The sequence below is a fragment of the Erythranthe guttata genome, chromosome 4 (assembly GCF_056151865.1).
Source record: "Erythranthe guttata isolate IM_541 chromosome 4, IM_541, whole genome shotgun sequence".
Taxonomy (NCBI): Eukaryota; Viridiplantae; Streptophyta; class Magnoliopsida; order Lamiales; family Phrymaceae; genus Erythranthe; species Erythranthe guttata.
In genome coordinates this window covers 4,629,707-4,867,006 of record NC_142536.1, presented here as the reverse complement: position 1 = coordinate 4,867,006, position 237,300 = coordinate 4,629,707, and the positions used below count along the sequence as shown (strand labels likewise).

Below are 237,300 nucleotides of genomic sequence, written 5' to 3'. Positions count from 1 at the left end.
GTACTTAAAAACCGATTTTTGTAGTATAAGTCGGCATGACAATACCGATAATACAAAAACAAATCGGTGTTGTCATGCCGATTTGTACTACAAAAATCGGTTTTTAAGTACCGATTTTCTATTAAAAAATCGGAATGTGGTTACCGACTTTAGTAACAAAAATCGGTATTTGCAGACCGATTTTTTGTATCGTCGAATTTTTTTCCCAAAAAAAATATCGACCCAAAAGCAAAAATAAACGGTTAAAACATATTTCATTGTGTTCTCCATCCTTGTAAACCACCATATCATTGTTTTCTGGTTCCATCGTGAATGTTTGGTATGTATATGATAATTTTGGTGTGTAGAATCTCTTGGTGGGTTTGTGAAAAATAAGGAGGAGGAGATTTTTAAGTCGTGAAATAATGAAGAGGTGTTCCTAGATTTATGTATTTTATTTGGTCTTGCATAAATGAAATGATTTTTTTTTTTTTTTGAATATTTTGTGTTTTTTATTTGATTTTAAAATTCATTAAGGGTAAATTAGTATTTTTATGTTGAAAGTCTTGAACTAATAAAAAAATGGGCTTGCATATAACCGTCGCCTAAAATATAACAGTTTTTATTTTTTTAATACAACTTATTAGATGTAAGGGTTTATTATTTAAAATAAGTTTAGCCAAATGAGTATTGTGAGAGTGTAAATCGGACGGATCGGATCGGAATTAGCCTTTTCGGAAAAATTCTGATTTTCTTTTTGAAGAGGAAACCTAGTTTCAATTTCGTTCCGAAAAAAATCGGAATGAAAAATTGGAAAAATTCGGATCGAAATCGGCGGAATTCAGAATTTTTCAATATTTGCTCACCTTAAGTAAAAATCAGAATTATTTTCGAACTTTAATCGAATCGAAAATCGGAATCCTCATATATATTCCAATAACGATCCAAATAGTTTAGAAAAAAATAGAAGTCAATTATTCCAAAATCAAAAAAATTCGAATCAAAATCGGCGAAAATCGAAATTTTCGTTTCAATTTCAATGTGGGCCAATAAGTTATAAGTCCCATAGCCCATGGTATTTCAATGTGCCACAATTTACTCCTCTTTGGACTATTTGGAGTTCAAATTATATTGGGCCAAACAATATTTCGTATCATATTCTTTAAAAGTGTAATATTCATAAATAATTCAACTTTATTTCAATCTTACAAAAAGAAATTGTGTTTATTTTTACCTCTCCCAATTATTCGTTGCTATTCGAATTTTTGTTCTTCATATTGTTTGTCACCTTAAAATTCCAATGACGCATTAAACACAAATTTTCTCCATCTGTTATACTAAATCTCAAATACTATTCAATTATTCCTCTTTAACGATAAAAGTTATTTTAGTTTTTGTTATAATTTTTCTAAGATTAAAGTCGTGCACCGAATAACTTTTCTAATATCGTATATAAAACGTTAATCGGAGGGAATATTGTTCAATTATTTTTTTAGGCTTTATCAAAATATTCATGTATATACTCATTAAGCACAAAACACCTACATAATTTCATAATTGTAGGATAAAACTCAAATTAATAATTAAAAAAGAAAATTGAGATAAACAATTAAAGAAAAATAGAAATATGAAGGGGCCCCACAAGATAAGGTTTAGTAGATATTGGGTAATGATGAACAATAATGCAATGAAAAAGTAGTAGGCCATGGGAGCTCGTGGGAAAGAAACTTACCCACATCTTTTATATAAATAAATATAAAATATACCTTATGATTTTGTTCCAACTATTTAGGGGAAAGACCTAATTTTGCATTTCCTCTTTTTGGACCACCAAAAATTTGCCCATGTGGATATATAGTAAAAGATGGAATTTTTAACAATATATATATAAAATGTGTGTATTTGTGTTGCATGTTTCTAAATTTTAGAGGAAGTAGCAAATTGACTTGTCGATCATCAATTAACATAAGAAAACAACAATTGAAAAAATTGACTAGTCGATATGGTACGTTGGCAACCAAAAATAATATGGCAGGCAAAATTAAATTAGCAATTGTTAATTTTATTGTAAGGAACTTGAGTCAAATTTTCCCTAATAACAAACATGCATCAACGTATCAATGTGTATGAAAAAGCATGCGTATCTGGCGTTTGGAGCGAGTGAACATGTGTCAAATGATCAGGTTTAAATTTTATTATCAACGGTCGCTAGGTGAAACTTGTCGCACGTGGTTAGTCTCATTGTCAACGGTCGTTAGGTGAAACTTGTCGCACGTGGTTAGTCTAGTGTAATTTACGTCTCTTGTATAGTTTGCAAGTTGTTATACAAGAGCGTATACTTACTCAGTGCACCTATGAAGTTAGGCTTCATATTCCTTCGTTAAAAAAAAGGGATCCATTCATTTCATTTATTAGAATTCTCATGGATAAAATAAATAAATAAAACTATTTTTTGCATTCAATTAAAACATTCCGCAGTATATTTATTTCCTGGATTCCAAAGGGAAGTTTATTTATTTTAAAACCGATATTTATTTTTCTATTTAAATAGGGAGCATTGGACCACCAAAATATGGCCCATGGTTTTAGGAACAAATAAAGCCATATAGCTTCATTAAATAATCAACTACTAACAACTATACCCCACTAGGCCCAATGACAATGAAATTAGGATATTATTTTTATTTTATTATTTTTATTATTTTTATTTTTATTTTTATTTTTGGGATAATAAAATGAAATTAGGACTTCTTTTGCACTTCCAATCCCCATTAATGTTAAAAATCCACAAAAAGAAAAAAAATAAAAAAAATTACTATTTTCGAGTCGAATCAATTAAATAACCGTCACTTTAAGTATTAGTTTCGTTTCGTATCATCCGTCACTTTCGAAATACAAATATTACATTAATTACCCCTTTATTTTTAATTGATCAATGTAAAATGTTGTAACAATACATGCACTAAAAAGTAAAAAGAATCAAACCCCTTATTTGTCTCTAAAAAAAATTGATTTATTTATTAACTTGACTTCTTAATTAGTGAATAGAAAATTAGTACTATGATCGTACCTAATTAATCAAATTGCGTACCTAATCAGCACGTTTAATCTCGTCTTGTTCGGTAATCTCAAATTTTGTCGCACTTAATGACAAAAAGTAGATCGTGTCACGTACAAGCAATTAAACAACTTAATTAAAAAAAATATATTAATTTATTCAAAAGCCCCTCGATTTCATAAAATTATAATTCCTGATGTTCGAAAGCAGCAGCGTACTACGCCGAGCGACCGTTAAATCAGGCTAACTGTGTGGCGTCGTTGGCTTGCAGACGGAAAACGTTTGCATGGGAGCTAATTTACAAGAATGCCATTGTCTTCTTATTTATCTTTAGCTAGTGGTGGAAATCAACAAATATTAGATCATAATTAAAATTTTCATTAAAAAAATCCAAATGAAGTGAAAAATTAGTTACAAATAAATTGATGATCAGAATTTCGAAAACTAGAATGAAAAACTTGTTCCATAATTGAATTTTTTTTAATTGAAAATGGCGGAATCGGAAGTCTTAAATTTTTTATTCGCCTGTACATAATTCAAAAATTATTTTCCAAATTTCACCCCTATATTGTTTTTAGTCTAAACAATCCACCAATTTTTTTGTATACATATATAAAAACATTAGTTTTTTTTTTTTTTTTTTTTTTGTAAAATAATTTAAAAGAAATATTAATTATAAAGTCATAGAATGCATAAAAGATGGGGACAAAATAAATATATTGCAGGTGCATAGAAGGTAGGGCTGTCACCTTAAATTTATACAGTGTTAGTGGTTTGATTTGAATGCCTGCCCATATTGTTGTTGCCTTCATTAAATGCCCATTTTCATATTTATTATTTATTTTTTATTATTAACATAAATATATAGGGCATTATGGGTAAATATTTCCCATTCACTCTTTAAATCCTTTTATTTTATCATTTATGTCAATTTGGCTCTTCAACTTTACAAGATTGACATTTTTGTACTTCATCTTTGTATAGGAACTGATTATTTTTTAAAATATTTTTGGTCCATATTATTTGTTACTCTATATTTTTTGTACTGCCTTATTCATTTTTTTTATTATCCTAAGTTTTAACCTTAACAATTAAACTCAAGTATCTTATCACATCGGTAAATGATCAGGGTTATTTCAGTTTTTTTAATGTATTTTCTTTTCTCTCCATAAATTAAGATAGGTTTATTGGCATTTTTAATACTTATACAAAACTAAAAACAATAATTAATTAGAAACACATAGAGTATGTTTTGTGAAAAAGAAATATATTTTGGAGAAATCAAAACAATACTAAAACATTGTCTTTTCTAATTTAATTCCACAAATCTTATTAAAGACCAAACATACTGAAATTCATGACAGCATTCCCACAGAGATGTAATAATAAGTTGCAACTTCCCTAAAAAGACAAGATTAAATAATTAATGCCAAAAAGTAAGTGTGGTAGGGACACTAATTATTAATGCAAAAAATTAATTCGGATTAACTTATAATAATTCCATTAATTTTCAATTGACTAGCTAATTACTTGGTTAGTAAAATCTTCAACTCATTGTTTTAGATCATCAATTTTAAAACAGTTAAAATTTGGTATCAAATGTGATATTTGTAAAAAGAATGCGAGGCTCTCGTTCTCTGGTCTCACGAGTATTTGATGGAACAATGTAAATTACGGTGACGCAATAGCTCGTTAGGGTAGCGAACATTGTTCTGGTGTCGATTATTGGAGTTGAAATTTCTACACTGCGACTTCCAATACTCGATCTGAGGATATTACACTAATTTACCACCCTGTAACCAGTTGAGCTATACATATACCGGCTGTATAATTTTTCAAGTATTTACTAATTTTGACTTTCCTCGGAGAAAACAAGGATTTAAAGAGGACTGTAATAGTTAAGTAAATGCAGGGGGAAGTAAATTAACCTTAATTAAATGAGAAAGAAAAACCATGAAGACGACCTTGTCTGTAAAAATTCAGAGAGAGAGAGAGACACAGAACTGAAACCAATTTACACCCCATTTCTCTCTCCACAAATGTAAGTCCATTTTTTTGCTCTTACTTCCACACACACACACACACAGTCACCACACTGTTCTTTTTTTTCAAGAATCACCATAACCATAAAGAAGTGATTCTTTTTTTTTCTTATATAATTTTGATCTGGGTTTTTTTTCTCTTTCTTCTGTAATGTTAATCTCATATCTCATAAGCATGTGACATCTCTTTCACACACACACACACACACACACACACACAGAGAGAGAAACAGTGAGCCCCCCTGTAAAAAAAGTGCTTATCTTTATTTCTTGGGTGTCATCTTCTTGTTATGATTGTCATTGTTGTTTAGCTGTTCTGATGTGAAACAAGGGACCAAAAAAAGACACAAAGACAGCAAAAATAAACCCCCCCATTACTCTTTCCCAATCTTACTTGCATTTTTTTTTTCTTTCTGAGTACACATATTTGCAGTGGATTAGTGTGTGTGTGTGTGTGCTGATTGGGTTGTTTGGGGGTTTTCTATTTTTGGTAAAGATTTTGACTTTGTGAAGAAACTTCAACTCTAGCATCATCTCAATGATTTTCTTGATCAGTTCTTGATTTTCTTTAGTGTGGGAAAAAAAATAGAAAACCAATCTTGATTTTAGGAAGGAATCTCAATTCCACTTTTCCCAGCATTCCAATTATTGGAATTAGCAACCAAAAAAACAAAAAGGGTAGAGAGAGAGAGAGAGAGAGAGAGAGAGAGAGAGAGAGAGAGAGAGAGATATGATTTTGGATCTGTTAAAAAGAAGAACAAAAGCTAGTGCTTGAAGAGGAGAGTGGGTATTTTATTCATTTTTTTATTTATTTTATTTTTATTTTTACTTTTGCTTTTCGAGGGAAGATATAATGAGTAGAGAATCGAAGAAAATGGTAAAACCGGACAAGGGTTGTGATGGAGCTGAGAAGGTTGTTGTGGCTGTTAAGGCAGCAAAGGAGATTCCTAAGACTGCTTTGATTTGGGCACTAACTCATGTCGTCCAGCCTGGCGATTGCATTACCCTTCTCGTGGTCGTCTCTTCACACACCTCCGGTAAGCTTCGTTTCTTAGCCGTTTGTTCGAACTTTCATCGAGCTTTCGTACTTGTGTTTTAGTTTAGTGTGGTAAACAATCAAAACAGAGCTTTATTTCAGCCTAGTTTCATAGCTTATCGAACGAACAATCTTGAATCGAGTATCGAGTAAATTTTGTTTATTTTTTTATTCAGGTAGAAAATTTTGGGGATTTCCGAGATTTGCGGGAGATTGTGCAAGCGGACATAGGAGGTCACAATCTGGTACGAGTGCGGATCAGAAATTCGACATAACAGATTATTGCTCTCAGATGATTCTTCAGCTTCACGAGGTTTACGATCCTAATAAAGTGAGTACATACATACATACATACATACATACATTCTTGTTAAAATTTTAGACTCAACACAAAAAAATGCCGATCTTACGGTTTTTTCGTAATATTTTTCAGATCAACGTGAAGATAAAAATCGTGTCGGGGACCCCACCTGGATCCGTTGCTGCCGAGGCGAAGAAAAATCGAGCCAGTTGGGTCGTTTTGGACAAGTAATTATCTCGTTTGTTTGTCACTAAATTAAAATTACTCTGAGATGGAGGCCTAATTGTATATTTAAAAAATATCATGCAGACATCTTAAACCCGAGGAAAAGCGGTGCATGGAAGAGCTGCAATGCAACGTCGTCGTTATGAAGCGCTCTCAACCTAAAGTTCTCCGATTAAATTTAGTTGGGTCGCCCAAAACCGAACCGGATTCGACGAATTCCGATAATAATAATAAAAATAATGATCAGACGAAAAAACAAGAACTCGGAAAAGCTGATAGTTCTTCGAATCCATCATCAACGCGGGCCCCACTAGTGACCCCGTCGAGCAGCCCCGAGGCATTCACCGCAACAGAAGCCGGAACCTCGTCTGTCTCGAGCTCCGATCCCGGAACTTCACCTTTCTTCATCACACAAGCAACAAATACTAATAGCAACAACGTTTTCAAGAAAGCCGAAAATTTAGCGACGAAATTACAAAATCGAGGCATTGACCATCATCACGAAGAATCCAGTTCCGACAGTGACACGGAAACGAACTTGTCGTCTCTCTCTTCGAGCTTTAGATCTAATCTTGATTTCACGGGCGATTTGAGAGAGGCAATTTCTCTCTCTAGAGCAGGGGGGCCACCGCCGCTGGGTCCACCTCCTTTGTGCTCGATATGCCAGCACAAAGCGCCCGTGTTTGGGAAGCCGCCTAGGTGGTTCGCTTACGCTGAGCTGGCGCTAGCGACGGATGGGTTTTCAGAGGCAAACTTTTTGGCCGAGGGCGGGTTCGGTTGTGTGCACCGTGGGGCCCTCCCGGACGGGCGGGCGATTGCCGTGAAGCAGCACAAGCTAGCGAGCTCGCAAGGCGATCGGGAATTTTGCTCGGAAGTCGAGGTTTTGAGCTGCGCTCAGCACCGTAATGTTGTTATGTTGATCGGTTTTTGCATCGAGGATGGTAGGAGGTTGTTGGTGTATGAGTACATATGCAACGGAAGTCTCGATTCACATCTCTACGGTATGATCAAGCTGCGGCCCCCCACAGCTCCATTCCGTAATAACTGTCATTTAAATCTTTTTTGCGCACGTGTTGAGAAAGTTTTTAAATATGGTCGAATTTTTGGGGAAAAAATGCGTTAAAAAGACTGAAATAGCCTTTACTATTTAATGAGGTTATAAGAGAGAGAATCTTTAATAGAGCTCGGTTAATAAGGGTAAACCAGTAAAAAGAAATGCATTTGAATTTTGGATCATTATTGGAACTCTAGAATGACAGATAATATGGAGCAAAATAGATTCTCTAATGGTTCATCTTATAATTTACAGGGCGAAATCCGGATATACTATATTGGGGGGCAAGGCAAAAAATAGCGGTTGGGGCGGCACGAGGATTGAGGTATCTTCACGAAGAATGCAGAGTCGGTTGCATTGTGCATCGAGACATGCGCCCCAACAACATTCTCATCACCCACGATTTCGAACCCTTGGTACAAATTAATCATCTACATTATATTTTTCAAATATTAAAAGAGTCAATACTATATATGTTTTCTTTATGATAATAATTGCTTTATTTGTTTCTTTTTTGTTTTGGCAAGGTGGGAGACTTTGGTCTAGCTCGGTGGCAACCCGATGGAGAAACCGGAGTCGAGACCCGAGTTATCGGAACGTTCGGGTAAATTTCCACTCACCTCACCCAACACTAAAAATTCAATAACAAAAAAAAATAAAAATTAAAAACTACAATGTTTCGTTTAGGTATTTAGCACCCGAGTACGCGCAAAGCGGCCAGGTCACAGAAAAAGCCGACGTTTACTCGTTTGGAGTTGTGCTTGTGGAGCTATTTACGGGACGAAAAGCGGTGGATCTCAATAGGCCTAAGGGGCAGCAGTGTCTTACAGAATGGGTATAAATCAATCTCGAAATGCTAAGAATTATTATGTTTAATTAATTACCAGAGCTAGGGGCAGTATAGTAAAATCGTTTTTCGTGATTTTTTTTTTTTTTTTGGATATAGGCTCGGCCATTGTTGGAAGCTTATGCGATTGATGAACTGGTTGATCCACGATTGAGAAGTAACTACTCGGAGAACGAAGCTTATTGCATGGTGCATGCCGCTTCTTTGTGCTTACGTAGGGATCCTCAGACGAGGCCTCGTATGTCTCAGGTAAGAAAATTATTTAATTAATTAATTAATTAAAATGTTGCATTATTAATGTAAGATTGATTATAATAAGTTTATATCTGCAATTTTGTGTTGCTATAATTAATATCAATAGGTTCTTAGAATACTAGAAGGCGACGTGGTGGATTCCGGTCAAATGTCGACGCCTGAGGTTGATGTGGGAAGCCGGAGTGGAAGAATCCGGTCAGATCATCAGCTACAAAAAGGCGGCTCCACCATCGGAAGTGAGTCGTTCCGGCGGTTTAGGTCGAAGCTTTCGCTGTACTCGAGATAAATTTCAGGGATGTAGATTTTGCTCTGCTTTTTGTGGGCCTTATAAAACTCGGTCCAGAAATTCGAAGCTGGACAGAAAATATTTTAAACCCGGCCTAAGTTACTTTACGTTGTACAAAATTAGTGGTTGATTAAGTTTTTCTAATTACTTAATTATTTAATGAAATATAATTATTTGGTTAAAATTTAGTGAAAAAGGAAAAAAAGTTCAACTAATAATTTTAAAATTCATTAATTTATTCTAATGATGTTTAAATCATTTTAATTTGAACCATATTTTAAATTATTATTATTATGGATTAAAAAAATTTACTTAATTAAAAAGAATTTGATGAAAAGAGGAGATTTACAATTATGATATGATGTACTACTACCAAAATTTAATTATCATTCAATTATAATCAACTTTCAAAGCATTTGCCAAACTCACCTAATTTTCAAAGTTGTAATTAAATCGATTTTAGGGGTAAAATCGTAATTTAGAATCATATTTTCAACTTTTCAATTTCCCACACTTTTTTCCCGCAGAAGAATCTTCAGAAAGAAAGCTGCATTTCCAAAAAAAAAAAACAATACTAAATAATAAAATGCATCTGAAAAGAGATTTTAATAAAAATATTATTAATTAAATTTAAATATACTTTATTTTATTCAAAGGAAAAACAGAGAAAAAAAAATTAGTATGAAGATCGAGAGGAAGAAGATGGACCAGCAGCCTCCTCGTCAATGGACAAATCGTCGGTCTTCCTCATTGCGCCGTGGATCAGAACCGCCGCTACTCCGGTGAGCATCGCCCCGACGATGTTGCTGACGGCGTTAGTGAGCATCAGGACGGCGATGGTCGCCGCCGCCAGCGCGGCCAGGACCACACTATCGGAAACCGTCCGGCCGAAGAGCGCCAGCGGCTTGTCGCGGAGGAAGTAGAGGAACAGCCACGCCGCCATCATCGCGGCGAGGACGACGAGCGAGATCGGGTGCCACAGGAGGCTGAGGAACAGGATCGCGAGGACGCCGACGGCGTAGTTCATGCGGAAGTAGGCGGCGTTCGTCCCCACGCGCGCCGCCGCGTCGGCGAGGGACGTCGGGATGCCGAAGCGGTGGGAATCGAACATCTCCCGCCATGGGCGGCAGGTGCCGAGGCCGGCCGTGATGGTCTCCCTGGCGCGTGAGATGTACTCGAGATTCACGGCGGGGGTGCCGGAGGCGGGGAATGATGACGTGGGGATAGTGCCGTAAGTAGTCATTTTTTTTTGGTCAGGCCACCGGAATTCGAAACGGCGGCTGATTGTTTTGTGATTGGTGGCGGTGCGAAATTGGGAATGGGAAATCTGCAACTGTTGTAGGGTTCTGGAATTTGGGTGTTTATTTAATATATATTATTATATTATTATTATTATTATATTATATATGCGCAGGAGAAGAAGTTGAGGGACGGTGTTAATGGAGAACGTGAAGTCTAGTATCTGGATTAAACGAATGTGTATATATAAATACTATGCTTAAAAAATATGATAAAAAATCTAGGCTTAAAAAATAATAATAGCGCTTTTAATTATGCATGATTTATTGCGTTTCGAAGGTGCGAAGTGATGTTAATTTGTTTTGATAGTTCAAAGTACCAAAATGGTATATTTCAAGAATGCAAAGTGGGATTACACAGATAAAAAACTACTAAAAATAATCCTACATAGTTAACAAGCTCATTTAATATATTAAGCCTTGTTTGACTGTCAATAATTCAGTGTTACTAACTAAATCCAAGAACTAACTAACACATTCTGAAGCCCGCATTCAAATGGTATCATCTAATTAAATTAGAAGTTACACTATCCTCCAACTAATTTATATAATTCCTCCGTTCCATAATATCTGTCACTTTTAAGAATTTTTTTTGTTCCATATTATTTGTTACTTTAGAATTCCAACAGTGCATTAATTACATATTTTTCAATTATGTCTTTATTAACTCTTCAACACTCTCTCTGCATTAATCAATAAATAAGGGTATTTTGATATAACAATATATATTTTCCTAAAATCAATACATATTTATTGAGTTTCTTAAGATTTGTGCAAATGTGAAAAACGACTATTATTTAGGAATGGAGGGAATATACAGTTACTAAAAGAGACGATTATATCCCTATAATGAAATGGTATAAATAAATATCACATCTGCATGGGTTAGCAATTTCGCAAAAATATTCACCGGAATCAAAAAGAATTCGTGAAAAATCACACCGTAAGGAAGTCAGCGTAAAACGGAAACCGTCAAAATTTTTTTGATAATTACAGATGGGTGGGGATGGTTTCATAATTTAGCCTAACTTCAGGAAGTTTTCGTAATTTAGCCTCGCACATAACTATTGTTATTTTTTTATAAAAAGAAAATAAATATTGTTAAATTAGAGAACTTTAAGAAACAACATAATGCAACAACTGGAGAAACCTTTCTATCACGTGGGCACGCTAAAGACTGTCAAATGCACAACTACCTAATAATTAGATTTAGATACCTTTCTTAATTCCAAGTGAAAAATGAAAATATCATAAATGTTTACAGCAAGTTAATACATAAACTCATAAACATTCACAATATAGCATATGAATATTAAACCACCTAAATATTAATTATTTCTAAAATAAAATTTTAACACATAAACAAATAACTTAGAATTGGATCATCACTAAGTAGTATAACAGAAATATTTAAAAATTATCACAAAGTTAATATCTTGTATTTATATATAAAAAGAATATCATCTACACACAATATTTCGAAAAGATAAATCATAGAACAAACAGCATTATGCGGAACTGCCGGAGAACAACACGGCTTCAAAGAGACATCACTCAATAATATAATTAAGAAAGAACATATATAACTTGCAATAGACAAATTCATAAACGAGAACGTGAAATGAACACGAAAATCATAATCAAATTACCAATTAGATGTTGCTCTAAATAGTAAACACTTAGGGTTCCTCGTTTCATATATCATTACGTTAAGTTCGAACTCTTGTAAATGACATGCCTCATTGTTTTCAGGTGTCAATTATAAGTGAATATGACCCTATATATATCTAGAATATGTGAATATGTTATGTTAAGTAGAATATGTTATGAGTTATGACGCATGTCGATTTTTAAATCAGTGATGTGTGTAGTTAATTTCAAATCGAAGAAAAGAAAGAAAGAAAAAACCCACCGGCGAAACTGATCACTTACCTTTCTGGAAGATTTTCGTATAAGCAGGAACTCCCAATCTGCAAAGAATTAAAAATTGCTTTATTAGAACAACAAAAAGAAAAACGATAAGATTTTAAACCAAAATTAAATAAACCCCGAGTTGTAGAAACATTCAATATGACCCGAAAAGCACTAGCAATTTCACCAAATTAATAACATAGCATGAAAAACTTGACGATCCTAAATACTACTCGTCGTCTTCTCCTGTATAACTGTCGATTTACTGAAAAAAATTCACCCAACCGGACCATGTATGTAATCCTAGAAACCCCATCACACATCCACTTAAACCCCAACGAATCTATTAATTCGTGTACAAATCATTCGAAAACTATTGAATTAATCACAGTCCAGCTTCTCCCCTGACTATGCCAAAATTGAAGGTATCTATCGACCGAGTATTTCAAATACATATTCTACATGCTAACCCTAAGAAAAAGTCTATACTATCGCTCTCTCATTACTAAACCCATAAAACCTCAAGCGATATATCCTCGAAAACCTCAACAGGAGATGCTGACATGAAACCAGTGTTAGTTGATCGTAAAACCTATCATCTTCATATTCAAACAGATACTACTCTGGTTTGATTGCATCAGCGTAATAAATTAAACTACAATATTTACTACCAAACAAGATACACGAGGCAAGAAAGTATTATCTAAAGAAAAGATTTTCTTCCTTTACACATTTCCTTCTCTCAACTCTCACTATATCTCGTACCTAGCTGAGACATTCTTCTTACTTAACATAAAACGAAATTCTGAAGCACTATCTCCATTGATCGCCTCATCTCCATTCATCTCGTTTATGTTACTTGACGATCTTAGTCTTCAAAATAATATGCAGGGGAAGTAACCAATTACCATACGGAAACCTCAAAATTCACATCCATCTCAACTACATTCAGCGTATCGACTAAAGCTAAGCATGAATATAGACCAGATTAAATGAACCAACTTATGTATGAGTGACCAACAGAAACAGAGAGATAAATTTACAAACTAGTCACGACAGCATACCTAGAGAACCGGGGGATACTTGCCTGTGGAGTGAAATGAAGTCGGCCTTCGTGATACATCAGGGCACCCTTCATGCTTCTCTCGGTACTTCCCAGAATAATGTTGACGCGTAGAGCACAAACTACTTTATGTATTATTAGAAGTATAAAAGGGTTTTTGGGTTTCGGGTTTAGGTTTTCGGGTTTGGGTTTTGGGGTTTCGGGTTTCGGTTTCGGTGGAAGCCTAAAAAGGTTTTATCACGTGACTGTTAGGTGATGCTAAAACCAATCTACGAAAAGGTTAAACTAGTCACAGAAAAAAAAAAAAAAAAAAAAAAAGGGCATGAAAAGTTAATCGATTAAGTATTCTTAAAAGTAAACTCCACACTTGCATCTGTAGGAGAAATTTGAGGACGGGGAGAATTTATCTGAGCCCTGAAGAAACTGCAGCAACCTTTCTGTAATCCGTCAACATACAGAAAGTAATTGGCAGATTTTGTTTCCCAGCTTCCCAAAAGTCAGTAAATCATACCTTTTTTTCCAAATAATTCCTATAAAAACATCTATTTGGATTGTTGTAGCAATGCAACTCATACAGACAACTTCTGCAATTTCACTAGACGAAAATTCGTTACCTTTTAGAGTTTTCAATTATTGCACCATACTAGCAAAACCCCAAAATAATCAAATCCTAAATAGCAAACTTTTACGTAATAGTAAGACCAGCAAAGACATGCAATATTCCAGTAAATTGCAACTCTTCAATCCACCTCCATCTTCAAGACACAGGAAATCAACAAGGAGACGCCCTCACAGGTGCTGACAACAATTCCAATTCTTTTGTGCTAACTGCTAAGTGAGCAAATCCAAGCAAGAATGCACGATAGAACACAGTCAACAGTGAATACTTGTCAATAATTTAAACTCAACCGATTTGATCTTTGCTAGATCGTTTAGAATGCATAATGCAAGGGCAATAATCTATAGAGGTATTCGAGAAACTTTTGCCCATAAAAAAATGGACCAAGATCTACTAAAGTCTAAAGTCTGCTCAAATCATATGATTCACGACAATTAGCCTTCCATGGAGAAAGGAAGTCTTTAACAGCTTCAAAACTACCACACTCGTTAAGATTTCCATCAATAACCAAACTCACTTCTAAAATGTGGTTCGTAAAAATTGACGGATGAAATCACCATCTAAAGTATGTGAAGCATTTACTTCAACAGACAGCTCTTTTGACTACTCCTTCCATAAAAATAAATAAATAAAGCTACATCTCTTGCACCAATTGCTCCCTTTGGCAAACAAAAGCCACCCTGCAACTCAACTGATTGTACCTATCCTAAATATATGATCTAGATCGAACCACCTAATTCTAGAGATGATTTCAAGATGTGCCAGTAAATCTATACACAACAAAGTGATTGCAACAATGAGTATAGTGAGATATGAAAAACATACTGAAAGTACCATCCATCAGATATGACATGAAGTTATGGTTATGTAAGAAGGAGGACTAACAAAAACCCATAGTTAAAAGATAGAAGCCTTAATCACCTATATAGGTTTGTAAAAAAGAAAAGCAATTATAAAAGTTGAACTCCAGGTATAATACGCACAAGTTCTCGGCATCACTCTTCCTTGCCCTTATTCTATGGGTAGCACATAAACAAGACTAGCGAGGTGTGATCCTACTAGGTTTATCGCTTATCCGTCCAAACTCATCTGCGATTCATCCGTGGTTTTTCAGGGCCTCCCCATGGAGCAGAAGTTGAACCGTATGGAGTGGAGTTGTCTATAGCACCCTGGAAGAAAAGGTTAACCCAATATAAGAACTCCTCAACAGAATGGTCTGGTGATATATAAATAAATGTCTGAAGTGTCTTATTATCAGCATCCACACCTGACGAATCCCAAGTCCATCACCATAAGGTGCAGGAAAACTGGCAGCGGGATTGCTGAACTTCATCCCATAAGGTCCACCTTGGCAACCAGGTAGATGAAGTCAAAAATACAAGCATAAAATCCAAAAGTAAACCGAGATTAGCAATAACGACACAGGCTAGTAAAGAGGTAAACTTTTTCAACAAAGCCCAACTGGACGTATTTCGCACCAGAGGACTCTTCAATGACAGAGACCCAGAACCAAACTGAAGAAACATACGTAATTCAAAGACATGAGCATAATTTCCCAAACGTCTGCGGACTGTAGGTGCTTGGAGAACAAGAATGATAGCAAACACACTCAGTTCTGTGCTCCTTGATTGTACATAGGACTTCTCTAATGCATTTCAATAACCAACTCCTAATTTGCACCAACCACTAGACAGCTTGAATATGAAGCTTAGATAATAGTTAGTAACCTAGTTTGGTGATAAAAGAATTGGGTGAATCATATGAATAGGAAGAGCAGGAACGACTATGAAATAAGAAGACGAGCCAGAAATAAGAAGACGAGACAGAAACAAGAAGACGAACCAGCAAACAAGAAAGTGTGGTAAGATATACTGATGATGGTGGAAAAGCATTCCTGGGAAGGAAAGGTGTTCTTAGGGCATCCTCAATGGATTCCGTAAGATGGGTCTCCGTATCTTGTTTTAGAGATCGGCCTTTACGTCAAAGTTTCTAAATAGAAAACTGCAGAGATGGGCTCTATAAAATTGAGTCTCTTAATGAATTGTTCAAAAGTCTCCAAAACAATCCTAAATTGAGTAAAAACCTTACAGTCTTTAGGGAAGACTCTAAAATCTCCATTGGAGATGAACTTTTGGGTAAAGTCTCAAAAATTTGCAAATTTATGAGATTTAGGATCTCGATTGAGGATGGCCCTTAAAGAATAACAAAGTGAAGCATGCTGATAAACAACAACTTCAATGTGTCAAGTCGAGGTTGATGGAGGAGGGAGTCTGAAGTGATAATTCATTTTTTTTCTGAAAACAGAAAGCCAATATTCTTGCTAATCACATAAACTCACGAACTTTAAAAATTGAGTGAGATTTATTATCAAATTAAATTTTTACAACAAGCAGCTAAAACTTACCAGGTTCAAAGAAAGTAGAAATCTTAAGATCTTCCTAAAAGCTAAAAGAATGTTACCCCTAATATTTTCATAAAGTGCAAGTTGCATTTATGCATACTTCCATTTCAATATATGACGTCAAAAGGGAGAAAGACGAGAATCCAATGTAATTGTTCTGCAAATCCATGTTATGCAATGGACAAGGGAAGGCTTAAAAAGAATATGAAACAAGAAGGTGAAACCTGAGCTCCACGGCCTAGAATTCGCAAGCTCAGAACGGAGCTTTTCAACTTCACGAGCCATCGTCACCATGTTCTTCTCCATTGCCTGTCTCTGTTCCATCAGCTCAATCTTTGCCCTCTTTTCATAATCAATGGCGTTTCTGCAAGTTGAAAATTCCTAGCTTAAGCATATCAGCAGGTCTTATGGCAGCCATACAGAAGTTATTAACTCTTCTGTTATTCACAGTGCACATATCAAAAAATGGCGAAAACAGACCTAGCACGCAACAGTTCCTGATGCAGTCCATCAATCTCAGCCCTTAAAACAGGAATGTGCTGGTTCTCAGCCTGCAGCTTTGCCAGGTCTCCAGTGAGGGCTTTGACCTGCCTAGATAGATCTTGTCTCATGGTATTCAGCCTTTGAGTTTCAGTTCGAAGCTGTGCAGCCTCGGTTTTAAGAGGCTCTGTTGCACGAAGGTCAGACTCCAGCTTACGACCCCTTTCGATAAGTTCCCGAGATTGGAGTTCTTGTTCAGCGCGAATATCGGCAATGGCAATATTCAAGCGACGTAACTCTTCGTGTGCAGCAGTTAGCTCTCGCTCCAAAGCAACTCGATCCCCCAATAGTCTATGGTTTTCCCCTAGAAGTCTGCGAAGTTCAACATGTCGAATTTCAAGTTCTTCCTCCAACAGAGCAGGATGAGGTGGCATGTGACGAACCAAAGAACCTCGAGGGGCAGGCCTCTCAGGGGGATAACCACGCCGGTGGTCAAAGGTTTCACGAGGAATGCGATTTCTTCCAGCCATTTCAACTTAATCTAAATAGAAAAATAGCCATCTTATAAAAATGAAACAAATACAAAAGCTATAGCTTATACTTTGAACTTCTAACGCAACTGTTTGGATTAGAACCCAATGGCTATACCTCAAACAAAATGTTGGGGGTAAGCTCATTTAACCTCTTATAAGCTCCTAACCTTCATAAGATATTTTTGAAGCTAATAAGACGCTATCTGTTTTTAGAATAAGCTCTTGAAAATAAGATCGTGAAATTATACCATGTTGATAACGACAAGTTTGTAATTAATAGGGTCTTCGTAAAGTAGATTGCTATGATTATAACCATAAATTAGGATATACTCACTTAACACGTTTTCTAAAATAGTTGAGATCCTAATATCTTATTTCGGGAGCTTATAGTGTTTTTTTTTTCGCAATTGCAGCATCAGAACAACAGAAGATGCTTAGCATGATATGATAGCATAAATATAACGTAACCCTAATACATGTTCTAAAATTCCTATTTTAGCTTGGGAAAAAACGACGAATTTGAAGTCAAACAATCCGCATTCAATTTCCACGTGTGGATACCGAAAACCACATGGACCAACTCACGTACAAGAGCATGCAACCATAAATATATTAACATGATATCTAGCGGAACATAATTACAAATAGGCACTGGTCAAAAAACTCGAGAAAACCAATTCAACAACATTTGAAACCAAAATCAAAACAAGAAATTGTTCAAGCTGGATCATGCTACAAAATCGAAAAATCCACGCAAATAAACCACATTCGTAGAACATCGAAACCAGGCAATAAAAATCTAAAACAGGAATTGGCTAATCCGATTATAATATAAGACCATCACCATGCTATATAACGCACATATTCCTATAAAATAAACTCTTAAAATAAAGATTTCAGCTAGAACAACAGCTTAATCCTTAAAAAAATGAAGGAAAATTAAAGGATCGGGTGATAAATATTAAACATCTAAATCATAGGTACGAAATTTGACCTAAGTACATAGAAATTGAACATAAAAACTATAATTATACCCGGACGAACACGAGACAACGAAGAACGAATTTGCTGTTCTTCGATGGATGAAAATAAAACTGAAGAATAATTAGGGTTTGAAGGAAAATTGAAATCAATAATAGTACAGAAACATTTATGAGTGAGGATGAGTTGCTTACGACGCCGTATCATCCAGCAGGAGTAAAGGAGTGGATTTGGCCTTTGGGAGAAATGGTTAGTTCAATTTGCCTTCAATTACAAGCTATTTGCTTGAATGAGTCAAATAGTATTTCAAATATAGATTAATCTTTCTTAAAATTTTATACATTTATTCCCAATTTGTACTAACAGGAAAATATATTATTTGAGCTATAATTTATTTTATGAACCAATTATAATCAAGCTTGAATAATTTGTTACTAATATTTAATTTTCTTGTGAGTTCGCGCGCGCGCACAGACACATATTTATGGCTCGTTTTATAACTACTATTAGGTTATATTGACAAAATATGACTAATAAGACATTCGGCTAACAAGAATCGTAATTACCAAAAATTATTGCACGCAGTTAAATGCTACTAATTCATTAAATTAGTAATGCTCCTGAAATTATTATTGTAGGGGATGACAAAACTAGTTAAAACTAATTTACCCTTAAAAATATATGCTAATCTGGTTAGATAAGAGGTTTTATAGACACACACATATAACATCAAAAATTTTACAGATTCAATACGAATTCAATGTAAGGAATCCGAACATCTTACTAACTAAATAATTAATTGGCCAGAATGGAATTAATCGAATCTCTCTCGTGTATTCCAAACTAATCTAATATATGTTAAATGTTGAATTTTACAGTGAATTTTAAACCTCAAATCTTGTTTTAAATGTATAGTATTGAATCAATGCAGGGCATAACTGTAACTTTACATTTTTGGAGACGACGACCCATTTTTATCTAGTTCTACACATTTCAAATGGTTGGGTTGCATATCAACCCAACCCATTTTCTCCAAAATAGTATCGGGCCATATGTAACCAACGGGCCTGATAAAATAGCCCACCATCTTTTATATTTATTTATTTATTTATGTTTATAAAAAATCATGTAAACATTAATAAAAAAAAAATGGAGCATCAATGGAATGAATTCAAACACATGATTAAATTGATATATTTTGGTTTTAAAATTTTCAAATACTAATATTTAATGTATATAGTTGATAGTTCGATGTTAACCTATAATCAAGTTGAAATCAGTGACGAAGTCAGAATTTTATAACTGCAGATGCCAAATAATACGATAAACAATTTCTTAAGGAGCGCGGTAATGCTACTATATGCGAAAAGTAATAAATTTCTATATCCAATACTAGCGATCTCATAAACATTTGGAGGTCATGCCCCCTACCCTATATTGATTTCTCCACTAGTCAAAACAAATAGGTTACACCCTCTGATGGGTAATTAGATGCTAGACTGGTTATTTACATCGGGTTATTGTTAACTATATGCATAATTACACGCACATCTATGCATATGTGCGCTTTAACAACATCTACAAGCGATAATCATCTGATGTAAATAACCCAATGTGGCGCCGAATTCTTCGGAAATATATGATATTGCTATTTCGAGCCATAAATATATATATCATTATCTATATATAAATATATAATATAATATAACCAAAAAAAAAATCCTAGTAGATTGTATGGTATTTAAAACTCCACAACCTAACAATTGATGTATCTTGATATCAAAAAAAGAGAAACCCTACAAACAAGCCATCCAAAAAGGAACACACAAATTGCAATATTCAATTGGATAAATGGGTCCCACATTGAAAGCCCTAATAGTTTGTGGATATGGCTTTTGTGAAGATCTATACTTCATTATGTGGCATATTTATCCATTATTATCTAATTATTATCAACATATCAACCATGATAATTTGACAACCATAGTTCACTACGTGGCATTTTTATCATCCGTTATCAAATTTGATAACCAAGGTGTTGGATATAATTTCGAACTGGACCGGTGGAAATTGGAACGGAATTTTTGTACTTTCTCTGACATTTCAATCCTTAAAATTTTGGTTTTCGATTTTTTGGATTTTTTTTTAACTAATATTGGCATAGTATAAGAAATTCGAAAGTTTTTTTTATCCAATTTTGATTTCGACTTCTTTTTTTCAAAATTACAATCTTAATATAAATATAATTAGTTATATATTTTTATAAATAAATAGAAAATTTAAATTTTGTGGATTTCGGTCCGATAATTTGTAATTTTTAACCAAAATTTCGAAAATTTCTGTTTTTTTTTTTTAAGTTTTTTGATTTCTTTTATTTATTTTAATGAATTTGGACATGTTTTATTACTTAGTTAAAAAAAAAAGGATTATTTTGCAAAATGTTTATTCGAATTCCACTTGTGAAATGACTAGGATGATAAGATCAAAATTTAACGATCACAAATATTGATATTTATGCATAACATATTAAATATATTTATATATATATGATACAAATATAAATACGTGGCAAAATGCTTATGTGTCATGCTCATCTAATATCGAATTACACTATTGTTGATTGATGTTAAATTTGGGTTTGTAATTGGATTATACTTTATCATAATATACGAATTTAATGTTTATCTGAAATTAAATTCAGAAAAAAGGGAACAAAATAGCTTTCAAAAAGTGCAAATAAAATATAGAATAGAAGAGAAAGCTCAATTTCTTTCACAATGGATAAGGACAATACAAATCATGAGTTGAGGCCATATAATTTTAGGTTAAATAACAACCACCTCCCTGAAGTAAAGTTTATTTACGAAAAGATCCCTTATTTTTTTGGAAACTACATTCACTCCCTACAATTTATAAAGTTCTTACATCAACCCTCCTACAAAAGGGTGTTAATGTTGGAAATTTGCCAATTACAAGGGAATGAATGTAGTTATAAAAAAATGAGGGACTTGTTTTGTAAATATATATTACTTCAAGGGGTGGTTTTAATTCACCCATTTATTTATTACAGCAGCCCACCCCAGATGTCATAAAGTTCAATTGGTTGGGCCCTTTTCAGCCCAACATCTGGATAATATCCTACTCATCAAAATATGGTGTGGTAGGGGTAATCATTTGGACGGAATTTCCGAACTCCGTTAATTTCGATACGATAATTTCAGATTACGAATTAAAAAAAATCATTTCGAATTCCAAAAAATCCAATTCCAATTTATCTGAATTATAATATGTTGAGATTCCCGAGTGTTTCGATTTTAATTTTAGAAAATAATTCGAAAACAAATCCGCCAATCCCAATCTGAAAAAAAATCGGTTTTGTAGCATAATTTTCCATTCCAAATTATGAAAATCTAATTTTCATTTCTTTGGATCGAATACAAATTTTCACTTTCAGAAAAGAAAAAAAAAATCGAAAATCGAAAGTAATTTCCATCCCTCCTAAATAGGGGTGGTGGTGGCCGGTGGGGGCTATATTCTTTGGGGGGTTAAATTTTGTTTAATTTCCCCATAGAAGCTAGCTGTATAGGATGTTTTTTAAGAACATGGGTTTTGGTCCCATCTCAATTCTCAACCAACACAACAAATTAGGGTTGATGTGAAAAAATGTGACAATGCGTAATTAAATGCATACTTGAAAATAAACTCATAGTAGCGTTCGTGTTTGTTTCGAATAAAAATTCGACAATAATCGAAGTTGTAAGTAATTTTCGCTAAAACCAATATTACAATCTAATTTCTTCAACCATATTTAGTGCATTCGATAATTTTTTACGAATATATAGACTGTTTAATTTGCATTGAAATAAAGTGGGAAATTGGAAGTTGTCCTCATATTTAAAAAAAAAAAATTACAATAGATGGGAGAAAGTAGGGTAGGTAATTCACCAAATGCTTGTGTTGATTTGCCAAACATCATTAAAAAAGTTTTAGTGAAAACTAAGAAACAAGGCACGTAGAGAAATTATGTCTTTTTTTTTTTTCTTTGTTGAAAATTAGTTAGGCATGTTAATTATTGACTTTGAAACAAGGTGGATAGTTAAGATTGGAAATGAATTTATTTAATTAATAATTATGCTATTTTAGAAAGAAAAAAAAATATAGTCATTTTTTTTCATATTATACTTTCTTTCTTATATTAGTGCATGTGTATGTGTACACTAGCGAAACCAGGATTTTTTTTATATTTATATAAATTAATAGGGATTTGAGAAATGTTGAGGGGGGCAGGACCTCCTCTGACCTTATGCTGGCTCCGCCACTGTATGTGTATCACTAAGAAGTAAAAATTGTTCCTCTAATCACTTATAAAATTAAAGGTAACTTATAAAATTAAGGAAAAATATTCTTTAAAAAATTAAAAAAAAAATTTAATTATAAAGTAGGAAAAGGATAGGGTTGAAGCATCTAATCTTGATGACAAATGAAATGTGGATCATTTGCATCATCTAGTCTATTTCAATGGTGTAATGATAAAGACCCTTCATTTACTCTTTCTAAACAAGTTATTATTTTGGAAAGATTAGTGCACCTAATTTTCAAGCTATTTTTTGTACTTTTCTAAGCATTTGATTTTTTATTTTTTATTTATTTATTGTACTTATGCTCCAATTTATGGTTTGTTTTATGTTCTATCCGATTGGCTTTATTGGGTCATATCCTATTATATATGTGTATAATTTTACTCATATTTATACGCTTATAACATATATATGTATAAGTGTGCCGTAAATTAAACGAGTGAAAAAATCAATTGATTATATGGAGTATTGAAATAAATGTGTTAGTATATTATTTGTATTTAGCTGAAGATGAAAGAGTAAGTTTAACAAACTATATTCGACATAAAAATAATACTAAAAATGGTGTTTTGTTCTATCTCATATTTTGTTTCATAATATATTATATATTAATAATATTATTAAAAATATGACGTGCATTAGTAAAATAAAAAAATTACTTTAAAAAAATAAAATTGATCAAGAAAAAGCCCAACAAAAGGCCCAATTCAAGAAATAAACGAATAATAATGGGTCCTCAAAATTGACAGTAATTGATCAACAATGGCCCACCAAATTCATAAACCAAACGACGTAGTATGTCATTTTATTTTCTTTTTTTTCTTCTTAAATTTGGTATTTTTGGAATATTCAATTTTTTGTTTTTAATTTTTTTTTTTGGAAACTTGAATTGCCATGATTTATGAGCAAAATGGTTTTTTGTCTTTGCTTTATTTGGGCCCACCCTTTTGTGCTGACGTGTCGTGTTAGTCTTATTGCTTTAATTAAGCTGACGTGTAATTCTAATCTTATTAATCCAATAAATTTTAAATGGGTCAACACTAATCTTACTATTATTGATGCTTATTTTTGTTAAATGAAAATGGTATTTGTGAATTGTGCATGATGTTTGAAGAAATATTAATTAGGACTATTAAGGGCACCACATATAATTAGCTGATAATCAAAAAATATATATAATTTAATAATTAAATAATTAAATTAAAATTAAAGGGGAAAGTTTGCTATTAAAAATTGCTACAATAAACATTAATGGTTTTTGTGTCCCATTGCCTCAATTATTTGTTGGAAAAAAGAACAGCTTACATCCAGCTAGCTAAAATTAATTATGCCATTGTATTCTAATTAAGATTAAAATAAAAACTAATAAGTATAAATGACTATTACTAGTTCATTCTTTATAATTTGTATAAATAATTGAAATTGATTAGTACCATTTTAGTTGTATAACTATCTGTTGACCCTTTATTGTTATCGAGTTGTATATAAAACAAATTTGAAAAAAAAAAAATCAGAAATATAAAAAGGCAAAGTTTTAAAAATTTGAGTAAAAGATTATTCCAAATTCAATAGTATGTGCGATGCACGGGGTTAGTTACAATCTCACTTAACAAACAATATAAATTAAATTTAATTTAAGCACCGAATAAAACAAATTAAATATTAAAATTAAAATTTGTGATATAAAAATTATTTTTCTATCAGATCTCCAATAATGTTTGGCGTGACACAATCATGTGTTATGTGTATATATATACAATTATTAATAATAATAATTATATGAGCAAGTTCAAGTCTTAGTCTCGAACAGCTAATGTGTTGACTTTTATTTCATCATGCATCAACGTTGTTGCATGGACGGAAAATATAATAATTTATATTATTAATTATTGGTAACCATATCCATAAATAAATATAATAAAACAATCATTCTATACGTGCGAGATTTATTTTTATTTTATTTTGCACTTATTATTAATGTAAAGTTGCATAATAATACGAGGGTAATTTTGTACTTTTTCTATTAAAACTAAAGCTATTTATTATGATTCTTAATTGTGTGCAAGATATATAGACAACAATCTTTGTATATAAAAAGAAGGGGTAAATTACAAACACCCCCCCGAGGTATGACCAAATTACAAAAACACCCCTCTTGTTTGGATAATTACAACCACCCCCCTCAACTCATCAAATTTAGTGGAATCTTCGAGATTATATGGAATATTATCACTTTTGTACCCGTTTTATCCCATTCAAACTCTACATTATGAAGCAAGATGACCATAATATGTGACTTTTAGCTTGTATATGTCAGTTTGTGGTGCATCGGAAACTGTATTTTTTACACAAAGAGTACAAACTATAGCACATTTCACGGAATCTAGATGACTATGTTGAATTTGGCACCATAAAGGTAAGAAAAAATCATAGTTGAGGGGGTAGATGTAATTATCCAAACAAGAGGGTTTTTTTTGTAATTTGACCATACCTCAGGGGGGTGTTTGTAATTTACCCTAAAAAGAAGTGTTCGGGTAATCTAAGAAACCACTAATATTATGTTTGTAATTTTACTTTTCATTTATTATTTTTTAGTGTTTTTTTTTTTTTTTTTTTTTTTTTTTTTTTTTTCATTGCAAGTCAGATTTACAAATCGACTAGCAAAATCCTAATCTCATCGAATAGTTATTTTGTTATTTTTTGTAAATCTCTCTCTCTTACACACACCCATGTGATTTTTTATTTTATTTTAATTATTGGATGAGTAAAACAAAATATCTCTAGCTCACGCATACACCAATGCAGATTTTTTATATAAATATCTCCCTAATTTAATTTCATGATGTTATTATGGTAATTTAAATTTTACAACTAATTATTTTAATGTTGTGTACTTTTTTTTTTTAATACAATTTAATTATCACATGGGGAGAATTGCTAGTTAAAAAAAATAAAAAGAAAGGGGCAATAAATACATGGAGTATGAATTACTTTATGATGATTAGGGTTGATCATGATTGATATGAAGCTTACTTTATTTGAAAAAAAATATCAGATGATTAAGGTTCAATTTTCATTAATTAAGTTGTTAAAACTTATAATCACTATCAGATAATTATTAATTACTGAGAGAATGATGGGCTGATTAGGTGTGCATGCAAATATTCATATTATTGCAAGCCCAGTTACTTTGCTTGTATGAATTTCCAACATCATTGTAAATAACCGTCCCATTGTCAATTTTGTTATCCATATCAAATTTATTTTATTTTTAAATGTTTTTAACTTTATTATATATATAAGAAATTCAATAAATTAGTAACCTCGTTAAAATAATATTTTTTTCCACACTCAAGTCGCTAAATTAGTATAATTTGTTAAATTTAATAATTTTTTTAGTCTCAGCTCTATTAATTTATAGCGGTTTGACTGTATATGTAATGTTTCAATAATCGGAACTCTTAAAACACTAAATTAAATTTAAATTAGTGTTCATGATGAAATCAAGATTGTGACTTTCAAACTAACTAGATTCCTTCCCACTAATTTTCTATCCTACTTCAAAACAAATCATATAATTAATAAATATATTTTCAAACATGAAAACGAAAGAAGGGTAAAATGGTTAAAATTATTCCCAAACAAAGACATGATTTCAAATAATTCAAAAAAGTGATTATTAAAGTAATCTTTTACTAAAACAAAAATTGAAAAACCATCATTGGAAAACCTGTTCGAATTTTCGTAAATGTTGATTTTGCTTTTGCTTCTCTTAAAATAAGATGTTTTAAGCCGTAATATGAAGAATACTACTGCAAAAACTTTTCTCGACTCTTGTGATTAAAGTCGTGCCTTATTATTATTACTTTTTTTCAAAAAATTGTATATAAAAGTTTGTTTTGCAAAGTCATCAACTAATAACTAACAACTTTAACTGATTTTGTCATGACATTATTTAGGTAATTTATATTTTTTAAATGAGGAAATTGAAAATAAGAAAAGACTAGATGAATTTATTACATATAGTTGGGATAGAAGGCGAAAGTGGGGCCTACATCCATTTTCAAACTTGCCAAATCTTAGCCTTTAAAAGCAGCTCCAAAACCACCTAATTTTTTCAAGAATCAATATTCACTACAAAACACACACACACACACACTGTGATAATAATACACACACAAACACCTTCACTGCGTCTGCAGATTCTCCATCACTTGTTGTTATTACCAAGAAAAAACAACTCCAAATTATTAAAAAAAAAAACTCAAAGGAATGGACAAATTGCTGTCTGCCTTACTTTCTTGACTGTGTGTTCTAAATAAAAATTGAGTCTTTTTGCTTCATATTTCTTAAAAGTGTTCACATTTCTTTGTAAAGTTTCAATCTTGAAGATATTATTTTTTTCTGGGGATTATGAGTTTGAAAATTGCAATGTGGGATGCATTTATAATTGGGGTGTTGGTTTCTTTGAGCTGGTTTGTTTCTTGTTCAGAAGCCTCTGTTTCTTATGACCGTACTGCCATTTCTATCAATGGGCAGAGGAAAATTCTTATTTCTGGATCCATTCACTATCCAAGAAGCACCCCTGAGGTATCTTTATGCATACTGTTCTTCCTTTCTTGATTTCTCTCTCTCTCTCTCTCTCTCTCTCTCTCTCTCTCTCTCTCTCTCTCTAAAGTATGTTTCTTGGGGTGTTAACAGATGTGGCCAGATCTTATTCGGAAGGCAAAAGAAGGTGGTTTGGATGTAATTGAGACTTATGTTTTCTGGAATGGGCATGAGCCTGAAGCTGGAAAGGTTAGTCCTATTCTTGAAAATATTTTCTGGAATGATTTTTTAATTTTATAAAAAAAAATACAAAGTTAATTATCAGTAATATAATTTTGATTGTAAATGTTGAAATGCAGTATTATTTTGAGGGAAGATATGACTTGGTGAAATTTATCAAGCTGGTGCAACAAGCAGGCCTTTTTGTCAATCTCAGAATTGGCCCCTATGTTTGTGCTGAATGGAACTTTGGGTAATATATATATATATATATATATATATATATATATATATATATATATATATATATATATATATATATATATTAATAAAGATGATATTTTGACATGTTTGATGAAAAAATACTTTCTTGTCTGAATTTCAGAGGTTTTCCAGTGTGGCTAAAGTATGTTCCAGGCATTAGTTTCAGGACAAACAATGGACCTTTTAAGGTCAGACAAGAATTCCTTTTTCGTATACTCTCTCTTTATTTTTATTATTATTATTTATTTATTATTATTATTATTATTATTATTACCACCATTTGATTTCAAATTTCAATCAATAATCTTTTAATGTTTTGATATGCTGCTGCTAGGCTGCAATGCAAAAATTCACAACCAAGATTGTGAATATGATGAAAGCCGAAAGGTTGTACCAAACTCAAGGTGGTCCAATCATATTATCCCAGGTATAGCCCAAATCCCCTCATCGAAAATCTCGAAAAAATAAAATAAAAATTCAATCTTTTTTCTTACAAATGTGTGAATCGTCAAAATTGAAAGTGTTGATTTTCGGTCAATTTTGATAGATTGAGAATGAATACGGGCCGATGGAATACGAGCTCGGCGCACCTGGTCGGGCCTACACCGAATGGGCGGCTAAGATGGCTTTGGATCTTGGCACAGGTGTTCCATGGATCATGTGCAAACAAGATGATGCCCCTGATCCAATTGTAATATTACTATTATTTACTCTTTTATCCAATTTTCGATTTTTATTTTTCCCCCCATTTTTGTGTTCCCCTGTTTTAGTAGTTTGGTTCTTTATTTTATAGTGTCCATCAAGACACGATAACTCGTATTTTCTTGCAGTTATTATATGTTATATTCGATTTTTTCTAACGAAGAAATTTTAACGTGTATCATGCAGATTAATACATGCAATGGTTTCTACTGCGATTACTTCTCTCCAAACAAGGCGTATAAGCCCAAGATGTGGACTGAAGCGTGGACTGGCTGGTAAATATCGAAACTCTGTCGTCTAACGAAAATAATATATATAATTCATTTTATAGGAAAATAATATTTTACTAAAATATTTTACAGGTTTACTGAATTTGGTGGTCCGGTTCCTTATCGACCGGCAGAGGATTTGGCGTTTTCCGTTGCAAAATTCATCCAAAAGGGTGGCTCGTTCATCAACTATTACATGGTAATTAAATTGAAATTGGACAAAATTTGATGAATTGATCATAAGAGTTAGCTAAATATTTTTTATTTCATTTTTTCAGTACCACGGTGGAACGAACTTCGGCAGGACAGCTGGCGGTCCGTTTATCGCAACTAGCTACGACTACGACGCGCCTCTCGACGAATATGGTATGTTGAGACAACCTAAGTGGGGTCATTTGAAAGATTTGCACAGAGCGATAAAACTATGCGAGCCAGCTCTGATATCCGGAGATCCCGTTGTTACACCGCTCGGAAAATCTCAGGAGGTTTGAATAATGAATTAATATATATATATATATATATATATATATATATATATATATATATATATATATATATATATATATATATATATATAGTTTCTGTAATATAATGCATATTAATCTTTGGTTACAATTATTAATTAATGATTTATCTATTTTTTTTGTAGGCACATGTTTTCAAATCGAGAAGTGGTGCATGTGCAGCTTTTCTTGCAAACTACGATCAACACTCGTTCGCGAGAGTCTCGTTTGCGAATATGCACTACGATTTGCCTCCTTGGTCTATAAGCATTCTTCCCGATTGCAAGAACACTGTTTACAATACAGCAAGGGTAATTTTGTCTCTTTATATATTTATAACCGTTCGCTTTCAAGAATGTAAGAAAATATTAAATTAAATTAAATTAAATCATGTGTCTGAAGATTGGTGCTCAAAGTGCGAAAATGAAGATGACACCTGTCAGCAGAGGATTTTCGTGGCAATCGTACAACGAAGAAACTGCTTCGTCTTACGACGACAATTCGTTTACAGTCGTTGGATTGAGGGAGCAGATTAATACCACGAGAGATAGCACCGATTATTTGTGGTACACAACAGAGTAAGTGTGAATGCAATGAATGTTTTTAGTGATCGTTTTCTATTTTCATTTATTCATGTACTTATTATTATTTTATTTTATTTTCGTATTATTAGTGTGAGGATTGACTCGAGAGAAGGATTTCTACGAGGTGGCAAATGGCCGGTTCTTACAGTCTCGTCAGCTGGACATGCTTTGCATGTCTTCATCAATGGCCAATTATCAGGTGTGCCATAATTTTCAAAATTTCGACATTTAATTTAACATTTGGTTTCGAAAATTCAAGAAATTAGCGATCGTATTCGTATATAATGTATGTAATTTTCTTGCAGGAACTGCTTACGGAAGTCTGGATAAACCAAAACTGTTTTTCAACCAAGGAGTGAATCTTCGAGCAGGAGTCAACAAAATTTCTTTGCTGAGCATTTCAGTTGGTCTCCCGGTTAGTCGTCTTTTTTTACTTGGAATTTATATCGTGTATAATACGATGAGATTCGCTCTAAATGTATTTTTTTCCTTTGTGCATGAAATCAGAACGTGGGCCCGCATTTCGAAACATGGAATGCTGGCGTTCTTGGTCCGATTTCGCTCACTGGTCTTAATGAAGGCAAAAGAGACTTAACATGGCAAAAATGGTCTTACAAGGTACTTTCATTGTTTTTTCTAATTTTTAATATTTTTTATTTTATATTTATTTATTTTGTTTTTCTTATCAAATTTATTACTTTGTTACTGAAAGGTTGGTCTGAAGGGAGAATCACTGAGTCTTCATTCACTGAGTGGAAGTTCATCTGTTGAATGGGTTGAAGGTTCTTACATAGCTGAAAGACAACCTTTGACTTGGTACAAGGTACAAAATATATTTTTGGTCAATTTTTTTATTTTTTTTATTTATTGAAAAGAAAAGATATTGAATACAAATATTTGAGATTAATACTATTTGAATTGTTGAGCAAAAACTAGGTAACAATGCTCATTTAACTTCAAGAATTGACAAAATTACTATCTTGATATTTTCGACAATTTTGATTTTCAGACAATATTTAATGCTCCGTCGGGGAATGAACCTTTGGCTTTAGACATGAACACGATGAGTAAAGGGCAGGTTTGGATAAACGGTCAAAACATCGGAAGATATTGGAATCAGTACAAAGCATCCGGCAACTGTGGGGCCTGCAATTATGCTGGTTGGTTCAACGAGAAGAAATGCCTAACCAATTGCGGTGAAGCTTCTCAAAGATGGTAATAGTCGGAAAAAAAATCCGATCTTCGGTCATAGATGAAATAGGTTTTACTGGTAATATATATTTATATATAAAAAAAAATATTCCTTTTCAGGTATCATATTCCTCGATCATGGCTATACCCAACCGGAAATCTACTGGTAGTGTTCGAAGAATGGGGAGGAAATCCTTACGGAATCTCTCTAGTGAAACGAGAAGTAGCGAGCGTGTGTGCAGATATTTACGAATGGCAGCCGACTTTAGTCAACTGGCAGCTTCAATCATCGGGAAAAGTCAACAAACCGTTGAGGCCGAAAGCTCATCTCTCGTGTGATGCCGGTCAGAAAATCTCATCGATCAAATTCGCCAGCTTTGGAACTCCACAGGGATCTTGCGGTAATTTCCGCGAAGGAAATTGCCATGCATTCCATTCTTACGACGTTTTCGAGAAGGTATCGTGTTTTACAGATTTCTTTGCCTTTAATCTCTAATAATATTATTAGCATTTGCCTTATATTTCTTTTTTCTTTTTTTTTTTTTTTAAATAGTATTGTGTTGGGCAAGAATCTTGTACCGTACCGGTAACACCGGAGATATTTGGAGGCGATCCGTGTCCGAGTGTGATGAAGAAACTATCTGTCGAGGCCATATGCAGTTAATTTATGACAGACAACATACGCGTGTGCCTACGAATAAAATATCTTCTATTATATATCTATATATATATTATTATTTTTTACGAAAAATCGAATGGATCATAGTTATATTCTTCGGGCTTTGCTGGGGTGAAGTTGTACATAATATACAACACACCATCGAGTCCAAGGCCTTATAAATATATTTAAAGATGATCACTTTGTATATAGTGATATGATTCATAGTTCTTTTCTTTCTTTTTTTTTCTTTTTTTTTGTTTTGCAACTCTGTGTAATAGGATTCGAATGCGCGTTGAGACGAAGGAAAACGAGTCCATGTGTATTCGTTTCTGGCTTTGAATATTTGGGGTTTGTATATTTCGTTTCATGTAATGAAAGCAATCTTTTCATTGCTTCATCCTTGTAAATGGAGAAAAAAATGCTGTGAAAATGTACTCAGTGATATATGAAGATTATATTGTATCACAAAGTGAGTACCCAACAATTCTATATCAAAGAGACTCAGAAACTCTAGATTTAGTCTAGCTTGTCACTGAGTTGACTCATCGACACATGCCCGGCCAACTAGGTAGAGTTTCAATCACTCACCAAACCCTTAACTCAAAAATATTCAATCTACTCACAAAGTACGAAGATTGAAGTCAAAAGAGAGTTTGAATTTGAGAAGAGTGTGTTATCCCTCTCTCTCTAACATCTCTCTGTCTCTCTAACAACAATTGTCTGTAGCATTAAATGTGATATAGAGTCAAAGTCACCCATTGTCGGCGAGGACTATAAAGATGTCGTCGGAAAAAGACAACGGATACTGCAGAAAGAGTGAGAAAAGAGGAGAGAAGCGGTGGAAGAAACGAGAGAGATTATCACAAGAAATGGTGCTACGTCTTACCGAAGACCCTTTCAATCAATAAGCCAGCACCTATTACCGAACAAAATGAGTAGACATACAAAAGAAAGAAAGCAAGATGATGAAAAAAGATTATGAATGAAAACATAATTCGAAATTAAAAAAATAGTATATATATAAGACTAGAACCAGAATCCGTTAAGCTACTACAATTGGACCGGTGCCAACAATTAAACCATCAAACACAACTATCACCTCTGCCTTCTATCCCATAAATTCGTCTACATCTCATGTTCCAGCAAATCGACATTAGTGTAATACCCAAAAATAAAAATTGAAAAAAGAGCAAAAAATACAGTTTTGCAGGTGCGGAAAATTTTATAGCTCTCATCCTGCAGAGTTGGCAGTACCTGATTCAACTTTCTCTTCTATATTATTGCTTTAATTTCCATCTTTTCAAATCAATCGATCTTCACTGACGAATAGATCTTCCTAACAAACCAGAAGCAAGCGTAGAAGCCAATGGTTCCGGTCAAAACGAAGAAAGCATACGAAGCAATCAACATATACCCAAAGTACAAAATGCCAGAAACGAGCTTCGTGATCTCCAATTTGGTGAAGAAGTAGAAAATGGAGTAGAGGAAAAGGTACAGAGCTGAAGAACCAGCAGTGAGATAAGCCCTCCACCACCAATTGTAGTCTTCACTGCACAACTGAAAATAGCACAGAACAATAGTGATCTCTGCACACGTAATCATCAATATTACAAAGACTATGAAGAGGAAACCGAAGATGTAATAGAATTGGTTCAGCCAGATGGAAGTCAAGATGAAGAACAGTTCGATGAAAACAGCACCGAATGGAAGAATGCCTCCGATAAGTATCGAGAACATCGGCTTCATGTACCAGGCCTGTTCAGGTATCTGTCTCGGAATCTTATTTGTCTTCACGGGATCATCAATAACGGGCTTTTTGAAGCCCAAATAGCTGCCCACAAATACCAATGGTACTGAAATTCCAAACCACAAGCACACAAGAGCAAACATTGTTCCGAAGGGTACAGCTCCAGACGATTTTTCTCCCCAAATCAGAGCATTCAGCACAAAGAAGACTGCGAAAAGAATACCTGGAAACATGAAAGCTGTTTTTAAGGTATTCCTCTTCCACTCTGTACCTTTGAACATTTTGTACAAACGGGCGGATGAGTAGCCGCCGAATAATCCCATAAAAACCCATAACAGAACCATGGCAGTCATAAGTCCACCACGGTTGGAAGGCGAAAGGAAACCTAGTAATGCAAAGATCATTGTCACAAGTGCCATTCCAAAGAGCTGAATCCCAGTTCCTAGGTAAACACAGAGCAACCCGTAATTTACGGGTGCCCTAAATGCATCTCCATGAACAAGTTTCCATCCTGTTTCTTCTTGAGCTTCGTCTTGGGTTTCCAATTGGTTATAGTTTGCAATATCTCTGTACAGAGTTCTCATCATTATCATGGCAACCATACCAGATAGGAAGAGAACAATCATCAACGAGTTAATGATTGAAAACCAGTGAATTTGATCGTCATTCATGAGGAGGTAGGTATCCCACCGTGACGCCCACTTAATATCACTTTCCTGGCAAAAAAAAAAAGGATTGTTGTGTATTCTATAATTGGGGGTAAAAAACCTCCAACAAAAGGTAAGAACAAACTAGGTTATAGAAAGAGTACCATGAAAGTAACATCATACGTAAATATGAGCTCTTTGTCTGTATCAACTTCCTGTGGAACAGCTCCACCCTGAATTATGTTTTTAGTGTTTTTGTTGCATGTTGACACCTTTGGATCTTTCTCATCCCATTCCTTGTATTCATGATTAATGCTGCAAATTGAATTTAGGTGACAGCACAATCGAAGTCAGAAAATATTTACTCCTCTACAAGTAAAAAATCTTCAGCATTCATATATATTTTAAATATCCGAATGCATCAACTTAAATTCAAGTGAAAATGTGAAGCATAAAACCTGATTGGAGAAACTTCAAATCCAACAATTCGGGCAGAATCAGTTTCTGGGTCTTTATGATACATTACTCGGAAACTTAAGTGGTTATGAATGAAATATTTCTCCTCTTTGCTCTGCAAAAGAGAGCAATCCATTTAACAATTAAAAGGAGCATCTAAACCTTCTGGAAAAGCATGTTAAGACACTAACCCCAGCATAATTCCCCTTGAATCCAACACGAAAACCATGCTCATAAGTTGTTAATGAACTTCCATCTCGCCTTTGCCTAAGTACAGCTACTGGTAGGTTATCTAAAATCCTGCATGAAGTATCAGTTGCCAACACTTTCTTACATATCAGAAGAATCATTTACACTTTCTTACATGTCAGAAGAATCAATGACACTTTCTATCACATAGAAATAGTGATAGCAGAACAAGCATGTCAATACAAGGTAGAAGGTATACTGAAGTAATACAAGAAAAATAACAAGTTGATCAGGCGCGCTTACATATTGACTCTGTACTCATCATCAATTTTTTCTTTGAAATCCTTTGCTGCTTGAGCATCAAGCTTAACTTTGCACGCCACTGTACAGGATTGCTCATCCCTCATATGGAACTAGTATAAACCCATCAAAAAGACTCATATTAGGGAAGACGCACTAAGAAATAATAAAATATTTGAGCTGCATCGAGTTGATAAACTAATCATAGATGCTTACAGTATAAACTGAATTCTCTATACGGTCGCCCCTAAGGACTTCCCCCAAGTTTTCAGCGACATTGCTGACTTTTGTGGGCTTGCAGTATTTCAAGTAATAGAAGTCATATGGAAGTTGTGTCTTGGTAGATGATAGCTTGTTCACTTTGACTTGAAGTTCATCCTCCTGTAAAGAATGCAAAGACAGTAATTATAAGTTTATCAAAACGTGAAAAAGTGCAAAGCCAAATAAGATCTTTATAATGTAATATCTAAATATATGTATATTTAACATAACAATATGAAATTAAAAAGAAAAGACCATGTTGAAGCACTTATTCATTCCCCAACTAAAATATAACTGGCCAAAATCATTTTCTACATAAAGAGCAGGCATTTTCATACCAATAGCTGTACTTAAGTTATGCATTATTTACATTTTCTAATGGTTATGGTTTCATATAACCATAAGAAAGTTCCGATAATGGTTGCATTTTCTGCCAACATTTTCGTTACAAGCAGCTTTATGGCATCAATATTCAAATAGTTGCATATACAAATCTCTCACATCAGTCCTACATAACTATCACTGACTACCATCCGAGATCATACAGACAGAAGATACACGCAAAAAAGTCAAAGCAGTCATCACCAAACTACAAAATTCGTATTTTTCATTTTTGCCCGGAAGTTCTGTAGTGATTAATTTACAGAACATAATAACAAGAGAAACATGAATTGGTATTACAGAAAGTCAAATGTCAGTATCGATCATCACCATAATAAAATAAAATAAAGGTGGAGAAATTCACACGCTGACTCAAACTAATAGTCTTCAATAACTCCTTCAAATGCATACCAACACGATCCAATTCCAATCAATTCAATAAATACCACAAACAAAATTTTCCAAAACAACTTATGAATAAATCAAAGACTCAAATGCTGAGAAAATGAATCAATCGAATTCCAACCGATCACCAATTGGATCAACGCACAAAACCCTAGAATTTCATCAAAATGACCGAAACCAAAAAAAAAATCACAATCGAGAGTAGAGAAAAACAACCCTTGCGATATCGGGCACACACTACTCACAGATCTACTGATCAAAACGATAACTAGATTAATCTCCAAACGGAAAAAAAAAATGTGAATCGAGGTAGCAAGAAGAAAAAAAAAACGTACTCTTTGAAAATCGCGAGGCGCAACGCCGGGGAGATAGAAGGAGTGCGCCGATGAGATCAGAAGAAGAAACCATAGGGCAGCGGCGGAGACCCGACCCGTGGTCCGACGATCCATAATTTAATTTAGTTTCTCGATCAGAATTCTCCACACTTGGCAGTAGAAGAAAACGAGAGGAGCTTGCCGAAACAGATTTCTTCTATTTGACCGGCGATAGAAAATTATTATTTGTTCCAGTTTAACATTTTTAAAGTCGCTGTTTCTATTTTGAAAACGCGACTTTCTATTTACGATCATTTTGTCTCTTTGGCAATATAAATATTTTAAGTGTAAATTACAACCACCTCCTTGATGTAAAGTCAATCCACGAAAAATCCCCTCATGTTTTAGAAATTACATCCAGACCCCTGTAGTCAAGCCAAAAGTGTGCTAATGTAAGAAATTTGCAAATTTGAAGGGGTGGATGTAATTATAATATAAGGGGTTTTTTTGTAAATAGATCTTATCTTAAGAGAACGATTGTAATTTACCCATATTTTAAAACATAATTTAATAATAATATATGGATACAATAAATATTGTTATGATATTTGACGATTAACTTTTCTCTTTCATTTAATGGCAATTTAGATTATTCCGATTATTAGTTTTTTTTTTATATAACTTAGACATAATTTAAAGAATTATTGGAGCAATATTGAGTGTATCAAGAGATTGTGTTAAATATGTGTTGAGCTTAAACTATGTTTGATGTTGTCAAAAATCAATACTATTTTCTTCGAGCTAGATTGATACTCCTTCACGTTGAACGCAAATCAGTATACGCGTCGCAATTGTGTCTTTAATTATGATGATTAAGTGGTGAGAGTTTCAGTTTTAACAATATCGTTTCAACTTCATTTGACCATTTTTCAGTCTGAATTAAACAAAACACAAAATTTGTAGATCTTCGAATTAGCCAGTTAGGGGTCTAATCCAACTTGAATCACCAAGATTGAATATCGAATGAAAAAGTTATTCGTGTATCAATTACACTTCCCACAAATTTGATAATTTGAGTTATCCAAAATTTAAGCCGTAACTCAGTCATGCATAACTTTATCATCCGACACCCAAATGAGCTGACACAAATTGAATTAGAAAGGCCACAAAAAGCTACAATTTCTGCATTTTATATTTTGCCAGCATCATACTAGAAAATGGTCAAAACCCCATTCTAAGACAAAACGGCATGAGTAAAATGCAAACATCATTTAACATTTCAATTAAGTGGTATTTAATATTTATACTTAAAAGAGTTCAGACATACTAATTAAATTTAGATCAATAATATTGGGTTTGAGCTTAAAATTTAGGGCTTAGGGCCCCCCCATCAATGTAGAACATAGATAAGCTTTTTTGGACGACAAAATCAAAAGATCGTGTAAAAGCTAATATTTGTCGTCAATGGACAAAAGGCACAAAGGGTTTTTGCTAAAGTAACATACAACAGCACAGCTGACAGCACCCCCCACAATGTGAAACTATCAAGAAGAACCAGAACATGTCAGCAGATGAGATTTGAACTTATCCAACTCCTCTATCACCTCCTCTTCCGACCGGTAAATCAGGTCAATCATTCGCCATATCTGCACACGATAATGCAATGCGTGGTTATGGATTTATGATTACGTAAACATTGTATTGGATAGATATTCTTCGATTAAAACTTGGGCAAAATTATACATACGACTCCATTTGTGTATTAGGGAAATTTAGAGGATCAAAAAGCAAAAAAAGAAGAAATTGTTATTACCTGTAGTGTGCCTCCTCCACCGGTCTTCTCTCCGTCTTCAGACACACTAACAATAGTCCAAGGATCGGCTGAATTCCAGTGAAAGTCAACCACTTTATCCCTGTAATAACATTCAGCACAACCGTTATAATTTCAATGTCTGCAAGTTATGGAAGATTATATATATATATATATATATATATATATACACAGTCGGTACCTGTGCCCAGCGTGTCGGAAAAATAAGCCTGGTGGGTAATTAGAATTTTCTGCTCCAGCACCGTTCTCCTCCTTGCCGATCTGGATCATCAACAATTTGGTTAAAGCAAAATTGAAGTTACATTTCAAGTGAATAATTATGTACACTTTTTTTAAGGGGGTAGCTAATAAAATAACACGGGGAGTTTTCTAATGGAGTTTTATAGCAATTAGAGCAAGCATAGGGTGTTGAATGCAAGAAACCCCAATTAATTTAGATAACACAACTTTTTCACACTGTAGAGGCAAAAGTAAGTCGGACAGAAATAGGTCGAGATTTCACCTTCCCGTGATCCCAGATATTCAAGACACCATCCTCTGCCGCACTGCCAAAGACAGAAGCCTTAGCCGGAGACCACTGCAATATAATTTGTCAGTATGTTTGTCCTGATTAAAACAAATATATGTTATATACATATACATAAATAAAACCCAAGCGGCTGTAATACCTGGACACATAAGACAGCAGCAGAATGGCCTTCAAATATGTGAACAGGGGATCCAACTCCCCCGGAAGTAAGATTTCGACGGTCATACATTCGAACGGTATTATCAGCAGATCTAAAAGAAACAGAAGATGTTCAGTCCTTGCTCTACATCTAATGATCTAAAACAATTTTCTTTAACCGTTTAAATAAATAAAAAGGGAAGAAGAAGAAGTAAAAGTACCCTGTCAAAATAAGATTTACATCGTTTGGATTCCAATCAACACAATGAAGATCGGCATCGTGAGCCTTCTCAACCTGTGAGAAAAATGGCCAAAATCAAAATAAAATATGAAATTTCAGGTGACTATTCTTTGCACGAAGATTCCTTTGACTGGTCTCACTTATTCAATATTCCCAATATAAGATGTTATTTCAGTACGTAAAAATATGTGTTGTGCCAATGGCTTGTTAAATAGACCAAAAATTTCCGTTTTATCATCACTTTACATTTCTATATATTTCAATACATAAAAAATTTGCTATCTTATTGCATTGAAACAAAACAACTGGCTGCTGGCAAAATCTAATAGAACATACATGCAAAAATCAAAACAACGTCCTAAAATTGACGGAAAGTTTTAAGGTAGAAATTAACCTTAACAGCAGGAGAAGAGCCGGTTCTTGCATCCCACAGCATAAGACAAGAATCATCACCAACACTACAGAACTCCTGTGCACTGTATCACAATTAAATAAGCTAATGTTAATACTTCATGCCACAGAAAGCTTTATAAATGAGAGGAATATTTTAACAAGAAGAAAAGATTCTTCCGTATTTTAGATAGACATTTTACATTTGATTTTAGACTATTATATTCAGACGTAATTGATGTTCATATCGCATGAGATATACCTCGATGGGTTAAACTGGACATCCTCGACAGTATCTTCATGCCCTTGGAAAATCCCTCTTGCTTGAACAGTTGAGCCGTTTCCAGATTTACCATTGGATCCTGGAGATTTTTGAGTTCCCGAATCTGTAGCCAAAGATGATATATGGTCGTGGATGCTCCACAAAACCACAGACTTATCCTTACCTGCCACAAATGTACCATGTTTAACACGACGAACTACGAAACACTCGCATAAGTTGGCAAAAAAAAAAGGTTAAAGACAATCTAGTGGAGATGGAATATGGTTACGGAAACTCATAAAATTACCAACACCACTTCAATAGCAAGCAAACAAATTCAACCAATAATTTCCAAAAAAAATTACATGCTGAATACTAGCTTATTTATGTTGATAATAGATTTGTTTTTCTTCATTTGAGTAGACTCGCTGTATCGATCAACTAGAATCATCTTTTGGAACCGCACGTTGATTATTGCATCCATCTCACACAGTTAATACGATTAAGCAAATTCAACTTAGTAAAAAAATAGAAGATATGCCCATCGTATACTTTGAAAATATGATTAACTTATCGTACAACTTTGACGATATATGCAAGTACACACACGGAGAAGATGGAGATTTTTACCTCCAGAGAGCACAAAGGGTTCTGTGGGAGACATTGCTAGTGCAAATTCAGCATTATCTTGATGTCCAGTCAGTATCTGCCAGATAATGAGTACCAAGATATCAAACACCTACTCAAGAAGTAATAATTAAGCAGGAAAATGCTAATATTAGGCAAAACCACTGGGTGATTTAAAGAATTTACGATTACGATATGTAATTAACCCTCTCAGAACAATAATACTTCCAAGATAATGAAAACTTAAGAGTCTAACCCTCTCTGAACGGTAAGTCTTCAAGATAAATCCATAGTTCAGAAGTAAAAACATAATAAAATCACAAAATTACGATCAGTGCTTCTTTAGGGAAATACCAGATCAGGACGAGATGGTGTAGCACCCAAAACAGGTTGACGATTAGTTTGATTCTCCACATCCCAAATGAGAACCTAACCCCAACAAAAAAAGTTTAATCCATAAGAAAATGAGAGCTAAAGTTTAATGCCAAACCAAGTGATCGAAGATATAAAAGGTCCGCGGAAATGGAAGCTAGACACAAAATTAAAGGCTTACATCGGGACTGTCAGTGTGAGTCGCCACAATGTTGCTATTCTGTGGCAGTTCCCTTATCCGGTTCACCTGCAATATAACACACGTATGTCAATTGACACTCGATTGTCCCGTTTCAACTTTTAGGCATTTCTTCTTTCTTTTGAATATTGCATGCTCTCGTGCAGATCCATTTCTTGGGGTATGGTGAGTGCATTTGAATATACACGAGTGCAAAGAAGATAATATATACACTATGATGTCCATATGTTATGCATAAATCTCGAAAAGAAAGAAACGAAAACCAGAACAAACATAAGTTGTATAGCTAAGACCAGCGAGAGAGAGAGGACGGGAAAAAAAGTACATCTAAATTAGTGAAAGATGTTACAAACTGACACGATAACCACTCTATCAGTAATTGTATTGGAAACCAATAGTGAGGAAACAAATTGAAACTCGGAGTCTGCCAAATCAAACCAAGTCAAAGGGAAACAGACACAGAATTTGGGTTCGCCCTGCATACGAATGTTTGTGAGACAAGTGACAACATCTATGACCATTTATTTCAGGACAATCCAACAAAATATGTGGAAGGTACCTCGCCTGGATGAATGATGGTCTTGTACTTCTTCACGAAAGGTGAACGTGATTCTTCGTTGAACTGAAATATTGACAAGCAAAAGAATAAGGAAGAAAATCGATGGTTGCAGGTGGCAATTAAGCCGGCAATTTCTTGCAGATAAATCATCACACAAATACAAAAATACAATTGACATGTCCGTACGCCAACTTTAATATAGATACGTCACCTGTGATATGTGCTCCGCCGCTGCAACCCTAGCTTTTACAACTTCAACATTTGCTATGACGAGTGTATTTGGAACACTACCATCCGTCTACATGCAGAAAGGAGAAGGACGAAAAGGCAAATTAGTGAAAATCAAGAATTGAAAATAGATATCCATGAATAGCTTATGCACGTTGCACACACATTCGGTTTGTTCAAAATGAAATGCAACACATTACGCTGCGGTTATTAGTTGATAATAAGATGGGGAAAGGCAACGAAGAGGAATATAACGCAACAAACGTACACGTAGATACAATCGCTTCTTTTTATATTTTCAATAAGCCGTGAAATTTCAACTCACTGAATAACAGAATTCGTCCTGAATGTATTTACCTGTTCGGAAAGGTATAGACGCTGACGATTTTTGTAAGTAGCTTGTTCCACTTGAGGCCCCCATCTGCGATAGTAAAAGATGCAACTGTAATTTTGTAATGCAATAATGTCGAATTGTAGATAAAAAAGAAATAAAACAATTTATTTTCGTTTTCTTCTCTGCGGAGTCTTCCCAACCAAAAATTGGATCGATTTTATTATACTGTCATTTGCCACAACTATTTCGTAGGTTAAATTGCATATGAAGGTGGAATAAATTGCAGCATTTCGAAGGTGAAAGTACAACAGAATCTAGGTGATGTCATACCAGCAACAAAAGTTAACCAAACTACGGACGAAGAATAACCATTGTTTAAAAAGAGCAAACGAAAATCTAGAGCATCACGCATTTCTAGGAAACAGAAAAACAAAAACAAAAAAAAAAAAAAAAAAGTCCCATGCATTTCACAATTTTCAGTAACAATGCCAATAAATACCACGAATTCGTTCACAAGTGCGAAATCGGAACCGTAAATGAACATAAACGGTACAACACAACCCATCAACTAAGAGCACGCCCGAAAAACCCCAGAATTCCTGCTACATTTTCACAAATTTCAACAACAATGCCGCCAATTCAAACCACAACACCAAAAAATAGTACAAATAAAGACAAATCCAAAAAAACAAACAGAACCAGAACACACACACACAGCAAAAACAAAACCCTAGAGTTAAACAAAAATAAATAAAAAATAAATAAATAATTCGGACCGGCAAGAGAGGGAAGGCCAAACGAGGTTGTGATTAGCCAGCCAATCGTAGAGAACGGGAACTAGGGATTTCCACTGTGTGTACCGATCCTCCACCGAACGATCCGCTGCTTTGTCCTTCATTTTTTTTTCTTTTTTTTTGATTTTTCTGTAGTAATTACAGTCTAGAGTGTGTGTTGTGTGTGTGGGGTTTTGCCGCTGAGTTGAGTTGAGTTGGGTTGGGGTTTTTGTCTGTGCTACCTCGGGTGACGTGTCCTATCTGTATATGTACATTTTTGGTGTACAGAAAAAAGGAAACAATTTTTACCGTGAATTATTACACTCGTTTTGAAAAAATGTGAAAATTACTGCTGTAAGAAATGACCAATATAATTTTTATTTTAAACTTGTTTATTTATTTATTTACTTATTTCTTATTAAATTTTATAAGCGGAAAATAGAGTTCTTTTTTTTTGACATTATATATCTTACACATAATGTAAAAATTGAAAAGGAGTTCCATCTTGGAGTATTTATTTGTGATTTACGGGTGCGAATTGGAACGGGGTTTTTGAATTCCGTACATTTTTATCCAATTTCTTACTCTTTTTTTTTTTGTTGTTTTGGAGGATTTTCACTACGGATTCTGAAATTCCGTTTGATTTTTTTTCGAAATAAATTTTGATCATGGTAGGATTCAATTTTAATTTCGAAAAATCCTTAATATTGTTGTATATTTTATATCATGAATTAAAAAAATCAATTTTCGATTTTCATTCCAATTTCCATTTTTTTCTTCTTGTTTTAATGGGAATATAATTAATTTTTCAGTTTCGAAAAATATGGAATTAGCCCAAAAATATTAATTTCATTTCCATTCGCATGATTTTTACTTTGACCCGAAAGTGAAAATTTGTTTTAAACAACTGATAAAGTTCTGATAAGTTGTTTTAAGAATTAATAAACTTTTGCTTCTTATTTTTTGTACCATGTTTAAAGTATTTGGATAAACTATTTTTACTCATTATAAGATTTTAAATAAAAGGATGTTTAAGAAAATCTTATGTGCTCCCCACTAACTTGTTTTTTGAATTTTTAAAATATTTAAAAAAAAACTACCAAAATAGTTTAAAAGAACTTATAAGCTCTTAAGCATCTTATAAGTTTTTTAATGAATTGTTTGGTGGATCATTTAAATTGGGTTGGTAAACTTTTACTACTGGGTCATTACTTTATTTAATTGGACAATAATTCACCTGATGAAACTAAACGCCTCGTGTAATATTATTTGGGCTATGTTTGGCGCATTTCTAATATTATTTCCTCAAAATAAAATTTTGTTAGCTTTACTTAATAAAACTAAAACACAAATATAATATTACTATTTTTTCTCAAATTTCTCTACCAAAATATGATACGAGTTTTTTTTATTAAATAAAGTATTATATGTATTATATAAAAGAAAATGCTATTTGCGGTCACAAAATTGCTATTCGCGGTTTCTAACAAAACCCCCAAAAACTTTTAAAAATATCAAAAAAACCCCCAAAACTGCAAATAGCAAAAAAAAAGAAAAAAAAATTCGAAAATTCGAAATCAAGCTTGAAGAAGGGTTAAGCTTCGATTTTTTGATGTAATTTCGACTCTTTTATGTGTAATATGCATTGGGTAGGTCGATTACGGAACCAATTTCATGTTAAAAAGCCCTACAAATCGAAGTGTAGGGCTTTTTCTTTTCGCAAAAAAATGGTCGAACGCCCGTTCCGATTTTTTCATAAAGTGTTTTTTGGGGGGATTTTGTCAAAAACTGCAAATAGCAATTTTCAAACCGCAAAAAGCAATTCCCTATATAAATCTATGAAAGTCACAGCACATCAGAAGTTATTTAATTAAACCAAATTTAGTATTTAAATCCCTTCAAATAGATTGATCTAATATTTGCGTGGAAGTCACATGGGGAACTGTGATGTACATAACTTTTGATTTTGGACTCTTCTTTTTGCTATTAAATAATCATTGGATCCCACCCCATCCCAAAAGAAATTATAATTTTATTCAAAAAATAAATAAATAATAATAGTAATAATAATTAATAAACAATTAAGTGAAAAAAAAAGGCAGATGACAAAATTGTGGCGTTTTCTTTTGTGAATTGTGAAAAAAGATAAAAGTCGGTTTGGTGGGGCACCACCACTCCTTCGGTCGGTGCTGGCACTCCGCCGCCGTACTCACTCGGATCGCCGCCGTGTCATCATTACTCACTTTATGTTCTTCCTCACCAACTTTGACGATTTTGAATTTTGACCCATATATAGGCATTAAATAAGTTTGTTGAAGTTGTGAATTACTGACTTGTGTGTGTAACTACTAAAAATAAATAAAAATATATAAATAATATTTTTCACATAATCAAATAGGTTTTTGTTTTTTGTTTTTTTGTTTTTTTGTTTTTGCATTACTAATTAATTAGTCATTGCATTTTAATTGGGACATGGGTGGCTTATTAGCATTACTCAATAATAAAGTCCTCAATTGTCAATTTATGTAGACAATTTCTTCGACAGCCCTCAATTGTCGAATATTCTACTTTAAAGGTTATATAGGGGCACGTATGTGATTAAATTAAAATTGAGGGCAACAATTAATATTAATCATTTAAAATACATCAATACTTTAGCAAAAAAAAAAAAATATATTTGTCCTATAATACTAGGTTGACCTAATAGTTGGAGCAAGTGGACGTGTTTTAATTAACTCAGATTCGAATTATCTTGACAACAATTTGTAATATATGATTAGCTTGTCACAAACTCGAGACCCAACAACCGTTGACAATTGGATTGTTATACAGTAAAACTTCACTAAATGAATACTCAATAAATTAATAACTCGGTTTAAATAATAATTTCTTGTGGTTCTAACTCAGTAAAAACTTACTAAAATATTAATTCGATAATTTAATATTTCGCTAAATGAATAAAATTTTACTAGTCTCGACTGTATTAATTTATAAAGTTTAATTGTATATATACTTGTTAGGGTGGATTATAAGTTACAATCATTTATTGGATCTCCATTTCATAGTAATTAATGCTACCAAACAAATGGCTATTCTTGAATATTATTAGTAACATCACACCCTATTAACTTGATTAATTATCAAAAAGAATTGTTTGATTGTGTCGATATTGGATATTAAATCATTGGCCGATACTACTAATTTAAAAAAATGATGCAAGTCAAACCTATAAAATGTGGCACATCAATATAGTTTTTCTAAAAAAATTAAATATAAATATTCAAAACAACTTTTAATTATTTACAAAAGTGTCAATCAACAAAAGTTGCCCCACAGTAGTAAAAGAAAAGCAAGTTATTTTTCCAAGCACCCTAAAATAAATTAGGGTGTTACTATTGCCACCCCTGAGGTAAGATTTGATTACGAGAATCCCCTCATGTTTAGATAATAAGTACAACCATCTATTAACTATGAATTTTATTGCACGTCCATTTTTATGGGGGTCAAATTCAACAAAATCTTCTAGATTATGTGGTATGTTCTCTATTTTGTATTCGTTTTGTGCAAAAATCAGTTTTTGATAGATCATAAGTTGATATTTACAAGCCAAGAGATACATTTTTTATGATAATTTTGTTTCGAAATGTGAAGCTCGAATAAGGTAAAATGGGTACAAACTGGAGAATATTCCACATAATGTAGAAGATTCCACTAAATTTGACATTCGAAGGACAAACATGTAAGAAAATTAATAGTTGGAACTTGGGTAGTAATTACACAAAACAAGAGGGATTTTTCGTAATTTAACCTTACCATAAGGAGGTGACCGTAATTTACCGTAAGTAATATTATTATGCTAAATCTTTTATGAAATTTTAATTTAATTATAATAATTATTTGAAGAAAAAAATATTATTCTCCTTTATCTTTTTATTTAGTCCTCGTCGAACAGCGGGACGGAGAGCATATAAATATATATATATACACACAGTCTAATATACATGTATGAGTCTACTTTTGCTTAACCCCCACCCCATTTGAGATCCTCTGCTCCGGTTCTCTATCTTCTCCTTTTTCCTCCGATCCATTAACTTCTCCGGTTAATCGCCGCCGCCGATCGAAGTTTTTCCGTTTCTCACAGATATGGGTACGTCTCCGATCCAGTTCGATTTGAGCCTATTACTTAGTTTTTATGTGAATTGGAACCCTCAATTGAATGATCTGTTCTTAATTCTTATTGGTTATCAATGATTGGCTAGGATTAGACAATCAATACATCTTGGGGTTGAATTTTAGGTGTTTAGCTGCTTCCAAATTATATTACTGGCTTAAAAATAGGTCAAAATTATATACTCTATTTTTGGTTTCGTTTATTGATTGGTGATGTTTTAGTAAATGAACTTGATATTGTTTCTGAACAGTAGGGTTTTGTTTTGCTGTTTTTTAGAAAGACTTTAATTGAGTTAATGTTCTATATCATGTATTAAGGAATGTCACAATTGACTACTGTTCTCTTTGGTTTTGTCTTGGTTGGAGCTCACTCATGATGTTCAATTAGATTTGAATCTCGACTATCTTAGAATGTTTTCACATAGATATGTGCATACTGAAATGCAAGAAATGGTGGAAAGAGGTGGATGTTTGGAATATCATTTGTTCAATCAAGTTTCTGCTTGGCACGGATTAGTTTTTCTTTTTCTATGTCCGGCGTATTTCGGGATAAAGTATTTCAGCACGTCATCACTAATTTTTTTCATCTGATTATGATGACTTATATTTGTACAAATTGTTGTCCAATATAAATGTCGAGATTAAAATTATATTGCCATTCATTATTTTTATAGAAATTCAGTGCACATGTCAAAAATGTTAACAGCTACCCCTAAGAATATTATTTTCTATGTTTTTTTTTCTTTTCGTTTGGACTGTTCGACTGTTCTTACGTATATTTGGTTTTGGAAACTTAGTTGTCGTTTGTGTATGGCACCTCATGATGACCCATAACTGCTGTATAGGTGAACTTTGATAAATGACTAGATTTGCAGAATTCTAAAGTAGCGGATTTTGCAGAAGTTACCCCTGTGTTTCATGCTAATACAATTGCTATTTTATTTTCCAGGTGAAAGAGACCATTGTTGTTCAACTCACCTCATTGATGGGGATGGTACTTTTAATGTTACTGGAATTGATAGCTTCATGAAGGAAGTTAAACTTTCTGATTGTGGACTTTCTTATGCTGTTGTAGCCATTATGGGCCCTCAGAGTAGCGGTACAAATGTGATCCTACTCTTTCATTTTTGTTTGAGCAGCTTCATAGATGATGGATATTTCCCTGCTTGACTAGTTTTTTTACACCTATTTTAACCTTTTTTATTTTGTACTTTCGGCAACTCAAGATGCCTGCAGGATCTTATGGACTACCTTATTCATTATGTGCTAGCTAGTGTGTCGACTGACCATCGTTTAATTTATTATACATTGTTGACAGGGAAAAGTACATTGTTGAATCACCTGTTTGGAACTAATTTCAGAGAAATGGATGCTTTCAAAGGGAGGCATGTACTTCTTGACTGTGCTATAACCTTTTTTAATTCCTTATTCCATTGAAAGAATACTGAGCACCTGAATCTCATCAGGTCTCAGACCACAAAAGGCATATGGATGGCACATTGTGTTGGTATTGAACCTTGCACGATCGTGATGGATTTAGAGGGTACTGATGGAAGAGAAAGAGGAGAGGTGCAATAGAATCTCTACTTACTGACTAGATACTTCTATGTTGATTTTGCATGCCCTGTTTACCCTCTGCATTCTAGTGTATGTCAGTCAGGCCTCATTTTCTTTCGTCCTGCTACTTATCTGTCATTTTCTTGTGCGATATTTATTCCATGGAGCTTAAACTAAACCACCGTCACTGTCTACGCACAAATCTAGATTTATGAAAGATAATCTTGCTTTTAGCACTTGACTTGTCTATCATTCCCTCAATCTTTTTGAAGCCTCGGCTACATGATCTGCAACCTATGCATTGCCTATTAATTTGCATCAATAGACAACCGACCTTTGATAAGAATGCTTATTTCATATTTCTTGTGCAGGATGATACCGCCTTCGAGAAGCAGAGTGCTCTTTTTGCGCTTGCTGTTTCTGACATAGTGCTCATAAACATGTGAGAATGTCGCATTCTTATCATTTAAATGATCTAGTTGTTACATTTTAGTTATTATAACTATCCTACTATTCTCTCTTGGAACAAAATTATTATGTTCAGGTGGTGTCATGATATTGGACGCGAGCAGGCTGCAAATAAACCCCTCTTAAAAACTGTATTTCAGGTAACCTATTGGCATCCTCTGTGGTCATTTGCCTTAAAGGGCCAATAATTTGCTGATTTATCTTTATGATGACAGGTCATGATGAGATTATTTAGTCCTCGTAAGACAACTTTAATGTTTGTTATTCGTGATAAAACTAGGGTAAGTTCTCCTTGGTTATCATTTGGTGCTGCTTTTTGATACTGAAAAAATAAGATATTCGTTGCATGGTATATTTATTGTGTCTACGTATGCATTGGTGCAGACACCTTTAGAAAACTTGGAGCCAGTTTTGAGGGAAGACATTCAGAAGGTACATCACAGGCACCTTTTGGTATGTTTTTTATGGATCTTATTGCAGTTGGTTTCTAATCCTTTTCAATTCTCCCTTTTATGCCTCCTCTTTGGAAGATATGGGATTCTGTTCCTAAGCCACAAGCTCACAAGGAAACTCCATTAAGTGAATTCTTCAATGTAAGTGATGACAAGTTGATCAATTCTATGCTGTCTTTGTGACTGTTCAAAAACTTAATTTTCTTTTTTTGTTGAATGATTGAATTGCAGGTTGAAGTGGTCGCTCTGTCTAGTTTTGAAGAGAAGGAGGAACATTTTAAAGAGCAGGTTCGCGCTCTTCTTTCAACTATTCAAAATTGTGCTTGTTTATTTCAAATATCTATCCTCAAAGAATTTGGTTTTCATTCTTTGAATGTATATGAAGTTTCGGGTTTCTTTTGGAGAAAGAGGAGTGCAGATAGGAATCTTATATTTGGCTATTATTACGTGTTTCCCTTGTAGGTGGCAAATTTAAGACAGCGATTTTTCCAGTCAATTGCACCTGGTGGGCTTGCTGGCGATAGGCGCGGTGTAGTTCCTGCTTCAGGCTTTTCATTCAGTGCACAACAGATATGGAAGGTCATTAAGGAGAACAAGGACCTTGACCTGCCCGCTCACAAGGTTCTGAACTACATTCTATTTCAAATCAACTTGTAAAAATTGTGGAGCAAGTTTTGTCATTGGTATATCTTATCATCTATTTGCAGGTCATGGTGGCCACTGTACGCTGTGAAGAGATTGCAAATGAAAAGTTTTCTTCTTTTATTGCAAATGAGGTACTATTTCTATGTTACTGAGGTATGATTTTATATTCGTGAGAGCATTTTTAATGTGTTTGTTTGGAACATACGTTTGCAGGAATGGCGTCAATTAGAGGAGACAGTACAATCTCATGCAGTACCTGGGTTTGGGAGGAAACTCACCTCAATTCTTGAAGTTTGCTTATCTGAGTAAGTAAAAGGCTTATCTGCATTTATATTTTGCTGGTAACAGAATGACAGCTATATTCAAATATGCGTCTGTTGAAGAATTTTTCCAATTTTCCAGAGTGACTTTGATGGGAGTTTGTCCCTGAAGATATTTTGTAGAAGATGATTTAGTTTGAAACTTTTTGTGCTGTATGCGAGAACCACTTCGTTGGAATCTCTATGAATTTCATAAACTTAGGTCGGTAGAATTTCTGAAATATTGGCTTTGACCACTGTGATATTAGCTGGAGAACTCTAGACCCCTTTTGGCCCTGTGCTATGATGGTATATTTATACGGTTGATGGGTCCATTTGTATACAATCTGATGTACCATCATCACGGCTGTTACTGTTTAGAGATTATGGGGAATGTGGAAAATAAGCTGGAGAACGACCAAACGTTGTGACACAAATTTAAGATACTTCTGGCTTAGCCTAATTCGGGTGAATGTGTAACAAAAGTTATGTTTATTAAGTAGATGCTTCCGGTCGAATGTCAGGTCTATCATGTTTGTTTGGTGACAGACATACATATTGTTAATAAAACAAACTTTTTTGGGTAACTGAATAAGTCATTTGATTATGACAAGCAAAGGGGAACAATAACAGGAAAAAGAGAAACCGGGAAAGTTTGTACCTCCACCTTGGGTTTACTTATTTGATGAATGGGAATGGTTAGTTTTGTATTTATAAAAAAAAGACGAGAAGTGCATCTGTTTGTTCATCTTAAAAGTTCCTGCTTATTGAGATTGTGTTGAAATAAATTTTTAGCAGAATAAATATATTTCACGGTGCTTGGGTACAGAAATTGACTCAAGTTTCTGAGACATTTAATTGTATCTTGTATTTTCTTTCCTATAACAGGTATGATTTTGAGGCCACATATTTTGATGAAAGTGTTAGATCTTCCAAGCGGAAACAGTTGGAAGATAAACTTTTGCAAGTAATTCTTCTTAAGCTTTATGACTAATTTTACCTTTGTGCATGGATAAATATGATGTTTAGACTTCTGGATACATCATCTTTTGTGATCACGGTATGCTTTAAAAAGATATTAATTATGCGATTATTTTCTGAAAAAGATGTGGATGATTTGATAGAAATCATGTATGTTGGGGACAAACATCGCTAGTAAGAATCATGTGCGGTTATTCTTGTTCAAAAAAACATTTGGTCAAGTGGAATATACATGACAAATACTGCAACTGAAGTTCCGAACTTGTTGATTCTTGTTTTGCTGCTTAAAAAGTGTGGAAAGCAAGGATCTAAACAAAGCCCATATTGAGTGTCTGAAATGAGGGAGCATTCCCTCTGTATTTTGTTTAGTGATTTCTTCTAATGGTAATTGAAACATGCTTTTAGAATATGGACATTCTAAACACTCAAAATGCAGTTGCCTTTATTTCTATCGTGCTCAATGGTGAAACTTTATTTAGTATAATGAAACGTATTAGGTCATACATATAGTTCTTTTTATATTTTCTTCGATGTATCCGTACTTCAGATATTAGTTTCATGTCATTAGCCTGACATTGGTAGCTGTTTCAAGCAAGAGTTAATGATGTGGGGGATGGTGGTGGGTGCATTTGTGGTTGTTGACACATCATACATATAATTATTCTGAGGCATTTTTCCGTTCATTTTCCTCTCTGTTCTTTTTCATTACAATCCTTACATTTGTTTTGGTTTTGTTACTTTAGCTTGTCCAACCAGCATATCAATTTATGTTGGGACATATACGCTCTGGAACCTTCGATAGATTCAAAGAAGCATTTCAAAATTCTCTGAACGAGGGTAAAGGATTTGCTGTGGCTGCACGTGACTGCACGGAGTATTCTATGTCACAGTTTGATGAAGCATCTGCAGGTACAATTGTATACATCTCTATTTTGGTCTGGGTGTAGAATATTTTACTGGCAACCCTTTATCAGATGAGGTTGATATTCTCTCTTAAAACCATAGATAAATGAGCTGATTCTTTATGTTCAGTAGCTGATTGATAGAATAGAGCGGGAGTGGTGACAATGGAGAGTATCTCGGGATTGATCTTTACTATATTATTTGTAGATGTGGACATTGACCAAGCAAATTGGGACTCTTCTAGAGTAAGAGATAAGCTCAGGCGTGATATCGATGCACATATTGAAGAAGTTCGTGCTGCCAAGTTGTCTGAACTTACAACTATGTATGAGGTATGAAATAATGCCTAATCCAATCTATCTAGACTCTTCTGATACTATTATGATCATTACATTACTGCTTCTTGGCCTCTTAAGCATGAAAAAAGTAATATTACGGCAATATATATCAAGAAAAAAAAATGATATCTTAGCTTATTCAAAGATAATTTAGTTTATCTGATTAATTATCAAAATTTGGGGTGATCTAATAGTTGTTAATTCATCGGCAGAAAATAGTTGGCAATGTAAATTGGGTATTTGTTTTCACGTTATGACGACCAAAAAGTTTGATGAGCGTTAATATACACTGTTTATGTAATTCTTCTTCTGACAATTTTCTTTTGCAGACGAAGTTGAATGAAGCATTATCTGGACCTGTTGAGGCTTTGTTAGATGGAGCCAGCGATGATACATGGCCAGCAATAAGAAAACTTCTCCGTCGTGAGACTGAAACAGCTGTCCGAGGGTTTTCCAATGCACTTTCTGGTTTTGAAATAGACGAGGTAACAAAGGAGAAAATGCTCTTAAGGCTGGAGGATCATGCAAGAGGAGTAGTAGAAGCAAAGGCGAAAGAAGAAGCAGGAAGGGTTGTGATCCGTATGAAAGACAGGTATTTGTTGTCTGTTATATATTAATATCTCGACCTTTAACATAACTGTGAACTTATTTTGCATGCTTCTACAAATGGGGAGCTCACCAAAGTATTGTTCGCAGGTTTTCTACATTATTTAGCCATGACTCTGACTCAATGCCTCGTGTCTGGACTGGAAAGGAAGATATTCGAGCAATCACCAAAACTGCCCGCTCTGCTGTATGTTATGCTTTGCTGATATTTATGGTGCGATTCTTGGTTTCTTATTTCAGAATATTGACATTTTCTATAAAAATTTGTTTTTGGGCCTAGTCTTTGAAGCTACTTTCTGTTATGGCTGCTGTTCGTTTGGATGATAATGCTGATTCTATTGAGAACACATTGGCCCTCGCTCTCATTGATCCCAAAAGTGGTGCTGCTGCCAATAGGGGCATTTCAATCGACGCGCTTGCCTCAAGCAGTTGGGAAGAGGTAGTTAGCTATAGTTTTTGATACTTCTGACTTATTTCAATAACGTATATTTGGTGGTGTTTGTTTTGATTTATAAGAATCTGTTGGCAACTTGGCCAATTAAGGTAAAGATGAGACTAGAAGTTGACTTAATTTGTACCTAGGTGTCTGATAGTTGGACCCATAGTTGATTATGTAATTGTAGAGCCTTGGCCAGTTTCATTTCACCTTTCTTAGTTATATTAATTTAAGAAATTCATAGTTTTTTTTGTATAATTGTAGAGTAGTGCCAGGTTAAACTTTGGTTTCATCATCCTTGAATGTGGGTATTAGCAATCCGAAATAACTGAAAACTGCTATCCATAATAACTAGTAACTTCTTCCTAAATGATGAGTTTTTTTTTCCCAAAACATAGAATATAAAAATCTCGTGTCTTCTCGTATATGAATGGTATGTTGTGGGCAAATTCTGAAGTTCCTTTCCATGTAATAGGAATTTCTAGATATGTTATAGACTTGTAGCATTTATTATTTTAAATGACCCATTCAAATTTTTGGTGGGTGTGTGTGTGTGTGTTTTGAGAAATTGAATAGACATTGATGTCTAGTATTGCTATAGTATTAGCTGAGAGTTCCAAATAATTACTGTGTGTTTAATTACTATGTGTTGCACATGCAGAGTGGATGTGAAAATAGTTAGTTTAAGTTCAATAAGTTCATATGCTGACATTTTGTTTTAGTGGAAGAAGGATCTAACACTTTATATCTGTCAAACCTTGTGCTCTTTATACATCAACGTTTATTGTTTGCATCAACCTTGGTCATTTGTATTTACAGTTATTTTGGGTGCTGATCTGAACCTTTTAAGCAAATTTGTGGACATACTTGTCTGTTCTATATTGACTAGACACTCATACTCGACTTGTGGATGAATTTTGTACTTAGGTTCCATCATCGAAAACCTTGCTAACACCAGTTCAGTGTAAATCTTTGTGGAGGCAATTTAAAGTCGAGACAGAGTATACTGTCAGTCAAGCCATTGCTGCTCAGGTAATACTTCGGAAATTTTCAGTTCATTATAAAGTTTGTGTTATATAGGTTCATTTTTTTCTCTGCATCTGCATTTATTAGTTCACGTGGATCCAAGTATTTGCTGGCGCTTTATAGAGAATACCTGATTTTTTGCTCTCCACTTTCAGGAGGCCAGCAAGCGAAGTAACAACTGGTTACCACCACCGTGGGCAATAGTTGCATTAGTTGTTTTGGGTTTTAATGAATTTATGACCCTTTTGAGGTACTTTTTTTGTTTTTTAATTCTTAATTTTTAATTTTTTTTATACTAATTTTTTTTTGGAAGGGGTGTGATTTTTGTTCGGAAGGGGTATGATTTTTATTACTTCACATGTTGCAATCTGTTTGTGATGTGATCTTAATGGGTTTCTGCCTATTTTATATTCGTTTTCTTCTTCGGGATGCTCTATGTGTTATTATGCGGTCGTTTCTCAACCTCGTATAGATTTGACGACTCACACTATGGTTTCTTTTGACAGAAATCCTTTGTATTTGGGCGTCATTTTCGTTGCTTTTCTGCTTATGAAAGCCCTGTGGGTGCAATTAGACATATCCGGTGAATTCCGAAACGGAGCTGTAAGCAAACTATTATTCTCTCTCTTCTATACAAACTACATATATACATCCACTTCATATTTTATTTTTCAACGTCTAAAAATAATTAATGGACGCGGATTTTTTGCATAGAGCATAAAATTTCTTCCTTGGACATTTGAACTGCTATTCATTTTATTTCCTTATAAATGGATCAAATATTCCTATCCTTTCCTTTATGCACTTGGCCTTTTCTCACCAGAAGCTCCGACTAATTCTTCTTATCGATTCTGATCTTTCTTTTTTCTTATCTACAGCTACCTGGAATTCTCTCAATATCCACGAAGTTTCTCCCCACTGTTATGAACCTTCTTAGAAAACTAGCTGAGGAGGGCCAGAGCCCTGGTAATGCCAACCCTCAGCGTAACCCTCCAGTTCCAGCAAAGACTGTAACAAGTGGTCCAAGTAATGATAATGGCGGTTTCTCTTCAAGCGCTTCGTCTGAAATAACTTCTGAAAACGGCACAGAATACTCTAGTCCCGGCCCCCGCCAAAAGGTCCAGTAGCTGCTTCGTACACTTTGTTTATCCGAGGATTCCGACCATATTTATTTGAAGCATAAATGCAGCACACGGCTTTCGGGATTAATTAAATGTCTTAAAAAAGAAACGAACAGATGTTGGAGATATTTATTTTGCGTGTGTGTATCACATTAAGTGGATGTGTCGTGAAAATTGGCCCACCATGAACGCCCGTTTTACTGGCCTGGCCTTGATTGTGATTGTTCTGCTTTACCTTCAGTTTTGTATCATTAGAAGTTAAAATTCTAAATATGCACTTAAATCATTATACTGGGAATTCTTTTTGACCCGTTTTGTATTTAGAGAGATCAATGTAATTTTTCTGTTGTGACTTTATGTGCATTTTTACGAGTTTGGTTCGACTTTCGGACGGTTTTTGTGAAACAAATAACAAGGAATCGTTTCATGGGAGAAGAATACGATGCTGTATTATCGCAATCAATATACTTTCGACTATACGTTACATTTCCCGACATAATATGATGAATTAAAGGACTTATTTCAAATGGAAAAAAAAAGAAAAAAATAAAAGGACTTGGATTTAGATTAAAAAAATAAAAAATCTCGAATTTAAACATTTTTAACTTCAAATTAATATTTGTTGTTGGAGTAAGATACGTTCTATCGAACGTAGTAGCAGGCTAGCAGCAACGGAAAAGTATCTAACTAGGGGCTTGGAGTGAACCACACAGGCGCTGGTCGAATCTTGTGGATGCTTTCGTAATCACGGGAATAATATCACGACGAAAACGTACCATCTTCGTAGTTATAAATGCCTACATCATGCTCACCACAGTTGAAAATATTCATTGGTGCATGATCTCCCGTACACGTAAAATAAATCGAACCAGGTTTCAATCCCGGGTATTCATCCGCCCGCAACGCAAACCCGTGGTTGGCACCGACGAACAACGCGCAACCGTCCAACGAGGAGCCGCCACCTGTGTTGTACTTGAACGCTCTAATCTCCGGATCATATTCATGAATATCATCGCAGCTCGGTCGGCGTACTTGAAGATGACGGTGCATCTGTTTTCCGAGAAATGGAATGGATGCCACGGCAACCAAAAAGATTAGGAAACGGTTTCAAAGAAATCCGGCGGCGGCGGCGGCGGCATATCCTTTGCGATAAATTAGACAGAGTAAGGAGGTGGAAGACATACTAATGAGGAAATAGTCAACTTTGTTCAGTCAGTAAGTACTCGGTAGTCAATTTTTAATAGTTATATAATATAATATTATATGACCTAGATTTCAAGTTTACTTGATGATGGGGTTACCTTTTGGAATAATAATTCAGTTATTTTGCTTTTATTAGCGATAGAATGTCATTGGCTATTATTAAGCTCGAACTTTACTCACATAGATATTTAATTATTAACTTATTCGGGTTTTATCCAGGTTGAGACATTATAAGCTCAAATTCAGCTCATAGTTTAATCGAGTTTTAATAAAAAACTCAAACTCGCTCATCTCATTATTAGCTTTTAAAAATATTTTGCAACGACACCACCTATGCATAAACGTAGTACTACTCGAGAGAAAACAACATCGAATAAAATAAACGAAAAAGATCTAAATTAAAGCGCGGCGGCGTCGGGGCTTGGAGTGAACCATATCGGCGTCGGTCGAATATGTCGAATGCTTCCATAATCACGTGGATAATAGCACGACGAAAACGTGCCGTCTTCGTAGTTGAAAATGCCTACATCATGCTCACCATAATTGAAGTTATTCACCGGTGCATTCTTTCCCGTACACGTAAAATAAATCGAATTAGGTTTCAGTCCCGGGTATTCGTCCGCCCTTAGAGCAAACCCGTGATTGGCACCGATGAAGAAAGCGAGACCTTCCAACGAGGAGCCGCCACCGCCACCGCCACCACCACCACCGCCACCACCACCACCACCGCCACCGTACTTCAAAGCTTTAATCTCGGGGTCATACTTATGGGGCGGCCCACCACGGGTCGGGTCAATGTACTTGAAAACCCTACCCACCGGATCGTACTTATGAACATCGAAACCAACGGTCCTATCAGGGACATCGTCGTCATCATCGGAAAAAGCCGTGAGAGGAACAACGGGCAAACCGTCGGGCCCCATTCGTTCCATGATGTATTGACTGACGGCGAAAAGGTCATCGGAATATTCCGTGGTGACCAAGAACTGACGCATCCATATCTTGGCCACGTCAAACTCTTTGGAAGCCGAATAGGCCTTCCCATCGACATCGATGTAGAGCTTTCGTTTGGCGGCGTAAACCGAATGCTTCGGGTCGATGAGATGCCAAGCCTCGACTTCTTGATCGTCCTCGTTGAGGGCGAAGAAGAGCTTTTGTTTGGCGGAGTAAACAAATGATTCGTAAGTTAGGCCGCTGAGTCGGGTCCACTTGGAGCTCCGACCCGGAACGCAGTAGGCAAGTACTCCATCTCCGCAACCCATCACGGCGCGGCAGTGGTGTTGGTCGTCGTTGCCGTCGGGGGAGGATGACGAGATGATGACGTTGCTCACTTTGTTTTTTTTGGGGATGGGTGGTGGTAAGGTGTGGAGGGAAGGAAGCTTTACGTGGCGGCCGGAGATGGGGTTGGTTAGGAACATGTTCTTGTCGGATCTGTTGACGTAAATCAGCCACCCGTGCGAAGATCCCACCAGATAGGCGTTGTCGTCTGGGCCGCCGCCGCCGCCGCCGCGGCGCTTGTTGAAGCTGAGGACTTTTTCGTCGGCGAGGCTGTAGAACTTGTAGATCATGTCTCCGGCGACGAACTGCGGCGGCAGCATCAGCCATGGCGAGGAGGTGGTTCTTGTTCTTGCATGTGGTGGTGGTGGTGGTGGAGATTCGCCGGAAATGCTCTTGGTATGTATCCCAGCACAATGGCTAGAAACATAACTAGGAGAAATTGAAGAAGACGGTGCATCTGTTTTCCGGTGAATGAAATGATTATTGAGAGACGCTGTCAAAGAAACCAGGATCCGAGATCTGCCGCCGGCGGCGGCGGCGGCGGGGTATACTCTAGAAGAAAACAGACCCATTAAGGAGGAAGGCATAACTAACAATACTAATTCACTCTTTCACTACGTTAATTTTCTTGAGGTGAGTTTTTTTTAGTTAAATAATAGATTGATAATAGTAATAATAATTTATATTTGACCTAGATTTCCATGTTTACTTGATAAACAAGCCATCGAGACTTAGAGTCAATCACATTCACAATTCCATTTCTTTTTACCGATAACTATTAGGGCAAATTATAGTCAACTCTCTCGGATGAGATTAATTTACAAAATACCTCTTTTTTTATCGATTAACTAGCAACTTTTCCCCATAAATATTACTCAAAAGTAAAAAAAAAATTAGGGGTGTTAAGATATAAGTCCCTGGTGACAAACCTTATTAGAACTAAATGACAGTCCTAATTAAAATTTGCTTCACATCCTTTATCAAAATTCATTCCAGAAATGCCCTTCCATTCACAAATTCGAAAATTAAGGGAGATTATAAATATGTCCTATAGTATTATTTAACATTTTTAATTTGCATCTAGAACTTTTGTTATCTTTTTTTTTTACGTAGAATACGTCTATTTTTTTTTCCTCATTAAGAATTTTTTTTATTTTTTTTTGTATATAATATTGAAAGTTATGATTTTTTTTAATTTTTTTTCCAGCCGTAGTCATTGTAGACACCCATAGAAAATCGTAGTAATCCGTAGTCATTCACAGACATCTTGAAACCCTAAATCCTTGTTTGAAACTCTAAGTCCTCCTTTGAATCCTAGCCGCCAACCGTCAGACACTCATAGAAACTCACAGACATCTATAGATATCAAAATCGAAAAAACTTAGATTCGCCCTACCAAACCCTAAATCCGCCCCCACCAACCCTAGATCTGCCCCAATACCGCCGCCGCACAGCCCCTGCAAACCTCCGTCGCACAGCCCCCGCCTCCACCACGACCCCGACCCACCCACCGCCGAACAGCCCCTGCAGCTCGCGCCTCCACCACGACCCCGGCCTACCCACCGCCGCACAACCCTTGCCATCGCGCCTCCACCACCGTTGCTGGTCCCTCTCCTGCCGCCGCCGGCGACGGCCTTCGATTCGTGTTTCTACTGGAGAAAAAGAGAGATCTAAAGAGATGAGAGAAAGGGAGAACGTGAGAGAGAAGATGGAGAGGGAGAGAGAACATGAAAGAGAAGATGGAGAGAGAACGTGAGAGATAAAAAATAAAAAGAAGAAAAATAAATCTGAACTAAAGAAACGTGTATATATAAGATATGATTTAGGGTATAAGGGCAAGATATGAATAATAAAAAAATTAAGTATGTGGCTCATATATTATTTCAAATTAGGGATTTAATTAAAAGATTTAATTTGAACTTGTTATTTAGTTCAAATTAAGTTCCGTTTGAGGGGCTCCTGGCATATTACCGAAAAAAATAATCAATTTAATACATAATAAGAAAATATAGTATACTAACATAGTAAAAAATAATAATGCAGTATTATTCATATTTTATATAACATTAATTTTAACAAATTGAATTTCTATTTATATCTCTTAAGATTTGAGATATATTGATGAAAAATAGAAGAATGCTAATTGTTGAAAATTATAGTTAGAAAATTAGTAGACAAGAAATATTAAAAGTAAATACCTACAGAAGTACCATTAGGTGGGATTTTTCACGGTTTAGTTTCAATATAATTTTAAAATTGTTAAAAATTATAATTAGGAATTAGTAGAGAAAAAAATATTAAAAATAAATAATTAGGAATTAGGATTTTTTAGGGTTGCCAAACATTGTTTTGTTTTGTATATAAGATTACTTAAAAAAGTAACAACCGTAGTAAACGAGCTCGAACCAAGTGTCATAGGATCTGTTTCCAAGTTTGGTTATCATTGTTAAAGAACCAAACTCAGTTGAACTTTTAATGAACGATCTCGAACAAAAATGAGTACTCCAAACAAATAATTGACATTTTTTTCCCAAAAGAGATCCTTATTATTGGGGAGGCGTCTAATTGAAAATTTAATCATGATTATCATACTAATTAGGTGAGATTATCTAAAGAACTTCAATTGGCCCATTAACGCTAGCCCCACCGACTAATTGACGGATCGAGTATTATTTGTCAAATTTGAATTGTAGGAAATCTTCAAATCTCACTAAAAAAATGTCTTCTTACTTTATTTTCTCAACACTACATACTTCGAACTAATATAAAAATCAATGTTTAATTCTAGATTAGGTCATTAAATTACAAAAAATAAAATAAAAATCAATTATTTTGTCTTGTCACCCACCACACAATATAAAAGATTTGAGACAATAGATGAGCAGGTAACATCCCTTTTGGTTCAATTAATTAAAACATTCCTATAAGTCGTACACACGTTACAATTTTTATTTATTTATTTTATTTTTATATTGCTATATTAGTATTTTCTTTTATAAAAATAAACAATGTCAAACAGCGTAATTTGTGTTACGTGTGTTAATAAGAAAGTGGTGGCTTAATTTCACTTTGCACCCTTTAAATGCACAATTTTGGCATTTGCACCCCAAAAATAATAAATGGTATTTTGCACCCTCAAAACACGTTTAATCGTTCAAAGTGCACCCTAGTATATTTTTCGGCTCTAATTTTCCGTCATTAACTTATTTCTTGATCGTCAACATGGTCATTTTTGTCTATTCAAATGATTTTTTCTTTAGGGTGCAGAGTGCTAATGTATTTTCGAGCAAAAATAACTCGGTTGACAGTCAGAAAATAGGTCAACAATGGAAATTCGGAATGGAAAATAAACTAGGGTGCAATTTGAACAATTAAACATGTTTCCGAGGGTGCAAAGTACCATAAATTATTTTTGATGGTGCAAAGTCCCAAAATGATACGATTCAAGGGTGCAAAGTGAAATTAACCGAAATTGATATTATATTTTTTTTAAAATTGCTAATTTTGATCCATCAATCCGATTTCAAATCCTAATTAACCTAATTTTTAATTTTAAGGTACGGGCACTGTTTAAGCAGTTAATCTCTCTCTCTCTCTCTCTCTCTCTCTCTCTCTCTCTCTCTCATGATTTTACGCTTCATATATTCTTCTAAACCCTTCCTTCTCCTCTTGTCTTTCTCTCTCTAAAATTTACTCACTTTTTCTCTCACTACAGACAGATGACAGACAGAGAGAGAGTGTACCCATCACGCCTCAAAGGCGGTGCTGCTCCGGGGGCTGCGAACGGCGGCCCCAGTCTGGCAGTCCCTCCGAACAAAGCGCATCCATACAACGCCGCGCGTCCAGTCTACCGGCCGAAGGCTCCGCCGCGGCGGAGCCACCGCAGAGGCTGCTGTTGCTCGTGCTGCCTCTGCACAACTCTCTTCATCTTCATCATCCTCCTACTCGCCGCCATCGCCGGCGCCGTTTTCTACGCCCTCTACCGCCCCCACCGCCCTTCCTTCAACGTCGCATCCCTCAGCCTCTCCGAATTCAACCTCACCGACACCGCCGTGACCTCCGCCTTCAACGTCACTATCACCGCCCGCAACACCAACAGCGAGATCGCCTTCTTCTACGACCAGATCTCCGTCAAAATTATCTCCGGCGAGATCGGCATAGGCGACGGAATTTTCCCCGGTTTCACACTGAGTAAGAAGAACGCCACCAATTTGAGAGCCATCGTCTCGACCGCGAATTATGTGTTTCCCGACGGAACCGATATCTCGCCGCTGAAATCGAGCTTCAACAGCAGGAATTTACCGGTGAAGATTCAGATGGAGACGAAGGTGAAGACGAAAATTGGGAAAATCGAGACTACGAAGCTGAAAATTAGGGTTTATTGCAACGGAATTAATATTGGAATCCCCAATGGCGAAACGGCGTCGGTTGCAGCAATTTCCAACTTGAAGTGCAAGGTTGATCCCAGAATTAAGATCTTCAAATGGACTATTTAAGGAGAAAAAAAAAATTATCATGCAAAATGTGTGAGATTATATATTTTTGAAATTAAACGAATTTATTTCATTTTGTTTTTGGTGTGATCTGATTATTATTTTGGTATATGATTGTTATTAATTAGAAAGTCATTTCGAGTTTATTAATTAATTTTCACAAACATACATATTTTGTGTGTTTAATTACACGTTTACTTAAATGGAGTTGCTTTCATCTTTGAATTATATATTAATGTACAAATTTGGTTTGATTGAAAATTTCATCATATTGTTGTAAGAATTTGAATAACAATCTCATAAATTTTAGTACTTGATACTAAAAAAATAATTTGAATTTTATCGCAAGAAGTGGTCATATATTCGAAAAGGTTAAATATGAAAAACCGGTTTCGTACGGGATGATCTAACTATTGGAGCAAGTGTGTTTGTGTCAATTGACCAAGTTCGAATTATGTTGCTAACGGTCGCCGAGTCGATCTTGTTACACATGGTTAGCGTAATATGATTTACGTCTCTCAATTTATAAATTATTATACGAAAGTTTAGGTTTATTCAATACACTTATATAGTTGGTTGTGGATTACTTCATTACAAAAAAATATGTACGTGAAAAACTGGAAAATAAAACAATTTGAATGAATATGGATGATGGAAAGTGGTTTAACTAGACAAAAAATAATTGAATTGGGTAAACCAAAATGTTATTGTTTAACAACGTGAAATTTCACTTTGCTATTTTATATAAACTTTACAATAGATGGTTAATAAAATTAAATTTGATTCTTTAAGTTGATGTTTAAATATTAAATTGTTCTTTAATTTGAATATATATTTACATGATGCTCAATCCAAAATGATATACATAAAAAGTCTTCTAAAAAGATTAAAAAAAAAAATTATATACAGAAAAGGTAAAAATAAAATAGTTGAACCGGTCCAAGCATTACCGACTTGGCTATGGTACCCAATTTGGAAAAGAGTACTAATTAGAACTAACTTTAAATTAGCCAATTCCATATTTAAAGTACTTCATATTTTGTGTAATGATTTAATTAAATATTCGATTGAAGAAAAAAACAATTATCATCCACTTACACAATTTTTTTTTTAAATAATCATTTTGTATAATTCTAGATATGTGTATGGTTATGTGTAGATCGAGCTACGATTAATTCAAATCTATTCAGTATAAATAACCAGATGTAACATCTAATTTTCCCGGTTAAGGGGCCGTCGATCACCGTTATACGAAACTTTATCGTCTGAAAAATTAATATTTACATCTAAAAAAAGTAAAAATAATTTACACATTTAAGATTTACTTATATCTCTAGCTACTAAAATATAAATCATGTGTTATTTGTTAATTCAAATATCACAGTTTGTGAGGGTGAAAAATGTAGCAGCAGCTTTTAAATCATGCTGATCTTGAATATTGTATGAAAATGATCCATCTTCTTCTTCCTGATCAAATATCGCGTTTTCTTCTGTCAAAGTGCCATTGTTGCTGCAGTTCATTATATCAAGTTATTAATAATAATATAAAAACTCAAATCAAACTGAATAAATTAAGCAATGAAAAAGGGTATTATTTTTTTCATATAATTCCTGCATATTTATAAATTAATTAATTAAGATATATGCAACAATATCCAAATCGATAAATATTTCGACACGAAGGGATCGTATTAAACAAGAACGAAGCCCATGCGCCCGATACAATGTTAAATCGTCCATCTCCAAAAAAATATTTTCTCTTAAAATTAAAGAATTTTACCTTCTAATTTTTTTAAAAAATAAAATAAATAACAAATTTTGTTATTGTTCTTGAGAAAAAAAGAAGAAGAAGAAATTGAATACAAATTAGGGTATATACATAGGAATCAAACCTCGGAATGATGTTTCCATGGGAATCAAAATTGAAGTCGTCGCGTGCGTCGTCATCATCACCGGACAAATGATCAAGAATTGTCTTCATATCATGGCATTCCTCTAATGAAAGGTTACTCATGTGATGGTGATGATTATTATGGTATGGGAATGATGATGACGTGGATTCTGCATGGGAATTCCCATTCCCATTCCAGTTGTCATTCCCATTCCCATTCCCATTGTCATTCCCATGCATGCAGCTCCAAGAATTCAAATCATCTATAACCACCACCTCGTCCTCCTCCGGGTATTCATCAACCCTCCATTTGTCCTGACCGTCGACAATCGAATCTCCGCAGTTGGCCGCCTGATCGGGAATCTCCGCCGCCTGGTGGTGGTGGTGGTGGCGGGCGGCGCGGCAGAGGGCGAGGTGGTGGAGGACGATCTCCAGCTCCGCCTTGGCGATGCTTATCTGCTGCTCGAGGTCGCGTATGATCCTGTAGCAGCCGCCGACGGGGTCGGCGGCGCGGGCGTCGGACTGGAAGATGATGGTCCGCATGGCGTGGTCCTTGGCCGGCGGGTCGAGGTGGCGGACGATCTTGACGATGTTGCTCACGCCGAAGAGGCGGTGGGCGTTGAGGAACTGGCGCTGCCGGTCGTGGGGGAAGTAGGGCGCTAGGATGCAGTCGGAGGCGCACTTCCGCCGCTGGTACTTGCAGGCCGCGCAGGCTTGGATGGTGGAGCCGTGGCTGCGTTGGTGGTGTGCAGCGGCGGATGTGCTGTTATTCGTATTAATATTGGTATTAGTATTCGTATTATTATTGCGAGTGTAATTGATTGTGGGATTAATGGTGGTGGCGGTGGTGTTTTTGTTGTTGTGCATGGCTAATTATTATATGGTGGGGTTTGTTTATTGTGTCTAGTGTGTGTAATGTGTGTGTGAGATATCGGTGGCGGGTGCGTCTCCGGCGGGGGTGGGGGATGAAGAGCTATGGGGGTGGGGAATGTTTCTTTTATTTTATGTTTCTTGATTGAATTAAGGCTTTCTTTTTGCTTTTTTTTTTTTTTTGTCTTTTGGGTGTTTCTCCTTTTTTTTCTCCTACGACATGCATCCAAAGTCAAAGGTTGAACTGCAAAGAAATGGATTTTTTTTCTTCACATTACTACTTCTAGATTTATATTTTATTTTTAATTCCAATGTGTTTTAATAGTATTTGTAATTACAATTACAAAAATAATATTTTTTAGCCGATTTAGTAGACATTATAATGTTTCCGTCTAAAATATAAACGGCTAATTAGATGCGCTACACTTGGTTATTTACAACTGATGGATTTCAATCATAGATCTATACATAATCACAACCATGTGTATGTGTGTTTAATGTGCGGATACTTAATCAAATGTACGGTTGAAACTCACATAGTGTAAATAATCATATGTATCATCTAATTTTCCAATATAAACAACAAACAATATTTTGTAAGTTCTTCCAGCAAAATATATTTCCCAAAATATAATGAAGATAAGCTCCAAAACGCTTTCAAACAGTCTTACCATTTCACGATATATAGGCCATACTATTATATTATTCCTTTTACTTTGTAATTATATACATAGGTAGGGCTATAAATGAATCAAATGAAGTCGAACAAATATTCGACTCGCGCGTTTGGATCTATCGAACTTTAAAACTTATGTTTGAGCTTCGTTTGATAGACAATTGAGTCGACCTCGAACGATGTTTACCTAAAACAAACATGGATCGACTCGAGTAATTTGAGTTATTTGATACATATTGCTTAATAATCTAATCGAGCTTGAGTCCAGCTTTATATATCGAATATAAAATATGTGGTTAAGTTTGATTTGTTCTGAAGGGCATAGATTAGAAGTAAGTTGGGCTATTGACACATAAGACTAAGGTGGTGTTTGCAAATGCTTTTTGAAAGTGATTATGCGGTTTTTTTTGCTCATAATCTGTTTTTAGGTGTTTGCAAAATCAACTTTTGCTTTTGCTTCTCTTAAAATAATCTGCTTTAAGCTATTTTTTTAAAAGCACCTCTAACCCTGCTTTTTCAATTTTAGTTCATTTTCTGAAATATTTGCAAACACCCCCAACTTTTAGAAATAAGCACTTAAAACTAACTTAAATCACAATCACTAACTTCTACTTTTAAATAATCATTTGCAAACACCACCTTAAATAATCATTTGCAAACACCACCTAAGAGAGAGCCCAATTGTCCGGATCCGGTAGTTCTTCATTTAGGCCTCGCTTGGAAGACCGAACCCATACGACGTCGTATTGCCGTCAACGGCTTCAAGCCCTCGACAAACTATTTTCAACTCGATTTTTAGGAAGAAAAATAATCATTAATAAAAAAACTGAAAAAAGGAGAAAACGCAGAAGAAGAAACTAAGGTTCAATTTCTACTTTTTATTTTTATTGCATTTGGAATTCATTTGCTATATCGTGAATATGTGATATATCCATGGTGCGGTGGTGTTGAATCGCGAGTGGTAATTTATCTCAAGTTTTCAATACGAGAATTTGATATTTGATTTCTTGATTTGGGTTAATTTGTTGATTTGCGAATTCATATGCATTAGGGCTAACTTTCATATTTTTTCTGTGAAAAGATTCCATTTTTTTTTTTTGGTGAAGCTGATTTATGAAATATTACTTGATAGGTTATTGATGTTTTAGGTATAATTTTTTCAGTTTGAATTCAATCACACTTCGATTACCGAAATTCTGGATAACCGGCGCATGATTTCGGTTTTGTCAGTGTTAGAAATCGAATGTCTCTGCTCAGAGCAGTAACGAGCGATGCAGGATTTTTCCTAGTTTCCTGTCTGTGCATAAACATAGCATTCATTAGATGGATTTATTCGGATTTCGGAACTTAAATTTCATCGAAATTAGGACAAATTCTATTATTTGAAGTTATTGTATCTGGAAATTTAGTTTGCTAAACAAATTCCCCTGTCGTAGAATACATAACTAGTCCGCTTGGTTTCTTTAGCCTCAATTTTTATCAATTTTGGCAAATCATGCGGAGCTTGAGCTTCGTTAGATACTCGATGCATCTCTTATCTTTCCGTCTTTGAACTTTGTCGTTGAAATATCTAATTTTTCATTTTGAATTGAAACACAAAATGTCATTTCTGATAAAAGTTTATTACATCCTTTGAGAAAAAAAAAAAACAAATATCTGATGAATATCCTCGCCTGATCCATACTTGCAAGAGCTTGAGAAGTTGGGTTTATTGCATTTAGCACCCCTGTGTTTACTTCAATTGTCAAAAAAGTACCCCATGTTATAGATATTAGCAAAATCCTCCTTATGGTTCAATTTTATTAGCAAACTACCCACTAAAAACGCAGCATCTAGGGGGTTTGTGTGCTAGAAAAAATGCATCGTAGAGAGTTTTTTTTCTTCAAATATTTATAACACGAGGAGTTTTTTAGCAATTTGATACAACACATAGGTGCTAAATGCAGTAAACTCGTTCTAAATCTTATGTATGATCAAGAATGGATCTCTACTATGAAGTATGAACCAAGACATCTTGCTTTGAAAACAGTCGCCACGGGGGGCCATGGCCCCCCACTGCTTCTCAAAAGCTCTAGTATTTTATATAGAGATTTCTTATTTTTCGACTAGTATACTAACAGCCCCTCTAGAGAACTTTTAGTGTATATTTCACCCCGTAGCGTTGTGTTAATCTTTTTACTTTGTTCAAAACTTATATTCAACCTGCAATGAATTGTTTGATTTTATTGGAATATCTTGATACAACAAAGCTGATATTAAAAGGGGTATTGTAGGTAATAATGTCGATAAAACCAACAGTGGCATTAAGAGCTCTGTTTGTGGGAGGAATTGCGGCATTTGCTAAAATCGGAACCGTAATGAAAGCAGCTGGCGGAGTGAAGATCGGAGCAGCAGCTGCTGCTATGACTGCTGCTGCAACTGCCGCCGTTTCGGGATCGAAACAGGATCCGAAGAACCCTCCAAAATAAAATCTCCAAGCTGCAAACATTTTTTTCTTATTATTTTTTTTTTCGATTTTGGATATGGTGAAATGTGCATTTTTATTTAAATAAAATGGTGTAACAATTTATTAGTGAAGAAGTTTGTAGCTGACAAGTCTTTGCCAGTCATTCATTATTAAATAATAGGGTAAATTACAAACACCCCCCTGAGGTATGGTCAAATTACAAAAATCCCCTCTTGTTTGGATAATTACATCTACCCCCTCAACTATGATAATTTCTTACACCTCCACCCTTATTGTGCCAAATTCAATATAATCATCTAGATTCCGTGGAATGTGCTCTAGTTTGTATTCATTTTGTGTAAAAATACAGTTTCCGATGCACCACAAACTGATATACACAAGCTAAAAATCACATATTATGATCATCTTACTTCATAACGGGTACAAAAGTGATAATGTTTCATATAATCTCGAAGATTCCACTAAATTTGAAGAGCTGAGGGGGTGGTTGTAATTATCCAAACAAGAAGGGTGTTTTTGTAATTTGATTATACCTCAGGGGGTATTTGTAATTTACCCTAAATAATATTATTTGCCACGTCAGCATGTCATACCAATTTGGAGACAACAAACAAAATAAAGGCAAAAACGTGCTGCACACAAATGCGTTTTTAGTAATGTTTTTTTTAATTGACTTTTCTCGGAGTTTCTTCTTGGAAACGAAGATCTCCTTCAATGGAAGTTGTAAGCGTAGCAGACGGTGGGTCGGCGATTCAAGTCAAACCGGGTCAAACCCGGGAGCTCGGAAGAGGCAACGGCCTCAATTCCTCAGATACAACCGTTTCCCGACGCCAAGTTTCGTTCTTCGTGCCACGAGTTACAAACAATGAAGAAATCCTCCTCCGCTTCGAAGTTCTTGGTAGAAACCCCATTTACGTGAGCCGAGATGGCAAATTCAAGGTTTTTAGGAGGTTCGAGAGAGGCGAAATGGGAAATGGTGATATGTTCTGCGTGTCGGCGAAGAATCCCGTTTGGTATACTTTGAGAAAAATCGAAAATTGCGGCGAAGGTGTTCGACGAAATGACTCAGAGAGTGAGTTGGCTGTGAATTTGGAGAGTGGTGTTGAGTTAGAAAGTGCTGAAGATTTCCAGGAAGAGGGTGTCGATATTTCGGATATAGACCCAATTAAAGGTCAGTTTTTTTTTTTTGGTAACTTAATTTTAAGTGTTCTTGAATCAGGGGTATCAGTATTAGCTGCAATCTGTGATGTTCAGGTATGTATATTACTATTGTTTTGTCATTTAGACTGTGAAGTACGTTGGTTGAATTGTAGAATGTCGATTTTATGCTGTAATTGACTAAATGATTCGGGTTTTTTTTTTATCACGGATTCGAAATTTTTAGTTCCAAATACTCTAATTTTCAAATGCAATCTTAGTGAGTAAGATCTAACTCCACTTACTTTTATTGCAGAATTCGGGTTTTTGGTTATAGGGCATGAATTTGATTCCTACCCTACGAAAATGATTCGGGATATCAAGAATTGGGATTGGTTTCTTGAGGAAGCAAGGAAAGATAGCGATGATGATGAGGATGACAATGAGGGGAAGAAAGGAAAGAGGAGTGTTAAAAGGAAGAGAAAGAAAGGTGTAGAAAACGAAGATGAAGAGTGGATGGGGGAGAGTGAAGACGAAAAGGTGTTGGTTAATAAATCGAAGGGTCAAAAGGGTAAATATATAACAAGGTCGAAGGATCGTGGTAAAATGAGTGAAGTTACGAGCAAGAGTAAAAGCCCCATAGGGAATAGAATAGGAGAAGTGGACGATGAAGATGAGGAAGAAGATGATGACGATGAAGTTGATGAAACGTTGGGGGGCTTTATCGTCGGTGATGAAAACTTGGAGGATGAGGAAGAAATTGACGATGAAGATGAAGATGAAGATGAAGAAGAATTTGCAGATGAAGAAGAAGATGAATGAGGATCCAATCATGGATTGCAAACTTAGGATTTTGTAGGCATATTATCACTTGTTTGTATGCTTTGTAGGCGTATTACTCGTTTTCTTTTTCTTTTCTTTTTACTTTAACAAACGAACACGTATCTATATATGTACATCGGATAAATATCGCTCTTGTACTGAAGTCCATAAACCACACTAGTGTAAATCATTGGGCAAATATTGTGCAGCGAGCTCGATCTAGAAAATGTGTGCATAAATGATCAAACAACCTCATATCCTTTCACAAAAAAAGTAGGAGAGATTTCGTACACGAAAAACAAAACACCATTGGTGCATTTGATTAGATGATTTGAGGCAGGGATTTAAAAAAAAAATAATAATAAATTCATTGAATTTGTTTGGATTGAATCAGTAGTCAGTTTTAAATTGGCACTTCTCATTTTTAGTTGTTTTTTTGAAAGCTATTTTAATGGATTTCTTTTTAATTGTGTTTTATTTAGAGTCATTTCAAATCATTCTCGTTTGAATTCATTTCAAATCTTTCTACGCAACCGATGGGATTTTTTTTTTCTTCTTAACACGAGAACTATACAATTTTAATTTAGTTTTTTGAAACTCGAACTTCTTTATCTAATGTGTAATGACACTGGGAACGTTACAGATTAGTTACATACTCTCTCCATTTCATATTATATGTCATAAGTATAAAAATGCATGATTCTTTCATGTGAAAAATACTCTTAGGACTAAAATAATCTTTTTCTAATTATTTACCTCTAATAATTCTTTCTTCATTAATAAGGAAGATGAGGATAAAATTGAGAAAAATGTAATAAATGCATCATTGGAACTTTATAGTATTAGAATTATAAATTGGAACTTTATAGTATTAGAATTATAATTGACAAATAATATACAATGCAAAAAGAAATATGCAAGTTACGGCTACCCCTTGAGTTATGGTCAAATTCTGAAAACCCCCCTCATATTTGAGTAATTACAATCATTCTCCTTAACTATGTATTATTTTATGACAAAACTCCTTCAGTGGTAAATTTAATTGGTAAAATCGAATCGAAATTTCAGTACGCCAACATTTTATACTATTTACCGAACTCAATATACGATTTGGTTCAATAAATAACCGAATTACATTAATTTTATGTAAAAATATTTAAAATGAGGGAGTAGCTGTAATTATCCAAACAAAAGGGATTTTTCGTAATATGACCATACCTTAGGGGTGACCGTATGTTGCCCTAGTTAATTTTAAGGCTAAATTACAATCACCCCCTGAGGTAAGGTCTATTTACTAAAACCCCCCTCACTTTTTTCAATAATTACGCTCATCCCCTTACAATTTGTAAATTTCTTACATCAACACCCTTCTGTAGGGGGTGGATGTAAAGAAATTAGAAACTGCTGGGGCTGGGTGTAATTCCAAAAAAAAAATTTACAGAAAAAGTTCATCGAAGTGCGCACTTTTTTCCCACAAAATTTAACGTCTCTTGGCCCATATATATATAAATTTCAATCCCTTCCAAAATATACTGACAGACTACGCAGAAGATTTCAAAAAGGAATGGCCAAGATTCTAATGCTGAAGCCCAGCTGCAGCAGCAACCATTATCTAACCACTGCATCAATTCTCTCTCCACAAAACGCCGCCGTTTCACTAACAAAAGCCACCATGGCTATGTGCTCGAGCTTTTGCCCTCGAATAAATATCCAATTTCGAGCCAAACCCACTTCTCGTTTCTCCATTAAACCCCAATTCTCTGTTCAATTTAAGGCTTTTTCTTCCCAAGATTCCAATCCTCCCCCCAAAGGTATTTTCTTTCTTTTTAATATAATCCAAGAAACTGAAATGGTGCTTTGATTTAATGTGGGATTACTAATTTTAGTATCTGATTGGTGTGTGCTGCTTGCTTAATCATGTTTAATTTCTTATAATTAAGTGCCATTTTATTTGTAATCAAAATAGTTGAATGTTTGTTGAATTCCTGATAAAACAAGAAAGTTAGGCTGTGTTGAAATTTATAGACGGGATTTTGGTTTTACGCCTCGACATTCTCGATTGGGTTGTGTGTTTTCGAGTTTTTTTTTTCGTTTTGCTAATCCTTATCTAAATTAGTCAGAATTTATAACATTATGACTATTCATCACTGTTTTCGGTTAGTGAAGAGTGTTGTTCTTCGATGATTTCGTGTAGACTTGTTGAATGACCATCTCAACCAAAAGCTTAAGCTTTTAGTGAAATGTATCATTTAATATTAATATCTCCAATAAGAATTGATCGAAGTGACGGAAAACGAGATTTAGTAACTTCGATCTTTCCATCTAATTGAATATATTCACTCGGAGAGCTCAATATATATGAGGCCGTAAAAATGCTTGGATCGAAAATTATAACGAGCTTTACGTATGTAAAACAGATGAGGTGCCAGCTCGCATCGGCTTTTTGGGTCTCGGAATTATGGGTTCTCCGATGGCTCAAAATCTCATAAAAGCAGGGTATGAGATTTTAATTTATTATTAGGTAGTCGTAAATATATTCTCATTTCTTCTCATTTTTTCCGAAGAAAGTGAGTGATGATATTTTAATACTTTAAGCTCGATACATAATTTTAAAAGATATATTCTTCTGTTGTAGATGCGATGTTACTGTCTGGAATAGGACCAAAAGCAAATGTGATCCCCTTGTCTCATTGGGTGCTAAGTAAGTGCACGAGTTTTGCAAACGGGAAATTATGCTTAAATTAACTAAAAATATATTATCTCGCCCATCGATCTAACTAGCTTAATCGTTTTTCCCGTATGGTATCTTTTTTGCAATTTTGCTTAAAAACGTAATATCCGATGCAGATATAAGTCCTCTCCCGAGGAAGTAGCTGCCTCTTGTGATGTCACATTTGCCATGCTGGCTGATCCCGAAAGTGCAGTGAGTATAAAAAAATTAATTTTATAAATATATTATAGTTGCCTTATCATAGCAATATTCTCAGCTTATTAATTTTTTTTAGGCGGAAGTTGCGTACGGAAAGCATGGAGCTGCAAGTGGTATGAGTCCCGGAAAAGGGTATCTTCGGTTTTTATTTCCTGCAATTTTCTTACAGTGAAATTATAATTTTTTTTTATGGACTTAATACAGCCTTAAGTTAAAGTTTCTTACATGTTCTAACGCATATATCGTTTACAGTTACGTAGATGTTTCCACCGTCGATGGTCCCACCTCCAAATTGATCAGCACACACATCAAATCTTCCGGAGCACTATTTTTGGAGGTTACTTTATTTATTTATTTATTCATTTATTTTTTTTTTAAATCTATTTAAGAATGGAAAACACACTAAGACAGTAACCTAAGTAGGAACAAAAAACCACGTCGTATTTGTTTTTATCTGACAGGCACCGGTTTCGGGTTCGAAGAAGCCGGCTGAAGATGGACAGTTAATTTTTCTTACAGCAGGTTATATTCTTTTTTGAATATTTTTTGTATCCTCGTTTAAAGAGATGTTTGTTCCGATTTCTGTATTATGTTGTACTTGGAATTTCAAGATAAAAGTAGGCTTTGTCTGAAGTGAAACTACTCTGGCTGCTGCAAAATATTTTCAGGCGACAAATCCCTATACGAAACAGCTGCTCCGTTTTTAGATATCATGGGAAAGGTGATTCCTCCACCTCCCTTTCTTCTTCTTTTTTAGTCTTTACCGAAAATGATCTTATAATTTCTCGATCTCGTCTATTTCGCACATTTTTTTTATAGTCAAGATTTTACCTTGGAGATGTCGGAAATGGTGCTGCAATGAAACTCGTCGTCAATATGATTATGGGAAGGTTCTGCCTCTCTCTCTCTCTCTCTCTCTCTCTCTCTCTCTCTCTCTCTCTCTCTCTCTCTCTCTCTCTCTCTCTCTCTCTCTCTCTCTCTCTCTCTCTCTCTCTCTCTCGTGTTTTTACGATGATTTATAAATCCAACATTATTCGTTTCTTTGCATTCAGTATGATGGCATCATTTTCCGAAGGATTGCTTCTCAGTGAGAAAGTAGGCCTCGATCCAAAAGTGCTCGTCGAGGTATAATATCTTTTATTCCGAGTTTATAATAAATACACACACACACACACACACACACACAAGCATCATGCATCGATAAAATTGCAGGTTATCACCCAAGGTGCGATAAATGCACCAATGTACTCGATGAAAGGTCCTTCGATGGTTCAATCTCTATACCCCACCGCATTTCCGTTAAAGCATCAGCAGAAGGTATATATGCTTTTTCCGATCTTCCACCGCTTAAACGAAATGACTCGAGTTGAACCAATTAGGCCTCGTTTGGGAATCTTGAGAGAATCTCAGCTTGAGGTTTAGATCGGATTGAACAAAAATATATATGTCCATATTTAGTTGCTATGTTAACAAATCGATCTCGAATATACTTTTTAACTGACAGCTCCAACATATATAATTTATTTAATTTTTTTTTATAGGACCTTCGACTTGCTCTGGGATTGGCTGAATCGGTTTGTCAGCCAACTCCGATAGCGGCGGCTGCAAACGAGCTGTACAAAGTAGCCAAATCTCGTGGTTTAAGCGACGATGATTTCTCGGCTGTCATTGAAGCACTGAAAGGGAAACTGGATAAATTATCATAGAAGAATTCATTCAGCTTTATATTGAACTATAAAGCATGGAATTTATTTTTTTGTTTTTTTGGAAGAAAACGTGCCTCATTTTGCATTTTTTATGTTACCATTTTGCCCTTTACCATCTGTGGAAAATAGCAACAATTCAAATACATTTTATGTCTTCTACATTAAATTAGTGAATTAAGTCGTCGTTTGCTTATTTATATCGGATTAGACCAGATTAGATTAGATTAAATTAATTCTCTACTGGTTAATTAATTAATTAGTTAATAGTATGGTCGGTTATTTAAATTACATTTGTATTAAATTTGTTAGTTTATGTTATTATATGTGAATTGTTTGTACAGTCTTTTATTTAACAAAATCAAGTTATTATTTTAAGGATAAAATTGTAATTTTCTGCTTTAGTCACCCCTACAAAATTAATCACCTAAATTTTAATTGATTTAATGCTCCATAAATTGTTAAATTATTTATTTATCAACTACTTGCTGCTTATTTAGTTATTTCTATTTGCCTTCATTTAAAATTAGGGTAAATGAGAGATAACCCCCTAATTTTGAAAATATATAAGGATAAGTCCTATGATTTTTTCTGCTCTAGCCAAAAACCCAAATTCTAAACTTATTTTGTGAGACCCCCCTGAAGCCAAGTGATATGACCGTTTTACCCTTACTAGATAGTTTTGGGAAATAAGGCCAATGAATTCACGATCTCTGTCATTTGATTCTCTCTTCTCCACCGAAACCCTAACCTTCTCTCCACCCACCCACCCACAGCCTCTCCACCTCCAAGCGCCGTTTCCATACGTCTAACCCTGCTCCACCATCTTTTCTCAATCCTTCTCCTCCTACGGCGCCGCCGCAAGATCTGAAACCGTAGTCAGAGAAGGGAAAGCCGCCGCCGCCGCCGATCCACCATTCGCAAATCCACATGATTTCCGACCACGATCCGCCGCAAGCGCCGCTCCTCGTTCGACGGAGAAGATGAAGAACGATGTCGTATCAATGGTGTCGGACATGTTCAAACACCATAGATCCGTCCTCTTCCGGCAGATCCATTCGCCTTGGATCCCTCCAATCGTCGCCACTACAGTCGACAACGGATCCGCCTCCTTATATATTACCGATTGCTAGTTTATATCTATTTTCTGCTTTTTTAGATGTAGTTCAACACAAATTTTACTCAATCTAATATGTGTTCATGTCTAAGATATGGCGCATGAATAACAGTGGTACAACTATGTGGGCCCAGAAAACACAACTTGTTTGGATTAGGGGAGATAAATTGAGCAATGAACTTTCTGTTGAAGTACAGGTGAGTGATCTTTCTTGGCATTATTTCTATATAATTTCTAATGTACCTAATTTTGTTGGCTGATTTTGCTTCCTTAGATTTTTTATGCATAATATCTTGTCTTTGCTTACATCTGCATCTGATTGGTTCCATATTTTGGCATATTCCTGAAGATGGTTTGATGATGGATCAGGAGCTTGATGTTGTTGGTGATTTCATTTCCCCAGAGTTTCCAGGTCGATATGTTTCTTAGTGGAGAATGTCACTTTGTTTCATCCTAAATATCATTTTTTTGTTGGTTTGTTTTTAACTGGATGTGTGAATTCAGGCTCACTCAAGCAGACCGTGACTACCAATTTGTTTGCAGGTCGTGGCTTGTTTGGTTGCTCGAGAAAGGGATTGTGTTTGAACAACTCATATGCACTAAATGTTGAATTTGAAGCTAACTACAAACTGCACTATATATGACTATACATGTATAGTCACATGTGGTCATTTACATTGGGTCACATATAGTCACATGTAGTCCTATACATGTAGTCATATATAGTCACATGTTGTCATATACGTGTAGTCATATATAGTCACATGTTGTCATATACGTGTAGTCGTATATAGTAACGTTTAGTAACATTTAGTAATATACAGTTATATATAAGCTGTGTTTTTTCTCTAATGTTGACGATTGTGTTTTACATTATTTTGTTGGGTACTAATTGATTTATAATATCAAGGTTTAAATTGTGAATTTTGTTGTTGGTGTACATATAGTCATATATAGTCACATGTAGTCATATACATATAGTCATATATAGTCACATGTAGTTATATACATATAGTCATATATAGTCATATATAGTCACATGTAGTCATATACATATAGTCATATATAGTCACATGTAGTCATGTACATATAGTCATATATAGTCATGTGTAATAACATGTAGTAATATATAGTTATATATAAAGTATGTGTTTTTTCTGATGTATAATGACGTTGATGAATGTGTTTTTCCAATTTTTTGTTCGGTACTAATTGATGATGATGATTTGTTATTTGTTGAAGAACATATGCATTTGATTGTGTATTTCGACCTATATTTGTACAAGTTGATTTATAATATCAAGATTTAAATTGTGATTTTTGTCAGCGGTCGACTATATATAAATATTCATGAATATATATAACTCTGGGTGAAGAGAAGGTACAACACAATATATAAACTTTGGAATAAAAAGAAGGTACATGATTATATATAACTATACGTGACTATAGAACATGTACTATAATATAGTTAATTTCTGTATAGGGAACTTATTAAAAAAAATATTTAAAAAAAATTATAATTAAAATTAAAAAAAAAATTAAAAAGAATTTAAAAAAAAAAATTTTATTAAAAAAATCTGAAAAAATGATAAATGCAGATCAAAAAATGCTAAATGCAGTATATTATAGTCAATTTCTATACAGGAAACTTATTAAAAAAAATATTTAAAAAAAATTAAAATTAAAATTAAAAAAAAAATTAAAAATATATTTTTTTATTAAAAAATCTGAAAAAATGATAAATGCAGATCCAAAAATGCTAAATGCAGTTGGCTATTGTGCTGAATGTAGTTGGCAAAATGCTGAATGCAGTTGGGCAAAAATTACAAATAAGGGTACAATAGTATTTTTGCCTCTCCAGGGGTATCTCAAAGAAAGAATTTTAGGAGTGGACCTATCCCTATTTATTTTTCATTCTAGGGGTGTATCTCAAATGGACCCTTAAAATTATTTCCCAGATGCTTCTTCAAATCAAAATCTAATCATTTAATTACATACTTATTAATCAATTTTTAGAAGAATAAGAAAATATATTTTCCAAATAAAATATTATCAAATATTTTCTAATGTAGAAAATGATTTTTTTTTTAGACAAAATGAAAGCAAACAAACTCGAAGGCTACATCTTAGGGTTTTAGCAGTTTAATACTGAGGAGTGATCTCCCCCAATTTCCCCAAAAAATGGCGTCTTCCAAAACCCTAATCCGCCCCGGAGTTTCTCTGATGACCCGATTCCTCACCCGGACTGTGCTTCCCGACCCGAATCCCCTCACATCACGGACCCCCGAATTGATCTCTTCATCGAAATTCTTTCCCTCTTTGTTTGCTTCTCAGTCACACACGCCGCCGCCGCCGCCGCTGCTGCCGCCGCTGCATTTCCCGCAGAATCAAAACGACGCCGAATCGCTCAGGAAGATCTCATTCGAAGGTTTCCTCTACCCTTGTGGCATTCCTTCTCTCCCGTTCTTCCTGCCCGACGGTAAATTTTTAAATTCCTTCCGTTCAGATTCATTGTCGATTTTGCTTTTGAAAATTGGATTTTAGGCTAGTTAATTGAGCTCGTGTTTTTGCTGTACTTGTGGTTATTGACATTATTACTATTATCCAAACATCCGAGATCGTTGAATCCTACTACTGTAGCAGTCTTCTATGCTGTCTCGTTTGCAGCATTGTGTATCATCGCTTCAACTTTGCGCGATTGATGTCAATAATGCTGTAACGATCTTAGTAATGGAGAAAACTGTACCTTGAAGCTGGATTGACATGCTAGAATTCTATGATTTTTGCTCTGTTTGGAACTGATTGGATAGAGCTATAGTTAACCGACATAGTCGTCTAGTTTTGATCATTACTTTGGCGAATGCAGGTAACACAGCAAGTTTATAGGATAGATCTTTGTTAAGAGTCATAGTCAAATGTTTTATATGTATGATTTATTAACCCTTTGGTTTTTGATAGATTTGATGTTTATAGGTTTCCAAAATGCTTGATAGACGGATGGGACTTATGTTTAGATAATGTTAATTAAAAAGTGAATCATGTTATGGTCGTCCTGTTTCCAGCATGTATGCTGTTTGTATCACTAGACAAAAAAATTTAGCCTTGTAAAAGTGACAAATAGTGAACTGTGTTTCGTAAAAAAATATGTTAATGGAGCGACTTCTTACTATGAATATCTACTATTTCTGGACTTCCAGTCAAATCTTTGACTTTCTGGACACGTTTCCAGTCGTGGTTGGAAATTGATCAAAAGTTACTGCCTCGCTTGTGTCTGGTCTGAGAAATAATGCTAATGGTAAAAAAAGAAAACAGCTCCTAAAAGATTATGCCTTCATTTAGGAGGTTTTGTCAGGTCGCGTTTGTCCGGATCTTGTTGTTGAGGACAAAGGGTTCCTTTTTAAAGAAGTTGATTAAAGTAACTGGCCTTGCTTGTCTCTGGTCTAACGGATTACGTCAATGTTAAAAAAACTGGTCCGAAAAGATTATGTCTTTATTGAGGTGGTTTTGTCAGGTCGTGTTTGGCCGGATCTTGTTCTTGAGGACAAAGGGTTCCTTTTTAAAAGCCCGTAAATGCGGTGGGAAATGTGAGGTCATGAACACAATCTTGCATTGTCGTTTACGAAACTTTTTACGCACTTTTATAGCGGTCAGCATTTATATTCTACCAATCTTTTGTCAGTCGTGCTTCTCTATGTTTCAATTTGATAGGGCAACATATACGTCATTGATTCCCATTTAATTGTGAAGAACGGATGTTAAATTGGCGTTTCTTTATGTTTGTCGATTCTTACTTTCCGGAATTGATGTGTGATATATTCTTCTTCTTGCCTTCCCATAGGAGATGAGTCTTCGTCAAATGAGCCAATGATTTTATTACCAAAGAGGACCTATCAACCGAGCAACATCAGGCGCAAACGGACACATGGATTCTTTGCTAGGTCTCCTCTCTCTCTCTCTCACACTCACACACACAGACACACATATGCACACCCCAAGCGCATGTACGTACTGATGTTCATGCACGCGCTTGAGCAGAAATAGTGGTTGCTCAACCTGACGTCATATAGCTGCTGACTCCCTTTAATTTTCCATTCTTGCATGCCTTTCTTCGTTTGTTAATTCCAGTGCGAAAAAGGCTTTTGTCCTATCATTTATTAATCTCTTATTTTGCACAAATATCACGGCTATTAAATGCCCTGATTTTCTTGAAGCAGATATTTGCTCCAATTTTCCTATTTTAGGCTCTCGTACGAAAACCTGCATCCGTCACTTCCTATTTTATATGTGAAAATTTCACCTTCTTGTGAAGAACAACATGCTTTCGGATATTCCGTTTGATAACTGCACCAGCCATATACGAGGACAAAAATTTATTACAGCAGCTTGATTCTAGTATACCCCTTGTGTTAGTGATTAATACATATGTTTTTTCCATCGTGAACAGAAAAGCAACAAAGGGTGGCCGAAGAGTTATTGCTCGGAGAGTCGCAAAGGGCCGTTTTAGAATCACGGCGTGATGAAGCTTCTGGAAGCTTCCACCGAAGTCAAGTCCACATGCAAAGTTGATTTGGTCAGTAGCACAGACAATTGTGGAAATTTTGATTGACTATTTGGAGTTTACTGTGCAATAATAAGTGTACTGTAGGCTGTAGCTTTTTTTTTTTTTTAAGAAAATTAAATTTATGCATATTATGTTTTTCTTTGATTTACTGGTCTGATAATTGACATATTTCTTTCAGTATTACTGAATTAATTCACCTAATATTGGTGTGTGTGTGTGTTTTGTCTTATTTGTACATTCACAGGAAGAAAACGCCTACTACAAGAGATATAGATAGTAGGGCTGTGCATGGATCGGTTTTAACCACCAACCAACCCATTTTTGACCCATAATTTGTGATGGATAATCAACCATCAACCGACCCATTTAAGTTGGGTCGATAATATCAACCAACCCATGTATAGTTGGGTCGATAATGGTTTCTAATATGCTAAAAAGTTGGTTAGTCGGGTAATATCGGCCAACCAACTTTATTTATTAATTTATTATTTATTAATTTTAATTAAAATGTTTAATATTTTTAATTTCAAATTTCTATTTTATATCACATTTATTAAATTGTCTAATATTGACAAAATCCTAAAAGCAATAAATCTAACATAATTATCTAATTTGAACTATTTTAATTTTACAACATAGCCTAAATATTTGGACGATTATTATTTGTTGAAATATTTATGTTTAATTGCAATATATATGCCCGTAATGTTTTGAATCTTTTATTTTGAATATTGTTGAACTAGTCACATTTAATTTATAAAAGGTATAGCGTTGAAATAACTAATAAAATATTAAAAAAAATTAAAAAAAAAATTTAGATGGATGACCCATCAACCAAACCACCAACCGACCCACCAAATTGGTTCTCAACCATCACCCAACCCATGTAAAATGGGTCGATAACGGTTTCCAATATTTACTAAAGTTGGTTGGATGGGTTGGGTTGGTTTTCTGCCTGGTTTTTACCCAAACCAACCAACGCACAGCCCTAATAGATAGATACACTCACCAATTTTACACACACAAACACACATATACACACACTAACCTGTTTGCCAAATGCACACACACCGATGTGTGTGAGAGTTTATTCTATACACTTGTATCCTTAAAACAAGCACGTAGACACATGAAACATGAGTGTCTGACACATGCACATTTGGAATGGTGATTTGTCGATTTCTTTATTTTATTTTTTTCTTTTATATTTACATAGGCATACTCTAATTTTTTTATTTTTTATTTAATTTTAGAACTCTTAAATAAAACAACAAAACGAAAATAGATTGATTGTATTTCAAGAAATGATAAGAAAATTTTCCCTACTTGTCCGAAATTGAAATTGAGATTACACAAAGTTCCAATAATTTATAATTCTGCAATTATTTATTCAAATTATATCCCAAAAAATAATATTTAAATCTTCATATTGCACAACAATACAAAAGAATATCTAAATGTAATTTCTTCTTACACAAGCGCGTGCAGGCCGCGTGTGTGTCAGATAATTTTCTGACCTCTTTCCACATTTAAGTGTGGGAGAAATTCTTGCATCATAAATTACATTAAACTCACAGACAAAAGCTATGAACTGCAGTCATAAAACCAAATGTACAAAAACCCATCAACATCATTATATATATATATATATATATATATAAAATACATACAAGAATTATAATCAGAAATTATTTATTAATCAGTTCCAAAATGCAAGTACATATAATAATACATACAGATATTTGAAACTGAAGTTTCGAACTGAAAAACAAAAGGGGGGAATTAACAAATTAAGCTGACAAACTGAAAGATGCATACATATAGATATAGATATATATATATATATATATAGGCTTACATTACATGTATATATATTTCTGAGCAGAAAATACAAAACTAGAAAGTTTAAGGTTTACTGATAATTAACTTCTCATGTATCATCATCATAGCTCATCAGGACCCCAGATGGAGGAGAAGCTGCAGTCGTCGAGGTCGAAAGAGTCGCCGCCCCCACCGCCGCATGACGGCGGAGACAAGGCGGCGTAGTTGGCGGAGCCGCCGAATGACAAGGGGCTCGGCGGCACAGGGATGGAATCCAGGAAAGATTCGAAGTAGTCCATCGGGTTTGGAGAAGCTGGCAGCATATCGAGTCCATCAATCGCGGAGAGATCAAACCCTGGTGACGTAATCCCACCGAATTCGTCGAGATCAAGAGGCTCTTGCGAAGCAGCAGATGAAGAGTACTGCACGGCGGCCGCCATTGATGATGAACCCTGGTCGTCTTGAGCTTGGGTTTCTTGCACCGCCGCCGCCATTGACGAAGTCTCGTCGGGAATCGGTGGAGTATCGACGGGATGGTAATTAGCGTATTCCAACTCGAACCGGAACTCGAAATCGTCGTCGTCTTGATAATTGAGGTTAGGGTTTGTTTCGACGTTGTCCTGAAACTGTGGGTTGATGTAGTACTGATGAGGAGGATTGTTGTTGTTGTTGTTGTAAGGGATGAACGGAACGAAATGGGGCGCCGCCGCCGCAGGCGGCGGCGGCGGCGGCGGCGGCGGTGGTGGTGGTGCGAAATATGCATGGTGGTAATTGTTCATGACCTGGTTGAATCGAGCTTCGATAGGGTCGAAACCCTGGTAGGGTTTGGGGATGTAGATTTGGTCCATATGGAGGGGAATCATTCCGGCGGCGGCGGCGATAGGAAGATTGTTCGGGGAGATTAAGGTAGCCTTGGCGGCGGCGGCGGCGAGCTTCTTCTGATGGGCGGCGAGCTTTTTCTTGATAGTGGAGTTCCAGAAATTCTTCACCTCGTTATCTGTTCTTCCAGGGAGGTGCTTCGCTATCTGGGCCCACCTGCAGCCCAAAAATTTCAAATTTAATTAATTTGTTTTTTTTCTAAAAGAAAATTAATTTGTCATTTTGCATGCACATATATATATATTCGTTCTATGTATGTATATATTTATGTGTCTAACATGAAATGACAGAAGTGATTTAATTCATGAGGGTTACACACACACATATACATATAAAACATATATATATATAAATAATTAATTAAATAATAAAAGAAAATTTGGATTGGATTAAGGAAGAAAGGGTGGACCTGTTTCCGACTAGGGAGTGAAGATGGATGATGAGATGAGCTTCATGTTGAGAGAAGCTTCCTCTCTTTAGATCTGGCCTCAGATAATTTATCCATCTCAGCCTGCAGCTTTTTCCACACCTTTGCAACCCTAATTATTATTAATCAACAAAAACACACACACACAGTCACTGTCACTGTGTGTAAATGTGGAATGCATGCATATATATATATATATATATATATATATATATACATATGCTGAATCAAATCATGAATGCATGCACTATTTGTGAGATTTTAGTGTGTGTTTTGTAAGTATAAGCAAGCTTTTTTATGGTTTTCTTGAAAATCCAAACACACACACACACACGTGTGTGTGTGTGTGTTTTTTTCTTGCTTTCTTCAGGGACAAAAAATAAACCCATTCTCCAAAAAAAAACACACATTAAGAAAACAGATATACAGAGAAAGAAAAAAGGAAGAGAGACCAGCGAGCCTGGGAACAGTGCTCCAGCAGCCATGGCCGAAGGTGGAGATGAAGGTGACGAGCTTCTCGTCTTCTTCGGGAGACCAAAGCCCTCTCTTCACTTTCTGTTTGTTGCAACAGCTGTGGTGGTGGTTCTGCTGCTGCTGCTGCCCCATTTTTATTTGTTTCTCTCTGCAGATCTTCTTCTGACACATAAAATCAACCAACAACTCTGTTTCAAAATATCTGCAAAACAAAACACACACACACACACACACACCACTGTGTGAGAGAGAAAATAGAGAGAGGGGCCGGGGGCCTGCGAGGATATCAATGGAGATTGTGAAATTTAATGTGTAAGAGTTTGGTGGTACATACCATGACGGCTATCAGGGCCCTCTAGATCTCTCTCTCTCTCTCTCTCTCTCTCTCTCTCTCTCTCTCTCTCTCTCTCTCTCTCTCTCTCTCTCTCTCTCTCTCTCTCTCTCTCAATTCATGGTGCTAAAAAAGCTGCTGCACAATATACATACATATATGTGTATAGAACATGTACACTTTGATGTGTGTGTGTGTGTGGGGTGTGTGTGTGTTTTATAGCGAGGGTTTTCTTACTACAGCCAAGCAATGAGCAACCCGTATACATACCACGAGTCAGCCATGCAAAATTTGTGGGGCCCTTCTCCTTTTTTCTTTTTCTTTTTTATTTTTTATTATTTATTTATATTAATTATGTGAAATAATTATTTCTTATTTGCTTACAGCTAGTTTTCTTTTAAAAGCAATATTTATGATAAAATGAATTACGTAAAAACAAATGTGTAGGACTACAGATAATATGAGTAAACTGCAAAAACTACCCCTGTATAATCTCGAAATAGCAAAAACCCCCCTGTGATAAATAAACTAGCAAAAACCTCCCCTGTGAAATTATTTAAATAGCAAAAACCCCCCTATGGAACTATTTTTGGGTTGACTTGATATAAAAAGACACAAATACCCCTGGTGTCTTGCAATTAATAAATTCTTATATTTTATAAATATTTTATTTAAAAAATAATCAATTTAGTTGTTTACTATTTTTTTTAATTTCTAAACAAACAAATTAAAAAGAATAAATATACATATAATATGTATATATATAAATACATTTTGAGGGACAATTTTGTCATTTCAAGTCTAAAAAATCAGCTAGGGGGGATTCTGCCTTTGACTAAATTTCACAGGGGGGTTTTTGCTAGTTTGTTTATCACAGGGGGGTTTCTGCTATTTCGAGATAACACAGGGGTAGTATTTGCAGTTTACTCCAGATAATATATATGCAGTTTCTGTAGGGGGGCCCCAGCCCCCAACCCTTAATTTTAGGTGATATTTCCTAGAGAGACATTTGGATTATATATTTATAATAAGATGGATTTTTTGATTCATATGTTACCTCGTATTGAACATATATGTAATACACATGTAATAAATCAAGAATTGAATTAATTATCTGCCATGAAGAAGGGATTTAGGTTTGTCATCAAATTAAAGTATTTAATTTTGTATTTAATTAAAACTTGTAAAGATATGTCTACAGAAGGATATATTAATATAAGGATTTATTAGGGATAACCCCCTTGTTCATATTTTCTAATGAGGTAGATCCAATTTTTTTTCCCCTGTTTGAGATAGACCCAATTTTGCCAACTTGGCAAAATATATTATATAATTTGCCTTTAATACCCTTGTTTTATTTTTAAAAGGCATTTATTTCCTTTACTACGTGATTTGAGATTTGCTGATACGTTGCCTAAAATCACGGAATAAAATTACGTGAGATCATTGGCCGTTATATCAAATCGTGTACAATATTTTTCGAAGGTTCTCTTCAGCGTTCCAGAGGTTTTTTATCGTCTTTGAAGATTTCTGCACCGTCGTTGAAATAGGATCGAATTTGAGTGTTCGTTGTTGGACGTTGTTAACTGGGTATGAATGCGTTATTTGTTTTTATTTTTCGCTCAATGTCTAGGATTGTCGATTACGGTGGTTAGAAATTGTTAAGAGTTGTGTTGATACTTGATTCTATTAAGTAGAATGTTTTTTTAACAAAATTATTCCGTCATATATACATCGTTATTTTTTGGCGGATGATTTTTGTTTGGAAGAGGATTGACAGAGTTAGATGAGGATGGTTCACGTATATCGGACCAGAGTTGTTTTATATGAACATCGTAGTTGGTTTACGCATTAATTGAAATAATTGTCCGCCGTCGTGGAGTTCATGAGTCTGATCCCGGTCGATAGTTGGTTTATTTGTTTATAACATCCGATTTAAGTGTGCTGGGTAGTACATTAAAATATAGTTCGTAGTCTTTTTTAAATTAGCGTATGGATTTTGCATTTTAAGTTTATTTTTTATGATATTAATGTATTGTCATTCAAATGTATTTGCAGTCTATTTAATCATTTTTTAGTATTCTGCATTTTTAATTTTGTTTCATGATTATAGGTTTTTTCGATGGCGAATTTCGTACGGATGTTGTTGAGGTTTGGGAGGTTGGTTGCTATAAAGAGGTGTTTACGATGTAATGGCTCGGTAACTTCGGTTAAGTTTTAAACCGTTGTAATACAGTAGTATACTATTATGAATACCGTATGATACTACCATTATCATTTTATTATACTATTATGAGATTATTAATGTACTAGAGTTTTTTAACTCGACATATTGGTTTGATTGTGTTATGATGTGTTTTATGTATTTTATCAAAACCCTAGATTGAAATTATGAGATTATTAATGTACTATTTTATTGGTTATGTTGGAATACTTTACGTTGGTGTTGTTCTCAATGTTCTTGTCATTTCAGTGGTATATTGTTTGTAACACAATTCATATCACTACTATAACCGTAATATACTATCATAGCAGATCAATGTACTATATTGAAATTATTAATATACTATGTGGTTGAATAATACGGGATCCATAGTCGATTAACGAGATCCATAGTCGAATTAGATCAATAAGATAGTCTATTACATGATATAAGGAAAATTACCCTAATTGATTAGTATTCCAAACAAACATATTATTCAGTTTCCATATATATTATTATTTTTTCATATATATTATTATTTACCTTAATCGTTTTCATATAATAAGGAAAATGATTTCAAACAAACATATTATTCAGTTTCCATATATATTATTATTTTTCCAATAGTCAATTAACTAAACCCATAGTCGAATTAGGTACATGGGATAGTCTATTAAAAGATATGAGATAGTCTATTAATTTTAAAACACAAATCCGCCGCCGTCACTTCTCAAATCTAGGGTTTTGATGATTCTTCGGCCCATAGTCGATTAACGAGATCCATAGTAAAATTATACCAGTGGGATAGTCTTTTAAATGATATGGGATAGTATATTAATACAGATGTAATTCGACTATGCATCTCGTTAATCAACTATGGGCCGAAGAATTATCAAAACCCTAGATTTGAGTAATCCTAGATTTGAGTAACCCTAGATTGGAGCAGTGACGGCGACGGCGACGGCGGCGACCAAAGACGATATCACTTCTGGTGGATGTTCTGCCCATCAATTGTTGCAATATCACTGATTAAGTGCTCGAATTCGGTATGCGATTATAACAGATCTGCAATTACACAAACGTAATAGTCGATTTAGCCAAAACATATCAACAAATCGATGGATGATAGCGATTCAGCGAGTGGCGATGACGTACCTACGACAGCTTGCTCGGAGTGCACGAAAATCGTCGTTTCACGGCAGTGCAGACGTCTTCCCCTTTCAATCGGCCGTACCGGGAAGTTGTTCTGGGAGGTTTTGCAGTTTATTCGATAGTGGATTTGGGATGATAGTGATTTAACGGAAAAATAGGAAGGGATTTGATTAGGGATTTGATTTTATTTCAAAAGGTAAAGTAACGGGTTTTGTGGGATTTGATTGAGGGTAATTATGTAATTAGGAAAAATTTGGGCTGTTATCAAAATGGAAATATAAATTTGGGTCTACCCCTATTATTTGAATGTTTGAGGGGGTTATATCTAATAGACCCTTAATATAAAGATATATGTTTGTAACTTTCAGTTTCTAGATTTGTTTATTTTTCTGTAAAAGTAATATCGAAAATTATGATTAATTATTTTGTGTACTTCATGTTGCTCGATCCGCTACAAAAGAGCGCCGCGATGAATTACCTCTGTTTAAATTCCGATCAACAATGTCCGTTCGATCGGCCGATTATGCATCATTTCGGATGGCCGTGGCACTAATTAACTTTGATTATGTTAATTAATTGCATGCAAAAAATATTAAGGAAACAAACATGGCAACAACCGAATAAACAAATAAACATGAAAATACCAACAAGTGAAAAGGGTTTTGCTTTGTATACTACTTTCTTTGCCACAAAGAGAACAAAACAAGTGATGATCCTAATTTAGCAATCTCTCTCTCTCTCTCTCTCTCTCTCTCTCTCTCTCTCTCTCTCTCTCTCTCTCTCTCTCTCTCTCTCTCTCTCTCTCTCTCTCTCTCTCTCTCATTACGAAAGCCATTGCCGCCGACGTCAAAATTAAACGGTGGAGTCTTGTCTTTCTTGTATTTGATCCTTTCTGAGGTTGTTTCATCACCCCTTTGTCCAACATGAAAAAAATTGCCTGTTTCAGCTTCTTGTTTTTTTGTTTAGACCTAAGTGTGTGTGTGTGTGTGTGTGTTTTCTCTTGTAAGATGCAAATCATTTTGCAACATATGGTTCATTTTTTATTTTTTCCAAGTCATAATTATAAGATGCATGCAATTCCATTCTTTTGAGCATATATATATATATAATGCATTTATATATTATGAATGTGCATCTTCTTTGTTTTGATCAACTAATATTGAAATTAACTCAAAAATTTGGAAAAAAAAACAATTGACTAAAAAACCAGGTGCAACATTTAATTTCATTGATACCATGCACAGTAATAAGTAACAGATGAAGTTTATTAGGGTTTTCTGTATTTTATATATTTTCATACAAAATATTCAAAATAAAATTTACTATTGACTATCAATATGCAATTGATCATTGAATCATATAAATAATTAGGCAAGCAACAAAAATATTTAAAAATTTGCTATTCAAATGTATATCTAACTATTTAGAAGTTGCAAAATGGGCTATAAGATGTTTGACAAGTGTCCTCAATTTTCGGACACGAAACATTTCCGAAACACGAAGTTGAAGTTTTCGCGTTACATAGAGTGTGTATATATATAATTTTTTCTTCTTATAAAATGAGGTAGTCCATGAATGCAGTGTAAGAATTGGAACAATAAAATTATGTAGCGCATTGATGATAATTAGTGGAATCAATTTATGATGCATTAAATTTTTATTAGTTGGTAAAGGTTAAAGATGTGGACAACATTAAATAATAGTTTGATATATATATATATATATATATATATATATATATATATATATATATATATATATATATATATATATTATTAATTGTTTAAGAATAATATGTGTCCCTCCTAGTTTTTTTTTTCACACAAGAGATACGCTCAGCTAAATTGTGTAGATCATCATGTACAATATTGTGGCAAAAAAATATAGACTATATTCACATAATAGTAAATCATGAATTAACAAGATAGTGTGTAAATATATATAAATCTTAATCGTGCACACGATTAAACGTTTTCATTCTCATATATCGATATAAATAATTACTTAAACGATCGAAATTAATATGATCGTGATTTTTGTATCTTCGTTTTTCTTCTTCATGAAATTAAACCCTACATCGGCTTGTTTTCCACATTTAATTTACACAAACATATGTACGGTTGTCTGTAAAACACGTAATTATAAACGCGTATAATACAAAATATAATCTAACATAGGGAAGTTCAACGAGAGTAGCATAGAACAAACGCTTGATTACCTTATGGCAATATCTGATACATTCAATGAAATTCATCGTACGTAGCATTTAACTAATGAAACCTAATTGGGACTAACATGATTGAATTTAGGCCGAATAATCCTCATACAAAAATATTTTAATTAATCAGTCAAATATAAAAAAACATGTGTGTATATATATATATATATATATATATATATATATATATATATATATATATATATATATTAGAATTGACATCTTCAAAGTTTGCTGGATCACATGAAACTTGAAGAATTGTTATTTTTATTTTAATTTGACAGTTAAAATAATTTCGTCATCATCAGCCAAACATTAAATGCAAGAGATATCTCATCCAAGGACAATAATTAATCTCTATCAACCCATTATTTTCTCTTTGTTTTTTTAATATATATTTTTTTATATAATTATATTAAGAGAAAATCACATATTCAGTAATGAAAGGTCAAAATCAATGGTAAATTCTTGGCAAAGCAATACTTGTTTTGGTTTTGTAGCCAAACAGAAAAATATATGTTGATATATTTTGTGGTTGGTATAAGATAAATTACTTCAAAAACATATCTTGTGATCGAAGTTCATTTTTTTCTTTTTTAATATAATTAAAAATTATAGGGAAATTATTAAAAAAAAAAATTATAAAAAAAAAAAAAGAAAAAGAAAAAAAAGAATCTTGATTGCACATGCAAGAATTAATGGCAGCAGGCTCCATTGCTCTATATGATGAACCACAATGTGACATAAGCTTAGGTTCTGTTTTGTTTTATACCATTTTATGAGCACAAAGAAATATAGATAGATACATATACGGTATGTATGTATGTATATAGGTCAACTTCTAAAGTCAATTTTCCTTTTCAAGTAGTTTCTAAAATGAAATTCATGGGCCCAATGGGCTAAGACGTAGTCTTTTTCATTTTATTTTTTTTTATTTTTTTAAGAAAATAAATATGGTTTCATTTAAGGGTAGTAACGGAAGCCGGCTCGTGATATCGATGAGTTGGCTCGACAAAAGCTCGAACTTGAGTTTTTTGAGTTCTAGTTTTTTCTTAGTTGTTCATGAGCTCACACGCCGGCTCGCGCGCTTTATTCTTATTTTTATTTTTTTATTTTTTTTATTTTATTTTAAATTTAAATAATATAATAATATAAAAATACATATAAAAAATAAAAATAAAAATATTACTGTAATTGTTTGTTTTTTAATTATTAATTATAATATAAATAGGTTTAATTATAAAAAAATAATAATATAAATAAATTACTTAAAAAAAGTGAGCTCGAGGTTAAGAAAAAATACTCGATGAGCTCGTCAAAATGGACTCGAGCTCGAGCCTGCCAAACCAGTCGAGTTCGGCTTGTTCACACTCCTAGTTACATTTCCACTATTAAGTTTATTAATGTGACTAAATAAATTAGTTAGTTAATTAATTAGCAAGTGACAAATTTGGTTGTTTTGGAGATATTGTGGAGTCACACAAATTAAACAAGAAGAAGAAGAAGCAAACTATTTCATGATTTGCAGCTGCCTTTGTTTTCAAGACAAAACCCATTACAAGAAAGTCTTATAATACACTCAAAACCAATAACAACTTGTAACAATATTACCATATTACCATTTAGAATATTTTTCAAACAATTTAATGTAATTAATTTTACACAAAAAAAAAATGTATGTATGATAACACAAGCAAATCACTCACAAAATCCATTAGTACAGTTTGTTCTATACTATGTAAAATCAACCTTAACAATGTCAAACTAACAGTGAAACTTCAACCCACACCTAAAAAAAACACACACAACTGTCAAGGACAACAAGCTGTTGAACTCAAATTAATAATGCAAAACTAATTAACAAACCCTCGCTCGATTCACTTGTAATAATCTCGACCGCTAACCCCATCGAATCGAATCGGAGGGTAAAGATCCTTGCACAAATCCACCGAATAAAGATCCGCATCGGCACTTCTCCTTCCCTTCACCTTCGACAACGGACTAGGTTTCCTACGCAGCATTGGCAAATCCTCCACCGAGTGCCTATGGAACAATCCACCGTTGCTCGATATCGAGTTGTACGTACAAGGCCTCTGCTTAGCCTTGGTTGACCTGGTCAAACTCATGTAATTAGGCTTTGTGCCGTTGTTATTTTCGTTCGATCCTGGATTTTCGGAAGTCGTTGTCGACGAATTCGAAGTCATGCTCTCGTCGGAAAACGGGTCGGAGAGAATCTGACAGCTCATCGAAACTTTCGATGAGGGTGTTCTTGTCTTTGTAGGAGTTGGCGTTGTGATAATTTCGGAGGAATCGTTTGGCGAATATTCCTCTCTTAGCCTCCTCGTCTCCCATGGCTTGTTCGCCATCCAACGCTCCAACCAAGGGAGCTCTAGATTGTTGTTCTTGTTCGTTCTCGAAGGTGTTTTTCGGAATTGCTGCATTTTTTTTACAAGGTTCGAGATTAGTCGAACAAATCTTTCAAAAGTTTCGATTTTTTTTTAATTAATTAACTAATTAACTACCTGTTGAGAAAGAGCATATGCAATAGCTCTCTCCCTCTTGATTGCTCCTTCTTGCTTCATTTGCAACTTCGACATCACTTCTCCCACGGTCCCACGCCTATCGCACCACCCACTCTGCTATTTTCACCGCCAAAAAAAAAAAAATTTAATTTTCGGTTTCTAACATTAAAATGCCATCATATTTTAAAATAATCAAACCTCGGAAATTTTTAGGGGATCAACTAGGTTTGAATACTCGGGCGCGTCCCCGGCGCATGATTGGGTGCACTGAGCCCGAACCCTAGCTTGAACCCTAACTAGGGCTTGCATGCACCTTAGGGTTACGGCGGCTTGCTTTCTAACGAGCCGCCCTCGGACTATAGCTTGTAGTCGAACCAATGCTTTTAAAGCTCTCAATGCTCGCCGAGCCTTTCGATTTTATATTTAACAGAAAAAAAATGGCTTAATTAGACAAAGAAACTTGTTTTGACTACCACATTGGCTTACAAGATGACTCTCAGTAAATAAAAATTGAGTTTTGTAAATTAAATTTTGTAAAAAATAAAAATGTAGGAAAAAAACAGAGGATTTATTATTTATTACCAGAAAAGCACGAAAAATTGTCTGAATTCGGACAGCAGCCCACTCACGGCGGACGACCATGAAATCCTTGGGGGAAGCTTTGGCCAGAGCAGCGACGGCGGCCGCCATCTCGGAATCAAAAGCGTAGGAAGAAGCCTCTGATCCGTCGGTCTCCGCCGCATCGCCGCCGCCGCCTTTGCCGCCACCAGACCCAGTCCTCCATAGCTTCCACTTCCTGCCCTTACCACCCCCTTTCTCCTAAATCAAAACAATCCAAAAAAACCAGAAAATAAATTAGAAATTGGCTTTTTATTCAGCTGGCAATTTCTGCAGAAAATCGGAAGAAATAATTTCAAAGAACCTGGCTTACGGGTTCGTTAACGGAGGGTTTTTTGAGTCCGATCAGAGATTTGATCCACTTTCCAGAAGCACCCATTTTTGCAGAGAGAAATTCAGAAGAAGACAAAATAGAAGAAAGGAAAAGCAGATGGGGGTTTTGCAGAAACGATGGGAATTCTCGAAAATTGGAGCGATTTTTCTTAAATTTAATACTGGAGAGGAGAGGAGCGGAGTGCAATTTTTGAAATTTGAAATTTTGAAAGGAGAAAAAGAATATTAAAGATGGAAGCAAGGAAATGGAAAGTTCCAACGGATAGTATTTCTTCGAGGACTTTAAGGATTGCTTTTCTTCAGTTTGAAATTGATCAATACGACGTAGTTTCCCGGGTTAAGTGTATTTATTTTCCTTTTTTTTAGGTGGGCCATATTCATTCAAAGTATTGGGCCTTCATTTTCTAGAGAATGGGCCTATTTAAAAATGTTCACTAGATTTTGGGACAATTGTAGTTTTCACCCCTCACGTTTGTACTAATTTCACATTTCGTCATCCATGTTCAGAAAAAATACATTTGGTCCATCGTGTTTCAGTAATTGAACATTTTTGGTCATTTTCATGAACTAAACTTTAGTCCGTCAGTTAAGGGGCAGTAAGTAATGGGCACACGTTTTATTCCATAAGTTTTAACGGAAATGACCTGAAAGTTTTGAATTTTTGAAACTTAAGGGACTAAATATGTGTTTCATGAACATAGGGGAACGAATGTGAAATTAGTACAAACTTGAGGGGTGAAAACTATATTTTCCCCATAAATTTCATAAAAATAGGATCATTCTTGGCCCGTGATTATATTTAACAACAACAAAAATAAAAAAAAAACCCCTTAGTTTTAATTAATTACATAAATACCCCTACAGGTTGTAAATTTCTTACATTCAACCCCTTAAAAGGGTGTTAATGTACCTTACCTCGGGGTGCTGACAGATTATTGAACATCAGTCGGTTGCAAAAACCAGAAATTCCCAATGGCAGAACAAAAAGGAACCGAGTTCGCAGTTTCTCACTCTGGTACGAAATTTCGTTTTCATGTTTAGGTTTTACTAAATTCGCCCTTATTTTCACAATTTTTTTTTTTATTTTCATCTACACTTGATTTGGGGCTGTACTGTAATTTAGCTGTTTTAGCTGATTTTCTGCTTCAAGTCTTATGTATTGGGTGATTTTCAACTACTCGGTGTTGTTATAGAAGAAGAATTCTTACCAAAGATTCAATTTTTATTTTAAGGAAAACTTGTCAATGTTTGGATGCATTTTGGGGCTTATTTTAATTAGGTTTAGGGGAAATGTTTTTGGGGAAAAATTTGAGAATGAAGTAATCGTGAGATGAGCTTGTGAAAGCCAATTGGATTTAGAATTCACATTGTACTCTTCTATCGCTAATTTACAAATAGGATTAAGTAATAACCTTTTGTGTGTGTGTGTGTGTGTGTGTGTGTGTGTGTGTAATTGTATATATGTGTCCAATTCCATCGCAACGTCGCACGTATTTTGTAGCCGAAGCGGACAATTTTTTTTATAAATAAAATGCTAAAGTAATTTAGAATTCTTGAAAAAAAAAATATATTATTAATATTGGAATTGTAGAACAATAGTATGATGTAATGATACAACGTTTATGGTTATTACATAAACATGTGTTCGTCACTCCCATTATAGATTCGTTTAGAAATTTATGCTAGTTGTGTATCTCGTCGTTGTTGTTTGCTTGTTATGGAGATGAACTTATGTCAAATGGGGATATTAATAATTGACGTTATACACTTGTACGTCTAGTAGACGAAGGTGCAAGTTCGCAAAACGTAATCAAGAAGTCGAAAAATGAGAACGAGGCGGTGATTGATAGTGATAAATCGCCTCACCATCACGAAGAAACGCACGGGAAAAGTGACGACATTGATGAGAACACTGCGGTGGATGAAGTCAAGGGACCGAGTGTGTTTCAACGTGCAAAGGAAGAAGTTGAAGCTATAGTCGGATCAGTTCTGCCGAAGAAATAGTTTGTAAGTGGAGTTTTGCACGTTCTTTTGTTCGTTCTTTGTGATGTTAGATAAGTCGATAGTTGAATGTATGCTGTGTACTCGTTGAATGTCCTTCATATAAAATGTGCGAGTTTTTTTCCCGAATTTGATTGATTTTGTTTATATTATTACCAAATTATTGCATTATTGTTTACATGTTGGGGTTGGATCGAAATTAATATTTTAATAAAAAAAATTGCATTTTTCGGGTCTAAAAGATTTAAAACGGCAATTCAAAGTTTAAATCAATTAATAATCGACTATAATCATTCGATATATGATAGAAATCGCACGAATCGGTCAGTAACTAGTTGAAAACAAAATAGAAATTTCAGTTGTAAATAATAATGTAACTCTACAAAAAATATATATATATATATATAATTCCAAAGATTGAAAATTTCGGATCAAAATCGACGCCATTTGAAAATTATGTTATGAACTAAACCGGGAAAAAAAAAAGTTTAAATTCTTTTTTTATATATATATCTTGAAATAAGTGAGGGAAAAAAATTCAAAAGGTTGAATAAGAAAAGATGAGAGGGTACCATAAATGAAGAGAATCAGTGTGTAATCAAATCCATGAACAGTGAGTCACAGCTCAATCACTGAAAGACATTTCAGAGTTCTCTACCTATTTATTGACTGCTGTGTTTCATCAATTCCCCTCTCATTTCCATTAATTCTTTTATTTTTATGGATTAATATATTAATTAAAAAAAATAAAACATTCCAAATATATTATATAATAATAATCCCAGTAGGCTCAATGCAGAGAATCAGAAATCTGAAGCAGCATCGAAAAGGTGTCTATCTATATATCAGCTTTCTTCATTAGTTTGCCAGCTCTGTATGACTGTATCATATATATATATATATATATATATATACACGTTAAGTAGTGTACTAGTTTGGATCTGATTAACTAACTTATTACCCCATCTTTTCCCTTCTGGCTTCTGCTACTGACTGACTGAAAATGAATGAATGAATGAATGAATGTTTCAGACATTTATTGAAAATTAAAATTAGTTTTTTTTTTCCTTTTTTTTTTTGCAGCCTTTTTAATTTGAATTTTATTTATTTATACCAGTTTTGGAATGTAGTGTCAGAGAGAAAAGGGAGGCTATGCTATGAGGATCCCAACATTGGTATTGCTTGTGCAAATGAATCTACTAGTAAAATTTCAAGAAACTCCTTTTTCATCAGTTTATATAATTAATTAATTAATTAATTAATTAGATTCTCTTCTTTCTTAAGCAACACCTCTGTAGTCTCTACATACTACTCTGTATATGATCTCTGCCTATACTTATGCTACAGTATGTGTGTGTGTGTTAGAGAGAGAGAGAGAGAGATGTGTGTGATTTGGGGAAATGGGAAAATTTTGTTGTTATTTAGGAAAGAATTACGGCCCCTTGTTTATATTTAGCAATCTTGCATGCCCTCTTCCAGCAAGATCCAAGTCTTCTACTATACAAACTTCTCTCTCTCTCTCTCTCTCTCTCTCTCAATCTCTCTCTCCTCGTTTCTCTCTCATAAAATAGAATCATGAGGGCAACAAGCATATGTTGCTTTCTTGTATTGCTTCTGCACATTATCCTTTCTTTGCCTAATGGCGGTTCAACCGCCAGAATATTTCACTCTCCACATGCTTTTGCTGCTGCTGCTGGTAATAATATTCTAATTTTATATATGTATTTTTCTATTTTGGTAAATATTGTTTATCAAAAATATGTGATGAAAACATATATTCTTGATCAGCAGGCACACTCCTAAATACCAAGCCACTGCAAACAACTCATCAGACCTCACTCCAGGTATATACATATATATATATACACACATCATCTGTATACCATTTGTCTCAAATCATCATATCCATATATTAAAAAAAAAAATTAAATTAAATTATTATTATTTTATTTTCAATTATAATAATAATAAATTAAGAAGGGCATGATTATGAAGAAGAGAGTGGAATTAGTAGTGAGAGAGGGAGGGGCAAAAAGGGAAATGCAAAGAGCAGGGTCAAGCCCGCCGAGCTGCGAGCACAAGTGCTACGGTTGCATGCCGTGTGAAGCTATTCAGGTGCCCACCACCACGCTCCAGTACACCAATTACGAGCCCGAGGGCTGGAAATGCAAGTGTGGCCCCACCTTCTACACCCCCTAACTACTATTTTTATTATTTTGTAATATATTATTATTATTATTATTAGTTGTAGGAGAAATTTTGCCCTTTTTTTTTTTTTTTGCAATTATTTTAAGGATTTTTTTCTGCTGATTAAAACTTTGTTATGAATCTGTTCTGAAATGTGTGAAAAGGTGGGTTAACGCAAACTGTTAATACTAATTAGGGGTTTATTACTATAGAATTAAATATTAGGAGTTTTAATTGAATTGTAACCAGACATATATATCCATTATTGAGTACTATTGTACATAGGGTACCTAAATCGTACCATTATGAGAGAATATTACACAAATATCACGAACAATTGAACACCCAATTTATTGTCGTTCGACTCAATGAGAGCATACATTTACCAAACGATCCAAGAAAACAATAATTAATCGAGAGTATCAAATTTTACATCAACTCTAAGCAATTAAAATGCATCATATAACCGCTTTAACACAAGAGATTCCACAAGTTAGCTCCATATAACCCCGCCTTAACACTCTTCAGTCATTGGTTGTCTGAGCTGCTCCATTCTCCACCGTTTGATCTCCAGCTCCTCTTGATGTATCAATTATTCAACTTCCATAAGATTGAATCACAAATCAACAAACTTCTATCCATATTAAATACATAATATAAATGAATTAGACGATGCATTTGAATCTCTCAATGGTGAAAATATTTAATTTGTACTACTCCAAATACATTATATATACAAAATAAAACTTTAATTTTTCCATGAATTAACTTGGCCCGGCCCAAATAATCATATAAATTGGCGGCCCATCAAACAAAACATCAACAAACTGAGATCTTCAGAAAAATTAGAGCTTTGCTATATTCAAGAGTAACAAAAAAATTCCCAAATTTCCATTCTGCAAATTCGTTCGTTAGCAATGGCAACCTTCCTCAGTCAAGTAAGTTCCTTCTCGTGATTTTTCTGCTTCAATTGTTGTTTCTGGATTGTTGATCTCAACTTCCCGATTCGCAAGATCTGATATTTTCTGCATTTTTTTTCTCTCGCTCGTAGCTGATTTTAGATCTGAAATGTCAGCATTCCCCTGTTGATCTCCCTTTGATTCGTATAATTTGTGTGTTTTATATCCAATCCCTTTCAGAAATAATCGTTAATTTGTAAATTATATGTAGTTCCTTTGAAGAATCAAGCATTTTGATCGCTGCCCGGTGTGTGTGTGTGGAGATATTTATTGGCAAACAGAACCTTAAATTTGATATTTGGATGATTATGAGTGATAATTATTTTTTATTAGGAAATATATAATCAGGACTGTGTGCGTGCATTTTTTGTGTAAGCGTGTGAGATGCATTTTGGGATCACAATTCACACGTGTGCCCTGTATGTGTGAACAATATCAGTAATATGAATAGTGGATATACGAGTTCACTTTTATAATTATCGTAAAATGTGTGTGTGCGCGACTATGATCTGATAAATTTTGGTTTTTGGCGAATGATGAAGTGATCAGTAATGTAATTAGGAATTTTGATAATTAGTTAAGTAGGTGTTAACAATGATTTATGGCTGTAATTTTGATCACGCGAAAATGTAGGAGGCTTGCCCGACTATAAAGAACATTCTTTTGTTGGATTCCGAGGGGAAGCGTGTTGCTGTCAAGTACTATTCAGATGACTGGCCGACAAATAGTGCCAAACTCGCATTTGAAAAGTCCGTTTTTACCAAGACTCAAAAGACTAATGCGCGTAACGAAGGTACATTTAATCTTGAGCTCAATTTACGGGGAACGTCATAAATTTCTCGTTAAAACAAATCACATTTTTTTCTCTTTTCTTTTTGGGATATCTGAATTGCTTAATTTTGTGGTTTGAAGCGGAGATAACAATGCTGGAGAGCAACATTATCGTGTATAAGTTTGTTCAAGATCTGCACTTTTTCGTGACTGGGGGAGACGATGAAAATGAACTGATTTTAGCTACTGTCCTACAGGGCTTCTTTGATGCAGTCACTCTTCTCCTCAGGTTTTATATTAATGAACATGTTGGTGCCTATTATTTGTTTCTCGATGAACGATTCATTCTGATCGTGTATTGTTTGTTTAGGAACAATGTGGAACAAAGGGAGGCGCTCGAGAACTTGGATCTGATTCTTCTGTGCCTTGATGAGATTATCGATGGAGGGTAGGTTATGACCCTTGCGACTAATTTCAGATAAATAATTTAATTCTTGCTCCTATAAATTGGTTTAATACTATTAAGTTCAAATTATTTCTTTGTTCGAAATCCCAACATTCATCTGCTTTAGCATGATCAACCGCCGATATAAGTTTTTTTTTTAACGTGAATTTACCTTCCTTTACGTTTCATGTTCTCTAGAATTCTGCTTGACAAACTGATTAGATGAGATATTTGAAAATTAAAATGCTGATTCTCCTGAGCCGTAAAAAAAAACTTGATCATCCAAAATAGTGGAAGCTTTCTGCATTATCCACATTAACCATGTCTTCATTGTCTTTTCTCATATCACGAAGTAACGAACACTTCTGAAAAATGTATATATCTTCAGATACGTGTTAATATTTTATTAATTTGATTGTCTGGCTTGTTACATGAGACTGATATTTCCTTGCTTGGTTTCTCCCTCATCCTTTTAATCGGGACAAATCGTGATTACCAACATATTACACTTGTGTATTGCAGGATTGTTCTTGAAACAGATGGTAGTATTATTGCTGGAAAAGTAGCCACCCACAGTATGGATGATGGGGCACCACTCTCTGAGCAGGTGATGTTTTAATTATACAAAAAAAAAAATCGCTTTGTTTTATTTACGTTTTTTTGCCATGAAACTTGACGCATTTAGAGAAATGCCCTCGATAAAACAAAAAACAAATGTTTATAAGCCCGCATATATGCGAGGTTCGATGGATCAGTTCTTCGTTTTTTAATGTTGTCCTAATTTGGATCGTTATTTGCAGACGATATCTCAAGCTCTGGCCACCGCACGCGAACATTTGACAAGATCACTTCTAAGATGAAACCATCTCTTCTCAATTCTCATACAGTACATCTGAAAAAAGCATCGATTATTTGATGCTCCCCCTACCTAAATTGTAGTTCGTCTGTGCTCATTTTTCGTCGAGGTTCTATCTGTTCTAAATACTAAATCAGATTATGTCTGCAATTTTTTTGTGGTTTCTTTTTGTATTTCATTTTCAATAGATTTCTTGGACACTATATTTTTTTTGTGTGCCTAAAACATAGCTGCTTCATTTTCATTTATAAAATATTCGGACAAGCATATTTAAAATACTTTCATTCAAATACAAACAAATTTTGCCAAAATTTTCTTTCAAAATGGACTTATCGAACACATTTAAACATGAGTTGTTGGTACTGATTAATGTTTGGTTACGAAGAATAGTATCGTGATACCACATTTAGCACGAGATTACGAACAATTTTAATTAGTTTGTTACTAGGGATCTAGTACAATTTAATCTAATATAATTTAAGTTAATACGACCAAACAAGGCCTAAATTAATTATTTCTAAATAACTTTAATATTAAAAGAAAATGATAATAATATATGGTTTTCTGATGAATCTCAATAAGACAGAACTACTGCCCACCTTTAATCCTCCCAGCCTGGATTGTTTTGTTTCCAAATGGCAAAATTAATCCTTTTTTTTTTTGGCTTATTTGCTAACTTCGAATAATCCTCAGTTGAATTTTTTTATGAGAGAGAAAGCCAAAATAAGATAAGTTTTTTTTTGTTTTTATAAGAAAGAGAATAAGATAAGTCGTGGTCACGTTTTAAGCATCAATTGGGTTGGGACTAAAAATAGTATAAATAGCAGGCCAATACCTTTTCAATATATATATAAATATATATATTTTTAGTTTCAATAATTTTATTTCCAATTTATATAGTGTCCAGTGGCGAGGCCAGTATAGGTTCAAAAGGGGTCACAACCCCCAACAATTCTCGAATTCCTATGTTTTATGTAAATATTAAAAAAAAAATCATGTATAATTAGCATTATCAGCCCCCCTCATAAAAGTTTTAATGCATTCGACTCCGCGAACTTATAATTCTGACTCCGCTAGTAATAGTGTCTAAGCTAAGGAAAATTGATAATAATGAAATTGAAGAAATGACTTAGCATCTAAGTCTACGAAAAAATCCAAGAAGAAGAAAACTAAATAAATAATTGAGATAAGAATTAAAATAGTAGTGGAACTTTCTTTTTTACATGATTTTCCAAAGCAAGTTCCTCTCATTTGCCACCTTTTGACATTTTTCTGATATTGGGTCCAATAGTTTACAAAAGTCCAAATTACTAAACATTTCCCCTTTACGTATTTTTTGGGTGTTGGATTATCAATAATTTATTATAATAGCTTGAAATTATTTATAGTCCCTATTTTGTTTTTAAATATCTTTTTTTTTTCCCCTTACAAAAGTGTCTCAAATTAAAAGTTATTTTAAATTGGACAATTGAAGTTTTAAAACTCGTTATTTCGACTAATTATTTTCTTGAATTAGTCGGTTGGTTTTTATTCATGACGACCTAGCTACTTCGGGTACCAAAATAAAATTACGCAATCTTACAAGTACAAAATGGTATACGTGGATTAGAGGATGTCAAATTTCACATTCGCAGACCGCAAAGAAAATAAAATAAAATATATAAATCGTCGGTTAATCGAACGATAAAAAATATTTAATGAATTATAGTTTATTATTTACTAATTCCTTATTGATTTTTTTTAATCCCTCGTGGGACAATAAATACTACCCACTTTGTTGCCCAATTATAAATGCTTCCAATTCTCTTTTTGTGAATGACTACATACACAAATTTCCATTTCTTTATCATTTTGGAAAAAAATAATTTGCTTTATTAAAAAAAAAAATTATAATTTGATTTTTAACATTTAAAAAAAAAATATTGAAGTAAATTCAGAATTAAGAAACTTATTATATTTATTTCATATTTGACCAAAAATAGTTCATTTGCCAGGTTAAGCGACGTGGGACCCACTTAAACCAAGCAAACAATTAGACGCGCTGTCAAATGTGTTTTGACTAGTCTAACAAGATTTTATTGATTTTTAAAGTTTTAATCATATTTTTTTAGAGGTTATATACAATATAAAATTAAATATAAGTAATCATGATAATAATAATAGTTACTCATTTTTTGGTTAGTTTAATTAAAAATTGCAAGTACATAGAATTGATTATATAATATTAAGATCGTGCAAGTGTTAAATAGTAGGAATAAAATTATTTAAATTAATATAAAATGTAAAAGTCATCACCTCCATTTTCATTCATTATCCAAAAAATAAAATGTGTTTAGGTGTGATATTCCAACTAATTGGATCAAAATAGTATTTGAAACATTTATTTTTATAATAAATTGAATTCTTTCAAAAAATAAATAAAAGAAAAATCATACTACGGAATTCGAAAATTTGTATCCGTAGTTTTGATTTTCACCGATAATATTAAACACACAACATATAAAATAATATATATTTTTCGGAAAAAAATATATACTTTTAGAATTATTTTCAAAACTTCAGATTCAAAATCAAAATCTCAAAATACGATTTTGATTTCGGGGCAACTTTTTTAAATAATCGCAAATTTAAATTTGTTTTTAATATAAATTCATCCCTATTTTTCCACGAATCGTAAAATTCGCAGCCAATCAAATAATACAAATTACACATAATTAAGACTATTCTAATAAGTTATAGCAACAAGACTTGTCAAATGAAGAAAAAAAAAATTCAAGACTATACCAAGTCTTGGCAAATTTTGATTCTAATTCTTTAATTAATTATGATTTATTTATGGAAAATAGATTAATAAAATGTGGAAAAAAAATAAAAAAATAAAAAATGAAATGAAAATAAAGAAAGCGTGAAACGCTGGTATTGTTGTTTGAGTTCGATCAGAGAGAGAGAGAAGAGAGAGAGAGAGAGAGAGAGAGAGAGAGAGAGAGAGAGAGAAAACTCTTTCGTCACTGAACAAATCAATCTCTTCTTCCCTCCCATCCCCAATTTGAGGATTCGACCCACACACTTTTTCCCGTTAATTCTTTCATTTTTTTCTCTTCTCCAATGCGATCTCTCAGCTGAAATTCCACCTCGGCTTCTACCAAATTCCCCATTTCGCTGAAGAATTTCTCGGGTAAAACAATTAACAAATCATTTTTTTTTGTGTTTGAATCGTCTGTCTCTACGTTTCTGTGCGTGATTCGTGTTTTTTTGTCAATGTGGGTTTTGTTTAGCGGCAGTGAATTGAGTGAAATATTTGAATATTTCTTTTGTGTGTGTGTGTGTTTATTTGAGCTGCACTGGAGAAAATTTCAAATTTGAGCTGACATTGGGATGAATTTATGATGCATTTGTTGCATTTATTTTTTTCTTTAAAATTTCGGTTATTTGAATTTTTTTTTTTTTGTTTGTTACTGCGTTTTAGTGTTGAAGAAAATGATGAATTCTTTTGCTACAAATTTAAACTGAATCTTTGTTGTTGGTTAATTTTGAATTTGTTTAGGGTTATTCTTGGCTTTAACTGATCCTTAATTTGATTTTGGGATGTGATTCATCTGTTTTTTTTTTCATGGTTTAATTGACTTGACTTAGCTAAAGATCTTGAAATTAGTCAATATGTAGATGTTCACATGGATGAATATTGACTATCTTGATGAACTCGAATTGCATATAACAGATAAAGTACCATAAACCCCTCTTCGTTTAAATTCGTTTTCCAGGTGCTGCGAATTTCTGAAAATCGAGGTTTTCTCAAGGGTGTAGCTTTCATGTTAGCAAGTCAATCCATCCATGATGTAAGCAAGCCCTTTGCTTGCACAGTGGAGGAAAGTTTCAAAACTTTCTCATCATAATTCTTTCGACCTTAAAAAAACATTTAAAAAATGGCCGGTGGTAGAATAAGGGCAAGAATCCGCCGTAGCCATCTCTACACATTCGCATGTTACAGATCACCAACCACCCAAGAGGACGGCCCGCACGATTTCCAAGGGCCCGGTTTCTCAAGAATAGTGTACTGCAACCAGCCACAAATGCACGAGCAAAAGCCCCTCAAATACTGCACAAATTACATCTCCACCACAAAGTATAACGTGATCACCTTTCTCCCAAAGGCCATATTTGAACAATTCAGACGTGTGGCCAACTTGTACTTTCTTTTAGCTGCAGTACTATCTCTAACGCCCGTTTCGCCCTTCTCCCCCGTGAGTATGATCGCACCCCTCGTTTTTGTCGTCGGTTTAAGTATGGCGAAAGAAGCTCTAGAAGATTGGCGTAGGTTCATACAGGACATGAAGGTCAATTTACGAAAAGCCAACGTGCACAAAAAAGATGGTGTATTTGCTCTCAAGCCGTGGATGAAGCTTCATGTGGGGGATATAGTGAAGGTGGAGAAGGATAAATTCTTCCCCGCCGATTTGCTTCTCTTATCTTCGAGCTATGAAGATGGAATTTGTTACGTCGAAACTATGAACTTAGATGGGGAGACTAATCTGAAGGTGAAGCGATCTTTAGAGACTACTTTGCCCCTTGAAGACGATCAAACTTTCAAGGACTTTTCCGCAACTATAAGATGCGAAGATCCGAACCCGAATCTCTACACTTTCGTGGGCAACTTCGAATTCGACCGCCAGGTGTTCCCTCTCGATCCTAGTCAGATTCTCCTCCGTGATTCGAAGCTTCGAAACACTGCCTTTGTTTATGGAGTTGTGATATTCACCGGCCATGATAGTAAAGTGATGCAGAACGCTACAAAATCTCCTTCGAAACGGAGCAGGATCGAAAAACAAATGGACAGAATAATATACGTTCTATTCAGTTTACTAGTGTTCATTTCCTTCATAAGCTCTGTCGGTTTCATTGCAAAGACAAAAAGGGATTTGCCCAAGTGGTGGTACTTACAGGTTCCGGATGAAGACAGTTTATACAATCCAGGGAGGCCATTGACATCGGGTTTCTATCATTTAGTCACTGCTCTTATATTGTACGGTTATTTAATACCGATATCTTTATACGTGTCGATCGAGGTTGTAAAAGTTCTCCAAGCATTATTCATAAACCGTGATATTCACATGTACGATGAAGAAACAGGAACTCCCGCTCAGGCGAGAACCTCGAACTTGAACGAGGAGTTGGGACAGGTGGACACAATCTTGTCCGATAAAACAGGCACTTTGACTTGCAACCAAATGGACTTCCTCAAATGCTCGATCGCTGGCACACCGTATGGGATGCGTAGTAGTGAGGTGGAACTTGCTGCGGCGAAGCAAATGGCGTTGGATATTGACGGGCAGAGCCAGGCGAGCACGCCTCAGTCGTGGAGGAAGAGCAGCGGGGCATTTTCGGAAGTTGAATTAGAGACTGTGATTTCTTCGAAGGACGAACGGCCTGCTATAAAGGGGTTTAGTTTTGAGGATGTTCATCTCATGAATGGGAATTGGTTGAAGGAGCCGAATGCGGATAATGTATTGTTGTTTTTTAGGATACTTTCGATTTGCCACACGGCCATACCGGAGGAAAATGAGGAGACGGGGTCGTATACTTACGAGGCGGAGTCGCCGGACGAGGGTGCTTTTCTTATTGCTGCGAGAGAGTTCGGTTTTGAGTTCTGTAAGAGGACTCAGTCAAGTATATTTGTGAGAGAGAGATATCCTTCTTTTCAAGAACCTATTGAAAGGTAAGACCACGAACAAGTAATCTGAAATGTTAAATGTCATTTCAATCTTACTAATACAGTTTTGATTTCTAACGTGATTGTGACCCATTTATATTCTGATTTTGGCAAAATTCAAAACACGGAAACCGTAGTCATTGGAGTTAGCTTTCTAATCCAACTTGAAACAGCTAGATTGGATGTTAGGTGACGATGTTATGCATATCTTTCTCACCCGACATCCAATCGTTGTGATTCAAGTTGGATTAGAAAGCTAACTCAAAGAACTACAAATTCCATATTTTGGGTTTTCCCAATTCAGCCTCGAAAATGGTTAAAATCACGTTTGAAGTCGAAACGGTATTATTAAAACTGGAACAACATTTATCACATCATGTAAGTAGTTCTTGTTAGAAATACCTTTTATCTAGTGGAAAATAATTTTAGTTTTTAAAATATATAAATTCAGGGAGTACAAGGTTCTTAATTTGTTGGATTTCACTAGCAAAAGGAAGAGAATGTCGGTTATTGTTAGGGATGAAAACGGCCAAATTCTTCTCCTCTGCAAAGGAGCTGACAGGTTCTGCTACTAGTCATTTATGTTTAGCAATTTGAGATCAAATGATTTGCGCTCGAATTTATTCCATTTTTTTTTTCTATTACAGCATTATATTTGATAGACTAGCGAGAAATGGGAGAACGTACGAGGAAGCAACGACGAAGCATTTGAATGAATACGGGGAGACTGGATTGAGAACTTTGGCACTTGCTTACAAAAAACTAGACGAGGCTAAATATTCTGCATGGAACGAAGAGTTTATGAGAGCGAAAACCTCGATTGGAGGTGATAGAGAAGGAATGCTCGAGCGGATTTCTGATATGATGGAAAAGGATTTGATACTTGTTGGGGCTACTGCTGTGGAGGACAAATTACAGAACGGAGTATGTCGTATATCTTATGGATCTTTTTTGGAAATTCATAATGAATTATCTCTCTTAATATCTCCCTTTCTCTTAATTACTCTATGTAGGTGCCTCAGTGTATAGATAAACTAGCACAAGCTGGTTTAAAGATATGGGTTTTGACAGGCGACAAGATGGAAACCGCAATTAATATAGGGTCTGCTGACTTTTTTATTTTTTTCTTTATATTTTTTAAATTTGGCAAATCTATGATCGGATATATTTCTAGATGCTAAAGACTCAAACTTTGTTCTTGTGTAGATATGCGTGTAGTTTGCTTAGGCAGGGAATGAAGCATATATGTATAACAACGATGAACACCGATGCAATAGTCGAAGATCCGAATAAGGTAATTAATTGTCTATAAGAAATAATGTGGAATAATATTTTGTATTTTTCTTCTTCTTCTTATTCTTCTTTCTTGATGAAGGCTATAAAGGAGAATATCTTAATGCAAATTACGAACGCGACCCAAATGATCAAATTAGAGAAGGATCCACATGCTGCGTTTGCTTTGATAATTGACGGGAAAACGCTGACTTATACTCTTGAAGACGATATGAAGCTCCATTTCTTGAATTTGGCAGTTGGTTGCGCTTCTGTTATATGCTGTCGCGTTTCGCCAAAACAGAAAGCTTTGGTCGGGCCCTCTTTTTTATTTGATTGTCCTTTTAAATAATAATATAAATATAATATAATTCCAAGTTATCTTTTTCCTCACACTTACTTATTCGGTAATTAGGTAACGAGATTAGTAAAAGAAGGAACTGGGAAAACCACATTAGCAATTGGTGATGGTGCAAATGATGTTGGCATGATTCAAGAAGCTGATATTGGTGTCGGCATTAGTGGATGTGAAGGAATGCAGGTTGGTGAAAATATATATATATATATATATATATATATATATATATATATATATATATATATATATATATATATATATATATATATATATATATATATATTCTCTTATGTATCTATATGCATCTAAGAAATTATGGGTTTGTCCTTTTTAGACAATTGAAAAAAAAATATATACGTGCTCGTTGTTTTTCTCCCGATTCACCCTCATTTTTATATCATATAGCAGAATTTTTTTCACCTGCCCATTCAATAATATTTTTTATCGAACTAAAGAGAAAAGGGCTTTTTTCAAAAAAAAACAAAAAACAAAAAGACAAGTGTGTATTCTGTCAAATAGTGAAGCAGCTTCGTTTATTTTAACGAACCTCAAAAGTATAGGCTTTTCATTTTCTCAAGAAGTACTATATCCTCCCATTACAGCTCCCATTCTTGTTAACATATCTTTCTCGATTTTTAAATAACCAAGAAAAATAGTTCGTTATTGCATTAGTTTTTTTCGTACGATCCAAAAACTGGCTGACTTAATATCAGCTGTTTGCAGGCTGTGATGGCTAGTGACTTTGCGATTGCACAGTTTCAGTTCTTGGAGAGGCTTTTGGTCGTACACGGACATTGGTGTTACAAACGAATCGCTCAGATGGTAATTGACCATTTTATAAAAAGTAAAAAAAAAAAATTATTTTCACGGCATTTTTCCGCTAATTCTTGAATCTTTCTGATGAATGCAGATATGTTATTTCTTCTACAAAAACATTGCGTTTGGCCTTACAATATTCTATTTCGAGGCTTTCGCGGGATTTTCTGGGCAATCGGTGTATGTTGATTGGTATATGCTGTTATTCAATGTCGTCCTTACTTCGTTGCCTGTAATTTCGCTCGGAGTGTTTGAACAAGACGTCGATTCTGAAGTGTGCTTGCAGGTTAGTTCTCTTATGTGCCTTCTACTTTCTTTTTTCCCTCACACGATAAATTCCCCATATCCCCTTTTTCAATTACTCACATTTTATGCAAAATTTAAATAAAAACCTTGATAATTTAATACTCGATTAATTGATAAAATCGCTAAATTAATAAACCACTAAATTTATAAGATAATAAATATGCCCTGAATATGTTTATAGACCACCCCATTCAATATACAATTTCATAATACCTTAAAAGGAAGTAATAAATCTGTAATGTATTCTTACTCCTTTAATTAATTTATTAACTTTCAAAAAAATTGGCCAAATTGTAATTTTTTTCCCCAACCGATGTTACCTTGAATCTCACCTCTAGTTTGTTTTAACATAGTAAAAACTTTCGGTGGTGGTTTGGTCATTACATCAAATAATTTATCGAGTATTTCATTAACTATTTAATATATGGATTGACAGTTTCCAGCATTATACCAACAAGGCCCGAAGAATCTCTTCTTCGACTGGTACAGAATATTCGGTTGGATGGGCAACGGCCTCTACACCTCCCTTATAATATTCTTCCTCAACATAATCATCTTCTACGACCAGGCCTTCCGCCCGGGTGGCCAAACCGCCGACATGACCGCAGTCGGGACCACAATGTTCACCTGCATAATCTGGGCGGTGAATACCCAAATCGCCCTCACCATGAGCCACTTCACCTGGATACAGCACCTCTTCGTCTGGGGCAGCGTCGTCTTCTGGTACCTCTTCCTCTTCGTGTACGGTGAGTTGACCTACGCACTCGACGTCAACGCCTTCAGGGTCCTGTCGGAGATTCTGGGCCCCGCCCCTATCTACTGGTCAACCACTCTGCTGGTCACGGTGGCGTGTAATCTGCCGTATCTCGCCCACATCTCGTTCCAGCGGTCCTTCAATCCGCTGGACCACCATGTGATTCAGGAGATTAAGTACTATAAGAAGGATATCGAGGATAGGCATATGTGGAGAAACGAGAGGAGTAAGGCTAGGCAGAAGACCAAGATCGGGTTTTCGGCTAGGGTCGATGCCAAGATTCGGCAGTTGAAGGGGAGATTGCAGAAGAAGTACTCGTCGATGAGTAGCAATGGTGCGGTAGCACAACAAACATGATACTTTTTTTTGCAATGTAGAGTTTTTTTTTTTTTTTTTTTTTTTTTTTTGGGTTTCGGGTTTTCGATTTGGGATATTCTTGATTCATTCTTGGTGTAATTTGTGGCTAGTGTAGCTAGGGGGGGAATTTGTGAAGCTATAAGATGTAAGGCTTGTTTGTTTGTATGTAAAAAAAGAAATTGTAAAATCATCATATGATAAAAAAATTGTTAAGAGAGTAGGGTGTGCATGTTTTGCCTTGTTTCATTTTTCTTGTACTCTTATGTTCTTTGAATACTCAAATTTGAATATCTGTGTTCATATGTAGAGTTGGAAGCTAAATCAAAAACTATTTGATGTTCGATTTGAGATCGATTGTTAAGAGTTCGTTTGAGCTCGATTTGTTAACATAACAAATTAAGTTTGAATACATATTTTCGTTCGATAAGTTATGTGTTGGCACCAAATTTCGAGACATGAGATTAGGGGTGGGAACGAGCCGAGCTCGGGCTCATTTTTTTTTTATTATTATTTAATTTTTTATTAAAAAATATTTATAGGAAAATGAAAAAAAATATAAAATAAATAATAAACTCTAGTTATATATTTTTTTCTATAATTATTATAATATTTTATATTATTATGAATTATCTAAGTAATATAGATTTGTTTCTATTTAAATACTATAAATATTTATTATTATAGAGTATTTACTATTTAGTTAATAATAATAATAATAATAATAATAATAATTATTATTATTATTATAATAAGAATAAGAATAATATATATATATATATATATATATATATATATATGTAAAATAAAAATAAAAAAAAAAGACAGCTCGCGAGCTGGCGAATAACTAAATTTGGGCTCGAGCTCGAAAAACTCAAGCTCGAGTTCGAGCCTTTGTCGAGCCGGCTCGTTTACCACCCCTACATGAAATCTTGTTTATTAAGATTGACAATGATTTTATTTCAGGTAATTATTATGAAATTTATTATATAGTACGATTTTCAGAGATAGTTTTTTTAGTACTTTGTGCATTTCCTTGTAAATGTTTCAGATTAGGAAAAAATATTTATACTCATCTAAATTAGGCCGAAACTTATTTTTCGTGCCTACGTAAATTTTATACTTGTTGGATTTACTATTTTATGTAGTTTTATATGTTATTTATATCTTAAATATATAAAGTTTTATGTGTTCAAAATATTTTGATAATAATTAATTTAAAAATAAATAAATAGAAACAAAAGATGAAAGGAATTATATTTAAAAATTAAAAGTTGCCCATAGTCCTTTAGCTTGTTTGTTGGCGAATCGGTGGGGCGAAATACGACGTCGTATTACTGCTGAATGTTGATAGCTTAAAAACTAAAAGGAAAAAAGAAAAAGAAAAAGGAAAAGGGAATATCGAAAAAAATTAGTGGTATTTCTTTACATAAATAAATAACAATAATAATAATAAATAAATAAATAAATAATAAATAATTATTTATTGGTATTTGGTGCTGCTACCTATATGCTAAGGTGTAAAGCCAAAAAAACAATCTGCGTGTTATCGATTAGATCGAACACCACTGATTGAATTCCTCGGTGTTTCGTATGAAATGCCGATTCCTTCTTCTCTCTCTCTCTCTAGAATTCCGCACTTTTTCACCTTGATTTGATTTTTTTTTGTTTTTTTTTTTAATTTGACTTCGTTACGGAAGGATCGCGGCGGGGGGAATTAATCGTGAAATTGAATGGAGCCGCGCGTGGGTAATAAGTTTCGTTTGGGTCGGAAAATTGGGAGTGGCTCTTTTGGAGAGATCTATCTAGGTATGTTTTTTTTTTTTTTTTTTTTTTTGTAATCTTCTAATGTAATTAATTTGTATATTTTTGTTTTTTTTTTGTCTGATTTTTTTTTTGGTAATTGTTTGTGTTTTGCAGGTACTAATATTCAGACGAATGAGGAGGTTGCTATTAAGCTTGTAAGCAATTGAAATTCCTTATTTTGCCCCCTCTAATTTTGTTTTGTTTAGTAATTGTTTGCTTTTTCATTGAAGGGTTTGTGGGTAAATTTTTTTCCTTTTTTTCACATTGTGAACTGTTTTCAGTATTTATTGCAATTGATGTTCAGAAGATATATTTTCTTTCTGTTTACGGCGAAAATAAATTAGATATAATGGCATGAATTTGTGGTTGTATAAACATGGGGCTTTCTTTTTCTATTGGATATTGGTTCTTCTGACATTGGTTCTCTGAGATATGGACATTTCAAAAATGGTAAACATGTAGGTGTTAATATCGTGAAGACTACTCCCTGATCTTGTTATCGTGGGTTTTTTTCCTTGTAGAATTATGTAATTACATATAACGTGGAACTGATGATTAGTTTACCTGCCACTCACCGTTTTTTGTTTTAATTGAGCTTCATGTAGATAGTCTTTCGTGTAATGAAACTGCTGGGAAGTCCATCTTGTTTCGATTTCTCCAACAAATTTTACTGGAAACACTTGCCATGCTTTTGTCCCCGTTGTCTATGCACTTCCTTCATATAATTCCTTGAACAATATGCTCTCTACTCTTGTTTCCATGCATTAATATCTTTTACAATTGTTTGTTGCTCATTTACTTGGAAAACAATTCAACTATCTTCAGGAAAATGTCAAGACAAAACATCCTCAGTTGCTCTACGAGTCAAAGTTGTACAAACTACTCCAAGGAGGAAGTAATAATCTTTCTTTTTTTTCAAGTTTTAGTTGCTAGGTGTTCTTTTCGTTTTTTTTAAGGGTTCTAAATGTGGTAATTTCCAATTGTGGTAGCTGGAATTCCAAATGTCAGATGGTTTGGGGTTGAAGGAGACTATAATGTTCTCGTGATGGATTTATTGGGACCTAGTCTGGAAGACCTGTTTAACTTCTGTAGTAGTAAGCTGTCTCTAAAGACTGTTCTCATGCTTGCGGATCAGATGGTATGGTATTCTGTTTGCTTGTGCTTTTGGTCAAGATCTTGGTCAATTTCATGTTTCATAATGTACTGAAAATGTCAATTTTATTTTCAGATCAATCGGGTAGAATTTATTCACTCTAAATCTTTCCTGCATCGAGATATTAAGCCCGACAATTTTCTCATGGGTTTAGGGAAGCGTGCAAATCAGGTATCCACCCTTTTCCTTGTTTTGATTTTCCAAATTTTTGTGCTGTTTTGGTTTTAAAATATTTGTCGAATCAATGACTCTATCAATTTGACCGGTAGGTTTATGCCATTGATTTTGGACTTGCCAAGAAATATAGAGACTCCTCAACTCATCAGCATATCCCATATAGGTAAGCTGTCTTCAATAATGATACCTTCAAAACATGGATCTTCAGTATGTAGTTAGGCTCTCATTGTGACTTCTTTGTAAAATTTCTATGATATATTCAAATTCATATTGTATTTTGATCAGCATAATTCAGCTATATTATACTGTTGAATGCAGAGAAAATAAAAATTTGACTGGAACAGCCAGATATGCAAGCATGAATACGCATCTCGGCATTGGTATGCATGTGGTCTCACGACATATCACTTACTCTTTTGACATTTGAGATTAAAAAAAATGATATCTGACGAAGTGTTGCTTTCATTTCTGATTTTGCTCCACTGCTTTGACCAATCATAGAACAAAGTCGCAGGGATGATCTAGAATCACTTGGATATGTTCTCATGTACTTCTTAAGAGGAAGGTGTGTAGATTCTTCTGGCTTTTTAGCCTACTTTATTTCAGTTCTTGTGAAACCTCTACTCATCCCTCGAAAAAATATGTAGCCTTCCGTGGCAAGGACTGAAAGCTGGAAATAAGAAACAGAAGTATGAGAGAATTAGCGAGAAAAAAGTTTCAACTTCCATAGAGGTAATTGAAATTTTCACACTGCTCTTGGATTTCAGTATATTCAATCTTTCGCAAAAACTGATTCTGAAATTTAATATATTTCTCAGGCTTTATGTCGCGGCTATCCCACTGAATTCGCTTCTTACTTCCATTATTGCCGCTCACTTAGATTTGACGATAAGCCAGATTATGCTTATCTGAAGAGAATTTTCCGCGACCTTTTTATTCGCGAAGGTTTTCAGTTAGACCAAGTGTTTGATTGGACTATTTTGAGATACCAGCAGTCACAGCTAGCCAATCCTCCATCGCGTGCCCTTGTGAGTAACTTCAGTGTTTAGGCTTTTACCTGCTTTACTTCAAAAGAAGCAAACCTGATGAGTTTTATGACAGGGTACTGCAGCTGGGACAAGTTCTGGGATTCCACATGCTAATATTGACAGACTATCAGGTGAATTTCGAGCATTTATTCGAGTGCTTTTCTTTTAGCCTGGCTCACTCGCTATCACGTGTAGGCTGAATTAAATGATTTCTATAATTGTTATACAGGTGGCGATGAGGGTAAAGCCGCTGGTTGGGCTGCAACTCGTGGGAGAAACTTATATAATTCTGGAAATTTGTCTAGGCAGAAAGGTCCAGTTGCTACTGATTCTGCTTTGTCTAAAGACGTAAGAACACACTCCATCCCCACAAAACAAAATGCGTTCTTTATTTTAGTACGAGTTGGCCATGAATTATCATGTTATTATAGTCTAAATGGGGTTTTACGATAGTTAAATACCATGGCATGTGAGAGCAGACATTCTTATTACCATGAAATTATTTTACAAGGAAATGAATTATTCAAGAATCTTAGATAGGAGATGGTGAAAAATAAGCACCTTTCCTCTTTCTTACATACTGCCCTTACTTAAAATGACTTCAACTGACTGATTCTTGTTTTTCCCTCTTCAAATATTCATCCAATGTAATGATTTTTGCAGTTATCTAGTTCCAACATTTTCGGGCAGATCGGATCAGCAAGGCGGCCAGCTGTCTCCGGCAGTCGAGATCCAGACATTTCAGGTACTGATAACGACCTTCGACACGCTCGTGACACAGATGGGCCCCACCACAGAAATCTCAGCGATGCACAAAGAACTATGCCAGCATCTTCAAACGATAACAAGCGCTCATCCTCTTCCACCAGAAACCCCCCAAACGTAAAAAATTTCGAATCTACCCTCAAGGGTATGGAGAGCCTCAACTTTGGCAATGACGAGAGAACACATTACTAGCCTCGGATCATAAGATACCTCTTTCTCACTTATTCCCTGTGTAAATATATGCTATATATCTATTTAGCACTGTGGGGAATCTGTTGTTATGTTCAGCAAAGAAAATCTGTCCAAGGAAATTGGAAGAAAGGAAAAAAAAGCACATAGTAAAGAAAGAGAAAGATCATGAAGAATCAAGAAAGATCACTAAACTCGAGGAAACCAAAAAAAATTTCGAGATTGGTGATGTTATATCAGCAGTTTTAAGAAGACTTGGGTGTGGTTACTACCATCTACCACTTAAGATGATGCTTATTTATAATCTTTAGCCTTTTACCTCTTATTTGTTGTACCTCCAATTCTTTTAATTTGCCAATATGATGGCCTGTGTTTTATCAAGCTTTTTTACTCTATAAAGTGCTTATAATTTGATTTCAATTAAGTTTCAACTTTTATTCTAGAATGTCACTTGGCTGAGAAGTTGCATAAAATCATTTGAGATTTTTTGAGCTTTCGTTGGTTTGAAATTTTTGAGCTATTTGAGTTTGGTTTGATAAGCAATCAGAGTTGAGCTCGAGTAACTTGATTTTCTGTTTGTCATTTTCTTTAGTCAAGTTTAAGCTTGTGCATAATTTTATAGCTTATCGAAACGAAAATTTGCGTTCAAGCTTGGTTCGTTATATTAACAAATTAAGCTTAAATAAGCGTTTAACGAATAATCTCGACTCGAGTATTATATTGTGTAATTTGATTCGACTTTTAACCCTAATTTCTATTACCTAGAGCATTATATACCTATTGAAGGTACTTTTAATACTTTATGTAGAACTTTAACAAAGTGTTCGTATGTATCTTTCATTCAATTTTTTTTTTCAATTCAATTTTTTGCCTACTACTCTTATTTCTTCATAGTAGTAGGTAAGCAATTTTGTTAATAATCACAACAAACTTGGTCTAAATTGAATAGTACCCCATGCTGTGATTGACAAGTTGTTTGCATGGGGGGACCCACTAATCAGTCAAATGATTCAAATTGCAAAAGCACATGTTCACACACATTAAAAGTGGAAACTGTCCCATGCCTACCTTACTTGACCCTTAATTTATGCCCAATAACAACATGGAATTATTATCATCTTGTTTTTGTATCTACAAGATAACATGCACTCACTCGGGTAAATTTTATTTTCGTGCAATAGTTTGCAAATTGAATCAGAGTCGTAAAAAATACTGGGCTAATCATTTGTCAATGGCGTTCGAATCCAGACAAATGATTAACACACTCTTTTACTTCACCAACTAGGTCACTTTTCACGGGTCGATATCATATTGTTCCTTGTAGTCTAAGGCGTCGGTTCGTTCACATAATAAGATTGGATAAGATAAAGAGAGGTGGGTGTTTTTTGACTAAATTGCAGACAACTTGCCAACACTTATTAGAACGATCGATCACACTTGATTAACCTAATGTAGTTTGTAAGCTATTACACGAACACCGAACTGAAGTAATGTATTTCGTGTGACTGCATATTCTTTTGTCAATCAATTTTAGGAAAAAAAAATTAAGTATGCTTACATTTAATGCACATGTAATTAATACACAGCAAGCAAGAGAATAGAACTTATCTCATGTGTAATGTGGAAAATATGTTTATTGAGTCATAGTGTAATAGAGTAAGAGTTCTTGATCATCATCATCAAGAATCCCAAAAGATTTCAGACTCTCTAGAAATTTAGTTTCGCCGACGAACCGAAGCTACTGCCTTAAAGAGAGTACGAATTATAATCGATCGGGCACGTTTTCGTAAATATTTATTAATACTCAAAACGCCACAACACATTATTTTTCTTGATAATAATACATAGCATATATATTAATTATTCTCTCTTTGAGCAACTTCTCTCTCTAACTTCCGGTGCTGCAAGTGTTCGGAGGATCGTTCAAGCGACCGAGCATATACGATACTGCCGAGAATACCCTTTTGTAAAACCAAGCGAGATTCGATCGCTCAAAAGAATCCATGAACAACATGGTTGCAAGTATCCTTGATCCATTTGAAGCTTGTTCGAAACGAAGACTTCATTTTACCCTCGACGCCGTAAGCCTTGTAACCAGCAACCCTCTTTTTCCTCTGCAACTCAGGCTGGTCCATGTTTAAGTTCCAGTTCTTCGACGAAGAAGAAGACGAAGAAGCGCTGATGATTCTGCTCTTTTTCATCGTCGTCTTGTTCGAAGATTCCTTATTAAAGCTTTTGTAATAATCAAGATTATTATTATAATCTGAAGTAGTACTGTAACTCCTTAGATCATGCATGCTGCTTGGCTGTGCTTTCACACCTTCCCTACTTGACTTGGATCTTGAATATTTCTCCATCTCTATAATTCAACACAGAGAGAGAGAGAGAGAGAGAGAGAGAGAGAGAGAGAGAGAGAGAGAGAGAGAGAGAGAGAGAGAGAGAGAGAGAGAGAGAGAGAGAGAGAGAGAGAGAGAGATTTGCTTGAAGTTGTGATTGTTGTGGATTTTTGAGCTTTTTTTGTTGTATATGTTCTTCAAGGGAGGGGAGCTGTATATATATGTTCTTCTGGCCTCCTTATTTATTGAAGAAAAAAAATGAAAAACATTTTTATAGTTGAATTTATTTATGTAAATAATAATCAGAAATGCTATTTGCGGTCACAAAATTGCTATTCGCGGTTTATAACAAAACCCTCCAAAACTTTTAAAAATATCATAAAACCCCCCAAAACTGCAAATAACAAAAAAAAACAAAAAAGAAATTCGAAAATTCGAAATCAAGCTTGAAGAAGGGTTGGGCTTCGATTTTTGATGTAATTTCAACTATTTTATGTGTAATATGCAATGGGTAGGTCGATTACGGAACCAATTTCATATTAAAAAGCCCTACAAATCGATTTGTAGGCCTTTTTTTTCGCAAAAAAATGTTCGAACGCCCAAGATGGGCGCCCAAGGCATGTACGAACGCCCGGAAGGGCGTTCGAACATTAAAAAAAAAAAAAAAAAAAAAAAAAAAAATTTGCACTGGACGCCCAACTTGGGCGTGCACTGCATGAATGGACGCCCAAGTTGGGCTTTTACGCGTTTTGGGGGTGTTTTTGGATTTTTTTGAGAAATTTTGGGATTTTAGTGAAATAAAGTATTTTTTGGGGGATTTTGTTGGAAACAGCAAATAGCAATTTTCAAACCGCAAAAAGCAATTCCCATAATAATACACACAAAAAAAAAATAAAAAAATTATATCATATATGTATACTAATAAGTTGGCAGTTGGCACTATCAATTGTGATTTGTGGCACATAAATTTGGTCTGCCACATGTCAAAGTTTGACCATTAAAATTGAAGTACAAATTAAAGGTGAAGTATTTAAAACTTCAAAGTTTCCATGTGATGAACATAACAATGTGTCATCTCATTTTTTTAATAAAAATTAAAAAAAAAAAAAAAAAGATATAGAGAGTTTGTTTTGGGATTGAAGTTTATTTTGTTATATTCCTAATAAATTATCTAATAAAATCAGTTCACTGTCAAATCAATATTAGATAAATATCTTATAACCTAATTTTAGGTATATATTTTGTAACAAAATTAAGTAAATTTCTAACAAATATGCAATTCAATTATGAATTGATTGATCCATAGTGATAATAAACTAAATTTTAGTAGTATCTTGTTTTTCCATACAAGATGAAACTCGGGCTTTTACGTTCATGTACGTTTAAAGGGGAATTGTTTTTTGCGGTTTCAAAATTGCTATTTGCGGTTTCTAACAAAACCCCCCAAAAAAATATTTTATTTCACTAAAACCCCAAAACTTTTCAAAAAAATCCAAAAACACTCTCAAAACGCGTAAAAGCCCAACTTGGGCATCCATTCATGCAGTGCACGCCCAAGTTGGGCGTCCAGTGCAAAAAAAATTATTATTTTTTTTTTTTTTTAATTTTCGAACGCCCAAGATGGGCGTCCAAGGCGTGTAAGAACGCCCGGAACGGGTGTTCGTACACGCCTTGGGCGCCCATCTTGGGCGTTCGAACATTTTTTTGCGACAAAAAAAAGCCCTACAAATCAATTTGTAGGGCTGTTTAACATGAAATTGGTTCCGTAATCGACCTACCCAATGCATATTACACATAAAAGAGTTGAAATTACATCAAAAAATCGAAGCCCAACCCTTCTTCAAGCTTGATTTCGAATTTTCGATTTTTTTTTTTGCTATTTGCAGTTTTGGGGGGTTTTTTGATATTTTTAAAAGTTTTGGGGGGTTTTATTATAAACCGCGAATAGCAATTTTGTGACCGCAAATAGCATTTCTGGTTTAAAGCCATTCGAGTTCGAATCAATCACTATTTAAAATTTAATAAATTCACAACAAAAGGGGGACATAATTGATAGAATAAAAGCTAAAAATAAATATAAATAAGGTTTAATCAAAATTTGGGCCGAAAAAGAATAAAGCAAAGTTACAGAAACTCTCTACCTAAACAGACAATTTTGCATGGCTATCAGTACACTCACACACCAATACCCAAATGCAAACAAACAACCTTTTGCAAAACAGACAATAGGCAAAAAAACCACAAGGAAAAGCAGAATAATTAACTATCTCTAAATAATAAAATTAAAAAAGGGCCCTAACCTTCAACTCAGAAACAAAATCCAAAACCGAAAAAATAAAATAAAAAAAAAAGAACCGAAGCCACCTCACAGAAGATCAGCCACGTTCGATGGAAGCTCCTCAATCACAACATTGTAGAACTTCTGAATATCCCCGAGCATCTTCTCATCCTCAGTCGTCAGAAAATTAATCGAAACACCCTTCCTCCCAAACCGCCCGCTTCGTCCAATACGATGCAGATAGTTCTCAGGCTGAGTTGGCAGATCGTAGTTTATCACAAGCGACACTTGCTGCACATCAATACCACGGGCCAGCAAATCTGTGGTGATAAGAACACGAGACGAGCCGGATCGGAACTCGCGCATGATGATGTCACGGGTGTTCTGGTCCATGTCACCGTGTGTGGCCGAAACTGTGTGGTCGCGGCCCCTCATCTTGTCGGTTAGCCAGTCAACCTTTCGTCTGGTGTTGACGAATATGACGCTCTGGGTGATGGCTAGGGTTTCGTAGAGATCGCAGAGCGTCTCGAGTTTCCAGTCTTCCTTTTCTACGTTGACGTAGAATTGCTTGATACCCTCGAGTGTTAGCTCGTCACGCTTGACCAGGATTCGGACGGGCTTGTTCATGAACTTGCGGGTGATTTCTAGTGCCTCTGGGGGCATTGTGGCGGAGAAAACCCCGACTTGGACTTTGGATGGCAGCAATTGGAAGATGTCGTATATCTGAAAAATAAAAACCGCAAAGAATAATCATATTTCAAGAATTAGTAACATGGTGTTCCCTCCCTTTTTTTCTTTCCTGTTTTCTAGAGAAAGATTCAATTTTTCACCCGAATTACTTCACCTATCATTTTCGCAATTTAACTCAATATTTTCCTTAGAAGAGTTTCTTATTGCAGGATGTATAAACATTATCACATAATATAAACCATCATGGCTTATCAGATTTCAAGAATTAATTACCTAGGGTTCCCTCACTTTTTTTTCCTTTCTTTCCTGTTTTACTAGAAAAAGATTCAATTTTTCACTCGAATTACTGTACCTATCAAGAATTAACTACATCGGGTTCCTCACTTTTTTTTTCCTTTTTCTTGTTTTACTAGAAAAATATCCAATGTTCCACCCGAATTACTATCATTTTCGCAGTTTTACTCCATGTTTTTCTTAAAAGAGACTCTGATTGCAGGATATATAAATAATCTAGTAAATAATCTTAGCATAAAAGAATGTACCTGATCCTTGAAACCACGAGAGAGCATTTCATCAGCCTCATCCAATACGAATATCTTGATGTAGTCAGCGCGAAGTGACTGTCTTCGCAGCATGTCAAACACACGGCCAGGTGTACCGACAACAACGTGGACCCCAGCTGAGAGGATTCGCTGATCCTCACGAACACTGGTCCCACCTACACAAGCATGAACCTTGACACCGAGGTAGTCACCGAGGGCTCTCATAACCTTCTCAATCTGTTGGGCAAGTTCTCGAGTAGGTGCCAAAACCAAGGCCTGGCACTGTGTTAGACTGTAATCGAGCTGCTGCAAGATGCCAGAACAGAAGGTGGCGGTTTTTCCGGTTCCAGATTGAGCCTGTTGAATAACATCGAGTCCCTTGCAGAACGGAACAATGCCTCTTTGCTGGATAGCAGAAGGCTTCTCAAAACCTTTATGACAAAAAGAAAACGTTAATAAAAATTATTATTGAAATTGTTCGAAAACCAAAAAACAAGAGGTTATTGAGAACATACCATAGGCATAAATGCCTCTGAGAAGGTTCTCTTGAAGACCCATGGCGTCGAAACTTTCATGGACCTCATCGTAAGAGGTGAAGAATTCTTGTTGATCAGGTTGAAGTCTGCACCAGAAGATAAAATGAGTTAACTCATCTAAACTATTAAATTGGAAACCATCAATATTTCAATGAATAGTTGGGGGTAAAAACATTTATTGTGTAGAAAACTTACATCTCACTCATCCTTGAGTCATACTGACGAGTATCAAATTGCGATCCTTCTGCAGCCATAACTGCAGTTTTTTTTGGCAGGTCAGTAAAACTATATTGGACAAACTGAATATTCAGTGAAAAAACAGAACAGACAACTGAATACTTATGTCAATAGACTGCTAGTGCTTTATCAAAGCAAACATAAAAAAATATTCAACTGAAGAATATAAGTACACAAAAAATCGACAGTTTTCTAGCCAATGGGAGCAACAAATTTCTTCTTTTTGAAGAAAAATATACCAAAAGAGCCAAACTTGCAAGCCATTTGTTATGGATTACAAGCATTAAACTTCTGTTCTTTTATGTTAGGGGACGAATCGTAGGAGGAAAGGGCTATCATACAACAAGGAAAAGTTCCTAAACAGTAGCCCTTTACCTTCTCCCCAGAGATTCATCACAAGTAGTACCTACTTTATAAGGTTTTAGAACACATAAATAGCTGAATCGATCGAAACATGCTGGACAGAGCGGAAAGGGGTCAAATCTTTTAGGGCAAATAAGACAGAACAAATCTCTTCAATAAATAAGATAAAAAAATCAATCTTTTAACCAAAAAAAAAAATTAATTAAAAAATCCCAAACAATATACCCATCTGAAAAAACTTTCGTGAGATCTTATTCCGTGAGTAATCTAAACAATGTGCGTTCACTATCGTAGTAAGATTAAACATAATTAACTCTCTCACAAATCAAAACATCAAAAATCTACGATATCTAAACAAAGGATAGGAACCCTAAATCACACACAACTTCATACTAATTTTAAGATCCGAGAAAACAAAAGCAAAATCAAACAATATAAATAAAAAAAACACCCAAATCCCACCATTCGTATCACAAAAACACCAAATAGAAAAACAGATTTACGAAAAATACAAAAACAACACAACACAGAGACGTACGTTCCCAATAAATCGACGAACTAAAAAATCACTGCAAAAAAAAAAGGGGCAGCAAACAGTTGAAGAAGAACAGATCGAACCTTGGAATCAAAACGAAGAAGAGATTGAGAACGATTGCGTAGGTGATTGGTCAAATTGCAGAGCAACTCCTCGGATCTGCGCCGTGGAGTTTTTTGGAGAAGTATTTTTGTGAAAAGAATCGACCTTTGATGCTTCCCTATATATAGTGGGCTTGCCCTCGTCCTATTTTAATTCGTTTTTTTTCCTTTTTTTTGGTGTGTTCCCCTAATTCTATTTCAATTTGGATTGCCTCGATTTATTTATTTTTATTAATTAATCTTGAAATTTGATGATTAGAGATTTATTTATTTCTTTTTTTTTTCCTTTTTTTTTGGTGTGTTCCCCTAATTCTATTTCAATTTGGATTGCCTCGATTTATTTATTTTTATTAATTAATCTTGAAATTTGATGATTAGAGATTTATTTATTTCTTTTTTTTTTCCTTTTTTTTTTTGGTGTGTTCCCCTAATTCTATTTGAATTTGGATTGCCTCGATTTTTTTTTATTAATTAATCTTGAAATTTGATGATTAGAGATTTATTTATTTAATATACATGTAGGATTGTGAAAAAGGAACAAAAAAACAATTACTATTCATTATTTATTCTTTTATTATTATATAAGTATATTTTAATAATAATAATATAAAAAAATTAAAATGAGCTTCGGCTCGAGTTCGTCAAACTTGGAACATACTAAAGTATTATGAGCGTGCGATTTATATATTTTTCAAAATTACAGAACTAATAATTAAGTGCATTTTTTTTATTTTTTTAAAATATTTATTAATTTTCTTAATATACTTGTGCCGATTTATATGTTTTTCAAAATTACAGAACTAATAATTAAGTGCATTTTTTATTTTTCAAAAATATTTATTAATTTTCTTAATATACTTGTGCTGAAACCTTTAACGGCGTGGGTGGTAATAAAGTTATTAGGGTAAATTACAACCACCTCTGTGATGTAAATTCTATTTACGAGAAAAACCCTAATTTTGAGAAATTACATTCAACACATTACGGTTTGTAAATTTTTTACATCCACCTCTTACAAAAGTACAAAAGGGTGTTAGTATAAGAAATCTACAAGTTGAAGGGGTTGAATGTGATTATGGAAACACGAGGGGTTCTTTTGTAAATAGACCTTACCTTAAAGGGGCAGATGTAATTAATTTACCCAAGTTTTCCTTGAGTGATGGCTCTAATTTAACACACAACAATAGAGAAAACTTGTAGGACATTACTCACATTAGGCAAAATGCAAAGAAAATGTGGATCTCAAGAAAGAGAATGAATGAAGTCAAATATTTCAAGAATTGCCATCTAACCACCAAAATTTACACCGGTAAAAAAATCCTATAAGGTAAGCTAAAACGGAGAAGAAAAAAATGTACAACTCTCAACCGGTGCCTTGTTTTCCACTAAAAAAAATCGGATGAAATATGAAACGAATCTCGACCCTAGATATGAAACTTCGACTGAAAAGATTCATCGCTACATAAGCTCTAACCACCAGTTACCTACTAGCTAATCAAAATTAGTCTCCATCTATATCGAAGAATCGTTCTCTCTCGTTTTCCTTTTTTCAAAAAAAAAATATAGTATTTTCAATAAACGGAACTCTAAACCTTGATGGTAACTTCAGATGGCTAACCTGAAAAACCAAAAAAAACCAAAAACGAAAACAAAACATGAATAAAGGAAGCCATAATTGTTCACAAGTTATATATCCTATAAAAAAAAGGAAAATTCAATGCTTACTTTTAGAACTTTTGTTGTTTCCTTTATCATCCCCTGATATATAAGAACCAAATGAGCAAATTTTTCGACGGATCAAATTGCAATACAATACAAAAAAAAAAAAAAGGAAAAAAAAAGATGAAGACTTACATTCGTCCAAAATCTCTTTTAAACTCCTGAGCAGTACATCTGCATTGTCAGCTATTAGTGAGAGCTTTTCAGCCTCTTTAACTGCTTCAGCTGCCAAAAAAGATTTATATTCCGCCTCAGCAATTAAGTCGGCGGCTATTTTAGCTGCCTCTTCCACTGTATCAACTATGATTGTCGGTGTGGAATCTTGTAGTGGTCTTGATCTGACATCATGCTGCTGTGGCGTAGGTGTTTTGGTGCCCCTTTCTGCTTCTTTAATCTTGTACCCTTTTGGAACCTGTCCGATATTTATGCAAAAGCACCATACATCAATAAAAATTGGAAAAAAACAAACCTAAGTTCCTCAAGTGTTATGCTGATCCTAATCTAGTGTAATTATATACCACAACACAGGGTCATGCAAGAATAAACTCACTGATGCAAGGGACTAATTATTTTTAATTACTATTATATATATACACACACACACACACAGAAGTGCAACGTGGTGATTAGATTACTGTCTTTGACATGTTACCCAAGTAGATTGATTTTTAAAGAAATTCAGAGTGGAGATATAGAAGTATTTTAATTACATGGCAAGTAGCTGAGCATGGCATTTTAATTCACATACCCTCTCAATGGTACCTTGCAGAAGAAGTTTCCTCAGCTTTGAACTGATTAACCTTCTAGAGCTTTGTGGAATGTTGTACTTTATTCTGTCAATTATAAGTCTTTTCACAATCAAACATTGATATAGAATCTTGTTACTGGAGGATTAACCAGATTTTTTTTGCCTTAATCCAAAAAACCGAGAGAAGGCTAGATAAGAAAACAATTTGGTCTTCAGCAAGAAGCTGACTCGTTCCTAAAAAACCCGGAAAGATACTAAGAATCATTCATATGCATGCATATGAATGCCCAGCTGTAAACAACTCATTGCTCAGCATTAAATCTTTCGAGTTTTACTCACTTTCAAATGGATAAATCATTGCACTGAAAATCTATCCTTCCCCTTACCTTTAAAAACATGAGTGTTTACTTTTTGGTGATACCTATCATACCCCTATCAGTAAGTTAAAAGAAATGGATTAACTAGGTAAAGTGCGATTGATGATACATTCAAATACATTATAGTCTCCATATTCCTATTATCATGTCAACGTTGAAACTTTGCAATAATTTGTATTGTTTAAATTTTTAGTAAATATTTATTTATATTAAACATTATTAAATATTATAATAAACATTATACAAACCACGTGCAAATGCACAAGTGTCAATTGCTAGTGTACTACAAAGCACGGCCAATCAGTAGTAGCTACCAATTTATGCAAATACAGTGAAGATAGGACATTGAGGGATGAATAGAATATCAATCTAACCTCGACAAACCCCATGATTGCATCACAATCAGATCCATCACAGTCTTTCATTGATGAAAGTGCTTCGAGTACCATCTTGTCACTGAAATACAAGAAAGAAGAATCACATCTAATTGCAAGAGAAAAATCGTATGTATACGCAATCCTAATCAAGAAAAAACAACGTAATAGCAGAACAGAGTGTATCCTCCAACAATACACCATGTGCAAAAAGCAAACTGATAAGGAAAATGACGTAGATTAAAGAAGAACAACTGAAATATATGCACGGTCGTTTCACAAACCAAAGCAATGGCAGAGCAATGGGGTCTCAAGCAATACACCGTATGCTAAAAGCAAACTAGTGAGGAAAAATGATGTCGATAATGAAGAAGTGAAATGTATACACATGGTTTCACAAACACATTGTCGTAATCTAGGGTACTATTTCATCTACATCTGCATGAGGGAAACAACTGAAAAACATAGAGGCAAAACATACGTTAGGGCATTATCGACATTTGGAGGGCTGTGGGGAAGCCTGTCATTAACAGTTTCTTTCGAAACAAATACAGATGGTGAAATTTCAGTCATGGGTGTCACAACATTGGTTACAGTTGCCTTTCCTCTGGGAGTGACTGAACTAGCTCCAAAGCCACCGCTAACGCTCAGGTTCCGCCATTTGTCCTAGGAGAACGAGAAAAATTCCGATTAAATACACCAAACAAAAGTAAAAACAATTAGCAAAAAAGATCCACTAATCTCCAGTCTTCGAAATTCAAGCAACACACACACACACACACACACACGAATTTTATAACAAACAATTGAAGAATAATTTAGAGATACAACCAATACAATTCAAGGTGAAGAATCATATCAAAAAAACAGTGTTATAAATAGCATAAACGGCATAATATGATGATCACGTGCATAGAGGGAAAAACACCCCCACTGATATGGCCGTATAACACAAAGAGAAATAGAATAACTCGATCGATTTCAACATTTGACAGCCATTGTACATACAAAAATACAGTCAATTACACTATTAAAAAAAAAAAACAAAAACAAAAACAAAAACAACCAACGCAATTACGGTGAAGAGTGAAAAAAACGGCGTAAAATCACGTTACCTTGAGATCAACATTGGAACGATTAGAGAGTTTCTCCTTGAATTCCGGATCTAGGAGAATATTCTTCCACTTTCCGGTACCGTGCTTTCCCACCCCTGCCCTCAGCGTCTCCTCCTCCTCCGCCGTCCACTTGAGCTTTTGATTCCCCATCGTGCGCTTCCTTACCCCGCTAAAAAAATCACCGAAACGACTGAATGAAATCGCTGTAATTGCGGCGGCGGCGGCGGTATGACAGAGTGAACTCTGAATTTCTGAGGGCTTTACCACCGGTGAACCTCGATACGGACCCTTGTTTATATATATATATGACGAGAAGACGCGAGTGCTGTGATGATAATTTGATCTGAAATGCTAATTGTAGCGGGACTTTTACTGAAATAGGCTTATTTGCAGCGGTACCTTTTCATTTCAACTTTTCCAACTTTTTGAAATTCTCAAAACGCTCTCAACTAGCAAAAGTCCCGAATTAAGATTTTCGTGTTTTTTTCATAAATCGACTGCCCGACGACAACATATAACAATATGGCCGATCCTGACGAGTTTTACGAGGTAAATCGAAGAAACTCCCGGATTTTTTTGTTTTTTCGTCGGGTCTAACGTGCTGTGTAGCACGGGAATCCCAAAAATTAGGGTTTCCCGTGCTGTACAGCACGGGAGCACTTAAAAAAAAAAAAAAAAAAAAATCAAATGGACATCATGTAGGGTGATCGTCATCTCACCCCAAGGCATGTGGAAACTGTTCGTTTCCGGCTGCCACCTCTCTATAAATGCCCCCATGAGTCCCTTGTCTACATTTTTAATGTAGAAGTACTCGAGTGAGTCTAGGCCAGATGCCTCCAGTAGCTCTAACTCATCCTGCCCGTAAGGAGCCATGAGTTGCTTCAACTCATGTTTCCTAAAAGCATTAAGCGCAGTAATCCTTGACTCACATCGCCCCACGCTGCGCTCCTGTAGAATTTCTAATTTAATCAGACAAAATATATTAAAATAAATATATTTAAAATATATAAAAATAAATATATTTAAACTTACATGTCCTGCCCAAATGTAGTAGGCAATATGACTCTTAAAACTAGGAATCATCCTCCAATCAGTCGGTCCTCCTGGAGCCGGACCATGTAACTCAAGTGGGCCACTGAAAGTGTCAAACTCGTACCGAGACTTCCGTGCGCGCGCGGCCGGGACGGGAACATCATCATAATCGCTCTCAACATGGTCATGCTCCTCCTCGTGTCCCTCGTAGGGGATACCAGAATCTGCCCCTACAGATCGAATGCTACCCGCCATAGATCTAGAACTCTGATCTATGTGGGGAATCTCGTCCACGACCGGTAAACCAGTGTCGCGCTCCATAACTCTCCTACGACGATGAGATGCAGTCATACGAATGCGTTCCGCTTCCGCCTCGGCTTCAGTCGCGCCTTGCCCGCCATACCGAAATTTAATCTTCGGAATTTTATCCGAACTCGAAGAAGAACCCATAAGCCCTTTCCCCTTGTCCTGACGTGCCATCTGTAAAAGATTAAAAAACAAATTAAATAAAATAATTAAAAAATAAAAAAAAAATAAAAAAAAAAAATATTTTGAATTTCCCGTTCTGCAGAACACGGGAACTTGAAGAATTTTCAAGTTCCCGTGTTCTGCAGAACGGGAAACTCAAACAATTTCAATCGCCCGTTCTCCAGAACACGGGAAACACAAAAATAAATTTTTTTTTTTTCGAAAAATTTAAATTTCAAAAATAATTTGGAACTCCCGTTTTGTGGAGAACGGCCACTTGAAGCACCCGTTTTCTGGAGCACGGAGAACTCAAGAACGTTGAATTTCCCGTGCTCTGCAGAACGGAGACCTCAAGATTTCTTGAATTCTCCGTTCTGCAGAGCACGGGAACTTCAACGTTCTTGAGTTCTCCGTGCTGCAGAAAACGGGTGCTTCAATTTTTTTTATTTTTTTTTCCGAAATTTGCTAGATCTATTCTTAAACACGTGTTTTTACCTAAATTGGAATTGAAACTAATTAAAAGTAGTAGGAAATCGAAAACTTACCGGAATCGAGCCTCGTTTGTACGGTTTGAATGTCGAAAAAAATTTACGAAATTCAAATTTCTAGAGAGTGTTTGGGAGTAGGAGAGAGAATTTGCAAGTTGGAAAAATTAAAATGAAAAAGCTACCGCTGCAAATAAGCCAATTTCAGTAAAAGTGAAAACCCGAAACCCGAAAACCCGAAACCATTGAACGAAGGGTAACCGCTGCAAATAGTAACACCCTAATTTGATTTCTTCCAATCAGTTATATTTATTCGCAAAATTACCACAAAATCCTACTTATGATCTCATAAAACCCCGTGTTAATTCACTTAATTACAAAAGGGGACATCTACTTTTATTTTTAGTTTTACAAATAAGTCCCTCATTTACACATTCATTACTAATCAAGGCAACCTACTTTTTTGTAACAAAATTACCGCTAACTGGGCTGACAATTGGGCCATGTGAGCCGAGTTTGGGTCGCCTCAAGCTCATATGCCATCGGGTCTCATTTCTATAGGCTCAAACTCGGTTCACATATTTTTTTGCGTTTGAGATTATATCGAGCTTATATCGGATAATAAACAAATTACATATATTATAACTTTGAATTCGAACATGTTAAAAAAACATTGCAGCCAAAGAGCAAAATCTAGAATATTCATTAAAAATCAAAATGAGAAAAAAAAAACATAGTTTGTTCATTAAAACAAATGAAGTTTAATGTTGCCGATATTTAATTCTTAATTAATTATATGAAAAAATGCATTAAGTCAAATATGGAAAAAAAATAAAAATAGAAGCAATTCTAAATGTCCTTCTAACTCTTTTCGAAAATCTTGAGACCTGCAAAAAAAAAATACATATTATATATATATATATATATATATATATATATATATATATATATATATATAACATTTTATTATTAATTTAGTCGGACTTTATTCGGGCTCACCCATTGTAGGCTCAAACTCGGTCCAACTTACAATTAATCGGGATCAATTCAAACAAAATCGGGCTGAGCAATCGAGTTTCGTGTAGGCCCGACTCAATTGACGGTTTGTCAGTCCTATCACTAACCACTTAAACTAAGGGTGGAAATCGGAGTGGAATTTTTGAATTCTGCCAATTCCAATAAAAGAAAAATATCCACATTTAAAACTGCATTTTTTATTTTGATTTCCGAAGTTTCAAGTTCCGAATTTTTCAACCAAATGCATAAAAGACATTCAACCCGATGACGTGGATGAACATCCCCCGATACCAAGAGCTATCAAAAAAAGACATATTGAGTGGGGCAATTGGCTATGGAAGAGAGAACCGAAGACGAAGATGAACAACCGAATGTTGACCATCGCATCGATGATGAAGATCCAAATGCAATATAGATTTGTATTACTTTCATGACATCGACAATGAAGATCCAGTGTGTATATGTTCGAAACCATAGGCTCTCTGCCATACCAACACCAACCAGCCAGGAAAAATCGAAACATGTCATTATGTTGGTAAAACAATTAGACGAAGTAAACCTGGAGTTAGAGGCTGAAGAGAAACATAAAGAAAAACAAAATGAAGAATTGTCACGCCTAAAGTCCGAAAATTCGCACATGGAAGTTGGGGAGGGGCAAATATAAGTTGACTCAACTCGACAAAAGCTCGAGTTCGTCATTTTAATTGTTCATGAGCTCGCGAACATGCTATGCGAGCTTTTTTAAATTTTAATCCTATTTAATACACACACACACACACACACACACACACACACACACACACACACACACACATATATATATATATATATATATATATATATATATATATATATATATATATATATATATATATATATATATGGATAGTATAAATAATAATAATATAAGAAATAAAAAAATTTAAAACATTAAATTTCAGATCATTTTTCATTTTATAACTTTTTTTTACTAACATAAAAATAATTTATAATAATAATAAATAAATAAAAATATTAGTATAAAAATAAACATAATACAAAAAACAAAAAGAGCTTGAACTCGAGCTCATCAAATTTATCGAACTCGACTTATTTACACCTAATTTCTTGGCAATTTTAATTTATCCTAAACACTAACATAAATTTGTAAAAGTAAAACTAAATAGCCCCATCATTGGACCTAAGGGATCAATTTGATTAAATTAAGGGGTAATAATTAAAATTCTTTGAAATTGACCCGTATATATATATATTTTCAAGGTTTCAGCCCCTATTTTACACGCACATCACACAGTTACCCTCTGCACCTTTCTCTGCTGCCCAAAAGCCACCCAGAGAAATAAAGTACCCACAATCGATCAACCTAACCATTTCTGAAGAACAGCGGATTTTTCTTCATGACTTACGCCGCAAGGATTTTCCATCACTCTAAGAAGGTGATCCGCATGTTGTTATGATTTGTTAATTTTCGTTCTTTTGTGATGGATGCACGTGATTTTTTTTTTTTCCTGTTCAATTCCGTACTGAGTCTTCCATTTTGTACGATGAATTGGTTAAATTGATTTAGGGATTTTTAACGTTTTTTCACGAGATATGAAGGAGTTCTATCTGAAATGATTTAGGTCATTTCTTTGGGGATCTGATTTGCTCAATTTGAGCTGTATTCGTGTTTAGAAGTTTAAGCAGACAATGCGTTGTAAAAAAAAATATGGATCGGCAAGTTTGCTTAGTTTTTTTGCAAAAATATCCGACCTCTTATTGATTACTGCCGCTACTGCCAAAATTAAGTTCCGATCGAGCTTTCTATATGATAATTGATTAGCCCCAATGAGCCTATGTACGTGTGATGTTTTGATTTGTATGCTCTTTTCGATGAATATCATCTGCTGTTAGGTTGTAACATAAATATGCGAAATTGTTGAAATTCTTATGCGGACTCATGGTAAAAGGATTGTTGAAGTTATTTTTTTCTTTTGCTTATTAGTGGGGAACCGAGTTTGTTGGCAGCGTGTTATTTCGCTCCTGATGAAGGTTGACAATGTTGTATGTAATGTTTTGGTTGGATGGTAATTTATCTTAAATTAGAGAGCACAGATTTATTGATTATATGAATGGGTAATTGGCATTTTGCACCCTATAAATACCCATGATTGATAGAATGCATCGTTAAATTTCACTTTCGACATTTTATTTAATCTGGTAAATGGTTATGGAAGTTAAGGATGAATAAGAATGGAGGCAGATTACGAGGAAGTCTAGTTGGAGGAGCATTTCTTGGACCTAAGAGTCTTATAACTGAGACGGAGATGGATTTCATATCAGGTGGTTTCAGGAAGAGAAGTTTTGGAAATGAATTTCGGCTAGCGATGATTTTATTGATGCTCTGTAAATTACTGCAAACTGAGAATTTAGCTTAGTAAACCAAGGAAAAACTTTATGCTTTCCTTGGTGATTTATAATGAAGAATTTTATCTTCTCTTTAATGATTTATAATGAAGAATTTTATCTTCTCTTTAATGACATTTTTTTTTTTTTTTTTTTTTTTTTATGTTTTACTCACTCTACAGCTCAGACATATCCACTATGTCACACAAAAAGATCATGCAATTTTTGTACGCTGGTTCACCAATTATGCCAGGCCATCCGCTGATAAACTAGATGGTATGTGGCCGAGCAATCTTTTATCTTCATTTTTAGGGCAAGGGTTTCTTCTCCCATGAGTAGGCCTCCGGGTTACTTTGTTCTACTTTAAATTATGGCATGGAATTTGGGCCTAATCCAGTCATTCTTTGTTTATATATTCTGATTCTGTAAGTACTTCCATGAGTTAATCGTGTTTATAAAACCCAGATGTGTATGTATGTATGGGTTTGGTTGTGGGGGTTAGGGTCTTTGTGCTCGTGCGTGTGTGTTGGTATACATGCGTTTGCCTCTGAGTTGCATATTCAATGCATTTTCTGTTGTGTTTCAGATATTTCAAGGTCCAGCCAACATGGTTTTGGACCTGGAGGCAAGCATGGCATTTCAAAGTTATCCAGCGAGGGTTGTGTTAGTCCCAGTCACCTATCAGTGAATCCTCGAATGGTGATACTGAATTTACTCTTTAACTATTTACTTGCATGCATGATTTGAGAATTCATATTTAAAATGTTCAAATATTTGTGAAGATGTCAACTCTGAGAATGGATAAGAGAAATGCCTTTTGGAATGCCAGAGGGGTGCATTCTCCAGCAATAGGAATGGTGTATAAAAGGTTCTCATATATATGTATATATACACATTACATACCTAGCATCTCTTTGTTTGTGTAAAGTATATGTTGATTTACCGGTGCCCTGTTTATATATGTCTTTGTTTTCAGCCAACAGCAAACTTCGAGCAGAGGTTTTTCTACTTCAGGTTAGTATAACATTAAAATCCTTCCTGTAAAATCAATTAAGTCCAATGAGTCATACTTAAGACTGATGGTTTTGATGTGGAAGCTAAGAGTGGATCTGATCACTGCCTCGCCATATTTATAAGTTTCATTTTTTCATTGTTTCATTCCTCCATTACGTATTCAAAGATTAAGGTTTCTAGTAAAAGCCAGTCCTGCTGTTACCTATTGCTTTTAACCGAGGAAATTTATCTACGGCTAACTTCTTAGTTCTTACTTTCTTTCAGGGCTGCCACCACACCAAGAGATTGGGATGCCTTCTCTGTCACCTACAATGACTGAGGTATGAGTGTTTCTGAAGTTCTAATAATCTCCTAGTTATTTATCAGCTACTTCCTACTAATTTATTTTTGTTTTTTCGTTATGTAGGGAAATATTGCAAGGTGGTTGAAGAAAGAGGGCGATAAAGTCGCTCCTGGAGAAGTACTTTGTGAAGTGGAAACTGTAAGTCATTTTGATTGTCTTTGTGCCTTTTTACTGAAATATATATTCCGTATTGTAATGATTTCAAAGTTTTGCGCCCACTTGATGTTTTAAGGATAAAGCAACAGTTGAAATGGAATGCATGGAGGAAGGATATCTAGCAAAAATTGTGTGTGGTGATGGAGCAAGTGGGATTAAAGTTGGTGAGGTAATTAACTGATAGTCTGGTACAGTATCTCGACTAATTGGTATTCACACTATTTATTTTTTGTTTTGTAGTGCTTAAGGGCACCTTTATCGAATTTATGAACTTGCTTGAGATTCATTTTCCTATCAGTTCCTTCAGTTTTACATACTGCCAATATTATATCCTTATATGGTCTCATCAAGTCCTCATTTCGTTAGATAATTGTGCTATGCTACTTTCATATCCTTAACTTTGGTCATTTGATTTGTGTTGGTTTAAAGTGAAATTTCGTTTCTTGTAATAGACGAACCTTACCAAAATGAGAAAGTTTGGTTCTATAAATTGGATTTGGTTTCTCATTTGTCACGATATTCTACGTTCCTTGTTTCCAAGCTGTACCATATAGATTTGATGGCTAGCGAGTGCTGGCTATCGATTCATGTAAAAACTGAAATGAGAATATTACCACAACTGAATCATGGCAGCATTTACCTACCAAACACTAGAAACAATAGGTAGATTGCATACTAATTTTGAGTTTTGGAAACAAAAATAATTAGTTTTCGAACCATGGAAATGCCATCTGTTATTGATTTTGATGAATGATAAGAATATCATATGATTTTTTCTAGGTAATTGCCATAACTGTCGAAGAAGAGGAGGATGCCGTGAAGTTTAAGGACTACTCTCCTTCAACATCAGATGCTGCACCTTCAACTGAAGCGCCATCTGCTCCAACTCCACCAAAAAAAGAGGTCGCAGAAGTGCCTGCTTCTTCACCAGAGCCTAAAGTTTCCAAGCCCAGCCAACCATCTCCAGCTGGCGATCGCATTTTTGCTAGTCCTCTTGCCAGGAAGTTTGCCGAAGATCACAATGTAACTTAAATGCTCTAACTATAAGATTTACTCAATTATTTAACCTTGGATAATTGGATCTTGTTTCATTTCTCTCTAACGTGGTGTGCTTCATGCATGATTATAAATTCAGGTATCTCTTTCAAACATAAAAGGTACTGGTCCTGATGGCCGCATTGTGAAGGCTGATATTGAAGATTATCTTGGTATTTCTCTATCACTCTTTGTTCAAGTTGATTGATACACTTTAATGTATTTGTCACGTGGTTAATTTTCTAAACAATTTACTTAAACCTCTTTTCTGTTTCTGCAGCTTCAGGTGTTAAGGAAGTTTCACTACCTCAGAAAGTTGACACAACCACCTCTTCTGCTATAGATTACACCGACATTCCACACACGCAAATTAGAAAGGTATATTTTGGGCATGGATGTCACGTTCTCATTCTTGGCATTTCTCATCTTGCTGGTACAAATACCTTCAGTTTATAAGGTTTGGGGTTATTAATGGCGTTAGCTTGTTTGTATCCTAAGTTATACTGAAGTTCGATATTCCTCGCTTTAGGAAGGAAGTTGAGAATTTATTTTCAATTCTTCATGGAGTATAAGAAAGTATTGGAGGTGTGGTGTTGCTGATGTGAATTTTATGTGGATATTCAAGAAAAAATACTATCAACGAGTTGTTTATTGGTATCTTTTGAGTTGTGTTACAGCTAATGTATTACCATCAATGGCAGGTGACAGCATCTCGGTTATTGCAATCAAAACAAACCATTCCGCACTACTATCTAACTGTAGACACACGTGTGGACAAGCTTATGGAGTAAGTTTTGATCCCTCTGCTAATGAATACTCAAGCTCACAAAATTTGTCTTATTTACCTAAATTATACACTTTCTGCAGATTACGTGGGAAACTGAATTCACTGCAAGAAGCATCAGGTGGTAAAAGGATATCTGTCAATGATCTAGTGATTAAGGTATAAAACAACATACCTATATGTAAAAAACAAGATGGATGCTTTAGTTTGCTGTGAAAACAATCACTTGACAACTATTTTATTGCAGGCTGCTGCCTTGGCTCTTAAAAAAGTTCCTCAGTGTAACAGTTCATGGACAAATGATTCTATTCGCCAGTAAGTACGCATAACAATGCAATTAGTTGCTTAACCAGAACAGGGACTAAACTGCAACGTCTTCTGTTCAATGCAGGTATCACAATGTGAATATTAATGTTGCTGTGCAAACAGAAAACGGATTGTATGTGCCTGTTATTAAGGTGTCACATTTTTTTCAGTCAAATGCTAATATATCACATCCAATTTTCACCGTAAGTAAAACAACCTGAATACCTGATAACTACCTTTTGACATCTCTATATGCTAAAATTTGTAGGATGCCGACAAAAAAGGTTTATCGAAAATTGGGGATGAAGTTAAGCATTTAGCTCAAAAAGCAAAGGAAAACAGCTTGAAACCAGAAGATTACGAGGTATTTTTATTTCTTTTTAATTAAATAAGCTCTTGGAAGACTCAGTTGCTCCTGGTACAAGTTCTTAATGTCGTGTTTCCAGGGCGGTACGTTCACTGTATCCAACTTGGGAGGACCTTTTGGCATCAAGCAATTTTGTGCCATCATTAATCCACCCCAATCAGGCATTTTAGCTGTTGGCTCAGGTAATCAGATTTTTTCCTTTTTATTCCCACCTTTTACGAGTTATAATTTATTTTTAATACAAAATTTGTAATATTCACTGCTTAAACCCGTATGAGCAGCTGAAAGGAGGGTGATACCTGGTGCGGGCCCTGAACTGTATGATTTTGCTTCGTTCATGACCGTGACATTAAGTTGTGACCATCGTGTTATTGATGGTAAGTAGTGTATTATAAATGCAATATCAGATTAAGAAAAATAAAATAAAACGCAATACTAGTCGACTATCATGGAATTAATTACATACTGACCCTAATTTGATATTTCGTTCAGGTGCAATTGGAGCAGAGTGGCTGAAGGCCTTCAAAGGCTACATTGAGAATCCAGAGTCGATGTTGCTGTAAACTGGTTTTATTACGTTCCAAAGTTTGTCCAAATTCTTGCTGTTTTAACCACCAACTCACATGAAGATGGGATGCGATGAGTAGGTGTTTTCGAGTTTATCTATGCCTGTTTTTGTATCTATATTCTTCCTTTTTCTTCCGCCGCGGAAACTAGTCCTCGAGAATAGCAACATTTTTTTCCGAATAAATCTGTGCTCGTGTAGAGAGAGTCTAGAAGACCCCATCTTCTCAGCATGAAAAAAAGTTCTACATGCCCAACATTTTTCTCTGCCATTATAAAATAACACATTTGTTGAACCAAAAATCGGAAGTTGACTACATTAGCATCAAGTTATTTTCGATTTTTTTTTTTGGCTCAGCTAAATATGAATGTCGTCATCACAGTGTCCCCATACGGTTGAATTTAATTTATATTACAAATTGCAGCAATTGTATTCTTGATAATAAATTCTGAATTCGGTGGGTATTATTCTTTAGCTCTTGAAAATTTACAGTATAGATACTATTCGACATGTTAATCGAGATATATATAGTCACAATGTTATTTGTAAAAAACATGCTGTTTCAAGACTCCGAAGCAGTTTCATACCATGATAAATTGGCTTGAAATTAGATTTCACCCCTTAGTATCAAGAACAAGAAATCAATATGGCAAAAATGACAAAAAAAAAAAAAAACATTACGAAAACATGCATACTTGGCCATTTGAGCCGTCTTTCCTGCTTCACATATATACACAATTTGAACCAGATAAAGAGTATGATAACAAGAAGTAATTCTACTCATCAACCCTGGTCAAGATCAGATTATAATGTAAAAAATTCCCGATTGTGGCCACATGCGAATATCTTGCAATGGAAATGCATCACGAAAAATGAACACCTACTGAGTTGTAGACTAACAATGCCAAGTGGGAAACCGTTTAGACTGAACTCGACTAAACGGAACATGGAATGCACATTTATCGGAGTTGTTCTAGGGCAAAACCAGCAGGAAAGAACCTATTTCATGTTATCTACCGAACTAGTTGAAAATTGCTTTCCGATTTCGACCGGTTAACCAAGTAGAATATTGATGTTTGTAACAAACAAAGAACAAAATGCAAGAATCCTCCATTCATTAACACAATCGAAACTCAACGAATTTACAGTGGCAAGGGCAGGCAGCTAAAAACAACCATCAAAATAGCACCTCCAATGGACAAAAACACTGTAAATTCATTCATTAATGGATCACCAAAAACCAACCAAAGACAAAAAAAAGCACAGTCAAAATCATCACCCACAAAAAAAGAAAAAAGAAGTTAAAATTCAAATCGGCACATATCGTTTCAAGACTTGTTTCCCGGTGACGGCAAGCCCCGCAACCACCCCGCCGATCGCACCGGCGACCACGGCGGACCTGGGCCCCGCCGCCGCCTTGTACAGCACTCCGGTACCCAACCCCGCCACCACGCTGTTGATGCTGTCGTCCGTTTCCCTAAAAGCAACCATACCGCTCTCCAGACCAGCGAACATCAACCCTAATACGCCGCACCGGTTTCCCACCTGCCTGCCCGCGTGGCCCGACCCGTTCAGGATCCGATTAATTTTCAGCTTCAGGGTATCGGTCCGCTCGATTGACTTCACCCCGGTGCCCAAACCCTTGGCGGCGCCGGCGGTCGCGCCGGCGAGGTAGCCAATCCCCGTGTAGTAGGTCAAGTTCTCGCCCCAGGATCGCCGCTGCGCGATTGCCTCCTCCTGGAAGAGGAACTCCGGTGAGGTCGGCAGATTGTAAAGGGTTTTTGCGGGGAGGCGTAAATCTTGGTACGGGTTGTAGAGCCGGCGATTCGATTCGTTCTCGTCGCTTCCGCTGCTGTGATTCGGAGCTCGAGGTTGGTATGCCATGGCGGATTTCCGGATCCGGGTTCGACGGGTAACCCGAATAAGAAGTAGAAGCAGCTGAAAGAGGTGGTGGGGAGGGCTTCGTTAGGTTTCTTTTGGTTTCTTCTGCAGCTTGTTTGTGACTTTTGAATGAAGAAATAAAAAAATTAAAAATAAAAATCGGGCCTTTTTACTCAGGCGGTTCAATTGGCCCGGCCCGGCCCGATTCGAATTTCATTTACAAATGTGTATACTGTTCCGCACGTTTTAGGGTTACACAAAGTCTGACGTGGCACCGGAGAGATCTTTTACTTCCCCAACTTTGTTATTATTATTGTTAGTTGCCCCTCAACTTTTGATTAAATAGCTAATTAGTCCTTTTTTAATTAGCAGCTTAAAATTTGATTAAATAACTGAAAATAAAAGTTGTAAATGAATAAAATTTGATTAAATAAACAAAAAAATATATTAAATGCAACTGCAAAGAAAGACTGAAGTTATACATATAATTCCTGCCCCTCTCTACATGCCCCATCCATATTTGATCATCAAACTGTTGGAATACACACACTATGCAAGAAAATTATTTGCATGTACTGTCTGTATCTATATCTTAAATATACATACATTATACATTTTGATGTGGGAAATCATGTAAATTAAGAAAAAAAAAACCCATTTTAAGATTAGCTGACAAACAAAATAAGTAACCCCAAGTTGTCTCTGAGTGAAACAAAAACTTTGCAAAAACCACTCATCAACTTCAAACTCGCCGATTTTGCTATTAATAATATTCACGTAGTCTCGTTTCTGTCCCTCGTTGAACTATCTGTGTTTGTCGTGATCGTGCTGCTGTAGTTACCCGTCGGCGTTTCAGAATTGTTCCTAGTTTCCTGTTCGAACACGAAAAACGTTATTTCAACCTAGGGGTGAAAATCGGACCGATCGGATCTGGATTAGCAGTTTTGGAAAAATTCTAATTTTTTCGGAAGTGGAAATTCCAATTCCGTTATAAAAAAAACCCAGAATAAAAAACTGGAATCAAATTTTTTGTTCCAAAATCGGAATTTTCAGCTCAGAATCAGCAGAATTCGGAAATTCCAATTTTTTTGGTCATGTAAAATACAAAAATGCATAATAATAATATTGATTTTATAAGTCTAATACTCAGAAAAAAAATGAATAATTTTCGAAAGCTAAAATCGGATTTGACATTGGAATCTAATGCCTATTCCAATTCCATTCCAAAAAAGAAAAATCAGAAAATTTGGAAATCGGAATGAAAATGCTGTTCAGAATTGGAAATACTCGAACCGGAATCGGCGAGAATTTGGAACTCCCGTCCCAATTTCCACCCTAATTTCACCAAACATAGCATTTACAACAACAGTCAACAACAACTAACCTGGCTAGAGGAAGACGAGCATTCTTGAAAACTTTGCCCCTTCGAGTACATGTAATAAAACATCCCCTCGGGCTGAACCTGGAACCCCACATCCCTCAACCGCTCGAGCCGAGGCAGCACCACCGTGTCGAGGTCCGGCCGGTCCCGCCTCCTCAGCTCGCAGCACGACAGCGCCAGGCTAGCGAACGCCAGCGCCTCATCGACCGGCCAATCCCTCACCGCCGGATCAAGAACATCCGCGAACCGCCCCGTCTCAATCGCCCGCTCCACTAGGTGGGCCAGCCCCATGGGCGGCTTGGCTGTGATTATTTGCAAAAGGACCACACCCAAAGAATAAACGTCCGATTTGGTTCCCAACATTGCCGTCTGTTGGTACTCGGGGTCGATGTAGCAGAAAGTTCCAGCAGCGGCAGTCATCCGGTACTGGGTGACGGTGTCGGCGGCAGAGGGCGGCACCAGGCGGGAGAGGCCCACGTCGCCGATCTTGCTCACGTAATTCTTGTCTAGTAATATGTTGGCCGGTTTGAGGTCGCGGTGGACTAGCGGCTCGGGCCTTGTTTGGTGGAGGAAGTTTAGGGCGGTGGCGATTTCGGCGGCGATCTTGAAACGGGTGCTCCACGGCAAGGGCGGCGTGCCGTCCTTGCGGAATAGTCGGTCCTCTAAGCTGCCGTTCTCCATGTACTCGTAGACTAAGCAACCGTACTCGGGGCATGCTCCTAAGAGAATGACCATGTTTGGATGTCTCATTCGGCTCAACACCTCGATCTGCGAGAAAGGAAAAAATTAAAATTCGTGGAAATTATAGTCGGAAATACAAGATTCATGTCTTGAAAATGGTTTATTGCATCCATCATCCCCGTGTTTATTCTAATTGTCGAAAGACTCTCCGTGTTATAAATATTGGCAAAATTAATCCCTACGATTCAATCTTTTGGCAAACTACCCAAAGACGCACCACTTAGGGGATTGTATGCTTAAACATTGAGTTTATTGCATTTAGTATCCTTGTGTTATATCGAATTGATAAAAACACTCATTGTGTTATAAATATTAGCAAACCCCCCCCCCCCCCCCCCCTCATGGTGCATTTTTTAGCACACAACGGCACAACCCCCTAAATGATGAGTTTTTAGGGGTAGTTTACTCAAAAGAAATTGCATCAAAGTAGTGTTTGTTAATATTTATATCGCAAGGGGTTATTTAACAATTAAAATAAACACAAGGGTGCTGAATGCAATAAACCCTACAGAAAATACATCATAGGGATTTTTGTTTTGCTAAATCCATCTGAAAAAGAAAACGATAATACTATATAAGGACAAAATAGTTCAAAAGAAATTAAAGCGTACCTCGATATTGAATTGCTTAAGGCCTTCGGATATCTCCGACCGAAGAACCTTAACGGCGACCGGGGTGTGATCTATAGTAGCTCTATAAACGGGGCCGTAGCTCCCTTCCCCGATCATGTTAGAACTCGAGAAGTAATCCGTCGACACTTCGATTTCATCGATCGAGTACATTCTATACCGAACGATGGACCGCGCTAGTGCATCCATTGCCTTGTGCTTCTCTTCAGATTCTTTCTTGAACTTCCTCTCGGCGCGCTTTCGCTTCTCGGACTCGAGCTCGGCTAACCGTTGGGCCTTTTGTGCTATTCCCACCGCAGCTTTGCACTTTTGCTTCTCCTTGTCCACTATCGCCATTGCAGCTTCTTGTGCGTGCTTTGATTCCGCTAGCTTACTCGCCTCCTCCGATTTCCATTGGACAATGTCTCTTACCTAACGAAAATAAATAAATTCATAAAACGTTGATTCGTTTATTTGCCATAATACTAAAATCTCCGATTATTTATCATCGGAGAAGCAATTTACTCCATCATTCGGAATTTTTTCAAAGTTCGAAAATTGACCTTTTCTCTAGCAGTTACAGCTTCTTGACAAGCTGCATTGTACTTTTCAGTGATCTGCTTCAGCTCTAGTTTCATTCTCTTCAGCTCTTCCTCTAATTCCTGGATCATATATTGTTTGAATTTCATCAACGCAATAAATCATTAAAATTCACTTACAAATATTTTCCCCCAAAAAAATCAATTTAATTTGAAATTGTAAAACTTACAGCTGCAGAGGAGGTGGAGCTTCTAGAAGAATCCGAAATCCGGGGCTGATCCAGAAGATCGTACGACAGATCCGATTGAAAACTCTGCAACTCGGAATGTTCGCTGGAACCCGACGAATACTGCGAGAAGCTCTCCAGAGTTCTCCCCCGAAGATTCATGAAATTCACAGACTGCTGTAGGGCGTAGACCTTTCCTCCTTGAGGCCTCTTCGAATTCGAATTCGCCGCCGCCGCACCCTGCCCGAATTCGCCGTCCCCCGGCCGGGAATTGTCCTGCAGATCGAAGCTGCTGCCTCCGAACTGAGTCGACTCGGGGCTGACGCGGCGATTCTTCTCCCACGGGAACATGTGGTTGTGGAGCGATTCATTGCTGCTGACCGAGTTCGGAGGAGACGGCGTCGTATTGCCGACCGGAGAAAACGCGTTTTTGATTCCGTCGAGCGACCGCCTCGATGCGGTGAACCCTCCCTCGGAGGAGGATACCTCGCTTCTCCAACTCCCTTGTCTGTAAAATCTGACGCCAGCTTGTGAGGGTTTTTTTGCTAATGAGTTTTTTGCATTAAGCACCTTTATTTTATATTAAATTGCTAAAAACTCCCTACGTTATAAATTTTAGAAACAAAAAACCCATGATGCATTTTTTCAGCACACAAGCATTTTTAGGGGTAGTTTGTTAATAAAATTGAATCATAGGGGGGTTTTGCTAATAGTTATACCACATGTAGGGGTGAAAATTAGAACAAAATTTTGAAATTCCGCCGATTCAAATTTAAATATTGGAACAACATTTTTCATTCCGAATCTGGAAAGTTCCGAATTTGGAATACATATTAGATTATGATTTCAATGAACTTTTTAGTAATTTGATATCGCACAGAGGTGTTGAATGCAATTAGACATTTTGCTAAGTAACCATTGAGATGTAAAAACTATATGCGGAATATATACGAAGAAAATTAATATGCTATTATGATGGATTTACCGACGGAACTTTGGAGAATTTGTGGGGATACGATCGGGTGAGAATGGATTGTCGGGCACGTATATGGGAGTAACCGGTTCACTAGCGGATTTTATTTTGATTGCTTTTCCCTTTGAGACCGCGTAAACCGAACAAGAATCGGGCGCGTATTTTCCTACAGAAGTCGGAACATCTGCATTTCTGAATGCCCTGAAACAAAAAAAATTGAAGAACAAGAAAACATTGGATTAGCAAGGATTCAGTACTTAAACACACACACACACACACATATATATATATACCTAGCTATGGCGCTGCGGCTAGAAGCACCTAGGACTATTGTCTTGATCGAGTTGGCGCTAATATATTCAGACAATGCGTGCGCAATGTCGAGATCGTGGAGGATGACCTCCTCCGTGCGAATCTAATAAACGTACAACGATTAGGTTTTATGTCCACTTTGAGTTGAAGAATAAGTTCATTCTTACTTGATTCAAGAACAATGTGATGGTACATTCTTGCATGAGTGAGTGTGTGTGTGTTTTCGTGTTTCATGAGTTTAATAAATTGTGAAATTATCTTTTTACCCCTTTTCGAGCACAAAAGCCACGATAAGGAAGAAACATCTGTTGCATTTCAGCTTGAGTTGGCCCACGCGCCTCACCATCTTCTGCAACAACAACAAATTAGTACAAATTCTCATGCAACAACAACAAATTATTTATGGTACGTGCAAAGTCATAAATGTACGTACGAAACATAAAGAAACAAGATTTATAATTTTTTTCCTGAAATATTTTTTTTTTTTGAAATTTTTATTCTACGAAATTATTTAAATGGTACTAAATACTAATTAAATTAAATGATTCTTTTTTTTTTGTTGGAAATTAATATGAGGGTGCATGCATGCATGAAATAAAGAAAAGAAAAGAATACCTACGGGGATGCAAATTTTGTTGGGTGCAAACATGTACGAGGATGATTTTCTTATCCCTAAACCTTAAATTGTCAATGGCCCATCTGACGGCGTGTTGGCTGTTCTTGTCTCTGTCGATCGCCACCGCTGTCGGAACCATGCCTCCGCCGCCGCCGGACGACGATTCAGGCGAATGTCCCTCCATTTTTTTTCTTTCTTTTTGCGGCGGGACGACCACCCTGAAAGGTGGGGGCTGCTGCCGCGCTACCGTCGTAACTCCGCCATGCACCCCGCAGTTACGTACGTGGAAGCTAATTAGCCAGCTGCAGCGGCGGAGGAATTTTAGTGTAATTTGGTGGGGGATCGTTTGACGTTTTGACCATTTATTTTTTTTTCCTTTGGTCAACTTTTTTTGGCCCCCCTTTTTCTAGGGGGTTCCAATTTTAGAGGTGTCCCATTTTTTGCCTTCACTCCTAACACCCATTTTTTTTGGTTATCTTTTTATATATTAAAAAAAAAAATTAATATTAAAAGTTTAGTGATGCATACTATCTAATGTGTGCTATTAAATGAGTTTTATATATGTGTTGTTTGCTCTCACTAGCTATATAGTGTGAATATTTCAAGGTGGTCGGGGTTAATTTTGGTATATTGGGGCGAAACTCGTATAATGGATCAAGATGATCACGGTAAGTTCGACAAATTTCGGCTGAATTCATGTAATGGGCCGAATTCATATAATGGGCCAAGGTTGTTAACGTAATTAATTAATCAAGTTTGAAAACGATTTTCATTCGATAATTTATGAATGGAGCTCATCCTGGGCTCGAGCTCAATTAGAAAAAATAATAAAATATTAAATATGTAAAAAATCAAGTTACTTGAGTTCGATTCATATTCGACTTGAAATATCCATCGAGTTCCATTGGATTGCCTATCAAAACCAAATTCGAAACAAGTTTAAACGTTCGATAATAATTCCAACAACTCTAAACAAACATGCATTCATTTTGATTCGATCCGCTTACACCCTGGTTAAGATTATCAATAGTTACGACGAGATGATTTGAACCCATTAGATCTATCTAAATTCTAGAAATTTATTTCAGAAAAAATAATATTAGTAATTTTTCTACAAGATATTAAAAGTTTTTATTTTAAAATGATTTAAAATACCACTTTTTTACTTAGACTAATAATATGGCACCATCTATCAATTTCTTTAATTTCATAGAAATCAAATATAGTATATAAGTCAATATATCTCAAATATTGTGGTGGGTAGAGTGTGTTTGACATACTACCTATTATTTATTTATTTATTTTATTTATTGTTGGCAATCATGTGACCCACTAGCAAATGCATTCTTGTTAAATTCCTATTGGTACAAGTAACATCCAACTTTATGTCCCAACAATTTATAATATTGACTTACCAAATTTTCAATTGTAATATGCAACACGGCATTAATTAATTTTGGACTTATAAAGTCATTAGCCAATCCCATTGGGACACCTATCAATTTCATATCACACTCCCACTCAAATGCTTTCTTTCATCCCTCTCCAAGAAAAAAATAAATTAATTAATTAATAAAATAAAATAAAATGAGAAAAAAGTCATGTATGTCATCCAATGCCCATCTTCTCTATCTTATCCCCTTTTTTCAATCACAATTTATGTTACATTTTTTTTTACTAAATTTTTTATGTTACATTAACATTAGATCAAATTCATATCCAGTAAAGATTTACCATATTGATAGAATTAAATTTATGTTACAACTTACATTCATTTTACTTTGAATTATTAATTTATGATATTAATTTGACCATATGAAGTATAAATTGCTAATATTAATTTATATATTTCGTTCAGTGTACTACGTAATGTTTTGAAAATTAGACTGGACAAGCTACTGAATCACTGTTGGATCAGTTCAACCGGGAGCCAGCCGGTTTCTTCATTTTTTAATTTTAGAATTATTTATACATAATTTTTATAGTAAATAAAGCATATTTTCTTTCACATACATTAACTCGTTACTCATTTCCAATTAAAACGTAAATCAAACTTAATTTTCTTTTACACAAACAACATATCTAACACACACATATCTCACCTAATCATTTCAAATATTATAGAAACTATAATAAAAAAGATAACACGTCTTCCAATTTCATAAAAAGTAAAATTTATTTAATTTTTTTTTTCAACCGCGCGTGCAGTAAAAAGACGTCGTTTGGACTTGTTTATTTTTTTTGAAAAAAAAACCCCAATTTTAGGCACAAAAAAATCCCGATTTTCACTCGAGTTCCGATATTACGGTTCAGCCGATCAAACCGGACTGAACAAGGCAATGATTTCACAGTTTAACCAATTCAACCGACCAATTCGATCCGGGTTTCAATACAGTAACCTAAACGTGTAGTGATTTGAGTCCAACCATAAAATAACTATTTTATTAATCTCTCTATATTTTATTAATTATAGGTAACCTTCATATGTGAAGCAAGGACACGTAGTCTTCTTGAAAAATGTCTCATGAAAAGTCCATGATCTTATTCTATACATATATTTCTTCATTATATTTATTACAGTTAGATAATCGAATCTACACGTGTCCCGCGAAAATGTCCAGCAAATTAGTAAAGCCCTTTTCCACACCACCCCCAATTCTCTCTTTGTCTTGCACCACAGCTCAGAAACGAAGGCTGGGGAGAAGAAATAATCTACTGTGAGAGAGTGTTCCTTTGAGCCCCTTTTCCACAGTTGTGGTGTTGACTTTTTGGTAAGAACCCTTCATTTCTTTTGCTTGATCCACTGTGAAAAATTGGTTCTTTATTTGTTTTTTTTTTGTTGGTGTAATTGTTGTGGGTTTTTAGTATAGTTTCAAGAATTCGTTGTTGTTGTTGAAGAATGAATCTTGATGGTATTTTGGTAAAAGTTGTTGGGGCAAAAATTGTTTGATGTTAAAGAAACTCATCATATTTTCAAGAATCAAAAAGGATTTTTTTTTTTTTCTAATTTTTATTTAATTAGATCCATGAAATAAATTGTCCCAAATGTCAAAAGAATTAGTATGTGTAAAGGGTTTCCATGTGAATCTTGATTTTGTACTGGGGGGGTTTGATTTTGCCCCTTTGTCAATTCTTTCAAGTATAGAAGTGTTTGTTGGTAGGGATGAAATTTGGTATTCTTCAGTTAATTTTTTTTTTTTACATAGAATGGAATGGTTTACGGGCTCTAGGTAATCGAATCTTGCATTTCTTGAAACTTGTTTATTCGTCACCGAATTTGATATATTTTTCGATTTTGTTTTTCTTCATGAAGAATCTCCGAGGGTTATCTGAACTATGCTGCTAAGGATATGAATAACTGAACAAAAGATCGAAGCTTTTTGTGTTATTCTTTAAGAAAGACGTACGATGGAAGAGATTTCGCCTGCAGTTGACCTTACACTTATCTTAGCCAACCCCATGTCTGAAAATTCCCACATGGAAATCACACAGATCAAACTAATAACAGAAACATCAACCTTGCTAAAGACGAAACAGATAGCAGAAAACGGCCTATTAGTTCACGACATTCAAGAAAGTGAAAAGGACGATTGCGTCCTCTCAGTCGAGGAAGACCCCATCTTATTAAGTCGAGTCGAGTTTCTACCCTTGGATTCTACAACTGTGCCTCTAATTGCCGTCGAAATCGAGGGAACTGAAAACGGTCAAATTCTTGCAAAGGTAATTAGTGTGGAGGAGAGGAGCATAAGACGCAAATTATCCGGTGATGTCCTAGCTGTATTTTCTAAACCAAGCGGGGAATATTCCAACGGGCCTGTGGTGAAAGAATCTGCAGTTTCTTTTCAGTTATCCACTGAGAAAAAATCGAGCAAAGGTGCGGTTAAGAATGTTTTTGAATTGGACTGTGTGCCTCTTTGGGGTTCGGTTTCGATCTGTGGACATAGGTCGGAAATGGAGGATGCGGTTATGGTTGTACCTCATTTCATGAAAATTCCTATTGAGATGTTTACGGGTGATTTTGGGATTAACGGGATAAGTCAAACATTCAGTCAACTGTCTTCGCATTTTTTCGGGGTTTACGATGGTCATGGTGGATCTCAGGTATGTATTGTGTTCCGTATTATTTCTAATTAGGGCCTTAATTCTTGATTATATTGGTTTGTTATTATGTAAAAATTGATGAAGTTGGGCTTTCTTTAATTGATCGGTTTGTTGCCGTTTTATTTCTAATCAGGGACAAGTTTCCCTTAATTCTTCATTTTGTTGGTTTCCGATTAAGTCGAAAAATTATGAATTTGGGCTTTCTTGAATTGATCCGTATGTTAACATTTTATTTCTAATTACGGGCAAATTTCCCTTAATTATTGATTATGTTGGTTTTGGATTAAGTCGAACAATTATGAAGTTGGGCTTTCTTGAATCGATCCGTATCTTGATGTTTTATTTCTAATAATTACGGACAAATTTTCCTTAATTCTTAATTATGTTGGTTTCCCATTAAGTCGAAAAATTATGAAGTTTCGCTTTCTTGAATAGTATTGAATCCTCTAAATATTATCTAACAAATTCGCACTCGGGTTTTTGTAGGTTGCAAATTACTGCCGTGATAGAATCCATCTGGAGTTAATGGATGAGTTGAAAAATCGTAAAGAAAAAATACTGGAGGGGCCCACAAGGGACACTAGGCAGGTCCAATGGGAGAAGGTCTTCAATAGTTGCTTTTCAAAAATCGACGACGAAGTTGGAGGAAAGGCAAAAACGGGGCCCGTTGCACCGGAAACCGTGGGGTCCACAGCTGTGGTTGCAGTTGTTTCTTCGTCACATATTGTAGTTGCCAACTGTGGAGATTCGAGGGCCGTCCTTTATCGTGGGAAAGAAGCAATCCCGTTATCCGTCGATCATAAAGTAAGATGACCTATTATATTCTCTTTTATTTTGTTATTATTTATTTATTTATATTTTAATTTCCGAGTATTTTATTTTGTTAGCCAAATCGAGAGGATGAATACGCGAGGATCGAGGCGGCTGGAGGCAAGGTAATTCAGTGGAACGGTCATCGTGTTCTAGGTGTTCTTGCAATGTCGAGGTCTATCGGTGAGTATTCTTTTTCTTTCTTTCTTTTACTTTTTAATTTTTTTTTTTTTTGTAATCAAGAAATTAAATTAATTGATTTTCAGGTGATAGATACTTAAAGCCTTCGATAATACCCGAACCGGAGGTAATGTTTGTTCCTCGGGCTAGAGAAGACGAGTGCCTAGTTCTAGCAAGTGACGGTTTGTGGGATGTCATGACGAATGAGGAGGCGTGTGACGTGGCGAGAAGACGAATCCTAATTTGGCACAAAAAAAATGGGGCCCACCCGTTAGTGGACAGAGGGCAAGGTGTGGACCCCGCCGCCCAAGCGGCTGCGGAGTACCTCTGCAACCTTGCCCTCCAGGAAGGGAGTCAAGACAATATTTCGGTTATTGTCGTGGATTTGAAATCTCGAAGAAAATTCAAGAGCAAGTCTTGATGTAACTTCCTTTTTTTTTTTAATTTTAACAGTGCTTGGTTATGGTAATATATAGTTTTATTATACAAGCATAAGGTGTTCAATTGTTTCGCAAATCCATCCAAATTTTCTAATAGGAGAATAGTTTTTTCAGTATGTAATATGTATAGAAATATTTTTTGGCTTTGCACATATGTTTCATTATTCATAGAATTGAATCCCACTAGTAGTAAATAATAAAATCGATTGTTATACATGTTATCCGTTTAAATTTGTTTGAATTTCTATCGAGCTTTTAAAAATGTAATCGAACTTCATAAAAAAAATCGAACTTCATACATAATTTATGATATTTTAAGTTCAAATATGACCCCTAAGTTAACAAACCGAGCTCAAAACACAATCGATTTCCAATCGAAAATAGTTTGATTTGATTTTCCACCCTAACAATAGGCTATGATAATAACATAAAGACCAAAAGCAACCAACCATCAAAAAAAAAAAAAAAGAGCTTCAAAGTTTAATAATACAAAATAAAAATTAAAAAAAAAAAAAAGACTGCGCACCGATTATATTTCGTAAATTTCACTCAGCGTCCACGCTTCTTCCTTTTAATGATATCGAATTTCAAGGGGACTTTAAGAGTAGCCGTGACAACTGTTTTCTCGCGGGCTAACTTGCAACCCAAGTAAGTGTAATGAGTTCTCAGCGATAAAGGGTCCATCCGAAGATCCTTTGCTATATCCGAAGGGTCGGACTTAAAATCATCAATGAATAAACAGAGCACCAATATATAACTTATAAGCAGATTCTGTTTTTGCTCTGGAATTCTCTTTTTGCTCGAAATGTCAAACATGGAGCTGAATTTCTGCAATAAGATAGAGGGGAATTTGTGATTCTTTGACAACGACACACCGTCCATCGAGTGTTTATCCTTGAACTTTATGAGGTGTGTGATGTAGGACAATATGCCAGCTATCTTCCTTTTGTTCCAGTCGTCCTACACAAAAAAAAAATTAGAAACGAGCTTATAGGAAAACGGACAAGATTCAAACTAAACATGTCGAGGCAATCATATATCCAAATTCAAGATTCAAACTACACTGGATAGAGTCCTAGTATAAAATCGATTTCAGTTTCTAAGTCGTTTCTTTTTAAGTATTGAAATAGTACATACCTAAAATTTCTACACAACAAAAAACACCATCGATATATTACGGAAGTTATTATATCCGCATGTTCAGTATGATTATCTTGCTCACGACAATTGACTCATTCGAACATAAACAGCATACTTCGAATAGTCCCGAATCAACCCAAAATTGAATATGTTCAACTGATAATAATACGGAAGGACAAAGCAAGAGTTACGCAAGAATACCAAGTTGAAGGAAACTACAAAACTTAACAAAAAACAACAAAAGAAAAAATTTGGGCCTTAAAAAAATTTACAAAATTCTAACCTCGGCTTCTTCAAGTTTGTGAAATCTATTGCAAACAAAACGCGGGTAAGCATCGGGGGTCACTTTATGGCCAGCTTGCGCGAGCTCGAAGATATCGACAAGGTAATCCCACTCCCCGTTAAGAATTATCCCGTCAAGCGGATAAGCCATTTCCACAACAGTGGCTTCCATATTATACGGAGGGATATTTCGATCATTAGTACCAACGGGAGCAGATTCGATAGCCTCTGTGTTGACCTTGACTCCTTTCAGTTTCATGTCGGTGTCACCCTCCATTCCAGGCTCGTCTGTCTGGCGTAGTGTGTACAGAGTGTCCATTTTCTCATCCTGAAATTAAATTGGATTATAGATTCATAATTACATTACTTGGGAAATTATTTATATATAAATATAGAAAATGTGTTCTATTAAAGGCTTATTTCTTCCTTGGAATTCATAATACGGAAATCGACGATACATAAACACGGAAAGGCTGTACCTTTTTAATATTTTTCTTCGTTGAGTACATTTTAGTCGTTTGTTTGGCTCTATCAGATTTTGTAGCTTCCTCCGTCACTTCTTCCGGCAGTTCTTTATCAGACTGCTCGACCGACGCAATTCTCGGTACCAATTTGAATATCTGCAATTATAAAAAAGCAAAGAAGAGAATGCATTGAAAACTTGTCAACATAACTTATGAGCAAATTAGCAAAACCCATATCTGGGAAATTCATAAAATTCAATAAGAAATCAATACACACAGAAAATTCAATACTAAAAAATTACGAAAAATTACCCGATTACCAGCAATGGGAACTATCCTCAAAATCCGGGTCTCCTTATCCAACACGCCGAGACCGTATTGACATATCTGCGGCGTAGTGGCCTCGCCGGAATAATTTGTGCCGACAAAATTAACTTCGGAACCACCCGCCCCCACCACCACCTGCATCCTAGGATTTTTAGGGTTTCGCGCAGTGGTGCTCCTGTAGATCTTGACGCTCGAATTGGATTCGATTCCCGAATCGGGTTCGCCGGAATTCTTCAGCGGGTCGTACCCGGACGGGAAGTATCCGATTACTGGAGCGGTTTTTTGTTCTGGATTTTCGTCAATTACCTTGATTTTCACATCAATGGCATCCGATATCTCGCCCATATCGACTTCGCGGCCCATTTCTTCATCTTCTGGTGCTTTCCTCTTCTTCTTCTCTTTTGATTTAGCCATGGCTTACGGCAAAACGTCTGCGGGGTGAATGTGGGTTTTTGGAGCTTTGCGTTAAACCCTAATGGCTGTAATAGGGAAAAAGTTTGTTTTCATTTGACTCCTCCAATTTTATTCTAATATGAGACAACTCCCGCAATTATTGATGATATGTAAATCAGATTAATTAATTTTTTATTTGAGGTTTATTATTAATTAATATTAATTATAATAAACTCTATTTATATTGGGTATGGTTGGCTGCGGATTCTTTTTAATTTGAGATTTATCATTAATTAATATGAATAATTAAATGTTGATATTTTTCTCTTATATATGTGAAAATATCGTAATACTAGAAACACATTTTCTCTAATTTAATATTTTAATTCAACAAATCTTTAAATAACTCTCATTTAAATTAATGTTTGGAATAGCTGCATTTATCACTTTACTCATTCGCATTGGCGAAGCCATGTTTTTATACTCGAGGGGCGAATATACATAAAAAAAAATAAAAATTAATGACATTAATAATGATTGTTTTAACTGAAATGTTAAATGTCATTTCAATTTTACTAATGTCGTTTTGATTTCGAACCTGATTTTGACATATTTCTATTTGGATTTTGGCAAAATTCGAAATACAAAAATTGTAGTCCTTTGGGTTAGCTTTCTAATCCAACTTAAATCCGCTAGATTGGATGCCGTATGACAAAGTTATGCATGAATGAGTCACATTTTGAATTTTAGATACCTCAATACATCAAAATTGTGGGAAGTATCCATTGATTCATGTATATCTTTATCGTCCGACATCCAATTTTGGTGATTCAAGTTGGATTGAAAAACTAACTCAGAATACTACAAATTCTCTTTTTCGAGTTTTGCAAAATTTGAAATTAAAAATGATCAAAATCACGTTTGAAGTCGTAAGGGTATTATTAAAGCTCGAACGACATTTATCACATCCCTTGTTTTAACTTTTAAGAGTTATGAGTGTAAGATTTTGTTATAAGGTGCTTTTAATTTTTGGGGTTCAAAGCAGAGCCCCGAAAATATTAAAATTGTTTTTTTTTTTTTTTTTTCTGATAAATCAAAAGATAGGAAAATAAAATCTTCTAGAATTTTTTATTTTTTTGATTTAATTGAATTCTGGGAGGATCAAATTAGAAAAATTGGATGGACTGAATAAATATAAACATTTAATATAATGGAATGTATTTCGATTGAGAGTGGAGTTGCCCCGGTTCCGAGCGACAATTCATAACTTCACTACCTTACTTGTGACACTCATAAATAATTTTTGTTTGCTCTCTTTAATTAAAAATAATTAATTTATTTTGAAAATAAAACAAAATTATTAAAAATTATAACAAATTGATAAATTGTACATGCATATATAATAGTAAAGAAAATTAATTGAGTTGGGGCTATGGCGCCCGGCCCTACACTGGCTTCCCCACAGCTCTCGGGGACTGGAACACCATATATCATAAACTTAATATATATATATATATATATATATATATATATATATATATATATATATATATATATATATATATATATATATATATATATATATAATCTCTAGCAATGAGCTGGATGAGGGAGCTTGCACTTATCAGGAAGTTGAATGGCGAGATTGGGGTCGATTCCGAGGGAAGGCAAAAGCTTGGAGTTCTTAAAAGTGCAAAGGCACCGTATATCCGCGTGCGATAGAGCCGAGCAGCACCTTGCCGATGGCGGCGGCGGCTGAGGCGGAGTTGCCGACGGCTTGCATGCCATCAGATCCTCCCCTGACATATTGCACACACTTTGACCATAACACACATTTTTATTATTATCATTATTTATGCTGCCTATGATAATTGTCACCAATAATATTGCCTTCACTATTTTTGCTATCTTCTGGTGCAAAATAAAAACCTGCATTTTTTCTTCTTCTAGTGTGTGTGTGTTTTTATTGCTTTGAGAGATTTATTGTGGCTGTTATATATAGGCAAAATTACGGCCCACACCCTTGGGATAAGGTTAAATTACGAAAATACACATTTTGTTTGGATAATTACAATCAATCCCTCAACTATGTATTGTTTTACGAAAAAATCCCTCATTCAGTAGGTAAATTTGAAACCGTAAGAATGAACGTGTAAAACATAATTGAGGGATGGGTGTATTTATCCAAACAATAAGGGTTTTTTCGTAATTTAATCTTGCGGTGGCCGTAATTTACCCTAATATATAGAGAACTGTGTTTAGTATTTGTTGCGTTGTTGGAAATTTGCCTGTCACAAAGACTTGTAAGTCTTTGTGGGACATATATTTATTACATATTGCGTTTTTAGGTACATGTCCTTATTCCATTAGTAAATTTGCTTGACTTCAAGTCTTCCATTTTTTTTTTTTCTTCTTTTTTTTTTCTTTGAGAAGAATGATAGTAGTGATAGTTATATTTTGGAAATTGGAACGAAACTTCATATATATGTCTTGTATATGTACATCATATATATAAGGTGGAAATTGGAACGAAACTTCTGAATTTTGTTGATACCGATCCAATTTTTTCAATTTTCCCAAGTCTTTTCTATTTTGGAACAAGTCTTTTCATTCCAATTTTCAGTTTCCACTTTCCGATTTTTTTATTTTTCCTAGGTTTTTCGAAACAAATTTGGAATTAGTTTTTCACTTCATTAAAAAAATGGTTTTTAAGCTCTATTTCGACCTATCCGTCCGACTTTCACACTTATCATATATAGGGTGAAATAAACTTTTAGAGAGTTGTATCCATCTAGGTCTATGAGATGTTATACCTGATGAAAATATATCTGTACAAATAACCACCCAGTGTACACACATACACATGAATACGTGTGACTATGTGTAGATCTACAATTTAAAATGACAGAGTATATTTCATCGAGTGTAGAATCTACATAACCTTCAATCAATTACTACTTAAAGGTAAATTCAGAGTAACTTTTCCGAGGGTGTCACTTGTAGAGGAAATATACACACAAAATTACCATCAATTAATTCTAATAATCCAAACATTTGACAGAGTCTTCCTCATCTAAGTTTCCAATCTGTGGAATCATCTCCAGCACAATTTCCAATTTCCAATTTGCAGATTAGAAACAAAATCGAAATCCGAATCAAATCGAATCCAGACAGAAACCGATAAACATCACATCACCTGCCAGTAAAGAAAAAAAAAATGCAGCTAAAAAAGGAAGAAGCTACTTCCTCAGACGACGAAAAATTCAAAATCCTATTAAAAGAGTAAATAAAACACGATAATCCGACTAAAACAAGGGGGGGTCTACTTCTGAAACTAACAACAACAACAACAAACAACACTGTACCGCAAACAATAACGAGAATCCCCCCCTCCATTCACATGTTTACGATTTCGAACAAAAGGGTTCTAATTAAGCAAGATAATAATAGAGCAAGTCTAGATTTTTTTGGAGTTTAAATAAAACTCGAAAGATTTCTTTCACCTATGGGCGAGGTCTCTTGTTGTTGCTGCACGAAGGACACTTGTACTGCTTGATATGCTCAGCTTTAGCAGGAGTAATCTTCACACACTTACCGTGAAACCACTTTTCGCACAAGTCACAGCATATCCAGAATTCGTCCGATGCATAGTTATCTCCACATGCACCACATAATGTATCGCCATGCTCATCTTCTTCTTCATCATCTTCCTCTTCCTCTTCCTCTTCCTCTTCTTTCTTTTCTGCTTCCTCCTCATCTAACTCCTCTTCGTCGTCTTTCAGCTGTGGCTTCGAAATCTTTCCTTGAGTTTCGGGTGTTCGCTGTCAAAAAAGATAAGTAGCAATGTTATATGATCTCGTATAATTGAAATTTGAAGATTGAGAATACTTTTTAGCTGGCAGTAAAAGGAATATTTTTCAATGATAAGATGTACTAAGATAAGAGCTCAATTTTCCACAATCCGGCCCGAAAAGTTGTTGCAATAACTGAATATCAAACAAGACTGAATTATTTGATTAATCCTATGGCTTATCTTAACAACCAAACGACCGCTTAGTCAACTACGTCAGCATATAGATTATCAGGGAAAATGAAGATTGATTTGTACAGGGAAATTGATCACTATTAATTAAGTAAGAAGTAATTGGAGGATGGATAAAAGCACTGGCCCAGAATAAAATGAAGAATTAAGAAACCCTTTTTTTTCCTACCGATTTAGAGTTTGACTTGGGCTTGCTGCTACTATGATTAGAGACAGAAGATTTCTCCTTCTGCTGTTTCTTGGCTGCCCCTGTCACAACTTCAAATACAGTAGGGAGCTCATTAATCATGTTGAACAACCTTTTCCTGCACCAAGGACAAAAGATCGTTACGTAAGTTTAAGCAATCTACAGCAAACATGTCAGAAATCCAGAACAAAAGTACAGAAATATAAATGTAATTGCATATATAGCAAACACGTAGATTGCGTATAGGATTGGCATCACCTTTCTGCATTTTGAGTGTAAATATTTTATAATCGATTTTTTAATAGAAATAGCATTAAAACCAACCCCTCTCGAAAAAGAAAGAAAAATAAAGAACAGAACATTAAAACCGACCTGTCAGATTTATCGAATCTAAATCTAGCACCGAAATAGAAGGCGACAGAAAGAAGCCAGGTGTCACTGTGGACAGCAACTAGAGATAGCCAGTCTTTCTCTTGCATTCCGTCTCTAGCAAAGTTGATGCCCAATGCAGGCTCAGGGAGTTCAGGTGGTACCTCTTCAGCTGGGAAATTGACCTCCCATTGCTCACTAGGAAACCCATACAAGCACAAATTCTCTTTTTCTGCAACACAGAATTAATGTCATGCATGAGGATGGAACAAAATAACAAAAAGATGAATATAGCTTCAAACCATGAAGAAGTACACGAAGACAACGATTATCTGTCGTAGAACTAAACAAGTCGGGAAGAGGGAACATGCTTAGAAAAAAAACTGATAATTTACAGGTAACTATTAAATTTTGTCAACGAAAACAGTTCAATTTACAGTAGTTTAACACATGGCAATATGCCTTATAGGGGCACGTACGATGGTCTGCCAAAAACATGATTCTCAGAGAAAAAGCATCTTATTTAATTTTTTCAAGGACAAAGATCCATATAGAAGAGCAAATCACCAACAGTCATTGTTCAAACAATCAATGGCTCACATAGAAGATATGTCGAAGACACAACGGAAGTCACTGAATACTAGCATTACAGACCACATATGCAATTTAAAGATTCCAGTAAAACAGTAGAGACCATCACACTGTATCCACCATATATATTTTAGAAACTTATAAAGATATAAAGTACTGATGAACAGCAGCTAAAAAAATTCTTCTTCTCTTCATTTTTTTTTGAGTTACATACACAACACGACATCGTTTTGTCTAAAGTTTCAACACAAAGCGCTGATGGCATTTAATTCCCACTTTTTATTTATTGACCTAATTTATTGTCCAACCAAATGCAGGGTCCGTTTCCCTTAACGATCAGCAGCACTTAGTTGTTTTATTAACTTTTTTATTTCCAATTCAATGTAACAAGTTATGGAAAGCAAATATAAAAGTAGCAAAAATGGGGGCAACCTTAATCATATTGGAACAGCGAGCTTTGTATGTTAATCTTCGTTACTGATTCTATCAATTTCATGCAGGCATACTTGAAAATGCTATTAATATCTCTATTTCATGCAGTTAAAAGTTGAATTTGGGTACTTGCAGTGATTGCAACATGTGAATTTGTAAATATTCCCTTATAATTCTTCTGTTTTTCCGATTAACGATTACGGGACTTTATATTTGTAAGTAGTTGAATTAATAACTTTGTGGCTTCATAATATTCCTTATCTGCTTGAAATACAAATATCTCATGCACCGCTAGTTGACCTCTACAACTGAATTTTAAGGGTTTGATATGATATGACACGCGTCATAAGGTCGGAGATCTTACCAAAGATCGATTAAGACTTATGTACGATATAGAAGTAACTTGATTTGGAAATTTAATAATACAATTCACCGAAAGTCGAAATGAACTAATTTCGTAAAGATGATCATATATCAAGGTTAAATACACATTATGGTTATCAAATTTTGATGAGTGCATTTAATTAACTACGTATTCACTAAATGTATCATAACTCGTAAGTTAAGGAGTGCCTCGGAAACGAGGTGGTTGCTCCCAAACCATGGTGCTACTTAATATGCCATATTTTCATCTACCATGAACATCTTATAAAACTAGCATAAACAACTTGCTACCGACAAAGCAAAGAGATAACAGAATTAGATGCAAACATCAGAAGAACAAGTGAAACACATAATTGTTCATATCATGGGCTACCACTTTATACGTGAATTTTTTTAGCCTTCAAAATATTAATATCAATACTCGTATTCATATCAATACTCAAGCTATGGTGATTTCCTTTTACACACATATTATTATGATCAATAAGCTCAAAACCACATATGTGTCGACTGTCGGCACAGAAATGTAATTCTCATACAGGAAGCATTTACTCATGAATTAACTCAATAAATAATAAAACCACACAGAGAACTCAATGAACACAGAAACGCCATGGAAACCACATCGAGAAAATTACACACGTTAATTTAAAACTCACAAATCAAAATCCCAATTTAACCTAATTTCTCTCTAGATAATTCATGAAAATAGATACTTCTCCATAAGATTAAAGTAGGGCAAACATATTACCAGAATTCAGTCAAAATTGGAATGAGCTAAAAAAAATCCAAAAAATAACACAAGCAAAGAGAAACTACCTGGATCACACTGCTGGTAAAATTCTTCAACATCTGCAACGCAAAAACCTCTCGCATTAAGAAATTAACAAATACGAAAAAACGCTGACGCGCAGAAAATCAAGCCAAAAAAAATTATCATCGTACCTAAGCAAAATTGAGAAGAAAAAAATTCAAAACGAAAAAAGATGAAGAAGAAGACGAAAACCTGTCGTGAGGGCTTTGATAAGTCCAGTTCTTCTACCCTTGAAATCCTTGAAAACTTCTTCAACAGTTCTCGGATTGTACCCCGCCTCCATTTTTTGTTCCTTCTTTTTTGGTTCTCTCGAGCTCAAATTTACAAAACGGAAAAACAAAATTAAAAAAGTGAGAAATTCAGGAGAATTTTGGGGAGGTTTTACAGAAGGGGATATATATATATGTGTGTTTGTATATGTATATGTAGAGAGAGAGAGAGAGAAAGAAGAGAGAGAGAGTGCGGATTTGAATCTAATAAGGATGGACGGGTTTAACTATATTTGAGAATTCGCTGATGTGTCCGACGAACCCTGAATTAAATATTCCACTTTCCTTTTTTCTGTATATAATTTCATTATTTTATAATTTATTACTGATTTGGCATAAAATCTGTATCTCATTAAATTGAACATAATTAAAAAGTAATTCCTGAAATTGTATTTATTATTATTAGTATTTTTATAAAATCAGTATCTCATTAAATTGAACATAATTAAAAAATAATTCCTGAAATTGGATTTATTAAGGTTGGTTTCTTAATTAGCGTTTTTTTAAAACAAATTCAATTGTTTTTGTAAGTAAAAATCTAATTTCAATCCATCAGAAAAATCAGAAATCAGAAATTGAAATTTGGATAATTGGAACTAGAAAACTTGTCCCAAAACTTTCTCCGGGTCAAAGTTGATGGAAAGCGAAAATTTAATTTTTTACTCATCTATAATTTAAACACAAATAGTATTTGATATTGTAAATGTGATTTGCTGAAACAATTGAAATTTTCGGACATTAAAATAGGGTCAAAAGTTGGAAATTTTTGAAATTCGGAATGAAATTTTTTTCTCCAAAAGAATAGTTGAAATCCGAAAATCTAATTCCAATTTTCACCCCTACTCCAAGTTATACATACCATCAATTGTATTTCCATGCCTGTAATTAACACACACATGTATATCTAAATGTCTGTAAGATTCCATGCATCTACACACGAAAGATGTAATTCGAGGAGTAGGTGGAGTCGAAGATGTAGCACGAACAAAACAACTAGATGGAGTCGAACGCGAACTTGCTAACATCAATTATTTTTTGTTTTAATTATAATTTCATAGAGAAGACTGTTCATAATTCATGCACACCTAAATAAGTAATTAATTTACACTTTTTTCTCCTTTTGATAAATCATTCAATACGTACATGTATTTATACTATTCTTCTTGGTTATTTACTTAGTAATAGTATAATCAATAGTAGTTTTATGGATTGTATGATGTAATATGATGATAAATTTATTGATTTTAACTTGCAAAAGCACTAATAAAACGTGCAGCAAAAACAAATCAGAGCTGGGTGAGGGGGTGGGGGGTGAAGAGATGGGGGTGTTCTATTTACAAACCAAAACAAACTCAAAATCACTATAAAAATCAATAATTCCACATCGTAAAACCGAAAAGAGAAAAAAAACAAAAGAACGAAAAAAAAAAACCGGAAACCACAAAAAAAAAAAAAAAAAAAAAAAGAAAATGTAGCAATCTCCATGTTAGAACATCAAAGATACTACAGGAAATGGTCAGTGTACTAACTTCTAATATATGTTGACATATCCTTGAAAAAAGAAAAAGAAAAGAATAAATCCTATAGGGGCACAGGTCAACGGTCATCTCCGGGTCAACGCAATTTTCGCGTGCTTTGTCACCATTGATCAATACTCCCTTCCCTTGTACTGCATTTCCTACACAATTGAATTGTACAGAAAAAAATCCTTGTTATAGTAATTGTACTTCGAGTGAGTGTTACTCATTTTCCCACAACGATGCAAACGTAATAATACTAAAAACGCCTTGTTTGGCAATAGGATTGATAAGATTGATTGGATTAGTTAGGATTAAAATTGTCTATGGTAATACAATATAATATCAATACGTTGTTATCGTATGTCTAAAATTAGTGATTATACAATCCTTATATTGGGTAATATCTGGGGGTTGGGGGCACTAAATAAATCTGGGCCTACTTTTTATCAAGGGTTCAAAATTTTCAACCTCAAACATTTGGCAAACCTGGATTATATTATCTATAAAGCCCTATCACAATTAACAAACAAGGCTTCACAGTAACAGTCTTGTAGTAGAAATAACACCGTACGTACAGACAAACATAGGACAGTTAAATTATCTTACCTGCGGGTAGGCAGACATGTACAAGACTGGTGGTCGAGGCTGTCCAATCATCATCTGCTGCCCATACTGCATCGTGAATTTGAAAAATCCAATTAAACTTCTGTATTATAATACTACAACTTAGGCAAATTACTACAGGCAGAACCACATAGTAAAACAAACCTGCGGTCCATTTGGATGATAATATTGCTGTGGCATTTGTCCACCCTGTGGATTGAACATAAGAGGCTGCTGTGCAGCAAACGAAGGCCCCATCTGCAAAATACACGATTCCCCACGATAATTAAAGCCAGAATAGCAACAATAAATTACAAGAAATTATACTTTCTTAGCAGTAACAACTACAATGAATAAGAAAGTGTTCCGATAGATTATGATCCTTCTTCTCATTATTTCATTAACGGGTAAAAAAGGTCCGACATTCTACAACCTATCTTGCTTTTCCTCTTCATTTACTCTCTTTTTCTTATCTCATTATTCGATGGGTACCACAAATAATTTATTTTTACCAAACGGGAACTTGCATTATTTTCTATAACAAATATTAAGACCTATGAGTAATGTAGATATTTTATTTTCCATACTTTTCCGTTTTTTACAACTGCAATAGAAACTCCATACTTACCCCAATACCAACAGGCATTCCATGCATCTGAGACACAGGTGCCACATTAGCTGGATAGTAGAATGGACTATCAAGAGCTGGAGAAGAAGGTCTCAAAGATGCCTGAGTTGGGACAAAACTCTTTGCATTCGGATTGAATTTAAATTCCTGCCACGCAATCAAATGGCAAGAAAATAATTAATTTAAGCAGAAACATGGTTGAAAAATTAAATTTTCAATTTCTATGATCCCACCTTGGCATTCGGATTCAGGGACGACTTTTCTGAGGACAAGGAACTAACAGATGGACTGGGCGAAAATCCTCTGGTAGCGGAAGTTGAAACAGCGCCTCCACAGTCGGAACTGGATGATGCAGAACTACCGGGTCGGCCAAGATTAGTTGCGGACACTTGTATTTTGGAGGGTATTGGCTCCCCTGGCAGCTCATTAGAAGAATTCGCTTTTTCCTGACCTTTGGATGATCCAAGTGATGGATCGAATGCTGTAGCATTTGGAGACAATGCAACCTTATCAGAGCTTTCTTTCTTTAATCTCAATAATGAATCTGAATCAGTGAACACAACAGTATTAATGTTAACTGAATGAATGTAAGATGAAACAACGTGGCAGAATCAAACACCATCCATAACGAGCAAATCGAAGATGCATAACACAACGTAGTGATTCTATAAGACATTAAAAGACTCATGTCTAATTCCAGCTCACTGCACCTAATGTAGATCTTAAAAGATCAATCAGTTACATAAAACAAGATCTCGAAAGATTAAGGAATTCAATTTATTTTTTCCTGAACACAAATGATACCTAATGTTTGCACATTCACCACTGCAAAATTTTGGAATTTTTAAAAAATTGAAGATCTTGTCATCGGCAACCAAGAGTAAAAGAGTCACATTACGAATAGTACATGATTTGAACCACCAAACATATCAGATGGGCAAAGAAGATTTTCTTTTCCGCTCGTAAAAAATGACAGCTTATCAAACATTTCTAAAGACAAGAGAAATAGAACAACCACGGTCAATCAATAGAAAAATAACACTCTTACTTATCAGCCCTTTCACCTTAAAATTAGAAAATATAACTGAGAGAAAATGTCACATCCAGAAAAACAAACAGTACTATCAGGAACAGACGTAACCGCACAAATACGGCAATTTACTCACCCTCAGATTTTGATGATCGACTCTTATCAAGTACCTGCAGGATAAAAGAAATGATTGTGAGGAAGTAACTTTTAACAATGAAACCGGGCCAACCACAGAGCAGTAGAAGAAAACTAACCAATTGCTTTTCTTTATCCTCCTTAGAGTAACTACTTTCGGCATCTCCACTAAATTGGTTATCATGAACCCTGAGAGAGAAGATATAACCCATTTAGGTACTTGGGGGAACTTCTTGATTAAAAATAAGAAATATCATCATCTCAAAATTCATAGTTTTTATACGACTTTCTTATTTGGTTTGTTCATTAAATGATCCATAATACCAGACCACCATTATTAGATATTAGATGATAGGGGAAAACACCTGCTTGCATCAATCAAAGAGGACTGTTTATGAAGCTGTTCAGTTGGCAGCTGTGGACCATGATTAATAGAACCTGAATGATAGCTATCCCTGACCAAAGCAGTCAAAGAAGACTGCACGTCGCCCTACAACAAGAAAACAAATATTAATGATAACATATAGATTCAATATCCAACAATGAACAGCAACAAACTTAATAAAAAGCTTGATGCAAACAAGGGATAAAAGCAATTCAAAAAATTAAATACTGTAGATAGAATAGTGACATGGACAACTGGAAGAAAACCCTTCAATCATGCTGATTAGTTTCACAATAGAATACCTCACCAATCCCTTTCAATGCAAATCTGCTCACACTTAACTCAATAAACTGCTATTACGTTTACTTCTTTGGGAGGAAATCTCATCAAAGATCAAGAAGAAGCAACAGTATAGATGCATGCATTATCCTAAACACAAGAGTCACATGATAATTCTGGTATTGCAGTCTGAAAGTGCATTGGAACCAAATTATTAACGAAGATAAAAGAAATAGCGAATTAAAATTCAGAAACTCTGGTGGATTTTTAAACTAACTATTATGAACAGCTCCAACGATTCCAACCAACAAAAGGTCTATAGAATAAATCGTTTGCCGCACATAATAAACTATGCAACTTGAGTTGTCCTTCTCTTTAAACATTTAAAGCATCATTGAAAAATCAAGCAAAACAAGTGGTTAGGAAGTACCATAAGAAAAAAAAAAGAGAGAAACACCTAAAGCGGGCAAATATTATGATAACTATTGACTCTCTGCTTGACAATAAAGAAAAACTACCATTGATAGAAATCTGGAGGACGTTTGAGTTCCATCACTAGTTTTCCTGATACTCGTGTCTGTCAGAGGTTTGCCAATAACAGAACTGGAGACACCTCCAAATGTTTCATCATTTCGGGAATCTAACAAGATGTTCTCAATCTCGTCATATCCACTGTCATCAACTATTCCCCGGTACACTGAAGAAAATCGTGTTTCTTCATCAACTTCAAGATCTCCATCAAGTTGCATACCTCTCTCCTAAGATAACAATACAGTTAGAATGAAGGAAAGACAAGACAGAAGGCGAAAAATTGGTAGTAAGGTCTCAGTCTAACCTCTGCTAAATGAAGATCACGGGTTTCCTCGCCCTCAATCTCTCTAGCAATCCGCATAGCTTCTCTTTCCAATTCTCTCGTCTGAGGGCCTCTCTCGAGCTTTGTTGTGTAAAGTTCCTCGTTGAAGGTGCTCGTCACTCCAAACAAAGCCGCATTTGCTTCGAACTGATCCCAGCCTCTGATGCATAATTACAATAATTGTATGAGTCAACACGGTATCACATAAACAAGGATGTCAAATCACAATCATAGAACTTTGCCATGCGAGAAATGACTATTCAACAAGATGAACACAACAATAACTTATCCATGGAGTATAAAGAAGTTACAACACCAACTACTACATGGTTTACTCTAAAGGGAAATCTCTGGTGTTATCCTAATGATCATGTCGGCTAGAAACAATCATAAAATTTTATCTGAAATTCAGAGAACATATGTAATTCCCAACCTATTCCAAGGGTTGTTGAATATGTCATCCAATCCAGCACAACTAGGATCATTTTCATCAGGCATCCAAGGCTCCAATTCTCTCCCCGCATCTACATGACGGGACTGTGATATGTACGAATCTGTCATAATCTCTTGCTGCTTTTCATGTTGGAGCTCGTTTGTCAGGCCATCCCTAGTTACAGGCACTCCCTGTTCCAGTTCGACAAAGAAGCTAGTTAATTACACAACTTCCAATAAAACTATCATAGGAAACAGCAATTTCATAATGCTGATTCAGCGACCCAAATCTAACAGCAAAAGTAACAAAATAATTCAATGAAAGGACATAATAACACCTTTGCTATCACTTGTACAAGATCCTTAGCTGGTATGATAAAAGTTTTAGCAGGAGGCTTGCTAGGAAAGTCCAAAATACTTTTCTGTCCTCGAGAACCATCTTTAAGTAAGTGAGCCATTTTCAAAACAATTCCTGCAACACAAAAATGCATGTCAAAAGAATATATATATATTCTTTTATATATATATATATATATATATATATATATATATATATATATATATATATATATATATATATATATATATGATTCAAAACAAGGATATATCGAGCTATGGTACTCTTATCACAACATCACCAAAGAACAATATATCAGCATACCAAAATCCTCTGCATTTGTCGCGTGAAATATTCCAGAAAATATAGATCCATCCAGGACCTGGACTTCCACTTGATGCCCGATGAGACATGTAGTCAAATACATTAATCGGTCACGTGAAGGTGATTCAAGCCCCCCTAATTTACCAAAAATCAATTAAAATTCGGAATACAGAAAAGAAAATATTAGAGTTGTTACAGTTTAGAGGGGTGAACTCTTACCAAAATTAGTCCTGCTATAATTTGTTTTACCGCCCTGAGACTTATTATCGGACCTAGTCGCAGCATCTTTTTCAACTTTACGGCGGCCATATCCATTAGACGAAGAAGATGAAGAAGAGGAAGATCTGGGCTGCGCAACTTGCTGCATATTCATCTTCAAAAGATGAGATCAAGTGTATGCAGAATGCAGATGACTTAGGCGCTGCTGGTTCAGACAACTGTAAAGGTAGAAAAACTGTATACAGATTAAGTCTCTGATGAGGCACGTGGAAACTCGAATACAAATAACATAATATAAAACTCAAGGCATGCAACAGCTCTGTTTGACAATAACGAGAAATTTTATGTTGCTGGCAATTTACTGCAGATACTAAGCAACACAAACACGTGTATTCCCTTTTAGATCAGGCAAACAGCCCAACCCTCAACCAACTCTAGGGCGCAGAAACTAAAATAAAACTCGTTATCTTAACATACTTCCAAAACGATATGACAGCATCTACAAAATTGGCCAATGATAATAGTCCTCACCTAAATATATATATAACAACAATCCCTCAACCCAGGCAACTATGCGCACACCGTAGTATAATGATCAGAAATTTTCGAAGTGTTCTCTTGCAACCAAATGTTAGAAGAGAAAGCAATTTTCTATTGATCTGCCTTCAATGACACTAAGATTTCACGGCACTATGAAATATTCGAGTGGGGCACATTCATGCTCATTCAGACTGATTCAATATTCAATCAAAAATTATAGAATTTAAACTACTCGAATGAAAACCCAAAAATACTATAACTCAACAGAAAAAAGGTCTTACATCCAACATGCATCAACAGACAAATATCCCACATTCATCCACCTACTCCACTGAGAAAAACTATGCTATTTCAACTTCTTCAAAAAAAGGTCTACAAGTAACAATTAACTCCCACCATAAAAGAAACAAAACAACTTTAAAAAAAACGGAACAAGTAAAGCTAACCATTGTCAATAAGCAAAACGCAAACAACAAATCACAGATTACTCAACTATTCACATGGCCCAGTCACAAATGAACACATTACACGCAATTTCATCATGTTTATAATCAGTTACGGCATTGATTAAAGCTTAATCAAACGGTAGAACATAGAATCAACTACGCTTGACTTTAAACAAATCAATAAAGGGGAAAAAAACCCTAGAAAAATCCTCCTCGAATGCCCTATGATCCAAACGTTCAATAAACATACGGAATCTACATATTGCATTCAATAATGGGGAAAGAAGCTCACATCGAATACAGAGAGAACGAGAGAGGCGGCGATCTGAGAGAGGGGGCGAGGGGGCGCAATCGGTATTCGGTACGAAACGCTGTCGTTTAAGCTATTGTTTTCGGGGTTACCGCCAGACAAGAACAGCCGGACCAGAATCAGAAAAATGAGGAGCTAATGAAAATTATATTGTTTATATATCAGATTGACCCGATAACCCGACCCGTTTTTTAGATTTTTAAGGGTAAAGGTTTTGAAATATATAATATATTTTTAATATTTTCGTTTTTTTTTTAATCACTAAATAAATTATTTTATTGGAAGAAAACAACGCCATAATTGTCATTTTATATTCAATAATAGAGGCAAAAATATAAAATGATACAATTAATTTACACTTGAAATGTATTAATAATCTCAAATCTAAATAAAACACAATATGAGAGGAATTCTTGCACACGAGTTGAAATGTGACTACATTTTTAAATGTATAGGAAAAAAAACTGAATCAAAAGGAATATGTTGACAATTAAAATTGAAAATTAAATCAAACTTTTCGATGCTCAATTTTGAGATCGTTCGTTAAAAATTCATTTGAGCTCGACTCTATGATTGGATTTTTTTAAGGCCATCGACGCTTATTCACTAGTCAAATATCAAGTCAATGAAATATTTAGATTCCTCCTTCCAAAGGAAAAGGAAAAAAGTTCTTAGATCCTCACTTATGTGTTCCAATAATAGAATCTTCTTAATTCAAAATTATTTTATCTTATCACCTTAGTATGTGTAGGGATATAACATTTTTTAAATTATCAATATGTTAATATTTAATCATTGATGATATTTGAAAATTATATCAACTAGTAACTCACCCGTGCGATGCACGAGGTCAATTTTAAGTACAAATTTTTAATGACTAAAAGACGCCAATGAGGTAAATCAAACACATTTATGAATGAAAAGAGAATGTTAATGCGATGCATGGGGTAATATAAAAAATAAAAATATGAAATCGAACGAAAACTTTGAATAGTCAATAGTTGATACATAATACGATATCATCTAAAAAATTTAAAAACTATATCAATTCCATTTATTTAAGTACCAATATAAACAAAATAAATGATAAAAGAAAATATAAAAAATGAAAATTGTGATATATAAAATAAGATACATTATCTGATCCAAATGGTACAACTATGTCGTCCAATACACTCGGATCCTTAACAAAACTTAATTATCAAAGTAGTGTTTTACAGCACATCCATTGACATCTCCTATAACTCGCTTTGCGAGTAACATACACATTTTTCATTGCTCAAATGCAATCAGTGATACACATTACTGAAACATAATCACTTAAAGGTGTAAAAAATAAATACAATTTGTACTAAATCACATCGATTCTAGAAAAAAACAAATTCAATGGAGTAGACAATAAAATGTGCGTAAAGTGCAAATAAACTAAAATAAACTAACACGGTAAAATAATTATATATATATATATATATATACACACACAAATAACAGATGTGCATTCGATTCACAATATACAATTTTTATGATGTAAATTCATATTCCCTGAAAAAAATCCTTGTAGATAATATTGCAAGTAATATTAGTCGTCTATTCCGGCTTGATGATATCTTTATGTCACCTCTACTCTTAATTCTTCATAGTGTGACGTATAATAGTTCATGCCACCTCTACTCCTAACTTCCAAGTTGCAAAGTATAATAGTCCATGCTACTTCTAATACAATACTTAATATTAATACTAATACTAATACTAACATTATTATTAATAATACAAAAATCAATACTAATATTAATATCAATATTAAACCAATATCAGTACCAATATCAATACCCATATCAATACTAATATTTATACCAATACTAATACCAACATAAATACCAATACCAATACCAATACAAATACAAATACCAATACAAATATGAATATCAATACCAATATCAATAACAATACCAATACCAATAATCATACTAATACTAATGTTAAAACTAATATTCATACATATACTAATAATAATATTCATACCCATACTAATACTCATACACGTACACATACTAAGACTCATAATAATACCAACATTGATACTAATACTAATACTAATACTAATACTAATACTAATACTAATACTAATACTAATACTAATACTAATACTAATACTAATACTAATACTAATACTAATACTAATGCTAATACTAATACTAATACTAATACTAAATACTAATACTTAATACTAATACTAATACTAATACTAATACAAATACTAATACAAATACTAATACTAATACAAATACTAATACTAATACTAATACTAATACTAATACTAATACTAATACTAATACTAATACTAATACTAATACTAATACTAATACTAATACTAATACTAATACTAATATTAGTACTAATTAATACTAACTATTACTAATACTAATACTAATACTAATACTAATACTAATACTAATACTAATACTAATACTAATACTAATACTAATACTAATACTAATACTAATACTAATACTAATACTAATTCTAATGCTAATACTAATACTAAACTAATACTAATACTAATGTTAATGTTAATGTGCTGATGATGCTAAAGTATAGCTCACCTAGGATGATGTAGAAAACAAGCAGGGAGAGCAAAGCTGATCAATAGCTATTCAACTCGATGATCCTGAGGTCCCTACAAAATGAGCACACGTGAACTAAGCCGGGGGTTGATCCGGCGGAAACCCCTCCGACGCTCAAGTCAGATGTACGGATCGTAGAGAGAATAGAGAGAATAAACTCGTGGTGGATTATCAATAATGAGAACGTACCTTTACAAAATGAATAAAACTTCTATTTATATGTCGTTGATTAAGTTGGGCTTATTTTGTTGGGCCTAAGCCTTATTTTGAAGGAGCTTGGGCTTTCGTGTAATGGACCCACATGTATGTGATTGGGCTTTCTTGTAATGGGCCTAATTGGTAGATAAATTTGAGGGCCCATTGGGTCGGCCCATTTAGGTATATCATTAAGCCCCCCAACTCTCGATTCGAGACGGGGACGTGTGTAGAGGGATCCGGGTCGTGTCGAGAGTTAATTGCGGCGTTGATTGAATTGTTTCCGTTGGTGGTGAATTAATTCCTTAATTTAAATAAGGAATAATTGTATTTATTTGGCAGCGAGGTATATATTTAAGGGTTTTAAATAATATACCAGGGGCCAAATAAATATACTCCTTTTGTGTTGGAAAGAATTTAACTTCAACTCTTGCGTAATAGATATGGGTATGTATCTTTAACCTTAGGTCTTCTTCTGCTTTCTTTTCTTTTATTTTATATCGGTAGAGTAGAAATTTCTTGTTTCTTGATTATTTGTCGGGGAAAAAAATTTTCCCATGTCGAACTCGGGTAATTCGAAATCTCTGCGAATCAAACTTCGAGATCCGATGGAAGGGGGGAAGAAAACTTTTGGTACCGTAGGGTTGGAACGCGAGAAGGTAGTAATTTCGGATCCGAAAATCGGATCGTCGTCATGTAGTGCCCGGAACGAAAGTAGGAGTATGGTGGAGATCTGTGGCTCAGCAGAGGATGGCTTAGGGCAAGCCGTTTCCAATGGCGGCTTGTGTCTGGGTGGGACTTTCGAGGTGAGCCGTGGAGGAGAGAGGAAGAAGACGGCTTGCGTTTCTACCGAGGGGAGCCGTGGCTTGGCAGCTGTATGTGGAGAAGCTCACGCGCGCGCGTCAGGCACGGATGCCAAGGGACGCGCGCGCGCGTCTGCTAGTGGGGGGGTGTGTTCGCCACGTGAGTTGCGCACGGGGCTCGAGGCACGCGCGAGCGTGGCTGAAGCTAGGCAGGAGGTAGGGGCGCGCGCGTCGCCGACACTACCCAATGGTGCAGCGCGTTTGGGGCGACGTGCGCGCGCGTCTAGAGAGAGAGAGGGTGCGTTTGCAGGTGGGCGTGGAGAGCACACGCGCGCGCCAGACGTGGTGTTAGGTGGACGCGCGCGCGCGTCGGCAACACTGCCCAGTCTGGGCGCGAGTTCTGCGCGTTCCAGCGCACGCGCGCGCGCGTCCGATCACATTGAGGGCGCGTCCGGGGCGCGTGAAGAGGGTTTGAAGAGGATTTTGGCGTGCGGAATTATCCGGAGGCGTCGGGCGACGATGTGTTGGATGTTGTGCCTTTGGATCATGATTTTAGCGAGATGGTACGTGCTTGGAGTGACGATTTAGAGTCGAATATTAATATTTGCCCCACTATTGATGAAGCGGATTCTAGTAGACGTCGCCGTGTCGTGGATTTTGGGAGCGATAGTGATGATTCGCATCAAGTTCCTTTGGCGAGTGATCCGGCGGTGTCGAATAGTGAAGTTGAGCTGACAGATGAAGAGGAGGAGGAAGATGATATTCCGCCAGGTGATATTGAGATTGATAAGAGGAAGCAAAAGAGAATTAAGCCAATTAATTTGGACTTAGTTGATTTTGATAGTGTGTTGACGGAAGAGCATCTGCACTCTATTCGTCGTTTATCTGGAGCGCCAAGTAACGTTGAGTTGTTGTTGCCGCGGAAGGGTGACCGTTTGTATTCGCCACCCGATGGATTTCATACGGTGTTTTTAGGTTACTTGACGTGTACATCTCAGATTACACCGCATCCGACCTTGTTGAAGGTCTGTGAGGAATTCAAGATTGGGTATAGTCAGCTAACGCCCAGTGCTGTTCTGATTTTCCAGGCGTTTCATTTTAGGGTGGCTCGAGTAGGTCTGCCTGTGTCTGTGAGTTTATTTAAGGCGTTATTTACGTTACATCGGCCCAATAAGATGCCTTTCTTTTGTTTTCATCCTCGCGTTCATTACCAATTCGTGAAGAGTGTGAAGCTATCTTTGGGGAAATGGAAGACCTATTTTTTTTACGTGAGGGCTCCCACTTTTGACGTTCCCGTAGTTTGGAATCCTACGTGTGAGAGTTTCGCTATAACTGCAAATATGGCGAAGAGGATTGAGGAATCTGGGTTGTGCGATGTGGAATTTGATCCTAGGAGTTTGATACCGACGGTGGAGGGTCAGCATCGTATATCCTTTTGTTGCCTTGAGTTGCTTTTTTTTTTTTTTTTTTTTTTTTTTTTTTTTTGTAGTTCTTTGGTCATGTATACCTCATGTTTTTTATGTGTTTGTTATCTTTTGTAGATGGTGGTATCACTTTTGCGGCACTTCGAGCGAAGGCGAATGGGGCGTCGAAGAAGGCATCGAAGAAGGTTCCCTCTAAGTTGGGAGGTTCTTCGAATGGTTTGCCTCGCGAGGAGGTTCATGTAGAAAGTCCTCGAGTAGTAGCAGATGATCGTAGCAGTGCTGGCGTAGTGGAAGAGCGTCCACCGAAGAGGGATCGTGGCAAGGGAAAGAGGGTGGATACTGAGTATGTGGCTGTGCCTAAGCGTCCCCGGGTAGATCCAGAGGAGACTTATGCTTTCCATGGTGGAGGAGGGAAACAATTGTTTACCTATGGTGTGAATCGCGACGGTAAGGAGTCGTATTGGGATGTGTCGGACCATGATTTGCCTTTGTTGAGTACCGAGGGATTTGTTCGGGAGTATGATCGTGCTCGGATGTCTGGTAAGGGTCCTTCTCACATGTTGGAGTTAGCCGGTGGGGACATCTGTCGGGTGAGTCTTTGTTTACTTAAAACAAGATTAGGCATTACTCCCTCTCTTCCTTGTGTAAATTTTTTTTTTTTTTTTTTTTTTTTTTTTTTTTTTTTTAGTTGGTAGCGACTTGGAGATACCTCGTGGAGCACGGTAGGAATGCGGAAGCTAGTAAGGAAGAGGATCGGGCTCGAAGTCAAGCACGTGAGGATGAGCTTCTAAGTCAGTTGGAGGAAGCGCGGTCCGATCTCGCTCTACGCTCTGATGAGCTTGCGCGGAGGACAGAGGAGCTTGCTGAGAGGACGGAGGAGCTCGAGGTTATCCGGGGTGATGCGAAGGCTTATAAAGATGATGTTCATAAGTTGAACGAATGCTACGATCAGCTCAAAGAGAAATATGAAGCTGAGAAGGCGACGGGGAAGAGGTTCCTCGCGACATCCGGTGGTGCGGCTTATAAGGAGTCCATTGTGAAGGAGACTAAAGCTAGTTTCCGAGGTAGTGATGAGTGTGTTGCTATGATTGAGGAGCACGCATTGGCTGTGGTTTATAAGCCATTAGTGCGTGCTTGTCGCAAATATCTGCGCGATGCGGGTGGGATCAGCGAGGAAGTGATTCGTGGAATGGAAGCTGGCATATCCGATGAAGAGGAAGATGAAGTAGATGTTAATGGGACGGGCACAGAGGTCGTGAACGACATGGTTGCGGATGACTCCACCGTGGGTACGTCGTCCGCTCGCGGTAGGGGAGCTTAGACTTAGTTGCTGGGATTGTTATCCTTCTCCCCCCTTTGTTTTTATCACTATTATGGTTTTTTTTTTTTTTTATGGATTTCTTAGTTTGTTTTTATCGCTGATGTAGATGGGTATGTCCACTACTCTTTCATTTGATTTTCTGCCTTGTTTGACTTTGAAATTTAATATTTCGATTTATTTATTTTGACATTGTCAAGAATTATTGCGTTGCTTATATGTATTTACACTTAGCATTGTACGCGATGTACTTGAGGAGGGGATCAGTCTCCCAAGGTTTTTGTTAAGGGTCGTGCCCTTTGTTCGGACCGCTTGGGTCTTAAACATATTTGTCCGTGGCCACGTTTTAAAATGAATACCTCGTTAAACAAGTGAAGGGACTTAGATAATCCAGCTGGCCAGGCTATATGGATTATGTAAATCTCTCTAAGTGTTTATAGGGTGGTATTGAATTAGACTCATGATGAGAAGTAGTTCATATCGATGTAAAGGCACAAATAGTAAAACGAAAATTGTGATATATTTGATGATAGCAAAGGGGAATTGTTACATGCCTATGTGAGGCGAATGTAAGTAAATGACTAATGCGATGGGCCTTCGTGAGGCAAAGGTAAATAACTACTGGTGGAGCGAGAAAGAAAAAAGAAAAATTGACTTGATAAAAATTGTTCTAAGTGATTGTACTACACTTGTTCTTCTTCTTCCACGTCTTGGTTGTACTCGTTCGTTTTGCTGTGCTGATGGTAAAATGAATTCCTTTGGCGTTTCTATGCCTGTTAAATATAATTGAGAAAAAAGATTTTTGTCTAAGCATTTGTATTGAAGACTTAGTAATTGAAGCTGAGGGGATGTGCATTGCCGATCTACGTACCATATTACGGGGATGTTTTTTCTTCCTCGCACTTCGGGATATGAAATCAACTCGTGAGTTGCTGCGAGTTATTATGTGATCATGCCTGCTAGTGGAATTATTTTTTCACGTTAGTAGGAGTAAATAAGATCATCCGTGTGTTGAATGCTAGTGGAAGTATAGTTACCCTTGGCGATGTGGTTTGGAGTGTTCTCGCTCTTTGGGCCGTTGATTGAGTAATATGCATCCCCTCGTAATTGGCTCTCAATCTGTAATAAGATGGTGGGACGTAATTATGACTCGCTGATGTAAGTAAAAATTACTAGCCCCCCAGTTTAGGTGGGACGTTCACGTACCTCGTCGTGTGGTGGCAAATTTCCAACCATGTATAAGCAGCTTTACAAGACAATTGACGTGGAAGGTCGTGGAGCCTGCATGGGTGGCAATTCGTGAGTAATTTTCCTATAGAAGAAATATGGGTGATGATCTCAACTGATCTGAAGTAAGGTAGATGTATACCTTAGGCGTAGAACCGTTTGAGGTTCCCTATATTCCAAGTTCTGGGTATAGGGTGTCCGTCAGTGTTCTCGAGACGGTATGCTCCGGTGTTGACGACTTTGGTGATTTTATACGGTCCTTCCCACTTTGGGTCGAGCTTACCGATGGGGTGAGAGGCTTCAGCTTTTCGGAGAACTAAATCTCCAACTTGAAAGGAGCGAGGGCGGAGCTTTGAGTTATATGCCTTGGCCATGCGTGATTTATACATCTGTTGCCGGATGTATGCGACTTCACGTAATTCATCTACGAGGTCGAGGCTTCCCCGCATAGCCACCTCATTAGCTGTTGGATCATAGTTGGTGATTCGCCAAGATGGTTCTCCGATTTCGACGGGTGCGATAGCCTCTGTTCCGAAAGCTAGGTTGAAGGGCGATTCTCCGGTTGCTGCTCGTGGGGTTGTGCGATACGCCCATAGCGCGTTAGGCAATTCGTCCACCCACTTCCCTTTGGCACTTCCAAGCCTTGTCTTAAGGTGTTGGAGTATAGTGCGATTCGTGACCTCCGTCTGGCCGTTAGCTTGTGGATTTGCTACGGATGTGAAGAACTGCTTGATGTCTAGGCCGAGGCACCAATTTTTTACTTTGTCACCGCAGAATTGGGTTCCATTATCCGAGATGATGGAACGTGGGATTCCGAAGCGGCACACGATGTTTTTCCATAGAAATTGGATAACTTCTTCTTCTCGGATGCGTGCTAAGGGTTCAGCCTCCACCCATTTGGTGAAGTAGTCCACTGCTACAATGAGGTATTTGCGTCCTCCTGTGGCGGGTGGGAATGGTCCAACTAGATCCATCCCCCATTGGGCGAAAGGGATGGGACTGTCAATTGGTTGCATTAACGCCGCCGGCATGTGCGTGATATTGGCATGCTCTTGACAGGGCTTACACCTCCGGACGAATCTTTTCGCATCTTCATGCATCGTTGGCCAATAGTAGCCCTGCCTCAGTAGTTTGAGAGCTAAGGTTCTCCCGCTCAAGTGATTGCCGCAGATGCCTTCGTGTACTTCTCTAAGTACATAATCCGCTGTGGTCGGGTCGAGGCACTTGAGGTAGGGGAATGAGAACCCTCGTTTGTATAATTCTTCTCCCACTATGACGAAGCGGGCGGCTCTCGTCTTTAACTTTCGTGCTTCGGTGGGATCTGTTGGGAGTTCTCCGTCTTTGAGATACTTCAGGATTGAAGTGAACCAGCATGGTTCATCCTCTTCGGTGTACTGTACTTCAGTGGGTGAAGTTATCTCCGGCTGGAGTGAGGTGAGGAGCGTCACCTTCCGACTTCCAATGCTGGCCATGGAGCTGCCTAGCCTAGCTAATTTGTCTGCATGGACGTTATTGGCGCGAGGTACTTGTCTTATCTCATAGCTCTCGAATTTAGACAAGAGAGTGTGTGCGAGAGCTAAATATTTGGCCATGGTGTCTTCCTTGGCCTCGTACACTCCGAGTACTTGGTTAACGACGAGCTGAGAGTCGCTTTGGATTAGGAGCTTGCGCGCTCCGGCTGCTAGGGCGAGGCGGATTCCCGCTATCAGTGCTTCGTATTCAGCGACGTTATTTGAGGCTGTGAATTCGAATCGTTGAGCGTATTCAAACTCATCTCCATCAGGATTCGTTAGTACAATACCTGCTCCCCCTCCTGTGGTAGTGGAAGATCCGTCGACGTTGACAGACCAGGTAGGTAGAGAAGTGTTCTCTTCTATGGAAGTCATTTCGACTAGAAAATCTGCCAACACTTGCGCCTTGATAGCTGGGCGGGGTTTAAATTCCACTCCATATTCACTTAACTCTATTGCCCATTTTGCTAATCGTCCGGATGTTTCGGGACTTCTTAGTATTTGCTTCAGAGGGTAATTGGTGAGAACCACCACCTGATGTGACTGGAAGTAAGGTCGAAGCTTCCGTGCTACGTTGATGAGGGCGAGAGCGAGTTTCTCCATGTTGGTGTAACGTTGTTCGGCTCCTTGGAGGGCGCGACTTATGTAGTATATGGGTTGGTGACCCTTTTCTCCATTTCGGATGAGGACTGCGCTGACGGCATTAGCTGATGTAGCTAAGTATAGTAGGAGGGTGTCTCCGGGCTGAGGTTTTGTGAGCAGGGGTGGGGATGCTAAGTATGCCTTCAGCTCAACGAATGCCTTTTGACATGCCTCATCCCACTCGAACTTTTTTCCTCCCCTTAAAATTTTGAAAAAGGGGAGAGCCTTGTCCGCTGATCTTGAAATGAATCTGTTCAGGGATGCCAAACAGCCGTTGAGCTGTTGAACTTTCTTGATCGATGTTGGCGGAGCCATGGAGGTGATTGCTTCAATTTTCGCGGGGTTAGCTTCGATTCCTCGTTGTGAAATCATATATCCCAAAAATTTGCCTCCCTTCACTCCGAATGAACATTTGAGGGGGTTGAGCTTCATCTTATATTTTCGCAGGGTGGCGAAACACTGATCCAGATCAATTAGGTGGTCCGAGACCTTGACACTTTTGACGAGCATGTCGTCGATATACACCTCCATATTTTTCCCGATCTGATCTGCGAACATTTTGTTCACTAGACGCTGGTAGGTGGCTCCTGCGTTTTTTAACCCGAAGGGCATGACTTGATAGCAGTAGATGCCTTGGTCAGTGATGAAACTAGCCTTCTCTTGATCTTCTGGTGCAAGTAAGATCTGGTTATATCCTTGGTATGCATCGAGGAAGCTGAGGAGTTCGCACCCCGAGGTCGAATCGATGAGCTGATCGATTCTGGGTAGAGGAAATGGGTCCTTAGGACAGGCTTTGTTGAGGTCAGTGAAGTCTACGCATAATCTCCATTTTCCTCCGGGTTTAGGAACGAGCACCACGTTCGACAACCATTCAGGATACTGAACTGGTCGTATATGACCTGCCTCTAGAAGTTTAGCCACTTCTGCTTTGATATGCTTGTTGCGTTCGGGTCCAAACGTTCGTTTCCTCTGTTTGACTGGCTTCATCCTCTTGTCGACGTTAAGTCGATGTAGGGCTACCTGAGGGGGAATGCCCGACAAATCTTGGGCTTTCCATGCGAACACATCTCCATTGTGTCGTAGGAAGTTGATTAGCTGCTGCTCCGTCTCAGGATCTAAATCAGATCCGATGCGTAGGAGTTTGGAATCATCTCCAGGTGTGAGCTCTATGAGCTTAAGCTCTTCGACAGCTGCTAGCTTGATGCTATCGTCTGGTTCACTGATGAGGATTTCTTTATTGTCCTCAATGATTGCATTGACCCACTTCCGTTTGTCGGATTTTTGGGTATCGTCTCCCTTTCCGGGCGGTTTAGGCTTCTTTGAGGGTTCTCGTAGGGCCCTTGCATAGCATTCTCGAGCGAGACGTCTATCTCCAAGCACTTCTCCCATTCCATAGGGAGTAGGGAACTTCCATTTCTGATGGTAGGAGGAAGGTACTGACTTGAATGTGTGGATGGCTGGCCTCCCCAGAATGATGTTGTAGGGTGATGGCCTGTCGACGACGAGGAACTTGATTAGTTTCGTGATTCGACAGGGGTCTTCCCCTAAAGAAACAGGCAACTCCACTTCTCCCATTGACAAAATGCCTTCTCCTGTGAACCCTTTCAGGGGTGTGGAGATGGGACTAAAACGGGCATTATCTATGCCTAGCTGCTTAAAAGCATGGAGGTACATGATGTCAGCTGAGCTCCCACCATCCACTAATATTTTCTTGACCAAGAAGTTGGCCACCGTTGTTGTTACCACTAATGCGTCGACATGGTCTTCCTCTGGACCTTCAAGGTCGGAGGAGTTGAAGACTATGCTGTGATCAGGTCTTCGTATTTGATATACGCGTTCGGATGGAGAAGCGCGTTCTTGATTCATGCGCGCTGATCGAGCGAGTGTGCGTCTTGCATTATGTGAATCGCCTCCCGCCGGTCCTCCGGAGATGAAGGAGATGATTCCTCGGGTAGGCTGGTTATCATTGTTATCTAGGTCACGTCGGTGACCCCCATCTTCTCGTCTTTGTTGTTGATCTCGGTTGTTATCTCGGCGTGGAGGATCATCACGGCGTTTATTTCGCGGCTTATCGACGTATTCGCCTAAATGGCCCTGTTTGATCAGCCTCTCAATCGCCATTTTAAGTTGTGCACACTCTTCCGTAGTATGCCCTCTGTCCTTATGGAATCGACAATAACGATCCGATTTTTCTCGCTTTGCGTTTGGCTGCATAGGACGTGGAGGTTCTGCTAAACCTTTCTGCTCTATCACGTGAAGGATTTCCGTGAGGCGAGTGTTCAGCGGAGTGAACCTATTGTAGGAGGAAGAGGGTTGGCCTTGAGGTGGTAGTGGTGGACGTCGATCGTCACGCCTCCTATTGTCCTGACGGTCGTCTTCCCTTTTTCTTTTAGGAGGAGCATGGGTAGAGGCTTCCTCTATCCGGACGTATTTTTCGGCTCGATTCAGCAACTCCTCTAAGTTGCTTGGGGGTCTTCCGGCGATAGATTCTTTGAATCTACCAGGTTTCAAATTCTGCTGCATAATCCCGGACAGCATGTCTTGCCCCACACTGTGGACTTCGTGGACGGCCTCTACGAAACGCTTAATGTAGTTACGGAGCGTTTCGTTATCCCTCTGTACTACAGAGAAAAGATGAGCTGGGGTCTTGGCATATTGTTTGTTGATGGCGAACTGGTTGGTGAATCGGGTCGACAACCGAGCGAAGGTGTCAATGGACCCTATGGGTAGGGAGTTGAACCAATTCATTGCCCTCTTGGAGAGAGTGGTACGGAACATTTTGCACATCGCAGCGTCCGTCGGGCCATATAAATCCGCCATGGCACTGAATTTCTCTATATGTTCCTGTGGGTCGGTGGTCCCTTCAAATTGAGGTAACCCCGAAATCTTTACTCCCTGAGGTAATACCTCGTTGAGAATGTCCATGGTGAAGGGACTGCGTCTTGTTGGGAGAGGCATTCTCTCACCTATTTGATTATTTGGTTGGGAGAAAAGGTTTTGGCGTGACATTCGGCTGTTTACCTCGCCTTCTCCCTCATTGAAGAGAGGGACTCTCGGTGGTGATGCGTTCCCCCGTGGGGGTGAGTGTCGACGTTGCTGTCTGGGCAGTGCTCCTCGGTGGTTGGTAGATAACTGCACTCGGGATCGTGGATCCGAGGTAGAGGAGGAGACACTTATTTGATTCGCTATTGGCTGTGGGACCACGGGTGGCGCCACAGGTGGAGCTGGTGCTGGTATCGCATTGGGAGCGTTTGCTCCCATCGTGGCGATGTATTGAGTTACAGCTTCCGTGGCGGCGCGAGTAGAAGCTTCCGCTATCATACGTTGGAGCGCGTCCTCGGTTATTTGAACCGTTCGAGGAGCAGGGAGAGGTGGATCGGCGAGTGGTGGGTCCCGAAGGGGGATCACCTGAACCTCGCGAGGTGGATCTGCAGTACGTGGAGGAAGTTGCTCCGCGGCGCGTGGAGGAGGTGGGATGCCAGATCCTCCACGGGTGGGGAGGTTATTAGCTGTGTCGTTTTCTCTCCGAGCTGATGCCTCAGGAGGATCTTGTTGGCTACGTGATCTGGTTTGCATCGTTCCCACAGACGGCGCCAAAATGATGATGCTAAAGTATAGCTCACCTAGGATGATGTAGAAAACAAGCAGGGAGAGCAAAGCTGATCAATAGCTATTCAACTCGATGATCCTGAGGTCCCTACAAAATGAGCACACGTGAACTAAGCCGGGGGTTGATCCGGCGGAAACCCCTCCGACGCTCAAGTCAGATGTACGGATCGTAGAGAGAATAGAGAGAATAAACTCGTGGTGGATTATCAATAATGAGAACGTACCTTTACAAAATGAATAAAACTTCTATTTATATGTCGTTGATTAAGTTGGGCTTATTTTGTTGGGCCTAAGCCTTATTTTGAAGGAGCTTGGGCTTTCGTGTAATGGACCCACATGTATGTGATTGGGCTTTCTTGTAATGGGCCTAATTGGTAGATAAATTTGAGGGCCCATTGGGTCGGCCCATTTAGGTATATCATGTGCTAATACAAATACCAATATCAATACCAATATCAATATCAATACTAATAGCAATAGTATTAGTAATAGTAAGAGCATAGGAGATTCTAAATCTATAATAGCTAATGAATAGCGTTATACCACCTCAGATTTTACTATTCTACTCCAACCATAGCATTTAATAGTTAGCATTAATTGTATGATATTAATTTTCAACTATTTTATGAATTGATATTTGTAAATTGTATTTGTTATACATATTATATCTATAATATAACTATTTAAAATAACTATTTATTAGTTTATTAATAATAATATATATTTTTTTGAACAAAATTAATACTAATATATTTAAAACACTGAAAAAACTAACTAAACCTAGTATGTAAAATTAGATTTATGGTACATGGCTTTTATAAATAAACAAATTAAACCTAAGTGGAAAGAAATCTCTAGAACCAAAAGAAAAAAAATCAAATACATAAAAACTCATGTACAATAACTGGTATATATAGATATTGGAGGATTGATTTTAGTTGTCGAACAATAATTTATCACCTACGATGGAACATGTTTTTTTTTTTCTTCGCAAATGCTATATGACTGTGTTTTAGTTGAAGGGGGAATGTGTATGTAACCCATCATAATACTAATCCTTATGTTAATCCTAATTATAATTTAGAATACTAATCATAATCATATTCCAATTATAATGCTAATGGTAATTGTAATATTAATACTAATAGTAATCTTAATTCTAATCATAGTACTAATACTAATGTTGATACGAATATTAATCATAATCACAATCATAATCATAATTTTGATACTAATCCTAGAATTAACTATAATCTTAATACGAATACTAATAGTACAACGCTAATGTTAATGCTAAAGAATCATTGATGCTCAAATCATGAAATATATGCAAATACGCGTACAACTAATTATTGCGCGCATAAAATTAAATTAAATAATTTAGATAAAAAATCCGTAAAAAAATAAGAGAAAAAATTCGCATTTAACACATGGAGTGACATTGTTCAAATCATATCACATCTGCAAATAAATTTGTAAATATCCACCAAATTGTGTTTCTAAATTATTTAATTTAATTTTATGCGCGCAATAATTAGTTGTACGCATAAATTGTAATAAAAAAATTATATTTCAGAGCATGTATTTGGAATCCATCTATAAAGATAAATATATAATTTATATTTTAATTTTAGATATTGAATAATAAATTTTATTTGGCATCCATCTACAGTATAATCATATATTTATATTGTAAGCATGATACGGAAATACTTGTACAATAGCAGAAATATTACAAATGATCAATTATTATATAATAGCAAAAAGTCAAATTATTATTCAAAACAAAAAAGGGCAATATGGTATCGAATAAATATACAAAAAATATAGACATATTTTGTAAGAACAATACATAATTAAATGATTTGTTTCACTATAAATTGAAAATGACAGATTACAGTAAAATATAATGTTTAAAATGACAACTTCTAAAATATACTACATCATAATTATTTGAAAATTTTACTACGCGATCCCCCAATAAAAGACATAGGCAATACGGCACGTTTCACCGTTTTGGTTTGATTAGATTCGCCACTCAATGTTGCTTCTAATCAAACCAAAACGGTATATGTTGGCCTCTATACATTATATAGTTATACATTATAGATATATATATCAATTCAAATTTTATGTTTTAATGAATATATAAATTGACTGTCAAAATAAAATTATAAATTAAAATATTAAAATAAATGGAATAAAAAACGAAAAATACAAAAGATGGATAGTTTGGACTTTGGATCTAGCTTTCTTCATATTGTCCTGTTATTCACCATTCTTGACACATACAATACAAACATTGGCGAGGTTCTGCAAAAGAAAAATAAAAATGAAAAAAAAAACTATAACAATGAACAATGAACTGGATAATATAAAAACAAAAAATAAGAACAAATAATAGTGAATAACTATAAAAAAATAAGAAAAAATGGGATAACAAAAAACTAAAAACCACAATAAATAAATAAAAATGTTCCAATGAAAAAAAATAAAAATCAAGCAAATGAAAAAAAAGAACAACTAATAACAATGAAACATCAATAATAATATAAAAAATAACAAAAAAAAAATGAAAAACAAAAGAAAGATTTGAAATCTTCCATTTTAGTCATCCCACATACAATGCAAGATCCAGAGCGTGGAACGACTTTGATTGATTCCCTACATGAGACGCACATACATGGATCGAAATTAGGATCAAAATACGCGTTACAAAGAACACATTGTTTGGACTGAGCGCAAACAATTTTTTTGATCATCATAAAGTACGAACGACTTTATTTAATAAACTGCATGAAAACAATTAAAAAAGTATATTAAAATAAAAACCCAAAAGAAAGAAATACAAATAGTACTAATATGTATATATAAAAATAATTATGAATATAAAACTATGCATATATATACTTATAATAATCTATAAGAAATGATAGAAAAAATGTAATATGAAACTGTATAATACGAACATTGTGCACTTTGTAATCGAATGGTGGTAGATAAAAATGAAATGAACATTGAGGGGTTTATATAGTATTGAAAATGAACTTAATTCTATGGAAAATTTAAAAATTCAAAAGATTTATATATTAGTAAATGAAATCAAATCAAACAAATAAAGGAAACAACCCAAAAAAAAAAAAAAAACTTGTGGAAAACAATCTTGCAATATAAAAACATTAAATATGAAGATACAATTTTTATTTTTTACCATTCAATTTTGAATTAAAGTGTAAATTAAATCAATCAAAGATGATATGAAGGATCTTGGAATATTAAAGATTCCTTTGTATTGGTGATTTGATATTTTATTTGAAATAGTAATTGACAAATATAATGCATAATCCGGTTTATAGTTCGAAACATATTATATATTAAATAGTGTTTTCGAAATATACTGATAAACTACTGCATTTAGAAAACAATTTCTTGTCCTAACAATTGCGGGTTGGAGATCACAAAAAATTTAGAAAACAACAAATATGCTTTAAATTGTTAAAATATACTGCATTTAAATTGTTAAATTTTCAAATTTCAAAATATTGCATATTTATTAAATAGTATAATTATTTTTAATTTGAAATATGGTATAATAAAAATTATATACGAAAAAATAGTGTATATTTATCAAATAGTTCAATTAAAAAATAAAACATTTTTTTTTTATTATTTTTAATGGAATGGATATTCGAATATTCTAAAATATTGAAAATTAAAAAAAAAAAAAAAAACAACAACATATTCCTTTATTTTAATATTTTAGTATTTAAAAAAATAGTTTTTTTATGAAAATTATTTGAATATTCGTAAAAAAATTGAGTTTCATGTATTTTTTTTCAATAAATATATTTCGAAATACTGAAAATATAAATAACATTTTTTTTTATTTCGAATTTATAAAATATTAACTTTGGAAATAATATATATACATGTGGTAATTATTAAGTGATTGTGTAAATGTAAAATAGGAAAGAACTTAAAAACATCCATAAATAAAAATGCCACCTAATCAATTGAAGAATCCACCTCATCAATTGAACTACAACTAAGCAATTTTGATAAATGACATCATCATTTGCCACATGTCAATCATTGAGGGCATAGATCCTCTTTTTATATTATATATAGATTAAAAATAAAAAAGACAATTAAATCATTTTTCATGAAGTCACATGTTCATTAGTTATAGAATTAAACCTCTATAAATTAATAGAGTCGGAACGAGCAAAATTCTATTAAGTTAGCGAAATATTAAATTATCGAACTAATATTCTTAGGAGGTTTTTAACGAGTCGGGACCAGAAGAAACTATAATTTAATCGAGGTTATTAATTTATCGAGATTCTACTTTAAATGTAATATGTAATAAAGATTTATTAATTCCATATTTAACATAATTCATATTCAACACAATTTATATTAGTTATAGATGCAATATGAAATCAAAACGAAATTTGATGCTCCAATCTTAATTACTCATCACCATTGGAGTTGCTCTTCTCCTATTCAATCATCATACAATGTAATTTACACAAAGAATTATCATACAATTCATAAATTACAACGTTAATTACTTCGGCCCATGTAATAGACGTAATTTTACCTTAAAGAAGTCTCGAAACGTTATAAATTTAGGTCGATCTTCTCCGACCACTTAAAGATGTCCGAACAAACTTGATCGCCTCCCAATTCGTCTCCCGTGGCCCCCGCAGCAACTCTCATAACGTCCTCAATCAAAGCAAAGTTCCCCATTATATCGACGTGGGCCCCACTTTGGGACCCGCGGCCTTCTAGAAGATTGGCCGGAGGGGCGTGATCGTATTCTCTAATGTAGTTTTTGATTCCCGAGGGGTTGAATCTCGTTTTTCCACGCCAGCCCTTTGCACCCATGAAGCCCGCGCTCAAGACGGGGACGGTCTCGTCTCCTTCCACCGTGTAGACGCCGTCTTTCAAGCACATGTCCTCGTCTTCTTCGCTTGCTGATGTGTCGATTTGGAACGGGATGTGGCATTCGCCTGACGGAGTTTGGCGGTAGACGTAGGCTCGTTCGGTTGGGATTCCGACTCCGTACATTGAGAAGATCTCCATTTCGGGAGCATTTGGCAACCTGGAAAAAGAAAAGAACAACATTGATTCAAGAAGAAAATTGGTGTGGGAATTGGACGAATCGGAATTTGCACTTTCGGAAAAATTCCATTTTTTTTTCTTTTGGAGGTGTGTAACTAATTCCAATTTTGTTCTAAGAAAATAAAAAAGAAAATTTGGAATCTGAATTTCGGAAATTGGAATGTAAAAGCTTGTTTGCAGAATCGGAATTTTTTAAATTGTAATCGCTGAAACTCATAATTTCATTTTATTGATAACCTATAATAATAAAAAATAAAATACATAATAATATTGATATAATAAGCGAAATTTGCTGGAGAAAAAGAAGTCAGAATTTTGTAAATATTTTAAAAAATTAAAATCGGATCAGAGATCGGAATCTAATAAATATTCCAATTTTGTTCCAACCAAAATCGGAAAAATAAAAGATCAGAACTTTCGGAATTCGGAATGAAAACAAAAATTGTTTCAAAACTGGAAATTTTAAAAATCGGCATTGGCGGAATTCGAAATTCCGTTCAAAGTTATCTTCATGGGATAAAAATAACAAATTTTATATAAAATATCAAAAAAATATATATATGAAAAGTGGCGGAGGCCATGGCCCCCAGAGCCCTGTACTAGCTCCGCCACCGAGTTTTCTAGACGATTAAGGAAGTAAAAAATGATGCTAAAACTCAAACTTATGAAGACAATGAAGAAGTTCACTCACTTTGTTTCCAATGGATTTGACCAATACTTGTAGTGCAAATACTTTGGATCATCCAAATTATCGGCAATCCCGTACGAGAAATGAGCGTCCCCTCTCGCCATCATTTTCGGGGCGACGAAGCTCAAAAGATCCACTACGTCTCCGGCCGTATAAGCTTTGTAATCTGAAACGGCTTCGATTCCATCCAACCCCATGTCATGATACTCCGTCCACACATCCACACATGTGTTGTTCGCCACGTTGTCACCCTTTATCGCATCCTAGTAGTATATATATATTTTGTTCGACATTATTATAAATCAAGAAACATGAACAAAATGGATTTTTTTTTTTTTTATATCTTTCGTTTGTAAATTATCATTGAATATTTTTTTTACCCGGAAATCAATTCGGTTAATCTCGGAAGCATCCGCGTCCGCCACATCTTTTCCGAACGATATCATTCTTCCAAAAGGGGCACGTTTTCGTTTCCCTTCGTCCTTTCCATCCTCGGAAGAATCCGTAGTATCATTATTCGTATTCCGTTTTCTTCCACTAGGAGAATATTCTTCCTCCGGAGACCAATCGAGACCGCCCCATATAGTATCTCCGCCTTTAGGTATCATAGACATCGTCGAATCCCACGTCCTAGTCATCTTCATTAATTTCTGCAAAGTGTGAATTTGAAATAAATCCAAATCAAGAACCCCCGGCGCTATCGCCCTGTAACAAACAACAACACACAACGAAAAAATGTGCAATTAAATAAAGATTCGATTTTTCATCGTCCCACAAAAAAAAAAAAAAAATATATATGTACCTCGCAACGGCAATATCCTTAGCTTCGGTGGAAAAAAGGCCAGAAACAGCTTTCGGAACGCCTAAAAGCGGCCCACCGATATTCATCACGGCCTTAATATGCTTATCGCACCAACCGGGCCCACCCCCGCCCCCCATGGGGGCGGGCGCCTCCACCCACTTCATGAAGTGAAGAAAGTACAAAACCCCCATCGAGTGCGGGATTATTACCGCCTTATTCCCACCGTTCGTATTAACCATAAGTTCTATATTACTTTTGATTCTACTCAACGTCTGATCACGAACCTGCAACCAAAAATCGTAAATTAATCCGAAGCAAGTCCGTATCAATTAATCGCAACACGAAACTATAAAGCTAATAAAAAACCTCCGTGTTTTGAAACGAAATCCGCCAATCGTACGAGGCCATGTACATTGTCTTCTCCTCATATCCAATGTGGGCAAGATTAGCAATTAAAACCGCCCACACGAAATACCCGGCCGCGAAATAGTCCGCGGCGACGAGACCCGTCACCGGCCGGACGCGTATGCCCGGAGGATCCAGGCCCGTTTCGTTGTCCAGCGACATGTGCTCCACCCAACACGAAGGTCTGCAGAAATATGAATCGAAAATCGAAAAATCGAATCCTATTTAATTTCTACTCTTAAGGCCTCGTTTGGTTGCCAAGATAAAATTAAATAATCTAATGAAACCCGATCGATGATTTAGTAAAAAAACATGCCTAGAAGTCAAGATAAGACATGATAACATAATATTTATAGGTCGACCCGACAAGTTATTTAAGGATACCAAACGTCAAACAAAATTTTATTATTTAATTAATCATGACTGATCTCCCCAACCAAACGAGCTTTTTTTTAATAAAAAATACCTTTTGTAGACTTCGCCGAAAGTGCCGCCCCACAATCTCTTACGGAATAAGCCGTCGGCGCAATCGTGGCCCTCCCAGAGCTCCAAACCTCCGGTGACGATTCCGGGAACGAAAACAACGGGGTGCTTAGCTGTCAAACCCTCCTTCCTCAGCTTCAACCCGGGCGGGTCGGGTAGATGACCCGTTATCGCCTCGGTAACGTACTGTGGGAGAGAAGAAGGCATGATGTTGTAGAGAAACAAGAGCACCCACCATAGAACGCAGATGCACCCGATGAACCAGAAGCAGTTGTCCACGCAGGACCATTGCTTCTCGGGTTTCCTCTTCCGGGTCGTCTCGGGTTTTTCCTCTTCCGGGTCGGATCCTCTCGGCTCGTTTTCCGGCGCGGCCCTTCTCCTCCTTCGCAGCAGCGGCGACGACATCTTGAATTATGTTAAAGCAAAAAACAGAAAACAAAAAAAAATTCAACGGAATTAGTTGTGCGTTTTCTTTGGAAATGTTTATTTTTTTTTCGATTGTACCTTGGGGCCGGGGGAAACGGCGACGGCGCTGCGGCGGAGGGAGTGACGGCGGCGTTGACAGAACGGGGGTGGGGATTGGGTGGTGATGAGAGAGAGTGGGCCCGGAAGGAATGGTGGGGGGTGGGGGGGGGGGAGTGAAATGAAGGATGGGTGATATGGCTTAAATTTAGCGGTTGACTAAATAGTGTCGGCAGTTATGTATTAATGCCTTTTTATATCTAACGCCACCCGCTTCTTTTTTTAATAATAATAATAATAATAATAATAATAATAATAATAAATTATTATTATTATTATTATTATTATTATTATTATTATTATTATTATTATTATTATTATTATTATTATAATAGGTGGAACCTCTTTTTTATTGTTTTTAAATATTTTGTGCCATTTAATATGATTTGGATTGAACAATAAAAGAATTGGTTTGAGTTTAATAAAAAAATTGAGTTTGACTTGATTGTTAAATAAATAAAATTTGAATGAGCTAGTTTAAGTGAGTTGACCGTGATATGTAGTTTATTTTATTTTATATGTTTTACAATTAATATTTATACGAAGTGAGTCGAAATTCAAAATCTTATCAAATGATAAAACTTAAAAGAAATTTAATACTCAATTGATGTGGCCTATATGGCTAGATGTATGATGGGCCTAGAATGGGAGAAGCCCAAAGAGGAAGCCCACATGGTGCCGAGAGACCGGCAAGAAAGGAGTGGCGATTGCCGATGGAGGGTTTCTCGGTCCCGGCGTCAGAACTTTTAACGATCAAGTCAGTCGACATCGATGAGAAATAATATATGTGTATTTTTAGTTTACGTAACAAAAGTTATGTGTATTTTTTCATACGCGTCACATTCCTTACTTCTCAAGGTTGTACTTATACATGCATTATGATCAGGGTGGTGGGCTCCCTTTCTGTCTCTAATCATACTTATACGTTGGGTGTGATATGATTACTCCGAGTTGTCTGTCTGCTGAAGGCAAGCTGACCTGTTACTTACGAGTTGAGTCAGTTCAAATGGGAAAGGGTCGTCGCAGATGTTATCGCCGCCTTATAATGTCAAGTGGGCATTTCCTCGTTCCATGTCCCCGGCAACGCGCGTAAAACCTACGTATGAAAAACCGCAAGTGTACAGTATCGCGTTTTGTAGAATAGTGAATTCTAGATATCGATCCACGGGGAATTAAGTTCCTAAATTTACCAAGTACCGTAATTATACTATCCTAAACTTTATCTAGACGGGAGAAAAAGATGGGAAAAATGAAACTAAAAGGAAATAATAAATAAAAACAACGGTCCGCCAGTATAAACGAGGAATTCCGACGTGTAATGGCTTATAGGGTAAAATCCACCAATGTACTATCGATAAAGATCTACAAATCCGAATCTATTGCCAATTCTATGTTCGCTAACCCAGACACTAAAGTACCCTAACCCCCGTCTCCAGTGTAGTTAGAGTCTACCCACAGGTCCGACGTCTCCGTTCAGAACCTGATATTAAGAGAGCATTTAGGTCAAGTCCTTAAGGGCTACCCGAGGTGCATCACGTCTCCGTTTCCACAACCCGAGCTATGTTTTCGTAAAATCAAACGAGAAATCCTCTCTCGAGTTCATTCCCATTTACAATCAATTCAATTGTTGGCCAAACAATCGAAAGCATTTAATACATGAAACATAAACAGAATCAAAGAACGACAAATAGATCACAAATCTGAAAATCAAAATCAATATATACAAGGTTTCATTTCCCTAAAAGAAAATGCTCAGTTCATTACAAACATAGCATCCAAATGAAGAACACGAGAAATCATAAACTAAACGTAAAGAAAAGCTTATGAAAAATCCGAGTCGAAACCCTCGTCGAAGCTTCCCTCGAAGAACTGGCGAAAATAGAAGAGAAAGACGTAAAAAGTCGAAGAAGGAATGAAGAATGAAAGAGCCTTTCTATTTGTAGTGAAATGCAAAGCTTCCTCAAGAAGCTTTGCAAAATAAATTATCTTCCTCAAAAGGCGTGCCCAGATCGCGATCCAGGAATGTGGATCGCGATCTGGGTCATGTAACATTTACTCTCTGTAAGACCCCCCAGATCGCGATCCGACATTCTGGATCGCGATCTGGATTTGACCCCTATTTCTTCTATGTCAGACCCCCCAGATCGCGATCCGACTTTCGGATCGCGATCTGGATTTGACCCCTATTTCTTCTCTGTAAGCACTCCCAGATCGCGATCCGGAATGCTGGATCGCGATCTGAGTCTTGATCCATTTTCGTTCTGTGACAACCCCCAAATCGCTATCCAGAGATGTCAGATCGCGATCTGGGTCTTCTTGGCCCCAAAATTGGTTTGAAAATTCGGTTTCGCATTCAAATGGCTTCGACTCGGCAAAAATACCTAATAAAAACCTGAAATAGAAATAAAACAAGAAACGCAATAATATATACAAATAAAGCCGAAACTCGAACGAACGAAGACCAAAACTCGAAGATTTGATAAGCAAAAATCGTGCAAACGAACACTTTCAATGTCACATTGTAAACTTTCTGTAATGGGCTCAACATTATCCTCGTTCCATGTCACATTGTAAACTTTCGGGCTCAACATTATCCTCGTTCCATAGCCCAATGGGCTAACATTATGTTATAATTTTTTTTTCGAACAATATATTATAAATATTTATATATATACTAATGCTCCGTTTGGTTGCCAAGATAAGATTAGTAAAAATAAGACTAAATAATCTAATGAAATCCAATTATTTTGTTGGATATTGGAAGGTCCAACAAAAAACATGCTTAAAAGGCAAGATAAGCGATAATAACATAATAGTTGCGTGTCGGCAAGTTATTGAAAATATCAAATATCCAACAAAGTTCAACTATTTAGTTAATCATGAGTAATCTCTCCATCCAAACGGGACCTAAATAATTAATGTACATATCCTTCATTATAGAATCGTTGATACTTTATAATATATAAACACACTAAAACCAAAGAAAAAAAAAAAAAAAAATCCCACACACTTAGCTGTGAAATATATTAAAAAAATATGATAAAAATTTCACACCACAATTAGTACACCTAATATTTTATCTTCACACACCACAACCTCCAATTCCATCTCAATCATAAGCACCTTTATTTATACATAATATTATATGTTATCATCTCTAAACATTGTACAATTATATATGTGGTACAACATTCCAAATTGGCCCCACTTGAATCAAATTATTTCAAAACTCGCCCCATATCTTTCCATTATTTCCACTCCACCCCCTCTTTAACCCTAGTATATAACCACATCACACCACAGTCAAGTAAAACAGCAAATAACACTCTCTCTCTCTCTCTCTCATCTCTCTCTCTCTCTCTCTCTCTCTCTCTCTCTCTCTCTCTCTCTCTCTCTCTCTCTCTCTCTCACACACACACACACACACACACACACATATCATCTCTTATATTTCAAAACCCTAGATTATCTTTCTCTCTCTAAAGAGAACAATGGTGGATAGGAGAGAGAGTAATATCTCCTCACACTTCGGTGGATATTCATCGTCATCATCGAACAGCTGCCCATCCTTCTCCTCCGTGTTGCTCGACGAGATTTACCGGTCGATTGATCGGCCGGAAGAAGAGATGCACACGATAAGGAAGAAGAGTGACGGCCATGCTAACGTGCGCCCTGCGTACATTAAGAGTGAGGAATTAGAAATTCCGGCGAATGACTATTACCAGCGTGCTAGCATGGTTGAGAAATGGATGGAGGCGAAGAAGTCGCGAATACTCCGGCACGGTTCGAGCTCCGACAGCTCTTGGGATTCACTCGGCGGCAGCGGCGGAGGCGGAGGCGGAGGCGGAGGCGGAGGTTTCTTCTCCTCCTCGGAAGCTGAATCGTTTCGGTCGCAGAAATTCGGCGGCGGCGAGATCAATACTAGTCGTACGGATCCCGAAGTAATTATCAGCCCGCGTGATCGACGGGGGTTTGAGGATCGATTGGGGCAGAAATCGAAGACGAAACTGCGAGCGCTGAGAATCTACGGCGATTTGAAGAAGATGAAGCAGCCGATTTCTCCCGGCCGGAAACTCGCCGGATTTCTGAACTCACTCTTCACCGCCGGAAACCTAGGTCTGAAGAAGAAGCAGACCGGAACCCCAACCATCCGCGGCGGCGAAAATTCTCCGACGCTGAAATCGACCAATTACCCATCCACGTCGTCGTCTGCTTCTTCATTCTCGAGGTCGTGCCTGAGCGGCAAAATGCCGCCGCCGCCGAGTGGGAAATCCTCCGGCGGCGGGAGATCAAGGAAGGTGAGCTTCTTTCCGATGAGCGCGATCTCCGACGAGGAGGACTTCCCCAACAACAACAACAACAACAACAACAACAACAACAACAACAACAACAACAACAACAACAACAACAACAACAACGTCAGTATTATGAAAACCGCCATTGATGAAGAGATCATGGCGCACATGATGAAGAAAAATCGACGAGTGGGAGAAGCTGCTAGAGATTTTCTCGTAAATAATTATCAAAAGAAAACCGAAACGGAGGAAGAAGAAGAAGAAGAAGATGCAGCAAGTTGTGGAAGCTCGGATTTATTCGAGTTGGATAATATTTGGAGCATTGGAATAATGGAGAGATACACACAAGAGTTGCCGGTTTATGAAACTACTCATCTTCCCTACTACTAATTTATTTATCCTCTATATATATATATATTATTCCAAATTAAGTGTGTTAGTTCTTTATTACGTAAATCGGTTTTGTAGAATCTACATCATGTCGTTTTATATACACTATGTGATTTTACGCCACTGATTTACACGTAATAATCCAAATATGTATGTATGTATACTTAGTCGTTCGTTATTTATATATGTAAATCTGCGGTTTCAAATCAAATAGTGTATTTCAACCATGTGTAGAGGATCTCATAAGCCTACGTACAACCGTTGAACGACTTTAATCACCCACTCATATTCTACCGTATTTTACACACATCAACATTATAATATATATATATATATATATATATATATATATATATATATATATATATATATATATATATATATCAATTTTCCATAAATGAAACACATTTAAAAATATTTTTTTATGTTACTATAGATGAATGATCATTTTTGTTACGATAAATTGAATTATAATGAGTATTATATAACGGAAATTAGATGCTACACCTGATTATTTACACTTGAGGGATTTGAACCGGAATTTACACATAATCACACTTACATTCATGTATATGTGTGTTTATTAGGTGTTATTTAATTAAATCTTTCTAACCATGTATATGACAAGTTGAAATCCTCAATAATTAGTTGTAACAATTACAAAGATATCATGAATACTAAAAGGTTGTACTATGGTTTTGAATTGAAGAAAAAGAAAAGGCTATACTATATATTCCTAGGTTCTTTAAAGTGTCACATTATATATATATAGTAGGCATATATATGGTTTGAAAGTGAAGCACCAAAGTTGGATAGTTGTAGGTTTACTCAAGTTGATGTTTAGGTTATCAAAGACTCTAAGCTTAGACTTATTCTTTCTTTAATAATATAAAAAATGGCAATTGATATTGTTTTTTTTTTTTTTTGATTAATTAGTCGGATGAAATTTGAATTTTACTCCCATGTTCCTAAATAGGTGTCGTGTACCACCGCTGCAGAGCTCTTAAAAAACTCAATAAATACGTCTTGATTTTAGGAGTTAGAGAGAGAATAATTAATAATGTAATGGAATCCTAGAGTAATAGATATGGAACAAATTGAGTAAACACCAACCATTCATTTGTCCTCCAAAAAAAAAATTTAAAAAAAATCAACAGCTAAGAACAACAAAAAAAAAAAAAAATCATTTCCTATTTTTATATTTAAAAATGGTGCATTAATGGTTTTATTAATCCTTCTTTTTAATTTGTCCTTGTATAAGGGAGCTAGAAGGGGGGTCATCAATCTCCAGACAATATTCCACTGACTCGTAGTTTTCTGTCTTTAACAACTTGAGATATAGAAGATCAACCATCAATTTAATCTATTTAATTTAACAAAACAAATTTTCTCCAAAAAAAAAATTTAATAAAAAAAATTAACAAAACAAATATCTAATCAATTAGCATTTGCAATCTTTTCACCGTGATTTGCCTAATCTTATTTCTTGTCTTTTCTTTTCTAATCACAATAATGCATGATATATAAGATTTTGTTCAAGGCCATAAGGACAATTAAATTAATGGATGAATGAAATTTAATGGCCCATCTATCTAATTTATTGTTCCATTTTTTCCTTCTTTGGATCATCCCAAAATAAAATAAAAACAAATTAATTTTAAATGTATCTTTATAATCACATATTGATGAAAAATTTGCACTCTCGATACCTTTTTTCGAACCTTATCAGTCGACCGTTGGAAAAGCTGACCTATCGCACGATTTAGAGAATTCGAGATGAACAGTGCAACGTGAAAATAGTAAAGAGAGATGAGTGAATTCAAGAAAAGTATAAAACATGTTATTTATTGTTCGTGCGTAACTCTATAGGGTTTGTTACATTTGATCGATCTTAAGTTATAACGATTTTTAGAGATCGGGAGTTCGGCTCACTTAGTAAAACTGCAAAATTAATTAATTAATTAATTATTTTCAAACAAAAAAAAAATAGAGGGAAAATAAAAGAAAGTAATTTATTTCAGTAATGAGTAATGAGTATGGACCCAATTAAGTAAAATGGGCCCACCCTCAACCGAAACACTAATGAAGAGGCCCCGTATATACTTTCGGGTACACATGATGGGCTGGCCCATATTGTCTCGGGTCTGTCGCGCGCGTGGAATCGCGTCCATCAAATATAATAAAGCTCAATGGGGCCCACACTAGTATTAATTAGATTTAAAACCTATCACCTAATTTAATTGTCTAGCAAACCCTATCAACCAACCACTTTAGAACTCAATCGTGTGCATGCTTGCATGCATACATACACACACACATACATATACACATAGACGCATTCGTTAACAGACCGAGCTACAAAATGAACACCAACGAACGATGCCTCATTGAGAAAATCTAAACAATCCTAAAAAAACGAGGTAGTTATACAATGACGAGAGTTTTGAGTAGAGTCTTGTTCAAAAATTAGGGGGAGAAAAAAACATTTCCGTAAATTTAAGAATACTGCGAAAACCCTGATCATGTTACATGTACACTTCTATTATGGGAATCATTATGTGAGTGTATATCAGCAAGTTCTCTCACCCGTGACAGGATTGGAGCTGGGATTGGAACCGATACTTGTTTCCGAGAATTCTGCATCTGTTCATTCACCAAAACAAAGTCAGTCTACTTTGCACAAACACAAAATTTGATTAAAATAAATAAATTAATTAATACATAAATATGAAAAAAATCTTTTCAGGATTTATCAGCAGTTTTTTCGCCAAGAAAAAGGCCTCCATTCAGCAAAATACATATATTGAACATTCAGGATACGGGCAGACTTTACGAGCACATCAATGCAAAGGCAAAATCAGCTTTCCTCCCTCGAAAGGTTTTAACAACAATAATCATGACCATCAACATCTATGATATTACCACAATTAATTGAAGTTGTTTGATATTTAACAGTTTATCAAGAAAATAAAGTCGATAGGAAAAAAACAGTACCCAAGTTTGCAATGGGTATCATGATTGCTAGCATAACAATTGTACGATAATGGAAATATCTTTTTAAATCAACTAGATCCAGTAGGGTAAAAGAATCTTGGAAAGTTAAAAGCAAAAGATTTAGTGCAGACCCTTTTCAATTGATTTCTTAGTATAGATAGGTTTAAGCAAGCAAATTGTATTTTTTATATATATTATATAAAAAATAGAATGCAAACATACTATGAAAACACGTAGTTAGCAAGAAAATTAACATGTTCTTCAACGAAGTTGGACTGTAGAAACATAGCAAATTCGTATGAAAACAGTTCGAAAGTATCACCATCATTGAGAAATGACCCGGTTTGGTACAATCCTTGAAAGAGTGAGGTAGAAATTTGCATACAAAAAGAATAGTGATAAGAACAATTTGGCTTACCCCATTTCCCGTAGGCAGTTCGGCAAGGCTAGCTCTTAAGAGATTCCTCCATTTGTCCTGTAAATAACAATAGCAGCTCTTAAATCTAAGTAGTGAATGACATAAAATCTACAGTTTAAAGTACCAAGTTCATTATTTGACTGGCTCAATGAACCCTATGAAAACCTACCTTTAGGTCAACTGAAGTTCGGTAAGAATATGAAGCAAAGGCAAGCCGTTTGATCTCAGACCATCTACCAGCACCATATTTCGCAACCCCTTCAACCAATTTAACAACTTCACTTAGAGTCCAGGGTCGGTGATGTTTTCTCCTGATGCCTCCATTTGCAGTGGTTATAGTCGCTACATCATCATCTGAACTAGTCTTGTATGACGATTCCATATTTTTTGACTTCACTTCCTTCTCCAGCTGAATTCTTTTCTTTTCTGTATATGGCTTGCATCCTTCTGAAGAAGTAATAGGCTAGGGACATAAAAAGATTCCATCAAGATTTACGAGTAAGTATTCCATTTTTACGTAATAAATATAAAAAAATAAAAAACATAATTACATGCCATGAAAGACTCCAATAAGGAAGTTTCAACAGCTGTTAACATGCAACATTTATGTTTTTTTAAGAAAATTACAACAATATACATCAATAACAAACAAAAGAAAAAGCCAGTATCCATCAAAACAACTACATTGCCAAATTTAAAAAGGTTCTTGTTTTAAGATCATCAGATAAGGCTTACTGATCAAGGAATCAACCTTAGTCAGAGATCGAATAACAGGATTTTCACCAAAACAAGCAAGGATAAAACCAAAACTTACAGAGTCTTGAGTCCATCTGGGAGATGAGCTATTATGGGGTATTTTATTCTCGCTTCCACTGTCCAGTTGTTCGCTGGATTTGTCATCACTATTTTCCAGTTTGGTTGACATGTCCATTCCACTTGGCTGAAATTTCTAAACATAACAGCGGAAAGCACGTAAATTACTCCAGCTAACAAGCTTAACCAAACACTAGTTTCACAATTTTTATCATTACTTTATATAAAGTAACATCTTAGACACGTTGATTCAACATTTTCTCTTATTTAGCTTATGAAGACATGAGAAATGCTACAGCATGCATAATGTTAATAACAACCATCCAGAGTCCAGAAACAGGTAGATATAAGAACAAAACCAAAACTATAAAAAAGCAAGGGGACAAACTAGTTCAAACTGGTCCACAGCATCAAGAATAAAAAAAATCGGGGTGGGGTGGGGTGGGGGGGTTCTGACTTCCTACAAGATTAACCGATTCACCCGGCTTGTCATCCAAAAAGCAACACCAACGAATAAAGGCATCAATAAACTATCTAAATTGTTCAGAAAAATGCAATGAGATCACAGAAACATAGTCCAGATTTTCAATTTTATGCTCACATCACGTATAAATGTATGCTTTCACATTACCGCAAGGGCCATAAAATTTTCCCTTGGTCGGCTGCGCCGGATCCTGGAAACGTACGGGACCTGGATCCCAAAAGCTCCAAGTGAATCCTTTCTGGTGAGACATTTCCCATCTAGTCCAGAGTTCTGAACAGGTCTTGCACAAACTTCCCCTGACAGCTGGTCATATGAAGGGTGTTTAACTGACGAAACAACTTTGGCACCAGAATCACGAGATTCTCCTTCCGAAAGTTCTTCAATATATCGTTTTGTGGGCTTTCTAACTCTTTTGGTTGGTCTTTGATTTGTATTGGCATCTTCACTTTCATAATTATCTTGGAAAGTAGAACTCTGTGCTTTCATCCCATCAACAATTGAGTGGTTTTTATTTTGATTATCATGGCAAGTTGGTGGACTTCCATGGCTCTCCCTCAAAGATGTAACTACACAGTCGACCAAAACAGAGGAATCCATACTTTTACAAGCTTCTTCTTTACCTTTCTTTACCACTCTATTGTCTATGATTACGAAACTGGTGGTTGAGAAATCACATGAATTAGTCAGTCCCATAATAATCCTCCTCTTGAGCCACTGTTTGTCCTTTACAGAAGTTTCTCTTCCAAAGGTTGCCTTGAAAGTATCCTGAAGCTCTTTAACTCCCAGGCTGTCCAGGTGTACTTCCCCATTCAACAGTGAGAAATCAGGGTTCAAACCAGTACCAATAGCAGATTTAGAGGTTTTATTCTCATATAATCCACCTGAAAGCTTTGAGCATCCCTCTGCACTCCCAGATTGACAAACACTGCTATCACTTGCATTAGGAACCAATGAAGGAGTTCTATCCTGCATAGTTCAAAAATAAATACATGCCAACATCAGTGGTAATAATTGAACGGATCCTTTCAATTCATTAAGAGAAAAAAAATTCCAATATCCAAGAAATCTCTAACGAGAAAGGAATCATGAGACACAGTAGCCATAGCAATGGCTGAGTTTTGGAAAGGAAAAGGAATTGTTAAGATGTAATATTAAACACCATATTGAGTACCTCATGTTGGGCATCTATTTCTCCACAATCCATTTCTGGGTCGGGCAGCATACTTGGCTTTTCTGCACCAATTTCTAGATCCTCCAGTTTTGGCTGGCCTGGCATACAAACAAGAATGCGTTACCTCGAAATTCCAAAACTAGGATAAGAGTGATCACTTGCAAGGTAGAAATGTGTGAAAAATGAAAACGTAACCTATTCGTCGTCAAATGGAACAATGTTAAGTAAATGGAAGAGAATATGACCAGTCTACAAGTGCTTTCTATGCTCCAATTACCTAAGAATTTTGAGCAATTGGCTTAATCCAAGTTCATGTTGCTCGAGTAAGTCTAGTGGGCCAATGCCTAGAGGCTGTTGTAAGGCGAAAGAGATATACCCCAAAAAAGGGCTACTTGTAAACATAGAGGAAGCCACCTCTGGAAGTATTATAGCCTGCCTCTAAAATCTAACATGCCAAGAAAACCTAAGTCTGCATACCTAGAGCTAATTAAGACCTACTGAGAATGCCTAGGTATCAAAGAGAGTGGCTGAGAGCCTAAAATATTTCAAACTGGCAAATGAATACATAGAACTGGTTCCTATAAGACTCATTAGGACAAACGTTTGTATACATTAGTTATCTCAATTTCATTTACTCATGTCCGTCAGATGTAGCCAACCTGCCATAGGATTAAGTGCCATAATTTCTCATTTTCCCTTTTATATATTTTTCTCCACTATTCAAGGCATAACAAATTGGAAAATAAAAACTAGCAAAATATGAGTAGAAGTTGGGAGAAGGAATATTTTCTTTGACAACATATAACTAAATAAACTGACAAAGAGAGTCCTGAAACCTCACAAGGAAAACAAATAAAACATGAACAAAATAAAGTGATCTTCAAAGGGTTCGGACATAATTCTTGACTAAGGGCATGCACAATGTATTGCAATGACAATCATGATTATAGTAGCCAGATGGAATACAGGGGAATACAAATGAAGAAGAAAATAGCTTTTAGTAGTGAACCTTCTGAGCCTTCGAACTGAACTTTATTTGAACCACATGGTTCAAATAAAGTGTCTGGAGTGTCATTACTTTTGTCAATTTCAAGCAAATCTTCTACTGCCATGACTTCATCTTCTGTTGCAGGGACTAATCTCCCATTGCCATCAACCTAAAATTTTAGACGGTACAACAGTTTAATTTACTTTAGAACTATCAGATTTCTGATTCAAAAAATAAATCTCACTAAATTACAGATGAAAATAGCACATTATTGAGGTAATGTTCAAAAGTGTGACTGATTTATCGCATATACTTCTAACCAAGAAATACCGTCAATCATATTGCCTGTAAACTCAAACATTGACCAAGTTATGACATTCCATATAACACGAGAATATATTCTCAAATTCGGAATCTAATAGTTTGTTTACATTCACACTTTCATAGCCACAAATGATTGGTAGAATACTTCTAATCTAGATTCTCAACATATCTACATTAAATATGTTGGCTGAACAACTTCCTATATTCTATATAAGAGCTAATGAGAAAATAAAAGGTTACACAACAAGACGAACTTCTAAAACACCTCAATAGGCAAGTAATCGTGCAATTATATCTCAAAATCAATCAAGTCTCCAATAATCTCCATAATATCTCAAAACATATCATAATTCATTCTTCCATAATAACTTATGCCCGCAAGAAAGAAGGTAAAGAATAAGAAACAATAAATCTGAAAGCGCAAGCATCTTTTCATTAGAACTGATTCTTCAAATAAAACTTTTCAAGCACTGGCAAATGGAGACGTACCCGAACAAGCTGGTAAACAATGGGATCCGCAGACATATTCGAGGTCGTACAATCTTCAACATTAGCTTCTTCACTTCCCACAATATCAACTACTGTATCCATTTAAAATGCACCACATGCCACTCATTGAAAAAGACTGCAAAAAGAAACACACAACACTTCCTCTTAACAACCTAAATTCCTCATTATCCAAACTGAATGCAAATTACTTCAACACATGCATGAAATACTCCATACACTCTAATTGTGTTATCATACACAAATTAAATCAACAGGTTTCTCACTATATTTTACACAAAAAAAATAAAAATAAAAAATTGCATTCTAAATTTCATAGAACAACCAATAGGCGCATAAAATTGATAAGCATCAGTAAAGTATAAAATGAATCAGCTAAAAAAATGTGATAAATGCATGGAAAAATATAATTATCGTTCGTGTTGGGTATCCGCCCGGAGAAACAATCGGAAATAAAACAACCATTATATTCACTAAATTAATATGCAAAACAATTATGGGAATAGGGGTACGGAATACAATCACACAGAATATTAACTACTGTTAAAATTATTTAACCTTAACAACAAAAACCAAGCATAACAATTATAATGACTTTATCAAATCAGGATAATTGCAAAAAAGGTAAGAAACAAATAAATAATATAAAACTAAAGAAATAAAGGGGGAAAAACAAAACCACGGCGAATCACACAGATTCGTGGGAGGATGAATCTCTGTCGACGATTGAGGTTCCCGGCTCAGTCTCAATCCCCCTCCGTCCTCGTCCAAGACTCACCAGCCGCAGCCACGCACCCACCGGAACAAGCCCAATAGCCCAAATCCCTCTCAGATTTCTAACCGGAAAAACCCGAAAAAACCCCAACACAGAAAGGACCAAGAGTTCGAATAAATCAAACACACACAGCACTCAACCCAACACCCAAACACTCACAAAGAGTTGAGACTCACAAAGAGTCGAATCAGTCACGAAGAAAAGATTTACGAACAAGGTGTAACGTAGGTTGAATTTTCTTGGTCTCTCTTGGTCACCGTTCTCTCACGAAGAAGAGGTCTATTTAATAGCCCCCAAGAACCGACTTCAACGGAAGCCGAGGGATCGGGATACTGGTGTCACAGATTTCCGGCGGAGAAATCGGACCAGAAAAGAGGACAAAAAAGCAGAGAGCCGAATCAGTATATCGGTGGAGAGATTAATCGTTTTTCACGTTTTGACCCCTTAATTGGGTCAAGACCAATTCTCCACGTGGGCTTTTTCAAGTGTGGGCTTGCTCCAAGATGGGCCGGTTACATGCTGGTATTGGGCCACAGATGAAGAGATAACATTTGGGCCAAAATCCCAATAATCTCCACCTGGCCCAAATGAGTCATCGGGACATTTAAGGGGAAAAACGAGATCATCATTGCCGTATGACACTACCTGCACTCAAAACACAAAGTTAGTACAAGTTTAAAAAACAAAACACAAAGTAATGCAAAAAAAACAAGCAAAACACAAAGTAATGCAAAAAACAAGCAAAACACAAAGTAATGCAAAATATTCTAACACATTAGAATACATCACCACCATCCGATATCATATTGGCTTGATCACTATGTTGGTTTTTCTTAGGCTTGGGACAATCACTAATGAAATGACTATGGTCACCGCAATTAAAGCACCTTCTATTATTAGGATTAGCCTTTGACTTACTCCAATCTCCACCCTTTTTCTTAGTTTGATCAATTTGACTAGAAGAAGCCTTATTGTTTTGAAAACGATTAGACTGACTTCCTTTAGCAAAATTAACTTCACCAAATGATTTATCCCTATTAATTCCCAATTCAAGCTCTTTGCTTTTTAAAGCATTGATCACAGTATCTAAAGTAATCTTATCTCTACCATACTTAATAGCAGACTTAACATCATTATAAATATCAGGAATAGCATTCAAGAGCACAATAGGGGTATAATCATCAATGTTCTTATCACCAGTTAATTTAATATCTTGAACTAACTTGGTAAAAACATCCATATTAGCATCAATATTTTTGCGAGAGTCCAATTTAAATCCAAAAAACTTTTCAAGCAAAAACATTTTATTGGGCAAAGAATTTTCAACATAAAGTTCTTCCAATTTATCCCATAAGCTTCTAGCAGAATCATGCTTTCCTACTTTTCTAATCACAGAGTCACTTAGATTCAAGATAATAGCAGAATAAGCAAGATCATCAAGTTCTTCACGCTTAGCAACAGTTATAAAAACTTCCTCACTTAGAGAAATCGCTTTAAAACATTTTTGATGGATCAAAATACCTTTCATTTTTTGTTGCCAAATAGAAAAATCACCCTTTCCATCGAAAGGAGCTAAAGATAACATAGACATAGATCCCATATTCAAGTATCACAAAGATAGCAAAATCACCAAGATTAAATATCAGCAGGATCAACACACAAGAGAATCACAAAGATTCAATAAACTTTAGCAAAATCGAATCACAAAGATTCACAATTTTTCAAAAAATCACACAGATAATAGAATCACAAAGATTCACAATTTCAAAGCAAAATCGAATCACAAAGATTCTAATTTTTCAAATATCACAAAGATAAAGAATCACAAAGATTCCAATTTTTCAAATATCACAAAGATAAAGAATCACAAATATTCCAATTTTTCAAATATCACAAAGATAAAGAATCACACAGATTCACACAAAATATTAGCGGAAGCAATAAACAAAGAATCACCAAGATTCACAAATACCAGGTATAATTATCACAAAGAATCAATCAACTCACCAAGAGTAGAAATTAATACCTGAGCGAAACCCCTGGACCAGGGTTTCGTACGCCGCTCCGGACGGACCCTTAACAAAGCTCTGATACCACTGTTGGGTATCCGCCCGGAGAAACAATCGGAAATAAAACAACCATTATATTCACTAAATTAATATGCAAAACAATTATGGGAATAGGGGTACGGAATACAATCACACAGAATATTAACTACTGTTAAAATTATTTAACCTTAACAACAAAAACCAAGCATAACAATTATAATGACTTTATCAAATCAGGATAATTGCAAAAAAGGTAAGAAACAAATAAATAATATAAAACTAAAGAAATAAAGGGGGAAAAACAAAACCACGGCGAATCACACAGATTCGTGGGAGGATGAATCTCTGTCGACGATTGAGGTTCCCGGCTCAGTCTCAATCCCCCTCCGTCCTCGTCCAAGACTCACCAGCCGCAGCCACGCACCCACCGGAACAAGCCCAATAGCCCAAATCCCTCTCAGATTTCTAACCGGAAAAACCCGAAAAAACCCCAACACAGAAAGGACCAAGAGTTCGAATAAATCAAACACACACAGCACTCAACCCAACACCCAAACACTCACAAAGAGTTGAGACTCACAAAGAGTCGAATCAGTCACGAAGAAAAGATTTACGAACAAGGTGTAACGTAGGTTGAATTTTCTTGGTCTCTCTTGGTCACCGTTCTCTCACGAAGAAGAGGTCTATTTAATAGCCCCCAAGAACCGACTTCAACGGAAGCCGAGGGATCGGGATACTGGTGTCACAGATTTCCGGCGGAGAAATCGGACCAGAAAAGAGGACAAAAAAGCAGAGAGCCGAATCAGTATATCGGTGGAGAGATTAATCGTTTTTCACGTTTTGACCCCTTAATTGGGTCAAGACCAATTCTCCACGTGGGCTTTTTCAAGTGTGGGCTTGCTCCAAGATGGGCCGGTTACATGCTGGTATTGGGCCACAGATGAAGAGATAACATTTGGGCCAAAATCCCAATAATCTCCACCTGGCCCAAATGAGTCATCGGGACATTTAAGGGGAAAAACGAGATCATCATTGCCGTATGACACTACCTGCACTCAAAACACAAAGTTAGTACAAGTTTAAAAAACAAAACACAAAGTAATGCAAAAAAAACAAGCAAAACACAAAGTAATGCAAAAAACAAGCAAAACACAAAGTAATGCAAAATATTCTAACACATTAGAATACATCACCACCATCCGATATCATATTGGCTTGATCACTATGTTGGTTTTTCTTAGGCTTGGGACAATCACTAATGAAATGACTATGGTCACCGCAATTAAAGCACCTTCTATTATTAGGATTAGCCTTTGACTTACTCCAATCTCCACCCTTTTTCTTAGTTTGATCAATTTGACTAGAAGAAGCCTTATTGTTTTGAAAACGATTAGACTGACTTCCTTTAGCAAAATTAACTTCACCAAATGATTTATCCCTATTAATTCCCAATTCAAGCTCTTTGCTTTTTAAAGCATTGATCACAGTATCTAAAGTAATCTTATCTCTACCATACTTAATAGCAGACTTAACATCATTATAAATATCAGGAATAGCATTCAAGAGCACAATAGGGGTATAATCATCAATGTTCTTATCACCAGTTAATTTAATATCTTGAACTAACTTGGTAAAAACATCCATATTAGCATCAATATTTTTGCGAGAGTCCAATTTAAATCCAAAAAACTTTTCAAGCAAAAACATTTTATTGGGCAAAGAATTTTCAACATAAAGTTCTTCCAATTTATCCCATAAGCTTCTAGCAGAATCATGCTTTCCTACTTTTCTAATCACAGAGTCACTTAGATTCAAGATAATAGCAGAATAAGCAAGATCATCAAGTTCTTCACGCTTAGCAACAGTTATAAAAACTTCCTCACTTAGAGAAATCGCTTTAAAACATTTTTGATGGATCAAAATACCTTTCATTTTTTGTTGCCAAATAGAAAAATCACCCTTTCCATCGAAAGGAGCTAAAGATAACATAGACATAGATCCCATATTCAAGTATCACAAAGATAGCAAAATCACCAAGATTAAATATCAGCAGGATCAACACACAAGAGAATCACAAAGATTCAATAAACTTTAGCAAAATCGAATCACAAAGATTCACAATTTTTCAAAAAATCACACAGATAATAGAATCACAAAGATTCACAATTTCAAAGCAAAATCGAATCACAAAGATTCTAATTTTTCAAATATCACAAAGATAAAGAATCACAAAGATTCCAATTTTTCAAATATCACAAAGATAAAGAATCACAAATATTCCAATTTTTCAAATATCACAAAGATAAAGAATCACACAGATTCACACAAAATATTAGCGGAAGCAATAAACAAAGAATCACCAAGATTCACAAATACCAGGTATAATTATCACAAAGAATCAATCAACTCACCAAGAGTAGAAATTAATACCTGAGCGAAACCCCTGGACCAGGGTTTCGTACGCCGCTCCGGACGGACCCTTAACAAAGCTCTGATACCACTGTTGGGTATCCGCCCGGAGAAACAATCGGAAATAAAACAACCATTATATTCACTAAATTAATATGCAAAACAATTATGGGAATAGGGGTACGGAATACAATCACACAGAATATTAACTACTGTTAAAATTATTTAACCTTAACAACAAAAACCAAGCATAACAATTATAATGACTTTATCAAATCAGGATAATTGCAAAAAAGGTAAGAAACAAATAAATAATATAAAACTAAAGAAATAAAGGGGGAAAAACAAAACCACGGCGAATCACACAGATTCGTGGGAGGATGAATCTCTGTCGACGATTGAGGTTCCCGGCTCAGTCTCAATCCCCCTCCGTCCTCGTCCAAGACTCACCAGCCGCAGCCACGCACCCACCGGAACAAGCCCAATAGCCCAAATCCCTCTCAGATTTCTAACCGGAAAAACCCGAAAAAACCCCAACACAGAAAGGACCAAGAGTTCGAATAAATCAAACACACACAGCACTCAACCCAACACCCAAACACTCACAAAGAGTTGAGACTCACAAAGAGTCGAATCAGTCACGAAGAAAAGATTTACGAACAAGGTGTAACGTAGGTTGAATTTTCTTGGTCTCTCTTGGTCACCGTTCTCTCACGAAGAAGAGGTCTATTTAATAGCCCCCAAGAACCGACTTCAACGGAAGCCGAGGGATCGGGATACTGGTGTCACAGATTTCCGGCGGAGAAATCGGACCAGAAAAGAGGACAAAAAAGCAGAGAGCCGAATCAGTATATCGGTGGAGAGATTAATCGTTTTTCACGTTTTGACCCCTTAATTGGGTCAAGACCAATTCTCCACGTGGGCTTTTTCAAGTGTGGGCTTGCTCCAAGATGGGCCGGTTACATGCTGGTATTGGGCCACAGATGAAGAGATAACATTTGGGCCAAAATCCCAATAGTTCGATTAACTGACCGCATAATTTCACGACGAAGTCCGGTCAACTGAACGGCGGGGCTCCGGTGAGATGGAAAAAGCGGGGGCGAAATGAAAATTCGAGAGTGAAATAGCGACAAATTATTGTTTGAAAGTGTAAATTCGTTTTGCGTTTTGGGGATTTTGATTTCTTTTTGAATTTCAGTGTGTCTCCCTTTTGGTTTGGCTTTACGAGCACGCTGGTTGTTACTACCAAAAGAGTCCGGATTCGAAAGCTACGAATTAACTTGATTTGAAAGTCGGCGTGAAATCCGGATATGCCTCGATCGTGGAATTGACAAAATTGACCCTCCCGAATTACCGGTTTCCTAGCTGTCCTTGGCACGGGAGATTCTATGCTACACCTGGTGAATATAACCAGGCACCATAATTAATAAAATATGGCCCAATGGGTTTTTAGAAATATAATTATAAAATAAATAAAAAAGGACACATGTCAAGAAAAGAGCCACTCGGTGAAAATTACCAGGTGTAGCATTGTATTCCCCCCTTGGCACTTTTAGAAAATGTGGCACTTTTGAAACGGGTTAATTGCATTTTGCACCCTTTAATTAACTCTAATTGGATCTTTGCACCCCAGTATTTCAAAATTAGCAAAGTCCCACCAAAAATCAATATATTAACTTTTGAAGGGATTTTCATGCTTGATGGTGTATTATAGTTTTTAGTTTAAAAAAATGTATATATGAAAAGCCTTATTTTAATTAATCCATTTAACTACACATTTGAAAACAGTTATCTTTTGAATTACTTTAAAATTTAAATCGAATTAGAAATTTTATATACATTTTTTTTTATTCTATGCGAAACATGTGAAAACAAATCATCAGTTATGTTTTTTTTTTTAATTTATATACAAGCAAAATAATTAAAATAAATATTAGCTAAAAAAACAAAACATAAAGAACAATGAAATTTCTTCAAATGTGTAAAATATCAAGATATATTATTGAGTTTTGGCTAAAATATCACAAGAAATTGAGGAAGGTTGCATTGTGCCATGAGTAGGGGTGCAAGTTGGAAATGAATTTTCCAATTTCCGCCGGTTTCGATCCGAAAAGTTTTGATTTTGAAACAATTTTTTTCATTCCGACTTCCAAAATTCCGATTTCCGAAATTTTCAGATTTTTTTGGATTGGAATTGAAAATATATAAAATAAATTTGGAATTTTCGATTTCCGATCCGATTTAATTCTGAAATTAATTCCGAAAAATTCTGATTTTTTCCGAAAAATACACTTATAAATAGTATATATTATATAATACTTATTTTCCGAAAAATACACCTATAAGTTTTGTTTTAGGATTTTGATATAATGAATTGTTGCTAGAAGTTTTATTGGATATTATGTTGTTTTTATTTTTATTTATTTTATTGAACTGAAATTTAGTAGTTATTAGTTTTACTTTTATCGAAGTGGATGCTCTTTTTTTCGAAAAATTATGAACATTTTAGAAAGTTTCGGCTAAGTTTTGAAATTTTAAAACTTATGTAGTTTCCGATTTTTTTCCGAAATTCCGAAATTTCCGGGTCTTTTGGAAGTGGAATGAATTTTTAGATTCCGAAAATTTTGGAATTGGAATTAGAATTGATTTTGTACTTCCGATATTTTTTAGAAATTTTCCGAAAGGCTAATTTTGATCCGATCCATCCGACTTTCACCCCTAGCCATGAGATATATTTTGTGAGGGTGAACTTTCCGAATTTTCAAATGATAGGGTGCAAAACACCAAACACTGTTAATTCTGGGGTGCAAAACGCAATTCACCCCTTTTGAAACTGGCATAAAACGCTTTTTCTATTGCGCCAAAAACAAAAGGCGTTGGGAAACAAGAAAAAAAACACCTAAAAGCGTTATTCGAGCTGAGAATGGAGGAGAGAGAAAGCGCAGATAAAGCTCCAGTGGAGGGAAAATAATCCCAACCAGCTCAATTCATCAATGGCGGGTTCAGCTCCGACCATCTCCTTCTTCAACTCCTCTTCCCTGTACTGCAATCGCGCTTTCGATAATTTCAAACATTCTCGCACTTTCGATAAGCGTTTATCGTTCACATGTTTCTCGTCCAAGAAGAAACAGCTAGGGTTCATGGATCAAATCCTCGATTACATCGAAGGTCGCACTCTTCATTCATCTGCTTTTGTATGATTTTTTCACGATTTTTAATTTGATGAATTTTCCTGTGTATTAGAAATGCAAACTGCTGTCTGTGATTATTGCTATCGTTTGACCCTGGAATTTGTTGTGCAGTTCCCACAATTTGGGGGAAATTTTTTGGATGTTTCCTTTAAGAATGTGTGTTTTTTATTTTATTTTATTAATATAGGGGGTCCAAAGTTAAGGAAATGGTATGGAGCACCCGATATTCTCTCGAAAGACGGAATCGAATCGGCCGAAAACGAGGCTCCAGGTCTCGTATACTTGGGCAATATTCTAGTGGATTTATTGCATTTATTAAAAAAAATTCGTAAATGACCAGATTAATCATTTCCTTTGCTTATCTGGAAACAGAAGAAGATGAAGTTAAAGATGCAGTATTAGTAACCGACGGAGATAATGAGATCGGTCAGGTGATGCTTGTTATTTTGAGCTCGAGATTTCTTGTATTCGTTGAATTTATCTAGTATAAGTCTACAATGATATTTTTTTTACGAATTTTTGAGTTTCTTTTTATTTGGGTTCTACTACAGATGATCATACTTTCGCTCATTGTCAAAAGAATTCGAGTGAAGGCACTCGTGAAGGATAAGCGCGTTGCTATGGAAGCATTCGGCACTTACGTTGAGGTATCATTAAAAAAAGATCTCAAATGATTTAGTTACTCGATTTTTTACTTTTTTTTTTTGGTTACTAAAATCCGACATACTAAACTTGTCTTGAAGTCAATGGCCGGGGATACAAAAGACAAGGCGTTTTTGAAGAAGGCATTAAGAGGCGTTCGTGCAGTTATATGCCCAAATGTATTCACTTCACCCATATTTGTTTTCCTAATGCTAAATAATCTCGACTCTCGTCTAATTGACTTACGGAGTATTTTTTTAGGAAGGGTTTTTATACAATCTCGAAAGCTGGAAAGGTATACAACACGTGATCCTGTTATCTCAGGTATCTGCAATTTCCGATGCATATTAGGCTCACTGACCTCAACAATACACATTTGATATCGTAAGTGTGTGAAAGTCTTCAGTTGTCTGTCTATAGGGGCTCAACTGGTATTCAAGCAGTAATGAATAGCAACGCACGAAAACTAGCAGAGCAAGACGAGAATTTGGTGAAGGCATCGGGTGTGCCGTATAGCATTATTCGGACCGGTGTCTTAAAAGATACACCTGGCGGCCAACAAGGTTTTTGCTTCAAAGAGGTATGTTTGTTCGCATTGAAAGCCTGCTAATGTTGCAATAGTGATGTTTCATAACTACCAGATAAACTTTTTATGAAGGTGTAGGGTTAATTTTTTTTTTTACTAAAGAAAACAACTAGGATCTGTTAATTCGACTGTCGTTTTGATGTTATTTTGTAAAAACATGTATCTATTTTCTCGCCTTTCTTTATGTTTCTAACTCAATATTTGATCATGACAGGGTAGTGCAGCAAAGGGTAGTCTTAGCAAGGAAGACGCCTCGTTTATTTGTGTAGAAGCGCTGGATAATGTCCCGGTTAAAGGATTGGTATTTGAGGTTTGGATATACTAAATACATGCTATTATTTTCTTACTCGTAATTATTTGTTATGGTTTCTTGAATTATCTTAACGTTTTTTTTTCGTTTTTTTTTGTGCTCAAACAACAGGTGATTAACGGTGAGGAAAAGGTTTCGGATTGGAAAAAGTGCTTTGCTACATTGATGGATATGTCGAGCGGAGAAGCTTGAAAAACACGAAGGCGAATCTAGGTACTTCGAATTTCGAAACATGTCGTATCATTTTAGAATATATCAGATGCCTGTGCATAAAAATATGTAAATTCATTTATGGTGCATTGTATGTGATTATTTTGTGTTTGGTGTTGTTGAGTATAAATCCTTTGGATTGTACAATATTTGTAAATTACTCGAAACTCGACTTATTCGTACAACAAACTAAAGTAAAACTTCACTCCGATACATTTTTCTCGTTTCGACTATTCTTCTTCAAACGAAAGGGCATGGAAGCTTTTTGCCCTCCCTCAATCTCAGTACACATACCACAGGCCACAACTATTGAGTAAATTGCGAAAAAAATTCTCTTGTTAGCGTGATTACGTACACTTACCACTCGTACTAACTAACTCGTACTAACTATCCATCAAAATTTCTAAATCGCCACTCGTACTAACTATCCATCAAAATTTCTAAATTGCCGAACACTAAAATCAAAAAAAATATAAATTACAAATAACCTTTTGAAGTACATATCTAAATCACAAAAATTCTCAACCTTAGCTTAAATCATAAAATATCTAAATTGCAGATGACTGGTGTAGAAATATCGTTTTATTTATATATATATATATGGCTGTTGAAACTTCCCATCAAAAAGCACCACACGACAATAATGTAAGACACCTACCTAAACTCCCATCAAAGTTTTAATGTTCTTTTGCAATAAAACTGAATGAAGAGATAATAATTAAATATGTAGGCTCTATTGTAGAAAAACAAATTAATTACCTTTATCAATGAAAAGAAAGCTACATAAACTACAGCTGAATGTGTATCCACTATTCCCATATGCAAGAAAAAAGTTATTTAAACTCAAGAAATCGAGTCCCTCTATCATGCATTTTCCAACAGAGGGTCCAAAACGGAATCTTTTCTAGAATATTATCACGAATCGAAGTGAAAATAAAAAGAAAAGACTAAAAAAATACGATCAGTTTTCGGACCTAACCCTCTTTAGTCCACCTCTTCCGTCGGATTTAATAGTCCCGGCCGATTCCCCTTCATAGGAAGCTTCCATTGATTTAGCCGAGTCGGATAAATCAGCGTAAAGATCAACGACCCTTCTAATGTTGTTGTTGAGCTCTTTAATCAACCCCACGTTTCGGGATAAATTGTCGGGGATCTTGGATTCTTGATTCCGATTGATCTCGTTGATTAAGAGCCTGTTCTGGTCCAAAATTGTTTGGACCAGCACAAAGTTTTTGTTGAATGTCTGAAGAAACTTGCCCTCGATCTGTGCGCCGTCAGCAATGCTCGAAAATACGTTGTTTTCCATCGCCCCTTTTTCGGTCTTCCCACATAGAAAGTTATTAAAACCTCTGCAAAAAAAAAAATCAAATCTTGATCAAGAAAATTACAAATAATTGAAGTGACTGTTAGCACTAATCATCCCTTCTTTTCTTTTCATAATTACGTCTTTGCCACTCATATAGATACAATATATAGATACATATTTCTATATTTTTTCTTCTTCAAATTATCTGGAAAATGGAAAAATGAAGACAGTTTGAAGATGAAACACTAATTCTATATCATATCATAATCAAGATCAAATTTTTATTACAACCAATCAAAGGTCAAAACTTGTTTCTAATTCTATTAACACTATCCAATCAGCACCTAATTAATTGCAGGCAAAATGCACATGAAAACAACAAAATTATAAATAAATTAAAAAAAAACACAAAAAATTGGAAAAAGAAAAGAGCCAATAGAAAATTCCCAACACTTCACCTTGAAATACAGGACAATTAATTTGTTCTCTCTTCCGACAGTCGTTTTCTAGAATGTGTGGAAAAGCTCCGGCGCGGCGGAGCTACCAAGACTAGTTAACACTGACGGTGATTGAGCAGAGGCCCTGAAATCATAGAGAGAGAAAGAGAGAGGGGTTTTTCTTCTTTCTTCTCTCTCTAGAATTTGTAGAGAGAGAGAGAGAGAGGGTTTGACAGATGGACAGATTCACAGATACTTTCTCTCTCCTCGTTTACTTCATCTGCGGGATTCGGCCTTCACTCATTGCACTGCCTTTTTTCTACGATGATGGAAAAATAAAAGGCTACTTTTGGAACTATATTTATGGAAAACATATTTGGAAATTTACAGTTTTGACCCCTCATGTTTGCAAATATTCCACATTCGGTCCCTTATGTTCATAAAAAAACACATTTGATTCATAATGTTTCAATAATTCGACACTTTTGGTCATTTTCATCAATTTACCACTTTTGGTTATTCCGTCAATTTACCCGTAGTCCGTCAGTTATGGTACTGATGGGCACATGTTTGATTTCGTTAGTTTTAACAGAAAATTGACGGAAATGACTAAAAGTGTTGAATTTTTTAAATAGGGGACCCAATGTATAATAGGTTCAAACTTGAGGGGTGAAAACTGCATTTTGCCTAAAATATATTTGAAGATAAATAAGGCTACCTTTTGGCTAAGCGCGCTTTTAGAAAAGAATCGTGTTTTGTTGGGAAACGCGCGTTAAGCCAAAAGGTAGAAATAGTAGGGAAACAACATAAAACCGAAAATAAATAAAATAAAAAATAAAATAAAAGTTTTGCAGCTACTTCCGTATGGCTTCGGAAACTCGAAAAGGTCAGATGATCTTACTGCTTTACAATCTCCGGCGATGAATTTCAGTTAAATTATGAATTATTAACAGTAAAACCTTATCGGAAATTTCTCGATTGTTTTAATTTCATATCGATTTTTTTTTTTAAATTGACAATCACTGCAGTTGTAGTTCATCTGAGAGCCACCGGCGATGCTCCGATTCTCAGGCAAGCCAAATTCAAGGTAATCTGTTTCGAATCAAAATTTCAATTCGGATTGTAATAATTTTTTACCTCTTTAGTTTATTTGTGTTTTGAATTTTGTCTGATTTATGATTTAGTTTTGGCTGTTTGTTGAGAATGGGTAAAACCCTATAGTTGGAAAATATGGTAAATTATCTGGTGAAGAAACATGTGCAAACAGCTAATGCAGATAGCAAGAATCATCTTTAAACTCGTAATCTGTATGTAACTAGGTCAAATTAAACTCTGCCGAATACCACTTCGACAATGGGTAAAGGGTCAGTAATATTTTCCGTTCGTTGTGGAATTACGGGTTTCTTGGTGTCCAATGAAGAGTCCTAATTTTATGAGAGGTCTCTAACAATTTGAGCGTGTCGAATGAAGGGTTATGATCGGCTACAAGGGGTTTAAGTCCCTTTAATCATCTCGTAACTCCCCATTTGGATGGGCTTATTTGTGCTATAAGTAGAACACTTCGTAATGAGGTCCATACAAGAAGAAGAAAAATAAATATATTTGCTCTATTTTATCTCTAGAATTCTCCTCCTACTTCGTGTTCATTATATTAGTTGTTCAGTTGGAGATATTATTGTCCTACGAGTTTTTGCTCGTAAAATGAGTAGTTCATTTTGTGTGGGGGGGGGGGGGGGTGGGGGGGGTGGGGTGGGGTGGGGTGGGGTGGAGGTGGGGGTCAATCGTGTTATCGGAAGTTCTCGTCTCACGTTGGATATGCTTTTACGTATGTGATGTATCTGTTGTCTTTTGTCCATGCACAATACTTGTTATCCCTTTTCTTAAGAAACAATATTGTTTGATAATGATTGCATTAATATTTTAATAAGGTATTATTATTATTATTTCCTGAAATGCAGATTGCTGGGACTGACAAGTTTGTAAAAGTAATAGATTTTCTTCGTCGTCAGCTTCATCGGGAGACATTGGTAAATCTGCTCTACCGTTCAATTTGGCCTTCATAATCACTTTTTTTTTTCTTAGTGGTACTAAATTTATATTTTGCTTCTCTCAGTTTGTGTATGTAAACAGTGCATTCTCGCCAAATCCTGATGAGTTGGTCTCAGACCTCTATAATGTAAGTTGTCGTTTTCATCACATCTTCTGGAATTATGTGAGGATCTGAGATTTTTATTTTTGAATAATCAGTTTCTTTTCTCTTTAGTTAATCTACGAGCCAGTCTTTTTGTCTGAAATCAACTTATATATTGCTATGCGATTATTTCGTATTTTGCTTTTGTGGAATTTTATTAGCTGCCATAAAGATATGTTGACTGGTAGACAGTGGTGTTTACTGCCATGGATTCAGCTTTACAAATACATCAAATATAAATGTATCCTGATATAATTAAATTTCGATTCTCTTCTTTTGATGGCTAACCTTTTTTTTTTGGTGACCCTAACGTAAAAATACGCCTTCTCATTTTCTCCAGTCCCTTTCATCTATTAAACTATGGCATGATAATTTATTTCCCGGAGATGGAGTTGATCTTGCTGAATGTTTGTACGTTTTCGCAAATTAATGTTTTATTACTTATGCAGAACTTTGGTTTCGACGGCAAATTGGTGGTGAATTATGCATGCTCCATGGCGTGGGGGTAATTACTACCAAGAATTTGTTCTGTACATTCGTAAAGTAAATATAGGTAAACTCATGCTGCCTTTACTTCGTTTTTTTTTTTTTTTTTTCTAATACATAACAACACAGTTATCCATTTCAGTAAACCCAAATCGGCAATTTCCTTTTGCAATCATTTGAGTAGTTTAAAATTCAGACATTTGTCATTGATGATAGTAAATCTCCGTCAAACAAATCTATGAGTGCATACATAGAATTACGTTTTGTTTTCTTCATGTTTTTCAACTCGTCACTAACGATTTTCGATAATCAGGTCCTAGTGGCGGTAGACTGACATTTCGAAGATGATACTGCTAGTGAAATTGTCGTCCCTCAAGAAGTGGCGTGCATTTTACAAAATAGTTTACGGTTATTTTCATTCCACAGACAAATTGTTTGCAGATTAAAACTCGTTCTGCGAAAGAAACCTATTTCCAAATAATGCAATATTGTGGCCCTCTTTATAACTTTTATTGTATATATTTGTTACCGGGAAAATAAAATTCTGGCTCGGCCACTGACTCAACGGCTACCAAATTCGAGAAACTTATTAGTGACCCACTTCAAAGTTGAAGGATTGTCATTTGAGAAATCAAAAAAGTCATCCTCATCAACTTTAGAATTTGCATTTGAGTCCTCAAAACCACTGCTGCTCCTGCTACTTTTACTACTAGAATTTGCATTCAAATCCTCAAATTTAGTTTCTTTGTCTGAAAATCCTGCAACTAATACTCCTGTGTCTGATATCTTCTTGCTCAAATGATAGTTCCAGTAGTTCTTTACCTCATTGTCCGTTCGACCCGGCAATCTTGCTGCAATCAACGACCATCTGCAGTACGAACTCAAAATAAAAATAAAAATAAAAAGATAAATTAATCTTTTTATAGTGAAAGTTTCATACTTAATAGTACGATTGTAAGTTACATTAAACAAATTATATCGGGGCCTCAATTGATTACTCGTTTAGTGCCACAAAAAAAAGGTAGAAACGGATTCGACCTATCACGTTTACTCGAAAAGGTCGTTTGAGGTCAAAACAACGACAAGTTATCTTCCAGAGTAAATCACCAACTTTCAAATTTCATTAATCTTTCAAGAAAAATCATGTTATAATAAGTATCAAATTTCAATTTACCATAGTCTAGCTAATGTCCTTATAATGCAATATTGGCTATGAAGCAATAATAGTGAACAAGAAACAACCATAAAAGTTAAAAGGACTAAATAATAAATAATAAATAAAAAGGAGTTTTGACACCCTGTGTAGTGTGGCCACTGAAAGGCTGCTAGAGAAGAAATGTTTTAATAATTGTATGGTGAGTTTGTACCTAACTTTGGGACACAAATTTAAAAAGAAACATAGGAGTAAAACTAAATTGAAATAAGATTGTTATACCAATGTATATAAATTATAATCATGGTTTTGGTACACCATGCTTTTGTCACTTTCTGCAATCTACATTACTTTTTATTTGATTCTTTTTTATTTGGATTTGAAGAAAAAATATTTGTCGTTGCATTAACTAATTTAGCCCATCAATCAGATTTTTCCAAGATCAATAATCAATAATCACTGGATAAATATTTTTGTATGATTCAATTAAAAATTTACGATTTTATATTATTATTATTTTTTTTAATTCAACATTATAAAAATTTAATGTGGTCAATAATTGGTTTAGTGGGCCTAGAATATAAAAGCTGGACCCAATAATTCATAATGGTCCATTTCTTGTAATCCAGAATGTTAGAGATAAATGGGCCAATACTATTGCGTCCGACTTAATATTGGGCCCACACCTCAACTAACAATTATTTACAATTTTAATTTAGATAATATCATAATATTTTGGGATATTATAAGATGCCTTCGTAAATAAATTTTTGATATAACGATCCATATCATTGATTAATTGGAATATATATAATTAATCCAATAAATCGTATGTCCCGAGCTAGAAGACCCTCGTAACATAACTAGAATCAACATGGCATAGTTACGAGCTAGTTCACGAGGTATCAAAGTTCTTATATCGATTATTTATCGAGTTTTCAAATTGTCTTTGAGCTTGATATGATAAGTAAAAATATCGAACTAGCTTTAATTGAGCCAAACAAGAGTATTTAATTGAGCTGGTGGTCGAGTCGAGTTTAATAGCTTATCAAACGATAATATGTATTAAAATTTGGTTCTTAAATGGATAGGGACCAACACACCCTATTCAAGAAAAGTACACAATATATGGGTTATAAAATATTGGCTTTGCCATCTTATAATTATTATATTTAGATAAAGAATAATCTCAATTTCGAAGTATTATATACCGATTGACTTGTTGTTTTATTTATTATTTATTGTTATATTTTTTAAATTTATTTGTGTACAAGCATCTTGGATCTACGAGGAACTAATTATACTTTTCTTCTCTTTCTTTCTCTATATTTTATATTATTTAAAATGGCAAATTACGGACACCCCTAAAAATAATGTTAAAATACGAAAAAAAATTCTTGTATCCGTAATTACATGGACCCCTCAAATATATAATGTCTTACATATCCATTCTTATAGTGTTAAATTACCCATTGAGTAAAGAGTTTTTTCGTAAAAATATATATAGTTAAAGGGATTAGTTGTAATTACCCAAACATTTGAGTTTTTCCGTAATTTGACATTGTCACAGGAGGTGGTCGTAATTTGAATGACGAGGTGTAATTAAAAGGTCCAGATAAATTTTAATCCAATGGAGATAGAGATTTAACCCATTTTATTTCGATTTTTCTTCAAATTTATCAAGAAAATATAAGTATTCATTTGTATATTGCATGTTAATTATACATCTTAGATACATAATTTGTTTTGGACACTCAAATTATGTATACCCAATATATAATTTTTATATGAAACTCATCTTTATTAAAGTGTGGATAGGTTGGTGAGTTTATATATTTAATACCAAACAAATTAATTTAAAATGATAAGAAAATAGGGATGGCATTTTAAAAATAAAATAAAAATAAATATAAATTTGTGTAAATATGAGTTGGAAAATCGATCGTGTCAGTAAGATGCTCATGCGTTCTTTGTTGTAATGACATTATTTTGTCAGAGATTTATATTTCTATAACAATTTATGCCAAAATAGAGTTAATAATAATAATAATAATAATTAATTTTCATGATCAATAGACTAAGAAAAATAAATAGATAATTAAATTATTTTGATAAATGTATAGATAATTAATATACATCATTTTCATTGAGGAATCATATATTAATTACTCATAATTAATTAGTGATAATTAAATTAGCAAAACCTGATTAGCAAACATAATTAACAAAAAAGGCCAAAAGAAATTAGATTTACCGCTAAATCCCGTCCCATCCTCGTATTCGCTTTCTCTCTCATCCTCCATTCTTGTTTCTCTCTCATCCTCCATTGCTGGGGATCACGAAGACAATCGAAAACCAGGAATTCTAATTAGGGTTATGGAAATAGAGAGAGAAATCCACCTCCCCAAATCCACTTATTCTTCTTCTACTTGAACTAGAGAGAGAAATTCCTCAATTCTCGATTTCGTTTGGACAATCCAAATGTAATACCCTAACCCTAACCTAATTCCCCAAATTGAAGAATCTCCTCTTCTCGTAACCAAAAATCGTGGACTCCTTTTAGCTGATTCTTCAAAACCACAACGAATCTTCGAGGCCATCTTCAATTCAATTCCGAATTTGAAACCCTTAATTTCTCCAAAAACCCCTCATTTTCCACCATTTATTTTGTTCTTGCTGGATTGGGGTTTTTGAAGGTTTTTGATGTAAAGAAGCCGTCTTTGAATGAAAACTCAATTTCCTGTTGGGCTCGATTTGTATGGATTCGCCATTGTTAACTCCGATCATCTTTCTTTTGCTTGGTTTCTTCTATCTCACTGTTGAATCTCAGCAGAATGTGAATCCCCCACCGCCGCCGCAATTTTCTCCCCCTCCTCCTCCTCCTCCTCCTCCTCCTCCACCGCCACCCCCACCTCCACCTCCCCCTTCTCCGCCACCTCCTGCATCTCCGCCTCCCCCGCCTCCATTCACTCCACCTCCACCACCGCCGCCACTACAATCACCTCCTCCACCTCCACCTCCACCACCATCTCCAAGGAAGCGCCTCCACCCACCACCACCACCACCACCACAAAAGTTAAGCCTTCCCTCTAAGAAACAAAATCTCAACACAGGGAAGAAAATCGGGTTGATGTTCATCGGAGTTGCCACGATCCTGCAAGTGTGTGTGGTGGCATTCCTGTTGATCAGGAGAAGGCAAATTTTAAAGCCCGAAAACCTCTACTGAAAGAAAAATAAAAATTCCCAACTCGTTTTGGTTTAATTTTTCGGATTATTTTCATTCGGTTTGGCGGAGTATACTAATCTGGCTCAAGAGTGAGACGAGGCGTCGTGTGAACCGAGGATCGAAGGATCTGCATCTGGATTACAGCCCTTTGTAAATTGGTAAAACATTGCTTGGCATTAATTTTTTTTTTGTCGATTTCTTATTCGTTTGTTCGTTTATTTCATTCAATGGTTGACAAAGTCGTAGGTTGATTCCGAAGACACATCCTTTGTTCCCCTTTTTCATAAAAGCCTTTGTTCTTTTGCCATTTATTATGACGACTAACATGTACGAGTTTCTATCAATACGAGTTTCAAGTTCACGATTTTCGTTCATTACTTGTCATTGTGATAGTCCGGCATATAGTTAATTCTAACTCGATTCATTAAGAACAAAATCACGACCTCGTGAGCCATTTGATTTGGATTCGATTACAATATGTTGTTGTTTAGTCAAAGAATCTGCATTAAGATAATTCTTAAGTATGCATTTATCATTTCTCGTGTTCCAAAGTTTACAGAACCACCGTTTGATTTGTAGGCGATAGAAGATGAATGACTTGTAGACGAAATATTTTTGATTTTCCCAAATTTTAAGGGACTGGCTTGGATTTATTTACCACCATATACACGTATTTCACCATGCGCGTTTATTGACGTGTTAGAGTTGCTACTTGAAAATCACCGTAACTTTATTCTTGTTTGGTCTATGATTTTCGAAGATTAATTATGTGATGATTATTGGAAATATTTGTGCGATCTGCCGTTCCTAGGAGATAGCTTCAAACGGGTAAACGAATTCGGATAACCTTTTGTTGTTTAAGATAATGATGATGAGAAACAGAGTGAATTTATTGTATTTGTACTTGAATAAGGGATTTGTGCAGTACATGTATATCTTTTTTGGCCCTGGATTTCTTTGTTAATTTACATTTAAAAAAAAACATGTATATATATATATGTGTGTGTGTGTGTGTGTGTGTGTGGTGTATAACTGCTTGTTATTTTACATAAAGCTGCGAGTATGACATATAGGACATGCTAACCGATTGGGCATACAACTTATTGGGCTTTTGTTACTAGACTTATTTTATAATAATTTAAAAATATCTTTTTGGTGATAATATTAACGAATTTCATATGATATAATATTTTTTTGATAATTTCATATGATATTATATATTTTTTTTTAAATATGACATAAGTATTTTGGACTGTTAAACGATTGGGTACTACTTATTGGGCTTATACTTCTAACTCTTTTTGTATGAAATAGTCTTATTGTATCTTTTTGGTCTAGTTTGATGAATTAGGCCTTTCAACTTTGTTGGACTTGGTTTCTTTAAAATTCCACACACACACACACACACACACACACACACACACACACACACATATATATATATATATATATATATATATATATATATATATATATATATATATATATATATATATATATATATATATATATATATATCAACTGGTTAGAGGTAGTAAGTTGGTGCAAGGTCCTTTGATCGAGTATTTACAAGAAAGTTGGTTCCTACGTATCGTGCCAGGGCCCCCTGAATTTCGCCATTCGGTGCAAGTATTTGATGATGTCAGATATTTACTAAAAATCTCTACGCGTTTTGTATTTTGTTTTTCTTGAAGAAAACGCGTATTGCATTTAAGAATATTGGAAATAAGAAAAGAAACATAAATTCTATTTTGTATAAGGATCACTAATCAATGGCATATACTCCCCCGTATAAACCTCAGCCAAAAAGTGCAATTTTTGTAGTCCACAAAAAATGAAATAATCGGTGGAAATTAAATTGTCTCATTCATGGATACATACACTACACCACTTATAGCTGTCACTTTGTCTTGTTATGGTCCACTTTACCCCTTTCCATGTGCTTGTTTGGACCACCTCTTTGCCTCCCAAATTAGGGCAAATTTTTGTTACCAAAAACCCTAATCACAATCATATTATTCATAATTGTGATCAACAATTTGATTTCTATATATATCATCCACCCCTAAATTTGATCAAGAAATCAAAACAATTATGTTGTAAAATAGACCTCATGAACATGAGTGAAACCAACGAGCTTGAATCGGATGTGCGAATCGCTCGCGTGTTAATACTTAATTCAACTTGATGTTGCAATAATATTAAATTATGTCGTATTCGGATTTGATATGTTAGTCACGAGCTCGTGTTTATCAATAGTAAAGGGCTAAGGGTTATCGGTATGAATTGACAGAGAATATCTAATGACAAAGCGACTGACGTCCTGTCCTGGGCCTTCAAACAGTACACAGTTTTCAGGGTTTTGAAAAATAATCACGTGTGACATGTTCGACCTAGCGACATTTGGTAAGGGGATTCGAACCTAAATCGATTGTATATATTTTATATTTATTTTGAAAATGAAAAAAAATAGAAAATGCCACATCTTTATGTATTTAGTTTAAACTCTCCGGCTAGTTGATAAATAGATACAATACATCAAGACATAATTAATGTTTATTTGGTTTGTTACCATCACTACCTCTCATGCATGCAACCCTAATGACTCAACTAATTTGGCAAAGAACTCAACACCAATTAATGAAATGATAATCAAATCCTTACTTAATAATATACTTGTCACTTCAATATGAATTAACCTTAAATACTTGTCTCAATACATACAATATCTTGTGGAAATCAGTGCAAGAATCTCAATTATTAATCATAAAAGCATTCTTCTGTCTTTTTCTACTTAAAATAATTAAATAAAATGAATATAAATAGAAAAGAAAAAAAAAAGTTCATCATCATCTTCATCACTTGGGCAATTCTTCTTCACAAAAGATCTTTGTGGCTCTCATTCCACTCCCATCTTTCCAAGTTGGGCATTGAAAAACCAATCACAAATTTCTATATAAACCATCCCAAAACCCACATTCAAAATTCCCACAACAACCAAAGTACAAAATTCTTCAATTCAAAAAAAGAAAAGAAAAAGAAAAATGATTAAATTATCAATCTTTCTAACCCTCACTCTCCTCATCTCCACCTCCACCGCCTCGGTGCAGGACTTCTGCGTGGCCGACCTGACGGGCCCACAGACCCCGTCAGGCTACACCTGCAAGCCCCCGGCCAACGTCACCGCCGAGGACTTCGTGTTCACCGGCTTCCGCAAGGGCGGCAACACCACCAACATCATCAATGCCGCCGTCTCACCGGCCTTTGACGCGCAATTCCCGGGCCTAAATGGGCTGGGCCTGTCCATAGCCCGCCTCGATTTGGCCCCTGGGGGTGTGATCCCAATGCACACCCACCCAGGGGCCTCTGAGGTAATCCTGGTCGTCCAGGGTTCCTTAGTAACCGGATTTGTTTCTTCCGCGAACGCCGTTTACGTGAAGAAGCTTCTTAAGGGGGATATTATGGTGTACCCTCAAGGGTTGTTGCATTTTCAGATCAACGGCGGTGGGAAAACTTCGGTGGCGTTTGCGAGCTTTAGTAGCCCTAACCCGGGATTGCAAATCACCGATTTCGCGCTCTTTGCGAATAATTTGCCCTCCATGTTAATCGAGAAGACTACGTTTCTTGACGATGCTCAAGTGAAGAAGCTTAAGTCCGTGCTCGGAGGGACCGGCTAGAAGTGAAAATTTGTGCATGTTACAATCATGACTTGGTTTTCTTGTGTTTTTGTTTTTGTTTTTGTTTTTGATTTTATTTGCTTGTGGTTCAATTGTTTGTTCTTTGTATTAAGGATTTTATTTTATTTTATTTTTCTGAATTTCGTTGTGTTTTTTTTTTGTTCCTCACTAGGAATAATTTTTTTCTAATTATGAAGTGTCAAATAAATGTATATGTTTCTGATTTTTCAGATTTGATTCAAGGAAATTTGTCATTTTCTTGGATATATATATATATATATATATATATATATATATATATATATATATATATATATATATATATATATATTTCGAATAAATTGGAGCATAATTGGATTTCAACTGGTTAAACTAGTGAATTGCATTATGCACCCAAGAAATTATCTAAATGGACAATTTTCACCCTCAAATTTAAAAATTGGCAAAGTTCACCCTCAAATTATATATCTCGTGGTAAGTGAAATATATAATAATGTTGATCATGTATATATTTGTTTTTTTGGAAGAAATCATAATGTTTTGAACCATTTTTTAAATTAAAATTGGATCAATTTTTTTTTATGTATATACAATTTTGATTTGATTGAAAAACTAAAAAGACTAAAATTATTTTTTCCTCTTATGTATATTGTTTATTATGTGATAATTAATTTCTTTTAAAAAATATACCACTAAAAAAGAAAAAATCCCTTTAAAAATCAAAATGTCGCGATATATTGGAGATTCTTTAGCTAAAATCTCGCAGAAAATGAACGCATGGTGTACATGCCACGAGATATTTAATTTTAGGGTGCACTTCGTCAAATTTCTGAACGTAAGAGTGCAAATCGTCAATCCATATTATTTTTTGGGAGCAAAATGCAATTCACCCTAAAAGGACTGTATAAAAGTGTATTTAAATTGAGATATAATGCCTTGAATGAAGTAGGGTTGGTATCAAATGGATAAGATTGGAAAATACAATATAGGAGTTTTCTTTTGATTTATTTTCTCAAAACATCAAAATAAATAAAGAACACTTCAAAATAGTCATATATATTCAATAAATTATTATTTTTAATTTAAAATTCTTGAACTTACACCATTAATTAATTAAATAATAACCACATTTTGAAATTAAGTGATTTACTAACTCTTGTTACCCTCGTGTACATAACAATCCATCGTGTTATCATACAAAAATTTCAACAATTATAGAAAAAAAACATTTAACAACTAAATACTCGAGACCTTTAAAATTGGAAAATAACTAACTTGCTAATTATGCAACAATTCAATTAACTTTTGGAGAAATAATATTATTTTGAACTATAGTTTATAGTTAGTAAATATTTATAAAAAAATGAATAACGTGCAAATTCTGTTGCAGCAAATTTCATTAATATAGTTACCACTTAAAGGCTACCATGCCAAATTGCACTTCAATATAATGATAAATAAATAAGAAAATTATGAACAACTTTTGCTTAGTATTTAAAATATTGAGCATTATTTTTTTAATTGAACTCTACCAAAATTTTCAATATAAAAGAGGTCTTACAAATTAATTTCTACTAATTACAATCATTTCAAATTAATTAAACCATTTCAATTTAAGTGTAATATATGAGAAAATAAAAATTGAACACTAATAGATTGTACCATTAATTATTAGCAAAGGACACCTTTAATTTAATTTGAACAAAAATTCATATTCATTGCATTTTATTTATCAATATATTTAATTGTTTGACTTATTTACAATACGGATCGACAATTTCGGTAATATGTATTACTTACGATATTTGCGTATATTAGTCGTTGAATATTATTTAATATATTCAAACAATTTTGAATGAATTAACTCGATTAATAGTCATGTTGACTAGTCGTCGTATCTCGATGATGATACGGAGAATTATACGACATATAGTAAATTAAAATCTAATATTTCAATTTTCAAACATAATATTTTTAAGTAAGAGGAATTCTTGAAGGCACAAAATAGTGTGAATATACAAATTGTGTTACAAGGAAAGTTGAAAATATTAATGTAATTTACAAATTATTAAAAAGAAAGTAAAATGATGATGACCTACATCAGGTCAATTTTTTTTAAAAACCTATTTTGGAAATAATCCATATAGTATGTTGGTGAAAATAATTACTAGATTTTGATTAAATTACCTGATATTTTAATTAATTAGCAATTTTTTTAATTCTAAATAATGCAAATAAAATGGATATATTTTGTTCTATGTCAAAATTAGGGTTTTAATTTCTTATGAATTGTTTTCCTTAATGTTCTTACAATATTTTTTTTTTATAATTGTTTGTTTCTTTATTGGTAGTTAATATAAAATTTAGTCACTTACATTTATGTGTAGTAAAAATTATCTAAAAAAATCTACTAAATTATTTTAATTAATTTTCGATAAAATCAACCGATTCTAATAAAAATATTTGGTTAATACTAAATTCGTCGAATTTCTTAATCCGAGAAGTCAAAGAAAATTTAGACCAAAAAAAAAAAAGAACAACTGGCATTTTTGGAAATAAATTTGACAGTAAGGATTTTGTGCATTCAAAAATAATAATTGTAAGAAGTAAAAAAAAAAATTAAAAAAAATAAATAGTAATTAGGGGGGTGGGGGTGGGGGGGTGGTTTGCTAAGATGGTATGTCAATTCAACAAGAGATTATGCCATTAACTTGTATAAATACACACATTTCTCCTTCATTTTCATGCCATCCTGCTCACTATTTTCTGAGGCTGCAAAAAGATTCTTGGTTATTATTTTTTAATATTTATATTTATATATTCAATTACTCACATTCTCCTTAATTAACTACTAATTAATATAATTTTATTACATTAATTTGTGTTGTGTGCAGAGAGAATTAAATAAAGCGTTGTTGATCGATCATGTGGCCGGAATTAGGCAACGCTTGGACCGAAGGAAGAAGCAGCAGCAGCAATACTTCTCCGATGGTGACGGCTTCTTCTTCGTTTCATCCGTCTGTGGTGCATGAAATTCATGTCTTGCTCGTCGACCATGACTCTGAATCTCTCGTTAGCACCGCTAAACTTCTCGAGATATGTCAATACCGAGGTAATTACACTATTTCTATATATACGCGCGCGTGTGTGTGTTTGTATGTGTGTGCGCGCAGCGCGTGTCTTTTACGTCGTTTTTTGGAATTTTTTCAAGAACCGGGAAATGTTGAATTTTCAAATATTTTTAGTTTACTTGATTTTGGGAATTTTTTCAAGACCCTAAAATTTTGAATTTTTTCGATACTTTTTTTTCGTGATTTTATTTTATTTATGTCTTCGTTACTTTTGTGAAGAATCGAAGAAAGTATAAATAAATTCAAGAGCTGAGGTTGGCTTTTGCTCCCTTTCTGCAGATCTCTCTCCTTATCTGTATCATTTTGAATTTTCGATACATTTAATTATTTGAAAATTGCTTTTCGAATCATTTAAATGCTTTTCTTGAATTGATATATAGATTTTATTTTGAATCTATTGTTAAATCCATTCCCTTTAGTTACCGTTGAAATACGACACGTTACGAACTATTCCGAAATTTCTTTATCAAACAAACAATTCTAATAAAGATGTTATTGGAAATCACTTTGTTGATTACGGTTTTTTGAGTCATCTCGATAAGGTAATATACTTGAAAGACGAAAATACGTGTTTAATTTATTAACGGCTATTTTTTTTATTTTTTTTTCGTAATCATATAATAAAAACAATTTGAATAGATGTTGATTAATGTTTTAATTTATTTATCTTACAGTAACATTTGTTGAACTTGCTTCTGCTGCAATTTCGATGCTCCTAAGTGGAAAGGCGAAATTCGACGTCGTTATGGCGAATGTGAACTCACCTGATCTCCATGGATTCAAACTTCTCCAGCATGCTGCCACCATGGGTTTACCTGTTGTTTGTAAGCCAACTTTACTTTCTTGAAATATTTTTTTTTTCTTTTTAATTATGTTTATATGTTTTTTTATGAGATTAATTGTATATAATCATGGCTCCTTTCGGTAAACAATTTGATGATATATATAGAAAATCTAAAAACAGAAATACATTTTTTTATGAAATTATTATGCATGTTTTTTAATTTAAAAACAAAGTTTCGTTATTATGTAAATACAGTAGAATTTCGATAAATTAATAACCTCGCTTAAATAATATTTTTTCTACAGTCCCGAGTCGGTAAAATGTACTAATCTATTAACTCGATAATTTTTTATTTCGCTAAATTAATAGAATTTTGCTAGTTTTGACTGTATTAATTTATATAGGTTTAATTAACTGTAATGTGTTGTCTATTATTTTATAATTTATCAAAGATTATGGATGTTAATTAGAGTTGTGGTTCTTGCATTTGGATCGATTGATTTAAAATCCATCCATATATACCTAAATTTATTTAGGTCTAAATTTTGGAATTATTTATTACTATTATTTGTATTTCTTGCATGCAATATCCCTTGATTAATAATTAATTGTTAATAAATCAGTGATGTCGGCCGAAGAGAACTCGTTGATGGCGATGAGGGCACTCGAAAACGGGGCGTTCCTCTACATCAAGAAACCCGCGACGTTGGATATCATGAGGTGCCTATGGCAGCATGTCCTAAGGGAGAAGACGCGACTCGTAAGAGAAAGGGAAATGTTAGCTTCGGTCAACAAGAACGCTAACAACGCTAACACTATCGTTAGCACTAACCATGGTTCGCGGGGCGTTAACCATGATCATCAGTTCAAGGAAATGAATAATAACCGGGGTTTCGAAAACCCCGATTATTACAACAGCAGCAATAACAACAACAACATGGGGAGGGTGAGTGGCCACCTTCATCATGTGATGATGAAGAACAATAAGGGGAAGGCCAAGAAGAAGATTAGGGGAATATCGAGGCACGGCTTGATCAATGGTCTCGATGAAGACGAGTGCGACTCGGATAGTTTTCATGTTATGGTCGAAAATAGTAATAATAATAATAGTGGTAATGTGAAGCGGAAGATGTGCACCGAGTGGACTCAGGAGCTCCATGCCAAGTTTATGGATGCTGTTGAGCAACTCGGAGAAGGGAGTATGTTTTCTCTTTTCGATTATTTTCGCATTTTAATATATTATTATAATCGACGACTAAAACGTCGATTATTTATTAAATAAATTTAAAAAAAAAAAAAAAACTAATAATAATTTTGTTTGAAAATAGGATGCTTCCCAAAAGAGATCCTAGAGTTGATGGATGTTCCTGGACTGACAAGAATGCAAGTGGCAAGTCATCTCCAGGTATTTATTTCACTATTTCAATTATTTTAAAATAATAATTTACTAATCAAAATTATTTATACAATATAAATTTCAAGATTGAAATGAATGATTATTATTATCAAAAAAAAGAAATGAATGATTATAATTTTTCTTTTATTATATATAGAAATGTCGTAACGACAACTGGCGATCACCACTGGAGCGAAGGGCTAACCAAGCTAATCATGACTCATCTCCTGACGCTAACGGGGCCCAGCCCAAACCCAGGAGGTTCGGGTCGAAGCCCCAGCTGGGCAGGACCCGCTCGGGTCCTGCCCAGGAGTCTCATGGGACCCGGCAAGGATCCGAAACCCATTCGGAGGCCGAAACACCACACAGTGGTGGTGGGCATGTGACTCCTAATAATAATGATAATGGTTCTCCTCAGGAGCAATACGGGTCGTCGGTGGTGGCCGGCCCGAGTAATATCCGGCCCGGGGCACATTCTTCGTCAAACCCCAGGCAACACTCGACTGACGAGTTCTTTAACTTCCCAGAAATGGATTGCCTCATGCAGAATTTGTCGTCGGGTTTGCCTCAAGCACCCGCCGCGGTGGTCAATAACCCGAGCCCGTCCCCCGGATCCTATCATGTTGACCCGGCTTACAATGATCAGGTATTGTATTATATTATATTATATTATATTCCGCATTTAAAAAATCTTTATAATTTCTCCAAAAATAAATTACTCCATCCTATTTAAATTAACTTTCGAAACAATACACATACATTGATAAAACTACTTGTTTCATACGAGTTCCTAAAACCAATACATATTTATTAGTTTTATAATAATATATGTGTCGAAACCTTAAACAACAGTTATTTTGAAATTATACATTGTGAAATTACTAAATTACCCTTTGAATTTTTGCAGAACTCCGCTGGGCCGAGCGCGGAGACAAGGAGCAACTGGAGTTCAGAGACATCAAACTTTGAGAGTGATCATTCCTAAACTAAACCAGCAAGGGCATGTGATGAAGCAGCAATTTTTAGGATTTATTTAATTAATTACAGAAAACTTGAATAAAGTGTATGCAGAGAAAATCTGCATGCACCCCTCTTTTTTTTATTTTTTATTTTTATTTATTTATTTGAAAAACTACATTAATGCAGCAGCATGTTTGCTTACTGCAGTTTTACTGTTTTACAGAGATATTTATACTATTTTAGTATTTTACAGTTGCTGTAACTTTAAATATGGCATTTTTAAAAACTTTAATAAAGTGATTGTTGGGATTATATATCTTGATTTTGTTTAGTGCATGTACTTATATATCTTGATTTTGTTTATTGCATCGTAAAATTCGTAACCTCCCAATTTAAAGTATCCAGGTACTTATATGTATTCGTCTAATTGGCTAACGAGACGATAATTACTTTGTCAAACTGTTCGAGATGGAGCAATGCAGGTTGAAATCGTCACCCCTAATTTTGTATATGTTCAAAAATCACGAGAATAATATGTGATTGACCTCAATTCCATCTCGATTCCAGAATCGGTCTTCCTCCCACGATCAATTCAAGGTTCTTGTAATACTCGAACAAAAAACCGAGGCGAATTATAGGTGATGGATGGATATTAGAGAGAGAATGGATCTTGCAAAATCCATTTTCGAGTTCGAACGAAATATGAAACGGCAAACTTTTATTTAATCACGAAAACTTACGAAACTTTACAAGTTAGAATCGTTCTTTTTCTCTTTGGTGCAAGAAAACTTTGAATGTATATTATTTCATATATATCAATGTAAGTCCATAAAATAAAAGAAACTTCGAGAATCTACTGCTACATAATTAGTATAATTTGTTATATGTACAAAACGGCTATTTTTTTTTTCTTTTGATGAAATGATATTATTATACAAACAAAAGAATGAATATAAACTGAGGTCAGCTTGTGTAACTAGCAAGCAACTGTAGTTGAGATCGCAAGGCCCTTGTCGAACATACGCTGCATTTCTTCCCGATACCCGGTCAACGATTCGTCTGGCAAAGATGGAGTCAACTCAAAAACATCCCCCATTTTGAGCTTGCACGTTGGATCGGAAATAGGTTGGTGGTTCAGCCTTGGCCTCAGCTCCTCATTCGCCGGAAAACCGTATGAACTCCATCTACCTCCACCTACTGTTTTCAGCACATCCATCACCGATGAGTTTGCCGCAAACTCCTGCACAGACATCTGCCAGCCAAAAAAGTATACCGTCAAATCATTGCTCGGAAAATATATGTTACTTATATTTTAACCCAAGAATCATATATCTATGTTTCTCATTCGAACTATCGAATTATTGCATGTAGAAACGTAACATCCGCCACTTTGAAAAAAAAAACCCCATGAAGCATCATATATTTCCATTTCCATGTACTGACAAATGACACATGCATTATCACGTGATTTTACTAAATTATTATGAAACATATTTAATAGAAATCAAAACCATAAAAAATATTTCAAACCTTGAAAAAATGAGAAATTTTGGCGAATGAAGGAAAAAAAAAACACACACACAAATTGAGTTTATTGCATTTAGTATCCCTGTGTTGTGTTATATCGAATTGCTAATAAACTCCCCGTGTAATAAATACTAGCAAAAGCCCTCATATGATGCACTTTTTTAGCACGCAACCCCCTAAATGGCAACTCTGAGTTTTTAGGGGCAGTTTGCTTAAAAAATTGCATCATAGCGGGTTTTTTTTTTTGCTAATATTTATTTTGTGGCAAGTTTCTTTGAAATTCGATATAAAACAAGGGTGCTAAATGCAATAAACCCCACACATCTTTCATGAAGAAAAAAATAAAGAGAAAGGGTGTTAAAAATGACAGACAGGAAGTTGCAGAGTATAGTATACTGATTGCATTAATTGTGACATGCATCAATCACATTTTTAACCCGGCGATAGTAGTATAATAGCTATCACAAAAAAAATTACGAACATAAAAATTCATACGCCAATATAAGATGCACAATGTAAGAGAAACAAACCTTATCATTTTCAATCATGATAACATAGACAGGTCCATCGGAGACGCATTGAGGCTTGCAAGAAAATGCGCAGTCTTTAGAGTGTGTAGGAAACACGCAAGGTGGCTTGTTCGAGTCAAAAGAACCATCGGACGACTTCTCTTTGCTCATTGCCTCACACTGCCATGTAATAACCCAACGTGCCCATTCGACCATCTGAAGAACAAACGAAGAGTGTTTACAGTCTCCTTCTTTATATCTCCAATGAGCAGCAAATCCGTACTCTGCTTGCACATGCATCTGTTTTGTTCGGATCTGAACTTCTAGGGGAACTCCACCCTCGCATACAACTACTGTATGTAGAGATCGGTACCTGCAAAATTGTATCCTTTATTATTAAGGGAGTCTTGTGGAAAATCGATTATTAAAATACCGTATACACTAAGGGGTCGTTTGGTTCTCAAGATAAGATTATGCTATCTACTAGAAGGTGTTTAGCTAAGCTTATTTTAAACATCTGATAAGCTCGTACATCTCTTAGATCACATCTGATAATTCGTTTTAAGGTTTGATAAGTTGTTTTAAGAGCTGCTAACTCGTTACATCTTATTTTTAGAATTGATTTTTAAAGTGTTTGAATAATGAACTTATAAGTTGTTTTTACTAGTTATAAGATGTTAAATAAAAAGGTAGGGTATAAGTTAAAAAGATCTTATAAGCTCTCTCCAACAACTTGTTTTTTGAATTTTTAAGATTTTTTTTCAAAAATTACCACACTTTTGAAGAGCTTATAATCTCTTAAACATCCTATAAGTTGTCTTTAATAGCTTACAAGAGTGGCCAAACACCCTCTAGAACTCAACTTGTCCAATACACAATTTCCCAATAAGCTAAGAGACGAGCTCATATTTCTGTAATTGTGGACCGGCCCGAAAAAGTTGTACTAACCAAACATCAAACAAAACCTAATTATTTAGCCAATCATGGATCATCTTACGAACCAAACGAGGCTTAAAGAAACATACCCGTTGCACTTGGGATAAACTATGTAGTCCTTGAATTTCCCAGGTACTTCATGCCATAGCTGGTGGACGACTTTCAGAGCTTTATAGCAGTCTTCTTCAGTTTCGACAATCAATCTCAACCCGTGAATATCCTGAATTTCATCCATATTTAGGTTCTTCCTGCACAAACGGAATATAATAACATTTAGGTTTAGGTTCTTTGCATGCAAAAAAAAAAAATATATATATATATATATATATAAGAGAAATCGTACGCACTTCAACATCTTGGAATGAATGCTGAACAAGCTTTTATGCCGGCCCGATAAACAGTGGTAAGAAACCGATCCATTCTCGAGAGCTTGCTCGAGCTTCTCTACTGAAGAAGTAACTGCAGCTTCGTCATAGGACTTGACAAGCTTGGATGACAAGTCTTGGTAATGGTCTGAATTGAGGTGTTTGAAACAGAGATTCTGTAGCTGCTCTTTCCAAGTGGAGATCCCTAATCTATTGGCAAGGGGCACGAATATTTCGGAAGTCTCTTTCGCGAATCTTTCTTGTTTGGCTGGAGGTAATGCATCCAAGGTAATCATATTGTGCAAACGATCCGCTAGCTTTATTAGGACAGCTCTAGCATCCGCCATTGCAAGGAACATGGTATGCATTCGATCCGCCTCGTCGGTTTTAGTGGCGGTGTCGTTCTCACGTGCAAGCTTGCTCAATTGACTCAGCTCAGACACCTGGCATAAAATCACGGACAACTAAGCTATGCGTATGTCTTAAATTATACTGAAATAAGCAAAACAATTCAACAAAAATAAGCTTAGAAATAAAGTTTTAATTTACCCCTTCGACTAAATGAGCGACTTCAGATCCGAGAGAGGCTGAAATTTGCTCACAAGTAACAGAAGAATCGTCAATGGTGTCGTGCAAAAGCCCTGCAGCAACTACTGTAGAACTAGCACCGATATTTGCAAGCAGAATCGCCGTTTCCACGCAGTGCTGCAAATAAGGATGCCCACTTTTTCGCTTCTACAAACATCAAAAAAATCACAATGCTCGAGTTTCAATCACCACAATAATTTCTTATAAAACATAATAGAAATTGCAAGAAAAATGTGAAGTACCTGGCCTCTATGAGCTTTCTCTGCTTCGTAAAAAGCCTTGATGACAAAATCATCCCGGAAAATCGAATGCCTCGACTGCGCATTGGAGAGCAAGTCTTTCGCATAATCCGGCATATCCAGCTCCGGGGAATCGACATCCATGTTGAAAATAAGATTCTCCGAGGAATATTCGTTCGAGGAGGACGAATAATCGAAGTCCTCGACATCCGTCGCTAATCTCGGCGAATCGTAGTCCACACACGAACCCAACGCATGCCTCACGAATCCATTGAACAGGCACCCAGTCCCGGACCTAATCGAGTTCAAATTAGGGCTAATTCTCATGGGCGAGCTTCGAGAACCCAATCCGATTGAACTATTCGGGCCTTGAAGCACAGAAACCGGGCTCTGATGAGCTTGGTCTCGCTTCGAATACGAGGTCAACGAAGAGTATCGATAAGAAGACCCCAATTCATCGGTTCTATCGTGCCACAAGGAACCCAATTCCTCCGCCCCGGTCGGACCGCTCGCCGATTTAATCGGCGGCGTGGAGAACCAGCACGACAGCCCGCCGGTCAAGGTTTTCTGCGACGGCGACGCCGATGCCGACGAAGACGACCGCGCGTTCGCCTCTAGCTCGTACGAGCCGTGGGAATTGATCGGATGCGGAGCGGAGCACACGCTGCTCGGGCTACCGTAAAGCAAAATCGTCGGAACCGTCATAATTCAAACCGAATTTCAACACAAAATCGGAATAGTAACAGCAATTTCAAACCCTAATTCCTGCTATACCTTCAAATACTACTACCTAAATTTATACACACCTAACCCGAAAATCGAAACAGAATTACAGTGCAGATTTGTGAGGGAAACAAAAAAAAATTGTATGATTTACAGATATGAGAAATGGGTACAGATATATATTTACAGGGGGGGAAGGGAAATTGAAGAAGAGTGAGGGTCTTGAGAAGAAATTTGTATGAATTTTAGAGAGAGAAAATTCTGACGATTTCTTCTTTACTTTTTCTTCTTCTCCGATGCTTCTTTCTTTCTTTCTTTTTCTGATAACAAATGTTGATCTTTTAAGCCAGTGAATAGGGAACTGAAAATACTATAATACCCTCGAATGTTACTTGAAATAACGGAATTGTGAGTTTGTGCTTTTTCGCTGCTTCACCACGAAACAATAAAATAAAACATATTCATATTTATTAATTTTCTTAATAATTATTTAATTATAATGTAATTGTCTCACTCTTTGTTAGGCCAATCATTATAAGTTTCTTATGATTGTTGCTTACGTTTTATTTATGCACCGGATAAGCTTCTTTTAAGTGTGGGACCACCTTTAATTTGTGTTTAATGATCTTAATAAAATAGTTTTCTTCGCTATAACGCATTCGCTTAATTAATCACCTAAACGACTTTTAGTAGTGTTTGACACAACTTATAAGTTGTTAAAATGAGCTTTTAAGTTTTTTCAAACTATTTTATAACTTCAAAAATTAATTCTAAAATAAGATACAACAATTTATCAACCAGATTGTAACAACTTATCAGCTGTTTAAAATAAACTTAGTCAAACAGTCTTCCATTGAACTGACAATTAAATTTCAATTGTCTAATGGAGTTGGTCCAAGTTGAGAGCTTTATTTTTAATTTTTTATATATAAAACCATATAAGAATGTCCTAATGTGTTCTTCAATTTAATTAATTGTGATGAGAAAAGAAATGTAATAATTTTCAATTAATTATTAAAAATAAAATCTACTTAAATAGAAGATTTCTTTCAATATATATATATATATATATATATATATATATATATATATATATATATATATATATATATATATATATTGTGCTTGTAATTGAAGTTAATGGGGCCTTTTTATGATTCTTTGTGTGTGCAAGTTGGAGAAAAATGGGCCCATTTTTTTTGATATTTTGGTTCTGGGTGTTTCCAAATGACCATACAAATTGCCCACAAAAAGTCAGCAATTCATTGAATTTGTGTCCAGATTCATGTTATCAATTGAGTCACCAATTTTGTACATTTGATTACTAATAAAATACCATAATTTTATTTTGGTTATTCTATTTTGATAATCAAAATCAAATCTCTATAAATTTA

At 35.4% G+C, this 237,300-nt stretch overlaps 38 protein-coding genes, 1 long non-coding RNA gene, 1 other non-coding gene and 3 pseudogenes across 69 annotated transcripts; 20 read left to right on the top strand and 23 right to left on the bottom strand.

Moving 5' to 3' along the window:
* The first annotated feature begins 4,923 nt into the window (after positions 1 to 4,923).
* Positions 4,924 to 9,267, top strand: LOC105960737 (inactive protein kinase SELMODRAFT_444075). 4 transcript variants are annotated; one of them, XM_012985896.2, is made up of 10 exons: positions 4,924 to 5,078; positions 5,928 to 6,116; positions 6,292 to 6,446; positions 6,549 to 6,643; positions 6,726 to 7,642; positions 7,951 to 8,111; positions 8,223 to 8,299; positions 8,383 to 8,530; positions 8,642 to 8,791; positions 8,904 to 9,267. In XM_012985896.2, exons 2-10 carry the CDS (start codon positions 5,933 to 5,935, stop codon positions 9,081 to 9,083), a joined length of 2,067 nt encoding a protein of 688 aa, XP_012841350.2. In that variant the 5' UTR covers positions 4,924 to 5,078; positions 5,928 to 5,932; the 3' UTR covers positions 9,084 to 9,267. The 4 variants fall into 4 exon arrangements, with proteins under 4 accessions (XP_012841350.2, XP_088672724.1, XP_088672725.1 ...); XM_088816598.1 differs by having other exon boundaries at positions 4,950 to 5,256; positions 5,521 to 6,116; XM_088816599.1 differs by lacking the exon at positions 4,924 to 5,078 and adding an exon at positions 5,081 to 5,227 and having other exon boundaries at positions 5,521 to 6,116.
* A 350-nt stretch (positions 9,268 to 9,617) lies between these two features.
* LOC105962280 (PRA1 family protein F3 pseudogene) lies at positions 9,618 to 10,478 on the bottom strand (annotated as a pseudogene). Its single transcript, XR_016030763.1, has one exon. The product of XR_016030763.1 is annotated as a PRA1 family protein F3 pseudogene (transcript).
* A 1,274-nt stretch (positions 10,479 to 11,752) lies between these two features.
* Positions 11,753 to 18,683, bottom strand: LOC105963206 (DNA double-strand break repair protein). Of its 6 annotated transcripts, XR_016030762.1 has the most exons (7): positions 18,564 to 18,652; positions 18,423 to 18,482; positions 16,856 to 17,396; positions 16,600 to 16,739; positions 15,242 to 15,321; positions 14,958 to 15,143; positions 11,753 to 12,351 (listed from the first exon to the last, which is right to left on the bottom strand). XR_016030762.1 is itself a non-coding variant. In XM_088816601.1 (6 exons), exons 3-6 carry the CDS (start codon positions 17,383 to 17,385, stop codon positions 15,060 to 15,062), a joined length of 834 nt encoding a protein of 277 aa, XP_088672727.1. In that variant the 5' UTR covers positions 17,386 to 17,396; positions 18,423 to 18,482; positions 18,564 to 18,582; the 3' UTR covers positions 14,763 to 15,059. The 6 variants fall into 6 exon arrangements, 4 of the variants coding, with proteins under 4 accessions (XP_088672729.1, XP_012844109.1, XP_088672727.1 ...); XR_016030761.1 differs by having other exon boundaries at positions 14,896 to 15,143; positions 18,423 to 18,643; XM_088816601.1 differs by lacking the exon at positions 11,753 to 12,351 and having other exon boundaries at positions 14,763 to 15,143; positions 18,564 to 18,582.
* An 8,090-nt stretch (positions 18,684 to 26,773) lies between these two features.
* LOC105955842 (beta-galactosidase-like) lies at positions 26,774 to 32,137 on the top strand. Its single transcript, XM_088816597.1, has 18 exons — positions 26,774 to 27,317; positions 27,429 to 27,524; positions 27,635 to 27,747; positions 27,880 to 27,946; positions 28,093 to 28,185; positions 28,306 to 28,449; positions 28,647 to 28,735; positions 28,823 to 28,928; positions 29,008 to 29,214; positions 29,379 to 29,543; positions 29,635 to 29,810; positions 29,906 to 30,015; positions 30,122 to 30,231; positions 30,324 to 30,434; positions 30,529 to 30,639; positions 30,826 to 31,031; positions 31,128 to 31,464; positions 31,561 to 32,137. The coding sequence occupies exons 1-18, from the start codon at positions 27,141 to 27,143 to the stop codon at positions 31,669 to 31,671; spliced, it is 2,529 nt and encodes an 842-aa protein (XP_088672723.1). The 5' UTR covers positions 26,774 to 27,140; the 3' UTR covers positions 31,672 to 32,137.
* Positions 32,138 to 32,662: 525 nt separating this feature from the next.
* LOC105964717 (transmembrane 9 superfamily member 7) lies at positions 32,663 to 36,675 on the bottom strand. Its single transcript, XM_012989515.2, has 7 exons — positions 36,390 to 36,675; positions 35,224 to 35,388; positions 35,011 to 35,120; positions 34,710 to 34,818; positions 34,521 to 34,633; positions 34,227 to 34,377; positions 32,663 to 34,131 (listed from the first exon to the last, which is right to left on the bottom strand). The coding sequence occupies exons 1-7, from the start codon at positions 36,501 to 36,503 to the stop codon at positions 32,974 to 32,976; spliced, it is 1,920 nt and encodes a 639-aa protein (XP_012844969.2). The 5' UTR covers positions 36,504 to 36,675; the 3' UTR covers positions 32,663 to 32,973.
* Positions 36,676 to 37,651: 976 nt separating this feature from the next.
* On the bottom strand, positions 37,652 to 43,109 carry LOC105965618 (WD-40 repeat-containing protein MSI4). Its single transcript, XM_012990477.2, has 15 exons — positions 42,855 to 43,109; positions 42,102 to 42,165; positions 41,728 to 41,814; positions 41,517 to 41,579; positions 40,940 to 41,005; positions 40,741 to 40,815; positions 40,390 to 40,465; positions 39,760 to 39,943; positions 39,502 to 39,583; positions 39,088 to 39,161; positions 38,868 to 38,979; positions 38,702 to 38,776; positions 38,381 to 38,460; positions 38,182 to 38,281; positions 37,652 to 38,014 (listed from the first exon to the last, which is right to left on the bottom strand). The coding sequence occupies exons 1-15, from the start codon at positions 42,974 to 42,976 to the stop codon at positions 37,913 to 37,915; spliced, it is 1,362 nt and encodes a 453-aa protein (XP_012845931.2). The 5' UTR covers positions 42,977 to 43,109; the 3' UTR covers positions 37,652 to 37,912.
* Positions 43,110 to 46,818: 3,709 nt separating this feature from the next.
* RHD3 (Root hair defective 3 GTP-binding protein (RHD3)) lies at positions 46,819 to 56,210 on the top strand. The gene is made up of 23 exons (XM_012991405.2): positions 46,819 to 46,998; positions 47,971 to 48,120; positions 48,340 to 48,406; positions 48,488 to 48,590; positions 48,950 to 49,020; positions 49,123 to 49,186; positions 49,262 to 49,327; positions 49,431 to 49,478; positions 49,577 to 49,639; positions 49,730 to 49,786; positions 49,961 to 50,119; positions 50,206 to 50,274; positions 50,357 to 50,448; positions 51,331 to 51,409; positions 52,167 to 52,332; positions 52,534 to 52,658; positions 52,994 to 53,256; positions 53,361 to 53,457; positions 53,551 to 53,709; positions 54,634 to 54,738; positions 54,888 to 54,982; positions 55,239 to 55,335; positions 55,611 to 56,210. The coding sequence occupies exons 1-23, from the start codon at positions 46,995 to 46,997 to the stop codon at positions 55,857 to 55,859; spliced, it is 2,448 nt and encodes an 815-aa protein (XP_012846859.2). The 5' UTR covers positions 46,819 to 46,994; the 3' UTR covers positions 55,860 to 56,210.
* Positions 56,211 to 57,454: 1,244 nt separating this feature from the next.
* Positions 57,455 to 58,921, bottom strand: LOC105955851 (uncharacterized). Its single transcript, XM_012979654.2, has one exon. It carries the CDS (start codon positions 58,919 to 58,921, stop codon positions 57,455 to 57,457), a length of 1,467 nt encoding a protein of 488 aa, XP_012835108.2.
* A 3,050-nt stretch (positions 58,922 to 61,971) lies between these two features.
* LOC105957096 (NDR1/HIN1-like protein 13) lies at positions 61,972 to 63,024 on the top strand. The gene has a single exon (XM_012981016.2). It carries the CDS (start codon positions 62,054 to 62,056, stop codon positions 62,828 to 62,830), a length of 777 nt encoding a protein of 258 aa, XP_012836470.1. The 5' UTR covers positions 61,972 to 62,053; the 3' UTR covers positions 62,831 to 63,024.
* A 1,019-nt stretch (positions 63,025 to 64,043) lies between these two features.
* On the bottom strand, positions 64,044 to 65,731 carry LBD22 (LOB domain-containing protein 22). Its single transcript, XM_088816596.1, has 2 exons — positions 64,720 to 65,731; positions 64,044 to 64,337 (listed from the first exon to the last, which is right to left on the bottom strand). Exons 1-2 carry the CDS (start codon positions 65,583 to 65,585, stop codon positions 64,199 to 64,201), a joined length of 1,005 nt encoding a protein of 334 aa, XP_088672722.1. The 5' UTR covers positions 65,586 to 65,731; the 3' UTR covers positions 64,044 to 64,198.
* Positions 65,732 to 66,986: 1,255 nt separating this feature from the next.
* LOC105968394 (hypothetical protein) lies at positions 66,987 to 68,906 on the top strand. Of its 2 annotated transcripts, none has more exons than XM_012994098.2 (2): positions 66,987 to 67,126; positions 68,538 to 68,906. In XM_012994098.2, the coding sequence occupies exon 2, from the start codon at positions 68,544 to 68,546 to the stop codon at positions 68,730 to 68,732; it is 189 nt and encodes a 62-aa protein (XP_012849552.1). In that variant the 5' UTR covers positions 66,987 to 67,126; positions 68,538 to 68,543; the 3' UTR covers positions 68,733 to 68,906. The 2 variants fall into 2 exon arrangements, with proteins under 2 accessions (XP_012849552.1, XP_012848833.1); XM_012993379.2 differs by having other exon boundaries at positions 67,099 to 67,225.
* A 473-nt stretch (positions 68,907 to 69,379) lies between these two features.
* On the top strand, positions 69,380 to 70,917 carry LOC105967436 (SMAD/FHA domain-containing protein). Its single transcript, XM_012992372.2, has 2 exons — positions 69,380 to 69,902; positions 70,185 to 70,917. The coding sequence occupies exons 1-2, from the start codon at positions 69,446 to 69,448 to the stop codon at positions 70,688 to 70,690; spliced, it is 963 nt and encodes a 320-aa protein (XP_012847826.2). The 5' UTR covers positions 69,380 to 69,445; the 3' UTR covers positions 70,691 to 70,917.
* Positions 70,918 to 72,132: 1,215 nt separating this feature from the next.
* GLYR2 (glyoxylate reductase 2) lies at positions 72,133 to 75,522 on the top strand. The gene is made up of 12 exons (XM_012995056.2): positions 72,133 to 72,501; positions 73,108 to 73,186; positions 73,326 to 73,391; positions 73,538 to 73,613; positions 73,696 to 73,751; positions 73,872 to 73,956; positions 74,081 to 74,141; positions 74,288 to 74,340; positions 74,439 to 74,509; positions 74,672 to 74,744; positions 74,832 to 74,936; positions 75,161 to 75,522. Exons 1-12 carry the CDS (start codon positions 72,255 to 72,257, stop codon positions 75,323 to 75,325), a joined length of 1,137 nt encoding a protein of 378 aa, XP_012850510.2. The 5' UTR covers positions 72,133 to 72,254; the 3' UTR covers positions 75,326 to 75,522.
* A 515-nt stretch (positions 75,523 to 76,037) lies between these two features.
* Positions 76,038 to 77,756, top strand: LOC148770961 (uncharacterized). 3 transcript variants are annotated; one of them, XR_016030758.1, is made up of 4 exons: positions 76,038 to 76,636; positions 76,789 to 76,851; positions 76,944 to 77,232; positions 77,387 to 77,756. It is a non-coding gene; the product is annotated as an uncharacterized LOC148770961 (long non-coding RNA). The 3 variants fall into 3 exon arrangements; XR_016030760.1 differs by having other exon boundaries at positions 76,045 to 76,636; positions 76,983 to 77,232; XR_016030759.1 differs by lacking the exon at positions 77,387 to 77,756 and having other exon boundaries at positions 76,045 to 76,636; positions 76,983 to 77,310.
* Positions 77,757 to 78,434: 678 nt separating this feature from the next.
* LOC105972345 (Ribosomal protein L34) lies at positions 78,435 to 81,204 on the top strand. The gene is made up of 3 exons (XM_012997630.2): positions 78,435 to 78,921; positions 80,281 to 80,380; positions 80,887 to 81,204. Exons 1-3 carry the CDS (start codon positions 78,624 to 78,626, stop codon positions 80,957 to 80,959), a joined length of 471 nt encoding a protein of 156 aa, XP_012853084.1. The 5' UTR covers positions 78,435 to 78,623; the 3' UTR covers positions 80,960 to 81,204.
* Positions 81,205 to 82,676: 1,472 nt separating this feature from the next.
* LOC148770960 (uncharacterized) lies at positions 82,677 to 85,125 on the bottom strand. Its single transcript, XM_088816585.1, has 4 exons — positions 84,939 to 85,125; positions 84,583 to 84,806; positions 84,113 to 84,242; positions 82,677 to 83,859 (listed from the first exon to the last, which is right to left on the bottom strand). The coding sequence occupies exons 2-4, from the start codon at positions 84,773 to 84,775 to the stop codon at positions 82,947 to 82,949; spliced, it is 1,236 nt and encodes a 411-aa protein (XP_088672711.1). The 5' UTR covers positions 84,776 to 84,806; positions 84,939 to 85,125; the 3' UTR covers positions 82,677 to 82,946.
* Positions 85,126 to 92,164: 7,039 nt separating this feature from the next.
* LOC105970873 (protein IQ-DOMAIN 6) lies at positions 92,165 to 94,232 on the bottom strand. 4 transcript variants are annotated; one of them, XM_012996607.2, is made up of 5 exons: positions 93,962 to 94,232; positions 93,613 to 93,849; positions 93,229 to 93,438; positions 93,031 to 93,144; positions 92,165 to 92,943 (listed from the first exon to the last, which is right to left on the bottom strand). In XM_012996607.2, the coding sequence occupies exons 1-5, from the start codon at positions 94,025 to 94,027 to the stop codon at positions 92,386 to 92,388; spliced, it is 1,185 nt and encodes a 394-aa protein (XP_012852061.2). In that variant the 5' UTR covers positions 94,028 to 94,232; the 3' UTR covers positions 92,165 to 92,385. The 4 variants fall into 4 exon arrangements, with proteins under 4 accessions (XP_012852061.2, XP_012851471.2, XP_088672712.1 ...); XM_012996017.2 differs by having other exon boundaries at positions 93,031 to 93,147; positions 93,962 to 94,147; XM_088816586.1 differs by having other exon boundaries at positions 93,031 to 93,147; positions 93,959 to 94,106.
* A 4,578-nt stretch (positions 94,233 to 98,810) lies between these two features.
* LOC105974757 (coatomer subunit zeta-1) lies at positions 98,811 to 101,403 on the top strand. Its single transcript, XM_013000251.2, has 6 exons — positions 98,811 to 99,107; positions 99,762 to 99,921; positions 100,041 to 100,188; positions 100,270 to 100,347; positions 100,867 to 100,951; positions 101,145 to 101,403. The coding sequence occupies exons 1-6, from the start codon at positions 99,087 to 99,089 to the stop codon at positions 101,202 to 101,204; spliced, it is 552 nt and encodes a 183-aa protein (XP_012855705.1). The 5' UTR covers positions 98,811 to 99,086; the 3' UTR covers positions 101,205 to 101,403.
* A 2,519-nt stretch (positions 101,404 to 103,922) lies between these two features.
* On the top strand, positions 103,923 to 111,016 carry LOC105975739 (ATPase E1-E2 type family protein / haloacid dehalogenase-like hydrolase family protein). The gene is made up of 11 exons (XM_013001341.2): positions 103,923 to 104,375; positions 104,962 to 106,913; positions 107,359 to 107,469; positions 107,555 to 107,831; positions 107,921 to 108,009; positions 108,114 to 108,201; positions 108,283 to 108,492; positions 108,595 to 108,720; positions 109,261 to 109,359; positions 109,448 to 109,639; positions 110,096 to 111,016. The coding sequence occupies exons 2-11, from the start codon at positions 105,124 to 105,126 to the stop codon at positions 110,768 to 110,770; spliced, it is 3,657 nt and encodes a 1,218-aa protein (XP_012856795.2). The 5' UTR covers positions 103,923 to 104,375; positions 104,962 to 105,123; the 3' UTR covers positions 110,771 to 111,016.
* Positions 111,017 to 112,196: 1,180 nt separating this feature from the next.
* Positions 112,197 to 116,330, top strand: LOC105976652 (casein kinase 1-like protein 2). Its single transcript, XM_013002214.2, has 13 exons — positions 112,197 to 112,576; positions 112,688 to 112,728; positions 113,399 to 113,468; positions 113,563 to 113,711; positions 113,802 to 113,897; positions 113,996 to 114,066; positions 114,222 to 114,283; positions 114,405 to 114,468; positions 114,551 to 114,635; positions 114,722 to 114,931; positions 115,005 to 115,062; positions 115,161 to 115,279; positions 115,595 to 116,330. Exons 1-13 carry the CDS (start codon positions 112,501 to 112,503, stop codon positions 115,886 to 115,888), a joined length of 1,395 nt encoding a protein of 464 aa, XP_012857668.1. The 5' UTR covers positions 112,197 to 112,500; the 3' UTR covers positions 115,889 to 116,330.
* Positions 116,331 to 117,666: 1,336 nt separating this feature from the next.
* On the bottom strand, positions 117,667 to 118,457 carry LOC105957120 (hypothetical protein). Its single transcript, XM_088816584.1, has one exon. It carries the CDS (start codon positions 118,240 to 118,242, stop codon positions 117,877 to 117,879), a length of 366 nt encoding a protein of 121 aa, XP_088672710.1. The 5' UTR covers positions 118,243 to 118,457; the 3' UTR covers positions 117,667 to 117,876.
* Positions 118,458 to 120,270: 1,813 nt separating this feature from the next.
* Positions 120,271 to 123,674, bottom strand: EIF4A1 (eukaryotic translation initiation factor 4A1). The gene is made up of 5 exons (XM_013003284.2): positions 123,486 to 123,674; positions 122,463 to 122,523; positions 122,247 to 122,353; positions 121,732 to 122,162; positions 120,271 to 121,222 (listed from the first exon to the last, which is right to left on the bottom strand). Exons 2-5 carry the CDS (start codon positions 122,519 to 122,521, stop codon positions 120,587 to 120,589), a joined length of 1,233 nt encoding a protein of 410 aa, XP_012858738.1. The 5' UTR covers positions 122,522 to 122,523; positions 123,486 to 123,674; the 3' UTR covers positions 120,271 to 120,586.
* A 1,065-nt stretch (positions 123,675 to 124,739) lies between these two features.
* Positions 124,740 to 128,171, bottom strand: LOC105948905 (telomere repeat-binding factor 4). Its single transcript, XM_012972504.2, has 6 exons — positions 127,837 to 128,171; positions 127,203 to 127,387; positions 126,722 to 126,803; positions 125,358 to 125,634; positions 125,229 to 125,261; positions 124,740 to 125,121 (listed from the first exon to the last, which is right to left on the bottom strand). The coding sequence occupies exons 1-6, from the start codon at positions 127,984 to 127,986 to the stop codon at positions 125,117 to 125,119; spliced, it is 732 nt and encodes a 243-aa protein (XP_012827958.1). The 5' UTR covers positions 127,987 to 128,171; the 3' UTR covers positions 124,740 to 125,116.
* Positions 128,172 to 128,496: 325 nt separating this feature from the next.
* On the bottom strand, positions 128,497 to 130,030 carry LOC148770959 (uncharacterized). The gene is made up of 3 exons (XM_088817428.1): positions 129,882 to 130,030; positions 128,869 to 129,348; positions 128,497 to 128,784 (listed from the first exon to the last, which is right to left on the bottom strand). Exons 2-3 carry the CDS (start codon positions 129,346 to 129,348, stop codon positions 128,497 to 128,499), a joined length of 768 nt encoding a protein of 255 aa, XP_088673554.1. The 5' UTR covers positions 129,882 to 130,030.
* Positions 130,031 to 132,100: 2,070 nt separating this feature from the next.
* On the top strand, positions 132,101 to 138,095 carry LOC105949833 (Dihydrolipoamide acetyltransferase, long form protein). The gene is made up of 19 exons (XM_012973475.2): positions 132,101 to 132,274; positions 133,406 to 133,499; positions 133,810 to 133,922; positions 134,006 to 134,091; positions 134,200 to 134,237; positions 134,502 to 134,557; positions 134,644 to 134,718; positions 134,813 to 134,905; positions 135,517 to 135,759; positions 135,872 to 135,944; positions 136,052 to 136,149; positions 136,473 to 136,558; positions 136,639 to 136,714; positions 136,803 to 136,870; positions 136,947 to 137,013; positions 137,130 to 137,225; positions 137,308 to 137,410; positions 137,510 to 137,605; positions 137,721 to 138,095. Exons 1-19 carry the CDS (start codon positions 132,236 to 132,238, stop codon positions 137,789 to 137,791), a joined length of 1,671 nt encoding a protein of 556 aa, XP_012828929.2. The 5' UTR covers positions 132,101 to 132,235; the 3' UTR covers positions 137,792 to 138,095.
* Positions 138,096 to 138,988: 893 nt separating this feature from the next.
* LOC105957130 (mitochondrial import inner membrane translocase subunit TIM23-1) lies at positions 138,989 to 139,823 on the bottom strand. Its single transcript, XR_016030757.1, has one exon. It is a non-coding gene; the product is annotated as a mitochondrial import inner membrane translocase subunit TIM23-1 (transcript).
* A 277-nt stretch (positions 139,824 to 140,100) lies between these two features.
* LOC105955872 (U-box domain-containing protein 52) lies at positions 140,101 to 145,532 on the bottom strand. 8 transcript variants are annotated; one of them, XM_088816588.1, is made up of 9 exons: positions 145,075 to 145,532; positions 144,722 to 144,804; positions 144,437 to 144,558; positions 144,156 to 144,344; positions 143,174 to 143,678; positions 142,968 to 143,066; positions 142,408 to 142,836; positions 141,059 to 141,823; positions 140,101 to 140,546 (listed from the first exon to the last, which is right to left on the bottom strand). In XM_088816588.1, the coding sequence occupies exons 1-9, from the start codon at positions 145,253 to 145,255 to the stop codon at positions 140,448 to 140,450; spliced, it is 2,472 nt and encodes an 823-aa protein (XP_088672714.1). In that variant the 5' UTR covers positions 145,256 to 145,532; the 3' UTR covers positions 140,101 to 140,447. The 8 variants fall into 8 exon arrangements, with proteins under 8 accessions (XP_088672714.1, XP_088672720.1, XP_088672716.1 ...); XM_088816594.1 differs by having other exon boundaries at positions 144,165 to 144,344; positions 145,071 to 145,525; XM_088816590.1 differs by having other exon boundaries at positions 144,165 to 144,344; positions 145,075 to 145,525.
* A 1,962-nt stretch (positions 145,533 to 147,494) lies between these two features.
* Positions 147,495 to 150,816, top strand: LOC105950772 (protein phosphatase 2C 16). The gene is made up of 5 exons (XM_012974234.2): positions 147,495 to 147,842; positions 148,385 to 149,172; positions 149,659 to 149,976; positions 150,060 to 150,165; positions 150,249 to 150,816. Exons 2-5 carry the CDS (start codon positions 148,480 to 148,482, stop codon positions 150,581 to 150,583), a joined length of 1,452 nt encoding a protein of 483 aa, XP_012829688.1. The 5' UTR covers positions 147,495 to 147,842; positions 148,385 to 148,479; the 3' UTR covers positions 150,584 to 150,816.
* A 138-nt stretch (positions 150,817 to 150,954) lies between these two features.
* On the bottom strand, positions 150,955 to 153,349 carry LOC105950987 (DNA binding / DNA-directed RNA polymerase). The gene is made up of 4 exons (XM_012974409.2): positions 152,801 to 153,349; positions 152,504 to 152,644; positions 152,026 to 152,352; positions 150,955 to 151,562 (listed from the first exon to the last, which is right to left on the bottom strand). The coding sequence occupies exons 1-4, from the start codon at positions 153,227 to 153,229 to the stop codon at positions 151,152 to 151,154; spliced, it is 1,308 nt and encodes a 435-aa protein (XP_012829863.1). The 5' UTR covers positions 153,230 to 153,349; the 3' UTR covers positions 150,955 to 151,151.
* Positions 153,350 to 154,585: 1,236 nt separating this feature from the next.
* LOC148770958 (putative lipid-transfer protein DIR1 pseudogene) lies at positions 154,586 to 155,416 on the bottom strand (annotated as a pseudogene).
* Positions 155,417 to 156,455: 1,039 nt separating this feature from the next.
* On the bottom strand, positions 156,456 to 160,566 carry LOC105951215 (PHD finger protein ALFIN-LIKE 4). The gene is made up of 5 exons (XM_012974637.2): positions 160,220 to 160,566; positions 160,033 to 160,065; positions 157,810 to 158,038; positions 157,420 to 157,555; positions 156,456 to 157,029 (listed from the first exon to the last, which is right to left on the bottom strand). Exons 1-5 carry the CDS (start codon positions 160,308 to 160,310, stop codon positions 156,712 to 156,714), a joined length of 807 nt encoding a protein of 268 aa, XP_012830091.1. The 5' UTR covers positions 160,311 to 160,566; the 3' UTR covers positions 156,456 to 156,711.
* Positions 160,567 to 161,624: 1,058 nt separating this feature from the next.
* Positions 161,625 to 168,474, bottom strand: CID4 (CTC-interacting domain 4). Of its 4 annotated transcripts, none has more exons than XM_012974547.2 (15): positions 168,320 to 168,474; positions 167,042 to 167,259; positions 166,823 to 166,957; positions 166,500 to 166,633; positions 166,163 to 166,353; positions 165,712 to 165,889; positions 165,395 to 165,634; positions 164,578 to 164,702; positions 164,332 to 164,401; positions 164,214 to 164,247; positions 163,281 to 163,591; positions 163,048 to 163,194; positions 162,585 to 162,677; positions 162,423 to 162,488; positions 161,625 to 161,974 (listed from the first exon to the last, which is right to left on the bottom strand). In XM_012974547.2, the coding sequence occupies exons 2-15, from the start codon at positions 167,193 to 167,195 to the stop codon at positions 161,945 to 161,947; spliced, it is 1,908 nt and encodes a 635-aa protein (XP_012830001.2). In that variant the 5' UTR covers positions 167,196 to 167,259; positions 168,320 to 168,474; the 3' UTR covers positions 161,625 to 161,944. The 4 variants fall into 4 exon arrangements, with proteins under 4 accessions (XP_012830001.2, XP_088672706.1, XP_088672708.1 ...); XM_088816580.1 differs by having other exon boundaries at positions 167,042 to 167,276; positions 168,320 to 168,466; XM_088816582.1 differs by having other exon boundaries at positions 163,281 to 163,528; positions 167,042 to 167,276; positions 168,320 to 168,466.
* Positions 168,475 to 186,143: 17,669 nt separating this feature from the next.
* Positions 186,144 to 189,891, bottom strand: LOC105951305 (phospholipid:diacylglycerol acyltransferase 1). The gene is made up of 7 exons (XM_012974751.2): positions 189,700 to 189,891; positions 189,179 to 189,600; positions 188,674 to 188,896; positions 188,308 to 188,591; positions 187,886 to 188,210; positions 187,509 to 187,768; positions 186,144 to 186,797 (listed from the first exon to the last, which is right to left on the bottom strand). The coding sequence occupies exons 2-7, from the start codon at positions 189,598 to 189,600 to the stop codon at positions 186,314 to 186,316; spliced, it is 1,998 nt and encodes a 665-aa protein (XP_012830205.1). The 5' UTR covers positions 189,700 to 189,891; the 3' UTR covers positions 186,144 to 186,313.
* A 3,157-nt stretch (positions 189,892 to 193,048) lies between these two features.
* On the top strand, positions 193,049 to 194,586 carry LOC105955882 (protein BIG GRAIN 1-like A). The gene has a single exon (XM_012979686.2). The coding sequence runs from the start codon at positions 193,209 to 193,211 to the stop codon at positions 194,400 to 194,402; it is 1,194 nt and encodes a 397-aa protein (XP_012835140.2). The 5' UTR covers positions 193,049 to 193,208; the 3' UTR covers positions 194,403 to 194,586.
* A 2,085-nt stretch (positions 194,587 to 196,671) lies between these two features.
* On the bottom strand, positions 196,672 to 208,615 carry TRFL6 (TRF-like 6). 2 transcript variants are annotated; one of them, XM_012974862.2, is made up of 9 exons: positions 208,366 to 208,615; positions 202,084 to 202,219; positions 201,292 to 201,439; positions 200,283 to 200,380; positions 199,259 to 200,077; positions 198,629 to 198,763; positions 197,984 to 198,277; positions 197,815 to 197,871; positions 196,672 to 197,045 (listed from the first exon to the last, which is right to left on the bottom strand). In XM_012974862.2, exons 2-9 carry the CDS (start codon positions 202,183 to 202,185, stop codon positions 196,923 to 196,925), a joined length of 1,776 nt encoding a protein of 591 aa, XP_012830316.2. In that variant the 5' UTR covers positions 202,186 to 202,219; positions 208,366 to 208,615; the 3' UTR covers positions 196,672 to 196,922. The 2 variants fall into 2 exon arrangements, with proteins under 2 accessions (XP_012830316.2, XP_012830451.2); XM_012974997.2 differs by having other exon boundaries at positions 198,629 to 198,754.
* A 1,595-nt stretch (positions 208,616 to 210,210) lies between these two features.
* On the top strand, positions 210,211 to 212,485 carry LOC105951611 (NAD(P)-binding Rossmann-fold superfamily protein). Its single transcript, XM_012975088.2, has 9 exons — positions 210,211 to 210,501; positions 210,712 to 210,795; positions 210,897 to 210,955; positions 211,076 to 211,171; positions 211,268 to 211,345; positions 211,428 to 211,490; positions 211,573 to 211,746; positions 211,967 to 212,062; positions 212,174 to 212,485. Exons 1-9 carry the CDS (start codon positions 210,327 to 210,329, stop codon positions 212,252 to 212,254), a joined length of 906 nt encoding a protein of 301 aa, XP_012830542.1. The 5' UTR covers positions 210,211 to 210,326; the 3' UTR covers positions 212,255 to 212,485.
* Positions 212,486 to 213,008: 523 nt separating this feature from the next.
* LOC105951865 (protein ELF4-LIKE 4 pseudogene) lies at positions 213,009 to 214,180 on the bottom strand (annotated as a pseudogene). The gene is made up of 2 exons (XR_001172331.2): positions 214,037 to 214,180; positions 213,009 to 213,621 (listed from the first exon to the last, which is right to left on the bottom strand). The product of XR_001172331.2 is annotated as a protein ELF4-LIKE 4 pseudogene (transcript).
* A 574-nt stretch (positions 214,181 to 214,754) lies between these two features.
* Positions 214,755 to 217,277, top strand: LOC105951701 (ubiquitin-like protein ATG12). The gene is made up of 6 exons (XM_012975183.2): positions 214,755 to 214,901; positions 215,044 to 215,102; positions 215,974 to 216,042; positions 216,129 to 216,191; positions 216,656 to 216,759; positions 217,006 to 217,277. The coding sequence occupies exons 1-5, from the start codon at positions 214,880 to 214,882 to the stop codon at positions 216,713 to 216,715; spliced, it is 273 nt and encodes a 90-aa protein (XP_012830637.2). The 5' UTR covers positions 214,755 to 214,879; the 3' UTR covers positions 216,716 to 216,759; positions 217,006 to 217,277.
* On the bottom strand, positions 217,254 to 220,172 carry LOC105955892 (uncharacterized). Its single transcript, XM_088817427.1, has 2 exons — positions 220,072 to 220,172; positions 217,254 to 217,560 (listed from the first exon to the last, which is right to left on the bottom strand). The coding sequence occupies exons 1-2, from the start codon at positions 220,170 to 220,172 to the stop codon at positions 217,254 to 217,256; spliced, it is 408 nt and encodes a 135-aa protein (XP_088673553.1).
* Positions 220,173 to 220,520: 348 nt separating this feature from the next.
* On the top strand, positions 220,521 to 221,214 carry LOC148770957 (uncharacterized). The gene has a single exon (XM_088816583.1). It carries the CDS (start codon positions 220,604 to 220,606, stop codon positions 221,069 to 221,071), a length of 468 nt encoding a protein of 155 aa, XP_088672709.1. The 5' UTR covers positions 220,521 to 220,603; the 3' UTR covers positions 221,072 to 221,214.
* Positions 221,215 to 223,808: 2,594 nt separating this feature from the next.
* GER1 (germin-like protein 1) lies at positions 223,809 to 225,014 on the top strand. The gene has a single exon (XM_088816574.1). The coding sequence runs from the start codon at positions 224,116 to 224,118 to the stop codon at positions 224,746 to 224,748; it is 633 nt and encodes a 210-aa protein (XP_088672700.1). The 5' UTR covers positions 223,809 to 224,115; the 3' UTR covers positions 224,749 to 225,014.
* Positions 225,015 to 227,398: 2,384 nt separating this feature from the next.
* Positions 227,399 to 231,331, top strand: LOC105955900 (two-component response regulator-like APRR2). 3 transcript variants are annotated; one of them, XM_088816577.1, is made up of 7 exons: positions 227,399 to 227,537; positions 227,643 to 227,860; positions 228,554 to 228,703; positions 229,287 to 229,862; positions 229,992 to 230,068; positions 230,217 to 230,705; positions 230,967 to 231,331. In XM_088816577.1, the coding sequence occupies exons 2-7, from the start codon at positions 227,674 to 227,676 to the stop codon at positions 231,042 to 231,044; spliced, it is 1,557 nt and encodes a 518-aa protein (XP_088672703.1). In that variant the 5' UTR covers positions 227,399 to 227,537; positions 227,643 to 227,673; the 3' UTR covers positions 231,045 to 231,331. The 3 variants fall into 3 exon arrangements, with proteins under 3 accessions (XP_088672703.1, XP_088672705.1, XP_012835162.2); XM_088816579.1 differs by lacking the exons at positions 227,399 to 227,537; positions 227,643 to 227,860 and adding an exon at positions 227,934 to 228,421; XM_012979708.2 differs by lacking the exons at positions 227,399 to 227,537; positions 227,643 to 227,860 and adding an exon at positions 228,010 to 228,133.
* A 618-nt stretch (positions 231,332 to 231,949) lies between these two features.
* LOC105952010 (putative GTP diphosphokinase RSH2, chloroplastic) lies at positions 231,950 to 236,343 on the bottom strand. The gene is made up of 6 exons (XM_012975545.2): positions 235,187 to 236,343; positions 234,906 to 235,091; positions 234,339 to 234,799; positions 234,081 to 234,239; positions 233,077 to 233,428; positions 231,950 to 232,271 (listed from the first exon to the last, which is right to left on the bottom strand). The coding sequence occupies exons 1-6, from the start codon at positions 235,886 to 235,888 to the stop codon at positions 231,996 to 231,998; spliced, it is 2,136 nt and encodes a 711-aa protein (XP_012830999.2). The 5' UTR covers positions 235,889 to 236,343; the 3' UTR covers positions 231,950 to 231,995.
* Positions 236,344 to 237,300: the final 957 nt, after the last annotated feature.

Excerpts from the sequence above, each read along its gene's own strand:
- LOC105948905 (XM_012972504.2), bottom strand. The coding sequence starts at position 127,986 with ATGGGGAATCAAAAGCTCAAGTGGACGGCGGAGGAGGAGGAGACGCTG. Across the intron at positions 126,804-127,202 it reads AATGTCGATAATGCCCTAAC|TGACAAGATGGTACTCGAAG; the intron begins GTATGTTTTGCC and ends CTTGTATTTCAG. Across the intron at positions 125,262-125,357 it reads AAAAGAGATTTTGGACGAAT|GGGATGATAAAGGAAACAAC; the intron begins GTAAGTCTTCAT and ends CTTATATATCAG.
- LOC105960737 (XM_012985896.2), top strand. The coding sequence starts at position 5,933 with ATGAGTAGAGAATCGAAGAAAATGGTAAAACCGGACAAGGGTTGTGAT. Across the intron at positions 6,447-6,548 it reads AGGTTTACGATCCTAATAAA|ATCAACGTGAAGATAAAAAT; the intron begins GTGAGTACATAC and ends AATATTTTTCAG. Across the intron at positions 8,300-8,382 it reads CGAGTTATCGGAACGTTCGG|GTATTTAGCACCCGAGTACG; the intron begins GTAAATTTCCAC and ends TGTTTCGTTTAG.
- LOC105968394 (XM_012994098.2), top strand. The coding sequence starts at position 68,544 with ATGTCGATAAAACCAACAGTGGCATTAAGAGCTCTGTTTGTGGGAGGA.
- LOC105950987 (XM_012974409.2), bottom strand. The coding sequence starts at position 153,229 with ATGGCTAAATCAAAAGAGAAGAAGAAGAGGAAAGCACCAGAAGATGAA. Across the intron at positions 152,645-152,800 it reads TTCCCATTGCTGGTAATCGG|ATATTCAAATTGGTACCGAG; the intron begins GTAATTTTTCGT and ends TTATAATTGCAG. Across the intron at positions 151,563-152,025 it reads ACAAACTTGAAGAAGCCGAG|GACGACTGGAACAAAAGGAA; the intron begins GTTAGAATTTTG and ends TTTTTTGTGTAG.
- LOC105957120 (XM_088816584.1), bottom strand. The coding sequence starts at position 118,242 with ATGGAGAAATATTCAAGATCCAAGTCAAGTAGGGAAGGTGTGAAAGCA.
- LOC148770957 (XM_088816583.1), top strand. The coding sequence starts at position 220,604 with ATGGATTCGCCATTGTTAACTCCGATCATCTTTCTTTTGCTTGGTTTC.
- LOC105951701 (XM_012975183.2), top strand. The coding sequence starts at position 214,880 with ATGGCTTCGGAAACTCGAAAAG. Across the intron at positions 215,103-215,973 it reads TCAGGCAAGCCAAATTCAAG|ATTGCTGGGACTGACAAGTT; the intron begins GTAATCTGTTTC and ends CCTGAAATGCAG. Across the intron at positions 216,043-216,128 it reads AGCTTCATCGGGAGACATTG|TTTGTGTATGTAAACAGTGC; the intron begins GTAAATCTGCTC and ends TGCTTCTCTCAG.
- LOC105955851 (XM_012979654.2), bottom strand. The coding sequence starts at position 58,921 with ATGCCTTCCTCCTTAATGGGTCTGTTTTCTTCTAGAGTATACCCCGCC.
- LOC148770959 (XM_088817428.1), bottom strand. The coding sequence starts at position 129,348 with ATGGCACGTCAGGACAAGGGGAAAGGGCTTATGGGTTCTTCTTCGAGT. Across the intron at positions 128,785-128,868 it reads ACTACATTTGGGCAGGACAT|GAGCGCAGCGTGGGGCGATG; the intron begins GTAAGTTTAAAT and ends GAAATTCTACAG.
- LOC105949833 (XM_012973475.2), top strand. The coding sequence starts at position 132,236 with ATGACTTACGCCGCAAGGATTTTCCATCACTCTAAGAAG. Across the intron at positions 134,092-134,199 it reads ATAGGAATGGTGTATAAAAG|CCAACAGCAAACTTCGAGCA; the intron begins GTTCTCATATAT and ends CTTTGTTTTCAG. Across the intron at positions 135,760-135,871 it reads AGTTTGCCGAAGATCACAAT|GTATCTCTTTCAAACATAAA; the intron begins GTAACTTAAATG and ends TTATAAATTCAG.
- LOC105963206 (XM_088816602.1), bottom strand. The coding sequence starts at position 17,385 with ATGGCTGGAAGAAATCGCATTCCTCGTGAAACCTTTGACCACCGGCGT. Across the intron at positions 16,740-16,855 it reads CAGGAACTGTTGCGTGCTAG|AAACGCCATTGATTATGAAA; the intron begins GTCTGTTTTCGC and ends TTCAACTTGCAG. Across the intron at positions 15,322-16,599 it reads TTCTAGGCCGTGGAGCTCAG|GTGGACCTTATGGGATGAAG; the intron begins GTTTCACCTTCT and ends CTGGTTGCCAAG.
- LOC105951611 (XM_012975088.2), top strand. The coding sequence starts at position 210,327 with ATGGCGGGTTCAGCTCCGACCATCTCCTTCTTCAACTCCTCTTCCCTG. Across the intron at positions 210,796-210,896 it reads GGCCGAAAACGAGGCTCCAG|AAGAAGATGAAGTTAAAGAT; the intron begins GTCTCGTATACT and ends ATCTGGAAACAG. Across the intron at positions 210,956-211,075 it reads GAGATAATGAGATCGGTCAG|ATGATCATACTTTCGCTCAT; the intron begins GTGATGCTTGTT and ends GTTCTACTACAG.
- LOC105955842 (XM_088816597.1), top strand. The coding sequence starts at position 27,141 with ATGAGTTTGAAAATTGCAATGTGGGATGCATTTATAATTGGGGTGTTG. Across the intron at positions 27,525-27,634 it reads ATGAGCCTGAAGCTGGAAAG|TATTATTTTGAGGGAAGATA; the intron begins GTTAGTCCTATT and ends GTTGAAATGCAG. Across the intron at positions 27,748-27,879 it reads TGTGCTGAATGGAACTTTGG|AGGTTTTCCAGTGTGGCTAA; the intron begins GTAATATATATA and ends TCTGAATTTCAG.
- LOC105957096 (XM_012981016.2), top strand. The coding sequence starts at position 62,054 with ATGACAGACAGAGAGAGAGTGTACCCATCACGCCTCAAAGGCGGTGCT.
- LOC148770960 (XM_088816585.1), bottom strand. The coding sequence starts at position 84,775 with ATGTGTCAGAAGAAGATCTGCAGAGAGAAACAAATAAAAATGGGGCAG. Across the intron at positions 84,243-84,582 it reads CACTGTTCCCAGGCTCGCTG|GGTTGCAAAGGTGTGGAAAA; the intron begins GTCTCTCTTCCT and ends AATAATAATTAG. Across the intron at positions 83,860-84,112 it reads CACTCCCTAGTCGGAAACAG|GTGGGCCCAGATAGCGAAGC; the intron begins GTCCACCCTTTC and ends TTTGGGCTGCAG.
- LOC105972345 (XM_012997630.2), top strand. The coding sequence starts at position 78,624 with ATGGCGTCTTCCAAAACCCTAATCCGCCCCGGAGTTTCTCTGATGACC. Across the intron at positions 78,922-80,280 it reads CCCGTTCTTCCTGCCCGACG|GAGATGAGTCTTCGTCAAAT; the intron begins GTAAATTTTTAA and ends GCCTTCCCATAG. Across the intron at positions 80,381-80,886 it reads ACACATGGATTCTTTGCTAG|AAAAGCAACAAAGGGTGGCC; the intron begins GTCTCCTCTCTC and ends CATCGTGAACAG.
- LOC105955900 (XM_088816577.1), top strand. The coding sequence starts at position 227,674 with ATGTGGCCGGAATTAGGCAACGCTTGGACCGAAGGAAGAAGCAGCAGC. Across the intron at positions 228,704-229,286 it reads CATGGGTTTACCTGTTGTTT|TGATGTCGGCCGAAGAGAAC; the intron begins GTAAGCCAACTT and ends TTAATAAATCAG. Across the intron at positions 230,069-230,216 it reads AAGTGGCAAGTCATCTCCAG|AAATGTCGTAACGACAACTG; the intron begins GTATTTATTTCA and ends TATTATATATAG.
- LOC105967436 (XM_012992372.2), top strand. The coding sequence starts at position 69,446 with ATGGAAGTTGTAAGCGTAGCAGACGGTGGGTCGGCGATTCAAGTCAAA. Across the intron at positions 69,903-70,184 it reads GGATATAGACCCAATTAAAG|AATTCGGGTTTTTGGTTATA; the intron begins GTCAGTTTTTTT and ends CTTTTATTGCAG.
- LOC105974757 (XM_013000251.2), top strand. The coding sequence starts at position 99,087 with ATGGCAACCTTCCTCAGTCAA. Across the intron at positions 99,108-99,761 it reads TGGCAACCTTCCTCAGTCAA|GAGGCTTGCCCGACTATAAA; the intron begins GTAAGTTCCTTC and ends GCGAAAATGTAG. Across the intron at positions 100,189-100,269 it reads GCAGTCACTCTTCTCCTCAG|GAACAATGTGGAACAAAGGG; the intron begins GTTTTATATTAA and ends TTGTTTGTTTAG.
- LOC105951305 (XM_012974751.2), bottom strand. The coding sequence starts at position 189,600 with ATGTCGTCGCCGCTGCTGCGAAGGAGGAGAAGGGCCGCGCCGGAAAAC. Across the intron at positions 188,211-188,307 it reads AAGGATATTGCCGTTGCGAG|GGCGATAGCGCCGGGGGTTC; the intron begins GTACATATATAT and ends TGTTTGTTACAG. Across the intron at positions 187,769-187,885 it reads TTAACCGAATTGATTTCCGG|GATGCGATAAAGGGTGACAA; the intron begins GTAAAAAAAATA and ends ATATACTACTAG.
- LOC105955892 (XM_088817427.1), bottom strand. The coding sequence starts at position 220,172 with ATGGAGGATGAGAGAGAAACAAGAATGGAGGATGAGAGAGAAAGCGAA. Across the intron at positions 217,561-220,071 it reads AATTTCTTTTGGCCTTTTTT|ATGGTCGTTGATTGCAGCAA; the intron begins GTTAATTATGTT and ends TTCGTACTGCAG.
- LOC105955882 (XM_012979686.2), top strand. The coding sequence starts at position 193,209 with ATGGTGGATAGGAGAGAGAGTAATATCTCCTCACACTTCGGTGGATAT.
- TRFL6 (XM_012974862.2), bottom strand. The coding sequence starts at position 202,185 with ATGGATACAGTAGTTGATATTGTGGGAAGTGAAGAAGCTAATGTTGAA. Across the intron at positions 201,440-202,083 it reads TTGTTTACCAGCTTGTTCGG|GTTGATGGCAATGGGAGATT; the intron begins GTACGTCTCCAT and ends CTAAAATTTTAG. Across the intron at positions 197,046-197,814 it reads AACTGCCTACGGGAAATGGG|ATGCAGAATTCTCGGAAACA; the intron begins GTAAGCCAAATT and ends GTGAATGAACAG.
- LOC105964717 (XM_012989515.2), bottom strand. The coding sequence starts at position 36,503 with ATGGATCGTCGGACCACGGGTCGGGTCTCCGCCGCTGCCCTATGGTTT. Across the intron at positions 34,819-35,010 it reads GATGAGTACAGAGTCAATAT|GATTTTAGATAACCTACCAG; the intron begins GTAAGCGCGCCT and ends TACTTCATGCAG. Across the intron at positions 34,634-34,709 it reads TCAAGGGGAATTATGCTGGG|AGCAAAGAGGAGAAATATTT; the intron begins GTTAGTGTCTTA and ends TCTCTTTTGCAG.
- GLYR2 (XM_012995056.2), top strand. The coding sequence starts at position 72,255 with ATGGCCAAGATTCTAATGCTGAAGCCCAGCTGCAGCAGCAACCATTAT. Across the intron at positions 73,187-73,325 it reads CAAAATCTCATAAAAGCAGG|ATGCGATGTTACTGTCTGGA; the intron begins GTATGAGATTTT and ends CTTCTGTTGTAG. Across the intron at positions 73,752-73,871 it reads GGTATGAGTCCCGGAAAAGG|TTACGTAGATGTTTCCACCG; the intron begins GTATCTTCGGTT and ends TATCGTTTACAG.
- LBD22 (XM_088816596.1), bottom strand. The coding sequence starts at position 65,585 with ATGCACAACAACAAAAACACCACCGCCACCACCATTAATCCCACAATC. Across the intron at positions 64,338-64,719 it reads CATGGAAACATCATTCCGAG|CAACAATGGCACTTTGACAG; the intron begins GTTTGATTCCTA and ends AATGAACTGCAG.
- EIF4A1 (XM_013003284.2), bottom strand. The coding sequence starts at position 122,521 with ATGGCTGCAGAAGGATCGCAATTTGATACTCGTCAGTATGACTCAAGG. Across the intron at positions 122,163-122,246 it reads CAGAGGCATTTATGCCTATG|GTTTTGAGAAGCCTTCTGCT; the intron begins GTATGTTCTCAA and ends TTTGTCATAAAG. Across the intron at positions 121,223-121,731 it reads CTCGTGGTTTCAAGGATCAG|ATATACGACATCTTCCAATT; the intron begins GTACATTCTTTT and ends TTTATTTTTCAG.
- LOC105965618 (XM_012990477.2), bottom strand. The coding sequence starts at position 42,976 with ATGAAGGACAAAGCAGCGGATCGTTCGGTGGAGGATCGGTACACACAG. Across the intron at positions 42,166-42,854 it reads TGGCCTTCCCTCTCTTGCCG|ATGGGGGCCTCAAGTGGAAC; the intron begins GTCCGAATTATT and ends TTACTATCGCAG. Across the intron at positions 40,466-40,740 it reads CACCATCTCGTCCTGATCTG|ATACTGACTGGACATCAAGA; the intron begins GTATTTCCCTAA and ends ATTATCTGGCAG.
- RHD3 (XM_012991405.2), top strand. Across the intron at positions 52,333-52,533 it reads GTTTGATGAAGCATCTGCAG|ATGTGGACATTGACCAAGCA; the intron begins GTACAATTGTAT and ends TATTATTTGTAG. Across the intron at positions 53,257-53,360 it reads GTGATCCGTATGAAAGACAG|GTTTTCTACATTATTTAGCC; the intron begins GTATTTGTTGTC and ends TATTGTTCGCAG.
- LOC105955872 (XM_088816588.1), bottom strand. The coding sequence starts at position 145,255 with ATGGAGGGACATTCGCCTGAATCGTCGTCCGGCGGCGGCGGAGGCATG. Across the intron at positions 144,345-144,436 it reads AGCCGCAGCGCCATAGCTAG|GGCATTCAGAAATGCAGATG; the intron begins GTATATATATAT and ends TTTTTGTTTCAG. Across the intron at positions 143,067-143,173 it reads GCTCCACCTCCTCTGCAGCT|GAATTAGAGGAAGAGCTGAA; the intron begins GTAAGTTTTACA and ends TATATGATCCAG.
- LOC105950772 (XM_012974234.2), top strand. The coding sequence starts at position 148,480 with ATGGAAGAGATTTCGCCTGCAGTTGACCTTACACTTATCTTAGCCAAC. Across the intron at positions 149,977-150,059 it reads CGTTATCCGTCGATCATAAA|CCAAATCGAGAGGATGAATA; the intron begins GTAAGATGACCT and ends TTATTTTGTTAG. Across the intron at positions 150,166-150,248 it reads TGCAATGTCGAGGTCTATCG|GTGATAGATACTTAAAGCCT; the intron begins GTGAGTATTCTT and ends ATTGATTTTCAG.
- CID4 (XM_012974547.2), bottom strand. The coding sequence starts at position 167,195 with ATGAATATGCAGCAAGTTGCGCAGCCCAGATCTTCCTCTTCTTCATCT. Across the intron at positions 164,703-165,394 it reads CCTCCAGATTTCTATCAATG|GGCGACGTGCAGTCTTCTTT; the intron begins GTAGTTTTTCTT and ends TTCTTGTTGTAG. Across the intron at positions 161,975-162,422 it reads ACATGTCTGCCTACCCGCAG|GAAATGCAGTACAAGGGAAG; the intron begins GTAAGATAATTT and ends TCAATTGTGTAG.
- LOC105976652 (XM_013002214.2), top strand. The coding sequence starts at position 112,501 with ATGGAGCCGCGCGTGGGTAATAAGTTTCGTTTGGGTCGGAAAATTGGG. Across the intron at positions 112,577-112,687 it reads TTTTGGAGAGATCTATCTAG|GTACTAATATTCAGACGAAT; the intron begins GTATGTTTTTTT and ends TGTGTTTTGCAG. Across the intron at positions 115,063-115,160 it reads TAATATTGACAGACTATCAG|GTGGCGATGAGGGTAAAGCC; the intron begins GTGAATTTCGAG and ends ATTGTTATACAG.
- LOC105970873 (XM_088816586.1), bottom strand. The coding sequence starts at position 94,027 with ATGGGTGCTTCTGGAAAGTGGATCAAATCTCTGATCGGACTCAAAAAA. Across the intron at positions 93,850-93,958 it reads CCTCCGTTAACGAACCCGTA|GAGAAAGGGGGTGGTAAGGG; the intron begins AGCCAGGTTCTT and ends GTTTTGATTTAG. Across the intron at positions 93,148-93,228 it reads ATCCCCTAAAAATTTCCGAG|CAGAGTGGGTGGTGCGATAG; the intron begins GTTTGATTATTT and ends CGGTGAAAATAG.
- LOC105952010 (XM_012975545.2), bottom strand. The coding sequence starts at position 235,888 with ATGACGGTTCCGACGATTTTGCTTTACGGTAGCCCGAGCAGCGTGTGC. Across the intron at positions 234,800-234,905 it reads TCGCTCATTTAGTCGAAGGG|GTGTCTGAGCTGAGTCAATT; the intron begins GTAAATTAAAAC and ends ATTTTATGCCAG. Across the intron at positions 234,240-234,338 it reads ATTCATTCCAAGATGTTGAA|GAAGAACCTAAATATGGATG; the intron begins GTGCGTACGATT and ends CCGTTTGTGCAG.
- LOC105975739 (XM_013001341.2), top strand. The coding sequence starts at position 105,124 with ATGGCCGGTGGTAGAATAAGGGCAAGAATCCGCCGTAGCCATCTCTAC. Across the intron at positions 108,493-108,594 it reads CGCCAAAACAGAAAGCTTTG|GTAACGAGATTAGTAAAAGA; the intron begins GTCGGGCCCTCT and ends TTCGGTAATTAG. Across the intron at positions 109,360-109,447 it reads ACAAACGAATCGCTCAGATG|ATATGTTATTTCTTCTACAA; the intron begins GTAATTGACCAT and ends TGATGAATGCAG.
- GER1 (XM_088816574.1), top strand. The coding sequence starts at position 224,116 with ATGATTAAATTATCAATCTTTCTAACCCTCACTCTCCTCATCTCCACC.
- LOC105951215 (XM_012974637.2), bottom strand. The coding sequence starts at position 160,310 with ATGGAGGCGGGGTACAATCCGAGAACTGTTGAAGAAGTTTTCAAGGAT. Across the intron at positions 158,039-160,032 it reads TTACCAGCAGTGTGATCCAG|AAAAAGAGAATTTGTGCTTG; the intron begins GTAGTTTCTCTT and ends TCTGTGTTGCAG. Across the intron at positions 157,030-157,419 it reads CCAAGTCAAACTCTAAATCG|CGAACACCCGAAACTCAAGG; the intron begins GTAGGAAAAAAA and ends CTTTTTTGACAG.